The sequence below is a fragment of the Myotis yumanensis genome, unplaced genomic scaffold, assembly GCF_028538775.1.
Source record: "Myotis yumanensis isolate MYYU_CA2020_CCGP unplaced genomic scaffold, mMyoYum1.0.hap1 SCAF_2, whole genome shotgun sequence".
Lineage (NCBI taxonomy): Eukaryota > Metazoa > Chordata > Mammalia > Chiroptera > Vespertilionidae > Myotis > Myotis yumanensis.
The window spans coordinates 27,696,927-27,927,251 of record NW_027223753.1 but is presented as its reverse complement, the minus strand read 5'-3'; the positions used below and the strand labels follow the sequence as shown (position 1 = coordinate 27,927,251).

At 43.7% G+C, this 230,325-nt stretch overlaps 4 protein-coding genes and 3 pseudogenes across 5 annotated transcripts; 3 read left to right on the top strand and 4 right to left on the bottom strand.

The window, feature by feature from the left end:
- Nucleotides 1-247: 247 nt before the first annotated feature.
- Nucleotides 248-94,172, bottom strand: EIF2B3 (eukaryotic translation initiation factor 2B subunit gamma). Its single transcript, XM_070404887.1, has 12 exons — nt 93,840-94,172; nt 89,991-90,147; nt 83,730-83,875; nt 63,575-63,734; nt 51,792-51,903; nt 35,003-35,092; nt 27,411-27,538; nt 26,130-26,320; nt 24,027-24,104; nt 23,387-23,535; nt 6,606-6,709; nt 248-407 (listed from the first exon to the last, which is right to left on the bottom strand). Exons 2-12 carry the CDS (start codon nt 90,136-90,138, stop codon nt 355-357), a joined length of 1,359 nt encoding a protein of 452 aa, XP_070260988.1. The 5' UTR covers nt 90,139-90,147; nt 93,840-94,172; the 3' UTR covers nt 248-354.
- Nucleotides 39,471-39,633, bottom strand: LOC139004800 (U2 spliceosomal RNA; annotated as a pseudogene).
- A 9,395-nt stretch (nt 94,173-103,567) lies between the features above and the next one.
- On the bottom strand, nt 103,568-112,159 carry HECTD3 (HECT domain E3 ubiquitin protein ligase 3). Its single transcript, XM_070404886.1, has 21 exons — nt 111,742-112,159; nt 111,423-111,583; nt 111,069-111,161; nt 110,857-110,992; nt 110,289-110,404; nt 110,090-110,203; nt 109,872-109,954; nt 109,251-109,416; nt 108,949-109,030; nt 108,108-108,290; nt 107,906-107,958; nt 107,665-107,729; nt 107,423-107,526; nt 107,039-107,158; nt 106,834-106,923; nt 105,687-105,893; nt 105,288-105,417; nt 105,116-105,190; nt 104,936-105,017; nt 104,733-104,804; nt 103,568-104,576 (listed from the first exon to the last, which is right to left on the bottom strand). The coding sequence occupies exons 1-21, from the start codon at nt 112,108-112,110 to the stop codon at nt 104,492-104,494; spliced, it is 2,586 nt and encodes an 861-aa protein (XP_070260987.1). The 5' UTR covers nt 112,111-112,159; the 3' UTR covers nt 103,568-104,491.
- Nucleotides 112,160-115,846: 3,687 nt separating this feature from the next.
- Nucleotides 115,847-119,406, top strand: UROD (uroporphyrinogen decarboxylase). 2 transcript variants are annotated; one of them, XM_070404884.1, is made up of 10 exons: nt 115,847-115,952; nt 116,549-116,661; nt 117,001-117,080; nt 117,157-117,219; nt 117,407-117,604; nt 117,728-117,889; nt 118,287-118,424; nt 118,585-118,685; nt 118,767-118,833; nt 119,165-119,406. In XM_070404884.1, exons 1-10 carry the CDS (start codon nt 115,933-115,935, stop codon nt 119,324-119,326), a joined length of 1,104 nt encoding a protein of 367 aa, XP_070260985.1. In that variant the 5' UTR covers nt 115,847-115,932; the 3' UTR covers nt 119,327-119,406. The 2 variants fall into 2 exon arrangements, with proteins under 2 accessions (XP_070260985.1, XP_070260986.1); XM_070404885.1 differs by lacking the exon at nt 117,157-117,219.
- An 810-nt stretch (nt 119,407-120,216) lies between these two features.
- On the bottom strand, nt 120,217-229,282 carry ZSWIM5 (zinc finger SWIM-type containing 5). Its single transcript, XM_070404883.1, has 14 exons — nt 228,697-229,282; nt 167,629-167,985; nt 165,237-165,385; nt 162,376-162,526; nt 151,450-151,629; nt 145,028-145,204; nt 142,586-142,732; nt 141,925-142,062; nt 140,079-140,339; nt 139,739-139,874; nt 138,489-138,646; nt 124,311-124,474; nt 123,754-123,835; nt 120,217-123,072 (listed from the first exon to the last, which is right to left on the bottom strand). Exons 1-14 carry the CDS (start codon nt 229,280-229,282, stop codon nt 122,210-122,212), a joined length of 3,549 nt encoding a protein of 1,182 aa, XP_070260984.1. The 3' UTR covers nt 120,217-122,209.
- LOC139004374 (protein PIMREG pseudogene) lies at nt 132,359-136,302 on the top strand (annotated as a pseudogene).
- Nucleotides 164,563-164,707, top strand: LOC139004736 (small nucleolar RNA SNORA48; annotated as a pseudogene).
- Nucleotides 229,283-230,325: the final 1,043 nt, after the last annotated feature.

The following is a 230,325-nucleotide window of genomic DNA, read 5'->3' as shown; positions in this document are numbered from 1 at the left end:
TATGCTTTTATGGACGAGACTAGATCAGCCAGTGAGAAAGCAGTCCTCCTAGGAGCTTCCCATTGGGGAGCTGCTGCCCCTGCCTGTAGCTTCCGTACACAGGTACATGGGAGCTAGGCCATTGTGTCCTACTTCATTCTACACACTGGTTCTAGACGGTCTTTACCACATGATGCATGAGCACACACTGGAGCCCCCCACCCCGGCCCAATGTGAGCGTGGCACTACTCTATAAGACTCCAGCATGCCTGTGGGAGCCCTTCTTTATTGGGAAATAAATACAGTCAAACAGGTGGGCCAGCCAACATCTGTAGTTCTGGGGGCCAAGAGGAAGGCGTCTGACTTGCTCAGAACTCAGATCTCCATGAGCTGGTCATTCCCCACGATCACCTCATTTACTCGTTTGGCTACAAAAGAAAAGGAAAAGTTTGTTTGAGAACTGTCAGCAAAAGATGTCATCTTAAACCCAATTACTTTTAATTCTGTGTTCATAAACATTTATTCCTCTCCCAAGTGGCTCTGCTCTTGAGAAGCTCTTGGAAATACAACTTGCCAAAGGAGGACAGCATCTTCCCACACAGCAGGAGGGTCTGCTCTATGCACCTGGCTTTCAGGGAGACTGCACAGGAGGGGAAGGAGCAGGGTCTTAAAGGATGAATAGAGTTTTCTCAGGCAGTGTATCAAAGGGAAGGCACTCCAGGCCACTAGAACAACATGAGTGAAAACATAAACATGTAGGAAAGGAAAACATGAAATACTGTGGCGTGGCCTGGGGATAGGAAATAGGGGAAGAGTGAGGAGAAATGAGACTAAATGGTTAAATGGAGATATCCAAAGGAATATGCCTCATCTGTAATATGGAAATAATAGCATCAACTGTATAGGGTTGTTGCGAGGACTCAATGAGTTAAAGAATCATTGAGTGCTCCATAAATAGTGGCCGTTGTTATTTTCATCGAGTCCAAGCCCATAAGCCCCTCCATGACCTGACTCTTGCTACCTCTTTAGCTCCATCTTCCACCTATGAGCATCTAGACAGCAAGAGGCAAGTCTTATTCATCTTTATAGATACCCTCCTAGAGCCTAGAATACAGTAGGCAGTAACTCTTTGTTGAATGTGTGGGTTTTTGGGGGGTTAAGTGAGAGTATAGATGTAGGGGAAAAACCCCCACATGTATAGAAGAGAAGGCCTCCAATCTCCTTCACAAAGAGAATTTAATTGACACGCCTGGTGCAGTAGAGCAACGGTGCTTGGGGATCCTGAATCCTCAGGCCTATTTCTTTAACTTACTCCAGTGGGAAGAGAAACCTAGGTCTACGTCTTTCACAAAGTTTGCTGTTACGGCACCGCATTGGACAGGGCAATCTCCTGTGAGAAGAAAAGGACAGGAAAGAGAGGAAGGAAAGGTAACAGCGCAGGAAAGGGAAGAGCTTGAGTCATACAGACTTGAATTCTAATTTGACTTTGAGCAAACTGTTCCAGTCTTTGGGCTTTAGTTTCCTCACAAAGTTGTGGAGATTCAGTAGGATAATTGATGTAAAGAGCCCAGCATAGTGCTTTGATAAGTATTAAACAGACATTACAGAATGGGGCTGGGGCTGGTCTGTGTACTTGTGCCCTGGGAGGTGCTCCTTTTTGGACTTCAGTGAGAGGAATGGGGAGGAGACCCAGACAGTGCTCAGGCTGCCAGATTCCCTAGGGCTGGGCTGGTCTTGGAGTGTGACTGTCGATCAGGCTCCACCGTTGAGATAAGACTGACCAGAAAAGAACAAAGGAAATGCTGCTCTAGTTAGCTTCCTAGGGCACCTCCAAAGGCTCTACTTTACCCTTTATCCCTCTATAGCCACCAGTCAGCCTCATCTGCTTATATCCAGACTCTGACATTGCTCTTCCTTCATCCAGTCTCTTCTTCATCTCCAGGGACACTGGGCTGTTCTGAAGACAGTCCCAGTTCCAACTAACATTCTTCTTGGCCCTCAGTGCTCCAGACCAGAGGGGCTAATTATCTGCTTGGCTGGGGCAGACAAAGCTTTTTGTGCTCTGTCAGGCTCTAAACACCTGAACCTTCACAGGTTCGCCCTCCCTACTCTCCACTCTGCCCTCTGGTCTGCTCTTAGCCTGGGGGTAGGAGAAGAGAGAGACTAGATCTGGTATTTTTGGGGTTGATGTATTTTCATGGAGATTCAGTAAAGGTGGGGGGAACCTGTAGGGGAGCAACGAGCAGTTCTAGTTCTGCTTGGCCAGGGTCGGAAGCAGGCTCAGTACACACAATAGAAAAGTTCTGCGCTAGAATCAGGTTGGGAAGATCTCAAAGGTAAGAGTACAAGGGAGGATGGTAAGTTGGGGAAAAATCAATGGGATAGAAGGGAATGACAAGTCACCTATGAAGAGCTGCACTTCTGGGAAGCTAGGAAGGATTCCTATTAGCCAGGACCTGATCTATGCACCCATGAGGTCTACTTTCATGGCCAAAAGACTGATCACTGTGGTCACAGGGAAGAGACCCAAGTTTTCTCACTGACAGTGATAAGAGACTCAGAGTCTCATCAGTCTCCCAGGTTTTGACTTTGTTGGCTATGGCTTTCTACTGGCTTAAGCAGAAAGAAGGTCAAACTTGGTTACCAGGATTTTTGTCAGAAATAATCTCATTAACTGAGCATGATGGGGTTGGGTGAGAAAAGCTGGAATTGTTAGAGAATAGTTTGTTCTGGTAGTGTTAGAATAGGGTAGAGCCTGCCAGTGTGGCTCAGTGGTTGAATATCAACCAAGTACCAAGAGGTCTCTGCTCGATTCCTAGTTGGGGTACAGGCCTGGGTTGCGGGCTTGATCCCCAGTGGGGGGCATGCAGAAGCACAGGCAATCGATGAATTTTCTCTCTCTTCAATGTTTCTATCTCTCTCTTCCTTCCTCTCTCTCTAAATATCAATAAAAAAGCATATGAAAAATTAGAATAAGGTAGAGAGGCTTACACTGGGTTATGAGAGTCACATTTTTGGTAAAAGGCTGTTATAGATGTAGTGACTCTGATATACAAGTGATTGGAATTTGGAGAGGGGGCATTACTTAAGAGGATGAATGTTTTTTCCTGAAATCCCTCCATGTGAGGAAGACCAACTGGGGATTTTGCCATCTACTAAGCTCTTTGCTGGTGAAGACCTGAGTTATTGATGTTTGTCTGGGTCATCCATATTAACAGGTCTTGAGTGCGGCACTGATGGCTAGGAATTTGCTTTATCCATACAGTTCAGCCTCAAAGAAAAGTGATAGTGGGAACAGGTGATTGGCCAGAAGTCCTTGTAGCAGGATGGCCCTGTTAGATGCACAGGTCCCCCAGCATTGAGGACGGAGCAGAAAGTGTTGGGGTTCTCTACTTTAGAGTCTAGATAACTTCCCTGGTCACCTCTCCTTCAGGAGGACCAGTAAGGAGTCTCCTTGCTAAAAAACGGGCACAGAGTGTTAGTCAGTGTCAGAAAGCCCCCGAGACAATGAAGCAGCCCTGTGCTCCCCGATAGGAGATGCCTGCCTCAGGCCCTCAGTACCTGGCATTCATGCATTCTGCACATGGAATAAAAAGGGTCCCTAGCTGGTTTGGCTCAATGGATAGAGCGTCGGCCTGCGGACTGAAGGGTCCCGGGTTCGATTCCAGCCAAGGGCACATGCCTGGGTTGCGGGCTTGATCCCCAGTAGGGGACATGCAAGCGGCAGCCAATGATTCTCTCTTATCATTGATGTTTCTCTCTCTCTCCCTCCCTCCTTTCCTCTCTAAAATCAATAAAATATATTTTTTAAAAAAGGGTCCTTGAAACGTAAAAGGAAGGAGTACCATCACTTTGTTGGAAATGGGGAGGAGAAGCAGCAGAAACTGTGAAATTCCAGGTTCCAGCACACAAGAAAGGAGGGACCGCTAGGGTGCTGGCAAATGGAGTTCACTCATTCAAATAAGCCTATAGAGTAAACTCTTTTTAAAAACAACAAAAGGAAGCAGCTCCTGGCTCCAGGAGGGACTGAAAGAAGAAAGCGCTGGGGGATGTTTCTACTTTTTATTGAGCAGGAGATAGTTTACAAAGACAAAGAGGCAGGAAGGAGGTGGAAGAAACACTATGTGGGGGTCACAAACCCAAACAGAAGAGAACAAACCACAGAGAAATACAATGAGGAGCGGGGAGGGGACAGGATAACAAAGTAGCTCCACAGACCAGATGAACAGCGGACCCTTCCAAGGCCTTCCATGGAGTCAGAGAAAAGGCTGGGGTTCTGAATCCTATTTTAAAGAAACAACCAACAGGCCCCAGCTGTCCAAGAAACAAGTTTCTCTGAAACCTCAGGGTAGGCTCACATGTTGAGCAGGAGGAAAGAGCGAGGACCCGAGGTTCCTGAAGATTACAAAAAGCTTGTATATGAAGGCCAAATACATTTTTCCTATTGGTCTGGGAAAGGTGGACTAAAAGGAGAAACGGGGTATCATTGATCCAATTCTGCTGGGCAGGCCAGGAGTGGCTTCTTCCTTTTTTTTTTTAGAGAGAGAGAGAGAATGGAAAGGAGGGAGGAGAAGGACAGGAAGAGAGAGAGGGAGAGGGAGAGAAACATCAATGTGAATGAGACACATTGACTGGTTGCCTCCTGCATGGCGCCAGGGATCAAATCTGAAACCCAGGTATATGCTCTTGACTGGGAATAGAACCCATGACCCTTGTGGGTTGATGTTCTAAATACTGAGCACACCAGCCAGGGCTTCTTTGGCCTATTTTTTTTTAAATCCTCACCCGAGGATATTTTTCCATTGATTTTTTAGAGAGTGTAAGAGAGAGGGAAAGACGGAGAGAAATATCGATGTAAGAGATACACATCGATTGGTTGCCTCCTGCACAAGCCCAACCAGGGCCTGGGCTGGGGAGGAGCCTGCAACCAAGGTACATGCCCTTGACTGGAATCGAACCCCAGATCCTTTGGTCTGCAGGCCAACACTCTATCCACTGAGCAAAACTGGCTAGGGCTCCTTTGGCCTTTTTAAAGGGTACTGGCAATAATTCAGGCTGAAGACCCTGTTTTGTTATCTACTAGTTATGCACCTTGGGTAAATTTCACTTTTCAAAGTCTCAGTTTCCACTTCACCAAATGGGTCAATAACGAATCTTATTCAGAGGACTTCTGTAAGAATCCAGTAAGACAGTGAATGTGAGAACATTTTAAAGTTTTAAACAACAGTTATAGGCCCACAGCATTCCAGGGGGGCAGTGCCATCCATGTTTTCAGAGTTGGCGTTTCAGCTGCTGTCCAGCCCTCTTACCTGGGCTCATATCTGTGGTGCTGCTGCTGACCAACACTCCTGTTCAAAGGTTTTCTGGGGAGACACTGGGTGGAGTCTGTCTGCCAGTAATTGAACTACAAATACCGGCCTTCCTTGCAGCTAGAACATAGGCATATGACACTGGCTTGGCCTATCAGGTGCAGCCACCCCAAATCTTGGGCTGGAAACTAGTGATACAAAGAAGTAGGAACTAGGCAGCATCCACTTTGGAGTTGCTGGGTGGTTGGAGAGCTATTCCAGTGTTCAGTGAGATGGCAGCGGTGTCTACATCAGAATGGTTTGGGGTATAAATCTTTGCTATAATCCATTTTCTAAGCTTAATTTGGCAGCCATTGTAGAGCTGTGAACTAGTTTCTCTTCAATGAATTAAATTAAAAAAAAAATCCTCACCCGAGGAGATTTTTCCATTGATTTTTAGAGTGGAAGGGAGAAGGAGAGACACAGAGAGAAACATCAATGTGAGAGAGACACATGGATTGGTTACCCCACTCCTCCTCCACCCGCCCCCGCTGCAACCCTGTCGCATGCGCCCGACCAGAGCCGGGAATGGAGCCTGCAACTGAGGTACATGCCCTTAACCGGAATCGAACCGGGGACCCTTCAGTCTGCAGGCTGACGCTCTACCCACTGCGCCAAACCAGCTAGGGCTATGTTTTTAAAATATGTTTTTATTGATCTTTAGAGAGAGAGAAGTGATAGATAGAAACATCAATGAGAGGGAAATATCATCTATAGGCTGCCTCCTGCATACTCCTCCGCCTACTGGGGATCAAGCCTGAAACCCGGGTATGTGCCTTGACTGGGAATCAAACCAATGACATCTTGATTTATGGGTCAATCCTCAACCACTGAGCCACACTGGCTGGGCTGGTATGTTTTACATTTTTTTAAAAGATAATTATTTATTGTTGAAAGTATTACATATGTCTCCTTCCCCCCGCATTGCCCCCCTCTAGTCTGTCCCCACCTCCTGCCCCAGGACCTCACCCATTGTCTGTCTCCATGGGCCATGCATATATGCATTATCCTTGGTTGATTACCTCCCATGCTTTAATTTTTTGATACATGTATGAGTTTATCTATAAGATAAATTCCTGAAAATGGAACTGTTAAGCCAAATTTAAAAAATTTGACAATGATGTTAATCCCCCTGCATGAGCAGCTTTACCAGTTTATGTCCTCACCTCTGGTGTATGCATGTGCTTGTTCCCCAATCCTCACCAGCACTGAGCACCATCTGTGCTGGTGTGATAGGTAAAAAGTGGCATCTATGACTGTAATTTGGGTTTTGCTTACCTTTGGCTTCAATCCTCTGGCCACTTCCAATTAGGCAGTCCTTGATGTCTGCTCCCTTCTCGATCACAGCATTGTTGCAGATGACACTGCCCTGGATGTGGCTTCTGTAACACAGTAGCTAAGTCAGGAAGTGCTTATGGCTCTCATCACCACCCTCACCACTATGGGCTGGGGGTTCTGGCTCCTCCACAGGCTAGGAATAGCTGGTCACTCCAGTTAGTGACTACATGCTGGCATGGGAGGACCTGGCTTTAGGGAAGTCCAGAGTTTGGATATGCTCACAATGACCTGCTCCTTAAAAGCCCGAAAAGAGCACACTCTGACTTCAGTTCTTTAGGCACCCCAGAAATAAACTCCACCCAATATTTCCTCCTTTATTTGGGGTGGAAGCTGGTGCTGGTCCCTGGGCTGACTCATCCCTCCACCTCTCGTCTGGGAATATATACACCAAGATTCATCTGATATATTTGCAGCTCAGGTCCTGCAATTCTCCTAGGAGATCAGCTGTGGAAAACAGTGGGTGCCCCACAGCTCTCACCACAGACTCTGGTTAAACCATACTCATTTAGGAAAAAAAGGGTGCTTTTCAAACCAGCTCCATGCCACATTAAAGACTACTCCAGATCCTAAAGCCACACTCTCAAGAGTAGCAACACTTGCTCTTAACATTTAAATGTGTTTAAAGAGCATCTTCCTGGCTCCTGAAATCTTCACTAGCATTAATTCATACCTACTCTATGCCAGGTACTATGCTAAATACTTATGTATATTACAGGAGTGACAAATCTAGCCATTTATCAGAAAAATCACCTGGGCAGTGTTAAAAATAGCAATCAAAACCACTCTCCAGGTCTGGGCCCCCATCAATCTTTTTGGTAGGTCTAGAATGAAGGGCCTTATGTATTTAATTAGGGGGAAAAATGCTTCCTAGATGATTGTGGGAGTATCATTTTTACCTCAGATGTAGTAAAAATAATAACCACATTTTGTAGATAAGGCAACAGAGATGTTAAACCATTTACCCAAAACCACATAACTACCAAGTAGCAGATCAAATCTAGGTTTGCCTGACTCCAGAATCCACACATTTAACCATAATGTCATACAAATAAATCAAGGGGAGAAAAGACTGGAGGAAGCCTGGACCTGCCAGGTTGCTTTTCTGAGCCGAGATGGCTCCAGAAGGATCTCTGTGTTAACAGGGGAATATTCAGTGCCCTAAAGAGTCAGGGCAGCTGGAGGGGAGGAGGGGAGAAGAAGGGTGTGAGCATCCACTGAAGCAAAACAAACAAAAACAAAACACCAATTAAGGAAATATCCTACGAAACCTATGAGGCAGGGGGGATAGAGAAGGGACAGTCCAAGTACTGAAACTGTCGATGCACAGGCCATTAAAAAAGATCCTCCCAAATGCCAACACTTTAGTAAAATGTGAAAAATGAAAGGTAAATATAGCACTTTATGGCATTTCAGAATCTTCTTTATCTCTATTCTTCTTCAAGTCAGTGGGAAAGCAGTGAAAGGCCAAAGCCACAGCACCTCTGTGGTATGGGCTAGAGACGGGCAGGGACAGTATTAGTTTGTGGTTTTTTTTTTTGGCTCAAAGTCAGGATACACTCACTGGACAGGCATTAAGGGACTTTCTAGAACTTTCCAACTTTCCCTCTGCTTCAGGCGAAGCAGTTCAGTCAGAAGTTAGAGTGGTTCTTGCTCCTTGGGGAAAATTCTCCCCCAAAGAATAGTAATCAAGTATAGAAAGCCTCAGATACACAGGTGCCTGGGACAGAGCAGGCTTGCAACTGGCTACTAGTTTGTCACTGAAAGTCTCCTTTCTTTTTCCAAGGTGGGAGAGGGGGATGCTCCTGCTCAGTGGTTTTAGGAGCCTGTGTCAGCGTGCTCTGGAGCTAGGCAAGAGGTAAACATGGTCAGCAGACAAAAAACAGGCAACAGAAACTCAAGCAGCCATAATTAGACACTATTAACTGGCTACTTTGGAATCTGGGATATAGGTGGGAGCCATTTCTGAAAGGAGGAGGCTGGAACGTTTGGGTTGGATTCCCATAGCAATGCATAGTCTGAGTTCTCCTTGGGTTTAGCAGGTCTGAACGAGGTCTTCAGAGCCTCCCATATTGCTTTCCTCATCTGGTTTGTGTGTAACACCCTCTGGACACATAGAGTGTCTGCAGATGTGACGGAAAAAGTGGGTTGACAGATGGGAAGCTGGGCGCTTTTCTGAAGCTCTTGGTCAGTGGATCTGTGGAAGGCTTCGAGATGAACACCTGACAAAATGCTCAGTGAGTGTGAAGCTCTTTTCTACCACTTGCTTCTTCAATTGTTCCTCATCATCATGCTGCAGTTACAAGCCACCTCCATTAGCAAGGCTGAGGTTCTCTGGAAAAATTTCAAGTCAATATACCCTTCCCTCTGTCCAGAAAAAACTCCAAGATAAAGGATTTTACTGGAAGTGTGTGCATTTGCTCATGGTAGAGAGGAAGGACAGATACTACTGTATGAAACAAGCCCCCTCATTGTTGCCAATCCACAGTAATGACTGCCTTTTCTGCTCAGTGCTTAAGGTGGGGGGAAGGTAGCTTCCTATGGAGCTCAAGAACTGGCCCCAGTGCCAGAACTACAGTTTTTTAAAAAAAATATATTTTATTGATTTTTTACAGAGAGGAAGGGAGAGGGATAGAGAGTTAGAAACATCGATGAGAGAGAAACATCCATCAGCTGCCTTCTGCACACTCCCTATTGGGGATGTGCCTGCAACCAAGGTACGTGCCCTTGACCGGAATCGAACCTGGGATCCTTGAGTCCACAGGCCAACGCTCTATCCACTGAGCCAAACAGGTCAGGGCCAGAACTACAGTTTTTGCATCTAGTTTTAACTCTCAACTGGGTACTAAGGACTTTGCTGTGCTAATGCCTGGTTGTGTTATCTAAGAAGCTGCTCAGAGATAGCCAAGATTAATGCTATTTTTGTTTGTTTGTGTGTGTGTCTATATGTGTTTTTTTGTTAATCCTTACCTGAAGTCCACTGATTTTTAGAGTGGAAATGAGAAGGGAAGGGGAAGGGGGCAGAGAGAGAGAGAGAGAGAGAGAGAAAGAGAGAGAGAGAGAGAAACATCGATGTGAGAGAGGCACATCGACTGGTTGCCTCCCCCACATTCCCCAATTGGGGCCAGGGATTGAACCGGCAACCCAGGTATGTGCCCTTGATGAGGAATTGAACCCAAGACCCTTCGGTGCACAGGCTGTACTCTAACCGCTGAGAAACACTGGCCAGGGCGATTAATGGGGTTTTGGTCCTCATTTCTCCTTGGTGGGGTTAAATTTTAAGCACAGTTGTAGGTCTCGGTAAATTATCCTGCTAACCCTAACGCTTCAATGAAGAGGAGGCCGTGAGAAAACACAGAGGCCTATGGTAAGATTATTGCTTGGCCAGGCACACCACGCCACACACAAAGCACTTTATATTCATTATGTAACTTAATCCTTCTAGCAAACCTGCAGGGTAGTGGTATTTACTCTAATTTTTACAGAGAAAATTGAGGCTCACAGGGGCTAAGCAATGTGCCCAAGCTTACACAGTGGTGACTCTGTCACGGGCTTCTGCCTCAGGTGTTGACTTGGCAGTATTTGGCAAAGAGCCATGAAACTTCTCAGTAACTCTGAGGACAGGCAGGTTCTTCTCTGGGGATTAGTTGGCAGGCTTTCTAAATTTACTCATAACCTTTTCTAGACATGTGACTAAAGATCTGACTCACTACTTCAGTCTAAAGATTATGGCTGAGTCATCCTTATCATCCCAGATACCAGAGCCTCCTAACCTTAGCTCAGTGATTTTTGTTTAAATCCTCACCAGATGTTGAGGGATGGAGGGAGGGAGGGAAGAAGGGAGGGAGGAAAAGTAGGAGGGAGGACGGGAGAAAGAAACATAGAGAAATATTGATCGGTTGCCTTCCATATGCACTCCGACTGGGGATCAAACCTGAAACCTAGGTATGTGCCCTGACCAGGATCAAACCCTTGACCTTTAGGTTTATAAGATGATGCTCCAACTGAGTCACCTGGCCAGGGTGGGTAGGATCTAGATTTTATTGTGTCTGACAGATATTCTTTTTTTTGTTTTTTAAAAAATATATTTTATTGATTTTTTACAGAGAGGAAGGGAGAGAGATAGAGAGTTAGAAACATCGATGAGAGAGAAACATCGATCAGCTGCCTCCTGCACATCTCCTATTGGGGATGTGCCCACAACCAAGGTACATGCCCTTGACCGGAATCGAACCTGGGACCTTTCAGTCCGCAGGCCGACGTTCTATCCACTGAGCCAAACCAGTTTCGGCAGATATTCTTTTTTTTTTAAAAAAAAATATATATTTTATTTATTTTTTTTACAGAGAGGAAGGGAGAAAGATAGAGAGTTAGAAACATCGATGAGAGAGAAACATCAATCAGCTGCCTCCTGCACACTCCCTTACTGGGGATGTGCCTGCAACCAAGGTACATGCCCTTGACTGGAATCGAACCTGGAACCCTTGAGTCCGCAGGCCAACGCTCTATCCACTGAGCCAAACCGGTTAGGGCCTGACAGGTATTCTTTAGTCTGTGTATGGGTATGTGGCAGTTACCTAGTGTTTTCATTTTGTTGAGTTTCAAGGAGTGAAGTACTAACTCAGCTCTTTTTCTAGAAGTAGACAGGGCTCTCTTGACAGATACTCAGCCAATTACAGTACAGGGATTTAAACCAGGGATCTCTATTTTTCATTCAGTAAATACTTACACAGTATCTAGTATAGAAAATGTACAGCACTAGAAGTTAAGGAATACAAATACATATAAGAAGTATTTCTGTATTCAAGGAATTTATAGTCTTGTTGATGAAAAAAGAAAGAGGCAGTTAAGTGCCATGTGAACATAAGTTAAATGTTATGGGTGCCCAGGGAACACAGGACAATTCACAAAGGTTGCATGTAGGAATTAGAAAATGTATTGGACCTTGAAAGATGGGTAGGATTTATACAGATAAAGATCTCTAGAGAGAGGCAATTCAGGCAGAATGAATGTCAGGAATGAAGGATAGTAGAAAAGTAAGGGACCCAATGGGCAGGGCAGTCAATTGAGTGTAGGTGAAGAGAACATTCAGGGTAACAATGAGCAGCAGTATCATCTTGTTTAGCTCTGAGGGCTGCACTTGCTGCTTGCAGAAAGCATGGACAATCTAGGTGAAAACCTGGCTTCCTGGCCTGTCTACATGTGAAGGTACTATCCTAGACTACAGCTTGGGTCACTCACCTTGGAGAAAGAGGAAATGCAGATGGACTACAGGGCCAAAGATGCAGAACACAGACGGACACTGAAGTCTCGACAATGAACTTTTCACTAGACTTTGGATTGCTAAGCATCAGCTGTCATATAAATTGGAAGTGGTAGAAAATGAGAAAGACAGGCAGGAGCCGTCTCTGCATAGTCTCGCCTACACCTTCCCCAAGGTGGTCCTATTAGCATCCCTCAAGCCCTGAGGACCTTGGGCAGGTGTCCAAGCCACTGTCCAGAAAGCCTCATCAGTTCACTACTGAGGTAGAGACAAGCAAACAAAGAATATGAGAAAATCTTCCAGACAAATTCATGCTCCTACTCTACCAATCAGTCCAGATGTAATAGCAGCAGAGTAATCAAATCTCACATGACTGCAATTTAATTACCTTTCCCACATTTACCATAAATAATTAAGACTAAATGACCTGAAAATAATGGGGAAAAGTTCATATGGGATTCAGGATGTCTGATCTTATCATTAAACCCATGTGGGCTATAGCTTTACTTCAACTTGTTTTTTTTTAGAGAGAGTAGAGGGGAGGCAGGAGGAGTGGGGGAGAGGGAGGGAGGGAGGGAGGGAGAGAGAGAGAGAGAGAGGGAGAGAGAGAAATATTGATGTGAGAGAGACACATCGATTGGTTGCCTCCTACATGCACCCCAATCGGGGTTGGGGATTGAGCTGGCACCTGAGGTATGCGCCCTTGACCAGGAATTGAACCCGTGACCCTTTGGTCTGATGCTCTAACCACTGAGAAAAACTGGCCAGGACTAGCTCAACTTTTTTAGTTGGAAAAATAGCAGCAGTCGCCATCTAAACCTTTATTGTTTCCCCAGCTAGAAACCTTATTAGGCCTTCCAGAATTATACCTCGTCCAAAACAGTAATTGACTCTGGGATATTATGCAGGCCTTTTCTATGAACTTCTCTCATACAAGCAAGCTGGAGTTTCTTAGGAAGCCTTGGTTTTCTCACCAAGTCTCTTCATGTCAATTCAGGACACTAACACTGGACTTTAAGGAGGTGATAGAGAGCTGATGCTTTGTCTGCCCACCCACAGGAAGGGAGGAAGAGGTTGTTGGTTAGAGTAAATGGTAAAGTTATGGCACTGTTTCTCTGGAATGTCTAAGGCGAGATGATACACAGAGTGGAAGTGACAAAGCCTCCTGAGCTACTCTGGAACCAGGTGATCAAATGGATAAAGGCTAGTGAAGTTCTGGTTTTCAAGAGAATGGTGAGGTCTGTCAGTCTCACACAGGAATCTAGAATGGGGCATGGAGTAGCAGAGGTGCAAGGAGAAAAAGTTTGGAATGCCACAATTTATTTATCTGTAAAAATGCAGGACTTGAGCTGGAAGACCTCTAATCTCATCTCTGCCCCATCTCACTCTAACATTCCAGGACTCGGTGTTGGAGCTAGATCATGAGAAATCTTGAAGTTCAAACTTTATTCTATAAAGGTAATGGAGAGTTTTCAAAGTTTTTTTTTTTTTTTTAAATATATTTTATTGATTTTTTTACAGAGAAGAAGGAAGAGGGACAGAGAGTTAGAAACATCGATGAGAGAGATCGATCAGCTGCCTCCTGCACACTCCCTACTGGGGATGTGCCTGCAACCAAGGTACATGCCCTTGACCGGAATCGAACCTGGGACCCTTGAGTCCGCAGGCTGACGCTCTATCCACTGAGCCAAACCGGTTCGGCCAAAGTTTTTTTTTTAATAGGACAGAGATAAGAGTAAAGATATCCTTTAGAAAGACAATGCTGGCAACATGCTACCTCCGTGAAATGAGATAAAGTAATGGTGATGATAATAAAGTAACAGCTAACATTCTATGTGCCATGCACTGGTTTTTTATTATGGCACTTCCTCCCTAAATCCTGCCTACTGTCTTCCTGCTCTAAGTGCTTTGTCTGTCAACTCTTTTAGTTTAGTACTCCTCATAAACCTGTGAGGTAGCTCAGTTTTTACCCCATTTTATAGTGAGAAAATCAGGCACAAGGAGGTAAAGCCAATTTCCTAAGTGACTAGTAAGTTACAGACCCAGGATTCAGTCTGGCAGTCTCATTCTAAAGTTTATGCTTTAGATGGTGGGTTACATAGTAGGAGGATTTGGAAGAGAAAGAAAAATGGAAACAGGAAAATAAGTTAGAAAAGACCACAGTAATTCAGAAAGAGGTCTCTAGGTCTGACCTCTTCTCTTAACCTTTAATCAGACTGGGTACTTAGATACCTTCACACACCTGAATGAAGTACTTCCAATCTCATGTGCCCTACACAGGCTTTATAGCCCCACAAATTTACTGCTCCCTCTCCCTTCCTCATCTCAGTGAGCACTACACCATCTACCTGTTTACCCAACGAGAAACCTGGGCTTCACCTACCAACTGTCCCCTCCTTTGCCCTTTATATCCTTGCCTTGCTCATTCTTTGTCAGTCTCCTTAGATCCCATTTCTTATGTCTAAAATTGCTGATGTTCCCCAAGATTTTGTCTTGGTTTTTCTTTTAATGCCACACACTATCCCTGAGTGATCTTATGTTACCACTTCTATGCCAACCATTCCCAAATCTGTACTTTGCACAGGCTTCTTTCCTGAGCTCCAGTCCTGCACATCAAGGTTGCCTGCCATGAATGCAACTTGTCCCAAGTGGAACTCATCATTTCCCTGCCTACCAATTAGTAATGTCTTGCTCCTCCTTTATTTTTTCTTTTCTTTTTTTTTCTTTTTTTTATGAGGAAGTGGTAAGGGGCGAGGAGGGGTGTGGTGGAAGAGGGGGTGTGGTGGAGAGGAAAGGGGGTGGTGAGGGGCGAGGAGGGGTGTGGGAGGTGGTGGTAAGGGGTGAAGATGCGCGGAGTGGAATCTCTTGCTCCTCCTTTATTGATTTCTATCTTAGTGACTAGCACACGAGAAACTTTATTGCTCAAGCAAAACCTGGGCATCTTGATTTCTCGCCCTTTTACCTCACATATTTAGGCAGTCACCATGTTTTATAGTGTTTATCACCTTATTATTTCTCCTTTACATCTCCACTGCTATTGCCTTAGTTTAGGACCTCTTTTTAAATTTTTATCTTAAATTAGTTTACATTCAATATTATTTTCTATCCGTCTCAGGTGTACAGCATAGTGGTTAGACAATCATATTACAAAGTGTTCCCACCAATATATCCAGTATTCACCTGGCACCATAGTTATTATAATATTATTGACTATATTCCTTATCCTGTACTTTACATCCCATGACTATTTTGTAGCTACCAATTTGTACTTCCTTTTTTATTTACTTATTGATTTTTTTATTTCTAAATATATTTGTATGATTTCAGAGAGGAAGGGAGAGGGAGAGATAGAAACATCAATGATGAGAGAGAATCATTGGTTGGCTGTCTTCTGCATGCCCCCTACTGGGGATTGAGCCTGCAACCCAGGCATGACAGGCTCAATCCCCATAGGGCAGTGGTCGGCAAACTCATTAGTCAACAGAGCCAAATATCAACAGTACAACGATTGAAATTTCTTTTGAGAGCCAAATTTTTAAAACTTAAACAATATAGGTAGGTACATTGTTATTAACTTAATTAGGGTACTCCTAAGGCTTAGGGGTACACACTCAAGGGGCCAAAGAGCCGCATGTGGCTCGCAAGCTGCAGTTTGCCGACCACGGCCATAGGGGAATCGAACCATGACCTCCTGGTTCACAGGTTGATGCTCAACCACTGAATCACACTGTCCAGGCTATTTATTTATTGGTTTTTTAGAGAGAGGGAGGAAGAGAGAGAGAGAGATTGATTTTGTTGTTCTACTTATACACTAGAGGCCTGGTGCACGAAATTCGTGCGGGGGGGGGGGGGGGGGGCGGGGAGGGTCTTCTCAGCCCAGCCTGCACCCTCTCCAATCCAGGACCCCATTGGGGGATGTCCGACTGCTTGGGGATCGGGCCTAAACATCCCTCTCACAATCCTGGACCACTGGCTCCTAACTGCTCACCTGCCTGTGGGCCTGATTGTCCCTAACTGCCCCCTCTGAAAGCCTAATCACCCCTAACTGCCTCTGCCTGCCAGCCTGATTGCCCCCAAATGTCCCCCCCCGCCCCGCTGGTCTGGTTGCCCCCAACTGCTCCCCCTGTTGGCCTGCTCGCCCCACGCAGCCTGCTGTTCGGTTGTTTGGTCACCCCTCACTGTGACCCCTGCTGGCCTGGTTGCCCCATGCAGCCTGTTCGATTGTCCATTCGGTTGCAATGGTCGCTTAGGCTTTTATACAGATAGATTCATTCGTTTCTTCTTGTATGTGCCCTGACTGGTGTATCGGGACAACACTCTAACCAGTGCCAATGTGTACTTCTCAAGGCCAGACAGTAAAAATGCTACAAAGGATATAAGACAAGTTGATGTAATGTAGAGTACTGGGACAGATTATTGCTGATAGGGTAGTAAGCAAAGCCTCTTCTTAAATGGTGAAATCTGAGCTAAGATCAAAATGAGGAGATGTTTCTGAAATAAGAAAATATGTTATCATATTTTTAATTGCCTAGGGTTCTTTTTCTGTTCTTTGAAATGACAGGTTACTTGAAAGTATTTTTCTCTCCCTGCAGAGCCTCTGTTTCTTCTCAGTTGCTGTTTTCTATTTGTTTGATGTGGTGTCTATCTTTCATGATAGAAGCTTTCTTTAGATCTCTGGTAATCTTTGATTATGTCTTTATATTTAAGGGAGAATTCTAAAAAGCTGATTGGAAGCTCTAGAAACATGAATGAAATTTGTCACTACAGGGTGATTTCACTGGGCTGTTAGTAATCTCTGATGTAAATAAATTTAGGTTTTTCTTATTGGGCTGGTTGGATTCACCAGAGAAGATTCTTTTTTTTTTTTTTTTTTTTTTTAATAATTTTTATTTCTTAAAGTATTACAAAGAGTATTACATATGTCTCCTTTTCCCCCCCATGACATTCCCCCAGCCCCTACCCCCCGCCCCCCCCCGCCCCGTGTCTTGTGTCCATTGGTTAATCTTATATGCATGCATATAAGTCCTTCAGTTGGTCTCTTAATCCCCCCCCCAACCCTCCCCAGGCTCCCCATTGTAGTTTAACATTCTGTTCAATGTTGCTCTGCTTCTGTATCTACACCTGTTCATCAGTCCATACTGGTCCCCTTTATTTGTCCCAACCTCACTGGAGTAGTCTCAACCTCACCAGGGCCGTCTGAGCCTCACCAGGGCCGTTTCAACCTCACCGGGGTCGTCCCTACCTCACGGGGGCTGTTTCAACCTCACCGGGGTCGTCCCTACCACACCAGGGCCGTTTCAACCTGACTGGGGTTGTCGCTACCACACCGGGGCTGTTTCAACCTGACCGGGGTTGTCCCTACTACACCGGGGCCGTTTCGACCTGACTGGGGTCGTCCCTACCTCACGGGGGCCATTTCAACCTGACCGGGGTTGTCCCTACCACGCCGGGGCCGTTTCGACCTGACTGGGGTTGTCCCTACCTCACGGGGGCTGTTTCAACCTCACCGGGGTCGTCCCTACCACACCGGGGCCGTTTTGACCTGACTGGGGTCGTCCCTACCTCACGGGGGCCGTTTGAACCTGACCGGGGTTGTCCCTACCACGCCGGGGCCGTTTCGACCTGACTGGGGTCGTCCCTACCTCACGGGGGCTGTTTCAACCTCACCGGGGTCGTCCCTACCACACCGGGGCCGTTTCGACCTGACTGGGGTCGTCCCTACCTCACGGGGGCCGTTTCAACCTGACCGGGGTTGTCCCTACCACACCGGGGCCGTTTCAACCTGACCGGGGTTGTCCCTACCACGCCGGGGCCGTTTCGACCTGACTGGGGTCGTCCCTACCTCACGGGGGCTGTTTCAACCTCACCGGGGTCGTCCCTACCTCACGGGGGCCGTTTCAACCTGACCGGGGTTGTCCCTACCACGCCGGGGCCGTTTCGACCTGACTGGGGTCGTCCCTACCTCACGGGGGCCGTTTCAACCTCACCGGAGTTGTCCCTACCACACCGGGGCTGTTTCAACCTGACCGGGGTTGTCCCTACCACACCGGGGCCGTTTCAACCTGACCGGGGTTGTCCCTACCACGCCGGGGCCGTTTCGACCTGACTGGGGTCGTCCCTACCTCACGGGGGCTGTTTCAACCTCACCGGGGTCGTCCCTACCACACCGGGGCCGTTTCGACCTGACTGGGGTCGTCCCTACCTCACGGGGGCTGTTTCAACCTCACCGGGGTCGTCCCTACCACACCGGGGCCGTTTCGACCTGACTGGGGTCGTCCCTACCTCACGGGGGATGTTTCAACCTCACCGGGGTCGTCCCTACCACACCGGGGCCATTTCGACCTGACTGGGGTCGTCCCTACCTCACGGGGGCCGTTTCAACCTGACCGGGGTTGTCCCTACCACACCGGGGCCGTTTCAACCTGACCGGGGTTGTCCCTACCACGCCGGGGCCGTTTCGACCTGACTGGGGTCGTCCCTACCTCACGGGGGCCGTTTCAACCTCACCGGGGTTGTCCCTACCACACCGGGGCTGTTTCAACCTGACCGGGGTTGTCCCTACCACGCCGGGGCCGTTTCGACCTGACTGGGGTCGTCCCTACCTCACGGGGGCCGTTTCAACCTCACCGGGGTTGTCCCTACCACGCCGGGGCCGTTTCGACCTGACTGGGGTCGTCCCTACCTCACGGGGGCCGTTTCAACCTCACCGGGGTTGTCCCTACCACGCCGGGGCCGTTTCGACCTGACTGGGGTCGTCCCTACCTCACGGGGGCCGTTTCAACCTCACCGGGGTTGTCCCTACCACACCGGGGCCGTTGCAACCTGACCGGGGTTGTCCCTACCACGCCGGGGCCGTTTCGACCTGACTGGGGTCGTCCCTACCTCACGGGGGCTGTTTCAACCTCACCGGGGTCGTCCCTACCACACCGGGGCCGTTTCGACCTGACTGGGGTCGTCCCTACCTCACGGGGGCTGTTTCAACCTCACCGGGGTCGTCCCTACCTCACGGGGGCCGTTTCAACCTGACCAGGGTTGTCCCTACCACGCCGGGGCCGTTTCGACCTGACTGGGGTCGTCCCTACCTCACGGGGGCCGTTTCAACCTCACCGGAGTTGTCCCTACCACACCGGGGCTGTTTCAACCTGACCGGGGTTGTCCCTACCACACCGGGGCCGTTTCAACCTGACCGGGGTTGTCCCTACCACGCCGGGGCCGTTTCGACCTGACCGGGGTCGTCCCTACCTCACGGGGGCTGTTTCAACCTCACCGGGGTCGTCCCTACCACACCGGGGCCGTTTCGACCTGACTGGGGTCGTCCCTACCTCACGGGGGCTGTTTCAACCTCACCGGGGTCGTCCCTACCACACCGGGGCCGTTTCGACCTGACTGGGGTCGTCCCTACCTCACGGGGGCCGTTTCAACCTCACCGGGGTTGTCCCTACCACACCGGGGCTGTTTCGACCTGACCGGGGTTGTCCCTACCACACCGGGGCCGTTTCAACCTGACCGGGGTTGTCCCTACCACGCCGGGGCCGTTTCGACCTGACTGGGGTCGTCCCTACCTCACGGGGGCCGTTTCAACCTCACCGGGGTTGTCCCTACCACGCCGGGGCCGTTTCGACCTGACTGGGGTCGTCCCTACCTCACGGGGGCCGTTTCAACCTCACCGGGGTTGTCCCTACCACACCGGGGCCGTTTCAACCTGACCGGGGTTGTCCCTACCACACCGGGGCCGTTTCAACCTGACCGGGGTTGTCCCTACCACGCCGGGGCCGTTTCGACCTGACTGGGGTCGTCCCTACCTCACGGGGGCTGTTTCAACCTCACCGGGGTCGTCCCTACCACACCGGGGCCGTTTCGACCTGACTGGGGTCGTCCCTACCTCACGGGGGCCGTTTCAACCTCACCGGGGTTGTCCCTACCACACCGGGGCTGTTTCGACCTGACTGGGGTCGTCCCTACCTCATGGGGGCTGTTTCAACCTCGCCGGGGTCGTCCCTACCACACCGGGGCCGTTTCGACCTGACCGGGGTCGTCCCTACCACACCGGGACCGTTTCAGCCTCACCGGGGCCATCCCAGCCTTACCGGGGAAACAGGAAGTTTGGCCCTCTGTCCCCTGCCGGCGGCTCCCCACTAGACAAAATCTCCAGGCATTCCTGGTGGTTGCACATCCAGCGCTCCTGCCCTCCACCAAGTGCGCAGACTGCCTGTCTGCTGTCCCGCAGCGCCCCACCAGAGACTGGGACCAGTGGGCATGTTTGTGCGCTTGCTGGTACAGCAGTTCCACAGTGCCGGCCGAGTCAGGCCCAGCCCTGGCCGGCCCCGGACCCGACTCTGCCCCCCGATTGCGTCCCTCCCAGATGCAAGGAGCTGAAATCTGCAGCCTGCTGGGATGGGCTCTGTACTTGGTGCTTCAGCACATCCTACTCAGTCTCTATGCGCTTCTTTCTATGCGAGGAGTTGAAATCTGCAGTTTGTTGGGTTGGGCTCTGTACTTGGTGTCACATCCTACTCAGTCTCAATGTTCTTTCTCTCCTTCCAGTTGTAGAGCTTCCACTGGGCCAAGTTTCCCATGGTTCTGTATGATAGGTGTTTGTCTGATATTTGGTAGTTTCGATGTTGTTGTGCGAGGTAGCACGCACAGGTCTCTTCCTTATGCCGCCATCCTGGTTCTCCTGGGTCTGCTTCTTGAGTGTGTCTCTCATGGCTGCGAGCAGTTGAAGTCTGCAATTTGTTGGGATAGGCTGCAAAAGCGCAGGTGGGTCTTTTTGTGCACCTAGCACAGCTTGGATGGGGATGTAAATTGATTAAGGCTGAGACTCAGGGAGTCGCCATGGCGGAGCAAATAGCACTGGCTGAGTCTCCGCGGCCCCTTGACTCTCTGCCAGGGCTTTGTGTCCCCCAGTGCCGGCGAGCAGCTGTGCAACAGAGTCTCCCTCGCTTTCTGATGGCTGCAAGGCCGTGTTGCCTCTCCCCGTAGGGTCTGGTGCTTCATGATCCCGCCTGAACCAGCTCAGTGGATTTGAAAGTTTGCAGAAGAAAAGGCGCTTCTACTTGTGGGTCTGGCACAGCCCAGATGGGAATGTAAATTGCGTAGGGCGGGATCACAGGGAGTCGCCGGGGCGGAGACTCAGTGGCCCCTTGCCTATCCAGGACACCAGGACTTTGCGTCCCCCAGTGCCGGCGAGCAGCCGAGCGCCAGAGCCTCCCTCGCTTCCTGACCGCTGGAAGGCCGTGCCGTCTCTCGCCTTGGGGCCTGGGGCCTCAGAGACCCGCCCGAACCAGCTCAGTGGATTTGAGAGTTTGTAAAAGCACAGTCATTCCCTCTTGTGCCTCTGGCACAGCCCTGAGGGTAGGGCGGGGTCACAGGGAGTCACCAGCATGGATGAAATAGCGATGGCGGCGTCTCCGCGCCCCTCGCCTCCCCGGGACACCAGGATTTCTTGTCCCTCGGTGCCGGCGAGCAGCCGCGTATCAGAGCTTCCCTCGCTCTCCGACCACTGCAAGGCCGTGGCCGCCTCTCCCTGTGGGATCTGGGGCCTCAGAGACCCGCCCCGAGCAAGCCCAGAGGATTCGAGGGTTCGTAAAAAACCGAGAATCCATTTGCAGCCCGCGTGGCGTGTGACTGCGTACCTCTGGTTTTGGTGCCTCCGTAGCTCCCACTCAGTCTCACTGCGCTTCTTTCTTTTCCTCCAGTTGTAGATCTCCCACTGGGCCAACTTCCCCATGGTTCTGAGTGGCGGTTGTTTACTTCATAGTTGATAGTTTCAATGATGCTGTGAGAGAGCAGCACACACAGGTCTGCTCCCTACGCCGCCATCTTGGTTCTCCCTCCAGAGAAGATTCTTCTCAACTTTTGGCTGAAGGCTGAGGGCTGGTTGCAAGGGTTCTGGAAGTCAAGCCAGGTTGTGGGCTTGGGGAAGGACAGATCTTAGTGGCAACATCCCTGTGGTCTCCAGCGTCCCTGGTTTTTTATTATGGCACTTCCTCCCTAAATCCTGCCTATTGTCTTCCATCAGTCATTCTTTCTAAACAGCAAAGGCTTAACCTTTAGCTCTATCTCTATGAAGCTTCTCTTCCCAAAATGCTTCTCCCAACCCTCACTGGCAGCTGTGAGAAGTAGTTCAGCTTTCACCAGGCTTGCAGTCTTCCCCTATACTTCTTGCCTATCAGTTATTGGACAGAGAAATCAACAGATGTGTGAGCCAGAATCAAACTCAGGCTGGTCTAGCCCAGAGGTCTTCAAAATTTGTTTTATAGATTTGCTTCACATCCTATAACAGGGGTGGGCAACTCCTGGCACGCGTGCCAAACATGGCACGCCAGTAACTTTTGCTGGCACGCGAAACCCTCCCTTATAATCTTCCATTTACAATTTTTTTTCTTAATATCGACTTTTTTATTTTTCAGATAAATTCAGTGTAGGTGCATCTTAGACAAATAAATAATTTTACATAACATGTATACATTAAAAAATAAATGTATTTTTCATCATCATATACTGTGTTTTTGTCGCTCGAATGAATTTTATTATTTCTTCAAGGTTCTTCACATACGTACACCTTAAGAAATATCAAGTAGGCGGAACATGTTCTTAAAAAATTAGGGTTGGCACACAGAAGAATTTTGAGTCAGAGATTTTGCTGGTTTTGGCACACACTCACAAAAAGGTTGCCCACCCCTGTCCTATAAGGACAAGCACCCCTTCCTCACAGTATTCCAAACCACTGTACTTTTATCACTTTTCAATACTGAGTTTCTGCATAAGATCTGCCTTAAGAAAAAGTCTGAAAACCTTTTTTTTGGGAGAACCTTTCTAAAAAGTTTGAAAATCACTGATTTGGTATCCTTCCTCTGTTATCACCTATGCTTACTTTTTATATAAGAAAAAACCTGAGGTCAATACAGAGGAAGAATGCTATTAAACATTATTCATGTTTTCTTACTCCAAGTACAGGTTGTTCATAAGCCAAGATTTTAGGACACTATAGGATCTCAAAATGGGGGAACATTCTCCATACTTAGTAACAGAGAAGCTCTCCATCAAAAACGGTGTGTGGCTTATACATCCACTCTTCCTAGGCCTCTGCCTTCTTCAGGGCTTCTCGGGATACTAAGATACGGGAAGGTGACCCTTAGATACTGGTACAGTGTCACCCCAGCATTGCCAGTGGCTCACTACTGAGGCCACCCATCAAGCAGGATATCAAAGCAGGAGAGAGTAGTTTCTTCCAGGACCAAATGTCATAAGTATGATAAGACTGTTGGAATGCTTTCAGAGACTATTTCATCATGGAACCAAAATTAAAACCTCAAAGGGCCTAGGAACTATTCTTCCCTTCATCCTTTTGCCTTTCTTCCCTTCCCCAAGCTGAGCCCTTTCCCAGGCTGTACTGGCTCCCAAAGCCTCTGAGCGGTACCAGGAGCCTTGTCTCAAGTGGGCACAAGGGGAAACATACCCTTCCTCCACGGTGACTGAGTTCATGAGAAGGCAACTGGTGACAGTCACTCTATCTCTTATGACACAAGATGAACCAATGACCGAGTGCTTAATGGATGACTTCTCTCCAATCTGTGTATCTGGCCCAATGAGGCAGTCAATTCCAACCTGCAAAAGGCAAATATAAAATTCTATCCATTCATCTTAGCCAAATGCAAATTAGCCCCCCAGATCCCTTGAGCTGGGGCCTAACAGGATATTTTCCCAGGGATACTTCAGCAAGAGAAACCATCATCAGTATTTCTTAGGGTCACAAGTCACGTAATACCTCTGAGACCAACTCAAACTTACACTCTCATGCACTTGGGTGTATAGATATGTTCTCTTGGAGACAGTGCTCAATTCGGGGTAAGAAGAGGGAGGGAGAGGGAAAGCCCCAGGACTATAATGGACTTTCCTTAATAGGGTTTGTGTAGTTGGGGTCAGCACCTCTCCAGGCAGATTCTAGCCCAAGGTGAAATTTTGTAACCAAAACCCTGTTGGGATTTCCCTGGGGCTAATGAGGTTCTGGGCTTGAGAGCCCTATCTAGCTTCACAAGAGCAAGCCTCAATGCACCCAGAGATCATCCCATACCTGCCCTGCACAAGCTAGCACTTACCAAGTGTTTGTTGACAATCTGGGCTGATGCATGAACCAGTGATTCTTCTGGACAAAGAAGAGGTAGCAATTTGGGCACCTTGAGGAAAGAGATTTAGCCATTAAAGTAAATACAAAAAAAAAACAAACACCTGAAAGCACCTTAGGTAGAACCCAATGCCCAGTCAGAGATGTGGGAGTTTTCAGCCACAGCTTCCTATCTGGATGAGGCAGAGCAGGAGGCTCTTGCATTTTCCCTGGGACAAGCGTTATTTACGCAGCAGCTTCTAGATGGTCTTATCCTCAGTTTCTGAGCTGAGAGTATCGTCCCTGAAAGTAATGCCATGTCCCTCAGCTAGGAGGTGTTGAGATCAATCTTTGACATATCCAGGCAGCACTTGGGGGAGGAGGCCTAAGGAGGGCAGGGAGTATCCTGAGTCCTGACCATAGTCATCTTAGGTTCTTGCTCACTTCCTGACCACTGTGGCCATGCATGAGGTGAGGATAGGAGCAGTGTTACACAAATTTCATAATCAGGACAGACCCTGAGAAAGCACCCATGTTCTTCACCAGTCAAAATAAAATGCTGATGGGAAAGTTTCCACCATTCTCTCTCCAGTATGAGAAAACGAAAAAGGTTAGGAGAATGGAGATCTCTATTACAACCAAAGCCATTCAGGCCTGTTGGCTGCACAGCCTTTGCTGTCACTTCAGAGGATACTTCTCTAGCCTCATGCTGTCCATGGACCTGCTTTTGACCGGTCTGACAGACTAATCATAGTCTAAAGAAAGAGAACTAAAAATCTTGGAAGCTTTCTAATAGCTTTGACCCTAAATTGGGGCTAACTTTATCCAGGACTGCCCTGAGTAAACATGGAATTAGTTGTGATTTCTCATAAACTCTCTGGCCTGGATTCTTTTAAATCTATAACCAATTTTGGTGGAAGCCAGCTTGAGGTCTGGAGCTGGTGTGGGTTCTGAAGATTCCTGAGCCAGGTTTTCTTTGGACTCAATCCCAATCCCAATTTCCAGCAACTTTAATAACTCTACCTGCCTCTCCATCCCTCCCCAGCTTATACCTGCACTGATAGTTTTCACAAGGTTCTATCAGGAACCATGTCAACAGCTAATCTTTTCATCATCTCGTTCCTGTTATTGAATGTCATCCTAATGTTGTTCCCTCAATCATCTATCTTTTCCTATTCTCATTTATTTTTTATTTTTATTATTTCAGAAAGGAAGAGAGAGGAAGAGAAACATCAATCGGCTGCCTCCTGCAGGCCCCGACTGATGACTGAACACGCAACTGGGCATGTGCCCTTGACCAGAACCGAACCTGTGACCCTTCAGTCCCTCGGCTGGTGCTCTATCCACTGAGCCAAACCAGCCAGGGCTCCTATTCTCATTTCAGTCCTTTACTGCTCTGTGTTTCTTTTCATGGTCTCATCTTGCCCCTCTCCAAAAACCTTCCTCCTGTGACTGCTACACAATAAGAGCTCCCCAATACCCTTAGCCTCTTCTCTGTCTCTCTCTGCATCCCTTAACTAAACTAAAACCTGCCTTGTCTTTCATGGCACTGCTTCCCCTTCAAAAGAAGTTACTCATTCTCTATGTCTCATAAACCTCAGGGTTAAAAAAAGGGGTTAACAAGACTCCTCACCTTCTAATGCTGTTTCCAGGCATTTCTCTCATAGACGTTCCATCCTTGAGGTGTTGCCATCTGGCTACTCTATACTCTGTTCCTTCACTTTCTTAGAAAAGCCTCCTCTGTGTGCCTGTGTTTATGTCACCACAGGACTTATTATGCAGTATTTATCTGCTTGTTCATGAAGTACTGTACATATACCCCAGCTGAGCAGAATAGGGGAAAGCTGCTGAACCCAGAGCCATAGATTAGCTTTCCTGGAGATCTTAGCCTCTTTTTAGAGTCACAGAGGCTCTGCCTCTATGGACCAGGCCCTCTGCTGCCACTTTTGCCCGCCTGATAGTCCAGGTCTTTCTCAACCTGGAGTGAAAGGGATTCTGAACAAGTCATGGTCTATCTAATGAATAAATAAGACAAAAGACTCAGTTTGTTTCTAGGTAAGGAGCTCCCATGACTTCTCTTCTAGACCCATCCTCTCACCTGTCTGTTTGCTTCTATGTAGAGTCCCAGGGTGCTCAATCGAAGGCAGAGCCCCTCTTTCATGATGTGGACATAGCAGCGCACCCGTGATCTGGACAAGTCTTCCCACTTGTCTCCTCGACAGGCATTCCAGCAGCCATCGTAAGGAGCAAACGTCAGTGCATTGGTTTCTTTTATAAAACTGTAAATATCTTCAGAGCAAACACCCAAACCGAGCAAATGAATGAGAGAGATGACAGAGGGGATATAGACTCAGTAAGTTTTGAAACAGGGCAAAGTTCACACCTCTCCCCGTGGAACCCACTCATGCAGCATGGACCCTGGGAAAATCCCACTCGAACTTGAAAGACTAAGTAAAATTAAAAGAGGCAATGTGCTTTCTTGTATGTTTGAAATATTGTAAGAAACAAAAATGCTTTAAAAGAGGTCCTAAAGCAAATTTGACCAATAACCAAGCACTACTAAGGGGGAAAAAAAAATAGGTGACTCTTGTAAATCATGAAGTAACACAAGCAAGTGTCCAGGTTTTAGAGACCAGCCATATTGTGGGGTTAGCCTCTATTACATATCTGGAAGTTGTACCAGGACAGAAATAGCACAAGACTTAGAGCCAAAGTAGCTGGGCTCCAGTTTTTCAACTCTTGCAATAATCATTTGGGATCTTTTATGATACAAAAACTGGGGTTTAGAAGACTGAGCACACCAAAAGCAATCTAAATCCATCTGCGTATCACAACTGAGACAAATTGGGGAGTATGTAGTCTAAGGTCAAATAAAATGTACTGGTTTAAAAAACAAAAGAAGACTGAGTAACCTCCCTCAGGTCACAGAGCTAATAATTCATTTGATAAATAAATATTTTTAGGCAGGGATATGAGAGCAAACAAGACAGACCTCGCCCTTGCACCCTGGAAAGGAGACCTCTGGTTGGACTGTAATTGTACACCTTTCTTCCCTTGACAGAGAGGCTGAGTTTAGTCAGGAGTGGGGCAGCCCAGAGCCTAGAAAACAGGGGAACTGAGAAGTGGTGGGAAGAGTTTAAAGTTAAAACGGTCTAGTGAGGATCTAAAGAATGGTCTAGAGAATGAACCTGAGACATGATTAGCTTGTCCCTGAAGAGCACAGTGACAGGATCTGCTTAAGCAAGCTTACCCAGAGCTCAGAGAGTGGCGACAGCTAGCCTGTCTTGCCGGGTGGCTAGACAAAAATCAGTAAGCTGCCCAGCCACTCTTTCCAAAGGTGCTACTACCCCAACCTTATTGCACCAACCCAAGTACTGACCTAAGGGCTTCAGCTCCTTTTTCTTTAGATCCTCCTCTTTTTCCTCTTGTCCATGTTGTGAGGAAGCTGAGGAAAACTGTTTTCTTACTAGGTATGGAATCAGTTCACTCCGGATGGACGTGATTGACCTAGGAAGAAAGAGTGGTCAATATGAGGAATCTGACTGTCTAAATCACAGAGATTAAAAACTGTGCATCCAAGGAAAAGCTAAATTCCTTCCTGTCAGGCCACCTTGGGACTGACAGAGATAAAAAGTGGCATGAGGAGCAGTGGACCTAAGTTCTCTATCAGCTTTAGGTAGTATACTGAATCTGGGACTCCCTTCCCGTGATCTATGCAGAAAACAGTCTTTCACAAAGCCCCATCCACATGGCATGTGTGCACATGCATGTGTGTATGAGTGTGTATATTTTAACATGGTGCCTTGACTATTAACTGACAATTATGCAGGAGAAGGTAGAATGCTATCTTTTGAAAAAAGTTGCTTAAAAAACTTTCTCCATAAAGGCCTTGCTTATCTTCTGTTAGATTAATCCTAAGTATCGTATATTATTGTTGGTTTTATAAATGGTATCTTTTATTAATATTTTATTTAAAAAATCTTTATTGTAAAAAAAAATCTTTGTTTTTTTTTCTAAAAAAATATATTTTATTGATTTTTTACAGAGAGGAAGGGAGAAGATAAAGAATTAGAAACATCGATGAGAGAGAAACATCGATCAGCTGCCTCCTGCACATCTCCTACTGGGGATATGCCCGCAACCAAGGTACATGCCCTTGACCGGAATCGAACCTGGGACCTTTCAGTCCGCAGGCCGACGCTCTATCCACTGAGCCAAACCGGTTTCGGCTTTTTTTCGTTTAAAAAAAAAATTTTTTTTCTTTATTGATTTTAGAGAGGAAGGGAGAAGGAGAGAGAGATAGAAACATTAATGATGAGAGAGAAGCATTGATTGGCTGCCTCCTGCACACCCCACACTGGGGATCAAGCCTGCAACCCAGGCATGTGCCCTTGGCCGGAATTGAACCTGGGACCCTTCAGTCTGCAGGCCGATGATCTATCCACGGAGCCAAGCCGGCTAGGGCTCTTTATTGTTGAATGTATTATAGATGTCCTGTTTTTTCCCCCACTGACCCTTTCTAGCCTCCCCATTTCCCCCAGGCCTTCACCACCCTATTGTCTGTGTCCATGGGTTATGCATATCTGTATACAAGTTCTTTGGTTGATCTCTTCCATCCACCCATTCACCCACCCCGCCTTCCCTCTGAGATTCGACAGTCCGTTCCATGCTTTTGTGTCTCTGGATCTATTTTGTTCATCAGTTTCTTTTAAACAATTATTTTCTTCTTGTTACTGGTTTACAGAAATTCAACTTCTTCTCTATTTTGATCTTATAGCCAATTGCCTTGCTAAAAAATCTTATTAATTCTAATAATTTATCTGTAGGTTCTGACAATCATACCAACTATGAAAACAACAATTTTTTTCTTCCTTTCTAATCACTGTGTATTTTATTTTCCCTATTTTACCATATTGGCTGAGTAAAAGCACTGATAGCAGTCATCCTTATTCGTTTTTTATTTTAAAAAGAATTCTTCTAATATTTTATCACTTAGACCGATGATTGTTACAGTTATATTTTTCATCATCAAAGCTATCATTTATTGGTTGTCTTCTATGTGTAGATATTGGTCTTCATGCTATATAGCTAATAGTTGGCACATGTTATAGGCTTTTTAAAAATATACCTTTTATCAGATTAAGGAAGTTCTCTTTTATTCCTAAATTTGTTAAGAGTTTTAATCAATGAATGGGTATTGAATTTTATTTAAAAATTCTTTTTGCATCTATGGAGCTCATCATATATTTTATCTTTTAATCTGTTTGAGGATGACCCCTCCCCACCCCCAATAATAACAGCTGTGCTATTCAAAGACTGTATACAAGATTTCTGCTCTATCCTTCCTGTCAGTAGAGAGACTATGGGAGATTCTTTTATTCTTTATGCAAATTATTGAATTCTACAAATTTAGGCCATTCTTAAGTTTCTTGTCTCTCTCACTTTTTATTAGCTTCTATGAAACTGCTCTCTTGGTTTGATTCAGATTTTATAAATTTAAAATCTATTTAAATACTAGTAAGTACTTCCCATGCAAATTTCATTATTCTGAGTCAGGATAGTAAGAAGCTAGGAAAATTCCTGGCAAGTGGAATGAGAAAACTGAAACAAGAGAATTAAACAAGGCCAAACAATTTGAATAACTTATAGCCAGATAGTGAATCACAAGACCTTATCTTCCCTAACCAAGGATACTTGAGAGCAAATGGTTTATACCTCTTCTCCTTACCCAGAGAATACATAACTCAAATCACCCTGGTCAGGGAGATAGAGGACAGAGACCTGATTAATGCCATTTGTGCCAGCCAAACTCAAGGACAGATGAAATCAGGGGAACAAATAATAAAAATCCCATTAAAGTCAGACAGACCCAAGATAAAAGTAAAACAGCAAAGCAGACCAAAGAATAATGCCAAACTCCCCTAAACTCTATTTTGATGCATCAGATATTAAAAAGGTACCTGAAAAACTATTGAATATTCTACTGAAACCCCATCCCCTAAAATTCTTGCCCCAGAAGATTAAAACCCTCAAGACAAAGACCCAGTGTGAGCTCTCTCTGGAGTATGCCCATGACTCTTCTTGGGCATGAACTTTTTACTTCCTCCTAAACTTTAAGGGTCCCCACAAGACTTGCAACCAGGGAAGCAGTGGGTGGTGACAGCTCATCCTGGGGTAACCCATGATACTGTCTCCAAGGCCCCCCTTTTCTCTGACTTCCCTGTGAGCTAACAGCAGCCCCACCTTGGCTCACTTCTTTCCTATAACGTTTCTAGGGAGCCACAGCAGAACACTGCCTAGACCAGGGGTGGGCAACCCCTGGCACACGTGCCAAACATAGCACACCAGTAACTTTTGCTGGCACACGAAACCCTCTCTTATAATCTTCCATTTACAATTTTTTTCTTAATATCGACTTTTTTTTATTTTTCAGATAAATTCAGTGTAGGTCCATCTTAGATAAATAAATAATTTTACATAACATGTATACATTAAAAAAATAAAAGTATTTTTCATCATCATATACTGTGTTTTTGTCGCTTGAATGAATTTTATTATTTCTTCAAGGTTCTTCACATACGTACACCTTAAGAGATATCAAGTAGGCGTAACATGTTCTCAAAAAATTAGGGTTGGCACGCAGAAGAATTTTGAGTCAGAGATTTTGCTGGTTTTGGCACGCGCTCACAAAAAGGTTGCCCACCCCTGGCCTAGACTCTCTCCTGTTGCTTCTTCTACCCCAAGTCCTTCCTTTGTCTCACTGTCCCCAGCTTTAATAAACACACTCTCAAAGTCACCTGAACTTGTATTGTGAAATCTTTCCTGTACAAAGTCAAGAACCCATGCACTACAGGCCAGCCTGAGGCAGACCCACTCTGGGCTGGTCCCGTCCAGTAACACTTCCATCTACTTAAGAGTGGGCTCCCGGAGAAAGATAAATATCACATGATCTCACTCATATGTGGGATATAATGAACAACATAAACTGATGAACAAAAATAGATCCAGAGACTAAGAAACACTGAACAGACAGTCCAACCGTCGAGAGAAGGTAGGGGAGGGATGTAAGAGATCAACCAAAGGACTTGTATGCATGTATATTAGCATAACCGATGGACACACACTGGGGCGGTGGGGGCTTGTCCTGGGGGAAGGAGTGGCGGGTGGGGGGGCAATCGGGGAAAAAGGCAACATATGTAATATCTTAAACAATAAAAAGAGTGGGCTCCCTCATATTAAATGTACTTATTTATCAATGGCTATCAAAGAATTTCTACAACAAAGTTAACTTCAGTTTACTTTTATGTAATCACATTCTGTAATTACTTACAGAAATTAAGATCAAAGATCAATGTATAAAAGAACTTCCAGGAGCAAAAAAATTCCAGCACTATTTTTACATTGCATTACATTACAAGTAGTAGGTTACTTTGGCTAAGAGCTTTGGAACTCTCCTTCATTTGGCCTTTTTGGGTCTCAGGAAGCATGGTGCTTCCAGATGGGTTATTGAGACAGGAATCTGTAACAGGGATGAAGGGACCTGATCCTTAGTACAGTGAGTACATGTTTGATTTTTACCGAGCAAAGGAAATGAAACCACAGAGGGATGAAAGACTTGCACATAATTTTTAATTTTCTCTCTCACACTGTGACCTTGTTAGAACTTTAAATTATGAATTAATTTAATTAGCATTTAACAAGCATCTATTAATATGCCAGTAACTGTGCCAGGCCTTTGAAATATATCGTTTCTGACTTAAAATAAGGCGTAATCCAGTGGAGAAGGATAGAAGGAGATGAGGCTGATTAGGTAATAAGGGAGGCAGACCATGGAAGCTTTTTGTGGTAGTTTTTAAGCAGGAAAATGACATGATCAGTTTTATTTCTTAGTAAGATAATTCTGGCAGCAGTGGAAATAGGCCTGGAATAAGGAGACTAAAGGCAGGTAGACTAGTAAGTAACAAGACTCTAAAAACAGCTCTATAAATCTGATTGCTGCTCTACTAGTATACTCCCTCCACCCCCAATTCCCATTCAAAGAAGCTCTTCAGGCTGACACAGGACCACACAGATGGAGTATAGGTAGGAAGGAAGACAGAGGCAGAGGCTGAGGAGGGTAAGTAAAGTTATGAACCCTGAAGCTACACAGTTCATGGTTTTTGTCATTTTGTAAAGGATCAAGTCAAACATCTTTGAAAAATTCTGTGTAAGCTGGAAGCTCCTGTATTGAATTTCAATGTGATTTTTCTTCTGCTCCTTTGATGGAGATTAAAAATTTCCATATGAATACAAAGAATGAAACAACATTTGCTTTTGGCTCTTTTCCTCCCCTTTAATGCATCAAACCAGTGTGGGTAGCAAATGTTCCTTGGTCCCCTCTGGTGGAAAACAAGTCAGTTCCCTTTGAAGAAATAACAAAGCATGGACAGCTGGGGGACTTCAGAGCCATGACATTTACATTACGGACCAAACAAAACTGTCACTGCAAGATGCAAGCAAACAAGCCTTGGCACACAGCCCGTTAGGCAGAGCCCTTCAAGGAGATCAGCCAGTGATATGAGGAGAGGACGTGAAGCAGTCCTGCCAGTTCCCACCTGCCTCTGCTGGTACTGAACATCAGGTCAATTCCCTTAACGCAGTTGGCTTAGCAGCATAATGGAGGCCAAAAGTATTCTTCCTGTTTCCTACTCAAAGTAGAGACAGCTCAAAGCTGTGCTAAGAAGTGGGACAGGCCACTGTGAACAATCATCGTGAACATCCTGACCTTGGGGCCGAAGACTGGCAGCTGGGTCCACTCACTGCCCTGAGCTCAGGCAACCTCACTCTCTCCCTTTCCTCTTGTACAACCTTCCCAGAAACACCCACCTCATGAAATTATAAGCCCCTAAGACATAAGAAATCACACAGAACAACAGACTTGACTACTAGCTGTAAATAAACAACTCGACCAAGTTAAAAAGAAAAAATAATTACTACCAATAGGACAAAGGATTAATAGCCTAAATAGATACAAAAGTTCAAGAAACATAAAAATATTTTTAAAGAAATAAAAATTAAAACAAGTTGCAATTTCTAACCCCCAATCAAATTAGCAGATTTAAAATAATTCTCATTACTACTAAGGGTGCTGTGAGATGAGAGTTACTCTCAAAGGGAGTCAGAGTATAAACTGGTAAAATCTTTTCTGAAAAGTAATTGGAATACATTAGCAAAGAGTAGACAGAATAGTTGTTTTTTTTTAACTTAGTCAACTGCAGAAATCCTCATCTCTTTTTTCATTGCTGATGTACCAAATTACTTCTGCTGTTTGAACTGTTAGTACATTTCCTTTCCTTCCATTCACCAAACATACAGGGGTGAGCAAAAGTAGGTTTACAGTTGCTCATCTGGAAAATAATACATAAATAATAAAAGAATAATAAAAAAAGAACAAATAATCAAGAGTAAACTGTGTTTTGTGTATGCATAACTGTTAACCTACTTTTGTCCACCCCTGTATACCGAATGCCTTACAAATCCAGTAGGTATCTAATTTCAAAGAATTTTGGTGGAAGAATTAACATGCCAACAACTAAAAAAGGCACAGGGCAGAATATGCTAACTTTCATAGGTGAAAAATAACAAAGGATTGCTAAAGCAGTCTTTTCTTGAAGTTGCATCTCCTAGATTTACTTTTTCCTTTCCATCCATAAATAAGTCATCACTCCATAGCTAGATAATTATAAATGACCCCTACTTCCCTTGGAGGATTCCCTTTCCCACCCAGAATCATCTATGTTCTCCTGCCAGGTTATATCATTGCTCATTCCATATGGGACTATTCTGTTTAAAGACCTATAACTCCCTGCTTAGCTTTCAAGGTCTTCTACATGCTGCTCTCACCAACCTACTCAATCCTATCTCCCACAACTTTCAGACAAGACCTCCACTATATCAGCCAGGAATAAAGAATCTCCCTCGAGTACCATTCTAATTTGTCCTGCTATGTCTTTATAATGGTATAGGTCTTTGTTTAAAACAGAAAAATATTGTTTATGTTTTAGAGATACATACTGAAATATTTAGAGATAATTCAACTGAAATTACAGATGAAGTTATATCATAATGACTTGCTTTAAAATAATCTGGTGTGATGTTGTATAGATGGGTATAAAACAAGATTGGCCATGAATTGATAATTATTGAAGCGGTGTGATGGATCTATGGGAGTTCATCACATTACTTTCTCTGCTTTTGTATGAGATGGGTGGAGCTGGATTTTCAAGGGAGAGGAGCTGCTCCTCTTCTTACCCATATGCTTATTAAATCTTTTCCCACCTGTTCCCCTGAGGACTCTAGTTGTATTTCCTATCAAAAGTCCTTGAGACCAATAGCAAAAGGAGGTTTTCCCTCTGGAAACCCAAGTCCTGTGATCTAGCAGACACAGTCTCTGGGAATTGTTAAAGCCCACAGTTCTGTTCTCAAAGCAAAATCAGAAAAGTACAAAAATTTGTTCACTCAGTGAGGTAGACTTCTTTTCCAACATTGGAGAGAAACTTGCTCTTCTTTTTTCCCTCCTCTCAGAGAATTCTCTGGCCCTTTGCCAAGAGGGCCCATCTATGGGATAATTGCCTAGGGAAAGGACATCTACTTAGAGACAAATAGCACTAGAGTTGGGGAGCTCACCCTTACAGAAGGAAGCAAGAACAGCTTGGAGCTGTGCAGAAAGAGGCATCATAGGTTACTAATAGTTTTATAAAAATATTTTTCTGGTTTATTATAACATAGATCCCAAAAATACAAGTGGGGGACTCTGTGGTACAGACAAAATAACAGGATGCTGATAACATGATTTCATTTCTAGAACAAAGGTGAAAATAAATTGTAATTTATAAAAACTGGTTACCTAACATTATCAAGGTTTAAAACTGTTACCTAAGTCAGACAGTAGCTTTAGCACTGTGGACCTGACTCTACCCCCCTCTTTCTTACTCATTTTCCATTAGGAAGTCCACAACGTATTTTTTCATGCAGTAGAGATGGGCGTCCACAAGGCCTGTGTGGAAACGTATTCTAGGGTGCCTGCAAAAAGAAAAGAGAGAAGGGGCTCACAATCAGGTAACATGGGTTCTATCATATTATTAGGTAGTAGGCATTAGAAAAAATTATTTTTCATTTTCTTTTAAAAAATATTTTAAATATATTTTTATTGATTTCTGAGAGGAAGGAAGAGGGAAAGAGATAGAAACATCAATGATGAGAGACAATCATTGATTGGCTGCCTTCTGCATGGCCCCCCATGTGGGATTGAGCCCACAACCTGGGCATGTGCCCTGACCAGGAATTCAATCATGACCTGGTTCATAAGTCGATGCTTAACCATTGAGGCACACCAGCTGGGCGGCAACAGAAAAATTTTAAGAGCTATGTTGCCTATACCCCATCCTGGGGAGATCAAGATGGTGGATACTAGCTCTGATCCAACCACAGAACAGGTCTTTTCTTTAAAGAAACCCTATTTCACATTTTATGAGGCTTTTAGGCTTCTAAAGACATTAAACCAAAATCAATAAGCCATCAAATCACTGGCAAGCCACCTTCTATTCTATTGCTCCTACACACAAATCTTGTCACTGACCTTTTCCTGCTTCTACTTCAACTGCCCCACTTCCTGCAGGCCATACTTTACTCCAGGATTTGGCTTGTGTTACTCCATTTTCACAGACGCTGAAGTAAAATTCTACGAATACTCTCTAACTCCCACTCTTATTTATTCATCAGGACTTACCCCAGTTGTACTTCCTCCAGGAAACCTTCACCCAAGTTTGTGCTCTCACACTTATGCCCACCTATATCAGACAACTTATCATACACTAAGATAATTGCCTATTTATTTGTCTCTCCCAGTGGTCAGCAAACTGTGGCTCACGAGCCACATGCGGCTCTTTGGCCCCTTGAGTTTGGCTCTTTCACAAAATATAGACTTCTGCGCATGGGCCACGAAGTTTCAATCGCACTGTATGTGTGCACCCGCAAGTGGTATTTTGTGGAAGAGCCACACTCAAGGGGCCAAAGAGCCGCATGTGGCTCGCAAGCTGCAGTTTGCTGACCACTGCACTAGACTGAAAATTCCCTGAGAACAGAGATTTATCTTTGTAGATTGAGCTCTTAGCATTGTATTTCACACAGAGTAAACGTTAATAAATAGTTATTGAATAAACAAACAAGTGAATAAATTAGGTCAACTTAAGGCATCTGCCTGATTGCCGTCTATTTTAGTTTGCGATTTTGGTTTCAGTCTCAAGAAATGTCATGCTTGCCCTGACCAGTGTGTCACCCATGGACTGAGAGGTTGTGGTTCGATTCCCAGTCACGGCATATGCCTGGATTTTGGGTTTGAGCTCCGGTGGAAGCTCATATGGCACGTTCAATAGGTACCTGAGGCAACCCATCGATGTTTCACTTTCTCTCTCTCTCCCTTCTTTTATCTCTAAAATCAATGAAAGCATGTCCTTAGGCGAGGGTAATAAAAAGAAAGAAATGTCATGTTTGTAATTTCCAAGGTCATTTTACTTAATAAAAACAGACAGTTAAGAGGAAGGAGAAAAGAGTGGAAAATAAAGATTCCAATCATAGCTGCCTGGTTGTCATTTTTCTTCTACTCTGTTACTTTGCTTTGACTGGCTTATAGCTTTAAGGAAAATTATTCTCATGGGATTGAGACACCCTAGAAGTAATTTATCAAATAAATTAAGGTGCACTACCCTGGGCTTCCATTATTTTGGGGAGAAAGGCAAACAAAATCTTTGAAAAGAGCAACAGAGGAGTCAGACTTATTATTCCACACCTATAACACATACATTCCACACACAAGCCAATTAATATATACAATGATGATGAAGAAGAAAGGAGAAGCTACTTCTCAATCCTAACTTTCTGAGATTCTTGATTTCTAAGAAATTCCTCAGGATGAATGTGGTTACCAGGGTTTTCCCTGAAGTCCACACCGATAATTCTCTTCCTTGATCTAACCAATTTGGAAAGTTGCACTCTCCTGTTCAGTCTCTTGGTTTACAAATTCCCTGAATCATTCAACACACTCTACCTATACTTACTGAATCCTCACAACTACCTCATGAAGTAGATATGTCACTCTCATTTTTATAGCAGAGGTCAACTGCTATAAAACAGCCAGGAAAGGAATAAATTAAAATTCTGAATAACCATCTTGTAAACTGTTATCAATTCCTAGCATATATGGCACAAGCATTCATATAGCATTTTATAGCTTATAAATATTTCTTCCAACTTTTTACTCTCGCCCCATAAAGTAGGTTAAAAAAATTCTCCCATTTTTAAGAAAAAAATGTCCCCAAAATTTAGAATACTCAAGGCTAGAGAATTAGGTACAAATATGAAAGACAATGAAGAAATAGAGATGGGCAATTCAGATATATTTTTTTCCTTTCATATCAAATTTGTAGTGAATGTAAATCTTGGAACTGGGAAACTAATTGCATTTAAGTTGCCAAAGAGGTGGGTTTCTTATTTCACTCTATTATTTTTGAATTACATGAGAAATAAGGATTGATATTTTAAAACAAAATAAACAAAACCTAAAAGCCTCAAAGAGTGTCAGTAATACCTGGGTAACTGGCAGACAGTTCTGAGCCAGAGAGGCTTTGGGTTTGTATAACATAAAGTAAGAAATTAGTAAATAGCCCTGGCTGGTTTGGCTCAGTGGATAGAGCAGCCGTGGGCAAACTACGGCCCGTGGGCCGGATCTGGCCCGTTTGAAATGAATAAAACTAAAAAAAAAAAAAGACCGTACCCTTTTATGTAATGATGTTTACTTTGAATTTATATTAGTTCACACAAACACTCCATCCATGCTTTTGTTCCGGCCCTCCGGTCCAGTTTAAGAATCCATTGTGGCCCTCGAGTCAAAAAGTTTGCCCACCCCTGGGATAGAGTGTCAGCCTGTTGACTGAAGGGTCCCAGGTTTGATTCCATTCAGGGGCACATGTCCAAGTTGCAGGCTCAATCCCCGGTGGGGAGCATGCAGGAGGCAGCAGATCATTGATTCTCTCTCATCATTAATGTTTCTCCCTCTCCTTCTTCCTTCCTCTCTGAAATCAATAAAAGTATATTTAAAAAAAAAAAGAAATTACCCTAACTGGTTTGGCTCAGTGGATAGAGCATCGGCCTGTGGACTGAAGGGTCCCAGGTTCGATTCTGGTCAAGGGCATGTACCTTGGTTGCGGGCACATCCCCAGTAGGGGGTGTGCAGGAGGCAGTTGGTTGATGTTTCTCTCTCATCGATGTTTCTATCTCTCTATCCCTCTCCCTTCCTCTCTGTAAAAAATCAATAAAATATAAATTTAAACAAGAAATTAGTAAATAGAAATGAGTAAGATAATTAGAAATTCTTGAAATTTTATGTTTGTAAAGTAATTTAAAACATAATTTCCCAAGCACAGGAAAAGTCCATTACAATAAAAAATAAAATATGTGAAAAATTTGTGGGAATCCTTTCAATGATAAAATAACAATAAAAGTTCAAGATGTGGTATAAAAATTTAATCTTTAAAGTCTATAAGATCATTTGTGAAACTCCCATGGGTTTTTTTCTTCTCTTTAATTAACATAAAAAAAATATATTTTTTTTGTTAATCCTTACTCGAGGGTATTTTTTCCATTGATTTTTAGAGAGACTGGAAGGGAGAGGGAGAGAGAATTCTTTATCAACCTGCCTTCAAGTTTCCTCATACATTCTTGGGAAGCAGGAAAGCAGATATTAAGAAATGCTCCTAGCTCCTTGGCAGGGTCACTGGTACCAGCTGCTACAGGAGCTGGGAGGATGGAGGGCAAGTTGCCCACGGTGCTCCCCCATGGAGGAGACAGCACACAAGGCTGCAACCCTGATGCTCGCACCTTCCACTGGACAGCGATGAAAGCTGTAGCTGTGCCAGAGAGCACAGGAGAAAGTGGCCTGTTCGAGGGTGTGAGCAGAGGTGACAGGAGGAGAATAGCAGAGGGTTTAGAGACAACATCATCTTGCCTCCAGCACAACCATTTCTGTCCTGTGATCAATGTAAGTCGCAGGAACTTCTTAGGTAACAAACAAAATGAGCCAGGGGCATGGAGTATATGACCTTATATTGGTCTGGGATTGGCTATGAGCTCCAGCATTATCATTGAAGGAGGTTTCATTTTGGAACAAACATAAAGGTCTTCTGTGACTTGCCAGGAAAGGCTCCATGAAAGCAGGTCAGTAACGCATAAGAACCAGAAGCAACAATTCCAATGAGGACAAAAACCTCCCAAGATAACTTAGCCATCTTGAAGGGTTCAATGCAACAATACAAACAACCTTCCTCAGACAGTCACCTTCTACTTTATTTGGCAATCTGAAACCTATTCCAATAAAAAAACATCTCTCCTCCCCACCCCCGAAGAGTCAGAGCTAATTTCCTACTACCTAATCATTATAATTTAAAAGAAATTAAAGACCAAGGTATGCTTGAAATAATCAAGGTTGCTCAGAAGTAGAGGAAAGAAGATGACCCATGAAGCATGGCTACTTACTACACTTGATCTTAGCCAAAAGGCCGAGAAGCGATGCATGGCTACTTACTAGCTATCTACAATTCTAATGAGGCAGATTTTGGGGCAAGTACCTGTTGCCTAAGTACCTGGTAGCTGTTTTATAAAAAAGCACTTGCCATACCACCCCAAATGCCTGCTCTTGATGGCAGGGGAAGGGGCAGGAAAGACAGGCTGTTGATCGTTAGGAGTGCACATGGAGCTACCAAACCGAAGGTCTGCCTATGCAGCAGCGTGGCTCTGGCCCCGTCGGTGCTCAGGCCCTCTCCTAGAAAGGCAGTGTTGAAGTGAGAGCCCTGGACTCAAAGCAGCAGACAGTAAAAGTGCTTCTCTTCATTGTACTGACAGAAAAACAAAAGGAAATTATTTTAGTTCACATTAATTGAATACCTACTATATGCCAGGCACTTGGGATATAACAGTAAACAAAGTGGACATGACCCCGCATGAAGCTTACAGTTTACCGGAACATAAATTATTGCAAGTATGCAATAACTGTAAAAGGCAGCACAGAATGCTACAGAAGCATATAATGGGGGACTTCACTCAGGCTGAGAGATATGGGAAGTTTCCCTTTCAGCTTAGACCTGAAGGAAGGGAGAGAGATAGCCAAGTGAAAGGGGCATAGCAACTAAGATGGGCACTCGGGGCAGAGAAAAATAGCTGGTGACAAGACCTTGAGGCAGATTGGTGAGTGTGAGGAACTAAAGATGCCCAGTGCTGACGAAACACAGATAACAAGATGGGGAGATACACAGATGAGGCTGGAGAGGTTTTAGGCCATGTTAAAGATTTTGATCTTTATTCTAAAGGAAGTAGGTTTTGCTTTCCAGCGGTGACAACTTCCCCACGGCAACTTTCTTCTTGCTAAGGATCTCCTTCATCCCTTCCCAGAGAGAAGAGGAAACACAAGAAGTACCTGGTGCAGAGCCCCAATTCCTACTTCAAGGGTGTGAAATGCCCAGGAGTCTATAAAATCACCACCACCTTCAACCATGAACAAACGGTACTTTTGTGTTGGCTGTCCCACTGTCCTCTGCCAGCCTACAGGAGGAAAAGCAAGGCTTCCTGAGGATGTTCCTTCAGAAGGAAGCAGCACTAAAAGCACCCAGAATCAAGGTGAGTGGCAAACCATCCCAATAAGTACATTTTGGATTAAAAAAAAAAAAAGGAAGCAGGTCTCAGGTTATGTGTATAGGGAAAGGTAGAAGTGTATAACACAAAATCATCTCCTATGTCTCTAGTATATTCAATATCTTGAGACTAATGACCACCTATATTCTGTGATGATATCATTGGCTTAATAGTGAGCTAAATCAAAGTTGAAAGGCAGCTTGGTGTAGTAAAAAGAGCAATGGCTAAGAGCGCTCTAGTTCTGACCTCACCACTAAATACGACAAAATCTTTCTTCATGCCAGTTTCTTATTATAAAACAGAGTGTGGTGCTTCAGTTAGTCCTAGAGTTTTGTGGAGGTGCTTCAGGACCTGCTAAGGGAAGCCTGAATAAGGATAACCCTGTATTCTAAGTTTATATCTTAGGCTTCTATAGAAGATTTCAGTTACAGAGAAAGTTCCACTCCCTTAAGAGAAAGTTGGAAAATGATTGCAAATTTTAATCTTAGATAATAGATAATTTATTCATTAATTTATTCTATTTAACAAACATTGAGATCTATCATATTACCTACTTGTTGCAGAGTTATTAGGATGGTTAGAAATTACTTGAAGTGTGTACTTGGTATTTGTATATCGGGCACTCATTAAATAACCATTATAATTACCATCATGAGCCAGGTACTGTGCTTTGGTACCAGGGACACAGAGCTGAAATAAACAGAGCTCCTTAGGAGTTCACAATCTAGTAGGGAAGACTACATGTTAGAAAACTTTTTATAGTATACTGTGGTACATACTAATGGAGGGAGCTCAGTACAGAAGAGGATGTAGTGAGATGTCTAAAGAAGCAGGCATAGGATAAGGTTTCTCAGGGATGGATGAAGCTTGGGTGGGTTCTGAAAGAGGAGGATACATTTGCTAGGCAGTCAAAGCAGGAAAAGAATATTTCAGATCAAGGAACTAGTATATGCAAAGGCAAAGTAGTAATGAAAAAAATCCCAGGATAAATGGTAAAAATTAAAGCTGGAGAGCTAGGCAGAGGCCAGAGCACAAAAAGCCTTCTCTGACTCTTAGATGTCAAGTTAAGGAGTTTGGATTTTGTCTCTTAGGTGATAAAAAACCATGGAAAGTTACTGTTTTAAGTAAACAGTCATGTGCTGCATAACAATGTTTCAGTCAACAACAGACCAGATATACAACAGTGGTTCCATAAGATTATAACCAAGCTGAAAAATTCCAATGGCCTATTGACGTCATAGCCATCGTAAGGTCACAGCACAGCTCATTACTCACAAGTCTGTGGTGATGCTGGAGTAAACAAACATACAGTGCTGTCAGCCATATAAAAGTATAGCACATACAATTATGTACAGTACATAATACAGATAATGATAGTAACTGACCATGTTACTGGTTTATGTGTTTACTATACCGTACTTTTTATCATTACTTTAGCGTATACTCTTGCTGTAAAACAGTGTGCCGTGTTACAAGAGCAGCTGGCTCACACATCTCATACTTATCGTGTTTCTGGATTGCATCATTTTCGCTTTCTTTTTTCTTCTTTTTAATCCTCACTTGAGGATATTTTCCACTGATTTTTAGAGAGAGTGGAAGGGAGAGGGAAAGACAGAGAGAAATATTGATGTGAGAGAAAGACATCCATTGGTTGCCTCCCGCAGGAGCCCCGACCAGGGCCCAGGTGGGGAGGAGCCTGCAACCGAGTTATATGCCCTTGACTGGAAACGAACCCAGGACCCTTCTGTCTGTAGGCTGACGCTCTATCCACTGAACAAAACTGTCTAGGGTTGTATCATTTTCTCTTGTGGTTGATTTACAAAACTTGTGTGTTGTTTTGTATAGTAACATTCTGTATAGGCTCATAGCCTAGGAGCAATACGCTATACCATATAACCTAGATGAGTAGTAGGCTGTACCATGTAGGTTTATGTAAGTGCATTCTATGATGGTCGCACAACAACAAAATCGCCTAACGACGCATTTCTTAGAACGGATCCCTGTCATTAAGCAGCACATAACTATACATATACACGCTATGCTGGTTTTGTATGTTTTGATTTAGTTGAGCTGGAATTATTTATGCAAAATTCTCTTTTCTGAAAGGTTCTGAGTCAGTGATGGACCCAAGAGATATTCTGTGTGACATTTAGGGGGCAGAAGTAAAGCTGTAGTCACATTTTCAATGCTATGAAGGTCGATGGATGGTGCCAAGTACTGTGTCTACTTGCACATGATGTCACTGATATACTTGCTCACCCAGTAGGCATGGAACAGTATCCAGTCCTGCAGCTCCTCTAGATCCTGACAGATATCCTCCCTCAGCTTCTCTTGAGTCCTGAGCCAAGCACTGTGTAGCTCTGTAGTGAAGGATACCAGCTTTTTCCGCAGATTACCCACAGCAATGAGACTGAAGGCAATAAAAGACAGATGTGGTCCTTGTTTTGTTCTTGCTCTTGTCCACATCTAGATTTCCTTTCTGATTGTTGATCTGGCTGACTGATAGCAATCACTGTCCTTGTGTAACTTATAGTCCAGAGCAATAAAGGGTTCCAGATGTTATCTAGACATTTCTATAGACTATAGGAGGGCACAAAGGAAGAAGGGTCAATTCTCAATTCTGCTTAGTGTGAAAATGGTCAGAAGAAGTTTCACAGAGAAGTGCTATATGAGCTGAGTCTTAAAAGAAGAGCAGGTATTGAGCCAGGGAGAAAAGGGTAACTGGCTGAAGAAGTGCTCGGAATGGTGAGAGCAAAAGGACAGAGGTGTAAAAAGGAATGCAGAGGTCAGGGAACTATAAGCCACTCTCCATAACTTATGGTGGAGTGCCGAGTATGGGGTTGCATTTGAGAAATGGTGAAATATAAGGCTGGAGAGGTAAGCCTGGTTAGATGATTGAGGGCATTAGGAATTTGTAGTTTTTCCTGTAAGCAATCTGTTTGTAGGTAGAGGGGGAAGAAATAGTAGAAAGAAAAGTTGGAAAATTCTGGAGAGTGTTGGAAAAACTGATGGAGCAGTTCCAGGGGAGGCAGAGGAAAATGGGGTACAGACATAGTTAGGGGACTGGTCTTAAATAGGAGGACAGAAACTTCTTCCTCTAAGGTTAGAAAAAAGGAATTGAAGGTGGGTCTGAGTGAAGATAAAATCATGGGTAGGGCCGAAACCGGTTGGGCTCAGTGGATAGAGCGTCGGTCTGCGGACCGAAGGGTCCCAGGTTCGATTCCGGTCAAGGGCATGTACCTTGGTTGCAGGCATATCCCCAGTGGGAGATGTGCAGGAGGCAGCTGATCGATGTTTCTCTCTCATCGATGTTTCTAACTCTCTATCTCTCTCCATTCCTCTCTGTAAAAAATCAATAAAAAATATATTAAAAAAAAAAATCATGGGTAGGATAGTATGCTGGGAAAATCAGCATCTGGTAGCCAGGATTTTCTTGCAGAAGGAGTAGGCAGGGTCATTTCCTGAGACAGGAAAGTGGAATGGGTTGAGAACAGTTGCTGAGAGAAATGAGAAGGTGGTCCAGGACAGATGTAAGAATGTGGAGTGGTCTAAGGGCTCAGCTAAGATTGGAAATATGAATTTACAACATTGTAAGTTGGTGCCAATTTGCAACATTGCATAATATTTCTGCTGAAGTCTTTAATAGAACAGATGTAGAAGTAGACAAAGTAGATGTTAAAGTAATCCAAAGTTGAAGATTATGAGGGCAGACACAAGAAAAGGACAATGAGTGAGGATATGGAGGGAAATGCCTGAAGTAATATAGCATATATTTTAGATTGGATGAAGAAAAAAGTGAGGGATAGAAAGAGAGAGGGGGTAGGGAGGCAAGCAGGAAGGGCTGGTAAGGGAATGAAAGATATAATGGGACTGAAATGAAGGAAACAGGATTCTAGGTAAACATGGCAGATTAAATATAGGCATAAAGCCCTATTCCTTTTGAAAGCTCATTAAAGTGACAATAAAGGTGTTACTATTTTTAAAAAGGCATAGCCCCCAAGAACAAAGATTAGGAAAAGAGAGGATAGAAACAATATTTGAAATCTGGCAAGCAGAAGGATGGTGGTAACAGATTTAGCATATCCAAGAAAGCTGAAATCTAAACCAGCTCTAAGGAAAGCTGAGTAGCAACTGGATTTGTACTGCAGAAGCCCTGAAATGATCAGGAATTGGCTTGAGGAAAAGGCTTAAGGATGCTGACATGGGTTCTTTTACAAATAACCTATCTATGTGACTTTATAGACGTGAGAGTTAAAAGTATAGAAAAATAAGAATAAAAGTCTCACTGTGTGTGCTGGACAAAGTTCTTGATCCTGACTTCTACAAGTCCCTCTGCACTCCTCCCCCCGCAAACTGCAAAATTAGAGAAGTACTTAAGGAATTTATGGCTGGTTTGCAGCAATGGGGATACTAATGTTAAGTAAATAGCATTTCAAGACTTTCCATTGGGAAAATAATCAAGAATATAAACCCATTTCTCATCATCTCATCATCCCAGCAATACAAATTTGGCCATGATTTTCGAGATTTGATTCAAGTCCTTGTCTTCCCAGATATAAATGTCTAAACTTTCCAAGACGAATGTGTGAACATTTTATTCCATTTTAAATATATCCTTTAGAAGCTTGTTTTAGTTTTTCATTAATCTTCCAGTAAAAAAAAAACCCTTGACTAGTATTCAAAAGAAAACAACACAACACTAGAGAAAAGCTACATGATTTTCTTATTAAATATTTGGCACAAATACCTTTAACTTATGAAATATTAAAAACACATGTCTTTCCGAAATAAAACAGGAAATTTAGAACTGGGGAGACCGTCTTTAAAGAACTAAGTCAATTTTAGTTGGAAAAACTGAGGCTTAGAGAAGCAAAGTGATTTGCTCGAGATCATATAGCTGGTTTGTCTCAAGACTAAATTTCAAATTCTCTAGACTCGAATTTCCAATCCCATGCTCCTTCTACCAGCAACATTCTTTTCCACTACATATAATGCCTCTCCAAGTCAGTAATACTTCAAGTCAACATTTGGAAAAGGTTTTCTGCTTTTAAAAAAATACACTGAGGTAGTAAGAATCTGGACCCACTGGAGTCAAGTACTACCTGATGACTAGACAGCTTGCTGGGGAGACTGCTTCTGTACCTGACTATAGGCTTAGCAGGATTCCTACTCCAACAAGCATCATACACTATCTCACTTTCTAGGACCAAATATGCCTGAAGCCCAACAAAACAGAACATTTTCTTGCAATCAAGCAAACACTTCATCCTCTCTGACAGGGAGAAAACAAATGTCCTTTTCTCCTACAATCACTACAAAAGTAAGAAAACTTTAAAACAAGAGGTTTCTGGTGACCCCAGATATATATACACAAAGGCCTTTTTCAAGATTTAGTGTTTGACTAATAGGAACTAGTCCTCACTTTTGGAAATTAAGTTTAAAAAAAGGATAGGAAGTATTGGATTCTCATATTCAAACATGTTTTAAAAAAAAATCTGAATCTAATTAGCTTTTACCCACCATCCCACTGAGGCCAGGAGGAGCACAATGCCCCAGAGGGTCATATGAATATGGGGAAGAAGATTTTATTGCTCATTTATCCAGCCAGCTGCCCTATTGCAACTATACTCCAAAAATCCTGAATCACTGGGGTGTAGATTACAAGTTAGAAGAATGGAGGGAAAAACCTGCCAACAACAAAAAATGCAATCTAGTCTTAGGAAACCAGCAGAAGATCTGGGCTTTTTAAAAAAATACATATTTTTTATTGACTTCAGAGAGGAATGGAGGAGAGAGAGATAGAAACATCAATGATGAGAGAGAATCATTGATTAGCTGCCTCCTACATGCCCCATACTGGGGATCGAGCTCGCAACCTAGGCATGTGTCCTGTCCGGGAATTGAACCATGATCTCTTGGTTCATAGTTCGATGCTCAACCACTGAGCCACACCAGCTGGACTCTCTTTTGTTCTTTTAAAGATAGCATACAGCTTTTGGGTTCATGAATGAAATATTCTCTCATCTCTCAATTAGAGCAAGGTTTTTGGTGTGTTTTGCTCACATTGTATTCTTAGCTCCTAAAGTAGTGGAATTCAGATGGCTCAAGTATTAATAAACACATCTTTCTGTATAATGTTACCTTTTTTGACATTTTCTTCTCTTCATAATGTTTCCCTTTAAGGTGATTTTTTCTTCTCTGCTAATTTATTGTTTTTTCCTGTTTACATCTGGTAATTCTTGTGTGTGTGTGTGTGTGTGTGTGTGTGTGCGCGCGCGCGCACGCACGCAATACCTGATTGGGAGCACTGAACATGTGGTGGGCTTTTTCAACTTTGAAATTTAATGTAGGATTACCTAAGAGGTGGGTTATCTGTTGGGAATTCCCCAATGTTTGTATCTTAAGGTCTTTCCTCTTAGACTGTCTGATACCAGAGAAGAATTCTCTTCTGTCCTTGCTTGACAGGTGCAGGCCTGGTTGCTAGTATTTAGGAACCAAGTGGGAGAAGAACACTGAGAACCTTACAACATAGATTCCCCATTTTTGTGTGTGATATCTCCAACCTCATCTATGTATGGTGTTCTAATCATATTTATTAGCTCTTGTATATTTTTTTAAAAAAAGAATATTTATTGATTTTTATAAACCAGTGACCTCTTGGTTCATGGGTCAATGTTCAACCACTGAGCCACACTGGGGTGATTCTCTGTATTAATCATTTTCTTTTTCATCTAAATCACTGAATATCTCAAACCTTTCCTTTATGTCAATAACTTGATTTTCATTGGTGTCTACTATTCTGTTATTTGTTATTTTAAAATTTATTAGTTAACTCTGAAATTAAGTTACTTGGTCCTCTATTTTCTTAGTTCTCTATACTCTTTTACCTCAATTTGTTGTTTTATCATCTCATCACTGAAATTTTATTTATAAAATCTACATTTTAATGAGTTGTTTTATAGTTGTAGAGTTGTAAAGAAATTCTTTCTATTCATTGAGTTATTATTTTTCAGGGTAGGCTCTTTGTCTTTTGCCGGGCATTTTTCTTGCTTTCATTTTGTTTGGTGTATATTTGCACAGCTGGCATGCTAATTCTTTTGGGTCTTGTTCATTCTTGTTTTATTAATTTTGATACAAGATAGATGAATTCTTGCACTGGCTGGTACGCTCAATGGTTAGAGTGTCAGCCCATATACTGAAGGAATGTGGGTTCGATTCCCAGTCAAGGGCATGTACCTGAATTGCAGGTTCGATCCCCAGCCCTCGTAGGGGCATGTGCAGGAGGCAGCCAATCGATGTATCTCTCTTGCATTGATGCTTATCTCTCTCTTCTCCCCACCACCTCCCTGCCTTCCACTCTTTAGAGGGAAAAAAATCCTCTGGTGAGGATTAATGAAAAAAATTTTTTTTAATGTTGTATAGACATACAATGGAAAATTATGCAGCCTTAAAAAGGAAGGAGCCTGGCCAGCATGGCTCAGTGGTTGAGCATTGACCCATGAACCAGGAGGTAATGGTTCGACTCCTGGTCAGGGCACATGCCTGGGTTGTGGGCGTCATCCCCAGTGGCAAGTGTGCAGGAGGCAGCCAATTGATGATTCTCTCTCATCACTGACGTTTCTGTCTCTCTCTCTCTCCTTTCCTCTCGGAAATTAATATCAATATATATTTTTTATTTTTATTTTTTTTAAAATATATTTTATTGATTTTTTACAGAGAGGAAGGGAATGGGATAGAGAGTTAGAAACATCGATGAGAGAGAAACATAGATCAGCTGCCTCCTGCACATGTCCTACTGGGGATGTGCCCGCAACCAAGGTACATGCCCTTGACCGGAATCGAACCTGGGACCTTTCAGTCCGCAGGCTGACGCTCTATCCACTGAGCCAAACCAGTGCTGGCCAATATATATTTTTTAGACTCTTGAGAAACCAAGATGGCGGCATAGGTAAACACCGGAGATTGCTGCCTCGCATAACGACTTCAAAAATACAACTAAGACAGAACTGACATCATCCAGAACCACAGGAAGGCTGGCTAAGTGGAAATTCTACAACTAGAAGGAAAGAGAAAAGCATACCGAGACGCAGAGGAGGTGCGGTGCAGAAGTAAAATACAAAGGTGCGGAGGTGCATGCGGAGAGGGCTGGCGGCTGAGGACACAATTGTCTTTTTCAATCGGGAGGGAGTCTCAGGCTCTGAGCTCCAGTTCCGGGCGAGTCTCCCAGACTCATATGGGAGAAACGGGACTGTCTGGCATCGGTAGGAACTCGAGGGCAGCTTTCTCTCGGAGGCACATGCAGCAATTGCTGGGGCCTCTGAGGACAGGACTGAGAGCAGCCATACTGCTCGCTCTGCCCGCCCAGTTGATCCTCCTGGGGCTCCGCCCCGCCCAAGCTGGGCACGGAGGCTTTTGCATATGAAAGGCCTGGCCCTTTGTAATCTGAAAATTACTTAACAAACTGCAGCTGCCCAAGGCCCCAGGGCAACTTACATTGCTTTACAGCTGGCTTCTGCAGGGTGGCCTCAGGCAGGGGCTAGATTAGCAACTCCTTAGATCCAAGAGCCAGTGTACCTAGTGGTCAGAGTGGGACCATCCAATTATAACTCCGCAGATCCATAAGGAACACACTCAGGGGGCAGACTCAGTGAGCACCAAAGCCCCACTGAAGCAAGTCTTGCCCCATAAGGGTGTCTTCAGCACAGAAGTTCTCCCACCGTAGACACAGCTGATTCTCACAGCCAATTGGCCTGGAGGTCAAATCCTCTCAGCTTTACATACAACAATCAAGGCTTAACTACAACAAGACTGTGCACAAAGCCCACAAGGGGGTGCACCAAGAGTGTCTACCGCAGGTAATTGGGCAGGCTGAGCCACCGGGTCCTATAGGACACTTAGCACAGAAAGCCACTCTATTGACACAGCGAAGCATAAAAAAATGCCGAGACAAAGAAATAGGACATAAATGACAGAAATGGAGGAAAGCAAACTACAGGATATAGAATTCAAAACCACACTTTTAAGGTTTTTCAAGAACTTTCTAGAAACCATCGATAAATTTAGTGAGACCCTCAAGAAATCTAGTGAGACCCTCGAGGATATGAAAAAGGACCAACTAGAAATTAAGCATACACTGACTGAAATAAAAAATATTATACAGACTCCCAACAGCAGACCAGAGGATCGCAAGAATCAAGTCAAAGATTTGAAATGCAAAGAAGCAAAAAACACCCAACCGGAAAAGCAAAATGAAAAAAGAATCCAAAAATACGAAGATAGTGTAAGGAGCCTCTGGGACAGCTTCAAGCGTACCAACATCCAAATTATAGGGGTGCCAGAAGATGAGAGAGAGCAAAATATTGAAAACCTATTTGAAGAAATAATGACAGAAAACTTCCCCTACCTGGTGAAAGAAATAGACTTCCAAGTCCAGGAAGCACAGAGAACCCCAAACAAAAGGAATCCAAAGAGGACCACACCAAGACACATCATCATTAAAATGCCAAGAGCAAAAGACAAAGAGGGAATCTTAAAAGCAGCAAGAGAAAAACAGTCAGTTACCTACAAGGGAGTACCCATACGACTGTCAGCTGATTTCTCAACAGAAACTATGCAGGCCAGAAGGGAGTGGCAAGAAATATTCAAAGTGATGAATAACAAGAACCTACAACCAAGATTACCTTATCCAGCAAAGCTATCATTCAGAATTGAAGGTCAGATAAAGAGCTTCACAGAAGGAAAAGCTAAGGGAGTTCATCACCACCAAACCAGTATTATATGGAATGCTGAAAGGTATCCTTTAAGAAGAGGAAGAAGAAAAAGGTAAAGATACAAATTATGAACAACAAATACGCATCTATCAACAAGTGAATCTAAAAATCAAGTGAATAGCCGAAACTGGTTTGGCTCAGTGGATAGAGCGTCGGCCTGCGGACTGAAAGGTCCCAGGTTCAATTCTGGTCAAGGGCATGTACCTGGGTTGCAGGCACATCCCCAGTGGGAGATGTGCAGGAGGCAGCTGGTCGATGTTTCTCTCTCATCGATGTTTCTAACTCTCTATCTCTCTCCCTTCCTCTCTGTAAAAAATCAATAAAATATATTAAAAAAATAATAATAATAAAAAAATAAAAATCAAGTGAATAAATAATCTGATGAACAGAGTGAACTGGTGATTATAATAGAATATGGGACATAGAAAGGGAATGGACTGACTATTCTTGGGGGGGGAAAGGGGTGTGGAGGATGCGGGAAGAGACTGGACAAAAATCGTTCACCTATGGATGAGGACAGTGGGGGGCGGTGGTGAGGGCGGAGGGTGGGGTGGGAACTTGGAGGAAGGGAGTTATGGGGGGAAAAAAGAGGAACAAAAGTAATAATCTGAACAATAAAGATTTAATTTAAAAAAAATATTTTTTTTTAAAAAGGAAGGAAATTCTGATACATGCTACAACATGGATGAACCTTGAGAACATTACACAAAATGAAGTAAGCCAGTCACAAAAAGACAAATACTTTATGATTCACTAATATGAAGTATCGCAAGGAGTCAAATTCATAGAAACAGAAAGTTGAATGGTAGTTTACCAGGGGCTGGGGAGAAGAGATGGAGAGTTATTGTTTAATAGATATGGAACTTCATATTTGCAAGATAAAAAAAGTTCTGGAGATTTGTTTCACAACAATGTGAATATACTAAGATTAGTGAAATGTACACTCAAAAAATGGTTAAGATAGTAACTTGTATAGAAAAGGAAGCTCTATAACATTGTCAGAAAAACAGTCCTGTTCCCTGTTCTCCCCACAGCTGCTTTGCCCCACTCCTATTCAGGATCTGACTCTACCTTGGCAAGAAAAGACACAGAAAAGCTAAGCTTGTGTGGTGAAATAAAGTCTTCATACTGTCTCATGAGAAAACATTCACATTCTTCTGTTAATTTCACACAGTATAATCTAGTTTTCATAACTCTTTCCCATCCACTGGGTGGTTTTATTTTGTTTTAAGACATGAAGAATTGCCAATAAGAAACACCCTAGGGCTTACTTCTGCAGGATGGATCCCTTAATGACCAGCTCCTCATCCAAGTCCGCTTCATTAGCCATGAAGAGCAGCCTCTTTCCTGTGCTGTCCACTCCAATGAAGTCACGCTGCTCCACTGAATCATACAAGAGAAGGAATATCAAACAAAGACATTTGCTTTGCTTGTATGACTAAGTCAGGGAAGAGGGTACCTGCTCACATTTCTCTTGGAACCAAATACAGAACTGAGTGTTATATAGCACATACTCATTACAATGTTTAAAACAGAGGCAGTCAAAATTTTTTATTGCTCTAAAGGATATTATTAGGTTAACTGTGAATTCTGAATAAGTTCTATAGGTTAAAGTATTGTGTCAATGTAATTTCCTATTTTTAGAGATCTGTCCTTTATGGAGGTAGGTGGAGGGGAAAGGACACACTTTCGTGTATTTAAAGGCAATTTATTCTCACATAGCTCAGAAAAAATAATTATATATACATTATATATGCATATGATATATACTGAATATATGTTATGAAAGAGAATGATAAAGCAAATATTAACATTTGGGTGCAAGATATATAAGTTCTTGCCCTAGCCAGTTTGGCTCAGTGGATAGAGCATCAGCCTGCGGACTGAAAGGTCCCCTGTTCGATTCCCTGGTTCAAGGGCACATGCCTGGGTTGTGGGCTCGATCCCCAGTGTGGGGCGTGCAGGAGGCAGTCGGTCAATGATTCTCTCTCATCATTGATGTTTCTATTTCTCTCTCACCCTCTCCCTTCCTCTCTGAAATCAATAAAAATATATTTTAAAAAAGATACATAAGTTCTTTATACTATTCTTGTAACCATTTTGTAAATATGAAATTATTAAAAAAATAAAAAGTGAAGGTGGTGGTGGATATGTTAATTAGTTTGATTGTGGTAATCACTTCACAGTATCTACATATACCAAAATATCACCTTGTAAACCTTAAATATATATAATTTTTATTTGTAAAAAATAGATTAAAAAGTTTTTTAAAAAGAGGGGCAGTCACGATACTGCTTAACCACCTAAGTGGATTAACCAAAAGCCCACTGCCTGGCACAAAAAGAAAATACAAGAAATTCTTTCTTTGAAATAATCAGCTAGGTCTGCTCACTGTGAAAATGGGAATAACATTATTTAAGGACATCCACATTCAATCAACATTAACTATATGTCTACTATGCACTAGATTTTATGCTGTGTATGGGAGCATTCAAATAAAATAAGGTACATATTTATTAAATGTACAGAGTTATCTGGTAGATGGTGATTTTACAGGCTGCCCTATTATTGCTGTTTTCTGTGTTACATTTCTTCACCCCAACCACATTATAAGCTCTTCAAGTGCAGGCTTAGGATTCCTTTAAATATAAACCCAGTACAGTATTGGACACTTAACAAAATCTGCTAAGATCTGGATAGTATCTATCTAAAGCTTGCAAAAGCATTTCCAAATAGAGGCAGCATAACATATAGTTAAGGGAGCCTTTGAAGCCACACCACTTGAGTATAAATACCACTTACTATTTGTATGTCTTTGAGCAAGATACTAAACCTCTCTGTTTCTCAGTTTCAGTTGTAAAATGAGGGTAATAAGGACTAAATAAGTTAATACATGCTTTCATTTGATCCTCACAAAAATCACATAAAGCAACGATTTAACACCAAGGAGAAAGTGAAAGTTGAACTCGAGGAAATATTTTTATCTCTAAAGATGAATTTATCTGCCTCCTATTCACAGGCAATGACTACCATATGATTAAACATGCTTCCCTGTCAGCTTAAGCTGTCTCTATACCAAGAACCAAATGCATTACTCAAGTGTATAATGTGTTTAGCTCAGTGGCTAAAGCATTCATTTCTTCAGATGGTGTCTGGTCATCTTATCATATGTAGTGTCTGAATCTGAATAGGGAGAAGCTACCATTAAAAGTTATGTTATTTTTTTCAATATCTAAGATTAGTGAACTCCAAAGAAGGAAGGGTAAATAATGCCAATTTGAAGGCAAGTTTTTAAAAATATATATATTTTACTGATTTTTCACAGAGAGGAAGGGAGAGGGATAGAGAGTTAGAAACATCGATGAGAGAAACATCGATCAGCTGCCTCCTGCACACCTCCTACTGGGGATGTGCCCACAACCAAGGTACATGCCCTTGACCGGAATCGAACCTGGGACCCTTCAGTCCACAGGCCGGCGCTCTATCCACTGAGCCAAACCGGTTAGGGCTGAAGGCAAGTTTTACAGAGACTTTCAACCAAAGCTAAAAACTGCAGAGAATTTCAAATGCTATTGACATATATCAGCAGCTTTGACATATATCAATTCACTCATTCATCCATTACATGGAAACTTGAGAACATAACAAAGTCTGCAAAGGTCTGATCATGAACCAATATTTTAAAAAGAAACACAGAGATATTATTTTTGGATATAATTTGGAGTGCTTAGCCTATCCAAGTCCTTAGGCCCACAAAAACCCAAATGTCCCGGGAGCAGTAATTTCTAAGTCCACTTTTCAGTTTTGGTGCACTTCAGTCACATTCCCCTCACTCTCAGGCCCCACCTCTTGTATTTGCTTCTTTGTAGCTACCATAGTAACTGGGACCTCAGAATATGATATAAGTTAGGGAAACTTGGAAAAGTTTCTGTTCTGTGTTAACAAAGTGAATTCCACTTTGACAGCAGAGCAGGTAACATTAGAATGTTCATCCTAAGGAGAAAGACCACACAAATAGCGTTAAGAAAGCAGTTAAAACTATGAAGTTCCATTTTAAAAAATCTGTCATATTCAACTATTCATATTTTAGTCATTTTTTTGCTTCTTTGAACCCTTCTGTTTCCTCCATAGTCATTTACTTATCCATTTGTTTATTCAGCTAATAAATATATTTGTGTACCTCTTCTGTGACAGGCATTATGTTTGCTATGTAGAGAGAGGCCCAAGTAACTTTAAAAAATATACATAAATGAGGACAGCCTCTAGCTAACAGCTAGCTAGAAATTGAGATTCTCAGTTCAACAGTCCTCAGGGAACTGAAATTCTGCCAACAAACAAATATGCTTAGAAGAAATCCTTTCCTAGTTGAGCCTTCAGATGAGTCCTCAGTCCTGGATGACACTCTGATTTCAGCTTATGAAACACTTTTGGATAAACTATATCTCTTTAAATTATGGGCATATAAAATCTTGATAAAAGTGAAAACTAAATTTAAGAAAAAGAAAGCCCAAGCTATGGAGTAGGAAGGCATGGGTTCAAGTTCTGATTCTACCACCTATCTCTGATGTAATCTTGAGCAGCTATTCACAAAATGCTATTAGGCTATAAATAGATATAAAAACTTGGTCAATAACATACTATCTAGCTCCAGTCACTGGATTTCAGCTTGAGATCAAATCTTGATTATCTCTGTTTCCCATATAGGGCTTATAGTTTAGCGTAGATTATACATATATAGTATGTCCTAAATGCAATGACTTAAATCAAAATGTAAAGCATTTGTAGGACAGGGATCTGATTTCATACCCATTACCCTGTCTACACAAAAGTAAACTGCTCACCTCTTTCTTTTCAAACATCATGTTTTAAAATATATTTTCCTATAACTGAGACATTGCTCCCTGTATTTTGCACATGCTCCTATTATTGTACTTATCACATTGTGATGATGAATTCTAGGCACATTTGAACATAATTCTATATACTTACTTCCTCCATCACAAGAACTTCAGTTTTGAATAATGCAGGGATTTCAAGTCACTTCTGTTGGATATGATTAGAAAAAAAGGGCAGAGGAGTGGGAATTGAGAAGAGGAAATAGATCAAGCAGAAGCCGAAGCAGAGTAGAAGTTTTCCTTTGAGGTACAGCTTTAAGAAAAATGAAGGAAGCTGAAGCAAAAGAAACATAGGCTCAAAACTGCCTACCAATAATTGTTAGTGTAGAGGCAACTAAGTTGATTGAGAGGTGACAGCTTTCACTTGTGTGATTCTGAAGCACACTAATATATGCTGGTTCTAGTCTGGATCAAGACTATATAACTCTGAGAATTAGAGAGGAATATGAGAAATACTACTACAGTAAACTGGGTTAAACAAATTTTTTCCATTTCAAATATCCCAAGAGACACAGTGGAACTTCAGAGATAACAGTCAATAATTTGTGTCATAAAATCATAACAGCATAAAACATTTGCACAGAGGAATATACTAAAAAGACAAACCCCTTAATAAACATGTTACCTGTAATACAACACAACAAATATACCATGTTCTTATTGAAACTGAGGAAAAAAGGAAATTTTTTTAGCTTCTAACAAGCAAGGGATGGTAAATGGGAATTAATGATATTTATGCATTATTACAAGTTTAAAATATGTATGTTTTTATATCACTGATATTCTCTTTATGTAATGTTTACTGTTTGATTTTTGTGACTGCAAAAATTACATGTATGAGGCTTTCATTAGTTCTCTCAAGATCACAGTTTCTATCCAATTTTCCCCTTCAGAATTCAGGTTTCTCAAAATGCCCTATGATTGGGGAGGGTATAACACACACTTGTCTGTCTATCCTTTAGATAGGGATATTATGAGGGTTTTTTGCCCATTTATATGGGCCTTGTACCTAGTTCTGTGCTTGGTGTAACACATACCCAATAACTGTGTTACACTAATCTGTTGACCCATTTGCTCAATAAGTGATACTGAGCAAATGGTAGAACAATGGCTAAATACTGACAAGTGGCAGATTTTATACTTCCGTAATGATATCCAATGCTGCAAAAATCAGTAAATAGGATTTTCCAGAGTTTATATACCCCATTTCCCTGCACAGCTTAGCTGGGTTTCTCCGTCTCTCTTACACCACTCAATCATCTAATTCCTTTTCTGAGAAGATGATACCTAAAAAAAGCTTCAGAAAGCAGAGCCCATTTGAAACACCAGAAAAAGTTACATGTGGTTCTTCCAAGGAGGCTTGTCTAGATGTTTAGGCTGCCACAATTAATTTCCCTATAGACTTAGAAGCTATAATGCAAACAAAAGCATTTTGATATTTTGTGGTCTATAAAGGGTTACCATTTTACCTAAAATATCTAAAAATTCCCTTTAAAAATAACGTAGAATGCTCGCAAAGTTATTAAATGTGATTTTGTTAGGCTACAGGACCAAATTACTTCCCATAGGAGTATTTCTAAAATACATGTGGAAGTGATAATGATGATAAGAATAGCAATTACAATTTATTAAGCAACTACTATGTTTCAAGGAGTAAATAGAATGCTTTACAAACATCTTATTTCTCACAAAAAAATCCTGAAAGGATTCAGTTACACTTTACAGCTAAATAAAATGAAGCTCAGGATGGTTAGAAAATCTGCCCAATATCATACAGTTTTGGGGCATTAAAACCTACACAGTCTGAACAGAGCCTCTGCTCTTAACAGCCATGCTACAGCAGTAGGTGTTTATTTTAAAACTGAAAACATTTCTAAACATAAATTAATAGACAATGTAGTATCAGTCTAAAAAATCATGATAGCCCTAGCTGGTTTGGTTCAGTGGACAGAGCGTCGGCCTGTGTACTGAAGGGTCCCAGGTTCAATTCCAGTCAAGGGCCTGTACCTCGGTTGCAGGCTTGATCTCTGGCCCTGATAGGGGCTCATGTGGGAGGCAACCAATCAGTGTGTTTTTCTCATATGGAGTTTCTCTGTCTCTCCCTCTCCCTTCTACTCTCTCTAAAAACCAATGGCAAAATATCCTCTGGTGAGGATTAACAACAACAAAAAACCCCATTATAAATTATCGCTCTTATAATATTCATGTGAATTATAAGTATTATAATTTATGCGAACCTGCAACCTGGGTATGAGCTCTGAAGGGAATTGAACCCACCACCTTTTTGGTGTATGGGACAACGCTCCAACCAACTGAGCCACTGGGCCAGTGCTGTTTTGTTCATTTTATCCCCAGGCTCTGGCCCAGATATGGCCTATGGATTCATGCAAATTATACTCATGAATCCAACTACAGCTCAGACTCATAGTTTTAGGATTTAAACTGCTAGGGCTTGAATCTTTCTCTTACCTAGGAGGCAATAAGAGCTGCCTTTATAGGCAGATCCCTAAACCATTCAATACTGTAATATCTACTGACTGTTCACCATGGGCCATATCTGGGTCAGAGTCTGGGGATAAAATGAACAAAACAGCCCTGGCCCAGTGGCTCAGTTGGTTGGAGCATTATCCCATACACCAAAAAGGTTGTGGGTTCGATTCCCTTCAGGGCACATACCCAGGTTATGGATTTGATCTCTGGTCAGGGGGGGCACGTATGGGAGGCAACTGATAGATGTTTTTCTCTTACATCAATGTTTCTTTCTCTCTTTCTCCCTTCCTCTCTCTAAAAATCAATAAAAACATATCCCTAGGTGAGAATTAAGGGGGAAAAAAAGAAATAAAAATGAACAAAACAGGTATAATCCCTGCTCTCATGGAGTTTACAGTCCAGTAGAGGAGAGAGTAAATAAGAGGGCAGAGCTACCATATGTAGGTAAACAAGGGGATATAATTTCACATTAGAGAGTCAAGGAAGGCCCTGCTCAGAAAATAATTTGAAGGCTAAGTTGGATTTAGAGTGCGTGTGTAGTGGGAAAAGAGAACAACATGTGTAGCAGCCTGCAGCAGGAAAAAAATAGTCCAAAAAAAATCCAAACATGAACTGTCTTCCTCAATATCTACATCTCCTACAAATCTTCCAAGAAAGAGGCAAGGGGGAAAAAGATGGCTCTGGAAACATTTAACCATAGCCATTCTCCTATAAGTCAGTAAATGATGATTTGGGAAACTTGGACCTAGGGGATCTAGACTATTAAACAAAATATGGGAAAGAGGGGACTAGCTGTTCTGTCACACAACAGCTGCCAAGAAGCAGACCAAATATATAGTCTGAGAAATTTAGAATTCTTTTTAAAAATGCTTATCACTAAAATGCATAGCATCCCATGGGAGGAATTAAAAACTCAGGTATTTAGGTGAACCTTTCGTCTCAACTATAACAAAATATAAAAAATGAGAAGTTCAAAATTTCATGTTAAGAATGACAAAATCTTTCTAAAACATAAATCTAATTATGAGATTCTCTTGTTTAAAATTCCTCAATAGCTCATCACTGTTAGGGATAAGTTTAAACTCTTTAGTATGATCACTGTTTCCGCTTCACTCCCATTTCCTGCTTCCCTGTCTCTATGTTCACACTCCAGTTAAAGAACAAGTTACCAATATACATCATACTTTTCAAAGAGGATAGAAGAGCCAGCTTAAAGGAACTTCCACTGGCCAGATTGTGACAATTTAAGCATCAAAACACTTTCAAATGGATGGGCAGATAGATAGTTACAGTTCATTTGAAATAAAATTGTAAAAAGCTATGTATTTATTTATTTATTTAGAATTATTCTAAAACTTTATTATGAAATATTGCATCCAGTGAACTACAGAAAGATTACAAGATGGTCAGTGATAAATATGTTTGTATTTAAGGCACTTCCGTTTCACTGATGTTGGCATAGTGTACTTTTGACAACACTTATTTCAGTTGCAGTAGTTCTTTTTAAAATAACTTCTATGCAAAATAATGTGTGTGTGTGTGTGTGCGCGCGCGCGCGCGCGCACACACACACACACACACACACACGAGGCCTGGTGCATGAAATTGTGCATGGGTGGGGTCCCTCGGGCTGGCTGGCAATTGGGGCCGATTGGGGCTGTCTCACCCAGTCCCGATCGGGGCCAATTGGGGCCAGCAAGCCAGTGGGGGGTGGGGGGAGGGAGGAAGGGAGGGACCACGGGAGGTTGGCTGTGGGAGCACACTGATCACCAGGGGGCAGCTCCTGCATTGAGTGTCTGCCCCCTGGTGGTCAGTAAGCATCACAGAAACCGGTTGACAGGTTGCTTAGGCTTTAATATATACAGACTAGAGGCCCAGTGCACAAAAATTTGTGCACTTGCGGGGGGGGGGGGGGGCGTCCCTCAGCCCGGCCTGCGCCCATTCACAGTCCAGGTCCCCTTGGGGGATGTTCACCTGTCGACTTAGGCCACTCTCCGGGGGATCAGGCCTAAGCTTGCAGTCAGACATCCTTCTGGCAGCCAGGGAGCCCTCGGGGGATGTCCAACTAAAGGCTTAGGCCCCCAAGGGATTGGGTCTAAACCGTTAGTTGGACATTCTTAGTGCTGCCACGGAGGTGGGAGAGACTCCTGCCACCACCACTGCGCTGGCCAGCCATGAGCCAGCTTCTGGCAGAGTGGCACTGCCCATATGGAAGTGTACTGACCACCAGGGGGCAGCTCCTGCATTGAGCGTCTGCCCCCTGGTGGCCAGTGCGCATCATAGCAACCGGTCATTCTGCCGTTCAGTCAATGTGCATATTAGCCTTTTATTATTATTATATAGGATGTCCCTATTTCCCCCTTTTTGCCCCCTCTACCCAGCTCTTGCCCCCCACTTCTCTCTGGCCATCACCATACTGTTGTCTGTGTCCATGGGTTGTGCATATATTTTCTTTGGCTAATCCCTTCTTTAAATTCACTTCTTTAAATTTTTATTTTCAGATAAGTGCTTATAACTGCACTATTATATATTTTCTACTATATCATTTAGAATTAAGATATTTTTTAATTGAACCTTTGTAAATTTTAGCATAATTTAATAAATTATGCTAGAAGCAATTAGGAGATTTTTCATGTAATGCATACACATTTTAATTAATATTTTATTAATTTTTAATTTTTTAATATTTTAATTTGAAATAATCTCATACATGTAAAAAAAACTATAAAATAATACAGCATATTACATGTACCCTTCACCCAATTTCTTAGGTGTTAATAATTTAAAAATAACCATTATACAACTAACAAAATTTGGAATATATTTTTCTTATAATCTCTTTAATGTTACTTAATCCATTTACTTTGTTTTTGTTCATCTTCACCCAAGGATATTTTTCCATTGAATTTTAGAGAGAGTGAAGGGAAAGGGAGAGACACATTGATTGGTTGCCTCCTGCACATGCTTTGATAGGGATTGGGGATCAAGCCAGCAACTGAGGTACATGCCCTTGACTGGAATCGAACCTGGGATCCTTCAGTCCACAGGCTAATGCTCTATCCACTGAGCAAAACAGGCTGCAGCTTAATTCATTTATTTTTAATCTATATGTGTCTTTATATTTAAAGTGGGTTTTGTTTTTGATTCACCCTCATAATCTGTCTTTTAATTGGTGCATTTATGCCACTGACTTTCAGAGTGCTTACTGATAGAGTTACTACCATATCAGGCGGCTGCTGGGGCTTCTGGGGTGGGGGTGCCTTGCCGCCCCAGGACCCGCCGATCTCGGGTCCCGGGGCGGCAAGGCACGGCCGGCTGCTGGGGCTTCTGGGGCAGGCGTGCCTTCCCGGGCAGCTGACCTGCCCTGGATGGCAGCACGCTGGTGGTTGGTGCTGTCCCGCCCTGCCCGCAGTATGCAAATTAGCCACCATCTTTGTTGGTGGTTAATTTGCATATCATGCTGATTAGCCTATGGGAGGCATAGTGAAGGTACGGTCAATTACCATGTTTGTCTATTATTAGGTAGGATATATACATATATATTTTTTTTCAAGATGTCAACTGAGTATAATAATACTTAAGAGATAAAAGCTAACATGAAATCTAAAATGTTCTAATACCAAGAAGAGTAATATAACAGGGCATTTGATTTTTTGAATTATTATAAATAGAGGAGTCTATAAAATATACATCAGCCCTAGCTGGTTTGGCTCACTGGATAGAGCGTCGGCCTGGGGACTGAAGGGTCCCAGGTTCAATTCCGGTCAAGGGCATGTACCTTGGTTGCAGGCACATACCCAGTAGGGGGTGTGCAGGAGGCAGCTGATCGATGCTTCTCTCTCATCGATGTTTCTACCTCTCTATCCCTCTCCCTTCCTCTCTGTAAAAAATCAATAAAATTATCTTTTTAAAAAATACATCAGTTTACAAAGTCTGGATATACAGTGTTTCTATCTGAATAAGTAGAAAAGACTAAATAGAGGGAATTATGAGTAAGCAAACCAGACGTTGCGAAAGTAGAAAATATATCAAGAACAAAAGGAATGATTGATGTGAGGATTATACATAATAATAAGGTAGAAAGAGGATCCAACCATTAATCTGCACCAGTGATCACCTGAACTCAAAAAGCAGCTAGAAAAAAGTTTCAATGCTATAATGCAAAATTATAACTTAACCAAATGCCCTGAAGAAAAGAGCTAAAAATACAGACTAGATTACTCAAATCCTAGAAATGAAAGCTCTAGGTGACTCTATTAATAGCAGGATGCTAATAAGCCATACATAGCTTCTAGTAATTGTAAGAGACTACATCAATATATAATGCCAGGATAATGGGTTACATAATGCTGGATAAGCAAAACTAAAGAACTCATCATTCCTAGGAAAAACTCCAGGGTAAAAACACATCATTCCAGGAAAAACTAAAACCTATATAAAAAGTGTGATCTTACAAAGCTTTTGGTCATAAGTTCAGTTATTAAAAGTAGCCCCATCACAGAATCAGTGGTTCAGGTTTGAAATATTCTGGGAAAAGCAATCAGGAACTATGTCTTAACCAAAATCAATAATTAGTTAATAACCCAAATTCTAAAACCTTGAATTGACTGGAGTACTTTTCCTTTTCTTTTTGGTCTATTAAGATTACTATAATTTTCTAAAGATTAAAAAAAAAATAACCTACTACTAGAATCATAGGAAAATATAAAAATACGTATCTTGTAATCTTAAGAAGACAAAGCATGATTAATGACTATCTTGTTTATTTAGGGTGATTGGACCATTCAAAAGAATCAACCATACTACATTTGTAATAGTAATTCTAACTGCTTAAAGGTATCTAATTAAATTTGCAATCAAACTTTAAATATTTTTTTCTTTTTCTCTCTCTTTTTTTAAAGCTTTTATTTATTTTTTAAATATATTTTATTTATTTTTTACAGAGAGGAAGGGAGAGGGATAGAGAGTTAGAAACATCGATGAGAGAGAAACATCGATCAGCTGCCTCCTGCACACCTCCTGCTGGGGATGTGCCCGCAACCAAGGTACATGCCCTTGACCGGAATCAAACCTTGGACCTCTCGGTCCACAGGTCGACGCTCTATCCACTGCGCCAAACTGGCTAGGGCACTTTAAATATTTTTTTACAATTAGTTTTTAAATTATTTTTTTTGTTTCTAAGATATATGCATTCCATTATTTGAGCCTTAAACACAATGCAAACAGTTCTGAATGCTCTGTTCTGCATACAAAAGCCTCTAGGACCTTATAGAATCTGATTAATAGTTATAATCTCTTCAAGTCAGCGATTATTGTATTGGACTTGATGTCATCAACCGCTAGCACAGTGCCTGTACTGCAGTTAGTTTTCAATAAATGTTTTGTTTGTTTTAAATATATTTTTTTATTGATTTTTTACAGAGAGGAAAGGAGAGGGATAGAGAGTTAGAAACATCGATGAGAGAGAAACATCGACCAGCTGCCTCCTGCACACCCCCTACTGGGAATGTGCCCGCAACCAAGGTACATGCCCTTGAGTCCGCAGGCTGGCACTCTATCCACTGAGCCAAACTGGTTAGGGCTTCAATAAATGTTTTTAAAAGGAAGTATAAATGACAATAATGATTATAAAAACCCAACAAACAAATAAATCAAACTGGTCTCCTTACCTGCCTTTTTTTTCCCCTTTTGACCTGGAACTGGTTCTACACCATCTTGGCCTTTCCTCATTAACATGGCAAGTGATGCATCATGAGCTCTGAACAGGTCCACAACCTCATGTAAGGCAACATCTGTTATTAGGTCACAGCTCAGGACCAGTACGTCTGTCTGTCAAACGGAAAAGGGGGAAGTCAGTATCACAAAGGACAATGGATCACCCAAATCAGTAAAAATTACAGTGGCTTAGAAACATTATAAAGATTGTATGTGTGGATGACAGTGGGCAGGACAAGGAGCAGGGGGTGGCTAAGAAAGAAAGAGATAATAGCACTCTTCAAATACTTGACAGTCTTCAGGAAGAACCAAATTTTACCTGAATAGCCCAAGACAAAACTAAGAACAAACAGGTAAAATATGAACAGAAGTATTTTTGGTTTTCATATTAACTTGTGTCTGTTAATCAGAGCTAGTCAAAAAAGAATAATTTTGCCCTAACCGGTTTGGCTCAGTGGATAGAGCGCCAGCCTGCGGACTCAAGGGTCCCAGGTTCGATTCTAGTCAAGGGCATGTACCTTGGTTGCGGGCACATCCCCAGTGGGGAGTGTGCAGGAGGCAGCTGATCGATGTTTCTCTCTCATCGATGTTTCTAACTCTCTATCTCTCTCCCGTCCTCTCTCTAAAAAATCAATAAAATATATATTTTTAAAAAAAGAATAATTTTGTTAGGAAATGAATCATTAGAAATGCTTGGGCAGAACCTGGATTATTGCTTGTAGTGATTCATTTATCTAACACTTACTGAGCATTTACTCTATGCTCAACCAAGTCCTATTCTGGAACTTGGAGGAAACTTGGACTGTGTATGTGCCATCAGTTGGCTCAGACTCCTATGAATGAGTGCTGTCCACAATGTCCTGTCCTCAATATCCCTGCTCAGCTCCTTTCGACGCATGCCTATGGCTTCCTTATGGAGTCAATCCATCTCATATTTGGTCTTTCTCTTTTCCTGATACCTTCTATTTTTCCTAGCCTTTTCCTAAAAACCCTGCCTTCATGATAAGCCTGAAGTAGGACAGCTTCAGTTTTGTCAGTTTTGCTTTCAGCAATGTTACAGGTTAATTTGCTCTAGGACCCACTTGTTTGTTTTTCTGGTGTCCAGGGTATCCATAGCGCTCTTCTCTAATTCCATATTTCAAATGAATAGCTTTTTTTCCCTATCAGCCTTCTTCACTGTCCAACTTTTGCATCTATACATAGTAATTAGGAATACAAGGGTGTAGATAACCTTATCCTTGGTTTCTAATGACAAATCATCACTTTTGGTGATCTTTCTGGGACTAGAAAGTATTAAATGTGACAGGCTAAGAAAAGCTATTGATATATTTTAAACAAATTTCTACCTATACATTCTGTCATATTTTACCATAAATACAGAAAACAAGTCCAAAAATAATGAATTTGCCAAAACCGGTTTGGCTCAGTGGATAGAGCGTTGGCCTGCGGACTGAAGGGTCCCAGGTTCGATTTTGGTCAAGGGCATGTACCTGGGTTGCGGGCACATCCCCAGTAGGAGATGTGCAGGAGGCAGCTGATTGATGTTTCTAGCTCCCTATCTCTCTCTCCCTTCCTCTCTGTAAAAAAATCAATAAAATATATTTAAAAAAAAATAATGAATTGGAAAACAAAATTCCTTAAGTTGCAATTTAAATCAACTACATCAATGTTTCTCAATAACACACCTACAGTTTCCCAGAGGTACCTCAGAGAAAGGTTGTTTGCTACTGCCCTTTCTGAGTCAACCAAGGCAGCTCCTCTTTTATTAATTTTATTGTCTAGGCTTCTGTATAAGCTTTGGTTTAGAAAACAGGTTCTGCTACTTTTAAAAGTCTGAAAAACATTGTACTAAATTATCCCAGATTTAAAAATAAAGTGAATATCTGTATTCATGGAAATTTTTCTAAGTGGTTCCAACTCTTTTAAGATTTTAATTTAAAATCAAGTTTTTGTGTTGGGTGGGAAAATGGATGATTTAAACTCATATTCCACTACAGCAAAGGGTTGTGTTTGCTCGGAAAGTAAGGCTCAATGTTTAGGATGCCTTGTCTTACTGCCTGAAATTTCTTATTCTGAATACACATGCTCCTCAACTTAGGATGGATGGGGTTATGTCCTAATAACCCCATCGTAAGTTGAGAATATCATTAAGTTGAATATACATTTAATGCACCTAACCTACTGAACATTATAGGTTAGCCTAGCCTACCTTAAACTTGCTCAGAACACTATATCCAAAAAACACTGGTAACAGTACACTATAGAGTATTAGTTATTTGCCTTTGTGAATGCGTGCCTGACTGGGAGCTGTGGCTCACTGCCCCGGCCCAGCATCATGAGAGAGTATCATACTGCATATCGCTAGCCGAGGAAAAGATCAAAATTCAAAATTCTAAGTACAGTTTTTACTGAATGCTTATTGCTTTAGCACCAATGTAAAGTTGAAAAATCATAAGAGAAATCATCATAAGTCAGGGACCATCTGTATAGAATCTGTACCAGAACCATCATTTCTTTTCCTACATATAACTTATTATTTACAGCTTAAACAATTCCTTTTGAAGGCCTTATCTTAAGATTAAGAAGTTCAAATTTGGATTTTTTTTTCTACCCTTCTGCTTGTCTCTTAATTCTTAATTCTGAATTTAAAAAAAAAGTCCCTAAAAACATTATTTTTTTAAGGGAAAAAAATTGCTATGCTCACCATCCAGGAACTACTAAATATTAATAAATCAGCTCACATATATGCAAGCTAAGGAAGAAATAGCCTAAAGAATCATACTTATTTATTTTAAAATATATTTTTATTGATTTCAGAGAGGAAGGGAGAGGGAGAGATAGAAACATCAATGATGAGAGAGAATTACTGATTGGCTGCCTCCTGCGTGCCCTCCACTGGGGATTGAGCCCACAACTCGGGCATGTGCCCTTGACCGAAATTGAACCTGGGACCCTTCAGTCCATAGTCTGATGCTCTATCCACTGAGCCAAACCAGCTAGGGCGAATCCTACTTCTTATAACAATGCTTAGAAAGACAGAGAGCTGGGCCATTACTAAAGACATGTCATTACAGAAGTTGCTCCATCCTATATAATAAAAGGCTAATATGCAAATAGTCCGAACAATGGAACAACAGGAACAACCGAACTATGACGTGCGCTGACCGCCAGGGGATGTGAGTGGAACATGGCGGGTGTTGGCTGCGGCAGGATGGTGGAGCAGATGAGCAGGGGCGCAAGACCAAAGCAGGATGCCGGTCGCTGTCATCAGGGCGAGGCTCTGGTGGTTACTGAAAATTCTTTGCTCCTGCGTGCCGCAGTCCTGCCTGGTGCTCGCACCTGCTGCTGGCCCTGCTCACACCCACTGCCAGCGCTGAAACTGCTGCTCACACCCACTGCCAGCACTGGAACTGCTGCTCGCACACACTGCCAGCACCGGCCTTGGTTGCACCTGCTGCCAGTGCCCAGCGATGGTCCCGATTGCTTGGCGCCATCAGCGGGTGTGAGCGGCCCTGATCGCACCTGAGGGCTTCTCCACCTCCCCCAGCTCCTGAGGGATGATCAGGGCAGCAGCTGCCAATCACTCTGCGCCTTCAGCGGGTGCGAGTGTGGGTGCGAGGCGTGGCTGGCGCCATCAGTGTGTGGGAGCGACGGTGGTGGTAGTGGGGTTGCCGAAAATAGGAGACCAGGGCCCGCAGTGGGAAGGGCCGGGTGGTGGCATGGAGGATGGTTTGAGACCTGCCCCTGTGCCTATTGCAGCCTCTTGGCCCACAATTCCTTTCGAGGTACATGAATTCGTGCACTGGGCCCCTAGTTTCATTATAATGAAAATGACAGTTTGCTAAGGGAAGAAAAGCTTTCTATTTTTCTAAGCTTCTCTAATAAGATGATTGAGATTTGCAAACTGACTGTTCTTCAATAAATTCAATTTTAAAGTATACTCCAAAGTGAAGAAAATGACACCAATGCAGATGCCTCTTAATGGTGTCAATGTTGTCTTGGAAAATGACTGCTGTTATAATTCAATATCTCAAAAAATTAATCTGTCAGTATAGTGAATGCCAAACAAGTCCTGCATAATTGTGAATAGTCCACAAACTCATATTTCTCTTTGCTTTTAGATGACTTTTTGCTAAACTGAATGCAAAATCCCCAAGGAATATAAGGAACAGGCCCCTCCTTCCAATGTTTGGTTGCCATCTGTTCTCAGTGCGAAAAGACAGGCATTGGTCTGAAAGGTCAGGGTCTGGGATACAGATGGAGTGCTACCCCTCAGGCCCTCTCCTGCCTTACAAGAATGCACCGTAAGACTCGCTGAGACCAAACACATTCCCATTCTCTTCCAAAGGAAAGTCTTTGCTATCTGATCAATGTACTTTGTTTCCAAAGCTGTAAATCCTAGAAGAAGAAATAAAAGTCTAAAAGGAAAACTAAATAATCTTCACATCTTTGTAATACTATCCATTTTCCTTTACATTTTTATAAGTCAGCGATTTTCAACCAGTGTGCCACAAGAGACACATCAATGTGCTGCAAGAATTTTTAAAGCATGCAATACCTTACTATTTAGTCATGGGCACTGACCTCTTCTCCCTTAGATTGGCAAATTTAAAAAATGACAATAGCCATCTGCTGTGAATGAATCAAAATTATACCTATTTTCTTTTGTCAGATTGGCAAAAAAAAATAATATACTTTTTTGATGTGCCACAGAATTTCAGTAATTAGTTTATGTGGGGATGAGATGAAAAATGTTGAAAATCAGTTATAAGCTATAAGAGAAAGAAATTACTATTGTTTTGATTTTTATTCTACAAATGTAAAACCCAGTGTAGAAATACAAATGTTCTTCTACTAACTGGAGTCCAGAGAGAAAAAGCTGAAAAACTGTTAAGAACCAGAAGTGTTTCTGATCATGTGTGACCACAAGCAACGAATAAACAGACTGGACTGTAAAGCAACTGTACAGTATATCTGAAATGCAATTAACTTGAAAGTGCCCCAGACACACTAGCTCTCAGCTGCCTTGTGTTTGGGGAGACCACTTCTTTTCTAACACCAGCAGTATGCCTCTTCTTCTGCAGAGCCCAGCTGGAATCCCCACAGACCTCCCTACTCACTATTTTAATAGTCCTCAGTATGCTTTATCCCAAGCTTGCTCCTCTAGAGAAGCCAAGGCAGTGTCAAGGGCGGGAAGTACAGCTCTAAAGGACAGCAAATGTGTGTATTTGTGACAAAGTGGAAACATACAAGGTCTTCAAGGGAAGGCGGAAGATAGCACTTTAGTGTTTGGGGAAAATCAAGACACCCAGGAATTCAAATCTAAACTGCTGCCAGTTAGTCTTGGCTAAAGCAAACAAATTAAGCAGAGAAAACCCAATTACCAAGTCAGGGCAAAGCCCAGAAATCTCTCATTACAGGAATATTTTCAATCAAGCCAAAAACCACTGAGTAAAACTAGAAGAAAAAAACAAAAGTTAAATCAGAAAACCGGATGTATGCGTGTGTGGCGGTAATGGTCGAGTGGGAGGTGGGGAGAGCTACTGGGAATAGCCTCTTTTCTTTTCCTGGCAGCTGTTCCATGACAGATTGTTATAAATAACACAATCTGGCAAATAATTTCCCACAGCAAGGAGAAAGGAAAACATACTTACTCCCCTGGAAAAAACTGTCAGGGCAAGGTAACTAACATGCTTTTACCCACCCAGCACTTCTACAAACCATGGCTATGATCCAAATCACCACCCTGTAACTCCACCCCTGCCCATATGGAACCAATGAGTTCAGTTACTTGGTTATGACTATGAATGGTCACAATTTACATTCTCCTATGTGGTCCAATCCCAATCCGATACCCAAGAGTAGTTTGTTTGGTGCTTTAATAAACACCAATGGCTAACTGCAAAAGATCCCCAGTCTGCAGTCCCAAAGTGTACAGTAAAGAGCCAACTGCCATTTTGTTTATACTGAGCTTGGGGCATTAGGTGCAGGATGGAATGACCAATTCAATCTATAACAAATGTGATAACCTTTAGGCTGAGAGCTAAATAGCCTTCCTGTGATCCTTAGCTTAATCACAGTATCACCACCATCTAGATCTGGAGTCAGAAATTTGGCCACAGTCTAGGACTGATGTTTTCCCTCTCTTATCCAGTCCCCTACCCAACATCTCACTGGTCTCCAAGTCCTCTTCTTTTATCTCCACTACCTTAGTTCAGGCCTTGAAATATTTTTCCAGTCTCTTAACTGGTCTCTCTCTCACTCTAGTTTTCCCTTATTCCAAAATCCATCCTCTTATTCCATACTCCTATTCCACTACATATTTCATTTCCCTGCTGAAAGCCAGTCTAAAATAGTGTTCTCCAGGATTGCAGGGAGGTAGAAGAGGTAGAGAGGTAGAAGAGGGGGGATGGGGGGGGGGGGGGGGGAGGAAACAAAACAAAACAAAAAAGTGTTCTTCAAACATAAACAAATGTTGAACATATCCACTTCTTCCTACTTACTTTTAAAATACATGAATCACTATAAATAATATAATATGCTCTTTATATAACACACAAGAATAGACATTTTATTTATTTATTTAAATACAGAGGCCAGGTGCACAAAATTCATGCACAGGGGAGGGGGGGAGTCCCTCAGCCTGGCCTTTACCCTCTCCAATCTGGGACCCCTGGGGGGACATCCCTCTCACAATCCGGCACCGTTGGCTCCTAACCGCTCACCTGCCTGCCTGCCTGATCGCCCCTAACTGCCTCTGCCTGCCGGCCTGATGCCCCTAACTGCTCCCCTGCTGGCCTGATCGCCCCTAACCACCTCTGCCTACTGGCCCGATCACCCCCTAACTGCTCCCCTGCCAGCCTGATCGCCCCCTTACTGCCCTCCCCTGCCGGCCCAATGGCCCTCAACTGCCCTCCCCTGCAGGCCCGATGGCCCCCAACTGCCCTCCCCTGCCAGCCTGATCGCCCCCAACTGCCCAGTCGCCCCTAACAGCCTCTGCCTTGGCCCCCGCCACCGTGGCTTTGTCCAGAAGGATGTCCGGAAGATGTCCAGTCTAATTAGCATATTACCCTTTATTAGTATAGATATTTTTTATTGTTGATAGTATTATAGATATCTCCTATTTTCTCCCCCTTCCCCCCTCCTAGCCCCTATCCAGACCTATTTTATTTTTTAATATATTTCTATTGATTTCAGAGAGAAAGGGAGAGGGAGATAGAAATATCAATGAGGAGAAAGAATCATTGATTGGCTGCCTCTTGCATGCCCTCCACTGGGGATCAAACCTGCAACCCGGGCATGTGACCTGACTGGAATCAAACAGTGACCTTCTGGATCATAAGTCGATGCTCCACCAGGTCGACATACACCGGTTGGGCAAGAACAGACATTTTAAAAAGAAGAGACAACATTAAAAGAACTAGAGATTCTAATATTTTCCTCTGTCGTCTATATTACACACACACTCCTTGGCTTTGAGAACACTCCATTTTGAAGATCACTGCTCCACAGGACTGAGTTTACATTCCTTAGGATGACATTAAAGGTTTTCAAAATATGACTCCACCTACCTAATTCAGCCTTCTCTCCCACAATTTCCCCTCCATATAGCTAATGTTAACTTGCTGGAGTAAACTGCCAAGAATGCATGCCCTATTCTCTCTTTCTACTCATTCACATTCATCTAGAGATGAAGTCTTTTCTTATTCATTACAGGCCTTAAACCACTAAATTGGATTACATGGTTTCTTTCCCATCCAGACTTTGTGCTTCATAAGGAGCTCTTTCATGTTTGTATCCCCAGAGTTCAACCTAGTGCTGGCAAAGAAGAATCAGTAAATGTCAGCACTCTTCCTATTACCTCCTCCTTGTTGGAACTGACTCAAAGATTAAAACATCCCATTTCAGATATTGAAGAATAGCATACTTTCTGACAGCGTTGAGTGCCCCCTTTGTAGAGAGTGTGACTATTCAGAGTTAGGAGAGGGGCCATAAAGGTAAGTTTGCAGCTCCCTAAAGCAATGAGATAGGGAATAAACCTGCTGATTCCAAAGAAGAAAAAGGCAGAGAGGTCTGAAAGAAAAGAAATCAGATGCAACAGTCCCGGAGGGCATGGCTAGATTTATAATTTTAAATGGACGCTCATCATTTATAGTTCTAAAGTTTTCCTTTTTAAGTCAAGAATAGAGGAATTCTACTCATGTTTCCCGGGTGAAGCTAAGAAGTATTTGAGAATGTGCTAATTTCTAACTCTGTTAAATGAGTTCTTTATAAAAATGCTAGTCACTTCTCTTGCAGGATGTAGATATCTGCAATAAATTTTAATCTTCAAATGTACTGATATTAATAGAGAAATAACAAAGGCTTTTTGTTCTCAAATCAAACCTTCACTTTGAAATAGTTTACTATTCTGAATATAAATTAAATAACTTCATTCTTTTTCTTTGGTCAGACACTAATACGCCACAGGACAAAAATATTATTGTCTATTTCAAGACCATGGAACAATTACATATTTTCTGCCTGTAACTTGAATTTTTTAAAAAGTATTTTTTCTTTTAATCCTCATCTGAGGATTTTTTTCCATTGATTTTTAGGGAAAGTGGAAGGGAGGGATGAAGGGAGGGGGAAGATAGAGACGAGAGAGAGAGAGAGAGAGAGAGAGAGAGAGAGAGAGAGAAAGAAACCTTGATGTGCGAGAGACACATCGATCACTTGCTCTTCCCCCACTCCCCGCCTCCACATGCGACCCAACCTGCAACCCAGGAACATACCCTTGACTGGGGACTCAAACCCTCGACCCTTTGGTGCACAGGCTGACACTCTAACCGCTGAGCAACAACAGCCAGGGCTTGAATTTTAATTATATCCTTAATTATGCCATGGAAATATTATCCAGTTTACTTGGAAACCAGAAAGCTTGGGAGGAGATCAGCAGAGGGTAATTAGGAGCTATGACAAAGAAAAGTTTATAACAACATGAGAAAAAGACAACTAGCAAGTTATAAAGAAAACTAAACTAAAATCAGGGTTTTATTAGCCCCCAAAAGCAACTTCTAAGATTGGGAATGTTTTCTTTTCCTATTAATTCCACATGTGACTTTAAATAAGTCACTCCCTCCTTGAATCTCGGTTTCCTCATCTATAAGATAAGAGGGATGCACTATCTCTGAAGTCATTTATGGCATAAAACTGGCGAGGGAACAGTTAAAATAAAGAAGGCTGGTTAAAAGATCCCTCTTTTCCACCTATGCAACACAACTATTGCACGGGTCCCACCCTGTGTAGTAGTCTGAAGAGAAAAAAACTAGAGGATATCTGAATTAGGAAAGAATAATCACAGTTGGGAATAGGGAGAGGGAGGCACCTTACTGAAAAGGGAGAACTTATACAAGAATCTGAGATACCCTGATCCCTACTCATTTCCTAGAATGCCAGCAGCCGGTCTTTACCTTTAAGAAAGGAGAATTTAGCCCTAGCTGGTTTGGCTCAGTGGATAGAATGTCAGCCTGCGGATTGAAGGGTCTTAGGTTCGACCCCAGTCAAGGGCATATGCCCAGGTTGCAGGCTTGATCCCTAGTGGGGGGCGTGCAGGACACAGCCAATCAATGATTCTCCTCATTGATGTTTCTATCTCTCTCTACCTTCCTCTTTAAAATCAATAAAAATATATTTTAAAAAAAGAAAGGAGAATTTAATATTTTCTCTGGGGAATCTGAATAATCTGAGAGAGAAAAAACCTAAAGATGCAGATATAAGAGATTCCTCCCTCCCCACCAAAAGAGCCTAACCACATCACCATATCACCCTACAGTGAAGCTCACAGCCAACATGCCCCATCCATATATAAAACTTGAGCAAAAAGATAGAGAAAAGAAAATAAGAGAGGAAAGATAAGAAAATTAGAGGACCAGTCTAAAAAATCCATTATCAGAATAAGTTTTCATCAAAAATAAACACAGATAAGAAGAATCATCAACAAAATGATTTTTTAAATTTCTCTAAACTGAAGAACACAAATATCCAAATTGAAAGGGTTTACTGAGTGGAGGGCTCACATGGATAAAACAGATTCATATGAAAGCACCTCATCATGAAATTTCAGAAAACTTGAAATTTTTCTGAAAGAGAAAGATGCTACAAATTTCCAAGAAAAAAAGTTGGTTACAATCAAAAGATTAGTAATCACAAATGTTTAGTACTTCTCAACAACACTTGAAGTTAAAGACAATGGAGCAATGCCTTCGAAATTCTTAGGTACCTACCAGCTTTCCAACTGAGAATTCTGTGTCTAGTCAAATTATGCATCAAGTATAAATTTAGAGTAGATTTTTTCAGCCATGCAATGTCTCAAACACTTCTGTCAGGAAGCTCTAGTATGTTTCCCATAAAAACAAGGGCAGAAGCTAAGAAAAAGAAAAATGTGGCTTCTAGGAAATAGGACATGAAACTGAAGAAAAGAGGCAAAATGAATCCTCATGATGGTGAAGGGAGTTGACATAATGACAGCTGTGGACCAGGCATGGAAGGCAATCACTATAGGTTGAATTATGTCAGAGGCTCTGGGAAAACTTCCTTAGGAAGATGTAATGAGTCTAAATATCTCAAGAGGAGATTAGACAGCTAGTGAAAAGGTTGGGAATGATTTAATATAGTTCTTTTCCCACAGTCTTATGCAGGGAGATGATGATATAGCAGATAATTTTAATCCTCTGTACAAGTACAAAAAAAATGGTACCTAATCTAACCTTAGAAAGTCAGGGAATGCTTTTTGGAGCAGATGATACCCAAGTTAAGAGCTGAAAAAAAAATTGGGTAGCTACATGATACTTCAAATGAATTCTCTGGTCACAATGACAGAATGCTTACTGATTTCCCACAAACTGTATGGTCCATTCCACTAGTCAGGCTGTAACCTTATTATTCAGAGCAGGATAGGGGCCCAACCAAGAGTTTCCAAAAATCTAAGTCATGTGGGCTGCTTGTCACTCAAGGATAGAGTTTGTGATGGCAGCCTGGATTTTCTACTTAGCTATCACATCCCTGTCCTACCCTGTATCCTTTCATTCCATAAAAGTGTCCCTATAGACAAAGGAAAGTGAATCAAAAGAATCAGGCTCACCCAGAGCTTACAAGTTTTCTGGCTACCAAACGCAGAAATACTATCCCAAAGACCAGAGTTCCAACAAGTTGCAGTCTTGAGAGGTTAAGATGAAAACACTTCAAGCTTGTGCATACATACACTTGGTTAGTACAGTCAATAGAAAAGCTCCATTGAGATTTCTGGGGGAAAAAGTTTCAAAAATTCTCTCATTCAACTTGTTAACTTGTTTCTGCTATAACTGCTGGGCTTTTCACTATGCCACCTGCAGACTCAAAGAAAGCATCATAGGGGATATACGGAGGCCCTTCTCGGCAACCACAGCCCACCAAAGCAGCCATAAGAAAAAAGTTGCCACTTAAAAAAGTCTTTAAGCAAGTTGGGACCAAGTTCTCAGATCTTCACTTGACCAAATTGCACTCCTTTTCAAGCAGATAGAAATCTGCCAAAAACAAGTCTCTGGGCAAAATGAAAGGTTACAGGAAAGAATGAGAGATTTGTAATTTGATAAGGACATCAAACACGCAACTGAAAAGAACTTGCACTTAGCTTTTTGAACATCTAAAAATAGCATGTATGCTCAATCTTTCTAACACCCTGTCTCTGGGATGGGGATTTCATTGGCATAGTTTGTTCTCTGTTGTAGCATGTTAGGTGTTTCATAAGACAGATAACAATAGTTCTCCTACATCAAAGGATTTAAATAACCAAACCTCTAACTAATGTGTTGATATCATTATCCCTATTTTCTTGGCTGTGAAACTGAGGCAAAGGATAAATGAGGCTTGCCTGAGGCTGAAAAAAGATTTCTGTCTAGATTAAATAAAAAATTATTAGCTTCACAATCTCTAAATTAAGAGAAGCCATGAGACCTGCAATATAAGATAAGTGCGTTAAATATAGACCACAGAAATAGATTATAGATTTAGTCTGCTGAGGCCTCTTAATATACCTCACTAACCTATTCTCAAAACATTTATCTAAAGAATAACCTCATTGTTTCTAAAGCACAAATGGCTGATTACCTCAGCCAGTCAGAGGAGCATGTAATGTGGGTGTGTCAGGTTCAATGTGCAAGGAGTCAGCCAGCATTGCTTTGTGCCGATCACAGACTGCATCCCTTTCTTCTTGCCCAAGAAGAGTTCTTCTTACTCAAGAAGAGCCAAGCTTCTTGCTCATATAGCTCTAGCAGGATAGAAAGTCTTCCTATAACAATGGATCTCCCTCCACTTAGAGAAAGATATCAACAACCAACAGCTGTCCACTTGCAAGACAAGGATACTGCATAGTTCACTGAGTCTTGTTAGATTTGCTAATTTTAAAATGTTTTATACACTCCCCCAAAAATATTTAATTAAGAGTTCCATAGGTACTAAGAATTGCATATGTTAAAAGAGTTCTATATACAGGGTGGGGCAAAAGTAGGTTTATAGTTGTTCATATGGAAAATAATATACGGGCAGTCCTCAGGTTATGTTGGAGATCCACTCCTACGGCACGACGCCGTAAGTCAGAACCCACCTACATAAGCACCTACGTCACTCACATGGAGCACATACACAGCAGTAATAAAGTGAAACAGTAAAAAAAATGTAAAAGAAAGATAACAATTCCTGACCTTTACTTGTGGTAAATAAATAATAAAAAACATAACGCACATATGTACATATGTCGAAATGACGGAACTTTTTTTATATAAATAAATGGGAGGTGGTGACATAACCACGAAACGACGTACATCAAGTCCGACGTAACCCGAGGACTGCCTGTAATCCTATATAATAAAGAGCTAATATGAAAATGGTTGTCACACCCTCACGCCCTCGTATTGGGGCCGGGGGACCTGAGGCTGCACCCCCAACCCAGAGGGGCTTGATGGGGGTAGGGCCAGCCAGGTCTGGGTCTCGCATGATTTCGAGGCGCACGCTGGTGGGTGGGGACTTGACTCTGGGTCCCACGGCGCGCCCCAGACTCTGACAGGAGGGAGATTTTCATGTACATTTTACTAATTTCCTTTCATTGCTGACACTTCTATTATAGAGAAAGGGCAAATAGCAATATTAAAATATTTCCTCTAATTAATTCCCTTTTAATGTGCATGAATTTCGTGCACCAGGCCACTAGTAAATAAATAATAATAATATAAGAATAAACAGTTTCACATACAACTGTAAACCTACTTTTGCCCCACCCTGTATACATACAACTATCTAATGTACACAAAAAATTTGCATAAACATGAATCCCACACACTCACAAAGAGAAGAAAAAAGTAATTTTAAAATATTAGACCAGACCAACTACACCTGTTCTTAAAGTCAAGGTTCTAAAATTAGAATAGATTATAAGGATTACTGATGCTTGTCTTTTAGAGGCAACATGATAGAGTGAAAAACCCATGGGCATTTGAGATGTACAAATGCATCTCACAACCCAGGACTGGATTCTAGCTCTGACTCAACACCTAACCAGGTATGGAATTTGAGGCAGGTTATTTAAACTCTATGAGTGTCAGGTTTCTCAAATGCAAAATAGAATAATACCATCTACCTTTTAAGGTTGCTGTCGGGATAAAAAAAATCTACAAAGCCAGACACACATAGTAAATATGAAAAATCTCCCTTGTGATCCTCGGAGCAAACATTCCAGGTAACTCCAAGGAAAATAAAATTTACATCCTCATAATCAGCTAACAACTTAACTTCCTACTTTAGGGTAGTATCTAAGAATAGAAACTAATGTTCTGAAGTACATTCGTTAATTTCTCAAATGTACTAATTTATGAAGCTTTTGCAAATTTAAGTATCCTCAGAAGTGCTCAACTGGCTATAGATAGAGATCTTGTGTGAATAATCAGCTATTACTGCAAAGCAGGTCTCCAATGCTTTTCAATTTCATTTTCATCTGCCTTTCTGTTCTCCCCCAAATTGTTCAACCTCTCAATAAAAGATCAAAATACACATTAAATGTATATAATTCAGGCTGTCACTCAAAAAGACTACCAATAAAGTTATTTAATTGATATGTTTTATTTTTCAAAATATCTCAAAGAAATATAGACCTATTTAAAGGTTTATGCTTACACTGACTGAAGCGTTCAGATGACACAATTTGGAGCTAAAAATATCCCTTCGTATCTCAGCTTTGTAGTAATTCTTCAACTGTTAAAGTACAGGACCTACCGTCATTTTTATGCTTTTTTCTGGAGCTATTCTATTCCCTTAACACTAGGAATAACTATTCCTACATATCGCTCCACCATCACAAATTCCAATTCTTTCTTATAAGACTCAAAAAGTGACATTTATGAAGCAGTCCAAACGGTGTTTCCTGATACTCCTCTAGAGGGCACACAGGGCTCTTCTAACTTTACCATGCATGCCCCTAACCTCAGATAAAAATTCAACGTCCCCTGAAACATGTGCCATCTGGCTGTGCCTGCCGACATTATTCTACTAATCCATTGATTACTCAATGCATTTACTGAGACTTTGGCATCTAATGCATAGTCTTTCTTTCCACCTGAACTTTAGGCAAGTTACTCAAGCTCTCTGAGCCCTATCCTTCTCATCTGTAAAATGTGGATAAAGGCCGAAACCGGTTTGGCTCAGTGGATTGAGCGTTGGCCTGCGGACTGAAGGGTCCCAGGTTCGATTCCGGTCAAGGGCATGTACCTGGGTTGCGGGCACATCCCCAGTGGGAGATGTGCAGGAGGCGGCTGATCGATATTTCTCTCTCATCGATGTTTCTGACTCTCTATCTCTCTCCCTTCCTCTCTGTAAAAAATCAATAAAATATATTTTAAAAAAAAAATGTGGATAAAGATAGTATCTACCTGAGTGTAGTTGGAGGATTAAATGAAATAATGTACATTAAGTATCCATGTAGGCCTATGGTTTTAGAAAACTGGTGAACTAAGAACCCAAAAATTCTGTTATGAACACCTAAAAACTCTGGATAAGACATTACTGCAAATATAGTCAACTTATAAGAAAGAAAAGGAAAATACCAAGCACCAGAACTGAAGAAGGAAATGAACACTTAGTTGAAATCTTGGCTACCCTAACTGAGGTGTTTTTTTTTTTTGCTTGGTTTTGTTTTTATTGATTTCAGAGAGGAAGAGAGAGGGAGAGAGAGATAGAAACTTCAATGATGAGAGAGAATCATTGATCATCTGCCTCCTGCATGTCCCACTGCAGATTGAGCCTGCAACCTGGGCATGTACCCTGACTTGGAATTTAACTGTGACCGCCTGGTTCATATGTTGATGCTCAACCATTGAGTCATGCCGGCTGGGCTTAACTGAGGTTTTTAAAGGCTTCATTGGGCCAAAATAAGTGTCTTGAAGCTGATATGAAGCAGGAAATTTGAACTGAGACCTTACATAAAGGGGACCTCAGTGAAAGGGTAAACTTCAGAGAAAAAATAATCTACCTACAGCACAGAGAGTCATCTAGAAGGTTTGTCTGTCTCTGGGCTTGGGACACAAAATTCGGAAGAACATTACTTCTAACCTAGAATTCTATACAAAGGTAAGTTGTCATTCAAGAAAAGGATGGAATAAAACATTCTCAAACATGCAAGTTCTCAAAATATTTACCTTCTGTGCTCTTTCTTTGAGAAGCCAATAAAGTTTGGGTTCCTTTGAAATGAGGAAGTAAACCAAGAAAGAGAAAAACATGGGATCTGGGAACTTGGCATCCAACACAGGAGGGAGAAGAGAATTCCCAGAACGATGGTAAAGAGAAGCCCCAAGATGACAGCTCTGCAACAGCCTAAAGAGCAACCAGTAGAGAGATTTGAAGAGAGAATGGATGGCTCACAAGAGGGCTGTCTCAAAGGAAAAAATAAGCCCTTTGTTAAACTACTTTATTGAAGTATGATTGACATATAAAAAATTGTGCATAGGAAACTTTGGGCTTTTTAAAGAAATGTCTGATTTCAGATCTGGATACAATACAATAGAGATTACACATATGAAATATTATTGCCAAAAAAGTTGAAACTGAATCTAATCTGGGAAAAAGAAAAAAGTTAAATGACATCAGTAGAAAGCAATTGGACATACCAAAGATGTGGGATGTTCTACAGGACAAATAATTGGTTTCTTTGAAAAGTAAGTGGCATAAGGAAAAAAAGTGGTTGGAGGGGAGACTGTTCTAGAGTAAAAGAGACTAAAAATATATAATCGTGCCCTAGCCGGTTTGGCTCAGTGGATAGAGCGTCAGCCTGCGGACTCAAGGGTCCCAGGTTCGATTCCGGTCAAGGGCATGTATCTTGGTTGCGAGCACATCCCCAGTGGGGAGTGTGCAGGAGGCAGCTGATCGATGTTTCTCTCATCGATGTTTCTAGCTCTCTATTCCATTCCCTTCCTCTCTGTAAAAAATCAATAAAATATATTTTTAAAAAAAGATATAATCGCCCTGGCCAGTTTTGCTCAGTGAATAGAGCATCTGCCTGTGGACTGAATGGTCCCAGGTTCGATTCCGGTCGGGGGCACATGCCCAGGTTGCAGGCTAGATCCCCAGTGGGGGGTGTGCAGGAGGCAGCCGGTCGATGATTCTCTCTCATCACTAATGTTTCTATCTCTCTCTCCCTTCCTTCCTCTCTGAAATGAAATAATTGAAAAAAAAAAAAAAAAGATATAATTAGCCTGGTCAGTGTGCCTCAATGGTAGAGCATCGACCTATGGGACCAGGAGGTCAGGGTTCCATTCCCGATCGGGGCACATGCCCGGATTGTGGGCTCGATCCCCAGTGTGGGGCATGCAGGAGGCAGTCGATCAATGATTCTCTCTCATTGATGTTTCTGAAAAATATTATGTTAAACAAAATAAAACCAGAATAAAATTGTATGATTCCATTTATATCTAGTTCATAAATAAGCAAAATTAAGATATGCTGATAGAAATCAGAATAGCAGCTGACTCTATAGGTGGGGGACTGACTAACAGAGGAAATTTCAGAGGTGATGAAAATGTTCTAGATTTGAGTAATGGTAAATTAGATGTATATATTTTTCAAAACTCATTGAACCCATTAATATCTGTATTTTACTGTGTGTAAATTATCCCCCCCAAAAGGGAAGGGAGGGCCATGTACATTGCTGCATACATTTTTTTGTTCTTCAATGCATAGGTAGGTTGAACATATTAATACATCTGTTTGCAGTCACCAGAAATAGCAGAAGAAGGTCTGCCCCCCAATTCAAACAAGATGGCAACGTTATCACACAGACTGGACTTTTTCAAAAGGACATCAATTTTAGAATAATTTATGATGGCTTTTTCTCAGTTTGTGGGCCACCAGCCACTGGGAGACTGTGTACTCATATCCATATGCCCTTGTTAGTTTCTTTAAAAAAATATATATTTTTATTGATTTCAGAGAGGAAGGGAGAGGGGAGAGAGATATAGAAACATCAATGATAAGAGAGAATCATTGAATGGCTGCCTCTTGCACACCCGCTACTGGGGATCGAGCCCACAACCTGGGCATGTGCCCTTGACCAGAAATGAACCCGAGACTCTTTAGTCCACAGGCTGATGCTCTATCCACTGAGCCAAACCAACTAGGGCCCTTGTTAGTTTCTTAACCAAAGGAGACTAAAAGTTTAAATGTTATCATGTGAGGGGATCTGTAATTTTTTATTTTATTTATTTATTTTTTTAAATATATTTTTATTGATTTCAGAGAGGAAGGGAGAGGTAGAGAGAGATAGAAACATCAATGATGAGAGGGAATCATTGATTGGCTGCCTCTTGCATGCCTCCTACTGAGGATCGAGCCCACAACCTGGGCATGTGCCCTCGACCAGATTTGAACCTGGGACCCTTCAGTGCGAAGGCTGACACTCTATCCACTGAGCCAAACCAGCCAGGGCGGGATCTGCAATTTTTTAAAGTTCCTTTGTACTTCTTTCCAGTTAATCTATCTAATAATTTTTCTTATTCATTAATTTCATATAAATAGAATGTTTTAAAGTAAATTTGAAGTATCTACACTAATAAAAGAGAAAAATGGTAATTAGCGTACGACCGCTACCCTTTTCATTGGCTAACCAGAGAGTATATGCAAATTAACTGTCAGCCAAGATGGCGGCCGGCAGCCAGGCACTGAAGCGAGCATGAGGCTTGCTTGCTGCGGGCTCCAACGTTCCCCACCTCATTTGCCGGCCTCTCAGCTGCAAGTCTAAGCAACTATGTACTATGTTGCAAATAAGAAGCTAAACAAAAGCCCAGAAACCAGCCGGACTGGACTGAAACCCAGCCGGACCGAAACATTGTATCAATGTTTTCAGCAGCTAGGCCTCAGAGCTAAAGCTGGCCCAGAATAAAAAAAAAAAAAGAAAACAAGGAGTGGTTGGGAGCTTCAGTCACTCGCCACCCAGAAAACAGCCCTCAGCCCCTCACCCAGACTGGACAGGCACTCCAGTGGGGACCCCCACCCTGATCCAAGACACCCTTCAGGGCAAACCAGCCAGCCCCTACCCATGCACCAGGCCTCTATTCTATATAGTAAAAGGGTAATATGCCTCCTGGCGCTGGGATCAGTGGAGCAGCGAGGCTCCCTGCACCAGGATCAGCATGACAGGGGGCAGCGCCCAAACCCCCTGATCGCCCTGCGGCTCTGTGTGTGACAGGGGGCGGGGCCACAACCTCCCTATCCGCCCTGCTCTGTTCGTGACAGGGGAAGGCACCCCAACCCCCTGATCAGCCCTGCTCTGTGCCTGATAGGGGGGAGCTCCCCAATCCCCTGATTGCCCTGTGGCTCTGTGTTTGACAGGGGGGAGTTCCCCAACCCCCTGATCGGCCCTGCTCGGTGTGTGACAGGGTGCGGCGCCCCAACCCCCAACCCCCCACGGGCCCTGCTCTGTGTGTGACAGGGTGCGGCACCCCAACCCCCCCCACCCCATGGGCCCTGCTCTGTGCCTGATAGGGGGGAGCTCCCCAATCCCCTGATTGCCCTGCGGCTCTGTGTTTGAGAGGGTGCAGCACACCAACCCCCTGATTGGCCCTGCTCTGTGTGTGACAGGGTGCGGCGCCCCAACCCCCATCACCCCACGGGCCCTGCTCTGTGTGTGACAGGGTAGAGCCATTACCTCTCCATAGGCCCTGCCCCGAGTGTGACAGTGGTGGCGCCCCAACCCCCTGATCGGCCCTGCTCTGTGGGTGATAGAGGGTGGCGCCCCAACTCCCCTTCATGGGCCTTGCTCTGTGTGTGACAGGGTAGAGCCATAACCTCTCCATTGGCCTTGACCTGAGTGTGACAGGGTGCAGCGCCCCAACCCCCTGATCCGCCCTGCTCTGTGTGTGACAGGGGGCGGTGCCCCAACTCCCCTATTGGCCCTACTCTGTGAGTGACAGGGGGGAGCTCCTCAACCCCCTGATCGGCCCTGCTCTGTGCGTGACAGGGGGTGGCGCCGCAACCTCCCCATCGACCCTGCCTTGAGTGTGACAGGGGGCGGTGCCCCAACCCCCCAATCGGCCCTACCCTTAGCGTGACTGAGGGTGGCATCGCAACCTCCTGATCCACCCTGCTCTGTGCATGACGGGGCGGTGCCCCAACTCCCCAATCGGCCCTGCTCTGAGCCTGACCAGGGGCTGCACTTAGGGATTGGGCCTGCCCTCTGCCACCCGGGAGCAGGCCTAAGCCAGCAGGTCGTTATCTCCCGAGGGGTCCCAAAGTGTGAGAGGGCACAGGCCGGGCTGGGGGGCCCCCCTCCCCTGCCCCCCGAGTGCACAAATTTTTGTGCACCGGGCCTCTAGTATATATATATTTTTCATAAAGATGTACTATTACCTTAAAATATTGGAAACCAGTGACTGACTAAATGTCTAAATCTTTACTTAGTAATTAAACTAAAAAGAGTTGAAGAGTACATCCACAACAAAGTATGCGATGCAATAATATATGTTTTAAAAAGCATTGTAAACTATAAAGCACTGGAAAAACATAAGATAACATTTACCTTTTATAAACAATAAAAATCAAGAAATAGTTTTTCACCTTAAGTTTTGGATATATGTGGCGCAGAGAATCTGCAGTTCCCTTGTCAGCCTCATCAGGAATACACACGATATCTAGCTTCATTTTCATCTTGAATTCTGCAGATAAAGCCTTTTGGACATCCCTGGTTGTAATGACAATGACTTCTACAGCACAAAAGAAAAAAAAGAAGGAAAAATACAAAAACTCTCATTCATTTAGATAATGATTTGTCTATTTTAATTAGATTTGGTCTGTTTCTAACAGTTAATATTGTTGAGCCTTTTCAATGTATTTTACTGTGTTCTCTCAATTCTTAGTAACAATCTCATTTTACAAATGAGGAAACTGGGACTTTATATTGTTTGACTTTGTTCAGGGTCACATGATTAGTAAGCAATGGATTCCAGATAAAACTCAGGTCTGTCTAATTAGAGCCCTCACTTTAATATATTACATGATGCTTCTTGATGTAAAGAACCCAGAAGAGCATTCATCAAAGCATATACAAATGGGATCCCATTTTAAATCTTCATTCACTACAGAAAAAGAGCTATCACCATTTCTTATGAGGTAGCCACAATGAACCCTCATTAGAGGCAATTTTCACATAACAGATGTCTTTACTTTATCCATGTAGCTATCAACCAATGCTAGAAAACTTGGAGTTTTGTCATGGATCTTTGGTAGGGTAATGTAAATCCACTGTAACATAACATATGTTGCTGACGTCTGAAGATTGAATTTTAGCATCTCTATAGTGGAAAAATTTCCACTTGTTCCATTATAGTATTCCAGGTCACAATTATCTCTCCCTTTCACTATAAGCATTCTTTTCTATTTTCTTCCCTTCTCTTCTTTCTTTCTTTTTCAAATCATTTAACCTTCCTTCTTCCTTTTTTTTCTTCTTTCTTCCTCTCCCTACTCTGCTTTGAGTCACTAACTTACTCATTCATCCAATAAATACAAATACATTTAATATGTAAAGAACAAATAGGCACTGAGAATTCAGAAATGAACTCAACATGGTTCTTATTTTTAAGAAACCTAACATGAAGAAATTATACATGGAAATGGTTAAGGAAGGTATCATGGAAGGGATGGCCTTTGAGGACATGATGAATTTTAAGTACAACAAACATTTCTTTCAATTAAAAATATTTTTATTGAAATGATTGGGGTGACACTGGTTAATAAAATTATACAGGTTTCAGGTGTACAATTATGCAATATTACAAAAATTTCTTTAGTACATATTTATGTAAAATGCTGACATTACAAAAATGAATTAGATATAGTACTTGCTCTCAGAGAGATCAGTCCCCCAGGCCATTAACTACAGCATGAAACAGGCATTGAGAGGTACTAAGATAGAAAACCAAAGTGTGATGGAAGCATAGAAGACAAGGTGATTGATGCTGTTCAGGGTTTCAAAGAGAAGGAGAGGACATTTTAGGTAGAGTGGATAGAGTGAAAGAAGTAACAACTGCAAAAGTCGGTCTAATAATTGGACCAAGACTTTTCTGTATGGAGAGAGACAAAAGCTAGGGTCTATGTTAACTTCTCTAAAATCATGACTTGGTTATTAAACTCCAGAATACTATGTTTAGTAAGCACTCTCCCATTCCTTAGTGAGAAGGAATTTTTTATGTAGGGGGTATTAAATATACCACAAAAGGCCACCCCTAAGCATAACTAACTATACCTAGAGTAAAAGTAAAAAGAAAAAAAAGTTACAGATGATGTATCCTAAAAAAGTAATTAACAGAAATTATGAGATTTTAAAGTATGTTAAGGTGTGTCCTTCACCTGTGCAACTGAGCTCTAAAAACAAAATCTCTTCTAAAACATATCTCTTAACATCAATGTCACATAGACTACTTCATAGAAATGTTATGGGTTTGTTTCAGGAAGGCAGTTCTCATAGTGGAATGATCAATGGATCACAAGACTGGGCCCTAGGATCTAGCACCACCTCCATCCAGTCCTTGGATTTGCTATATCTAACTACATATAGGGCACTTCACACTCTTTGTGGTCAAAGCTAAACTCATTATCTTCATTCAAACCTGTTCCTTGTCTCTTATTCCCTTTCCTAGTTAATGCTATCACCTAGTCCAGTGGTCGGCAAACTCATTAGTCAACAGAGCCAAATATCAACAGTACAATGATTGAAATTTCTTTTGAGAGCCAAATTTTTTAAACTTAAACTATATAGGTAGGTACATTGTTATTAACTTAATTAGGGTACTCCTAAGGCTTAGGAAGAGCCACACTCAAGGGGCCAAAGAGCCGCATGTGGCTCACGAGCCGCAGTTTGCCGACCACTGATCCTAGTCACACAAGCAAAAAGTAGAGGGAACGCTTCTCTTTTTTTCCTACTTCCCCTCCTCTTAATCATCAACTTTCTCAAATGTTCCCTCTTCTCAATCCTTAGTGCTACTTCTTTAGTTCAGGCCCTCTCCACTGCTGGTGTGGACTTTTGTATCAATCTAACTCATCCCCCTGTTTATAGTCTTGACTCCTTCAAATTCATTCCTCATATAGCTTCCAAAGCAATTTTTAAAAACTGTAAATCTAAGTTATCAAATTTATTACTATAAAGTTGTTCATAATATTCCTTTATATTTTTAATGTCCTTAGGATCTGTAGATATGTCTCCTCTCTCATTACTGTTACAGTAGGTCCTTGGCTTACGTCGGAGATCCATTCCTAAACGCGATTTTTGCTGTAAGTCGGAACCCACCTACATAAGCACCTACGTCACTCACATGGAGCACATACACAGAAGTAATGAAGTGAAACAGTAAAAAAAAATTTAAAGAAAGATAACAATTCCTGACCTTTACTTGTGGTAAATAAATAATAAAAAACATAAAGCACATATGTACATACGTCGAAATGACGGAACATTTTTTTTAATAAATAAATGGGAGATGGTGATGTAACCACGAAACAACGTACATCGAGTCCAACATAACCCGAGGACTGTCTATATTATTAATTTCTCTTTTTTTCCAGATCAATCTAACTAAAGACTTAACAATTTTATTGATTTTTCTCTAATGCTTTTGTTTTCTATTTCATTTATTTCTGCTCTTATCTATTTAAAACTTGATCATCTAATATTCTTTTTTCAAAAAATATATTTTTATTGATTTCAGAGAGGAAGAGAGAGGGAGAGACAGAAACATCAATGATGAGAAAGAATCATCGATCCACGTCCTGCATGCCCCACACTGGGGCTCTAGCTGGCACGTGGCCCAAACGGGAATCAAACCGAGATCTCCTGATTCATAGGTTGACACAACCACTGAGCCAAGCCGGCCGGGCTAAAGATTTTAAACTGATTTTTAGAGAGAGAGGAGAGAGAAACATCGACGTGAGAGTGAAACATCAATCAGCTGTCTCCTGCATGACCCCTAGTGGGGATCAAGCCCACAACTGAGGCATGGAGCCAGCAACCTGGGAATCAAACCAGCAACCTTTCAGTGCACAGGAAGTTGCCCTACCAACTGAGCCACAACAGCCAGGGCTAGTTTTATCTTTTTAAAAATCTCCTTTCTACTTATTTAGGTTTCATTTGCTCTTCTTCTTCTATTTTCTGAAAGAACTTTGATGATAATTTGAGACATTTCTTCTTTTCTACTATAGTGCTTAATACTATAAATTTTCCTATAAACAAAACTTTAGCTATATCAAATTTTAATACAGTGTATTTCATTTTCAGTAAATTCAAAATATTTTCTAATTTCCCTTGTGATTTCTTCTTAAATACACAGATTATGTAGAAGAATGTGATTTAATCTCCAAATTCTTAGGATTCTCTTGATATCTTTCTGTTACTGATGTCTAATTTAACTCTACCATGGTCAGAGAATATAGTTTGTATGATTCTAATCCTTATACATTTATTGAGACCTGTTTTGTTTCCAAAAATATAGTCTATCTTGGTAAAAGTAATTGAAAAGAATGTATATTCTGCTTTATTGGGTGAAATGTTCTACAAATGTCAATTAGGTCAAATTACAGAAAATCCTAAAGTATCTACAAAAAAGCTATCAGAATTAATAAATGTATTAAGTAAAGTTGCAGGATAAAAGGTTAGTATAAAAAACTGTGGTTTTTTGCCTTAGCTAGTTTGGCTCAGTTGATAGAGCGTCGGCCTGGAGACTGAAGGGTCCCAGGTTCGATTCTAATCAAGGGCACATGCCTGGGTTGAGGGCTTAATCCCCAGTGGGGGGTGTGCGGGAGGCAGCCAATTGGTGATTCTTTCTCATCATTGATGTTTCTATCTTTCTCTCTCCCTTCCTCTCTGAAATCAATAAAAAAAATATTTAAAAAAAACAACCTGTATTTTTATGTATTAGCAGCAAACAACTGGATATTAGGATATTGTATAACAATTACCAATTACAATAGCATCAAAAATATAAACTACTTAGAGATAAATTTAATGAAATATGTTTAAGTCCTACACACGGAAAACTATAAAATTACTGAGAGAAATTACAGAAGATATAAATAGAGAGATATACCATGCTCATGGATCAGAAGACTCAGTATTATTATGATGTGAATTTTCTTCCTATTGGTCTATAGCAGTGATGGCGAACCTTTGAGCTCGGCGTGTCAGCATTTTGAAAAACCCTAACTTAACTCTGGTGGCGTGTCACATATAGAAATTTTTTGATATTTGCAACCATAGCAAAACAAAGACTTGTATGTTTGATATTTATTTTATATATTTAAATGCCATTTAACAAAGAAAAATCAACCAAAAATATGAGTTCACGTGTCACCTCTGACACGCATGTCATAGGTTCGCCATCACTGGTCTATAGATTCAATTCAATCATAATCAAAATCCCACCAACCCTTTTTGTAGATATTGATAAGCTAATTCTCAAGTTTATCTAAAGATGCAAAGGACATGCTTGACATAGAATAACTAAAGTACCAATCTAACCACATTATACTTTTGTTTAAACCTTTCACTGTTTTCCCACTGCTTTCAGGGAAAAAAAATCTAAATTCCTCAGCATGGAAGACAAACGCACTTTATAGCATGAGCCCTGATTACTTCTCTCATTACATCTAATCCTCCTCCTTATACTTTACATTATAGCCACATAGAATGAATAGCAGTTGCCAGAACATACTGTGCTGATCATGAGTCTATATCTCATCATTTCTGCATGGAATACTCTCTCCTCGCTTGTCAATCTGATAATCTATGTTTCAAGAATTAACTCAAGGATCAGCTACTCTGTGAAGTGTTCCCTGAATCCCTCAAGTATAAACAGCAACTTCCTCTGCATACCCCATCACTTATAATGTACCTCTATTGTAACATTTACCATACTACACAGTGATAATCTATTTATATGTGTATCTCTCTGTTAGACTTTAAGGTCTAATGGAGATCAGGACCTGAGTTATCTTACCTTGTTTTTTTAATCCTCACCCGAGGATATTTTTCCATTGATTTTTAGAGAGTGGAAGAAAGAGAGACAAAGACAGAGAGAAATATTGATGTGGGAGAAACACATCGATTAGTTGCCTCTTGCACACACCCCAGTCAGGGCCTGGACCAGGGAGGACCCAGAAATCGAGGTACATGACCTTGACCATAATTGAACCCAGTTCCCTTTGGTCCACAGGCTGACACTCTATCCCAGCGGTTCTCAACCTGTGGGTTGCGACCCCTTTGGGGGTCGAACGACCCTTTCACAGGGGTCACCTAAGACCATCGGAAAACACATATATAATTACATATTGTTTTTGTGATTAATCACTATGCTTTAATTATGCTCAATTCGTAACAATGAAAATACATCCTGCATATCAGATATTTATATTATGATTCATAACAGTAGCAAAATTACAGTTATGAAGTAGCAACGAAAATAATTTTATGGTTGGGGGTCACCACAACATGAGGAACTGTATTAAAGGGTCACGGCATTAGGAAGGTTGAGAACCACTAGAGGCTGAGTTATCTTTTCAATTCTGTACCCCAGTGCTAATATATAACTTGGCACATACAGATTCACAGTAAGTATTGAATATGAGGTGTGTGAATCCCCACTATTTCTCAATCTTTTTTCACACAGCAATAGAGTATTCCTATGTCCCTAATTTAAAGAGGTCAGTCTCCAGTCAACAGAGTCCTAGTCTTCTCTCACTCATCCTCTCCTCTCTCACCCTCATAAAAACGACAAATCTTTGGGATCAAACACCCTAAAAGCTTTATAAGTGCATGTCATTACCATAGCTCACCTTCAAATCCAACACGCTCAAGCAGGTTCAATGGGTACCAAATTAAAGGTTTGTTCCCAACTGGAAGAAGAGGTTTAGGAATGCTGGAAGTCAGGTCTGTCATCCGAGATCCCCCTCCAACTGCCATTACTACTGCTTGAAATTCCATTTTTACCAACTGCAATCACAGAGAAAAACAATTAACAGGGAAAAAAGTAACAAAAATTGAAGCATACACACTAATAATGCTATTTCTATCTAGGCTATTGATACCCACTATGTCAAATGCATCACTCCCAACTCCAATAACCAGATAAGAAAGGTTCCTTAGCTGTAGTAAACATAATCTTTATCATATTCTATTACCAATACAGGGTGAGGCAAAAGTAGGTTTACAATTCTTCGTATGGCAAACCCTATATCATAAAAGCCTAATATGCTCAGTGTCTGGTCGACCGGTCACCATTCAACCAATCAAAGCATAATATGCTAATGATATGCTAAGGCCGCTCAACCGCTCAATTTGACATGCATTGACCACCAGGGGGCAGATGCTCTGACCGGTAGGTTAGCTTGCTGGTGGGGTCCCTTGGCCTGGCCTGCACCCTCTTGCAATCCGGAACTCCTTGGGGGATGTCGGAGAGCTGGTTTCGGCCCAATCCCACAAGCCAGGCTGAGGGGCCCACAGGTGCACAAGTTCATGCACTGGGCTTCTAGTAATATAATAATCTATATAATAAAAGCCTAAGCAACTGTTATGGTGCAACAACCAGAACGACCAGTCGCTATGATGAGTACTGACCACCAGGGGGCAGATGCTCATTGCAGGAGCTGCCACCTGGTGGTCAGTGCGCTCCCACAGGGGGAGCGCTGCTCAGCCAGAAGCTGGGCTCATGGCTAGCGAGTGCAGTCGCAGTGGTGGGAGCCTCTCCCACCTCTGTGGCAGCACTAAGGAGGAGTGAGCCGAGTGGTTAAGGAGCAGTGAGCAGGTGGGCGGTAAGGAGCGAGGGGTCCTGGACTGTGAGAGGGCACAGGCTGGGCTGAGGGCACACCGTCACCCCCCCACCCCCCTGCATGAATTTCATGCACCAGGCCTCTAGTTAAATAAACAATAATACAAGAATAAACTGTGTGTTTCACTTATAGTTCTGACAACTGCAAACCTACTTTTGCCCCACCCTGTATATACTCCAGCTGGGCAGATAGGCTGGAGAAGGAATATAAATTTAAAAAATCTGGCCCCTGCCCTTGAATTGCTCACAATTAAGTAGAGAAGACAAATTCAGTAAATTATAACATGCTATCATTAGTGCTATTGCAGAGATATACTAAGTGGCCAGATTATTATGATCACCCCATCAGTACTTCATTGACATTTCCAAAAATACTGAATATTGAAAACTTCCTAAGCAAATACTCTCAAGGTTTTATTATTATTATTATTATTTGCATAACTAATTCACTTCATTGTACTGATGGGGTGGTCATAATAATCTGGCCACTCAGTGTATATCCAAGATGAAGTAGGCAAATAGTGAAGGTAATACCTGAGTTTTCTTAGAAAAGACAGGGAAGGTTTTATAGAAAGTAATACTTGCACTGACTCTTGAAGAAGTAATAGTTTACCAAGTGGGCTTCTGATTCAGTTCCTATTCCTTGAAACTTTCTATAACTTCTGGCTAAAATCAACTGCACACTACAAGCATAGTAGGTCTCTGAAAAGTATGAAATGACTTAAGATTCCTCCATTAATTCAGCCAACTGCTCCCATCTTCTCATTACCCCCAACTATATTAAACACAAATGTAGGCTTGTATCTGGATCTAGATTTGAAAAGCTCAATTGCAGAAACAATCCAAATGAATTCCTTTTTAGGAATCCAAATTTAAGGAACCTATTTGACCTTCAAAAGAATCTCTTTACAGCAGCTACCACAGAAAAGAGGCACTGTAAAAGGTCATAAATCCGAATTGATTAAAAATAAAAGCACTCTTTGCCCTGGTCAGGTAGCTCAGTTGGTTGGAGCGTCGTGCTGTACACCAAAAGATTGTGAGTTCGATTCCAGGCAGGGCACATACCTAGGTTGTGGGTTCGTTCTCAGGTCGGAGCACATCTGGGAGGTACCGATCAATGTTTCTCACATAGATGTTTCTCTCTCTCTCTCCTTTCCTCTCTCTAAACATATCCTCGGATGAAGATTAAAAAAATAAAAATAAAAGTATTCTTTGACGTTTTGACTTACAACAAATAATGCAATCTTTTTAATACAAGTGTGAAATGCAATGTTCAGAAAAAGATATTTATTTAACATAAAATTGGCAAATAATGTTACACCTTTACCATCATTGATCAGTCCTGGGCCCCTCGCATTAATATCTAAACTGCAGTACTTACACTCAAAATGAAGGCTCTTGAACAATGTTCACACTTAAAGATATGGTAGTTTCGATGGCAGCAAGCATGGACTCAGATTAGAATTTAACTTCAATTTGGCACTCTATAACGCCCCTCACATCTGACGTTATTAAGAATAGAGCACTGGCCTGGCTGGTTTGGCTCAGTGGATGGAGCATTGGCCTGCAGGCTATAGGGTCCTGGGTTCGATTCTGGTCAGGGGCACATGCCCGGGTTGCAAGCTCGATCCCCAGTGGGGAGCGTGTGGGAGGCAGCCAATCAATGGTTCTCATCACTGATGTTTCTCTCTCTCTCTCTCTCTCTCTCTCCCTCCCTTTCTCTCTAAAATCAATAAAAATATATTTTTAAAAAATAGAGCATTGGTCCTTCCGGAGCCAAAAGGCCCGCCGAGTCTGAGTTCTGGTTCTGCCATTTACAGGTGGTGTGACCAGCGGCCTGACATTTACAACTCTTCGTGTCCTCAGTTCCCAGAAAGGAGCCTGGTGGTAAGTTCCCCGGAGCCAGAGGGGCTGGGTGCGAATTCCAGCTCTACCAGGAATGAGCTGTGTGCGCAGGGCGAGCGACATCACTTTCCTAGGCCTCGGTTCTCTTCATGTTCTAAGTGAGGATAATGATCCTTTCTGCGTCACAGAGTTGTGGAGGATAAATGAGTTACGCTACGGAAGGCACACAAAATAACGCCAGCCCCAGAGCCAGCGCTATAAAAGCTAGACATTATTAGCGGCTGCCCATGACTCACGCTGCTGTATCGCTCCGGCCTCTGTTACCATTCCCGTTTCCTAGGTGCCCAGTAGTCACCGATTACACTTGAACACTCAATGGTAAGAACCATCTGGCCTAAGCAGTCATTCCCTACCCTGCCCACCCTCCTGGTAGAGCGACTCCTTCCCTCGAGGTGCTGCTCTCCACCACGTCCAGACGCCTCTGCCTTCACAGGCGTTAACGCCCATGGACTTCAATGTCTGCTCCCCGCGGGGTCCTCGAAGGCGGGGGCTGTGTCATCGCTGTATTGTTCCCGGGACCTCACGCACCCCCATCCCCACCCCCAGGCGCCAGGCACTCGGCGTCTGGGATGAGCGTCTGTGGCCCTCACCACCCAGCGCAGGAGGCGACCCGGTGCCGAGGGACAGACCGCAGAACCCGCGCGCCGGCCGGGACCCGGGGCTCCTCGCTCTCGGCGAGGCTCTGGGCGACAACACGGACATAACTATCCGCGACGCCAGGCGGCTGTCGATGCCTCAGAGTCACCGCCGGGACCCGGTGGGATGGGAATCAAGGCAACGAGTCCCCCTGCGGCCTCTCGAGTGGGCGAGGGCGGTCAGGGCAGCGCAGACACGCTTCCATCACAGCCGCACGGCCTCGTCCCTTTGTAACCGGGTAAGAGAAAACACGGGTCATAATCGATCCCTCACACGGAGTTTACTGTATTCCGTCTTATATGTCACTGCCTCGCACCTGAACAACTACAAACAGGAGAATCGTGAACGAAGGGCTCACGTGGAAGGAGTTCGGGCACTGCGCTAAGGGCGTCGGGTCCGGGTGCGGGGTTCACGCGCTGTGACTTCGGCAGATCCTCCGCTTCCTGAAACTCAGTTTCTCCACCTGATGCAGGAGGTGGTTGGCTCGGGTTCTCCCCAAGTTCTCTTCTAGTTTGGACACTTGGCTTCCCGGCCGGCCGGGTCGCGCAGGGACTCGAGCTGGCGACTCTAGGGCTCTGCACGCCCGTGGACCCCCTGAGGCCCTCCCAGGCGAGGCTCGAGGAGCCGCCTCCCTCGGATGCAGCGGGGCTGGGTGGCCGGCACAGGGCTCCACGCCCCTGCCCGGCAGCTCGAAGGCGGCGGGTCAGCGCCAGAGCCGCACTTACCTCAGCTCCCGGCGCGCCGCCGCTCCCCGCACTCCGCACGCCGCCTCCGATTGACAGCCGAAGGCGCAGGCGCGCGATGACCGAGCTGATCGATGGGACGGGACGGAACGGGCCGAGCGCCGAGCGGTAGATTGAGGACCAGAGGCGCGCGCACCTCCGGGGGAAAGTAGGCGGGGCCGCCCTTGCTCTCCATTCACAAATCACCAACAGCATTGAGGGTCCCTCCCAGTGCTGCGCTCCTGGAACCCAGATGGGAAAAGATCACGGTCTTCCTGCAGGGAGTTCTCCTTCTAGAACCTGGTTCCGACTACCACTCCGTGAAAAGAGAGCTCATTTGGGAACCGTGGTTTTGGATTAGCCTGTGGAGAAATCACCAAATGCCTGTGCAGGACAGGGCTCTCTACATCCATGAGGTCCAACGTGGCGACTCACGTCGACTTTCTGAACCAGGCTATTATTGCACGGAGAACATCCACATTCAGCCATCAAAAGAGTGGGGGGTAGGGGGAAATCCGTCAATGGAGACCTCACTGAGTCAGTGACACTGGACCGCTTGAAGAGAGCGAGTCAAGTGGAGATCTTGGGTAAGAGCCTTCCAAGAAGACTGGCCAGCAAGCACAAAGGCCCTGGAGAGACTGCATGTTCGAAGAACACCCAAAGGAGCCAACAGGACTGAAGGGAGGTAAGCTGGGGGAGATGAATGATGGCCCAGGAGGTCGGAGAGGCAACAGGGGAAAAGGCGGAGAATTCGGATCCTGTGGGCCTTATAGGCCATTGTGAGGACCTTGAATTAAATAGAAGGGACATAATATGACAGGTTTGGGAAGGATCACTCTGGAAGCAGTTAGGAGGCAGTCTAATTTCTGTAATTTAAAAAAAAAAAGGAGTTTGACTTCATTTAACAGTATTTTTGAGTGCCTAACATGTGCAAAGCAGTCTTAGATGCTAGCTGGTAGGGATACAGCAGTCAGTGAGAAAGACAGGACTTGTAATTGTCCCCAGAGAATAGAAGCTCAGCTGCAATCCTACTAAAAAGAAAGATCGGAGGTCCTATCCATAAAACCAGCCTTATTCCAGCACTGCCTCTCCTTCACTTTATGCTGCTGGTGATCAGTTATTGCATACTTATTTATTTTAACTCAACTATAACTCTGAGTGTATTGGTAAAAGCGAGCCATGGTGTGATTGATTTGACTACAAAAGGCCTGAAATTTAACTACTTTTTCCTTCTACAGCAAGATTCTCTCTCTTTTTAGTATAAGCTCAAGCAAACAGAAGCCTTCAGAATTATAGCATAATTTTAAAGTAAGATCTAGTTATAAAACAAGGACAACATTCAACTCCATATCCAGCATTCATTTAAAATGCTCTTGTTTGAACTAGCAAAAGTTTTCAGGGAACTAGTTGAGGGAAAATAGCTGAGGGATCGCTGCATTTAAACTCATTTTAAATTATTCTCTCAGGGCAGTGGTTTTTAAACTTTTTGGTCTCTGGACCCTTTACACTCTTAAAAATTATTGAGACCTCCAAAGAACTTTTGTTTATATGAATTATATTTATTGACATTTACCATATTAACAATTTAAACTGAGAAATTAGAAAAACATTATTCATTTAAAAAATAAAAATAATAAAACTACTACATGGGAACATAAATAACATTTTTATGAAAACATATAACTATGTTTTCAAAATAAAACATTTTATTGAGAAGAATGTCATGGTTTTGCCATTACAGATCTCTTCAATGTTTGGCTAAGTAGAAAACAGTTGGATTTTCCCATCAATTGTGATACATTGTTTTGGGTGAATTATATGATGAAAAACAGACCTCACACAGGTAATTGGAACAGAGATATTTTTTTAAAATATATTTTATTGATTTCTTACAGAGAGGATGGGAGAGGGATAGAAAGTTAGAAACATTGATGAGAAGGAAACATCGATCAGCTGCCTCCTGCAGAACCCCCTACTGGGGATGTGCCCGCAACCAAGGTACATGCCCGCAACCAAGGTACATGCCCTTGACCAGAATCGAACCTGGGACCCTTTAGTCTGCAGGCCAATGCTCTATCCACTGAGCCAAACCGATTAGGGCTGGAAGAGAGATATTTTAATAGCTTTATCAAATAGTTGTAGGTATTCATCTTTGATACTACACCAAAACCCAGTAAGTGATAGCTTATAAAGATTAGTTGCAATGTAGAATCATTATATCAATGAACATTTTGTACTCTGTTATAATCTTGCACTTTGAGTGGACATTTTACCCATGCGTAATTTTGCAACTTGATGCACTGATCATTTGTAAAATATTGGTTCACTGAGTTATGCAGATCCTCCCAATGTTGACGATATTTTTTAAAATTTATCTTTATTGTTGAAAATATTACAGATGTCCCCCCCTCCCCCCATTAACCCCCTCTACGACTCCACTAGGGCTTCACTGCACTAGTGTCTGACCATGGGTTATGCATATAAGTTCTTTGGTTAATCTCTCTACCTCCTCCCCCTTCCCCTTCCTTCTGAGATTTGTCAGTGTGTTCCATGCTTCCATGTCTTTGGATCTATTTTGTTCATCAGTTTATTTTATTAATTAGATTCCACATATGAGTGAAATCCTGTGATACTTATCTTCCTCTGATTGGCTCATTTCACTTAGCGTAATACTCTCCAGGTCCCTCCATGCTGTCTCAAAGGATAAGATATCCTTCTTTTTCACAGCTGCGTAGTATTCCACTGTGTAAATGTACCACAGCTTTTTTATCCACTCATCTACTGATGGGCATTTGGGCTGTTTCCAGATCTTAGCTATTATAAATAACATAGGGGTGCATATATTCTTTCTGGTTAGTGTTTTGAGATTCTTGGGTTATATTCCTGTAAGTGGGATCACTGGGTCAAATGGCAGTTCCTCTTTTTTTTTTTTTTTTGAGAAAACGCCATACTGTTTTCATAGTGGCTGCACCAGTCTGCATTCCAGCAGTGTTCTAGGGTTCTTTTTTCTCCACAACTTTGCCAGCACTTGTTGTTCTGGCAGGTATGAAGTGATACCTTATCGTCGTTTTAATGTGCATCTCTCTGATGATTAGTGATGAACATTTTTTCATAAGTCTCTTGGCTATTTGTATGTCCTCTTTGGAGAAGTATCTATTCAAGTCCATTTTTAAAAAAATAAGTTTTTATTGATTTCAGAGAGGGAGAGGGAAAGATAGAAACATCAATGACAGAGAAACATTGATCGGCTGCCTCCAGCACAGCCCCTACTGGAAATCAAGCCTGCAAACCTGGGCATGTGCCCTGACTGGGATTCGAACCAACAACCTCCTAATGCATGGGACGATGCTCAACCAACTGAACCACATCAGTCAGACTGCCCATTTTTTAATTGGATTGTTTGTCTTCCTTCTGTTGAGTTGTATGAGTATTTTATATATTTTGGAAGTTAACTCCTTATCACATGTATCATTAGCAAATATGTCCTCCCATACAGTGGTTCCCTTTTTCATTTTGATGCTGGTTTCTTCTGCTGTGCAGAAGCTTTTTAGTTGGATGTAGTCCCATTTGTTTATTTTCCCTTTATTTCTCTTGCCCTTAATTTATACAATGTTTTTATTTTTACTTATTTTTAAAATAATTCTTTATTGTTGAAAGTATTATATATGTCCTTTCCCCCCCACTTGACCCCCACAGCCCTTTGCCCCCCATACAATATTTTTAAAATAACATTTGTTACTGTCACCACTAATTTCATCAGAAAAGTCCTTAAATATTGGAAAGCTGGCAAGCTGATAATGACAGATACAACTTTTCCAAACTTCTGATTTTCTTTTGAAAGCTCAACTATTATCATTGGCAACAAATACTGTTAGTGGTTTTCCTTGATGTGGCTGGCTTACTCCATTTTGATAATTTGTTGACCATAGATTGTCAATTGTTCTTTCAAGTAAATATAGTGTTCTATGAAAAAAGAAGTAATTCACAAATCAAACATTCAGGCAAGTGCTTTTTCTGGAGACAAATCATCATACTTCTTTAGTATGTACATTTCCTATTTTGTCACAGAATATTAAAAAGAAATGTACCCAATGAGCAAATTTAATAAAATTATTTTATTGCGTTATCAAAGACATTCTTAAGTGAAACTTACTTTGCTTTATTATTTTTATTGCAAGTGTGTGTAAGTAACTATGAACACGGTGTGGTATCACTGCTTTGATCCATGTAAAGCACCAGCAGTTTTACATTATTGCTTTTGCACCATCAGTGTCAATATCAATATAATAAAAGAGGCAAATAGTGTTTTAGTATTATTAAAAAATAGTTTTGACCTGACAGATACCCTGCAAGTGTCTTGGGAACTGACTCCTGGAGGTTCGCAGAGTGTACTTTCAGAGCTGCTGCCTATGAGTTCCTTCTTTCCGGCTCCCACTGCTTCTAGTGCTTACCTTATGGCACTCACCATAAAGGACTGTCATCCCCTTTTCCATGTCTTCTCTATCACACTGGAAACCCTTTGAGGCTATATTTTACTTGCTCCTCTTTCCAGAACAGGACATTTCCTATCACAGGACCTACATGCTAAGTAAATAATAGTGAATGAATTAAACATTTTTTTTTTTATGTTTTTCTGACTTTCCATTTGGTGTTGGGAAAACTGGGCTGAGGGCTGGGGTCACTGAGATCTCTTCTCCTGAACATTCCTTCTTATGACGTCAGTTTATATTATTATCTCTCACATGGGAAGTACTTGATAAATGCTTATTGAACACAGGCTGTTCCCTGTGCGTTGCCCGCTCACATTTCTTCTGCCAGAGGCATTTGTGTGTGTGTGTTTGTATGTTGTGGGGGGATAGTTTAAGAAGGTCAATCTCTAAAGGTCTCTTTGAACAATGGGAGACAAAAAGAAACCTTTCAAAAGTTGGGCCTTGGATCAGAAATACTCTTCCCACAGTCTATCTGCAAGAGATCTCTCTTTGGGAATTTGCTGGCCATGTCACAATATTCATCTACTCCATTTGGCTGTGGACTTGTCAATGGGGCAGGAAATTATTATTTTTAGAGGGGAAAGAGAAACTCTACTTTGGCAACCAACTGCAGGCATAAAAATATTTATGTTTTGTTTTTGTACACAGGCCCAGCAGTTGCCTAATAGAATCATGATAAGTTAGCAAATGATGCTACAATGTTTATATAGAGAGCCTGGCAAGAAACTTCATTAATTAGGATTTTAATATTTCCTTTCAAGTACACAGAATTTCCTTTTAAAAAAAAAATTTTTTTTTATTGATTTCAGAGAGGAAGGGAGAGACAGAGAGAGAGAAACATCAATGACTATGGAGTATCATTGATTGGCTGACTCCTGCATGCTCCCTACTAGGGATCGAGCCCACAACCTGGGCATGTGCCCTTGACCAGAATCAAACCCAGGACCCTTCAGTCTGCAGGCTGATGCTCTATCCACTGAGTCCAACCAGCTAGGGCTACAACTTTCTATCAAATAAATTTAGAAGCAAATAACAAAAGGAACGGTTGACATCAGTAAAAATGGTGGTCCTCCAAAAATTCTCTCCTCCCTTAAAGCAATGAGATTACTGTCAAAAATGTCAATCAGCTTTTTTGGATGTACATCACGAGCAGTGAATCATGTCACTTCTTTCAGTTTGTTGGTGATTAGTCACTACACAAAAAGGATGAAAATGTCCCAGAGGAAGTGACACCAACGAAAAACTTCACATTAAAGGGATTCTCAGAGATATTTCATGAGGTTTAAAGTCCAAAGAATAAAATGTTGGGAGCTGATCCAAACTTAAAAAGGAGCATGACAATTCATCAAGGCATAGTGAAGATGCTTGCTTCATATTATAAGACAAGAAAAAAGAGGCAAGCACTGTTCAAACTATCCTTGGAAAATTTTTTACAAAGAAAAACATTTTAATTCTCAATTTTCCTAAGTGCTTCAGATTACAATATACTAAATATTAGTTTTACTATTTTTTTCCATTTCCCTACACATTTATAATTGATAGTAAGAGTGTTTTTAATGTTTGACAAGAAATTTTAAAGGTCACAGAACAATGGTAATTTCTCCCATTGGTTATCAAGATTTCTTTGCTTGGCTTCAACTTGCAGGGTCATTTTAACAGTTTTAGCATTACTATACTGTGCAAAATGAGGATTTCTTATATATAAAAGTTTACCATAAAATGATAAGTATGTGAAAAGGTAGCATTTCAAATCAATGGTCAAAGAATAGGTACTTAAAAAAAAAAGGAAGCTGAGGACACTGGTTAACAGCTAGGATGTGGTAAAGCCAGGATATGAATGCAGGCAAGCTGACTCTAGAGAATGTGCTCTTAACTAGTTTACTATATTGTCTCCCCTAGTATATATCCAATAAATGGTTCCTTCCATAAAGATTCTGAATTCATAAAAATTTAAAATTTTGTATATTAGGAAAGAATGCTTATGAAATTAAATGTCAAAGTACAGACTGGGAAAACAATGACAACATCTGACACACGAAGGGGTTAATATAGAAGTTAAGGCACCTTAGTTACCACATCAGCAGGCTGTGGAGCTGGCAGACCATCATCCAATTTCTAGCTTCATCAATTACTACTTATGTGACCCAGGCAAGTTACTTATTTCATTTCTCATCTAGAAGTGGACATACTAATAGTACTTACTTCATAGAACTGTACAGAAGATAACATAGATAACAGATGTATAGCACTTAGCACGGTGCCTTATTTTAGTACAATGGACTTTTTAAAAATATATATATTTTATTGATTTTTTTACAGAGAGGAAAGGAGAAGGATAGAGAGTCAGAAACATCGATGAGTGAGAAACATCGATCAGCTGCCTCCTGCACACCCCCCACTGGGGATGTGCCCGCAGCCAAGGTACATGCCCTTGACCGGAATCGAACCTGGGACCCTTCAGTCCACAGGCTGACGCTCTATCCACTGAGCCAAACCTGTTACGGCTGGACTTTTTATTTTAGTACTATGCAAAGATTGTTATAAATCAGTAAGAAAATGTGTGCCCTCCTTGGAACACACACCTACTCGAATTTCCTTTTCAAGTGAATTTTCTTTCTCCTAAACTCTAAGGGTCCCCATGAGACTTGCAACTATGGGAGCAATGGGCAGTGCAGCTCAGCCTGGGCTCCCCCCTGAACCTGTCTCCAAGGCCTCCTTTGGCTCACTTTTTTCTCCTAACATTTCTAAACAGCCAACGCACCCCCACTTAGGTTCTCTCCTGTTGCTTCTTCTATCCTAGGCCTTTCCTTGTTTCACTGTCCCCAGCTTTAATAAGCGTACTTTCAAAATCAAAATCAATCAATCAATCAATGAACCAGAGAAGTATAATCAAACCAACAGAAAAAACAGACAAAAGACATAAAGGGCAGTTCATAAAGAAGGGAAACGATTGCTCAATATAGTAAATAATCAAAACAATGAAAATTAAAATAATACCATTCATTTCTCAGCTCATTAAATTATCAAACAATATTTTTAAGTGTTAATACTCAAGGTTGATAAGAGTTTAGGAAATAGCCACTAAAGGGAGTGAAAACTGATATATCCTGGCAATTTGGCAGTTTGATAAAGGGATTTTAATTATTTTAAGGAAATAATCAAATAGGTATGCAAGGATATATGCATAAGAATGTTTATTGTAACATTTATAGTTTCCAATACCAAAAATTTACAAACAACCTTTATGTCCATCTGTAGAGGGCTTTAAATTAAGACAGTATGAAAATTCCTTACAATGTAATATAATACAGTCAATAAAAATATTGATTAAAATGGTCTCAGTGACCATCATTTCCTGCTTGGATTACTCTCTGCCTCGTGTCTCCCTCTCAGTTCATTCTCTAAACAGCTACCAAACCCAAATCTAATCCTGTCTCTCCCCTGCTTGATGTCCTCTTGGCTGCTCATTGCAAAATCCTAAAACAGCTCTCTAATGCTGGAGTCTCTTCTCTCTTCCTTCACCCAGAACTGAACATGCTCCTCAGCTGGCCTCTGTGCCCAGTTGTTCCCCCTCAGGATTTAACGTTCATCCTGTACAATCCTCTAACAACAGTACCCTCCACTTCTCCCTTGGTGCTCTTACACGTTATTAAATGTTTTTGCCATTATTTGTCTACTATGTGTCTCTTCCATTAGAGTTTAAATCCCAAGAGGGCAAAAATGATCTGTTTAGCCACCATTTTATCCATTACACCTGCTATGGTGCCTAACATACATGCCTGATGCATTCATTGAGTGATTAAATGAAAAGCAAGCTGTAAAATATATACAGTGGGGCCTTGACTTACGAGTGTACCGACTAACGAGTTTTTTGAGATACCAGCTGTCTCTCGGCTGATTTTTTGCATTGAGTTGATAAATTAATTTGAGTTAACGAGCTCCTTAACAAGCTCGGTCTCGGAACGAATTAAATTCGTAAGTTAAAGCCCCACTGTAATGCATTGTGAGTCCAATTTGTTAAAAGAGGGACCAAAGACTCATATGGCCAGTAACAGACACAGAAATGGACTGCCTCCTGCAGGTTGGCGCGGGCCATGTCTTTCTCAGAAAACGGGAAGGTGTGCCTGGGATGGGTGGGAACTCGCTGGGAAGAACAGAACTGAGGGGGTGGGGGGGCAAGCCTCTAGGGCTCCAGCCCCTTTAGCTCCAGGCAATGGAAGAGGCTGCCAGAGGACGGGAGCAGGGGTGTCTCCTGTGGGCCACCCAAAGCACAGGGATTGGGCAGCTGCAAGACTCACCTGGGGTAAAAGACTCAGAGCTATGGGAGATAGGCCTCAGGGTGCACACAGCGCGGGGGGAGGGGCATTAGGGCTTGGGGAAGGGTGGGAGCAACACGACACCCCTCACCTAGCACCACCCCACATGCCACTTCACTTGGGACCCTCTGAGGGTGGCTGCCCACCGTGAGAGTGAGGGGACTGTATCGCATTTCTCTCAGGGGGCACTTTGTGGAGGCAGCATGGGGGTGGGCAGCAATGCTGTTGCCTCCTCTTCTGTCAAAATTCTGACCTGGGTGGTTTATCGGCCACCTCAGGGCTTGCCCTCTGTCAAATTCTTCTGCCCACTTGGTTCCTGAGGGAGGGCTCCTAGCCTCCACACCACCACACCCATCCCAGATGATGCTAGGCCAACTTTTTTCTTCCTTCCTTCTGAGTAGTGGGGTCTTTATTTCCCTCTCAGCTCCAGACTTAATGTTTGTCACTGAGAAGCCCACCACTCCTGGAAAAGTCTCAAACATTCCTCAAGAGCCCAATAAACACATTCCAAAGGAATGAATTCACCCATTTATTCAACTTTTCCCATGTGCAAGACATTTTTTGATGGAGTGTCTTGGAGGCCTTTTTGTGAGGGAGAGGTGGGGCAGAGATGTCTATAAGGCCTACAAGGAGGTTTAAAGTCCAGGCTTTATTTTAGAGTTGGGTAAAGAGGAGCTATTGAAGATTTCAGAGAGGCTATAACTGGCATTAACTTGTGCAAAATCTTGGGAGTGAAACAGCGGACGGGGAGTCAGGCTGGCCGGGATGCAGAATGACTAATACGGGGCGTAGTAGCAGTAAGATTTAATGTTGAGTGGATGTAGGTTCTGAACCAGGGGAGGTAGTGGCACTTCCGTCAGTTGAGACGGGTTGGAGGAAGAGGAGAGAGCTCACACCTTGGGTGTTGAGGGAGAGGAGGAAAAGATAAGTATATGAGGAAGGGTGTTCAGTTGCTTTATTCTTGGGGCAGGTGACTAAGAAGGAAGACCATCCCTCCTTATCCATCCCTGATACCTTGTTTGGGGAGGAGATCCACCACCCTCTATATTTTTTGTTTTCAGTCCAGGCTGAAGCCAGAGAAAAACAAGGATAAAAAAAGAGAGGAGCCAAACATTGAAGCAAAGTCCATAGGGAGTAGGGAACTAGAAGGCCTCCTTCAAGTAACTCAGGCCTGGCAGCTTGTGCTGGGCTTGTGGACGGTTCCCTCTCACAAAGGCAACGTAACTCCGGAAGCAAGCCGAGCACGCATAGGGCTTGTGCGCCTGCGGGGCTGGGCCACCAGTGTCAACTCACCGCCCGCACTGCAGCTGCACACAGAGGCCGTGCGTGCTGGCTTTTCTGAGTGCATCCACTCACATCCTGCCCCAGCCGGTCCAGGTGAGGTGTCTTGCCCCAGGCAAGGCCGAGTGAGACACTGCTGGCCCACAGGAGGTAGCCGACTCATTCCTCCCAAGGGCTCATGTCGGTGTCGATGGCCACACAGTTGTAAGCCGCATAGCGGAGCTTCTCCTCGCACACCTTGGCGCTGCCGGGGCAGGGAGTTTGTCAGTGCCAGGTGCAGAGGCCCCCATCACTACCAGGGGTGATGGGGCTCTGATTCGTTCACTTAGCACTTCAGCCACCCTAGGATGCCATCTTTCTCCCGCTCCCCACTCTCTGGGCTCGAACCTAGGAAACCCACCTGGCATATTGCGGTAGGAAGAGGGTGCTGGAGCAGGTGGAAGACTCAGGCAGCGCGTCTGTGGTCTCACAGCTGGAGGCATGGAGGGGCCAGAGATCAGGGAGAATTGTAAGGGCACAGGGCAGGGTCTGACATGTATGGGGGAGGGCGGTGCTGGGCAGAAGGCTGGCCACAGCCCCTTCAGACCTCCCTTCCACACTCACCCCAGCTTGTCTGGGTAGATGTAGATACGTGCAGGCAGACGGCTACGGCCTGTGACAAAGCGGAGGAAGCGGCTCCGGTCCTCTGGATGGAGAAGGAAATCAGTGCCCACACTTCCAGCCTGACTCTGTATCCCACAAGTGAGGTCAAACCCAGGTATTACTCTGCCCTCTACCACTGACCATTGGTGAAGTTGTTCAGTGCCTCCCAGAAATATTGCACCCGTGTGTCAGATGGCTCGAAGTCCTCGAATCGGGCTGGTGGTAACAAGGCCAGAATTCATTTTTGTGTCCCAACAGACATAACCCTAAGCCCTACCCGGTGCTGCCCTGCCCTGCCCTGCCCCACACTCACTGAGCTTGCGCAGAGCGTCCACAGTGACCTCTGGGTCCCCACACACCTTCTTCTCTAACTCTTGCCAGGTCAGCAAGTCCAGCACGGCCTGTGGCACCACCTTCAGCAAACCTGTCTGCATGGCTGCCACCTGGGAGGAGGGAAAAGGACTGGTTGGGGAAGAGGCACAACTCCCAGCTCAGTGTGTGGTGGAGCCACTTGGCCTCCACTCATGGAGATAATGGGGGACATGGTCTTTGCTCAGCACTGGGAGTATCTTTGTATGCCACAGACCAGCAGGAATGTGGGGCAGAGGGATGATGGGGGCCAGAGCTCTTGGGATTGGGAACTAGTGGCCTATCAGGCTGGGCTCTGGGCTCCTGTCCAAAGCTCTCTGTTCTCCTGGCCTCTGGGCAGTACCTGTTCCTTGCTTTCTTCTAGCCGTGCCTTCTGTACCAGTTGGATGAAACGGGAACGGTCCTCATATCCCACCACGATGCCTGTGCCACCGGGGATCAGCTCCACCACCTGCTGGTCACTCAGCACAGTGGTGAATGTTAGCTCCTTCCCAAATTTGAACTCAAAGGTCTCCTTGTCCATTCCTTCCATCACCTCCAGGAGCTTCACCTGGGGGTTGGAGAGAGGCAGGAAGTCAGCTTTTCATTATGGAAACAGTCATTTTTCCTCAAGATGCTCACAGGGAAGCAGGCCACGAGAGAAGTGAGGGGATCAGCCAAGGGCTGCGAAAGTAACAAGACAACATGTAATCAGGCTTGGAGATCGGGAAAGGCACCCTGGAGAAAATGGCATCTATACTGAGACCCAAAGGATGGCTAGGAATTGGCTGGGCCACAAGGAAGTCAGGGGAAAGAATATTGGAAAAAGGTGGAAGAACAAAAGGCTTAAGGAATCTGTTTGGCTGGAACCTGAATGTGAACGAAGTGGCCACCTATTCACGGGCCATGTAAGGTCTTTCTGGATTTTGTATTTTATCCCAGGGCTGAGCCATTGAAGAGTTTAAGGGAGTGTGAAATAAATTACTCTGGCTGCTAGAGATCAGCTGGGTAAGAGTAGACAGGGACACTAGCCTTTATAGTCAGTGGTTGAGTTAGAATGGAAGGTGGCCTGAACTGGAGGGTAGTAGTAAGATGGGAAAAGTAGACAGATTCCAGAAGGAGATGTGACAGAACGTGGGAGGTGAGGGAAGAGGAGTGAAGAATGAGCCTGAGGGCCTCAGCAGGGAAGGGGTGGGTGGCAGTGCCATTCTGGGAGAGGGAGCTCTAGAGGGCGGTAAACTGGGGAGATGAAGTGTGTGCCGAACTTGAAATGCCATCATAGAGCAGACATCCAGCAGGCAGATGCATATATGGCCCAGGCTTTGGAGAGAAACTGGGGTTAGAGGTAAGGATTTAGGAGTCACCAGACTATGGATAATAGTTGAGAAAATGAGAGTAGATAGGATTGGAGAGGGAGCATGTGTGTGATAAGAGAAGGTTCAGGACAGCCCTGGGGAACAGCAACCTTCAGGGGCTGGGCAGAGGAAACACTAGCTCCAAGCCTGACTCACCAGCACGGAATCCACAGCTGGGAAGTCCTTGCTCCAGCTCACCTCCTCACCAGACAGCTGCTTCCACACAAAGCCAGGCAGAGCCAGGACCTGTGGGACAAATATTCATTAATGTCTTCTCATCCTGAGCTGCCCAGGTGTGGCTGGTCCTTCTTCCTTCCAGGGTCCAGGGCTGATCTGATGGGGTGCAGGTTAGGCTACTCACCAGGAACTCCTTACCCCGGAGGGCAGCCCCCATCAGCTGTCCAATCCACTCGTACTTGGCAAAGTCTCGGCAGGAGGGGTTGGGCACATACATGTCCCGGGCCTCACCTGTGCCATTGCCCTGCCCCCGAGACAGGGTGTCAGCATGGCATGGGCTGGACCTACTTTCTTGTCTGAGATTTCCCAAAGACTTCCCTGAACACCTTTCCCTGGGGGCCCTGAATGATCCCTCTGAATGTATAATGGCTCCCCCTTCCCTATCTGCCCAGAGGCTGTCCTGGGAAACTTGGACCCTCTTCTGCTCCCTCTCTAGCTCACCCTGGTACTTGGGAGGTTTGCAGAGACAAAACAGCAGAAACAACTTGGGAGGTAAGGGTGGGAGTACCTGGTTGGCCGTGCGCACAAAGAAGGGCAGAGGCACAGGGGTGTCTGCCGAGCTAGGACACAGCTCTTCTGACATGTCTGCCAGGCTATCCCGGAAACCACCCCCTGAAATGACAGATAGATGCCCTCAGCTGGGGCGCTCAAGAGCTCCAGCCCCAATAATGGAATAATAAAAGCAGGCCCTCAGAAGCCCCTACCACTCTAACTAGGGCAGGGTGTTATTATCCTCCCTCAGGGCCTCACCTTGGTCAATAATGCCTTCGGCAATGAATTTACACTCCCACCACTGGTCATAGCGCATGGGCCACCTGTAAATGGGGGTGGACCTCTGTCATCATGCTGGGCTAGGGCTCAGGACAATTCATCAACCCAGACACCAGCCAGGAGTAGGGCTACAGAGGGGCAGTGGTGAGGGGTGCCAGAGGCAGTGTGTGGGTGTGTACGGGCACATCTACTGAGTAAATCATTCAGCCTCATGCCATACCTGTAGTCCAGGGGCTTTTCATACTTGTCAGAGGGCTTGAGGCCTTCATAAACCTGGGGCAGGGGAAAGAGGAGGGAGTTGCAGGAGCCTGTGTCAAGACCTAGCCCCATTCTTGCCCAAAGACCTTGCTCAGGTCCCTCTTGACCCAGCCTCCTAAACCCCTTACTGGCCCTCCCTCAGTACAACCCCAGGTAGTCCAGACCTGGGTGAAGACAGCATTCTTGCAGGCAGGATCCCTTAAGGGGCAGGCACGGTGTTCCATAGCAAGGCGCCGGTTGATGTACAGGCGTGGCATGAAACTGGGCTTGCTGCTCTCTGAGTCACGCAGGCACTGGGCCACCAGGCTTGGCCGCTGATGTGACAGCAGCAAGAACTGCTTCACTTGCTGGTGAGAAAAGGTAACCAGAGCAGGACTGGTAGGCAGTCAGCCTCTGTCCAGGCCCTGGAACCTTCCTCTATGCCTGGACCCAATCCCACCATTCCAGCCCAAGCCTCGTCCATCCCTGTCCATGTTTCCAGTCCCTCCCTTAGACCAGCCACCAGGGGGAGCTTTCTAAAACAGAAAAACTCCAACTTTGTCATAACTCACTTAAAACCTTTCAATGGCTTCAATGACCTGGGACAAAGTCCCTGCTTCACAGCCTGGTCCTCAGTGCCCTCTGCTACCAGAGCCTGCTTCCTGCCCACTCCCTCCCAGCCTCATCCCCATGCTATAATCACAGCATCTAGATGCTGCTAGTATGCCTCTCAGTTCATCTAAAGTTGCTAGGAACTCCCAGGATACACCTTTTATGCAACCTGTTCTATCCATGCTGTCACCTTTCCTCCCCCAGCGCTTGTGTATTTCACAGACTATCTGGGGAATAGCACCAGAATGACTAAATTTGACTATTTGCCTCTGGCTTTCTTCCTATGTACCCAGAGCCCAGCAAAGGTCCAGGCCTAGGTTAGGTTTTAAGAACTCTCTGCTGAAGAGTGAACGATTGCATGAGCAGAAAGGGGGAGCCCACTGCCAAGACCAGCACTGGATGGGCTAGGCTCACCTTAATCTCACTGAAGGTGCCCAGCGTGTGGTCCCAGGCAGGTACCAGGTGGTGCAGGACGCTGTCTAGGATCTTTATGAATCTGGGGTGGGTGGGGACAGGTTACTGCAGCTGAAGAGTTTGGCATAGATGTCAGACCCCCCTTAATCCCCAACACACAGGTACAGTTACAGCCAGGGCCCAGGGCTGCTCTGACACTTGAAGTTGAACAGGTTACAGTATAAGACCTGGGGAACTCCTCCACATAGACAGGATAGGGGGAAGGGAAGGGGAGGGCCTGGCGGGCCCAGGACCACAGCCACCTCTGCAGGAGAACAGCTCTGCGGTATAGGACTTCTGGGTCAGTGCCTTCCAGGCGTGGATATCGCACCAGGCTGGCGGGCTGGAAAAGGTCTGCATTCAACCCGAGCTCCCGCTGTCTAGATGACTTGATCTTGACCCCTCGAAGACGCACATCAATCCCGTCATCTGGGGGAAGGAGACAGTGAGGTCACTTGCTGTGCCTGTTGCCTCCTTGGCCTCAGTCTTGAGAATGTCTCCTTAATGCTCAGCCTTTTGTCACCTTTTGCCCCTAATTACTTGGGACCTTTGAGGTCCCCTTCTATTTATCTATTTCTGATTATTATATTCTTTGCTGGTTCTTCCGTCCACCACTATATCTGTTGGAAAGCCTTTGGGTCCCATCTCAGTGCCTCTTCCAGGTGAGCCTTAAAATCTCTATGGCTGTAAGGCAGGTCTATACCTTGGTACCTTACACCTGGCTCAGGCCCCAAAGTTTCAAATCCTGGAGTTAGTTCATCTCCTTCATCTCAGCTATCACCTTCATCTCAACTCTAAGCCCACCGCCTTCTCCACATTCACTTCCAGCTAGCCCCATCTACACAATGGGGCTCCTTTTCCCTTCTTATAAATTTAAGCCCCACCTCGGCACTCCACAATGCGGATCTCAATGATTGGAAGGTGGACAGTCATATCCTCCAGGACACAGACGTCCCCGATCAGAGTCCTGAGGAGACAGATGTTAGATACTTTGGGTGCTCCTTGCCTTCAAGGATCTCTGGGATCTCACCCAACCTTCCAAGCTGGGCCATCCCCACTGCTAGGATCATGCCCCACCTCCCACCCAGGCCAGCTTGCTCACTCGTCAATGCTCACGTCACTCAGCTTCTTCAGGTTGTCCCCTTCGCCCCCATAGACCACCACCCGCTTAGGCATGAAGTTGTCATCTGTGGTATCAACTGTGAGTAGCAGCTTCCTAGGGGGTCAGAGTACACATGTGGGTCTCTGTACACCCACAGACACATGGCGCGCCCACCCTGTCCTACTCAGAGCCCACTCACTTGACAATGGTGCCCTTTTTCATGGTAAGCCGCACCCAGTGCTGGCACTGGGATCCATCGCTCTCCCAGTAGGTGTCTGCATTGCTGTCTGTCAGGCAGGACACATTGAACTCCTCCTGGGGAGGGACAGGGAGGTGGAATCAGTGTTTCCCCCATTCCCTGCACTGGGTTAAATGTGAAGCCGGTATGAGTGGAACTGTCTAAGGCAGTGGTTCTCAACCTTCCTAATGCTGCAACCCTTTAATACAGTTCCTCATGCTGTGGTGACCCCCAATTTCATTGTTACAAATTGAACATAATTAAAGCATAGTGATTAATTACAAAAACAATATGTAATTATATATGTGTTTTCCGATGATCTTAGGCGACCTCTGTGAAAGGGTCGTTCGATCCCCAAAGGGGTCGCGACCCACAGGTTGAGAACCACTGGTCTAGGGGTTCCTATAGGATTTCCCAGATGGGGGGCTGCACTGAGTCTGGCCTATGGGGATTCAGGTTTAACCCGAGTCTAGAGGTGAGGGTTCTGGATCAAGGAAGATGTGACGGTGGGAGGAGGCCCAGCACCCACCGTGTAGGAGGAAACGTCTATGCTCTCCACATACTGCTTCACGCTCCCCAGGTTCTCATCCTCCTTGCCCAGGTGGTCGTACAAGAAGTGGATCAGGTCCTCGTCGCACTCGTAGGTCCACGTCGGGGGCACATAGCTAAGCAATCCCAAATCCTTCATGAGGGCGGGCCCAGACCTGGGCTCCTCCTCCCCATCCCGCCCAGCTCACTCACAGCAGCCTCTGAACAGCTTCCGTGTACGCCTCCGCGGGCTGGGGCCTCGCTCCCAGGCGATGGGAGTAGGTCAGGTCCACCACCTGTTCCCATCTGGGGGGTGGGATGGGGAGACATCAGTGCGCAGCAGGACGATGCCCTAAGGCCTGGAACCTTCATCCGGAGCTCCAACTCCTCTGAACAACACCACCCCACCCCATCCCCTCCTCAGGCCCCGCCCCTTCCTGCTCAAAACCCGACCTTCGCTCCGATCCCACCTAAAGGGCGGCGCCAGTCCACTTTCCAACTCTCCGGCCCGGCCCACGGGCGGCCAGCCCCGCCCCCCCCCGCCCCCCCCCCCCCCCAGTGCAGCACCTGAGCAGCGGGCGGTAGTCCACGCCGAAGAGCTGCTGGCGCCGCTGCAGGTGGTCGGGAGTGTCGATGGGCACCAGGCGGGCCCCGCCCTCGGCCGGGCGGCACACCAGCAGCCAGCCTTCGTCCAGCCCGCAGTCGCCCAGGTGCTCGGCCAGCTGCTCCTGCGGGAGGCGTCAGATGGGGTCAGGCGTCGGGGAGCTGCCCAGCCCAAGGCAAAGGGCACCGGACGCAATGCCAGCTCCGTGCGGGGAGGGAGGGGGACAGCCGGGGCCTCCCAGCCCCGGGGACCGGTACGGGGCTCAGGGCGGGCGGGGCGCACCTTGGTCAGCTTCACCCAGAGCCCGTGGCCGTTGCACAGCTCCTCGCCGGTGGTGCGCACGCAGGAGCCGCGCCGCAGCTCGATGCTGTTGCGGGCAGCGCGCAGGGGCCCGGAGCCGGGACCTGGGGCCGGGCCCGCCGCTCCCACGCGCAGCCCCAGGCCCTCCGCCTCCCACACGGGCAGCAGCACGCGCGACGGGCCCGCGGGGTCCTTGTAGAGCTTGTAGAGCACCTCGCGCGGCACGAAAGCCAGCGCCGCGGGCAGCGGCCGTCCGGCGCGGAGGCTCTGCGCCGCCTCCGCCAGGAAGCGGATTCGACCCAGCAGCTGCCGCGGGGTCTCCAGCGCCGCGCCGGGGCCCGGGCCCGCCATGGCGAGGCGGCGGAGGGCAGCCCGGGAGCGACCGGCTCGGGAACCGGGGCTCCGGAGGCTGACTGAGCTTCCCTCTCCGCGCGCCCCGCCCGCGGCCGGCCTCCGTCGTAAGTTCTGGACTACGCGCACCTCCCGTATTGCCCTCTGGACGCGGATCCTCAACCTTATTACCTCTGCGCCTCCCACTGAGCAACCCCACCCAGTTCAATAGCTTCTACCTGACCAATCCCCCCTTCGCTCCCCCACTTCTACTACCATCTTCTCCCCACTGCTACCCTTATTCAAGCCACCACTCTATCCGTCCTGGATCATTGCAACCACCGTTTTTCTGGTCCCCTGGCTTTCGTTTTGCCTCCTCACTGACAAGTCATACCACCACCAGAAGAGTCTTAAATTTTCTAGACATCCTCTCGGCGCCCCGTCCTAGGGACAGTGTGACTTAAATGACTGGAGGTATAACCTGCCATTGGCAAGAGTCTTGAGTCACTCAGGCTTGATCCTGGTTGTTGCGTTCAAACATCCAAGTGAGAACGCAACGCCGATTGGCTGCCTCCAGGATACTAATGGTCATTATCCCGTTTCTCGAAATAATTCTGACCCAAATGAGAGGAAAGGCCTAGACAGGAAGGGAGAAGGCAAAAGAAGATGGGCAGGAGCTGTTGATGAAGTACAATCATGGAAGGAAAGGAAACTGCCTCCTCCCCCCATTAAAAAAAAGTCTTCTTGCCCTGGTTGGTTTGGCTCAGTGGATAGAGCAGTTGACCTGCAGGCTAAAGGGTCCCAGGTTCCATTCCAGGTCAGGGCACGGCTCGACTCCCCCCGAGTAGGAGGCGTGCAAGAGGCAGCCAATCAATGATTCTCATCATTAATGTTTCTATCTCTCTTCCTCTGTGAAATCAATAAAAAATACATATTAAAAAAAGTTTTCTTGAAATATAATTCACGTACCATTCAATTCACCCATTTAAACTATAATTCAATGGTTTTTTAAATATATTACATTAATTTTTAAAAATTGTGGCTGGGCCAGCGTGGCTCAGTGGTTGAACGTTGACCTATGAACCAGGAAGAGAGGTCAGGGTTGGACTCCCGGTCAGGGCATAGGCCAAGGTTGTGGGCTGGATCCCAGTGTGCGGCTGCCTCCCGATCAATTATTTTTTCTCATCATTGATGTCTCTATCATCCTCTCCCTTTCCCTTCCTCTCTGAAATCAATATATATGTGATAAATTAAAAAAAAAACTTTGCCATCACCCCAAACAGAAACTTTGTACCCTTTAGCAATTAATTCTTCATTGCCTCCTTTCCGCTGCCCTTGGTAAACTTTAATCTACTTGCCTCTATGAATTTGCCTATTCTAGATATTCCATGAGAGTGGAACCATACAATATGTGTTCTTTTGTGTCTGCCTTCACTAAAGCATGTTACAACGTTGTAGCATGTATCAGAACTTAAATTTTCTTTCTTTCTTTCTTTCTTTCTCTTGGAGAGTGGAAGAGAGAGGGAAACACAGAGAGAAACATCAACATGAGAGAAACAATATTGATTGGTTGCCTCCTGCAGGAGTCCCAACAAGGGCCCAGGCCAGGGAGGAGCCTGCAACCCTGGGACCCTTTGGTCTGTAGGCCAAGCAGAACTTAAATTCTTTTTATGGCTGAAAAATATTGTATGTATATACAACATTTTGTTTATCTGGTCAACTATTGATGGACCATTAGGTGGAAACTTTTTTTTTTTAATAGGCTTTTAAAAAAATTTATTTTTAGAGAGAAAGGAAGGGAGAGGGAGAAAGAAACATCCATGTGAGAAACAACATTGATTGGCTGTCTCCTGCATGCCCTCCCACTTCCCCCAGGAATCAAATTGGTAACTTTTTGGTGCATGGGACCCAACCAGCTGAGCCACACTGGCCAGGGCGGAAACTTTGTTTTGATATATTTTCCAAATAATTGAGGTTATCAAGAAATAAATAATAAATAATTGCTGGGGTCCAACTCCAGCAGGTCCAGGGGTCCCCAAAGGTGTGGACGGAGTCGGCAAAGAAGGAATGACACGGAGACAGCCTTCAGTTGATCAGCAGCCTAGTTAGGACCTCTAGCCAGGATCTCCAGCCAAAGTTCTGGTCGGGATCTCCAGCCAAGTTCTGGTTAGGATCTGATCTGGATCTGATGATTATTATCTTGTTACATCTGTATTTATACCAGTCGATTTTAATCCTGTCAATTTCTATTGCAAAGGTTAGGGCGTTTCTTATCTCCATTCCAGGGAGTAAAGATTATGTAGCTTAACTACCCGCCTGGCACTTAATTAAGGGGTTGTATCCCCTCCCTAACCTCAGGGAAAAATCCCCACCTGGGGAAACAACCTTTCTCGGAGACGTGACCTTGGTTAAAACACATGGCGCTAAGGAGAGCAAACATATTAAGAACAATATGCTATATATGCCAGGTCCCTTGAAACATATGCTGTGCAGATGTTTCTTTCCTGCAGCGACTGAGTCAAGCAGCAAGGATGGACCAGCTTCTGGCAAATAATCCCGTGTAATTTTGTCAGTTTTCAATCTCCCTAGAAATTTGGGACCATGGTGCTTCTCTTTCCTTCTCTTCAGCTATTTGCATGCTATCTCACTACTACAGAATAAAGTGAACAAATGAACCTCACAAGGGCCTGCATGACCCGAACTCTGTAGACATCTCCAACCTCTTGAATTCCACAGATTGATCTCTTGGTTTTCATAATAACAGCCATTTGCTCTTTTGCCTCTTCACTTTACACATGCTGTTCCCTTTGCTTGGAACACCCCCACTGCTTTCCCCAATTAAGCGAGGAGCCCTTGCTAGTTGCTTCTAGTTTTTTCTTCTTAAAACATTCATTATTGTGTCCTGGCAGATGTGGCTCCTCAGTTGGTTGAGTGTGGTCCCATGCACCGAAAGTTTGCTGGTAACCATGTCAGGGCATGTACTCAGCTTGTGGGTTCAATTCCAGTTGGGATGTGTATGGGAGGCAACTAATCCATGTTCACTTACATTGATGTTTCACATCGATGTCTTTCTCTCCCTTCCTCTCTCGCTAAAAATCAAGAAAAGCATATTGAGAAAACACATTGTGAGTGCTGATTCCTCTTTCCCCCATCAGTCTGTAGCTCCTTGAAGAAAGGGGATCTTGTTCACCACTGTAACTTTCGCACCAATTATAGACTTTTTTAAAAAATATATTTTATTGATTTTTTACAGAGAGGAAGGGAGAGAGATAGATAGTTAGAAACATCGATGGGAGAGAAACATTGACCAGCTGCCTCCTGCACATCTCGCACGGGGGATGTGCCTGCAACCCAGGTACATGCCCTTGACCAGAATCGAACCTGGGACCTTTCAGTCCGCAGGCCGACGCTCTATCCACTGAGCCAAACCGGTTTTGGCCAGTTATAGACTCTTAGTAACATAAATAATGATTTACGTTTCCTGTACAGCTTGGTTCCATAATCCATGGTAAGATTGTTAGGATCATGGACAGTGGGAGTGAAAGTGAGATTTAGGTTGAGTCTTGGGGATTCCTAGGCCTTCAGAGGAGGGAAATGCCCCAAGCCAAGGGAAGGTGTAGTTTAGACTCTGGGGGTGGGGTGGGGGTGGGGTGGGGCGAGGTATTTGTTGCTGCGTCGCTACACCAGACTTTACGGTGAAGTGAGGTCAGGGGCCCTCCCCACAGCTGGAGTCTGATCATGTGACTACCAACATGGCCACCGCCTTGGCTCAGTCCAGGAAGGGGCGGGGCCGGCTCAGACTTGGTTCAAGTGGGACTGGCTCGCAGTTACTGACATCTTATCATGGAGGCGAACGGGTTCGGGTGAGTTCTCCGCACCGCGATCGGCGTGGCCAGCGAGGCTTCTAACTTGTAGCGGAGGAATCTGTCCGTGTGCCTCGTTCCCCTGGAGAGTCCCAGCCCGAACCCCAGGGCCCGGGAACCCGAAGGTCCTCCAACCTTGGATTCCCGAGACCGTCCCAGGGCCCGCCTCGCGGGACTGCGCCCCCAGACCTTCGTAGGGGATGCTCCCAGGACCTTCTAATCTTCAACTAGGATCCCCATTTCCGGACCGTCAGCGCCCAGATGCGGAACCCGCCCACGTACACTCCCTGTTCCCGTGGTTTCTGGTCCAGAGACCCTCAGCCTCTCCTTTCTGTCCCCTCTCCCCCGCCCGTCTTCCCAGTGGCTTTGAGCTCGGGGAGCTGGGATGTGGGTGGGGTAGAGGCCCCAGCGCGGGCCTGCCGTCCTGTGCTCCACCTGATAGGCAGAGAGGAGGCAGATGGCCGGAGCCACGGCTCGGGAGCCGGTCTGGGGCAAGCAGATAACGGCGCTGGAATGAATCCGCCTGAAGGACCGGCGCCTTCCCCACCCTTCAGCCGAGCTTACTGACACCTGCTCCCCTTCCCGCCCCACTCCAGGCCCCAGGGCTTTCCGGAGCTGAAGAATGACACGTTCCTGCGAGCGGCCTGGGGGGAAGACACAGACTACACTCCGGTCTGGTGCATGCGGCAGGCAGGCCGCTACTTACCAGGTCAGGGGCAGGGCTTGAGTTTGGGTAAAACTCTGGAGAGCAAAAAGCTTTTGAGCCCTAACTGGTTTGGCTCAGTGGATAGAGCGTCGGCTTTCGGACTGGAAGGTCCTAGGTTTGATTCCAATCAAGGGCATGTACCTTGATTGCTGGCACATCCCCAGTAGGAGATGTGCAGGAGGCAGCTGATCGATGTTTCTCTCTCATCAATGTTTCTCTCTATCCCTCTCCCTTCCTCTCTGTAAAAAGTCAATAAAATACATTAAAAAAAAGCTTTTGAGGTGCAGGGGAGGGCTCTTGAGGTTCCTCCAGGCTGAGCCCTGCCCTCCCTCTCCTGTCTAGAGTTCAGGGAAACTCGGGCTGCGCAGGACTTTTTCAGCACCTGTCGATCCCCAGAGGCCTGCTGCGAACTGACGCTGCAGGTGAGGGGCCCACAGAAGAGGGAGGGACTTCTGCCCTCAGCTCACCACTTAGCAACCTGTCTCCTGTTCCCTATAGCCACTGCGTCGCTTCCCTCTGGATGCTGCCATCATCTTCTCCGACATCCTTGTCGTACCTCAGGTACATGCTCAAACCTGACTCTGGAATATGGACCCTTATCCTCACTGGACAGTGGGGAAGAGTTGGGCTGGAAGAGATGGAGTTTGGCTGAGCCTTATTCTCCCTTCCTCTTTCCTGGCATGAGCTGAACAGAGCCTTTCCTCCTGGAGTTACAGGTTGGAAACACAGGTGTTTTCTCCCCTTCCAGGCACTGGGCATGGAGGTGACCATGGTGCCTGGCAAAGGTCCCAGTTTCCCAGAACCATTAAGAGAAGAGCGGGACTTAGAGCGCCTCCGGGACCCAGCAGCAGTGGTCTCTGAGCTGGCCTACGTGTTCCAGGCCATCACCCTCACTCGACAACGGCTGGCTGGGCGTGTGCCCCTGATTGGCTTTGCTGGTGCCCCGGTAATGTGGAACAGGGCAGGCATTTGGGCCTGGGGCAGTCACTCCGGAAGGTCTGGGATAGGCAAGGGAAGGAAGCGGCAGGCAGACTTCTACACCTTTGCATTCTCCTTGTATCCTTTGCAGTGGACTCTGATGACATACATGATTGAAGGCGGCAGCTCAAGCACCATGGCTCAGGCCAAACGCTGGCTTTACCAGAGACCGAAGGCCAGTCACCAGCTGCTTCGCATCCTCACTGATGCTTTGGTACCATATCTGGTGGGACAAGTGGTTGCTGGTGCCCAGGTGAGTCCTGAGGGAGAGACAAATAGGCTGAGGTTTAGTCCATAAGGACCAGAAGCAACATAGTCCCCTGCACCTGAGGGAGGGTAGGTGTCTTAATGCCAGGCATGAAAGCAGCTTAGCTTGCAGTGATGTGGCTGGAGCAGCTAAGTCCATCCAACACTGGCGGGGGCAGGAGGGGTGGGGGTTGGGGGAGGGCTTAATGTTTTATGTGTTCAAAGACCACAGCTAGCACTGGGATCTGGAGGAAAAGACAAAACTTTTTGACTGGAACTGGGTTTTTAGGCAGTATCAGGGGTTGAAGTCACTTGGGGAAAATTGAGTTCCATTCTGTGTGTGGGGCCTGAAATATTTCCTTTTTGTGTGTTAAGTATTTCTCTTCACCACCACCTAACTCTAGGCATTGCAGCTCTTTGAGTCCCACGCAGGGCATCTTGGCCCACAGCTCTTCAATAAGTTTGCACTGCCCTACATCCGTGATGTGGCCAAGCGAGTGAAGGCCATGCTGCAGGAGGCAGGCCTGGCACCAGTGCCCATGGTAAGAAAGGGAATTGAGTGAAGGTGGGACTGGGACTTTCAGAATAAGTCCTGTATGGAATGAAGTGGCCACTGGAGGGCAGCCGAGGTACAGCTGAGGTAGGTTAGTGGGCAAAGCAAGGCCCCTGTAGGCTCAGAAATCTGTCCTTTTGTTCCCTCAGATTGTCTTTGCTAAGGATGGACATTTTGCTCTGGAGGAACTGGCTCAGGCTGGCTATGAGGTGGTTGGGCTTGACTGGACAGTGGCCCCACAGAAAGCCCGGTAAGTAACGGAGGGTGAGGTAGAGGGGGTGCAGCTGCCGTATGTGTAGTCACCAGAACATAGCACCAACTCTGCTTCCAGGGAACGTGTGGGGAAGAACGTGACCTTGCAGGGCAATCTGGACCCCTGTGCCCTGTATGCACCTGAGGTAACAACCAGAGTCCTTGTGTATGTCTGTGAGTTTGTCTCCGTGCATTCCCATGGCTGTAGAGATGGTTGTATTATTGTATTTTTATGTCTGTCTCTCCCCTCTACCCCATACACACCATGTGAACTCCAGGAAGGCAGGAATTTCTTTTCACTGTTGTGTTTATTTGTGTTTTTTTAGTGCTTGGCCCATCCAATAAATTTTTTTGAATTAATGACTGAACGAGTAACACTGAGTAGAATTGCCTACATATATGTGTGACTCTATTATGTATAGGGAGGACAGAGGCTTGCTGGCCCTCCCTGTAGCTAATGCCCTGTTGGTCCCCCAGGAGGAGATCGGGCGGCTGGTGCAGCAGATGCTGGATGACTTTGGGCCACAGCGCTACATTGCCAACCTGGGCCATGGACTTTACCCTGACATGGACCCAGAGCATGTGGGGGCCTTTGTGGATGCCGTGCACAAATACTCGCGTGCACTTCGACAGAACTGAGCATACAGTTTTCCTCCTCAAGTACTACCAACACAGAAGATTGTTTCCAGGAGAATAAAAGTCCCAGAGTTGGAGTCTAACATGTGGTTTTGTTTGTGAAAGATCTGTGCCCTTACCTTCAGTTCCTTCTCAGTGTCTGCTCCTTCCCCGGGGCCTCCGTCTGCATCCTCTCCCAAAGTCATGGGAACTCAGATATCAGGGTGTGCACTGTAGGACTTAATGTTAGGGCTCTCCCCACCATCTTGACTTCAGATCTCCAAGCCCCAGAACTACATGGGTTTGGGTAGAGTTTCCTAACAGCAGGAGCTATGACACTTGCAGAGAAATAGGGTTCCCACAGCTTATGAGGTCAAATTGTGGGGAAGGGGCGTATAGATCAGAGAGGGGCACAGGAATGGCTGGAATACTTCAGAGAGGCCTATCAAGGAAGGTGGAGTCTAGGTAAGCAGGGAAGAGGTGAGAAGCCTTCAGCTCTGATACCAAAAGATGGGAGGACATAAAGACTTAGAGCTAGGTTGCTCAGGGTTAGAGTTAGACTTGCGTCACTGAGGTGAGGGCCTCTGAAGACAAAAGTCCCTGTGTTGCTCAGGGTTGCTCTGCATTCTTTCCTGAGCATACCCTCCAGTTTTCTCAGGATCTTGGTGTTTCTGCCCATTATGATGCTACCTATTTCCTGGGACAAGGCTCTATGCTGTTTGTGAGCTCTGGAGTGGGGTTTGGTGTGGCAGGCAATTTGTTTGTCCTCCACATCTTACACCACTAGAAATCCACTGTGCTAGAGGCCCAGCCAGCTCCCTGTCCCAGCCAGGGCAATGCAGAAGAGAGAGAAGAGCCCCATTTATTGAGAAAACACAATTTCTGATTTTACAAAAATCTTTTCTGTGATCCATGATTTATTTATAGAAAAGCACTGAGTTCACATACTTGCTAAAAAATGGCAATCGTGATACAGAAATGGGAGTGGCTTTTTTTTTTTTTTTAAACCAACCTGTTGGGCTGAGAGGTTGTAGGGCCCATGGCTGAACAGTAAGACTTCATTAGCCACAAATAGCAAATACAACTTACTGGTTAGTGTGGAGGGGGGAAAGAAGGCGAAACAAACAGTTTGTCAAAGAAAGGAAAATAGAGCAGACAGGTCCTTAGTTCACACTCTAGCTATATCACCCTTCCTATCACACCCCATCCCCTACTCAGGAACTAAAACATAAAATAGTAAACACCAAGACACTGGCATCCAAATGACTCTTCGGAATGCCCTTGCTACCTCCTAATTTCAGGCTGAGCATAGGGGCAGGAAGGTAGCAGGAATGTCATACATTGTGGAGGTCAGCAAGGGCTAACACAGGGGTTGCCCACTAGGGCTAGAAACTAGTCAGAAAGGGAAAGGCCAAATGCATCCCAGCCCCAGCCTCCAAATCAGTAACCAATGGGACTGTGACCAAAGCAGGCAGAGGAAGCTTGAGGTAGAGAGGCAGAGGGAGAAAGCAAGTGCAGGGTGAGGAGAGAACTGGAGCTGAAGAAGCCACTTTTAAGATAGACTAGTGATTAGAAGCTTGTTTGGTGAGAGAATAAAGGAGGCACAGACGTGGGGAAAATGTTTAGCTGGTGAGAGAGACTAAGAGGAATTGGGAAGACATCTGGCAAAAAGAGAAGAGCCACATCCATGCAGATGCTCAAATATAAATTCACATACATACCTACATGTTGAAATATACACAATTACACATGTAAAGATGCATCAATGGAGCGCAAGCACACACACAAACATGTTTATGCACATGAACTCATGTGTGCCCAGATACACACTAAACATGTATCAACATGAACACACACACAGATAAGTATTCCTACATGTTCACAAATGTGTATACCCTCACAGAGAAACCCATAGTCCAGCACACAGACATGTATTCACACAGATACACATATGTGCAATACAGGTATGCACAGATATATATCTGCATACAGACACATGTACTTAGCCATACGGATACACACACACACACACACACATACATACATAATGAGAGATGAAACTAGACACTAACAATGGTGACCAGAGCAGATGAATAGTATGAGCTCAGTGGCCTCCCAGACCTCCACCTGCTCCCTGATCATGTTTCTCAGGAGCTTGCAGGCTCCTGGAGGCTGTGTGAGGCAGGAGCATGAGCTCCAGTGTCCTCATGGCTTCGTGCAGCAAAGTCTAAGTTCAGTCCTGGCCCAGCCCCTTACTCACCATGTGGCTACAGCTACCCCTTCTGTAGGCTGCAGTTTCTGCATAGACTAGACTTGGGATTTATTCTAACTGGCATTTTTCTCCCTGCCACTTGCACTCTTCCACTGCCAACAGTATATACTCTGCAACGGAAACCTGAGAAATGGTGTGAGTCTCCTCAGAAAACAAGTCTACCTTCCCACCCACAGCTATTTCAAGTACCCATGAAATTAGAACCAGAATTATAAATAGTTACAACTTTACAATGTAATTGGCAACACATATACTATAATATTTACAGTACCATACATGCTTCTGTTTCTCTGGTTAAGCAATCCCTGAGATGGAACAGTGTTCTGTGTTTGCCAAGGGAGAGAGGGCCAATGCCCAGGACACACGCAGGATATAGGGGCGTGAGGTGGCATGTTGTAGAGTTTCTGATCGATCTGCAGGGCCCAGCTCCTCCAGGAACAGTGGGCTATACTGAGAACCTTGCCAAGGCAGGTTCAGGCCAGGGTTGGACTCTCCCCATGCTTAGCCCTGTGGTCCTTTGGTTCAGCCACAGGTGCTTAGGGTCCTCTCAGGGTGGACAAATGTTTCAGTGCCCTTGGCCTGACCTTATGGTACCTGGGAGCCCAGGCTGCCCCGGCAGTGGGCTGTCTGCTTTCTCAGCCAAAGCGCTCTCGCACCAGCAGCATCAGCTTCTTCTTGCCTTTGTAGATTTGTTTGAGGTTGTCGATGAATTGGGCAAACTGCAGGTGGCCATCCTGCGGCAGCAGGAAGGTCTCCCGAGCCTTGCTCAGAAACTCAATAAACTCTCCATAGTGACGAGGGCTGATGTGTGTCAGGCGTGAGTGCGTAGTGTTGATATAGGCATTGATGGTGGCATCCAGCAGCTGGCGCAGTGGAGCTTTGTCAGTGGACATGAGCTTTCCAGAGCTGCGGCGACCTGGGATGCCAGCCAGGCCAGGTGCAGTCACCGTGCAGCGCCGTAGGATGTCTGAGAGCACTGTGGCACAGTGCACGCTCTTCACCACCAGGGGAATGAGGGCCGCCAGCTCATTCTTGCCCAGAGAGTGGCTGAGGGCACATGCCCAGAGCACATCATTGATAGCTGGATGGGTGTCCTGGTTGTAGGCTAAGTTGAGATGGCTCATGGCCAGTGAGGCCAGCTTGAAGGCACGTAGCGGGTAGCCACGGAGCTCCATGTAGCGGGCGATGGTGAACAGCTGTGAATGGGTCATGCCACCAGCGGCAGCATCAATGGCGATCTGGTAGGCTGCCTCGAAGGCGATGTGGTCTTTCTCACAGAGTGTAAGGGCTGATAGGGCACAGCTCTGTGGATCCTTCATAGCACACTGCAGGGCCAGTGTTCGAGCACAGCTAGCCAGCTCCTCCCGCTGTGGATAGTCAAGACTGAGGCGCAGGATAGTGGTGTGGGATACGGCGGTGGCAGCCACAATGCTAGTAGCCTCGGTGGGGGTGAAGAGTGTGTACCAGCTCTGCAAGATGCTCACCAGGGCCCGCACACCTGTCGGGGAGAGCCTGAGCTCAGCTGTGGCCATCCGGGTCCCGATCCACGTCTGCCCAGATTACCATTTGGGGTCAGAACTTGCCTGCAGAGATGAGTTTTCCCTTCTCCTCAGCAGCCTGGAGACGATCTGAGGCAAACCAGGGCAAGGGGAGCATCCCGGATGGCCAGACCCTGTTCCATTCCTTCCTTCCCCTGGTCAGAGGACTGAAGGTCTCAGCAGGTGCTCTTAGCCCATCACAAGGACGGAGCGGCAGAGCCCCAGATCTGCCTGGGGGTTCTAGCTGAAGTGGGGCCTCTCAGGGTAGAGTCTTATGCTGGGGCTTTGGGCTCTAGATGGGGTCCTGAGCCTCCAAGTTGTTTTGGGATTTCTCAGAAGTATGGATAGGGACTGGGTCCAAACCACCGGGTCAACTATCTCGCAAGGGTGCACTTGAGTACTGGCGGTTGGCAATTCATTCTCTCAGATGTCTCTGATCAGAGGGACAAAGTGCTGCTGACATCAGGATATAGTCCAAGCAGAGAGGCAGAGCCTGGGCCAGCTGGGGCTACCAGTGGCCCCATCCTTTCTTAGGTCATCAGTAACAGGAATAGGAGGGCTCTAATGATTTGTTGTCCTGTCCCAAGAGTAGGGCCCAGGAACTCCTTTACCCTGGGGGTAGAGGGAGGTGGAAGACTCACCCACTTCTGTAGCACAGGTCACCAACCACCGCACCATCTCCCGGCGCCTCCAGTTAAGGGTTGATAAGGTCATTCTCATCACCTGGGCAAAAAGAGACATTTCCAGTGAGTTAAGCATATGAACTTTCTCTCCCTATTTGCCATTTCTTTATGCAACAAGTATTTATTAGTGCTTTAAACAGTCATCGTTCCCTTGATAAGTACAGACAGGTTTAATTTCAGCCCCACCTCCTACGAAACAGATAAAGGCTTCACTGATGACCTCTAACAAATAAGGTGCTTATTTACCACACCTTGCTTGACTTGGAGGAATGGGAGTGCGTTGGGAAGAAGACCCGGACCCCGTGGATCCTAAAGCTATGTTGCTTCTGGACTTAACTTCAAAAATGGAGCCCGATTTATAGAGTTCTTACCTTGTGCCTAGGCTAGAAGTTGTGTTCAGGGGACACAGAAAGAACCAGATTTGGCCTATGCCCAGTCCCCCTAAGATCTTATCCTCTGTTAATGGTCCCTCGGTCGATGAACAGACTAACGCCGGGAAGGCCCACTCTCCATACCTGTAACCCCAGCTCCAGGGCCACGTTGAGCAGGGTGCTGTCAGTACTGCTGTCGGTGGGGGTAGCAATCTTGAATGCATCTTGGGCCAGTTTGAAGATGAGGGAGGAGGAATGGATGTGCTTCTGTATTGCTTCCAGGATTGTTCGGAGCCTCAAAGTGTCTCCTATAGGTACCGAGAGAAGGGGCAGGGATAGGGTTTTCTTTAAAGTTTCTCTGAATGGCCCACTGATCACCACAGGTACTGGTTGAACTGGCTGCTATCAATTCACTGAATGCGACACCCCTTCTGGACAATCAAGCTCTGTCTCCACTGAACCCAACCCTGGAGCTGCTTTCCCCTCGAGGCACCCACATGTATTCACTTCTCTTTACCCTTTCATCTGCCTCTACCCTTCGCCCTCCTTTTCCTCAGGCTCTTTAGGTCTCAAATAATTTTCATAAACACCTGAATTTTGAGCTGCTTATACAGAAGACAGAAAGCACTATTTTTGCCAAAAATGTATGCCAGTCCCATTGTTTGCCTCCCTGGAGCAAAACGAAGCTGGGCTACCACTTCCTATTCAGTACGAGGGCACAGAGTTAAGGAATACTCCACAGGAAGGGCATGGACACCATCAGAAGTGAAACTCACTGCATGAAGGCAGTCTGGTGTATGGAAGATTGGTATATCTTGTAAAGGGGTAGTGTTAAATAAAGACGGAACAAAAAGTAGGTGTTACGTTTTACAAAGAGGTATAGTGGTAAAAATATATAGGCTTTGGAATAAAATACATCGGAAATTGAACCTAGTTCAGCCATTTACCAGCTCAGTTACTTCATCTATAAAATGGAAACAATAACCTTTTAGGGTTGTTGTGGGAATTAGAAACAATTTGTGAATAGGTAATAGTCTATTCAACTTTTATATAAAAAAAGATAAGTAGCAGTGTGTGTATAGTGTATGTGTGTACATACATATGAATAGAAAATGAATAGAATATTTATACGAATGTCTGAGTGGTAGTTATCTTTGGGTGTCAGGATTATGGGAGAGATTACCTTTTTGCTTCTGTCAGCTCTAAAAACAATTTTTAAAATTAATAAAATTGAGCATAGTACAGAGTTACCATATACCCCATTTCCCCACTTGCAGTTTCCCCTATTATTAACATTTTACATTAGTGTGGTACATTGGATGAACCAATATTCTTACGTTATTAATTAAAGTCCGTAGTTTACATTAGGGTCCACTGTGGTTGTACAGGTCTATGGTTTTTGACAAATGCACAGTTTCATAGATCCTCCATTACTGTATCATACAGAATAGATTCATTGCTCTAAAAATCTCCTATGCTACACCTACCTATTCATTTTTCCTTATTCTTCCTGTGACTACTGATCTTTTTACTGTCTCTATAGTTTTTCCAAGTACAATGCCATGTACTTGGAATTATAGTATGTAACATTTTCAGACTAGCTTCCTTCACCAAGCAATATACATTTAAGATCCCTCCACATCTTTTTGTGGCTTGATAACTCATTTCCTTTTATTGGTAAACTAGAGGCCCGGTGCACGAATTCGTGCATGGAAGGGTCCTTAGGCCTGGCCAGCTGCTGGCTGGGGCCTTCCTTCATTCCACGCCGCCCCCTGGTGGTCAGTTCACGTCATAGAGAGTGACTGAACTCCCGGTCTCCCGGTCAAACTCCCGAGGGGACACTTTGCATATTAGCCTTTTATATATATAGATAATATTCCATTGTATGGATGTATCAGTTAGTTTATCCATTCACTTTTTGAAGGACACCTTGGTTGCTTCTAGTCTTTGGCAATTACAAATAAAACTGCTGTAAACATTACTGTGCAAGTTTTTGTGTGGACATAGATTTTCAAGTCATTTTGGTAAATACCTTGGAGCACAATTGCTGGATCATATGGTAAGACTATGTTTAGCTTTGTAAACAACTGACAAACCAACTTCCAAACTGGCTCCAACTTTGCATTCCCAATGAGACTTCCTGTTGTTCCACATCCTCACTGATGTTTGGTGTTGTCTGGGTTTTGATTAGTCTTTCTAATAGGTATGTAGTGGTATATCACTTTTGTTTCATTTCTTTTCCCTAATGACATATGCTGAGCATCTTTTCATATGCTTGTTTGCCACTTATCTTCTTTGGTGAGGCATCTGTTTAAGTCTTTGGCCAATTTTAAAATGCAGTTGTTTGTTTTCTTATTGTTAAGTTTTAAGTGTTAATTGTATATTTGTGATATATGTCCTTTATCAGATAGTGTTTTACAGTATTTTCTCCCAGTCTGTGGCTTATCTTTTCAGTTTCTTAACAGTGTTTTTCACTGAGCAGAAGTTTTTCATTTTAATGAAGCCTACTTACCAATATTTTTCTTTCATGGATTGTGTTTTTGGTATTATTGTATCTAAAACGTTATTGTCAAACTCAAGGTCACCTAGAATTTCTGTTATCTTCTGTAAGTTTTATAGTTTTGCATTTTATTTTATGTCTATGATCCATTCTGAGTTTATTTTTATGGAAGGTGTAAGGTCAATATCTGTATTCATTTTTTGCATATATGTGTCCAGTTTTTCCAGTACCAATTGTTGAAAAGACTATTCTTTACTCCTTTGTCAAAAGTCAGTTGACTATATTTGTGTGGGTCTATTTCTAAGCTCTCTATTCTGTCCCACTTACCTATTTGTCTGTTATTTTGCCAATATCACACTGTCTTGATTACTACAGCTTTACAGTTAAGTCTTAAAGTTGGGTAGTGTTAGTCTCCAACTTTGTTCTTCCTTAATACTGTGTTGGTTATTCTAGGTCTTATGCTTTTCTATATAAACTTAAGAAATAGTTTATCAATATACACAAAATAACTTGCTGGGATTTTGGTTTAGATAGTATTGAATCTATAGATTAAGTTGGGAAGAACTGACATAAAAATAATATTGAGACTTCCTCTCCATGGATATGAAATTACCTATTTAGATCTTTGATTTCTTTCATCAAAGTTTTATAGTTTTCCTCATATAGATATTGTATATATTTTGTTAGATTTACTCTTTTTTTTTTTTTTAAAGATATTTTATTGATTTTTTACAGAGAAGAAGGGAGAGGGATAGAGAGCCAGAAACATCGATGAGAGAGATCGATCAGCTGCCTCCTGCACGCCCCCCAGTGGGGATGTGCCCACAACCAAGGTACATGCCCTTGACCGGAATCGAACCCGGGACCCCTGAGTCCGCAGGCCGACGCTCCATCCACTGAGCCAAACCGGTTCGGCTAGATTTACTCTTAAGTACGTTTTGGGGGGTGCTTTGTAATGTGTGGGTTTTAAAAATGGTATTGTGTGGGTTTTAAAAATGTTATTGACTTTAGAAAGAGAAAGGAAGAGGGAAAAGGAGAGGGAGAGGGAGAGGGAGAGAGGGAGAGAGGGAGGGAGGGGAGAGAGAGGGAGAGAGAGAGAGAGAGAGAGAGAGAGAGAGAGAGAGAGAGAGAAACATTGATGGTTGCCTCTCAACCAGGGATTGACCTGGGTATGTGCCCTGACTGGGAATCGAACCAGAGACCTTTCAATGCATGGGATGACACTCAACCAACTAAGCCCACTGGCCAGGGCTTGTGTGTGTTTTTGTTTTGTTTGTTTTTAAAGCATTTTTTAAATGAAAAATATATATATTTTAATTGATTTCAGGAACAAAGGGAAAGGAAGAGATAGAAACATCAATGATGAGAGAGAACCATTGATCGGCTGTCTCCTGTACACCCCTTACTAGGGACCAAGCCCACAACCCGGGCCTGTGCCCTGACCAGGAATCAAACCATGACCTCCTGGTTCACAAGTCGATGTTCAACCACTGAGCCACAGTTGTTCATTGCTGACATACAGGAAAGCAATAGACTTTTGTATCTTAACCTTGTATCCTTGGTATAATCACTTCTTAGTTCCAGTTTACTGTTGAATCTTTGAGGTTTTCTACATAGACAATCATGTCATTTGCAAGCAAAGACAGTTTTATTTCTTCCTTTCTAATCTGTGTAACTTTTATTTCCTTTCTTGTCTTATTGCATTACATCTAGTATGATGTTGAATGGGTTTGGTAAGAAGGGACATTCTTGTCTCATACATGATTTTCAGGGGAAAGCACCTAGTTTTTCCCCATTAAGTATGATGGTAGCTACAGGTTCATTGTGGATGTTCTTTTTTTTTTTTTTTTTTTTTTTTAATCCTAACCCGAGGATATTTTTTCCATTGATTTTTTAGAGAGAGTAGAAGGGAGGGAAGCGGGGGGGGGGGGGGGTGGGGGGGGGGTGGGGGGGGGAGGGAGAGAGAGAGAGAGAGAGAGAAATATTGACATGAGACTCATCGACTGGTCAGCTCATGCCCAGACCAGGGCCAGGGATAGAACCTGCAACCAAGGTATGTGCCCTTAACTGAGAATCAAACCTGCAACCCTTTGGTCTGTGGGCTGACACTCTAACCACTGAGATAAACCAGCAAGGGCATGTAGATGTTCTTTATAAAGCTGAGTCAGTCTGATCTAGTCCTAGTTTGCTGAGAGTTTTTTTTTTTTTTTTTTTTAACATGAATAGGTATTGGATTTGGTCAAATTATTTTCTTGCATCTACCGATATAAATTATATGCTCATTCCTCTTTAGCCTGTGGATGTGATGGACTACATTTATTTTCAAGTGCCTGAACCAGCATTCCATACCTGAAATAAATCCCATTTGGTCATGGTGTATAATTATTTTTATATTTTGTTGGATCCAATTAGCTAATAAATATTTTTAAATTAAAAATGTTTTTATTGATTTTTAAAGAGAGAGGAAAAGGAGGAGAGAGAAACATAGATGTGAGAGTGGAACACCAATTCGCTGCCTCCTGCATGCCTCCTACTGGGGATCGAGCCCGCAACCTGGGCATGTGCCCTGACCAGGAATTGAACCAGCAACTTTTTGGTGCACTGGACGACACCCAACAGAGTTACACCAGCCTGGGCCAATTATCTAATATTTTGTTGAAGATTTTTGCATTTATCTTCATGAGTGATATTGGTCTGTAGTTTTTCTTTCTTGTATTATGTTTACCTGATTTTGGTATTACAGTAATGCTGGCCTCACTGGATGACTTGAGGTGTTCTCTCTGCTTCTATTTTCTGGAAGGGATTGTAGAGAATTGGTATTATTTTTTTACCTTAAATATTTGATAAGTCACTAGTGAACTCATCTGGGCCAAGTGCTTTCTGTTCGAAAGATAATTGAATCTATTGCTTTAACATAGATAGGCCGAATCAGATTATTTATTTCTACATGTGTGAGTTTTAGTAGGTTGTGTTTTTCAAGGAATTTGTCCATTTTACTATCTAAGATATCAAATCTATGAGCATACAGTTGTTCATAATTTTCCTTTATTATCCTTTCAATGACCATGGGCTCAGTAATGATGGCCTCTCTTTCATTTACAGTACTAGTCATTTATTTCTTCTCTCTTTCTTTTCTTGGCAAGCTGGATAGAGGTTTATAAAATTTAATGATCTTTTCAAAGAAGCAGCCTTTGCTTTCATTGGTTTTATTTTTTTTCTTATTTTAAATTTCATTGATTTCTGTTTATTTTTTCCCCCTGCTAGTTTTAGGTTTATATTGCTCTTCTTTTTCTTGTTTTCCAAGGTGAAAACTTAGATTATTTATTTTATTTCCATAATAGACTTAACATTGTGTAAGTTTAAGGTGTACAGTGTGATTTAATATGTATGGATTGCAAATGACTACCACAATAAGGTTAGTTAACACATCTATTACTTCACACAGTTACCTTTATTTTTGTGTGTGTGGTTGAGAACATTTAAGATTTAATCCATTAGGACATTTCAAGTGTACAATACAGTATTGTTAACTATAGTCACCATGTTGTACATTGGATCCCCAGAACTTAATCATCTTATAACTGAAAATTTGTACCCTTTGACCAACATCTCCTCAGTTCCCCTACACTTCAGCTCCTGCCAGCTACCAATCTACTTTGTTTCTATGAGTTTCCACATATTAAATGAGGTCATACATATTTATCTTTTTCTGACTTATTTCATTTAGCACAATGTCCTTAAGGTTCATCCATGTTGTTGCAAGTGACTGGATTTCCTTTTTTCTTTTTTTAATGGCTGAATATTCTTTTGTGTGTGTGTGTGTGTGTGTGTATCACACTTTTTTCTTTCTTTCTTTTTAAAATATATTTTTATTGATTTTCAGAGAGGAAAGGAGAGGGAGAGAGATAGACACATCAATGATGAGAGAGAATCATTGATCAGCAGGCAGCCATATTGGGGACTGAGCCCACACCACACTGCACCATGAGCACGTGCCTTGACTGGGAATTGAACCGTGACCCCCTGGTTCATAGGTCTATGCTCAACCACTGAGCCATGCCAACCGGGCTGTTTCTTTCTTTTTAAAAAATCTCCCCCCCTTTCTGCCTTCTCTGGCTTAAATTAAGCATTTTATAGGATTCAATTTTCTCTTCTCTCCTATCAATTATACGTATTTTAAAAATGAAATAATATTAAAAAGAACTATATTCTTCTAAAATTAATTATCCTCTTTTAAAAATAAAGAATTAAATAATTAAGTGGTGTTCACCTTAGAATTGCTATTATTTTTTTAACAAGACATTATTTATTAGTTTAATTAAGAATTAAAAAACACTACCCTGGCCGATGTGGTTCAGTAGTTAGAGTTGGCCCCCATGCACCGAAGGGTCGTGGGTTTGATGGCTGAATGTCAGTTCTTAGATATTCTGGTCTGGTCCCTCCCACTCCCACTCTTTTTTTCTCTTTGTATTTTAATTTGAGAAGTTTCTATTGGCATTTATAATTTAAAATTTTAGAAATTTTCACATGATTCAATATTGAAGATACCAAAAGTAAATAATGAAAAACTGTTTCTTCCCCTCACTCCTGTTCCTCATTCATCAACTTCTAACCCCATATACAACCAATATTATCAGTTTTTTAACCTTCTAGAATAATCTATGCATAATAAGGAAATACATTATCTATTCCCTTTCTTTAAAAACATCCCACAAATAATAGCATAGTATACACAGATTCTCATTTTATTTTCCCCCTACATATCAATATATCTTAATGTTTACTTATTTTTTTAATACATATTTTGATTGATTTCAGAGAGGAAGGGTGAGGGGGAGAGGGAGAAACATTAATGATAAAAGAGAATCATGAATCGGCTGCTTCCTGCATGCCTTGCACTAAGGCTTGAGCCCACAACCCGGGCATGTGCCCTTGACTGGAATCAAACCTGGGACCCGATGGTCCGCAGGCCAACGCTCTATCCACTGAGCCAAACCGGCCAGGGTTTAATGTTTATTTCATCAGTACATCAAGAGCTCCTGGTTCTTTTAAATGGCCATATAGTATTCCATTTATGGGTATACAAGTCCATACTCCTTATTCAAAGCTGTAGAATTTTGAATATATTTTGGAATTCAGAATTTTAAAAATTACAGAAAGATAATTTGTACATATATCTATTTGCAGCATCCCATAATTAAAAACATTACTATTTGTACAGTGAATGTATGAATAATCACACTAGGTGGGATAAAGGACAAAATTAGTTTTGCAGTTTATCAATACAATTAGAGGCTCAATGCATGAAATTCGTGCGAGGGGCTCGGCCCTCGCAACCCTGGTGGCTGCCTCAGCTCTCGCAACCGCGGTAGCCCCGGCTTCGTCCGGAAGGTTGTCCAGATGATTGTTTTGCTATTCGGCCGTCTGGTCTAATTAGCATATTATGCTTTTATTATTATAGATAGTAAGTAAACTGATAAATAAAATAGTATGATATATACCATAACTACTTGGTATCTTTATTTCTGAGGAAAACATTCAATAAAACCTCATATCAAGTTAAATATTTGTATATGTGCATGCAATAAATGTGTTATATCTAGTTTCTTGAGGATTTTGGACAAAAGTCTTTATCAACATTGCTATTAATGTCATCAAAGATTAGAACTGCATATTTAATGATGGTCCAGGAATGGGATTCTTAATGATGAAGCAACACCACAAACAGATGGCCATTAAAAGGTGTAGTTCTGCCCTGGCCAATATGACTCAGTTGTATGAGTGTCGTCCCATGCACGAGAAGGTTGCCACAGTTGGTTTCCTGGTCAGGGCACATGCCTATGTTGCAGGCTTGATCCCCAGTAAGGGGTATGCAAAGGCAGCTGACTGATGTTGTTTTCACATCGATATTTCTCTCTTACCCTCTCTCTTCCTCTCTTTCTAAAAATCCATTTAAAATATTTTTTAAAAAGGTGTAGTTCTAGGGTAATGTGTCTCATTAGTATGGACTTCTATATGAGCAGTCTCTTCAATTAAGTAGCCATAATCTACTTTTCACTGATAAATGAATGTTATTCAAGGTCAATTAACTGTTCTAACATTTCTTCTATATTGTCTGTGGAGATTTTTTTTGCATTTGTGTTACATCTTATCACTATTAGCCTCTTGCTTATTTGGCTTAATACCATTTTAGCAATTTTTCTACCCTGCAAAGAATGTACAACAGATATATAACCTACTAGAGGCCCGGTGCACAAAAATTTGTGCACTCGGGGTGGCGGGGGGGGGGGTTCCCCCAGCCCGGCCTGTGCCCTCTCGCAGTCTGGGACCCCTCGGGAGATAACAACCTGCTGGCTTAGGCCTGCTCCCGGGTGGCAGAGGGCAGGCCCAATCCCTAGGTGCAGCCCCTGGTCAGGCTCAGAGCAGGGCCGATTGGGGAGTTGTGGCGCCACCCCATCATGCACAGAGCAGGGCGGATCTGGAGGTTGCAATGCCACCCTCAGTCACGCTCAGGGTAGGGCCGATTGGGGGGTTGGGGCACCGCCCCCTGTCACACTCAAGGCAGGGTCGATGGGGAGGTTGCGGCGCCACTCACTGTCACGCACAGAGCAGGGCCCATCAGGGATGTTGGGGCTCCGTACCCTGTCACACACAGAGCAGGGCGGATCAGGGGGTTGGTGCGCTGCACCCTGTCAAACACAGAGCCGTAGGGCAATCAGGGGATTGGGGAGCTCCCCCCTATCAGGCACAGAGCAGGGCAGATAGGGAGGTTGTGGCCCCGCCCCCTGTCACACACAGAGCCGCAGGGCGATCAGGGGGTTTGGGCGCTGCCCCCTGTCACGTTGATCCCGGTGCCGAGAGGCATATTACCCTTTTACTATATAGAACAGAGGCCTGGTGCACGGGTGGGAGCCGGCTGGTTTGCCCTGAAGGGTGTCCTGGATCAGGGTAGGGGTCCCCACTGGGGTGCCTGGCCAGTCTGGGTGAGGGGCTGAGGGCTGTTTTCCGGAAGCGAGTGACTGAAGCTTCCAACCGCTCCTTGTTTTCTTTTTTTTTATTTTTTTATTCTGGGCCAGCTTTAGCTCTGAGGCCTCGCCTGAAAACATCGATACAATGTTGCTAAAGTTCGGCTGACTGAAAGCCAGTTTCTGGGCTTTTGTTTAGCTTCTTATTTGCAACATAGTATATAGTTGCTTAGAGTTGCAACTGAGAGGCCGGAAAGTGAGGTGGGGAACGTTGGAGTCTGCAGCAAGCAAGCCTCATGTTCGCTTCCAGCTGCCTGGCTGCCGGCCGCCATTTTGGCTGACAGTTAATTTGCATATACTCACTGATTAGCCAATGAAAAGGGTAGCGGTCGTACGCCAATTACCATGTTTCTCTTTTATTAGTGTAGATAATATTCAGTTTGTTTGTGTGTTTTTTAAAAATATAAATTAGCTCTAACTCAGCGCTTCTACAACCATGGTGAGCATAAAAGTCATCTGAAGAATTTGTTAAAACATAGATTCATGGGATATACCCACAGAGTCTGATCCGATAGGTCTGGAGTTGGGTCTGGGAATTTGCATTTCCAACAAGCTTCCAGGTGAAGTTGATGCTGCTTGTCCACTGATTATATTACTTTGAATAGCAAGCCTGACTTATTTAGACTTTTATACAATAAACTTCCAATGTAAGTAATGAGACTATATATAGCTGTTGCAAGTATAGACTAAAATAAAAAATAAACATTTAGCCTGAGCCGGATTGAGTCAGTGGATAGAGTTTTGGCCCTCTGACTGGAGGGTCCCAGCTTCAATTCCAGTCAAGGGCACATACCTGAATTACAGGCCCAATCCTGGCCCCATGTCAGGACGTGTGCAGGAGACAACCGATTGATTGCCTCACTCACATTGATGTTTCTCTCTCTCTGTCTCTCCCTCCTTCTTCCACTCTCTAAAAAATCAATGGAAAAATATTCTCACGTGAGTATTAACAACAAATAAATAAATAAACATTTATATTTTTTCTTCATTGGGAGTAAAATTTCTTGGTCACAAGTTCAGAAGGAAAGTGTGTAGAATAGTGGTCCAAGAAAAATCCTATATAATAAAAGCCTAGTATGCTAAGTGTCTGGTTGTCCGTTCAACCAATCAAAGCGTAATATGCTAATGATACGCTAAGGCCGCTCAACGGCTCGCTATGACATGCACTGACCACCAGGGGGCAGATAGTCGACTGGTCGACCAGTTGCTATGATGTATACTGACCACCAGGAGACAGATGCTCCGACCAGTAGGTTAGCTTGCTGCTGGGGTCTAGTGGATAGGGACTGAGCGAAACGGGCTAGACATGCCCTGGAGCCCTCCCGTGGTCCCAGCCCGGGTGGCCAACCTCTTGCGTCTCTCCCTGGCCCTGATCGTGCACCAGTGGGGGTCCCTTGGCCTGGCCTGTGCCCTCTCACAATCCAGGACCCCTCAGGGGATGTTGGAAAGCTGGTTTCAGCTCAAACTCACAGGCCAGACAGAGGGACCCCACTGGTGCACGAATTCATGCACCAGGCCTCTAGTTTAATTATAGTTTTCTTTCATTCCAGCTTGTGTGCAATGAGCTCATATCATTGGTAAAGATTATTGAGCCAGCTAGAAAATATCTCTGATTATACATGTGTTTTTTGTTTATATATTAAAAATAAGTTGTAAACAACTTTGAAACATCTTCAATGTTGACTTTTTTCTCACTTTCAACCTGTGCTTAGAGTCCTTAAAATCTTGTTTGTGCATCAATCATTGCTAATTTTTAAAATAAAAGAATACAGGCCAGAACAGAGCTGTTTAAGCAGCACTCTATATATGTTTGGGACTAAGGTTTTCATTAAAAATTATCTTTAAGATCTGGCAGACGTGGGAGCTTTGGGGTCCTGGTGAACAGAACATACTTTTTGGCCAGGAAGACGGCCTCTAGGTGGCTCGGTGTGAGCACCTCTATGCACAGGAGATCTCTCCAGGACCAGGAGAAGCTGGAGGAGAACCATGTGCTGCACCTGCAGCTGGCCATCTGGAGGCCTCCAGCGGAGCCCTGAACTCCCTCTGCAGACAGTTCCAAAGGAGGCTGCCCTGAGAGCAGGCAGCTTCAACCTGGGGGTGGGCCCCTCCTGGAAACACCTGGAAAACCCAGCCAGAGCAGCAGGGCCTCCAGGCGACAGCTCACTCAGCTAAGAACGCCCTGGGTGCCATGTTCCAGAGAATCCAGGAGTCCTGCCAAAGTGGCACCAAGTGGCTGGTGGAAACCCAAAGCCCGGAGCAGGAAGAGAGACACAGGGTAGTAGCACCCCCCAGCTCACAGCCTGAGCCAGAGGAGCACCCGGCTTTCTGGAACGGGCCCTTCCCACTCAACTCCGGGCCCCTGGGAACGGGAGCTGCACTGCAGCTCCACCCACTGTGGAGGTCCAGGAGGGAGGCCGCCTTCTGGACCCACTCCTCCTTTACAGAGCCCTTCTGCTCCCCCAGTGAATTCGACAATGAACAAGAGCCTGTGGGGTCAGGAATCCAGCGCCTCCAGAAGCTGTCCCAGGAGCTGAAGGAGGCTATGACAGCTGAAGAGAGCGGTGATATGACTGTTTCTCCTTTGAGACTGAGGACAGTGCCCTTTAGGTAACGCCCTCCTCCTGAGCATCTTTCCTTCCAAGCATCTTCCCCAGCATCTTCCTCCTCCTCCTCCTGCTCCTCCTACATGAGCACGTGTGCGTATTTGGAGGCACATTAAAGAACTGAGTCTCCTGGAGGAACCCACAGAGCTGACGCCCAGCAGAGTGGGAAGAGTGAGGTCTTCCTACCAGCTCGGACCGGAACTGCTGACCTCACTGACTCACCACCTTCCAGCAACTCGTCCTGGGGGAAAGCTTGGTGTACTCACTCCCCCTGTGTGCAGCACAGTGAGGGGCAAGATGAGAGCTTTGTCTTGCAGGAAGTGAGCCATACCTAACCCCCACGCCCCCACATGTGGGATCCCTGCCTCCCCTCTAGTTCCAGAGGAAGCCCCCAGGAGTTGGCAGTGCCCACGGGCCACTGCTAACAAGGACCTGACTAACAGAGGCCCAGGCAGAGGCTGGTCAGAGGCCGCTGCTCTCCTGAGCCCAGCAGAGACAACCTGCCACAGCCCAGGGGGTGACTCCTTACAGACCCGGCTCCTGGGTGCACAGCTCCTGTGCCTGCTCCAAAAGAAGGAATGGGAGAGATATCCAGGCTCTGAGACCTGGGGCCCACGGGTGCCTACTGATGTTCTCAGCACCAGGCACTGTGGGTGGCAGGGAAGAGTAGCTGGCAGGGAGGAGTAGCAGCACTGCTCAGCAATTTCTGCCCTTTGTAAATTATTTAAAAATTCTGCTTTGTCATTTTATTAGAAAGAAATCAGGGTCTAACTTCCCTCCATAACATTGTTTTTCCATAATAAAGACTCTTTCTGACAGACTGACAAATCTCAGAGGGAAGGCTGGAGGATGGGAGGGATTAACCACAGAATTTATATGCATATATGTATAGCCCTTAGACACAGACAATAGTGTGGTGAGGGTCTGAGGGGAGGCAGAGGTAGGATGGAGGAAAAAGGGGACATCTGTAATACTTTCAACAATAATCTTTAAGGCCTGGGTGGGTGGCTCAGTTGGTTGGAGTGTCATCCTATATATCAAAAGGTTGTGGGTTCGATTCCTAGTCACCTCTATCTGTATCTTTTACCTTTTCTAAAATGAGCATGGATTTTGGGGGGGACAATAAGAAGATACAACATAAAGTTATTTTTAATAAAAAATGCTTTGAAAACTCCATGTATTACCTCATATCAGAAAAATACTTAGAGTCCATGGTAGCTAGTATTTTATTATAGCTTCCCAAAGGCTTATTTTCATTTAATATATTGATTTCAGAGAGGAAGGGAGAGAGAGAGAGCAACAGCAATGATGAGAGAGAATCATTGAATGGCTGTGTCCTGCACGCCCCACCCTGGGAATCGAGCCCACAACCCAGGCATGTGCCCTGCCTGGGAATTGAACTGTGACCTCCTGGTTCATTGGTCAATGTCAACCATTGAAATACAGGCAGGGCCCAGGGGCTTATATTCATTTTTCTTTGTGGTGAAACCTCCATAGTTAACAGGGTGTATGTGAGCTTGAAAGCCCGAGAGTCACTTTGGCTGCCTATCTTTTAACAGGACCTTGGAAAAATCACAAACTCTCATATCTGTAAAGAGATTTGCAGCTCCATCTCCAATGGTCCTAGGAGACTGATAGGTCATTGACAATGATCCCTGTTTTATAGGTTTTGAACCTGAGGTTTGGAAAGGTGAAGTACCTTTATCATATGGATGGACAGATTTAGAAGTTACCTTAAAGATGATCTCATCCTATGTTCCCAGGATTCTATAAATAGTAAGTAGGGAAAAACTTTGGACTCGACCCAGGTGCTCACTCTCATGACAGCAATCAAAATGAGAATCCCTCAGTCTAAGACAGTGGTTCTCAACTTCTGGCCCTTTAAATACAGTTCCTCATGTTGTGACCCAACCATAAAATTATTTTCGTTGCTACTTCCTAACTGTAATGTTGCTACTGTTATGAATCGTAATGTAAATATCTAATATGAGGGATGGTCTTAGGTGACCCCTGTGAAAGGGTCGTTCAACCGCCAAAGGGGTCGCGACCCACAGGTTGAGAACCGCTGGTCTAAGAGGTCAAAGTAAGATGAATGGTTTCTCTTCTTCAGGAGACTGCAGCCCAAGCCCTTGACAGGGCCATGACTGGGCTGGCATAGTGGGGGTGCTGAAGCCTGTGATCTATCTACGCTTACCTTTGGCAGCAGTCAGCATGGTGGAGGCCAGTTCACACTGCTGTGATTCCAAGTGCCCAAGTGTAAACCAACGAGGATAACGGCTGGGCACCATAGACACCATATGCTGAGGGTGGGAAGTGTCCCCGGTAGAAGTTGAGTTTTCTAGAACAGGTAACCTAGAAGAACCAGAAAGAGTCATTAGCCACCATCCAGACCCTTGCCATTTTGAGCCATTTTATAAATGCTTATCTTTGTAGTGAAGTAAATGAGCAGGAAAGGGTTAACTGAGAACTTTGAAGATTTAAAAATCTAGGGTACTGTACTCCATATGAGGTGAATGCCTAGACACTTGTAGAACTCAAGCTGAATAGTCACTGTGAATGGATCTGAAAGGCAGTTCAAAAGCCATAAGATTTTTTAATCCTCACTCGAGGATATTTTTCCATTGATTTTTAGAGAGAGTGAAAAGGGAAAGACAGAGAAATATCAATGTGAGAGAAACACATTGATTGGTTGCCTCCTGCATGTACCTCAGTTGCAGGGCCTGGGCCGGGGAGGAACCTGCAAACGAGGTATATGCCCTTGACCAGAACTGAACCTGGGATGTTTTGGTCCATAGGCCGACGCTCTATCCACTGAGCCAAACCAGCTAGGGCCATAAGATTATTTTTAAAAGTATAAGAAATATATGCCAAGGAATCCTCAGCAGTTCTTTTCCAGTTGAGGTGAGAAGCTCTCTCAACCTTATGGTCTAAAATTCTTTTGTATGGTCTGCTGCATCCTTGAGGTCCACCTGCCTGAACCAAGGATCCTATTCTAGTTTGGGAACAAGATGCTCATAGCTCATTGTTCTCAAGTTTAGTTTTAGAAAACCATTTCTACCTCCCTCGGTGCATCTGGTGACCTCTTCCTGGGAACCATGACTCAGCTGAGCTATGGAAAGGCTCAAACCCCTTCTCAGCCTGCTTAAATGGCCCCAGAACTGGAAGACTCAGGCCATGGGTGCTCCAGATCTATTAAAAACTCAGGGGCTTCCTCAGATGACCCACCAAGAGTAGAGCCAGGGACCAAGTGGGTCACTAGCAAAACATCTCAGATAGGAATTCTTGATCATATGAAAATATCTAAGCCATTTTAGGGCAGGCTTGGTGGTAGGTCCAATAGAATAGATACAAAAGGAAAGTGATAAAAGTGAGATAAACAAAGAAAAAGAGCACCGAAGACTTCTACTTTGGTGGAGACAATTGGGCTAGGAAACATTTACCCACCTCATGGCACGTAAGGCTAATTTATAGGACAGGTCTGGATCATGAGGCAGGAGAGCTGAGAACAAATACTTGGCAAAGGTATGCATGGGAACACTCTCTCGGTGAATGACTTCTCCCAGACCACTGAAGGGGCCTCCTGCAGGAAGAAGATAAGCCAGCCAATTACTTACCTGTATGCTTCTATTTGCCAGCCTAGACTTGAACCCTAGGATCCCACACGTTTGCTAGCCATGGGAACCTCCAGTATACTTTAATGCCAAAAATGTTTCTGTACCTGTGCTCTATAATAGAGGAGTTCCCACAGTCAAAGGTAAAAGACAATAGCCTCTTTTCTCCTTACCTTCTAGCAGTAAGAGGCACTGTTTCTGTAGGGTTTGCACCAGTTCATCGTCCAGCTGAAGCTCCTGGAGTCGACTCAGGAGCTGTTCCTCATTGCGGCACACCTTGTCCTGTGCGTAGAGGCCTTCAGGCATCACCCTCTGTTGACCCAGCCCCATCAGAGCAACTTCCAAGGCCAATGACAGGTAAGACTCACTGCTGTTTGGGCAGCCTGCTGCCATGGGTACATGCTGGTACACAGGGGGTCTGCTTTCATTCATATCTGAGGGCAACAGGTCACCAGATTCCTTAGGTCAGGCCCCGTGGATTCATCTGCTCCTCTCTCCCTCCCACTTTGGAATACAGCTTGGTCAGCAGCTGTCACAGGGAAGCTGAGTCAGAACCCCATGGCAGTAGGAAAAATATACCGAAAAAAGTTATACAAAGATTCCTAGCTTCTTCCTAATATATGACTGGCTGGGCCAGTTGGGGAAATATAAAAATCTTATATTGCCCTAGGTGGTTTGGCTCAGTGGATGGAGCGTTGGCCTGTGGACCAAAGGATCCCAGGTTAAATTCCAGTCAAGGGCACATGCCCAGGGTTGCGGGCTCGATCCCCAGTGGGGGGCGTGTAGGAGGCAGCTGATCGATGATTCTCTCTCATCATTGATGTTTCTATCTCTCTCTTTCTCTCTCTTCCTCTCTGAAATCAATAAAAATATATTTCAAAAAAATCTTATACTAATCTTTTGCTAGTCATTATAATACCGTAACTACCTGTTTTTCTATCTCTTTCACTAGAGTGTGCGTATCTTAAAGGAAAGCGACTTTATCTCATTGCCCTAGGTATTTCCAGGGTCTGGTGTATAGGAGGAGCTATACACCACTGCTGTGGTGAATAAACCCCAAGTGCAACCTCAGGCTTTGCAGATGCAAGTGTCACTGTGCAGATGAAACAGACCAAAGATGATGATTCCCTTTTAAGGGTTGAGAAGGAAGATAAGGGCAGCCCTAGCTTAGATTGGGGCCACCCCTTGTATCTCTAACCAGAGAAATCCAAATCCACCCGGCTAAACTATTACTTTTACAACACTTATAACTTCTATGTTATTATTACTTTATATATTCCACCTTTGGATTCAAAGTTTCAGAAACTTTGAAAAGTTTAAAAGTTAGAGTTTGGTTTCTTTCCTTTTCCCTTTCATTTACCTGGTAAGTATTTATGAATGACTGTTAAGTGGGAGGTCTTACACTAAGTGCTGGGATCATAAAGATAAGTCAGTCATAGTTTCTGCTTTCAAGGAGCTGACAGCCTAGTAAGAGATACTCACTTGTAAACAAATTGTAATGCAGTGTGTTAAATACTATAATAGATGCATGTATACAATATAGTGATGGCATAAACGAGAGAAGAATCAATTTTGTCTGTAGTCCTTGCTACTTTGAGACTACTGAATAACGTCCCTTCTATGTTTTATTTGTAAAACTGGTGTAAAACTAACATCATTAGGAAGAAAGTTCAAAGGAAACAGGAGAATATTATACAATTGCAAGGGACAAACACATTCTTGATGGAAGTTCTTTCCCACTTCTAGACTGCTCCGAGGACTTGGCCTTTGACTCCTGAAATCTCTCTACCTCTTATTTCCCTTGGATCACACTCTTTAGATATTCATGGGAAGTGAGAGGAGCAAAGGAAGGTGGCAAGGTAAAATGTGAGAGAAGAACAGGGCTAGTCCACAGGGTACAAAAGGAAGGTGGAAAAGAGAGGAAGCCTAAGGAAACCTCTCAGGGAAGGTGGATAAGAGAGAAAAAAGGCTGCAGGAAGGGTAGAACACATCTGGCAGGATGAAGAGGGCCACCCATACCTGACACTTCCAGATAGCTATCATCATTCAGGCGGCAGGCCTCAGTTAAAGTAAGAAATAGGCAGCCAATGGGATCCAGGGGGTGGCCCACCCAGCCTTCCAGGTTTGTGATGGCTGTGGTTCCTCTCTGCAACAGTTCTGGAAAGAAGCAGGGCAGAGTTTTAGAGAATGATAGAGATACACTGCTCTCTGTCCCTGCCTGGGCCTCCTCATCAGTTTCTTTCAGGGCTTGGCCCTGAGACTCAGAGAAAGCTTCCCTCATTGTCTTGCTTTGGGTTGATAGGACAGGTCACAAGCTTATCAGCCAGCTGCAAAGACCTATGGTCTGCATTTAGGCTCCCTGTTGGCTGTTCACATATGTAGATACAGCTTTACAGTTTTAAAAGGGTCTTATATCAGATCTTAGTGGGCCTTCCAACTGCCTTCTGAGGGAGGCATGCTGGCATTATTATTCCCATTTTACAAAGATTGAGAATAAAGTGAGACATTCCACATAGCATATAGCATGACTTGGAGTCCCCTAGCCTCTGCCAAACCATGAAACTTCGTAAACATTAAGACCTACAACTTGTAGCCACTGAGGATCCTCTTCAGCCTTAGCCTAAGGAGTTAGGATGGCTCCTAATAGCCTTAGAGTTAGAATGGCTCCTAATCACTGTACCTTTCTTCTGATGCTTGTAGATTTCCAGCTGCCGTTGCTGCTGCAACCTCAAAGTATTGATGATGGCCACCGTGAGTCTGAGGGCCTCTTTTGGATAACCATGGGAGTGCAGGGCATCTACCCGAGCACAGGCCGTAGGCACATGTTCTACCAGATGAGAAAAAAATATTTTGGTTGTGTTAAATTTTCAAATTAGGAAAATTCATGCTTGAGAAAAGGAGTTCATGTTCTGTTCAGTTCCTCAAATTCAACCTGATATCTACCATGTACCAGGACCTATGTGTTATCTTTTAAGGATATAAAGTTGAATAAGTCACAGGCATTACCTTTAAAGAGCTACCCTGAAGTCTCAGGCTACGGTATAGAAAGGGATACACAACTAGGATAATAAAATATTGTACCTCTTTGTGAATATGTATTATCGGAATCCAGTGGAGGTAGCAACTAACTGACTAAAGGGAGAGGCCTCATTCATTTATTAATCCTACATTTCCTGAGAACCTATTATTTGCCAAATGAAAGTACAAAGATGAATAAGAAATAGCCACTTCCCTCAAAGAGCTAAAAAATGTTACAATAAATAGATCATTACTAGACAGTTAAAAAGAAAAGACATGATAGGAATATATACAGATAGAAAATAATATTTGAGCTGCATTTTATAGGACAAGATTTAAAATAGGTAGACAAACAGGGAAAGGCATTCCTGGCAAAGGGAACTTTATAAGCAAAGGCATATAAATAAAAGCATAAAAAGTATTCTATATAGCATCTTCACAGTATGACAAATAGTTCTGTGTAGAGTTAGGCTATGTGGCTAGAGATAGCCTGGAAAGGTAGACTCTGGAAAGGTAAAGAGCTTTGATGCCATTCTAAGGAGTTTGGATTTACCTTAGGGATAATGGAGGACTACCAAAGGCTTGTAAATGGACAAGTGATCATAATGAGATTTATGGCTTATTTTGTGATTTCTTTTAAAGAAAACATTAAAATTTATAAAAATAATTGCAGAAAATTAGAAAACATAGATAAGCAAAATATAAAATAAACATTAGAGATAAGCATTACTTCCACTTTCATACATATATCCAGATTTTTCTATTCAATTTTAATTACAATGGGGTGATATAATTATTGTTTTGTAACTGGGTTTTTACACTTCACACAATGTAAATATTTTTCCATGTCATTAAATGTACTTCTATAACACTAAAAGTGATTATGTATCACTCCACTGAATATGTACTATTCACTGAGTCAATCAATTCCCTACTGTTGGATATTAGATTGTTTCCAATTTTCTCATCTGTACATTATTTATAACCATGCTCCAACAGACCCCTAATTTTAGGCATATTTTTGGTAATTATAGCTCAGGATAAATTCCTAGATGCAGAATTCCTGGATCAAAGGGTATGAATGTGTTTTAAAGGCTTTTGATAAGTATTGCTGAAATACCTTTCAGAAAGGGTGTAACATTTATACTCCTACCAGTAATATGAAAGTACCTATCTCTATGCAACCTTTTTCAACCAAAACCCAATAATCTTTATTTTTAAAATCCTTGACCAGTTGACAATCCAAAAATGGTAATTCAATGTTGTTTTGATTTGCATCTTTATTAATGAGGTAATTTTTTTTTCACAAGCTTGTTAGATTTATGTAGAAGTGTTGAATCAGAGAAGAGGGAAGATAATCAGAGGGAACTTCAGCTAGTGACCCACAGTGAGTTTGGCCAAGGCTTTAGAGTGAAAGACAGGGACATATCCAGATTCAGCAAGATCTCGAGAAAGACAAAGATAATGGGCTGAGGGATAGAGGTAGGGAAATGGGAACAGATAATAAAAATGTAAATCATTAGTGTAAGACTCAGAAAATAAATCTATTTTAAAATAACTTCTCTTTTGTAATGGGCATCCTGTAATAAAGTCAAGAATAGAATGATAGAAGGCCAGAAGATGATTTAAATTGACAAAGGAACAGCTTTATTCTGTTACGATGAAGGAAAGGTAGGAAGGAAGAAGCTTGGTGACAAATGCAGACTGTGCCCTAACTACTAGCACAGGGTAATTTAAGTTTCAAATGTAGTGCCTTTTTAGCAAAACATAATTTCAGAATAGATTATAATCTTGCCCAGTAACTGTTGACTAAGGGAGCAATGAACTGATGTCTAATGGTTTTGGCAGTACTCTTTCCCCACCCAAAATTTAGGATACAGAATATAAATTCCTCTATTTGAGGTTATTGTACCTCAGCTGAGTACATACGCCAAATGCTTAGGCTTCACACAAATACTGAGGCCTGAATCAAGGCCCCAAAAGATATGCATGAAAATCGTCCCAATTATAGTTGTGTTGCTGGTACCGGTGCAGATGGCTCCTTCAGGCCAAGTGGTGAGACTGGGCTCCAAAAGTCTTAAGAGTAGAAGAGAGATACACTTACCAAGCCACAGTGGCTGGCCTTGGGAATTAAAGAGTAGTCTCTCACTTTCCTGCTGACAGGCAGGAGCTATATATATATCGCTGCTAATTATTCGCTGTAGGTGGCTGTCTTGCCAATGCAATTCACGGCCCTCGATGGCTCTAGTAAACACTGTTCGTCTTGGTCTGGATAAGGAGTCTGGGGAAAGAAAGAAATGCATGCAGCAGTTTAATGATGGATTATCTGAAGCTCTAACTCTTGTGTTCTTCAGGGTGGGAGGGTGGGCATGTGGTTAGTGAGAGCAGCCACTTTGCCATCTGTCTGGGTGTTTGTTGTGTTACCTGTTTATTGGATAGTTTTTAGTGTGTCTGTGCCCTCTATGGAAATATATTTTCTACAGAGATCTATGGCTGCCTTTCTTCTTCTAACAGAAAACTAATTTCTCCTAGGACCCAGAGCCACATGAAAGAGAGAAGGAACAATGGTGTTCAGCTTCTCAATTATGAGAATACAAACTGCTTCTACAGAAGTCAGAGGAAGAGAGAAGTAGGGAGGTAATCTTTCTGATCAATCTATATCCTGTCTCATTTACAGCATGACCCTTATCAGACTGAGGACTTCCATGAAATTCATATTAAAAGCTGAAAGAAAGAGCTAAAGTCCTGTGTATTCTGGTATCTTTATCACACTGATAACTGCAGGCTTACAGCCTTGTTCTCCAAGAAGAAAAACTGATACTGACAACAGTTTTGTTTTCTCATTAGAGTCTTACCATGCCATCTCCCTTCCAGAAAAAAGCTGCAAGGAAACCAAAACAGCAGGCAAATTAGGCTCACTTCTTAAGAGTGGTGTGTATGAAGAACAAATGGATGATATACTGTTATAAACTGCAGATAGAGGAGGAGTCATGGGAATGACATTTTAAAAAATATAAAAAGGTGTAAAAGATTATTTAACTGACTCTATGCCAAATTAAGGGCGGTTGAAACTATTTTGGGATAAAGAACTGAATACTGTACAAATGTTTCCAGAAATGCCCAAATGAGGTGTGCATCTACTGAGACTGTGCAAAAATATTGGGAAGAAAAGTCAGAAGATTCAGACTGAGCATGAAATAAATGAACATATTCATCCACTAAGCTAAAGTCCCTGGAGTCTGGTCATCTCTCCAGAATTTGATATATTCCACAGAGTATGGGCTCAGAGAATTAAATGAGAATAACACTGGCAGTATTTACTGAAGCTGCTTCTCCTTCATGTTGTTCCTCAGTAGAAGTACAGAGACCCCTCTATTGGCTGCAGTCTAAGCCCCTCTCTTGCTGAAGTGAGAATCCACTGTGAGTTTACTTATCCCACAGTGGGGATTAGGCTCCCAATATGTTCTGTAATTCATTAAGTTAGTAAATAATGAGTCCTTACTACATGGAAGATACTGTTCCAGGTGCTAAAAATATACAAAGTCCCTGCCTTCAGCAACCTTTACATTCAAATGGGGAGAGATAGTTAAATAAATATATATCAGATGGTTATAAATGCTATAGAAAAGATGAGAGCGGAGTTAGGGAGAAAGGCAAGCTGGTGTTAGGTGAGGGTAACTGTTTTATATAGAATAAGGTAACATTTGAACAGAGACCTGAAGGAACTGAAAGCAAGACATAATTAAGGGAAGAGCATTCCAGGCAAAAGGAAAAGCAAGTGCTGAGATCCTGAGGTGGGAAAATATCTGGAGTGTTCAAGGGTGACAAAGAAGCCAGTGTACTTGGAATGGAATGAGCAAGCAGGGAAATCATAGGAGATGTGGTCCGAGAGATACCAGGGAGCTAGATAATGAGGACCTTGCAGGCCATGAGTGAAAATGACTCTGGCTTTCTGAGTATGAGAAGCCACTGGAGGACTTTGAGCTGTTGAAGGTATATGATGTGACTTCATTTTAATTTTTGGGGAAATATATTTTTTATTGATTTCAGAGAGAGAGAGAGAGAGAGAGAGAAACATAAAAGATGAGAGAGACACATCTATTGGTTGCCTCCTGCATGTGCCCCAACCAGGGCCAGGGATTGAGCCTGCAACTAAGGTATGTTCCCTTGACTGGAATTGAGCCTTCGACCCTTCAGGCCACAGGACAACGCTCTATCCACTAAGCCAAACCGGCTAGGGCTTGACTTGCATTTTAAAAGGCTAACTGGAAGCAATATTGAGAACAGACTACAAGGTAGAGGGCAGAAGCAGGAGGAGCAGTTAGGAGGCCACTGCAATAATTTGTGAAAGATGATGATAACTTGGCCAGAGTAATAAGCCAAGTATTGATAAGAGTGATGAGAACTGGCTATCAGAATTGTCAATGATGGGAGTGATGAGAGTATACGGATTTTGTATATATTCTGAAAGTAAAGGCAATAGCATTTGCTTATGGATTACATCTGGGGTAAGAGAAAAAGGGAAAAATCAAGAATAACTCCAAGGTTTTTAAGACAGACTTGACATATATAGAGACAGGGAAGACTGCAGGAAGAGAAGGTTTGGGTGGGGCTTGAGGGGTAAGAAATCCTACTGAGATGTCCATTAATATCTAAGTGGAGATACTGAAAGGTCATTGAACATACAAGCCTGGAGCTGAGAGAAAATCTCTAAGCAGGAGGCATAAATTTGGAAGTTTTTAGTATATAGATGATTATTAAAACAATGTAATGAAATAAGTATAGAAAGATAAATGGTTTAATGACTGATCCCTGGGCACTCTAGCATTTTAGGTTGAAAAGTGGGGAGGAGACAGTAAAAAAGACTTAGGAGGAAGGGCCATTGAAGTAAGACGAGAACCAAGAGAGAATAGCAGTGTTTTGCTCTTTTAAAAAAAAATTAAATTTATTGGGGTGACATTTTTTTTTTAATTTTTATGTTTTAAATTAAATTTGTTGTGTTTTGGAAATAAGATGAAAAAGGTGTTTCAAGGAGAGAGAGGTGATAATCCAAATAGAGTGAGTTTAAGGGAGAATAAGAGCAGAAGAGATAGAGATGGTAAATATATATATATATATTTGAATTATTTTTCTTATATCTACCACTTATTTCTACTACCTCAGAAAAAGAGGGAGGTACCAGAGAGGCATGTGGGGCCACAAGTATTTTTTGTTTTGTTTTGAGATGAGAGATAAAAACAATGTGCTTGTATACTCTCAGGAATAATCCACAAAAATTTGTGATGCAGGAGAGCAAGGAAAGAATTCCAGAATGATGTCCTGGATAAAAAAGAAGAAACAGGATCTCTAGAATAAGTGGAAGGTTGGACTTACATAAAAGAACAAACAAAAACAGTGGAAGAACCACGGTAGATGGACATAGACTGAGGCAGATGTAGTAATGTAATTTTGGAAATTCTCTTCTGATTGCTTCTATATTCTCAGTGAATAGGAAGCAAGGCTTCAGCTAACATGAGGAAAGAGAGGAATATAAAAAGTTTTAGTGAAAAGATGGTGAAAAATAGTAATTTAGAAGAGTGAACTAGGGCATAAATTAGGGAAATGCAGTAGATGTTTAGTCTACACACTACGGATCCACTTGAGATGAGTGGTCATAAACTTAAAAATTAAGACCAGTTACCATGGGTGTATTTCTCTCTATCATGTTCAGCTTTGCAGTTGTGAGCACTGAGTAATTAGAGAGTTAGACTAAACTATTAACATTAGGGATCTGTTATGTGAGTGTAACAAAGGGAAATGGGGAAGGAGGGTTTGAGTATGTATGCAAGGGAATGATTATAATGATGCACCAAGGAATCTAACCTGGATAAGGAGGAAAATGAAGCTATCAAGAGAATGAAAAAAACAGTAGGATAAAAATTCCTAGTGGGTCAAAGAACTACTGGAATTGGGATACTAAAGAAAATAAGGTAGTAAAAGCTGCTGGTGGTAATTAGAGCTCTAAATTGAGATTATGAAGAAAGTTTTTGGTAATGACAAGGTTTAGGAGAGGATCTTGGGATTCCATGGCTAAGTTATTTTGGAAGATGAGACTATTAAAAGAGAGGAGATCAAGGAGCTGAGAAGCTAGAATATTGGAAGGATCATCTATGTAGCTACTAAAATCATTAAGAATTATGATAGAAGTAGTGACAGAGAGTAGTGTTGTAAGCCAATAGCCAAAAATCTTTAGGGAATGAGGGGGAACTTGACCCAGAGGTCTACAAATAACCAAAATCAGAAGGGTAGCAGACAGAGTATTTGATGGCATAAACTTTATTTATTTATTTATTTTTTATCTTTCTTTTTTTTTAATTTATTTTTTATTTTTTATTTTTCGCTTAAAGTATTACAAAGGGTATTACATAAGTGTCCTTTTTTCCCCCCCGCCCTTGACAAGCCCCTGCCCTCCCTTACCCCCCAGTGTCTTATGTCCATTAGTTATGGTTATATGGGTGCATACAAGTCCTTCGGTTGATCTCTTAATCCCCCCTCTCCTCCCCCCCAACCCTCCCTGGCCTTCCCACTGCAGTTTGACAATCAGTTTGAGGCAGCTCTGCCTCTGTATCTATTATTGTTCAAAAGTTTGTAATGGTCTTTATTATCCATGAATAAGTGAGATCATGTGGTATTTTTCCTTCATTGACTGGCTTGTTTCACTTAGCATACTGCTCTCCAGTTCCATCCATGCTGTTGCAAATGGTAGGAGTTTGATGGCATAAACTTTAAAGATGGGGGTTATTTTAGGAAGGAGTGAAGGATGTTGGGGAAATGGCAATGAAGGATAAGCAGGATGCCTATTGTTCCATCAGGTCCAATGGCAAAGAAATGTGAGAGATAAATCAGCCTCAACATGAAAAGACTGCAGAGGAAGCAACATACTCAGGTGAGAACCAGTAACAATAAATAACACCAATATACTATGACAAGGAAGAAAATGCCAGGCTGGAGACATTTGTTTATATACATTTCACTCTCTCTATGCCAATCCAAAGCTAATACTAAAAAGATGGCTTCCTGTGTTGTGGAGGTTAGATGAGTACCAGTAAAGGGTAGCATAAAGAAGTGGCAAAATTGAGAGCCTTTTCACCTCTCATTACTTTAGCTGCCTTAAATACACTGACAATCAATTATGGTACAGTTGATGAACACCAAGCAAGAACAATAATTTAAGTAATTTTCTCTTTGAGATTAAAAAATGTCAGTAGATTTATCATCTAAAATAAAGCGGACCGCCCTACCTGGTTTGGCTCAGTGGATGGAGTGTTGGCCTGCAGACTGAAGGGTCCCAGGTTCAATTCCAGCCAAGGGCACATGCCTGGGTTGTGGGTTCGATCCCCAGTAGAGGGTGTGCAGGAGGTAGCCAATCAATGATTCTCTCTCATCATTGATGTTTCTATCTCTCTCTCCCTCTCCCTTCCTCTCTAAAATCAATAAAAATATATTTTAAAAAATTAAAAAATTAAAATAAAATAAAGGGGACCACATATAAAATGAATGTCTTATCAAAATCTCCCACTAATAAAGGTTCTCAATGGGCAAAAGAGCAATCAGTTCCCACCATTAAATAGCCTGAGTCAGATAAACTAAAACTGATGCAAATGCTGATGCCCAGTGATATCAGTAGGCTATTGGGCTCAAAATGTACAGGGTACAGTATCACTGTACTGCAAGCATCTCAAACTCAGTGCCGGCAGGCCACATGCCTTGTTTAAATAAATGAGGCATGTGGCCCGCCCTGAGTTTGACATGCTCGCTGTACTGGATTTGTCTTAAAATGAGCAAGCATCCTAACAGTAACTTGGGAGCATGACCCTTTTAGCTATCTGCTGTATAAACATTTGAGGAAAACAGAGGAAAGTAAGAAAGGCAATTGTCATGACATTTAAAAAAATTTTTTTTTATTGATTTCAGAGAGGAAGGGAGAGGAAGAGAGAGAGAGAAACATCAATCATGAGCGAGAATCATTGACTGGCTGCCTCCTGCATGCCCCCTACTGGGGATCAAGTCTGCAACTGAGCATGTGCCCTTGACTAGACTCGAACCTGGGACCCTTCAGTCCACAGGCCAATGCTCTATCCACTGAGCCAAACCAACTAGGGCTGTCATGACATTTTTTTTAAAGCTGTTTTCTGCAGGCATTCCATCCTTCCATTGAGGTAGATCTTTTGAATTAAAATCAGTCCCAACTGAGGCGAGAGCCATTAGTCATGAAGAATTTGAAGGGTAAAGAAGATTCATGCAGAGGGCTCTAGGAATTTATGCTGGGCGCTAAAAGGACACTTTAGATGTGGAAGAAGACAGCATCCCCAATGTCAAAAGCTGACCTTTACTAAAGTTTTGCATTTCAAAACAAAAGGACTGGTTTTTCTTATTTAGGATGACAATTCTGACAGCCAATAGTTTTTCCAGCTACCTTTGTTCTACGGTTTTCCCCTCAACCTTTTGGAGTTACAGGCACAAAGACCTAAAAAGATATCTGCTCACCTGGGTTGTGACTGGCATTCTGGGGAAGTGCGATGGTGATATTGGGCAGCTCATGCCCATAGTTCCCATCTTCCAGGGGACAGACATCCAAGTCGCTCCACTTCTGCAGTTGCTGTAGCCAAGAGGATTTTTCCTCCAGTTTGCAATGTGGATTTAAAATGATGCACACCCACAAGGCCCCTGGAGAAGAAAACAACCCACATGCTTCATATCTGTTCTTCGATGTATGTGTAAGCCTTACTCTTGTTCAGCTTATTCTTTTCTTCCATTTTGAAGTTTCCAAAACATCAGTGTTTCTCAATATAAAAAAATGAGATCTGCTAACGCTTTCAGAACTGGCTTATTTTTCCTTCCCAAAGCTTCCTTAAAGCAGAGTGACTATCTTGATATCTGGATATGTACCTATGATAATGAACAAGACAGATTTGGGCTCGAATTCTTAGCTTGAATCTATAGTCCAACAAACAGTTACTGAGAGCTTTCCAGGTTCAAGGCTCTGTACTGGAGAATAAGATACTGTTCCTACCTTTGAGTAGCTGTCTAGTGGTGGAGATACATAAATAAACAGACTGCCATCTGAATATAGTAAGTGTCAAGATAAAGATATGTTCAGGGTACAAGAGCAGCACAAAAGAAGGGCATTTAGTGCAAGGACAGGGATCAAAAGGTAGGTGCTAAGAAAAGGTTTCAATTTTTGGTTAGCTGACCTTGGATTAAAATTCAAATCCCTCAACTGTAAAACTGAGATCATAAAACACCTACATTTACAGATATTGTGAGAATTAAATGATATAACATTGGTAAAGGGCCTAGCATATTACTTGGCATATAGTAAAATTTCAGTATTTCATTTTTCCAGGGAAAATGGTTTATTTGGATTTGGATTATGATACTGGTGATAAACTGTGATGCCTTAAAACTATCACATTCTTGCATCTTCTCTGTCATTGTAGCCAAGCATCACATATTACAAATAACCAATGGTTACTGTTTCTTTGATCATATCACTCTTCTTTTTAAGCAAACCCACTTCTTCTCAAGGTTTGTGTGTAGCTAAGCCAGATATATTCTCAATCTCAAGTTAGCAATAAACCTGACTATAGAGTGGCTTCAGTGAAACATCCTTTGGGATGGAGCCACTACATCTATGGATGCAGGTACATTCAGACACTATTTCAAAGCCCCTCAAAGTCAAGTAAGAATGTTTTAAAAGGCCATTTTAGCTTCAATTTCAAATACCAGTATTAACTGAAGAAAATGAGTATTCATTTCTATTAGCTCAATCAAATTTTTATAATCTACCATGAAAAAGATTTCCAACCTAGAATTTTACACCCAGAGTATCACTCAAAAGCAAAAGTGAGAGTCCAGTCAAGATGGCAGCATAGGTAAATATGGCATCATATCCTCCCACAACCACATCAAAATTAAAACTAAATTACAGAAAAACCATCATCAAAAACCACTGAAATCGAGCTGAACATAAGTCCTACAACTAAGGATATAAAGAAGCAGCCACATTGAGACAGGTAGGAAGGGTAGAGACACAGAATGGGCTGGTCCCACACCCACCTGTGGTTAAAAATTGGGAGGGATTATCTCAGCTGCAGAGGTCCCCCAGGAGGAACAAGGGGTCTCAGCCCCATACCAGGACCTCCAGCTCAGGGTTCCAGTGCCAGGAAGAGAAGCATCCAAAACTTCTGGCTGTGAAGACCAGCAAGGATTGTGGTTGAGTGAGAGTGAGAGTGAGGGCGGCTGAAGTCCCAGATGTTCCTCTTAAAGGCCCCATGTACAGACTTACTCAGATTCACTTCCTCTGAGCGCCAGTGCTGAGGCAGCAGCTTGAAAGTCTCCAGGCACATACGTGGAGGAACTGAATTGTCTGGCTCAGAGCGAGGGCTGAAGGGCCAGCTTTCTCCCAGAGAGAAGTGCTAGCAGAGGCCATTGTTCCTTTGCTGAGCCCTCACCTCATAAACTGGCAGGTGCCATATTGGAGTCTCCACTAACACTCTTTGCCCTACCCTGGTGATTCCTTGAGACCCTGCCACAACCAACATGCAGGCCCACCCAGGCCATTCCCAGGGGCTTTCCCTGCAAACAGACTGTTTTAGCTCATGCAGAGGACTTTCCTAAAAGTCTCTCAAAGGTTCACAAACCCCAGACAAGCAATACCTGGCTTAGTGTGCCCCATGCCTCTTGCTGAGTGGCCCCAGGCCTAGCACAAGTAATAGCTGGCTTTGGTATGCAGCTTAGCCTATCCTGGGCACCTCTAATCCCAGTTCAAGTAGCAGCCATCTGCAGATCACTTTGTAGTTTGTGCTGGTTGGCTCTGGGCAGGATGGCAGCTGATCTTGGCCAGCAGCTGATCTTGGCCGGCACCTTCCGGAAGGCTCCAGAGCCAGCACACCTAGAGGCTAGCTTTAGACCTCACTGTAGCACCACACAACCACCACCACCAGAGACACACTTAAGGGGCAGACTCACTGGGCACCAGAGCTCAGAAGTAAGTTCTGCTCTGTGGGGTTGGCCCCTGCACAGCACCTCCTCCATTGTGGTGGCAGCTAGTCCCCACAGCCTATTAGCCTGGGGGTAAATCCCTCCTATTGACATGCTAACAGCAATCAAGGCTCAACTACAACAGGAGGGAGCACACAGCTCCACACACGGAGCACCCAGATCCAGTGATCGGGGAGGCTGTGCCACTGGGTCCTACAGGACACCTACTACATAAGGCCACTCTACCAAACCGGGAGATACAGCAGCTTTACCTAATACATAGAAACAAATACAGGGAGGCAGTCAAAATCAGGAGACAAAGAAACATGTTCCAAATGAACACCTCCCCCTCGAGAATAGTCAGTCCATCCCTTTCTATGCCCCTGATTCTATTATATTCAGCAGTTTATTCTGTCCATCAGATTATTTTTTTTAAAATATACTTTATTGATTTTTTACAAGAGGAAGGGAGAGAGATAGAGAGTTAGAAACATTGATGAGAGAAAAACATCGATCTCTAGAAAAAGAACTAAACAAAATGGAGATGAGATACAGAGTTTAAAACACTGGCTATAAGGATGCTCAATGAATTTAGAGAAATATTAGAGGAACTTCTTAAGAACTTCAACAAAGAGATAAGGAACATAAAATGGAGACAGAAAACATAAAAAAAGAACCAGTCAACCTTAGCCAGTTTGGCTCAGTGGATACAGTGTCTGCCTGGGACTGAAGGGTCCCGGGTTCGATTCCGGTCAAGGACATATATCTCAGTTGCAGGCTCGGAGATAACCAGATCATTGTGTCTCTCTCACACTGATGTTTCTCTTTCTCCCCCTCCCTTCCACTCTCTCTCTAAAAAAAAAAGAAAGAAAGAAAACCAATGGAAAAATATCCTCAGGTGAGGATTAACAAAAAGAAGAATACCATAACTGAAATGAAGAATACATTATAGGAGATCAACAGTAGAACAGATGAAGCAGAGGACCAAATCAGAGATTTGGAAAACACCTAATCAGAATAGCAAAAAGAAAAAAGAATTTTAAAAAATGAAAGTTTAAGGGAGCCTTTGGACAACCTCAAATGTATCAACATCCAACATTTGTAATATGGAGGTGCTGGAAAGCAAGGACAGAGAGCAAAGAATTGAAAACCTATGTGAAAAAATGACAGAAAACTTCCCTAACCTGGTGAAGGAAATAGACATACAAGTCCAGGAAGTGCAGAGAGTCCCAAACAGGATGAACCCAAAGAGGCCCAAACCAAGACACATCATAATGAAAATGTCAGAGACTCACCCTAGCTGGTTTGGCTCAGTGGATAGAGAGTCTGTCTGTGGACTGAAAACTAGTTCTTCCCTTATGGTGTGTCTATATTACACCGTTTGCTGGTTCTACTAAAATTAATGCAGGGAGAAATAGGTTCCCTCCCACCAACAAACAAAAAAGATAAGAATGCCTCATCATTTAGGATAAAAGGAGAAGAACGCCAAGAACAAAATTTTGAGAAAACATCAACCTTTAAGTTGTGAGGAGAAAAGGAGGAATAAGCACAAAAGAAAAAGAAAGAAAAGAGAGATGGAAGAACCAGGAAAAATTGGCGACAAATGAATCAATTAACAATGTCTAATGTGGCAGAATGTCAATATTAGTAACAAGCATTTATTTTATTTTTTGTTTTTTTATATATTTTTTTATTGATTAAGTTATTACATATGTGTCCTTATTCCCACATTATCCCCCATCCCCGCGATTCATGCCCTCACCCCCCCAGTTGTCTGTGTCCATTGGTTAGGCCTATATGCTTGCATATAAGTCCTTTGGTTGATCTCTCCCCCTTACCCCCACCCTCTCCTACCTTCCCTCTGAGGTGTGACAGTCTGATGCATTTATTTTACATTTTAAAAAGTGCTTTCTATTTATAGTGAAATAAAAGATTTTCACATTTAATCTTCATAAGTAGAATGAGAACCAAAAAGAGGCCATTAAATTTGGCAACTAAAGGGATTCTAGTGGCCTTATCAATTCCAAAATAAATAGGACCATAGGAACGAAAAATAGGTTGGGTGAGTTGAGAGAGACTTAAGAGTATGATTTGAGTCATCAAGAAGCTCCTATTCCTAAGCATTTAGATATTAAAAAGGAGATCCCTTGAGGGAGGAAGAGGCAGAGAGAGATAGAAACATCAATGATGAGAGAGAATCATTGACCGGCTGCCTCCTGCACGCCCCACAATGGGGATGGAGCCTGCAACCTGGGCATGTGCCCTGACTGGGAATCGAACCATGACCTCCTTCCTGGTTCATAGGTCGATGCTAACCACTGAGCACGCTGGCTAGGCTTTTATTGATTAATTTTAGAGAGGAAGGGAGAGAGGGAGAGAGAGAGAAACATTAATTTGCTGTTTCACTTATTTATAAATTAATTGGTTAATTTTCGTTTGTTTGTTAATTCTTATATGTTCCCTGACTGGGGACTGAACCTGCAAGCCTGGTGTATTGAGATGATGCTCTAACCAACTAAGCTACCCGGCTAGGGTAGCCGGAACAAAATTCTTTAGAAAAGGAGATGGCATAGGACTCAGAATAAATAGATAAGGACTGGCCTTTTATAGGCGCAGAGATACTTTACAGATTTTAACAGAAAAGAAAGTAAAGTGTATGTGTACAGACATGGGGAGATGAAAAAAGCTCATGTCTGATAGCTTCTATTTTCTCTGGTTCAGGAACTGAAATTACTGAAATTACTGAGCCCACTCTCTAAGTTCCTACAAACCCTGCCTAAACCTTTCCCAGGTGAGCAGGTCTTGTGACCAGGAAGGAACCCTCAGCGTAGTTAGGGGAAACACGACATGCACTGTGCTCTAGTATCTAACCCAGGGGTGGGCAAACTTTTTGACTCAGGGCCACAATGGGTTCTTAAACTGGACCGGAGGGCCGGAACAAAAGCATGGATGGAGTGTTTGTGTGAACTAATATAAATTCAAAGTAAACATCATTACATAAAAGGGTACGGTCTTTTTTTTTTTTTTTTAGTTTTATTCATTTCAAACGGGCCAGATCCAGCCCACGGGCCGTAGTTTGCCCACGGCTGATCTAACCCCATAAGGCTTCTCTTAGTGCAGTGGTTCTTAAAATGTAGTCTCTGGAATAGCGGTGTCAGCATCCCCTGAGAATCTTTAGAAATGTGAATTATCAGGCCTCACTCCAACCTACTGAATCCAAAACTCTGGGGATAGGCCCCATTATTTGTTTAAACAAGCACTCCAGGTGATTCAGAGAAATTTGAGAATCACTGTCTTTGCAGAATGCCGAGAGTTTCTTAGAAGATTGGTATAGCAATTTCTTAGATAAATAAAAATGTCAGAAGCAAGAGCTTTTCATAATGAACCTAAGTATATGCAAGAGCTTTAAAAGCACTGAGAGCCAATTCTGCTTACTTCCTCTCACCTACCTTTGCCCCAAAGGCCAAACCCAAGTCCACAGCACAATCCCATGATTTTCATAAAAATTACTCCAAGAGATTTAGGCCTTAGACGAAATTGACTCTGAAGAAGGCTAATTTCAAATCTTAGAAAACATGCACTTTGGGGGAAGTACACAAGAGAGAATTGAGGGAGATGTTATAGAAGGATGTTTGATTTGGAGTCAGACAGACGAGGTTCCAGTATTAGAGCCACCACTTAGTGTGTGACTTTGAATGACATACTTAACTTGCCTGAGCTAAGTCTTCTCCTCTAAAAATATGGAGATGTCAATACCTTAATCTTGGAAGGGAATCTATGCCTATAATTTCTTTTTAGGAAAGAGTCCAGAAGCAGTTCCCAAGTTGCCATGCATTATGTCATGTGACCCTGGTCACAACTGATTGAACCACTAGCTACAGACGAATAGTGCAGGATTCTTGCACTTCAGAAAATGTGATTATGTTAAAGCAAGAGAGTTCTCTACAATTCTTCATTTGATTCTGTATCCAGAAGTAACCTGAGCTGTTTCTTTGCAATAAACACACAATTACCTCATAGTGTTGTTATAAGAATTAAATGAAACAAAGTGAGTACAATCTTTTCTTTTTAATTAAATCTTTATTGTTCAGATTATTACAGTTGTTCCTCTTTTTCCCCCCATAGCTCCCCTCCACCCGATTCCCCCCCACCCTCCGCCCTTACCCCCCCCACCCCCAACTGTCCTCATCCATAGGTGTTCGATTTTTTTTAAATATTTTATTGATTTTTTACAGAGAGGAAGGGAGAGGGATAGAGAGTTAGAAACATCGATGAGAGAGAAACATCGATCAGCTGCCTCCTGCACACCCCATACTGGGGATGCACCCGCAACCAAGGTACATGCCCTTGACCGGAATCAAACCTGGGACCCTTGAGTCCACAGGCCGATGCTCTATCCACTGAGCCAAACCGGTCAGGGCCATAGGTGTACGTTTTTTGTCCAGTCTCTTCCTGCACCCCCCACCCACCTCCCCCCCGAGAATAGTCAGTCCATCCCTTTCGATGCCCCTGATTCTATTATATTCAGCAGTTTATTCTGTCCATCAGATTATTTTTTTTTAAATATACTTTATTGATTTTTTACAGAGAGGAAGGGAGAGAGGTAGAGAGTTAGAAACATTGATGAGAGAGAAACATCGATCAGCTGCCTCCTGCACATCTCCCACTGGGGATGTGCCCGCAACCCAGGTACATGCCCTTGACCGGAATCGAACCTGGGACGCCTCAGTCCGCAGGCCGACGCTCTATCCACTGAGCCAAACTGGTTTCGGCCATCAGATTATTTATTCACTTGATTTTTAGATTCACTTGTTGATAGATGTGTATTTGTTGTTCATAATTTGTATCTTTACCTTTTTCTTCTTCTTCCTCTTCTTAAAGGATACCTTTCAGCATTTCATATAAGACTGGTTTGGTGGTGATGAACTCCTTTAGCTTTTTCTTATCTGTGAAGCTCTTTATCTGCCCTTCAATTCTGAATGATAGCTTTGTTGGGTAAAGTAATCTTGGTTGTAGGTTCTTGGTATTCATCACTTTGAATATTTCTTGCCACTCCCTTCTGGCCTGCATAATTACTGTTGAGAAATCAGCTGACAGTCATATGGTTACTCCCTTGTAGGTAACTGACTGTTTTTCTCTTGCTGCTTTTAAGATTCTCTCTTTGTCTTTTGCTCTTGGCATTTTAATTATGATGTGTCTTGGTGTGGTCTTCTTTGGATTCCTTTTGTTTGGGGTTCTCTGTGCTTCCTGGACTTGGAAGTCTATTTCTTTCACCAGTAGGGGAAGTTTTCTGTCATTATTTCTTCAAATAGGTTTTCATATATATCTTGCTCTCTCTCTTCTTCTGGCACCCCCATAATTTGGATGTTGGTACGCTTGAAGTTGTCCCAGAGGCTCCTTACACTATCTTCATATTTTTGGATTCTTTTTTCTTTTTGTTTTTCCGGTTGGGTGTTTTTTGCTTCTTCATATTTCAAATCTTTGACTTGATTCTTGCGATCCTCTAGTCTGCTGTTGGGAGTCTGTATAATATTCTTTATTTCAGTCAGTGTATGCTTAATTTCTAGTTGGTCCTTTTTCATAACCTCGAGGGTCTCACTAGATTTCTTGAGGGTCTCACTAAATTTATCGATGGTGTCTAGAAAGTTCTTGAAAAACCTTAAAAGTGTGGTTTTGAACTCTATATCCAGTAGTTTGTTTTCCTCCATTTCTGTCATTTGTGACCTGTTTCTTTGTCTCCGCATTTTTTATGCTTCCCTGTGTTGATAGAGTGGCTTTCTGTGCTAGGTGTCCTATAGGGCCCAGTGGCTCAGCCTCCCCAATTACCTGAGGTGGACACTCTTGGTGCACCCCCTTGTGGGCTTTGTGCACAGTCTTGTTGTAGTTAAGCCTTGATTGTTGTAGGTATCACTGGGAGGAATTGACCTCCAGGCCAATTGGCTGTGAGAATCAGCTATGTCTGCAGTGGGAGAACTTCTGTGCTGGAGACACCCTTCTGGGGCAAGACTTGCTTCAGTGGGGCTTTGGTGCTCACTGAGTCTGCCCCCTGAGTGTGTCCCTTATGGATCTGAGGAATTGTAATCTGGATGGTCCCACTCTGACCACTGGGTACACTGGCTTTTGGATCTCTAAGGAGGTGCTAATTAAGCCTCTGCCTGAGGCTACCCAGCAGGAGCTATGGAGAGATCTGCAGAGTCCTCTTCTTTGTTTGGGGTTTGGAGGTGCCCAGATGAGGCCCAGCTGTGAAGCAATGCAAGCTGCTGTGGGGCCTTGGGCCTTCTTTTGGAAGTTCTGGTTCTCTCTGACCCAGCTGCAGTTTGTTAGGTAATTTTCAGATCGCAAATGGCCAGGCCTTTCATATGCAAAAGCCTCTGTGCACAGCTTGGGTGGGGCGGAGTCTCAGGGAATCAATAGGGCGGAGCAAACAGCTATGGCTGATCCTCAGTCCTGTCCTAAGAGGCCCCGCTTCTCAGTGTCTCGGTAATCGCTGCGAGCACCTCTGAGAGAAAGCCGCCCTCGAGTTCCAACCGACGCCAGACAGTCCAGTTTCTCCCCGTATGAGTCTGGGTCCCCAGAGACTCACCCGGAACTGGAGTTCAGAGCAGTCGGGAGCTAGAGACTCCCTCCCGATTGAAAAGGACAACCGCCTCCTCAGTTGCCAGCCCTTTCAGCGTGTGGCACTCCGTACCTCTGCACTTTACTTCCACACCTCCTCTGAGTCTCAGTGTGTTTTTCTCTTTCCTTCTAGTTGTAGAATTTCCACTTAGCCAGCCTTCCTGTGGTTCTGGATGATGTCCGTTTTGTCTTTTAGTTGTATTTTTTAAGTGGTTGTGTGAGGCAGCAATTTCCGGTGTTTACCTATGCTACCATCTTGGTTTCTCTCGTGAGTACAATCTTTAACATGGAGATTGGCACATAACAATAATGTAGCTATTCATTATTAATAAAAGCTCCAAAGCCATTAGTGTTCAGGTGATATAAAAAAGCCTCAACACCCAAACTAAAACCCTACCCTTACCAGCACCAAAGTAACCAAGTATAGTTCCAGAGTCATTAAACCTAATTTCCCAAGGCTTTGGCCTTAACACTATAAAACATATGCTTCAGGGGCTTCCATCCAGAAGTTACTACAATCCTAAACTGCAGTATTTCTTGTGCTATCTATAATAATAAAAGCATAATATGCTAATTAGACTGGACAGCCGTATGTCCTTATGGATGACCTTCTGGATGAAGCCGGGGCTACGAAGGCCGAGGCAAGCCGCCGCAGCTGTGAGGGCCCAGCTCCTTGCACGAATTTTGTACATCGGGCCTCTAGTTTTGTATAAGTAGAAAGTCTGTTGTTGCTTTCTGGGGTGGGGGAAGTACCGAGGAGCTGTATTAGTACTTTTAGAATATGCCATATAGACCTTTTTCAGTATAACCCATGATTAGATGGTGAATCCAAGGTGTGGAAGATTCTGAAAACAAGGAGAGGAGTTGAGTCTTAGCACTGCAAAGCTGGCACTGGAGCAAGGTAATGATAAAAAGAAATGATGACCAAAGGATATGGTCTTAATAAGAAGAATGGGCAACAGAGGCTATTCAGGAGGCCACAGTTCTAATTTAATCTGAAAGTCCCAAGGCCCTCAACGAGAACAGTGGTGATGGGAAATAAAAAGTGGAAATGGACACTAAATTGCATTATGAAGACTAGACAATCAATGAAGTTGGTGACTGGATATAGGAAATGAAAGAAAAATAAGTGCTCAACAAGTTTGGCAGAGTAAGGAATGGTGGAGGCAATGCTAGAGCCAGGGGAACCTTTTTTTGTAGGAGGCCTGAGTTCATTTTAGATTTCCCAAGCTTAACGTGATGAGGGGATTCTTTCCAGTGGAAAAGGTCCAAGGGTAGCTGCTAATATGGGACTGAAACTCATAAATGAAAAAAGATGAGGCTGAGATCACATAGAGGTAAACACTGAAGACACGATATAAAAAACAAATTTTAAAAGTTTTCAAGGAAGTATAGAGAAAGAAGAATAGAAATCCAAGGCCCAACTCTTGGAAACTGCCATATGTCTGTTTTAGAATGAAAAAGAACAGACCCAAAAAGGGGAAGAAAAATAAGACTGATAACTATTTGGACAGCCAGGCTAGTACCACGCAACAGAAGCCAAGGGAAGAGGTTTTCTCTCAGCAAAGGTTTCTATGTGGTATCATCTGGAGCAGAATGCTGATGTCAATAACAAAGCACAATGAAGTAGAAGCTACACAGGTGAGTTGAGAATTACTCTGGTGGCCTCTGTAGAGCCTAAATCTTTCACCAGCTGGGCTAAAGTTCACTCAGCAAGATCTATGTAATGATTGATGGTAAGTGTTCATGAACACTGTTGCCAGGGAGCAAGCTGGTAGGACAGATACAACACTTCTCTGGGATACAGGGACTTACCTAGCTCATCCCAGAGCTGCCTGCACTTATCTGTCATGCTTGTTCCTTGCTGCCTCCAGAGTGTGAGTCGTGGGTCAGCCATAAACTGCTCAGTTATTAGTGTCAGCATCCTGGCTCCATTGGAATCTCTCATCCGCAGCATTTCTCGAACCTGACACATAAGGAAGGGCAAGGGGTTGGTGACTACACATCATAAAAAAGTAAGATAAGAAGAAAGGAGAGGAGCGGGAGGAGAAGGTGAAGTGTCATCTCCAAAGAGCCTTTAGAAGTCCTCTTGTTCTGTAAGCAAGTTTTCTGCATGTATCAAGAAAGCCTGCTGTACACAACTGAGATACCGCTTCATATCTACTAGTTTGGCTAGAATAAAAAAGTCAGATAACAACAAGTATTGATGAGGATGTAGAGAAATTGGAACCCTCATACACCGTTGGTGGGAATGTAAAATGATGCAGCCACTTTGGAATCAGTCTATTTAGTTCCTCAAACAAGTAAACAGAGTTATCATATAACCTGTCAATTCCATATCCTAGAGAGAAATGAAAATGTATGTTCACAAAGAAACTTGTACAAGAATATTTCTAGCAGCATTATTTATAACTAGTGGCCTGGTGCATGAAATTCATGCACATTAAAAGGGAATTAATTAGAGTAAATATTTTAATATTGCTATTTGCCCTTTGTCTATAATAGAAGTGTCAGAGAAATAAAATTAGTAAAATGTATATGAAAATATTCCTCCTGTCAGAGTCTGGGGCACGCCATGGAACCCAGAGTCAAGTTCCCGCCCACCTGCGTGCACCTTGAAGTTGCACGAGACCCAGACCTGGCCAGCCCCACCCCTGTCAATCCCTGCCAGGCGGGGGGCGCAGCCTCAGGTCCCCCATCAAGCTCCGCCAGGTGGGGGGGGCGCAGCCTCAGGTCCCCTGTCAAGTCCTGCTGAGCGGGGGGTGCAGCCTCAGGTCCCCTGGCCCGGCGCTGAGGCAGGGGGCGCGGCCTATGGTCCCCCAGCCCAGTGCTGGGACGTAGGGCGTGGCATGAGGTCCCCCGTCAAGCTCTGCCGGGCGGGGGGTGCAGCCTCAGGTCCCCCACTCTGGCCTGGCGCCATGCAGCCTCAGGTCCCTGCTGATTGCTCGTTATGGCTCATTACGGCTCCTTACGGGAACCCCGCCTCCGCTGTGGGCGCAGACATCTTATGACGGCGTGACGAAGTGAGGGTCAATTTGCATATCACCTCTTTGTTATATAGGATAGCCAAATGGTGGAAACAATCCAATGGCCATCAATATGCAAATGGATAAACAAATGTAGGGTATCCATATGATGGAATATTATTTGGCCATAAAAAGGAACAAAATACTGATAGACGCTATTAATGCAGATGACCGTTGAAAATATTATGCTAAGTGAAGGAAGCCAGTCACAAAAGACTACATACTGCATGATTCCATTCCTACTAAGGTCCAGAATAGGGACATCTATACACAAAGGGTAGATTAGTGGTTATTTAGGGCTGGGGGAGGAGACATGCAGGATAGGGAATGATAACTAAAGGGTATGGGGTTTCTTATTGAGATGATAAAAACGTTCTAAAGTTGATTGTGGTGATGGGTGCACATATTTGAATATTCTAAAAATCACTGAATTTTACACTTTAAAATGGGTGAATTTTTAAAATATATTTTTAGTGATTTGAGAGAGGAAGGGGGAGGAATGGAGAGACAGAAACATTGATCAGGTGCTTCCTACATGTCCCCTACTGGGGATCGAGTTCACAACCCAGGCTTATGCCCTGACCGGGAATTGAACCTTGATTTCCTGGTTCATGGGGTTGATGCTCAACTACTGAGCCACACTGGCTGGACTAAATTGGTGAATATTATGGCATGTGAATTATATGTCACTAAACATGTTTTTATTTATTTTTTATTTATTTTTATTTTTTAAATATATTTTATTGATTTTTTACAGAGAGGAAGGGAGAGGGATAAAGCGTTAGAAACATCGATGATGAGAGAGAAACATCGATCAGCTGCCTCCTGCACACTCCCTGCTGGAGATGTGCCTGCAACCAAGGTACATGCCCTTGACCAGAATCGAACCTGGGACCCTTGAGTCCGCAGGCCGACGCTCTATCCACTGAGCCAAACCGGTTTGGGCACTAAATGTGTTTTTAAAAACAGGGCAAGAACCCCCTGGCAATGGGCAAGGAGACACCTGATTGGTGGTGTTGCTCTTATATCAATCAGGGGCAAAGCAGATGTACAGTCCTTAGTTCATCCTAGCTTGATGCCTGTGTTGGTGGCCAGAGCTGTTTCATGCCTGAGGCACATAAATAAAAAAAAATAAAAACAGGGCAAGAAAGCCTGCTGTGAGAGCCCCCACCACCAAAAATCTCTTCAAGGCCTCATCAGACAGTCTTGGATTCAAATCTTCATTATTAAAACCCCCAGCAATGCTAACTCATTTAGAGAGTAGAGCAGAAGGAAGAGGACTACCAGGGTGAGGTAGTAGGGTTCCCTGGATGCAACCTGCTTAGGTCTGCTCTGATGAACCTCTCCTAATAGTTTTCAAGCATTTGATAGAGCTAAAACAAGTGAGCTAGCTCCAAGCATGAAGCCAAAAGTGTGGTAAGAGAAGGTGGCGGTGGGTGGGTGGGCAGAGATTAACCAAAGAACTTGTATGCTTATATGCATAATCCATGGACACAGACAGTAGTGTGGTGAAGGCCTGGGGTGGGGGGTGGGGGGTGGGGGCAGGCTAGAAAGGGTGGATATGGAAAAAAGGGGACATCTCTAAAACTTTCAACAATAAAGTTTTCTTAAAGTAAAAAAAACAAACAAAAAACCCTTTTCATATCTTACCTTGGCAAACATGGAATTGAGCTGCTTCCCAGAGCCATAGTAACAACCCTGGGAGAGAAAGAGCTTCACTTGTTCTTTCACCTGTTCTTCATCCAAATGCCAACAGTTCTCATCATCGATGCTGGCTCCAGCTGTGGGGTCAGGAGCACCTGTGAGAAATGGGAACCATGAAATGAATTCCCTGAGTTCATATGCTTCACATTTAGCAGGAGTGGAAATTTGTGAGTGTATTAAAAAACATCTGCAGATGACATAATAGCATATATAGAAAACCCTATACTTTTATAAATTTATACTCAAAATATCTTTCATATCTTGGTTCACCTCAACAACACCAATTAAAACACAGTTTTAGCTATTTACACATCCCTTTCCCCTAGTAGCCTGTTAGCTCATTGCTCACAGTTGAATTGCAAGTTGAATCCAGGGTTAAATCACCTATGGCACAGTGCTGGTAATGTGATAGACACCCAGTGAATGTTTGTGGAATGAAAATGGAATCTTATCTCACTTTCTCAAAGACAGAGTCTTGTAATAGATTTTAAGAAACCTGCCTCCAAGTGACAATAGACTGTAAGTCAATACTGTATAGGAATGGTCACACAAAGGTTACAAATTTATGTCATGTTTAATCATTTTTCTTTTTCTCTATATTAAAGCCCTGCTTAAATGAAATCCAGTTCTGCACAGCAAAGCTTTTCTGGTGCATCTTATTCCCGAGGGATCAGGAGGGTTCACACATTCATTTAGTCCACAAATACTAATTAACACATACGATCTTCCACTTTAAGGTAGTCCCTCCTTATCCATTAGGTATACATTCCAAGACCGCCAGTGGATGTCTGAAACCACAGATAGTACTGAACCCAATATATACAATGTTTTTTTCTTATACATACATACCTATGATAAAGTTTAATTTATAAATTAGGCACAGTGGAAGATTAGCAATAATAACTAATAATAAAATAGAATAATTATAACAATATACTGTAATAAAAGTTACGTTATTGTATTGTACTCACCTTTTCACAGAAAGGAAGCACTTTACAACTTTTCTTTGGTATATCCGAATTGCCAACATCACTACTCTTGTGCTTTGGGGCCATTACTAAATAAAATAAGGGTTACTTGAACACAAGTACTGTGATACCAGGGAAGTTGTGATAACCAAGATGGCTAATAAGTGGCTAACAGGTGGGTAGTGTATACAGTATGGATATGCTGGACAAAGGCATGATTCATGTCCTGAGTGGGACAGAGCAGTACAGAGTGAGATTTTATCACACTACTCAGAATTGTGTGCAAATTAAAACTTATATGAATTGTTTGTTTCTGGAATTTTCACTTCAATATTTCAGACTGCGTTTGACTACAAGTAACTAAAACCATAGAAAATGAAGCTGCTAAGGAAGGACTAGGATATCCATTATTTGCTACTTTTCTTCAAATGTATTATTCTAACCAGAGTCCTGATCATATCACTTCCCTGCTCAAAAGTCTTCATGATGATTCAGAATCTTACTAAATTAAGTCCAGATGCCTTAGAACAGTGGATCTCAACCTCCTGGCCCTTTAAATACAGTTCCTCATGTTGTGACCCAACCATAAAATTATTTTCGTTGCTACTTCATAACTGTAATGTTGCTACTGTTATGAATCGTAATGTAAATATCTAATATGCAGGATGGTCTTAGGCGACCCCTGTGAAAGGGTCGTTCGACCGCCAAAGGGATCGCAACCCACAGGTTGAGAACCACTGCCTTAGAGTTTGGCATTCAAGGCCCTCCATGCACAGGCTCTATCTTTCATTTCTAGCACTGTCTTCCCTATACTTATGCTATGTTCCAGCTAGAAACTTAGTATTCCCAGAAGTCAACAACATTTCCTTATGACTTTAGTTATGCTTTTCTCTTTAGTTATGCTTTTCTCTTTACTTCCCTCCCTCTTTCCCCAGCCTATTTTTTGGCTAAAAACAACACTTCTCATTGTCAGTATTTCCTCAGATCTAGAGTCAGGGCCACAATGAGAAATGGAAACCATAAAATAAGTACACAGAGAGGCTAATGCTGCCCAAGTTCATGTACTGCTTAGTTCACTTGGCAAGAGGGACTCTTTTTTTTACCCCCTTTCTGAATTAGCCATATACCTCATTGCCACCTGTCAAAGTATATATGTACAAATAAAGGCAGTAACACTCTTCTGAGCACTTTATTATTACTTCTCTTTAAGACCTGTTGCATTTTGTTTTACATTGAAATTTTAATTTTTCATATATTCCCAACTAAATTGATTAAGGTTAACTGATTATAATTGCAAAAATATCCCAACCTCTAAACATAAAATAAAGCAACTAAGTAGATTTTTAGCAACAAAAATATTGTACAATTACCATTCACTTGGTTGATTTCTGAGTTGGAGGATAGAATCTCATCTGCCAGTTTCTGTGCAGTAGGAAGAACTTCAGTGTGGTGGGCTGTGATTAAATATTGAATAAACTTTTGTAGCTGGTCCCTATTCATCTGGAAAAGGGTTTCTGAGATAGGAAGACGCAATTTGACTTGGTCTGGTTTACGGATCCTGTAGAGTGAGAGTGCTACCACATGAGCACAGTAGAATATGTCCTTGTTGCCACAGCCACATGTCACTGAAGTGATTTTGCATCGATCAAAACTGATTGCAACTTTGTAAGTCATTGCTGGTTCAGAAGTAGTGGCTGGCTCAGTCACTGTGCCACTGAGATGGAAGCCTAAGGAAACAAAAGAAAGTGTGTTTAGAAATTCTGTAGTAAAAAACTTGAAGATTTTCATCTTGCATTTTAATTAATCAATTCAGATACTATTTGCTGAGTATCTCCTATATATATGGTAGGCCCTGCCAAAGATAGGTCAATGCAACATGGGTATTGCTCTTCAGGAACACACAATCTAGAAGAAGTCTTTATCCTAGAGTCTTCCTGAACTAATAAGACAACTTTTGTTTGTACATATGTACATTTTTCTGAGGTGATAGTTCATAGCTTTCATCACAAGTCTCAAAAAGGTTAATAAGGAAACCAAAATAAGTTAAAAAATATCTGTAGTAAATTTTGAGCTCTATCTATCTATTCATCTCAAGGCTCATACCAGCACCTACTGGGCAGTAGTTTGGGGGACAAAGAGTTTGCAAGTGAGAGGTGCTTTCTCCCTCAACCTGATTTTCAGCTTTAATCTCTCTACTGCAGCCATGTAGCTGGCTAATGAGGAATGGTAACTAACAGGATGTCTGATCATAGAGAGCCTTGTGCTATATGGGCCTGAACAGCAAGGACTCATGTGTTTGGCCTTCCCTGTCCCGTGTGTGTGTGTGTGTGTGTGTGTGTGTGTGTGTGTGTGTATGCAGTTTGTATTCTCTGGGAGTGCCTCCTGCCATTATAGGTGGCTTATCTGGGGTGCACTGTCCCAAGAGAGCAGATGCAGAGGTCTGTGTTAGGACTGCCTCTGAGCTGTCTTCCCTCTCCAGGCCAAGATGCCTTACTCGGTGCAGCTTTTCAGTCAGCCCACATCACTGTGCTTGAGAAATCATGGGTCACTGACTGGATATTGTGCAGAACTATTATTATACCTGGTCTCTCTTCCCACTCTGGGATTACTGTGCAATAAATACATATACACTGAGTGGCCAGATTATTATGACCGGCCATATTATTATGACCACCCCATCAGTACTTCGTTGGGCCACCTTTTGCCTTCAATACTGCAGCGATTCTTCTTGGCATTGACTCCACGAGATGTTGAAAGGCTATGCGAGGAATCTGACACCATGCCTGATGAATAGCACTGTCCAGTTCTATGAGATTTGATGGTTGTGGAACCAGCTGCCTGATGGCTCTTTTAACTTCATCCCACAAATGCTCAATTGGATTGAGATCTGGTGATTGTGGGGGCCACCTAAGCAAGGTAAAGTCTCCCTCATGTTCTTAAAACCACTCCTGCACAACAGGAGCACCGTGGCATGGCGCATTGTCTTGTTGGAAGAAGCCATCTCCATTGGGATACGCCATCAACATGATAGGATGAACTTGATCAGCAGTGATACTTAGGTATGTTGTGCTATTTAGACATTTATAATGATCTGGCCCTCTAGCAACTTCAGCGAGAAATTATAGCTAATTTGCCTACAAATGTCAGGTGGTCATAATAATCTGGCCACTCAGTGTATATCAACAATTGAATCTAAAAAAATAAATGAACAAGGAGAACAGAGACAGACTCATAGATACAGAGAACATTTTGATGGTTGTCAGATGGGAGAGGGGTTGGGAGAATGGTGAAAAAGGTGAGGAGATTAAGAAGTACAAATTGGATGTTACAGAATAGTCATGGGGATGTAAATTCAGCATATGAAATATGGTCAATAATCCTATATAATAAAACCCTAATATGCAAAGCAACCGAACGGGGAATGACAGGCAGAACGAATGGTCGCTATGATGCGCACTGACCACCAGGGGGCAGACGCTCAATGCAGGAGCTGCCCCTAATGGTCAGTGTGCTCCCACAGGGGGAGCGCAGCTCAACCAGAAGCTGGGCTCACAGCTGGTGAGCGCAGCAGCAGTGGTGGGAGCCTCTCCCGCCTCCGCTGCAGGTGGAGGGTAAGGAGCGAGGGGTCCCAGACTGCGAGAGTCCTGGACTGCAAGAGGGATGTCAGACTGCTGGCCTAAGCTGGCAGGTGGACATCCCCCAAGGGGTCCTGGACTGTGAAAGGGTGCAGGCCAGGCTGAGATACCCCCTATTCCCCCCTCAGTGTACAAATTTTGTGCACTGGGCCTCTGGTATTCTAATAACTATGTATGGTGTCAGATCGGTTCGAGACTTATCGGGATTGATCACTTAGGAAGTTATATAATGTCTGATCACTGGAGTGTACACTTGAAACTAATATAATACTATATGTCAACTGTAATTAAAAAATAAAAATGATTAAAAAAATAAAATAAAACCCCACAGCCTGTAAAAAGTTAGAATTGGGATATGAACACAGGTAGTTTGGCTCCAGAGACTTCATTCTTAATTATTACGATATATTGAATATGACTATGCAGTTTAAATTATGTATACAAAACTTTATAAAAGTAATTAGCAAGTACAATTCTACAAAAAATGCACTAATGACAAGTCTGTAAACTCTGGTGTTTGCCTGATTTCCTGGGCAATTGTTCAAGGCAACTGAAACTGACTGCTCTGTGATGCTCTCACAGTTGGAATGACGGGCTCATGAACTCATCTGTACAAGACAATGTCTCAGCATAATGAGTGAATCATCTGCTGAGAGTTCTAAAGGAAAGCACTTCTCAGTACAGCCCTCTGACACTATTCAGTCTTTTGTGTTTCTGAGTGCAAGAAAGGCTCTAGTAAAGCTTGGGCAATTAAAACCACTTTGCTCATTGCTCTTTTGATTCACCAGACCCATGAGCAGGTGCTAATGCATGAAAATGAATATAATTTCAGCCAATGGCAGGGAAAGGAGAGCTGTGGTTTATAGAAAGAATTATTTTCCTTATAGTTGGTTTAAGAGTATATTGTGTGTGTGTGTACACATTATATATAAACTAGGTAACTCCTTTGAATGAGTATATTTTCCTCTTGAATACATTTGGTTTTGATGATATTGTATTATGTACATTAAACTTTCTCACTTAATTTCTGAGTCCTGGAAGGCCACAACAGTATACCAGCAGTCACTCTTTCTCTTTTCTGTCACCTAGCAAAACGGTAGCCATACAAAGGAATAAACAGTGATAGCGACATCCTCAAAATAACTAATTTTCTTTCCAGAAAGCCTTATTCAAAAGCTGGATAACTACTCTCTAAACAAGAACCCTGGAATGGCTCTGTGGACTCATACTATGATAGAAAGAACGGAGGAATCAGGGTGCTTGCATTCTAATTCCAATATATCTCAATTCCTCTTTGTCTCAGTTTCTTAATTGTCAAAAAGACACAATAATACTTATATACCTATCAGACTCATGTGAAAGTAATTTGTAAAGAACACATTTCCCAGAGATATCATTCAATAGCAATCCCAACTGGCCAGGGCCAGCACCTATATCGGTTCACAGGAAGCAGATGGCGCCCACAACACTGGGTGTGAGTGAGTGAGATTTCAGTGAGGAATAGTATTGTTATTCGGGAATACAAATGATGCTGCCCCATTACCCTGGGAGCTACTTGGTTTGTTTGTATTAGAGAGGTCACCCTAAGCTTCTCAGAGCAGCTGAGTAAGCTGGAGGGCCCTTCTAGTGGCCATCTGCTCCCCTCCCAGACTCCTCTAGCAAATCAAGAGGTTTTCCTTGTATTAACCTCTGGCCCTTCTCAAGCACCAGCTTCTGCAAGCAATGGTCTCCACTCTCCATCTGTGCCAGTAACCAGTTAAAGGACAATGAGGCTTCCCAAGCCCAGGCATTCACTTACAGAGATGCCCTTGCATCACCTAGTTTTCCAGTACTCTTTTACTTGGATCTCTATAAAGGGAGTAAGTATGTAGTTTAAAAGACATAGCTTTTTTTCTTTTGTTATTTTAGAAACATTTTATGTAGAAAAATAAAATGGGAAGAATTTGTTTGGAAAATTCATTTAAAAATCTAACATGCATAAAACAATCACTTAAAAATAGCAATTTCATTTCCACCCCTCTCCCCAACTACTCTGTGGAGCATGAGGACTTAGAGAACAAGTTCTCTTGTATATTGGTGGGTAACCAATCTATTCTAGAACTGCAGATCGGATACCTGCTCATTAGTTCACTGACTTGAACACAGATTGGGGGAAAATACCACCCTCTTTAGGCAGTTCTCTGCAGAAACAATGTGCACATATACAAGGTACACATGTTGCCCAAATGGATGCTATAGGCTAGTAATTACCACATGGACTATTGATTTGAACAGAGAAAGGGCAACATATAATTGTAAAATGATTTCAGAAATTACCCTATTCCATTCAGTAGCCTACATTACTGGGGGAAAATAAAAATTGAACAATAAACTGCTTTTCAAAAGGAAGAGGATACATGTAGATATTTTTATCAACCATAATATTAACTGATCAAATATTTATGTTTGAGAGTCTTCAAAATAGTATTCAGATTTATTTTAAAGCATTAAAAAATTACCCCGAGAATGCAGACTGGTGCAACCACTGTGGAAAACAGTATGGAGTTTCCTCAAAAAATTAAATATGGATCTGCCATTTGAACCAGTGATCCCACTTCTAGGAATATATCCTAAGAAACCTGAAGCACCAATCAGAAAGAATGTATGCACCTCTATGTTCATAGCAGCACAATTTACAATAGCCAAGATCTGGAAACAGCCCAAGTGCCTATCAGGAGATGAGTGGATAAAAAAGCTGTGGTATATTTATACCATGGAATACTATGCAGCAGTAAAAAAGAAAAATATCTTACCCTTTGAGACAGCATGGAGGGACCTGGAGAGTATCATGCTAAGTGAAATAAGTCAGTCAGAGAAAGACAAGTATCACATGATCACACTCATATGTGGAATCTAAATAACAAAACAAACTGATGAATAGAGTGGATCCAGAGACATGGAAGCATGGAACAGAGTGCAGAATCTCAGAGGGATGATGGGGGAGGGTGGGTGGGTGGGAGGTAAACAACCAAAGACCTTGAATGCATATGAATAAATGCATAATCCATGGACACAGACAATAGGGTGCTGAAGGCCAAGGGCAGAGGGGTGTGAGGGGGAGCTGGAGGGGATCAATGGGGGAAAAAAGGGGAAATAGGTAATACTTTCAATAATAAAGAATTATTAATAAACTAGAGGCCCTGTGCACAAAAATTTGTGCACTCGGGGAGGGGCCCTCAGCCCAGCCTGTGCCCTCTCACAGTCTGGGACCCCTCAGGGGATGTCCACCTGCTGGCTTAGGCCTGCTCCCCGGGGGATTGTGCCTAAGCTGTCAGTCAGACATCCCTCTGGCAGCCCAGGAGCCCTCGGGGGATGTCCACTTGCCAGAGGGGAGCAGGCCTAAGCTGCAGTCGGACATCCTTAGCGCTGCTGAGGAGGCGGGAGAGGCTCCTGCTACCACCACTGTGCTGGCAGCCATCAGCCTGGCTTGTGGCTGAGCAGAGCTCCCCCTGTGGGAGCGCACTGACCACCAGGGGGCAGCTCCTGCATTGAGCATCTGCCCCCTGGTGGTCAATGTGTGTCATAGTGACCAGTCATTCCCAGTCGTTCTGCTGTTAGGGTCCATTTGCATATTACCCTTTTATTATATAGGATAAATAAATAAATTTTAGAATCAGCCTAAAAAAAATCAATGAAAAAAAATATCCAGGGTGGGGGCAAGGAATATTCTCGGGAGACTCATCTCTCTCTCTCTCTCCTCCCTCCCTCCCTTCTCCTCCTACTGTTTCAAAAAATCAATGGAAAAAATATCCTCGGGTAATTAACAACAACAACAAAAATCATATGATCCTATCAACAGATGCAGAAAAACCATTTGTCAAAATCCAACATCCGTTATGACCAAAACTCTTAGCAAAGTGGGAGTAGAGGGAACACACTTCAACATAATAAAAGCAAATATGTATGACAAACCCACAGCTAACATCATCCTCAATGAGGAAAAGCTGAAACTATTTTCCTTAAGACAGGGAAGTTTGCTTTGCAAGTCTAAGCCACAACAATCAGACAAGAAAAAGAAATAAAAGGCAAACAGCCCAGCTGGGTGTAGCTCAGCGGTTGAGCGTCGACCCAGGAACCAAGAGGTCGCCAGTTCGATTCCTGGTCAGGGCATATGCCCAGGTTGCGGGCTCGATCCCCAGTGGGGGGCATGCAGGAGGCAGCCAATCAATGATTCTCTCTCATCATTGATGTTTCTAACTTTCTTTCCCTCTCCCTTCCTCTCTGACATCAATAAAAATATATTTTTTTAAAAGGCAAACAAATTGGAAAGAAAAGAGTAAAACTATCATTAATTGCAGGTGACATGATACTATATATAAAAACCCTAAAGATTCTACCAAGAAACTATTAGAACTGATACATGAACTCAGTAAAATAGCAGGATACAAAATTAATACAATATTCAGAAATTAGTTGCTTTTTTAAAAAATCGTCACTGAGGATATTTTTTCCGTTGATCTTTGGAGAGAGAGTGGAAGAGAGGGAAAAGGGGGAGAGAGAGAAATATCAATATGAGAGAGACACACCAACTGGTTGCCTCCCACACGCAAGGGTCCACAACCGAGGTACATGCCCTTGACAGAATCGAACCAGGACCCTTCAGTACTTGAGCTGATGCTCTATCCACTGAGCCAAACGGGTTAGGGCTCAATTGCATTTTTATACATTAATAATGAACTATCAGGAAGAAAAATTAAGAAAAAAAATACAATTTACAATTGCATCAAAAAATAAAATACCTAGGAATAAATTTAACCAAGGAAGGAAAAGACCTATACTCAGAAATTATAAGACACTGAAGAAAGATACTGAAGAAGACACAAATAAATGGAAGCATATAACTTGCTCATGGATAGGAAGAATTAACATTGTTAAATTGTCCATATTACCCAAATCTATCTATGGATTTAATGCAACTCCTATCAAAATACTGAGCTTTTGTTTTTTTAAACTTTTTTTGTTAATCTTCACCCAAGGATATTTACTTATTTATTTATTTTATTCTTTTTTTGCGGGGGGGAGTATGGGAAGGGTGCTGAGAGGGTGGGGGAAGGTGTGGAAAGAGTATGGGGCCGGTTCAGGGAAGGGTCTACTTATTTATTTTAAATATATTTTATTGATTTCAGAGAGAAAGGGAGAGAGAAATAGAAACATCAATGATGGGAATCATTGATCAGCTACCTCCTGCACTTCCCCTGCTGGGGATTGAGCTTGAAACCCAGGCATGTGCCCTTGACCAGAATTGAACCTGGAACTCTTCAGTCTACAGGCCGACTCTCTATCCATTGAGCCAAACTGGCTAGTGCTTTCCATTGATTTTTAGAGAGAATGGAAGGAAAGGGGAGAGACAGAAACATTCATGCAAGAGAGACACATCGATTGGTTGCTTCCTGCACGTGCCCTGACCTGGAGCCAAGGATCAAGCCTGCAACTGAGGTACGTGCCCTTGACCGGAATCAAACCCCAGACCCTTCAGTCCATGAGCCGACGCTCTATCCACCGAGCCAAACTAGTTAAGGCCCAAGAGTATTTTTACAGGACTAGATCAAATTATAAAATGAATATCAAACCACAAATATACCCTGAATAGTCACAGCAATCTTGAAAAAGAAACACAAAGTTGGAAGTATTACGCCACCTGATATCAAACTATATAAGAATATAGTAATCAAAACGACATTGTAGTGGCATAAAAACAAACACATAGATTTGTGAAACAATATAGAGAGCCCAGAAATAAACCCATGCCTATGTGACAAAGGAGGGAAGAATATACACTAGGGTTAAGACAGTCTATACAATAAATAGTGATGGGAAAACTAAGTAGATAAATGAAAAACATAAAACGAGACCACCTTCTTATACCATATATATGAATAAACTCAAAATGGACAAAAGACTTAAATTTCAAGACTCAAAACCATAAAACTCCTAAAAGAAAACATAGGCAGTAAACTGATAATGTTCTTAGTGATAGTATTTTTTATTATGATTATCTCCTAGGTCAAGGGAAACAAAAGAAAAGACAAATGTGAAGACAGCAAACTAAACAGTTTATGCACAGCAAAGGAAACCATCAACAGATAACCTACCAACTGGGAGAAGACATTTGCCAATGATACATCCAATAAGGAGTTAATATCCAAAATTTATAAAGAACTCATACAACTTAACACCAAAAAAACAAATAATCCAATTAAAATTGTCAGAGGATCTAAATATACATTTTTCCAAAGATGACACACAGATGGTCAATAGACATGAAAAGCTACTCAACATCACTAATCATTGGGGAAATGCAAATTAAAACCACAATGAGATGTTACCTCACACTTGTCAGATTGGCTATCATCAATACATCAAAAAACAACAAGAGTTAGCAAGGATGTGGAGAAAAGGGAATGTTTGAGTATTGTTGGTGGGATTGCAAATTGGTGCAGCCACAATGGAAAACAGTATGGAGCTTCTTGAAAAAATGAAAAGTAGAAGTATCTTATGACCCAGCAATTCCACTTCTGGGTATTTATTCGAAGAAATACAAAACACTAATTTGAAAAGATACATGCAACCCCATGTTCATTGCAGCATTATTTACAACTAGTGGCCTGGTGCATGAAATTCGTGCACTTGGTGGGGGGGGAGGGGGTCCCTCAGTCCAGCCTGTGCCCTCTCGCAGGCTGGGAGCCCTCAGGGGATGTCCAACTGCTACGGAGGTGGGAGAGACTCCCGCCACCACCTCTTTGCTCGCCAGCCTTGAGCCTGGCTTCTGGCTGAGCAGCGCTCCCCCTGTGGGAGCGCACTGATCCCCAGGGGGCAGTTCCTGCCTTGAGTGTCTGCCCCCTGGTGGTCAGTGTGTGTCACAGTGACTGGTCGTTTCACCGTTTGGTCGATTTGCATATTAGCCTTTTATTATATAGGATAGCTAAGATATGGAAGCAAACTAAGTGCCCATCAATAGCCAATTGAATAAAGAAGATGTGGTACATACATACAATGGAATATTATTTGGCCATAAAAAAGAATGAAATCTTACCATTTGCAAGATGCTAAGTGAATAAGTCAGACAGAGAAAGACATATGATATGAGTTTACTCATATGTGGAATCTAAAGAACATAATAAATGAACAAATAAAACAGAAAAAGACTCATAGATACAGAGAAAAATTGATGGTTGCCATATGGGAGAGGGGTTTCGGAGCTGGATAAAAAAGATGAGATTAAGAAGTGCAAGCCCGCCCTAGCAGGCTTGGCTCAGTGGATAGAGAGAGCATCAGCCTGCGGACTGAAGGGTTCCAGGTTCGATTCCGACCAAGGGCACATGCCTGGGTTGCGGGCCCCATTCCCTGTAGGGGGTGTACAGGAGGTCAATGATTCTCTATCATCATTGATATTTCTATCTCTCTCTCCTTCTCCCGTCCTCTCTGAAATGAATAAAGAAATATATTTTTTTAAAAAAGAAGTGCAAGCCCTACCTACTGAAATGAGTTCATTACTGTTTTATTCTAAATTAACCTCTAGTCTTTCTCCACCAGAGTAGCCAGAGGAATGAGTTGCTTTAACTACTTAACAAAGTTGTTGTAAAGACATGAATTCCTTTAAAAGTTAGTCACTGCCGAAACCGGTTTGGCTCAGTGGATAGAGCGTCGGCCTGCGGACTGAAAGGTCCCGGGTTCGATTCCGGTCAAGGGCATGTACCTGGGTTGCGGGCACATCTCCAGTGGGAGATGTGCAGGAGGCGGCTGGTCGATGTTTCTCTCTCATCGATGTTTCTGACTCTCTATCTCTCTCCCTTCCTCTCTGTAAAAAATCAATAAAATATATTTAAAAAATAAAAAATAAATAAATAAATAAATAAATAAAAGTTAGTCACTGTGGAAAGTTATGATTCTGTAAAATAGTTTTTCAAAGTTAGATATATATATATATATATATATATATATGTGTGTGTGTGTGTGTGCTCAATGCCCCAATTTTAAGAAAATACAGTTTATTCCCAAAGATGTTTATGAAAACATTAATTATAATAGTCAAATACCAAACAATGGAGCAATATAGAAATTATTAAAGCCATTAAATGATATTTACAAAGATAGTACAATGATACTGCTCAGATAATCATTACATTATCATTTTAAGTATAAAATAATGCAAAGTTGTTTATATAATATGATTATGATCACAATGATATTAAAAACAGCACAGAAGAAAATTGAACAAAATATTAATAGAAATTACTTTTGGAGAATGGGGGGGCGGCGGGGGGGAAGCAGTACAAGCCCTAGCCAGTTTTTCTCAGTGGATAGAGCGTCGGCCTGCGGACCACAGGGTTCTGGATTCAATTCCGGTCAAGGGTACATACCTTGGTTGCAATCTCCTCCCTGGGCCCGGGGCCTGTCAGGGCTCATGCAGGAGGCAACCAATTGATATGTTTCTCTCACATAGATGTTTCTCTCTGTTTTTCCCTCTCTCTTCTACTCTCCCTAAAAATCAATGGAAAAAATATCCTTGGGTGAGGATTAAAAAAAACAAAGAACAAGCTCTCTTTAAAAAACAAAACAAATACCTATTGGCAGTTACAAATAGTCATGGGGATGTAAAGTACAGGGTAGGGAATATAGTCAATAATCTTATATAATAAAAGGGTAATATGCAAATTGACCCAAACGGCGGAATGGAGAAGAAACGACCAGTCACTGTGACGCGCACTGACCACCAGGGGGCAGATGCTCAATGCAGGAGCTTCCCCCTGGTGGTCAGGGCGCTTCCACAGGGGGAGCATGCTCAGCCAGAAGCCAGGCAAACACAGTGGTGGCAGCACTAAGGATGTCTCACTAACGCTAAGCCGTTAGTCGGACATTCCCCGAGGGCTCCCGGGCTGCCAAAGGGATGTCTGACTGCCAGCTTAGGCCCAATCTCCTGGGGAGCGGGCCTAAGCTGGCAGGTGGACATCCCCCAAGGGGTCCTGGACTGCAAGAGGGCACAGGTCGGGCTGAGGGACCCCTTCCCCCACCGAGTGCACAAATTTTCGTGCACCAGGCCACTAGTATATTGTTAATAACTATGTATGGTGCCAGGTATGGGTACTAGACTTATGGGGATGGGAGGGTCACTTTGTAAATTATATAAGTGTCTACTATGCTATACACCTGAAATGAATATAAAATATTAAATATCAACTGTAATTGACAAAAAATAAAAAATAGTATAGTAGATACATAAAACTGTAATATAGCCCTAACCGGTTTGGCTCAGTGGATAGAGCGTCGGCCTGCGGACTGAAGGGTCCCAGGTTCGATTCTGGTCAAGGGCATGTACCTTGGTTGCGGGCACATCCCCAGGAGGGGGTGTGCAAGAGGCAGCTGATCGATGTTTCTCTCTCATTGATGTTTCTAACTCTCTATCCCTCTCCCTTCTTCTCTGTAAAAAATCAATAAAATATATTTTTTTAAAAACTGTAATATAGTCACTTATTATCATTATCAAGTATTATGTACTATATATAATTGTATGTGCTATACTTTTTAGATCTGTTTACACCATCATCACCACAAACACATGAATGAGTTGCACTATATGTTTCAATGGTTACATCACTAGGCAATAGAATTTTTTTAGTTCCATTATAATATTATGGGACCAACACTATATATGTGGTGGGTCACTCATGAAACATCATTACGTGGTGCATGACTGTATTATTATTATTTATGGATGAATAAACTGAAATTCAGAGATGTTTGGTGACTTGCCACAAGGTCATACAACTTGTAGATAACCAGTTCTATAAAAGTTATATACAAGGTATGGAAAGAACAGAGAGATTGGAGTGACTCAGAAAATTTCCTAGAAGAACTGAATCTAGCCCTAGCTGGTTTGGCTCAGTGGATAGAGCATCAGCCTGTGGACTGAAGGGTCCTGGGTTCGATTCTGGTCAAGAGCACATGCCCGGGTTGCGGGCTCTCTCCCCAGTGGGGAGCATGCAGGAGGCAGCCGATCCATGATTCTCGCTCATTATTGATGTTTCTATCTCTCTCTCCCTTTCCCTTCCTCTCTGAAATCAATAAACATATATTAAAAAAAGAAGAGGAAAAACTGAATCTAGATGGCTAGTAAGGAGTTTCTCTGAAATTCTAAACAGATGTATCAACATATGCAAATTTCAATGATGTGAGGTAAGAAGAGGTAGGGAGAAGTCTTTTAGGTTCCTTGGTGCTCAGGTTTCTCCTTCACAAAATAAGTAATTTGGACTGTGTTTTCTCTAAAGTCTCCTCTGGCTCATACAGTCTATGATTCCATGCTGCAAGTGCAGGAAGTTAAACAAATTACTGGGCCCTGTAGATAGAGTCCTTGTCCTTATGCAATATTAGAAATAACCCATGGGAGATGTGTCACTGTGTCCAAGAAACAAGGCTACAGCTATTGCCAATTATAAATGAACTACAGTGTACAAGACTTTGGAATTAGTTGGAGAAACCAAAGCACCATTTTCATATTGTTTCTTTGGGAAAATAAGTTTCTAACTAAATATACCATATAAAGCAATTGTTTAAAAATTGTGCATGCTCTGTTCAAATGTATTATAAAATGTCTGTTCAGAATAAAAGAAAGAGATGGGTCCCTTTAAAAAATAGAATCAAGCTGTGGGTCTTAGAAAAAAGTTAATGAATAATCTTTTGTGTCTAATGCCAATTAGGTTTTATAACAGTTCCAGCCTTCAAAGGACAGGAAGCACAGAAAAGAAGAATTCAAGAGAATTTCCATCCAGGCTGGAAAAAAGCAGCAGAGGGTAAACCTAAGAAAACAGTGCATATGTAAGCAGAATCACTTCCTCTTATTTTTTTTTTTGGTTTAAATTGGAAAAAAGCAGAATGCTGAAAGATGCTAGGAGGTAAGTGAAACCTGAACTAGGGTAGCAGAATAAAAAAATAGCCAGTGGGCCCTGATTGGTTTGGCTCAGTGGATAGAGCGTCGGCCTGCGGACTGAAGGGACCCAGGTTCGATTCTGGTCAAGGGCATGTACCTTGGTTGCGGGCACATACCCAGTGGGGAGTGTGCAAGAGGCCGCTGATTGATGTTTCTCTCTCATCGATGTTTCTAACTCTCTATCCCTCTTCCTTCCTCTCTGTAAAAAGTCAATAAAATATATATATTTTTAAAAAATAGCCAGTGGGATCCAGTAGTACAAGAGCAACTAAGAGCAGTACTTTCTCTTAGCTTTTCCTTCCTATAAGTAAAGAGAAAAGTTAGAATTCTTGTTAAACCAGAGTAAAGCCAAGGTTAAATCACAACTGTGGAAGTCTGCGAAGTAAATAAGTATGCTCGGTATTTTATTAAATTATGCTGTGAATTGTGTTTTTTATCCTGAAGCCCCAGGTTGTATATTGACTATTCCAAAATAGTTACTTGTATTTATAGTGTAGGACACTTTCCTAAATTTAAAATACTTATATTCAACTGCCTACTTGATGTTACCACTTAGATGCCTCACAGGCACATCATACTTAATGTACTAGTGATCTCAGCCTATACCTTCGTCTACCACTGCTCCTGGCACAGCTTCCCTCCAATCTTCTCCATCTCAAGAAATGGCATCGCCATTTACCAAAGTACGCAACCCAGAAATCTTAACTTTTCCTTCTCTCTGACCTTTCACATACAGTCTATTATTACATCATGTTGGTTCTACTTCCAAAATATTATTCTATTCCTTCCATTGTCTCCCTTGGCACCAGCAAGCCCTGACCATTTGTTTCTTAGTTTACTGCAAGAGACTGCTAACTGATTTTTACTTCTACTCTTGATATAGTCTATGCTGATTCAGTTCCTACTCAGCAGCCAGACTGATCTTAAAATGTAAATTAAATTAGATCATGTAGGCAACCTATAAAATGGGAGGAAATATTTGCAACTCATATGATAAGGGCTTAATATTAAGAATATATAAGAAACTTCTAGCCCTAGCCAGTTTGGCTCAGTGTATAGAGCACTGGCCTGCAAACTAAAGGGTCCCAGATTCGAATCCGACCAAGGGCACATGCCCAAGTTGTGGGCTTGATCCCCAGTAGGAGGCAGCTGATCAATGATTCTCTCTCATCATTGATGTTTCTCTCTCTCTCTCCCTCTCCCTTCCTCTCTGAAATCAATAAAAATACATTTTTAAAAAAAATTCTACAACTCAACAGCAATAAATGACCCAATTAAAATATAAGCAAAGTACTTGAATAGATAATTCTTCAAAAAAGATTTACAATAAGCATATGAAAAGATGCTCAACCCATCACTAATCATAAAACATAAATTAAACCCACAATGAGATATCACCTCACACCTATTGAAATAGCCATCACCGGAATAGAAAATAAGTTTTAGTGACGATACAGAAAAATAGAAATCTTTGGGCACTGTTGTTGGGAACATAAAATGTGCACAACCATTATGAAGAGGAGGGAATACTTCCTAACTCATTCTATGAAGCCAGCAATATCAATACCAAAGCCAGGCAAAAACACTACAAGAAAAGAAAAATACAGATTTATATCTCTTATGAATATTGATGAAAAAATCCTTGCCCAGCTGGTGTTGCTCAGTGGTTGAGCGTCGACCTATGAACCAGGAGGTCACAGTTTGATTCCTGGTCAGGGCACATGCATAGGTTGCAGGCTCAATCCCCAGTGTGGGGTGTGCATGAGGCAGCCAATCAATGATTCTCTCTTATCATTGATGTTTCTATCTCTCTCTCCTTCTCCCTTCCTCTCTGAAATCAATAAAAATATATTTTTTAAAAATCCTCAACATAATACAGCAAACAAAATTCAGCAGCATATTAAAAAGATTATACACAATGACCAAGTGGGATTTATTCCTGAAATGTAAGGATGGTTCAACATATAAAAGTCAATCCATATAATAGACTAAATTAACAGAATAAAGGGGGGGAAACATGGGATCATTTCATTGATGCAGAAAAGAAATTAATGCAGAAAAGGCATTTGACAAAATTCAACACTCTTTCATGATAAAAACTCAACAAACGAGGAATAGAAGGAAACCACCCTTCTGATATTATAAGTCAGAATATTATAGATCAATATTTCTGATGAACATAAGATGTAAAAATCCTCAAAAAACATTAGCTAACAGAATCCAACAATACATGAAAAGGATCAGCCACCATAATCAAGTGGAATTTATTCCAGAGATTCAAGGATGGCTTAACATCTGCAAATCAATCAGTGTGATACACCACACTAACCAAATGAAAAATAAAAATCATATGATCATTTCAGTAGATATAAAATAAGCATGTGACAAAATTCAACATCCATTCATGATAAAAATTTTCAACAAAGTGGGTATACAAGGAGTTTACCCCAACACAGTAAAGGCCATATATGTTGACAAGCCCACAGCTAACATTATACCCCACAGAAAAACTGAAAGCTTTTCCTCTAAGATCAGGAACAAGGCAAGTATGCCCACTCTTTCAACTCTTATTCAACATAGTATTGGAAGCCTGAGTCATAGCAATTAGGCAAGAAAAAGAAATATAAGGCATCCAAATAGGAAAAGAAGATGTAAAACTATCCGTATTTGCAGATGACAGGACATTATATATAGAAAATCCTGAAGACTCTACCAAACAACTAATAAACCAATTCAGTAAAGTTGCAGGATACAAAATCAAAATACATAAATCAGTTTCATTTCTACCTATCTATATAAAAGGCTAATATGCTAAGTGTCCTCAGCTTCCGACTGGCCCAGTCGCCATGACGGGCACTGACCACCAGGGGGAAGATGCTCAATGCCGGAGTTGCTGTGACGCACACTTGCCATTTACAGAGAAATGGCACTGTGGACCTGGCCAACAAAGCAACACTCAGCTTCCCCCAAGTGGGACACAGGCCCTGCCACCACCGTGGAGCAACAGCCCACCAAATCACAGCCGACGCTGCCAAGACTCCATGGCCAGCCTGGAAACAGTCGCTGTGGGTGCTGGGTAATGACATCATGTAGCAAAGTCTGGCTTGCTCTCCCTAGCAATGACTCTAGGCCCCTTGCAGTTTCTTCAGCCCAGGTACACGACGTGTTTTAAAGCCAGGTGCAAACACTTTACACTGTAACCAAATGTCTGTGAAGCGTTTTCCCATGCCTCATCTCATTTGATCCTTACAGAAGTCCTGGAGTAGGTAGATGGGAGACTTGGTGTAATCCTATTTTCTTTTCATTAGCCGGAAAACGGAGATTTAGAAAGCTCAGAAATTTGACCCGACTGAAAAGAAGTAAGAAATGGTGGACCTTGAAAATGACTTCAGGTTTTCTCACTGAGCAGAATATAGTCAAACACTGCTGCAGTTAAATATTTTACTCTTTGTTCTCCCTGCGTGATCTACAATAATAATCTGCTTCGTGTTGATATTTACTGCTGTGTTGCTGACAATTACCTGAAAGAGAAGTTGGGATGCTTCACTGGACTGGAAGAAGTTTAGCTAAATCAGAAAGCAGGTCTAATTAAGCAAGTTGGTCCTATCTACACTAATAAAAGAGAAACATGGTAATTAGCGTACGACCGCTACCCTTCCCATTGGCTAATCAGCGTATCCTTATGCAAATTAACTGTCAGCCAAGATGGCGGCCGGCAGCCATGCACTGAAGCCAGCAGGGAGCCTTGCTTGCTCCAGTGACTGCAGACTCCAACGTTCCCCGCCTGCCTTGCCGGCCTCTCAGCTGCAACTCTAAGCAACTATTACTATGTTGCAAATAAGAAGCTAAACAAAACCCCAGAAACCGGCTTTCAGTCAGCCCCGGACCGCAACATTGTATCGATGTTTTCAGCAGGGAGGCCTCAGAGCTAAAGCTGGCACAGAATAAAATAAAAAAAAAGAAAACAAGGAGCGGTTGGGAGCTTTTAGTCACCTGCCAGCCGGAAAACAGCCCTCAGCCCCTCAGCCAGCCTGGCCAGGCACCCCAGTGGGGACCCCCACCCTGATCCAGGACACCCTTCAGGGCAAACCAGCCGGCCCCTACCCGTGCACCAGGCCTCTATTCTATATAGTAAAAGGGTAATATGCCTCCCGGCACCGGGATCAGCGGAGCAGCGAGGCTCCCGGCACCGGGATCAGCGTGACAGGGGCAGCGCCCAAACCCCCTGATCGCCCTGCGGCTCTGTGAGTGACAGGGGGCGGGGCCACAACCTCCCTATCTGCCCTGCTCTGTTCCTGACAGGGGAAGGCGCCCCAACCCTCTGATCAGCCCTGCTCTGTGCCTGATAGAGGGGAGCTCCCCAATCCCCTGATTGCCCTGCGGCTCTGTGTGTGACAGGGTGCAGCGCACCAACCCCCTGATCGGCCCTGCTCTGTGAGTGACAGGGGGGAGCTCCTCAACCCCCTGATGGGCCCTACACAGTGCGTGACAGGGTACGGAGCCCCAACCCCCCTGATGGGCCCTGCTCTGTGAGTGACAGGGGGCAGCGCCCCAACCCCCTGATTGGCCCTGTTCTGTGAGTGACAGGGGGCAGCGCCCCAACCCCCTGATTGGCCCTGCTCTGTGCGTGACAGGGGGTGGCGCCGCAACCTCCCCATCGACCCTGCCTTGAGTGTGACAGGGGGTGGTGCCCCAAACCCCAATCGGCCCTACCCTGAGCGTGACTGAGGGTGGCATCGCAACCTCCAGATCCGCCCTGCTCTGTGCATGATGGGGCGGCGCCCCAACTCCCCAATTGGCCCTGCTCTGAGCCTGACCAGGGGCTGCACTTAGAGATTGGGCCTGCCCTCTGCCACCCAGGAGCAGGCCTAAGCCAGCAGGTCGTTATCTCCCGAGGGGTCCCAGACTGCGAGAAGGCACAGGCCGGGCTGGGGGACGCCCCCCCCCCCCCCCCCAGTGCACAAATTTTTGTGCACCAGGCCTCTAGTCCTATCTAATAAAAAGGGAATATGCTAATTGACCCTCACGCTTTTGAAAAGATGGCAGCGCCCACAGCCAATCAGGAGGGAATATACTAATTGACTGCCCCTCCCTGAAAGATGGTGGCTCCCACAGCCAATAAGGAGGGAATATGCTAATTGACTGCCCCACCCTCAAAGATGGTGGCACCCACAGGCACAAGATGGCAGCACCCAGTCCCCTCAGCCCTACTGGGGTGGCAGGTGCATGGCAAGACCGGGCCCGCGCCAATGCGAGCCTGGCCACTCTGCATGCCTGCCTCTGGAGTCCCCCAGTCCCCTTAGCCCCCCAGCCGCCCAGGCTGGCCCGAGGTGCAAGCAAGCCTTGGATGGCAGATGCCCAGCCACCTGGGGCCGCCCAAGGCTCAGGTAACCAGGGCCGGGCTCAGGTTTCGCTGCCGGCAATGGTAGTGGCAGCAGCAGAGGTGTGATGGGGTGTCGCCTTCTCCTGATCACCAGGTCGTCTTCCACCCCTGAGGGCTCCTGGACTGTGAGAGGGGGCAGGCCAGGCTGAAGGACGCCCCCACTTCAGTGCATGAATTTTCATGCATCGGGCCTCTAATATATATCACAAAAACAATATGTAATTATATATATGTTTTCCAATGGTCTTAGGCAACCCCTATGAAAGGGTCGTTCGACCCCCAAAAGGGGTCGCAACCCACAGCTTGAGAACCGTTGCAACCCGACCCGGCACCAATTTATCCTGACATGGGAGACTTTTTCTTCTAGCGGCGGTCACCCTAGTGGCTTTTACTTGACTGACCCATGCCTGCTGTGGTTTTGGCCCTGGAGAATACATCCAGAAAGGAGCAGTGAAAGAGAGAGAGAGAGATGCCCGCTTTTTAGACGGCAGCCAAATTTAAGTGGCTGGTGGGCGTCCGTCAGCCTCCAAGATCATACAAGGTACAGGATATATATATATACACACACATACATACATACACACATATGGCTAAGTTGACTTGTGTGATACATATAAAGCTCTTGCTGGTGCCAATCACATGCATGTGTTTCCATCTGTCATTGTTGATGGTGAATTTGGTTGACACTTCTATTATAGAGAAAGGGCAAATAGTGATATTAAAATATTTCTTCTAATTAATTTCCTTTCAATGTGCAAGGATTCGTGCACTGGGCCACTAGTATACTATTAAAAAACTATCAGAAAAAGAAATTAATAAAACAATGCCATTTAGAATTTCATAAAAGGGAATAAAATATCGAGAAATAAATTTAACCAAAGAGGAGAAAGCCCTGTATAATGAAACTATAAGATATTGATAAAGAAATTGGAGATGACACATATAACGGGAAAGATAGTCCATGCATGTAGATTAGAATTAATACTGTTAATATGTCCATACTTCCCACAGATTCAGTGCAATCCTTATTAAAATTCCAATGGTTTTTCACAGAACAATCTCAAAATTTGTATGGAACCACAAAAAATCAATTTTGAGAAAGAAGAACAAAGCTGGATCATTAGAGTTTATGATTACAACCTACAGGGGTGTGCAAAAATATGTTAAATTACTAGACATCATTACCTAAAAGATAAATCACAAGTGAGGATACAAAATAATAACAGTAATAATAAAAAGGCAAATAATACAAATAAATAATACAATAAATAAATAAATAATAATAATACAAGAATACACTGATTTTTGCCCTAGCCGGTTTGGCTTGGTGGGTAGAGCATCAACCCACAGATTGAAGGGTCCTGGGTTCGATTCCAGTCAAAGGCACGTACCTCTGTTGCAGGCTTGATTCCCAGCCTCAGACAGGCACGTGCAAGAGGCAACCAAGAGATGTGTCTCTCTCACATCGATGTTTCTCTCTCTGTCTCTCCTCCCTCCCCCCGCTCCACTCTCTCTAGAAATCAATGGGAAAATATCCTTGGGTGAGGATTAACAATAACAAAAAGAATACACTGTTTTGCATACTTACAACTATAAACCTACTTTTGCCCCCCTTAGGATATGACGAAGCTATAATTATCAAAACATTAGATAGTATTAGAATGAAAACAACCACATAGATCAATGGAACAGAATAGAGAACCCAGAAATAAATACATGCATATATGGTCTATTAATTTCAGACAAAGGAACCAAGAATATACAATGGGAAAAGAACAGTCTCTTTGATAAATGATGCTGGGAAAACTGGACAGCCACACCAAAAGAATAAAACAAAACCACTATCTTACACCATACATAAAAACTATCTCAAAATGGACTGAAGACTTGAATGTAAGACCTGAAACCATAAAACTCCTAGGAGAAAATATAGGAGGTCAACTCTTTGATATCAGTCTTAGCAGTATCTTTTTTGGGTGTGTCTCCTCAGCAAGGGCAACAAAAGCAAAAATAAACAAATGGGACTTCATCAAACTAAAAAGGTTATGCGCAGCAAAGAAAACCATCAACAAAACAAAAAGACAACCTACCAAGTGGGAAAAGATATTTGCAAATGATATATCCAATAAGGGGTAAATATCTAAAATATATAAGGAATTCATACAACTCGACATAAAAAAAATAACCTGATTAAAAAAAAAAATAGGAAGAGAACCTAAGTAGACATTTCTCTAAGGAAGACAAACAGATGGCCAACAGAAATATAATAAGATGTTCAACATCACTAACCATCAGGGAAATGCAAATCAAAACCCCAATGAAATACGACCTTACACCTGTCAGGATAGCTATTATCAAAAAGTCAATAAATAATAAGTGTTGGTAAAGATGTAGAGAAAAGAGAACCCTCATGCACTGTTGATGGGACTGTACATTGGTGCAACCACTATGGAAAACAGAATAGAAATTCCTCAAAAAATAAAAAACAGAACTACCATATGACCCAGAAATTTCACATCTGAGTATTTATCCAAAGAAATCTAAAGCACTAATTTGAAAAGATATGTGCCACCCCTATGTTCATTGCAGCATTATGTACAATAACCAAGATGTGAAATCAGCCTACCTGTCCACTGATAGACAAATGGATAAAGAAGATATGTGTAATAGAATATTACTCAGACATAAAAAAGAATAAAATTGTATTCTTGAAATTATCCTATATAATAAAAGCCTAATATGCAAATTGACCAAACAGTGGAATGACCGGCGGAACGACTGGTCATTATGATGCGTACTGACCACCAGGGGGCAGACGCTCATCGCAGGAGCTTCCCCAGCCCACACCCCAGGCCAGCCAAGGTGGGTGCCAGCAGGGGGCCTCCCTGATGGTCCTGCTGGTCACCCCACAGAGGGAGGTGACCAGTGGTGGTGAGGGGCAGGGCTAGGCTGGCCAAGGCGGGTGCCAGTGGGGCCTCCCCCTGATTGCCTTGCCAGTCACCCCACAGATTAGCCCTGATTGCCAGCTAGGCTTAGGGACCCTACCTGTGCACGAATTTCATGCACTGGGCCTCTAGTACCATATAATTTCACTTATGTGGAATCTTTAAAAAAATAAATAAACTAAAAAACAGACTCATAGAGAATGAACTGATGGTTGCCAGAAGGGAGGTGAATAAGGGATGGGTGAAAAAGGTGAAGGGAAGTAAAAGGTACAAACTTTCAGTTATAAAATAAATAAGCCAAGGGAATGTAGTGAATAGCACAGGGAATACAGTCAATAATAATTTTATACAGTGACAGATGATTACTGGACTTATTGTGGTGATCACATGGTAAGGTATATAAATGTCAAATCGCTATGTGGTACATCTGAAACTAATACAATATTGAATGCCAACTATCTACACTAATAAAAGAGAAACATGGTAATTGGCGTACGACCGCTACCCTTCCCATTGGCTAATCAGCATATCCTTATGCAAATTAACTGTCAGCCAAGATGGCGGCCGGCAGCCAGGCAGCTGGAAGCGAACATGAGGCTTGCTTGCTCCCGTGACTGCAGACTCCAACGTTCCCCGCCTGTGCCGGCCTCTGAGCTGGCAGTTTGAAACTTTGTAACAAATATAGCCGGCTGGGATCTCAGAGCTGAAGTTATACATTGTTTCGATTATAGAACGGCAAACAAACCAACGGCAAACAAACCAGCAGCAGAAGCCTCAGAGCTAGAGCCAGAGCTAAAGCTGGCCCAGAAGAAAAAAAAAAAAAAGAAAAAAAGGAGTGGTTGGGAGCTTCAGTCAAAACCGCCAGCCTGAAAGCAGCCCTCAGCCCCTCACCCAGACTGGCCAGGCACCCCAGTGGGGACCCCCACCCTGATCCAGGACACCCTTCAGGGCAAACCAGCCAGCCCCCAGGCCTCTATCCTATATAGTAAAAGGGTAATATGCCTCCCAGCACCGGGATCAGTGGAGCCGAGAGGTCTCCTGGCACCAGATCAGCATGACAGGGTGCAGCGCCCAAACCCCCTGATCGCCCTGCGGCTCTGTGTGTGACAGGGTGTGGCATCCCAACCCCCTGATCGGCCCTGCTCTGTGTGTGACAGGGGGTGGCGCCCCAACCCCCCCCCCCTCCACGGGCCCTGCTCTGTCTGTGACGGGGTAGAGCCATAACCTCCCCATCGGCCCTGCCCTGAGTGTGACAGTGGTGGCGCCCCAACCCCCTGATCCGCCCTGCTCTGTGTGTGACAGGGGGCGGTGCCCTAACTCCCCTATTGGCCCTACTCTGTGCGTGACGGGGGAGCTCCCCAACCACCTGATGGGCCCTGCTCTGTGAGTGACAGGGGGCAGCGCCCCAACCCCCTGATTGGCCCTGCTCTGTGCATCACAGGGGGTGGTGCCGCAACTTCCCCATTGACCCTGCCTTGAGTGTGATAGGGGGCGGTGCCCCAACCCCCCAATCAGCCCTACCCTGAGCGTGACTGAGGGTGGCATCACAACCTCCCAATCCGCCCTGCTCTGTGTATGACAGGGGGCGGTGCCCCAACTCCCCAATCAGCCCTGCTCTGAGCCCGACCAGGGGCTGCACCTAGGGATTGGGCCTGCCCTCTGCCACCCAGGAGCAGGCCTAAGCCAGCAGGTCGTTATCTCCCGAGGGGTCCCAGACTGCGAGAGGGCACAGGCCGGGCTGAGGGACTCCCCCTTCCCCCCCCCCGAGTGCACAAATTTTTGTGCACCGGGCCTCTAGTACTTTAATAAAACAAATAATTAAAGTAAAATTAGGAAAGTCAATAAAAAAAAAACCCTAAGTTTTAAAAGTAGGAAATCCTAATTCAAACATAGCTAAACTTCTATATAGATACCAGTTTAGATGAAATGCCATATTATTTCAAGAAATAATCTATATATATAAAAGCCTAAGCGACTGTTTGACCATTCAACCGGCTGGTCGCTATGATGTGCAATGACCACCAGGGGGCAGATGCTCAATGCAGGAGTGGAAACCACAGGCATGGAAACATGGAACAGACTGATGAATCTCAGAGGGAAGGGGGGAGATGGGAGGGTGGGAAGAGATTAACCAAAGATCTTATATGCATACTAGAGGCCCCCCTGTGCATGGATTCATGCACTGGTGGGACCTCTTGGCCTGGCCTGCAGGGATTGGGCCAAAACCAGCTATCTGACATCCCCCAAGGGGTCCCAGATTGCGAGAGGGCGCAGGCCAGGCCGAGGGACCCCACTGGTGCACAAATCTGTGCACCAGGCCTCTAGTCTTTCTATACAAAACCCCCTCCAGCCTGACTGGCGTGGCTCAGTAGTTGACCCTTGACTCCAGGTCAGGGTACATGCCTGGATTGCAGGCTTGATTTCCAATGGGGGCATGCAGGAGGCAGCCAATCAATGATTCTCTCTCACCACTGACATTTCTCTCTCTCCCTCTCCCTTCCTCTCTGAAATCAATAAAAATATTTTAAAATAAATAAATAAAATACCCCCTCCAATTACCACAAAAAAGGAAAAGAAAAAATATATCTACATATGTTTCACCTTGCCAGTTTCACTAGTAAATGTACAATTACCATTACCAGAAAGGTTTCTGCTTTGCAGAATTCTACTGTGCATTCAAAAACAGTTCTAAGAAAGGCCTCTAATCTGTCCCATTGTTAGTCAAGTGGTCTATACATGCTGTAAAAAAAAATCAAATAAAAAAAATCAGGTGTATATAATATGAAAAGAAAAATATGGAGCCAGAAGAAATCACCTCAACAATTCTTACTTTTCTCCTTTCCAAAACTCCCTTCTTACTACCCCATTTTCTCATTTCTTTCTCCCAAAAGAATAAAAAAGCCAGGGTATTTGCTAACCCCCATAAAAACCCTTAGGCCTCTCTCAAGCATGCAAATGTAATTTTCTACCCAGACAACACACTCCCTTTTTAATGAACTCCAAAAACAATCTGTGAATGCCCACTGAAGAGAAAAGAGGAACATTACAATGAAAGAAAATACAAACAGAGAGATGTGGGGGAGGGTCAAGATGGATATGGCAAGTTCACAGTTTATATAGACATAAAAGATAATTAAGGTGAAGGAACTGCAATCAAATAAAATGGTCTGCAGGCTGTCATTTCATACAAATTAGGGATACCTAAGTCAGAGAAATATATGAATATTCACTTGAATAAAAAATCACTCACTATAAGAGTGGTCTTTCAAGTAAAAGGATCCTTGTCAAGACCTAATGTGGCTGTCATTCTTTGTTCCGTTTTGTAATTAAAAATCAAAAACAAAAAAAAATTGTGTATAGACAAAAAAAGAGGAAAAATAATTTTGCATATGCACCCACCTCTTAAACAATCAGGAGCAAGTGCAAGTTTCTTCATGATATAACCAAATACTATGTCAAAATTAGGTATTCAAAGAATGTAAATAAATGACAAGAGACACTTTAGTCAGTCACATGATTCAGGATCCCTCCAGATGCACATTATGATTCAGATTTGAACACTAAACAGAGTAGGCCACAGGGTAGGGTGAGAAGACTCGAAGAAAAACACAATGCAGGAAGGTCATCAAAATGAAAAATGTCTTCTTGCCTCACAATTTAAAGAGAAGTTTTATTGAAAAAAAAATAGCTTTAAACCAATTTAGGTTGAAATAATTACAACATTTTACAATCTAACCTCTTAACGATGAATAGAATTCTTCTCCCTGCTTAAAGATCAAATTGGTTGGGCTCTACACTTGTCTGGCACCATGCTGTGGGCTATTTCCTTTAAAATATAACTAATCAAAGATGTATTCAGGCTTTTGTGAGATCCAAAGCTTTGCTAACTGCTAGAGCATCATTAAGTTTCTCTAAAAAGGAACAGACAAAGCTGCATACAGTGATAGCCTCCCTTAGATATAGCTAGTGTTCAGTGGCCCTTCGTTTCCCAAAGGTAGATATTGAACCCTTTTATAATACACCAAATAGACACTTTTAAAATAATATTTATAATACTTGTCCTATAAATTTATACTAATTTTTTTTCTCCCTTCAATTTGTATCAACACACCACAAGATCACAGATGCTAAGGGAGTGACAAAGGAAAACTGTTAGGATCGCCGAAGGAGGAATGCATGAGGCCAAAAGGGGTAAAGAATTATGAATTTATTAGGTCATCTGGAAACCCAAATGGGATGAGCCCCCAAAAGGAGCCAGCCCCCAAAGATGGGGAGTCAGAGGTTTTTAAAGGATTCTAGGCAGGCTTTTTCTGGGCAGAGAATTCTCTGTGCAGGTCTGGATTCTGGGAAACTCCAGAGGGGAGAGATAATGGTCTTAGCAAGTGGAACATGGTCTAAGCAAGTGGACTGTCCATTGTAAAGTGGCCTAAAGGTCAGTTCCCAGGGGAGGGGATATTAATTCAATTATTGGTTAGACCTAACAAAAAGAAACTCTTCAAAATATGTAATCACTATAAACACAATAACCTATAAGTACTAACTAAAAACTAATACTATTAATAATAAATGTCATTAATTGAATATAGAATTTAGGATAAATATTTGTGGACTGACTATGCTCTATAAGACATAAACACTATGCCATTGTTAAATTTATGGTTTAAGGTGAAAGTAATTTACATATCAGCACATATGTTATATAAGAATTCTATATAATAAAAGCCTAATATGCAAATTGTTCAATCGTGAGTTCAACCACTCGCTATGACGTGTGCTGATCACCAGGAGGCGGTGCAGAACATGGTGGGCGTCAGTGATGTGGCACTGGCAATGGGTGGCAGTGGAGGCACTGCCAGCCCTGATGTGCCCAGACAAGAGTGGGACCACAGAGGGATGGTGGAGCAGGTGAGCAGGCGGCACTAAGCCAAGGTGGGTGTTAGTGGGGGCCTGGTAGCCCTGCCAATCGCCTCGCAGACAGTGACCAGTAGTGGTGGCAGGCTGCTGCCTGGCTCCCAGGCGCTGAGGGAGCCAGGTGGGGGGCCCAGCCCCAATCATCGCCTTACAGACGGTGACCAGCAGCCAGTAGGCCCTGATTGCCCGATTGGGGCTGGGCCCTGGGCTGGGACAGGGAACTGGGGGTGGGTGGCAGCAACCAACCTCCCACGGTGCATTGATGGGGGACTGCGACTTCTCACCAGCTACCTGGGGGCGGGGGTGATGGGGATGGAGGTGTGGTGAGAATGTGGGGTGTCCACTGAGCTCGCTCTCACTCTCCCTGCTACCCTTCCCTGGGATGCCAGGAATCGCACGCCAGGGAAGCCCCATGCTCAGGTGCCGGACACCCACGAGGAGCCCGCCCCGCACCCAGGTGGCCTCTTCCGGGCAAGCTGGGCCCCAGCCACCGGGACCACAGAGACCAGTCAGGCTCCCCATGGGTTGGCACAGGAGCCAGTCTGTGAGGCCGGCGGGGAGAGAGTGCACCCAGCTTCCGTGTAGCACCGCTGGGCAGCCCAGAGGCCCATGCTGCGTCCCAGCCCATGGCGTCCAGCCATGCTCACCGCATCTTTGCTTGGGGACTTGTGACTCAGGCAGAGAGGGGCGTGCGGGGGGGCCGGGGGCCCAGGTGCTGCCCAGGGCCCAGAGGTCAGCTGGGACCTGCCCTTCCACACCAGACACTCGTCTTCAATCGCCAGCCAGGCCTAGGGACTGCACCCATGCATGAATTCGTGCACCGGGCCTCTAGTTATTCATAATAGTCAAAAGGTGGAAACAACCCAATGTCCATCAACTGATGAATAAACAAACTGTAGTATATTCATACACTTGAACACATATTATTTAGCCACAGAAAGGTATAATGCTAGAACCTGAATGAACCTTGAAAACATTAAGAGCAAGAAGCAGCTCACAAAAGGCCACATATCATATGGAATATCCAGAATAAGCAAATCTATAGACAGAAAGCAGATTAGAGGTTTCTAGCAGTTTTAGACAAATTAATCAGTACAAGATATTCTTCTGAGATAATGAAAAAGTTTTGAAACAAGAGAAAGGTGGTAGTTGTACAACACTGTGAATGCATCAAATGCCACTAACTTGTACACTTTAAAATGGTTAATTGTGTTGTGTGAATTTCATCTCCATAAAAAAAAGCAACAAATTCATAATTTAAAAAATTAGGACTTAAAATGGTATATAAATGCTATATGTTTTGAAAGGAAAGAGAAAGTATAAAGTAAAATAATACCATTTATGGTAAAGGTAATGGTAAGACTCAAAGGATACCATTTTTTTATGTTTTTATTGATTTTAGAGAGAGGAAGGGAGAGGGAGAGAAACATCAATGTGAAAGAGAAACATTGATCAGTTGCCTCCCCTAAGCACCCGACCAGGGATTGAACTAACAACCTGGGTATGTGCCCTGACTGGGAACTGAACCTGCAACCTTTTGGTGCATGGGACCATGCTCAACCATCTGAGCTACACTGGCCAGGACAAAGAATACCATTTAAAAATAACAAATCGTAGCCCTGGCATGTGACTTAGTGGTTGGAGCGTCAGCCCATGTACCAAATTGTCACGGGTTTGATTCCCCCATTCCCAGTCAAGGGAATGTGCCTGGGTTGCAGTTTTGATCCCCACTGGGGTTCATGTGGGAAGAAACCAATCAATGTGTCTCTCACATCTCTCTCTCTTCCTCCCTCCCTCTCTCCTTCCCTCCCTTTCCCTCTCTCCCCTGCCCCCTTCCCTCCCTTCCACCCTCTCTAAAAGTCAATGAAAAAAATATCCTCCGATGAGGATTTAAAAAAAAAATTTTTTTTAACTGACTAGGTTAAGTTTAAAATGATGAGTGTGGGCATGATAAAAGATATAAACATAAAGATAAGCACTAGAACAAAAAGCAGACCTTTCCACATGCCAAAAGAGACCTTAGAAGAATAACAAAGGCACAGAAAAAACTCCCAGAAAATATAATATGGGTAATTAAAACATAAACTAATAATACAACAGTGTTGAAAATCAAACATGTCAGTCACATCAATAAATGGAAATGGGCTTAATTCACTTATTGAAAGAGATTTTCAATTGATTCATAAGAAAGTCTAAATCTATTAGAGGCCCGGTGTCTGAAATTCGTTCAGGTAGGGTCCCTAGGCCTGGCCAGCGATCAGGGCCTATTGGGGCCTTCCGACTGCTGACCAGTGCCTTCCTTCGTTCTGTGCCGCCCCCTGGTGGTCAGCACACATCATAGCAAGCGATCGAACTCCTGGTCTCCTAGTCAAACTCCTAAAGGGACACTTTGCATATTAGGCTTTTATATATATAGATGCTGTATACAAGAGATACACCTAAAACACAGAGATTTTGAAATACTAAAAATAAAGGAATAAGTGAATATATAATCAGCAAATTAATATTTGACAAATTAATATTTAATAATAGCAAGTGGTCGAACTCCCAGCAAGAACATATAGTGAGGTAAAGACAATCTATTCAATAAATGGTGTTGGGAAAATTGGATAGACACATGCAAAAAAATAGAACTAGACCACCTTCTTACACCATATACAAGAATAAACTAAAAATGGATTAAAGAATTAAATGTAAGACTTGAAACCATAAAACACCTAGAAGACAACAGAAGCAATAAACCCTCTGACATTTCTGTTAGTAATATTTTTTTCTGATATATCTCCTCAGGCAAGGGAAACAAAAGAAAATAAATAAATAAATAGGCTTATGTCAAACTAAAAAGTTTTTGCACAGCAAAGGAAACCATCAACAAAATGAAAAGACAACCCACTGAATGGAAGAATACATTTGCCAATGATACAGCTGAGAAGGGGTTAATATCCAAAATTTATTTAAAAACTCATACAACTCAACACCAAAAAACAAACAATTCAATTAAAAATGGGCAAAGGACATGAATAGACACTTCTCCAAAGAGGACATATGAAAAGCTGCTCAACATCACTAATCATCAGAGAAATGCAAATTAAAACCACAATGAGGTGTCACCTCACACCTGTTAGAATGGCTATCATCAATAAATCAACAAGCGTTGGCAAGGATGTGGAGAAAAAGGAACCCTCGTACACTGTTGGTGGGAATGTAGATTGTGCAGCCACTATGGAAAACAGTATGGAGGTTCCTTAAAAAACTAAAAGTGGAACTAACTGCCTTATGACCCAGCAATTCCACTTATGGAAATTTATCTGAAGAAACCCAAAACAATACTTTGAAAGAATATAAGCACCACTATGTTCATTGCAGCATTATTGACAATAGCCAAGTGGTACATATATACAATGGAGATTACTAGGCCATTAAAAAGAACAGAAATCTTACCATTTGCTACAGCATCGATGAACGGAGAGAGTATTACACTGTGAAGTAAATCAGTCAGAGAAAGACAAATGCCATATGATTTCACTTATTTGTGGAATCTAAAAAACAATATAAATGAACAAACAAGGCAGAAACAAACTCACAGATCTAGAGAACAGATTGATGGTTACCAGAGGGGAGCGGTGAAGGAGGACTGGGTGAAAAAGGTGAAGGGATTGAGAATTACAGATTGGTAGTTACAAAATAGTCATGGGATGTAAAGTACAGCATAGGAAATATAGTCAATAATATTGTAATATTATTAACTATACTATGTATGGTGCCAGGTGGAGATACGGGAAATATCAGGGGGAATACTTAGTAAAGTATATGATTGTCTAACCACCATGCTGTACACCTGAAACTAATACAAAATAATACTGAATGTAAACTGTAATTGAAAAAAATTAAAAAACACAATAACAACATGGCCCTGGCCTGTGTGGCTCAATTGGTTGGAGCGTCGTCCTGAAAGGTTGCAGGTTCGATTCCCAGTCAGGGCACGTACAGAAAGCAACCAGTCAATCTCGTAATCTCTCTTTCTCTCTCTCCCTTCTCCTACTTCCCTCTCTCCCTCTCTGCCTCCCTCCTTTCCTCCCTCACTTCCCCTCTCTCTAAAATCAATAATCCTTGGGTAGGATTAAAAGGTAACAAAAACATGTTTTGATAACAAAGCAACAAAATTAAAGAAACAAGAAGACCCTTTGACTCAAGAAATAAAATTCTTCTGTTAAATAATTTTTGAATAAAAGAGGAAATACAAAGAGAAATTATAGGATTTCTGAAAAATAATATCAAAAACACTACATATCAGAATCTATGGTATCTACTTAAGCAGTGATCAAAAGAAAAACATCATAGCATTAAATACCTATATCAATAAAAATAAATTAATGAAAATTAATTAATTCAATTCCAATCTCAAAAAGCTAGAAAAAGAACAGAGAGAAAATATAGCAAGTAATAAAGATAAAAGCAGAAATTAATGAGGTAAAAAAGAAAAATTATTTTATAAAGTTAATAAATTAAAACCAGGTTCTTTGAAAGGAAGTTAACAAAGTAGACAATGTAAGAGCAAACTCCATTTACAACAGCAACAAAAAAGACAAAATACTCAGAATAAATTTAAGAAATGTTCAAGTCTGAATGAAGAAACTCATAAAACTCTGGAAAGAATAAAAGTGCTTATTTAAAGATGTAACTTGTTCTTAGGATGTTTCAACATCATCAAGATTTTAGTGCTGCCTAAATTAACATAATTTAATGTAACCCAAATAAAAATACCAACAAGCTTTTTTTCTGGAGCTAGACAAGTTGATATTACAATTCATATGGGAAAACAGACACAAAGAATAGCTAAGAAAGCACTGAAAAGGGAAGGCTATGAGGAAGAATTACTACCAGATAGAAAACATGTAAAGCCTTTAAAAGTAAAATAGTCTGGCTGGTATGGCTCAATGGTTGAGCAACAACCTATGAACCAGGAGGTCATAATTCATGCTGGCTCGATCCCCAGTAAGGGACATGCAGGATGCATCCCAATGATGCTTCTCTCTCATCATTGATGTTTCCCTCCTTCTCTCTCCCTCCTCTCTCTGAAATCAATAAAAACATCGCATATAATAAAAGCGTAGTATGCAAATTGTCCCCTCAACCAGGAGTTCCTCTGGGAGTTTGACCAGGGGGTGGGGCTGGACGGGGGAAGGGAGGGAGGCCCTGGCTGGCACGATGGCGGCAGGAGGCCCAGGGCAGCAGCGGCAGGCAGCCAGGGGAAGGGAGGGAGGCCCCAGCGGCAGCCACTAGGGACCCTACCAGTGCACACCTCTAGTCTATACTAATAAAAGGGTAATATGCTAATTAGACTGGGAGACCTTCCAGGAGACCTTTCGGATGTCCTTCTGGACAAAGCCATGGTGGCGGGGCCAAGGCAGAGGCGGTTAGGGGCGATCAGACCGGCAGGGGAGGGCAGTTGGAGGCGATTAGGCCGGTGGGGGGCAGTTGGGGGTGAGCAGGCCAGCAGCGGGGGTAGTTGGGGGCGATCAGGCCGGCGGGGGGGGGGGGGCAGTTGTGGGCAAGCAGGATGGCGGGGGGGGGCAGTTGGGGTGAGCAGGCTGGCAGGGGGGTAGCAGTTGGGGGTGAGCAGGATGGAGGGGGGCCAGTCGGGCCATTGGCCTGTCACTAGAGGGTCACAGGTTTGATTCCCTGCCAAAGGCAGGTACCTGGGCTGCAGGTTCGAGAACCTTGTCCCCCTTTTGGAACAAGTATGGGAGGCAACCAATTGATGTGTCTCTCTCACATCGATGTTTCTCTCTCCTCTCTCTCTCTCTCTCTGCTCCTCCCTTCCACTATCTAAAAAAAATCAGTGGAAAAAAATATCCTCACTTCTCTGGTGAGGATCTATAATAATAAAAGCATAATATGCTAATTAAACCGCACAACCTTCCAGACAAAGCCGGGTCTATGAGGGAAGCCCAGGTCCCGGGTGCCTGCCAGCGGCTGGAGGGAAGCTTGGGTCCTGGGAAAGCCAGTGCCGACAGCCAGGGGAAGGAAGGCTTACTCTTGCACAAATTTCGTGCATCAGGCCTCTAGTTAAAATAATAACAATTAAAGTAAAACTATGTCATACATGAGTACACAGAAAGACCAATGGAACTGGAGGTGGGTGACTCAATTAGGAAGTATATGATAAAGGTGGTATTTCAAATCACAAAAGCAAAGATGGACTTTTTATTTTTATTTTATTTTATTATTTTAAATATATATTATTGATTTTTACAGAGAGGAAGGGAGAGGGATAGAGTTAGAAACATTGATGAGAGAGAAACATCAGTCAGCTGCCTCCTGCACACCCCCTACTGGGGATGTGCCCGCAACCAAGGTACATGCCCTTGACCGGAATCGAACCTGGGATCCTTCAGTCCGCAAGCCGACGCTCTATCCACTGAGCCAAACCGGTTAGGGGGAAGATGGACTTTTTTTTTTAATTAAATCTTCATTGTTCAGATTATTACAGTTGTTCCTCTTTTTTCCCCCCATAGCTCCCCTCCACCCGGTTCCTACCCCACCTTCTGCCCTTACTCCCCTCCCCCCACTGTCCTCGCCATAGGTGTACAATTTTTGTCCAGTCTCTTCCTGCAACCCCCATCCCCCTTCCCACCTGCCCCCGAGAATAGTCAGTCCACTCCCTTTCTATGCCCCTGATTCTATTCTATTCACCACTTTATTCTGTTCATCAGATTATTTATTCACTTGATTTCTAGATTCACTTGTTGATAGATGTGTATTTGTTGTTCATAATTTGTATCTTTACCTTTTTCTTCTTCTTCCTCTTCTTAAAGGATACTTTTCAGCATTTCATATAATACTGGTTTAGTGATGATGAACTCCTTTAGCTTTTTCTTATCTGTGAAGCTCTTTATCTGACCTTCAATTCTGAATGATATCTTTGCTGGATAAAGTAATCTAGGTTGTAGGTTCTTGCTATTCATCACTCTAAATATTTCTTGCCACTCCCTTCTGGCCTGCATAGTTTCTGTTGAGAAATCAGCTGACAGTCGTATGGGTACTCCCTTGTAGGTAACTGACTGTTTTTCTCTTGCTGCTTTTAAGATTCTCTCTTTGTCTTTTGCTCTTGGCATTTTAATGATGATGTGTCTTGGTGTGGTCCTCTTTGGATTCCTTTTGTTTGGGGTTCTCTGTGCTTCCTGGACTTGTAAGTCTATTTCTTTCACCAGGTAGGGGAAGTTTTCTGTCATTATTTCTTCAAATAGGTTTTCAATATCTTGCTCTCTCTCTTCTTCTGGCACCCCCATAATTCAGATGTTGGTACGCTTGAAGTTGTCCCAGAGGCCCCTTACACTATCTTCATATTTTTGGATTCTTTTTTCTTTTTGTTTTTCCGGTTGGGTGTTTTTTGCTTCTTCGTATTTCAAATCTTTGACTTGATTCTTGCGATCCTCTGGTCTGCTGTTGGGAGTCTGTATAATATTCTTTATTTCAGTCAGTGTATGCTTAATTTCTAGTTGGTCCTTGTTCATATCCTCGAGGGTCTTACTAGATTTCTTGAGTGTCTCACTGAGTTTATCGGCAGTTTCTTGAAAAACCTTATAAGGTTGGTTTTGAACTCTATATCCAGTAGTTTGCTTTCCTCCATTTCTGTCATTTGTGACCTGTTTCTTTGTCTCCACATTTTTTATGCTTCCCTGTGTTGACAGAGTGGCTTTCTGTGCTAGGTGTCCTATAGGGCCCAATTACCTGAGGTGGACACACTTGGTGCACCCCTTTGTGGGCTTTGTGCACAATCTTGTTGTAGTTAAGCCTTGATTGTTGTAGGTATCACTGGGAGGAATTGACCTCCAGGCCAATTGGCTGTGAGAATCAGCTGTGTCTACAGTGGGAGAACTTCTGTGCTAGAGACACCCTTCTGGGGCAAGACTTGATTCAGTGGGGCTTTGGTGCTCACTGAGTCTGCCCCCTGAGTGTGTCCCTTATGGATCTGAGGAGTTGTAATCTGGATGGTCCCACTCTGACCACTGGGTACACTGGCTCTTGGAATTCTAAGGTGGTGCTAATTTAGCCTCTGCCTGAGGCTACCCAGCAGGAGCTATGGAGAGATCTGCAGAGTCCTCTTCTTTGTTTGGGGTTTGGAGGTGCCCAGATGAGGCCCAGCTGTGAAGCAATGCAAGCTGCTGTGGGGCCTTGGGCCTTCTTTTGGAAGTTCTGGGTCTCTCTGACCCAGCTGCAGTTTGTTAGGTAATTTTGAGATTGCAAAGGGCCAGGCCTTTCATATGCAAAAGCCTCTGTGCACAGCTTGGGTGGGGCAGGGTCTCAGGGAATTAACAGTGCAGAGCAAACAGCTATGGCTGATCCTCAGTCCTGTCCTAAGAGGTCCCGCGTCTCAGTGTCCCGGTAATTGCTGCAAGCACCTCTGAGAGAAAGCCGCCCTCGAGTTCCAACCGATGCCAGACAGTCCAGTTTCTCCCGGTATGAGTCTGGGTCCCCAGAGACTCGCCCAGAACTGGAGTTCAGAGCAGTCAGGAGCTTGAGACTCCCTCCCGATTGAAAAAGACAACCGCCTCCTCAGTTGCCAGACCTTTCACTCCGCACCTCTGCACTTTACTTCCGCATCTCCTCTGAGTCTCAGTGTGCTTTTCTCATTCCTTCTAGTTGTAGAATTTCCACTCAGCCAGCCTTCCTGTGGTTCTGAATGATGTCCATTTTGTCTTTTAGTTGTATTTTTGAAGTTGTTGTGCGAGGCAGCAATTTCCGGTGTTTACCTATGCTGCCATCTTGGTTTCTTCAAAGATGGACTTTTTAATAAATGTTGTTGGGACAGCTGGATAAAAGATAAAATTAGATCTACTCTTCATACCACATTACAATGAACTTCAATTGAATCATAGATCTAAATGTAAAAACATGAAACTATACAAGTACTAGAAGAAAACACAGGTAGGTTTCTCTATAACCTGGATGTAGGGAGAATCTTTTAACTATAATTCAAAATCCAGATGAATAAAAGATTGTTAAATTTGACTACATTAAAGTGGGGGGGAAAATTGTGCATGGCCCAAACCACCATAAAGTCAAAAGACAAACATGATAGTTTGCTAAAGAATTTCTAAAAATCAACAGAAAATATAAAAGTCTCCTAAAATTTGAAGCAAAAAACCTTCACAAGTCCTCTGAACTATTGAGGAAAAAATGGTGAAAAGACACGAACAGAAAATTTACAAAGAAAGATAATAAAAAGCATTTAATTTTTAAATGGTCCATGAACATATGAAAAAATATTCAACTTCATTCATAAAAAATGCAAATTATGCTCTAACCAGTTTGGCTCAGTGGATAGAGCGTCAGCCTGCGGACTGAAGGGTCCCAGGTTTGATTCCGGTCAAGGGCATGTACCTTGGTTGCGGATGCATCCCCAGTAGGGGGTGTGCAGGAGGCAGCTGATCGATGTTTCTCTCTCATTGATGTTTCTAACTCTCTATCCCTCTCCCTTCCTCTCTGTAAAAAATCAATAAAATATATTTTTTAAAAATGCAAATTAAAAATATTCTGACTACCATTTCTCACCAATTAGATTGGCAAAAACTAAAAAGTCTGACAATTCATTATTTTGGTGAGTCCATATGGAAATAGGCACTCATAAATTGCTTCTGGGCTGGTACACCTTTTGGAGAATTTGGCAATATCTAACAAAGCTACATATGCAGTTTTATACTTTGACCCAGCAATCCCACTCATGTGAATCTATTCTGCAATAATACCTACATAATCATGCACAAGGTTATTTATTGCAGCAAAATATTGGAAACTATGTAAATACCCAAACACAGGAGATTGGTTGAATAAACCATAGTACTATAATACATATATATATGAAGGTACTATGTAGCTGTTTTTTAAAAATCTGTATTAACTGATATGGAGTGATTTCCAGGATACACAGGGTGGAGTAAAAGTAGGTTTACAGCTGTATGTGAAACACAGTTAATTCTTGTATTATTATTTATTATCTAGAGGCCCGGTATACAACATTCATGCACTGGGGGGGGGGGGGGGGGGGTCCCCTTTAGCCGGCCTTTACCCTTTAGCAGTCTGGGAGCCCTCAGGTGATGTCCTAAGACACAGTTGGACATCCTTAGCGCCGCTGCTGCACTTGCCAGCTGTGAGCCCGGCTCAGGGCTTCTGGCTGAGCAGCACTCTCCTGTGGGAGTGCACTGACCACCAGGGGGCAACTCCTGCATTGAGCGTCTTCCCCATTGGTGGTCAGTGCACATCATAGCAACTGGTCATTCCGTCGTTTGGTTGATTTGCATATTACCCTTTTATTATATAGGACTAGAGGCTCGATGCATGAAATTTGTACAAGAGTGGGCCTTCCTTCCCCGGGCTGCTGGCATCGGCTTCCCTCTGGCACCTGGGACCCAGGCTTTCCTCCGACCGCCAGCAGGCACCCAGGACTCGGGCTTCCCTAGCAGACCTGGCTTCAACCGGAAGGTTGTCTGGAAGGATGTCCGGTCTAATTAGCATATTATGCTTTTATTATTATAGATTACTAGAGGCCCAGTGCATGAAATTCATGCCCCGGGGGGGGGGGGTGTCCCTCAGCCCGGCCTGCACTCTCTCCAATCTGGGACCCCTTGGGGGATGTCCGACTGCCGGTTTCATGCATCGGGCCTCTAGTCCTATATAATAAAATAAACCGGCAGTCTGACATCCCTCTCACAATCTGAAACCACTGGCTTCTAACCACTCGCCTGCCTGCCTGATCGCAGCTAACCGCCTCTGCCAGCCTGATCACCGCCTAACCAGCCTGATGGCCCCCAACTGCCCTCCCCTGCCGGCCTGATCGCCCCTAACTGCCTCTGCCTTGGCCCCCACCACCGTGGCTTTGTCCAGAAGGAAGTCGGACGTCCAGAAGATGGCCGGTCACCTGGTCTAATTAGCATATGACCCTTTTATTAGTATAGATTGTATTATTTTCCAAATAATACCCATTTCAAAAACAGTATATAAAGTATGCTATTTTTGTGTAAGAGTTTGGAAATAAAAACACATAAATGTATCTGCTTATTTTTGTAAAAAGAAACAGAGGAAGAATAAATCAGAAACCAGTGAAATTGGTTACCTACAATGGTAGAGGCAGATGGGGTGGAAGGGATGGAGGAGTAATACCTCTCTGAGTGTATCATGTTGTATCATTTTCTTTTTTGTTGTTGTTGTATCATTTTCATTACACAACATGTTAATGATGTTCTATAAAAACAAAATTAAATCTACAAAGATGGTGGATAGGAATTGAAAAACTGAAGGCAAAAAAAGGAACAAATGACCTCAACAATATATATCTATAACAATAAAAGCGTAATATGCTAATTAGACTGGACAGCCAGACATCCTCCTGGCTGCAAGGGCCAGGGCAAGCCGCTGCAGCTGCAAGGGCCAAGCCCCTTGTACGAATTTCATGCATCGTGCCTCTAGTATATATCTATAGTAATAAAAGTGTAATATGCTAATTAGACCGGATGGCTGAATGACCTTCCGGGTGACCTTCTAGACGAATCCAGGGCTGCAAGGGCCAAGGCAGCCGCCGTGACTGCGAGGGCCAAGCCCCTTGCATGTATTTCGTGCATCGGGCCTCTAGTATATATATACTGTGTGTGGGTTCTTGACTTTGTACAGGAAAGATTTAACAACAAGAATACAGGTGATTATGAGGGTACATTTACTAAAGCTGGGGACAATAAAACAAGGAAGGACTTAGCATAGAAGAGGCACCAGGAGAGCCTAGGCTGGGCTGCCTTAGCTCACTGGGAAGTCAGAGAAAAGGGGTCCTTGGAGAAGGTTCAGAGGGTTAGCCCAGGAAGAACTGCTGCTGCCCATTGCTCCCCAGGCTGCAAGTCTCCTGGGGACCCTTAGTTTAGAAAATAGGTGCCTGTGGGGGGAAGGAGAGGGGTTAAGGGAAGATGCGGGCGTGCTCCCCAGAGGGAGAGTGCACTGACCCCAACAATATTTCAGAGGGATAACAACCACATCTCAGAAAGTTCCCTCATGCCACTTCCCAGTCAATCCCTATCCCCCCTCCTGCTTCAGCAACAACCATTGCTGGAATGTACTTTCATTTATCTTAAATAAGTACTTGAGTGGAATTTCCAGATTATAGGATAGGTGTGTGTGTACACCTTTTCTCAAAGTGGTTATACCATTTTATATTTCCAACAACAATGTATAAGACCTCTGATTGCTCCACTTCCTTGCCGACAGTTGGCTTTTGAATTTTAGCCATTCTGGTGGAAAGTCCTCATATCTCATTGTGGTTTAATTTACATTTCCCTGATTGAGTGTTTTTAATGTGTTTATTAGCCATTAAATATAATCTTTTGTGATGTATTTGTTTGCATCTTTTGCCCATATTATCTTGGGTTACTTGTCTTATTATTGAATTGCAAGAGTTCTTCACATATCTTAGATACCAATCTTCTGTTAAACATATGTTTAGCAAATCTTACTGCCCAAGGGGCAAGTATTTATTGTCCTTACTTATAGTTTACTTATCTTTTTAAAACCAAATACACTTGGATTTAAATCCTGGCTCCACCTATAACTAGCTATGGGAATTTGAGTGAGGTATTTAACTTTGGGGCATTTCTTCCCTTCAGTAAAATAGGAATAACACTTACATTTATAGGGTTGTTGTGATGATTTAGACAATGGATTTTGACATATTTGGCATGTAAAAGGTTTTCAATAAGTGTTAGTTCCACTCTTCTCTATCCATTTTATGATAATATGGCAGTAGCTGCCTTAAACAGCTGAACTGCAATTTTTATACTGCAAAACTCTATAAAAATTTCAATGGTAAAACCACTGCAATAGTGGAGACCATAAAGAATAAGGGCTCCTGGGAAGAGAATAATATCTTTATTTTATTCTAGTTCTGTAACATATTCAAAATAAGCTGAATCCAAAAGTAGTCAATCAAATGAAATTCACATGGAGGTGAAATTGAAAAGAAAAAGGTGAAAATTTCAAATTGTGTTAACAGTCATCTGCTATCCCACAAGAAAAATTTAAATGACATGCTTTTGCAAATAACAACTGTACTGAATTCTATATATATCAAAGTTAGTTCTATTTTGTCCCTTATAGAAATTCACATTAAAAAATAGGTTCAGCCCTACCCGGTTTGGCTCAGTGGATAGAGGGTCGTCGGCCTGTGGACTGAAGGGTCCTGGGTTCTGTTCCGGTCAGGGGCACATGTCTGGGTTGCGGGCTCGGTCCCCAGTGGGGAATGTGTGGGAGGCGGCCGGTCGATGATTCTCTCTCATCATTGATGTTTCTATCTCTCTCTCTCCCTCTCCCTTCCTTTCTGAAATCAATAAAAAAATAAATAAAATAGGTTCAGCCCTAGCAGTTTGGCTCAGTGGACAGGGGTGGGCAAACTTTCTGACTCGAGGGACACAATGGGTTCTTAAACTGGACCGGAGGGCCGGAACAAAAGCATGGATGAAGTGTTTGTGTGAACTAATATAAATTCAAAGTAAACATCATTATATAAAAGGGTACGGTCTTCTTTTTTTTTAGTTTTATTCATTTCAAATGGGCTGGATCCGGCCTACGGCTGGGATAGAGTGTCGGCTTGCAGACTAAAGGGTCCCAGGTTCAATTCCGGCCAAGGGCACATGCCTGGGTTGCAGGCTCGATCCCCCCACCACGAGGGGGCGTGCAGGAGGCAGCCAATCAATGATTCTCATTGTTGATGTTTCTATCTCTCTATCCCTCTCCCTTCCTCTCTGAAATCAATAAAAAAAGAAATACATTAAAAAAGAAAAATAAGTTGAATCCAAAAGCATTTTTAGGGAATACCTTTGACATATTAATAATACTTTTAAGTACAAGTTATACTAATACTTTCTATAAATAAGTTGATGTAAGTTATAGTAATTACTACAAGTGTATTACTTGTAAAGAACTTGCTTTATTGTTTTCTGTTCCTTTATTTATTTGTTGCAATAAAATTTTCACTTTCCAGACCCAAATTCTGTCCCCTTAATTTACTAGTAAAGTTACTTAACCATTCTAAATCTTATTTCTTTTACTTGTAAAATGGGGATAATATTATCCATGTTATATAATTTAAAATAAAATAAAATAAACTTATAAAGCCCTTAGCACAGAATACTCTTAGCATATAGCAGGTAATCAGTAAATATTAGTTACTTATTACTGTTGTTAAAATGTCACTCAAGTTTTTTTTAAGTTTCTGTGACAAGTCTGAACTTCACATTTTCCAATTTGGAAAGATAATTGAGATATGATTACAATCTACACTAATAAAAGAGAAACATGTTAATTAGCGTACGACCGCTACCCTTTTCATTGGCTAATCAGTGAGTATATGCAAATTAACTGTCAGCCAAGATGGCGGCCGGCAGCCAGGCAGCTGGAAGCAAACATGAGGCTTGCTTGCTGCGAACTCCAACGTTCCCGTTCCCCGCCTCACTTGCCAGCCTCTGAGCTACAACTCTAAGCAACTGTGTACTATGTTGCAAATAAGAAGATAAACTCCAGAAACCAGCGGACTGAAACCCAGCCGGACCGAAACATTGTATCCATGTTTTCAGCAGCGAGGCCTCAGAGCTAAAGCTGGCCCAGAATAAAAAAAAAAGAAGAAAACAAGGAGCGGTTGGAAGCTTTAGTCACTTGCCACCTGGAAAACAGCCCTCAGCCCCTCACCCAGACTGGCCAGGCACCCCAGTGGGGACCCCCACCCTGATCCAGGACACCCTTCAGGGCAAACCAGCCAGCCCCTTCCCATGCACCAGGCCGCTATCCTATATAGTAAAAGGGTAATATGCCTCCCGGCACCGGGATCAGCCGAGCAGCGAGGCTCCCGGCACTGGGATCAGCGTGACAGGGGGCAGCGCCCAAAACCCCTGATCGCCCTGCGGCTCTGTGTGTGACAGGGGGCGGGGCCACAACCTCCCTATCCGCCCTGCTCTGTTCGTGACAGGGTGTGGCACCCCAACCCACCCCCCCCCACGGGCCCTGCTCTGTGCCTGATAGGGGGGAGCTTCCCAATGCCCTGATCGGCCCTGCTCTGTGTGTGACAGGGTGCGGCACCCCAACCGCCCCCCCCACCCCCCCCCCCCGCCGCACCCATGGGCCCTGCTCTGTGTGTGACAGGGTAGAGCCATAACCTCTCCATCAGCCCTGCACCGAGTGTGACAGCGGTGGCGCCCCATCCCCCTGATCAGCCCTGCTCTGTGGGTGATAGAAGGTGGCGCCCCAACCCCCCTCCAGGGGCCTTGCTCTGTGTTTGACAGGGTAGATCCATAACCTCCCCATTGTCCCTGCCATGAGTGTGACAGGGTGCAGCGCCCCAACCCCCTGATCCGCCCAGCTCTGTGTGTGACAGGGGGCGGTGCCCCAACTCCCCTATCAGCCCTACTCTGTGAGTGACAGGGAGGAGCTCCCCAACCCCCTGATGGGCCCTGCTCTGTGAGTGACAGGGGCAGTGCCCCAACCCCCTGATTGGCCCTGCTCTGTGCATCACAGGGGGTGGCGCCGCAACCTCCCCATTGACCCTGCCTTGAGTGTGACAGGGGGCGGTGCCCCACCCCCCAATCAGCCCTGCTCTGAGCCTGACCAGAGGCTGCTCCTAGGGATGGGCCTGCCCTCTGCCATCCAGGAGCAGGCCTAAGCCAGCAGGTCGTTATCTCCTGAGGGGTCCCAGACTGCGAGAGGGCACAGGCCGGGCTGAGGGACCTCTCCTTCCCCACTGAGTGCACAAATTTTTGTGCACCGGGCCTCTAGTTCACTTATAAAGATGATTGGAAAATACTGACAAATTATATCATTTTGCAATCCTCAGATCTCAGCTTAAATGTTACTTTCTTTTTTTTTTTTTAATCCTCACCCAAGGGCATTTTCATGGATTTTTAGAGAGAGGGGAAGAAAGAGAGATTAAGAGAGAGAAACATCGATGTGGCCGGTGTGGCTCCATTGGTTTAGCACTGTCCCATGCACCAAAAGGTTGCAGGTTGATTCCCGGTCAGGGCATACACCCAGGTTGCAGGTTTGATCCCTGGTCTATGTTTCTCTCTCTTCCTCTCTCTCTAAAAATCAATTTTAAAAGATTTTAAAGCAATAAAAGAAAAAGCAGATAAACTAGACTTCAAATTAAAAACTTTTATTCTTCAAAGGATACTATCAATAAAGTGGGATAATATGTTTGCAAATCATATCTATATTATAAAAAGCCAGTGACCATAACGCCGTAACGACCAAACAACTGGTCACCAGGAGGTGCATTGATGGGTCTCGCAGCGCAGCAGGTCTGGGTCTCGTGTGATTTCGCACACTGGGCCTCTAGTATGAGATAAGGGACTAGTATCTCAAATAAAGAACTCTTACAGGAGAACCAAGATGGTGGCATAGGTTAACGCCGGAGTTTGCTGCCTCGAACAACCACTTCAAAAATACAACTAAGGCCTAACTGGTTTGGCTCAGTGGATAGAGCATTGGCCTGCAGACTGAAAGGTCCCAGGTTCGATTCCGGTCAAGGGCATGTACCTTGGTTGCGGGCACATCCCCAGTTTGGGGTGTGCATGAGGCAGCTGATCGATGTTTCTCTCTCATCGATGTTTCTAACTCTCTATCCCTCTCCCTTCCTCTCTGTAAAAAATCAATAAAATATATTTTTTAAAAAAATACAACTAAAAGACGGAACGGACATCATCCAGAACCACAGGAAGGATGGCTGAGTGGAAGTTATACAACTAGGAAGAAAGAGGAAAACATACCCAGACGGTGAGGAGGCGCAGTACTGAAGTGAAATACTAAGGTGCGGAGGTGCGTGTGGAGCAGGCCGGCGGCGGAGGGCGCGGTTGTTGTTTTCAATCGGGAGGGAGTTTCAGACTCTGAGCTCCAGATCCGGGCGAGTCTCTAGGGACCAAGACTCAAACGAGAGAAGCGGGAAGGCAGCTTTCTCTCCGAGGTTTGCAGTGGTTGCAGAGCCGCTGGGGACGGAACTGAGAGCAGCCATAACTGCTCGCTCCGCCCCACCCTGTAGATCCCCTGGGACCCGCCCCGCCCAAGCCCTGCACAGAGGCATTTGCCGGATAGCCTCAGGCAAAGGCTAGATTAGCACCGCCCTAGAGATCCAACACAGAAGCGCTCCCACTGCAGACACAGCTGACCCTCATAGCCAGATAGCCTGGAGGGCAATTTACCCCCAGTATTGCCGACAACAACCAAGGCTTAACTACAACAAGACTGCCCACAAAGACCACAAGGGGGTGCACCAAGAAAGCATAAAAAAATGTGGAGACAAAGAAACATGACAGAAATGGAGGATATAGAGCTAAAAAACACACTTTTAAGGTCTCTCAATAATCTTCTAGAAACTGCCGATAAACTTGATGAGAGACTCAAGAAATCTAATGAGACCCTCGATGCTGTGATAAAGAACCAACTAGAAATTAAGCATACACTGACTGAAATAAAGAATATTATTCAGACACCCAACAGCAGACCAGAGGAGCGCAAGAATCAAGTCAAAAATTTGAAATGCGAAGAAGCAAAAAACACCCAACCGGAAAAGCAAAATGAAAAAAGAATCCAAAAATACGAAGATAGTGTAAGGAGCCTCTGGGACAGCTTCAAGCATACAAATATCAGAATTATAGGGGTGCCAGAAGATGAGAGACAGCAAGATATTGAAAACCTATTTGAAGAAATAATGACAGAAAACTTCCCCACCTGGTGAAAGAAATGGACTTACAGGTCCAAGAAGTGCAGAGAACCCCAAACAAAAGGAATCCAAAGAGGACCACACCAAGACACATCATCATTAAAATGCCAAGAGCAAAAGACAAAGAGAGAATCTTAAAAGCAGCAAGAGAAAAAAAGTCAATTACCTACAAGGGAATACCCATACGACTGTCAGCTGATTTCTCAACAGAAACTTTGCAGGCCAGAAGGGAATGGCAAGAAATATTCAAAGTGATGAATAGCAAGAACCTACAACCAAGATTACTTTATCCAGCAAAGCTATCATTCAGAATTGAAGGTCAGATATAGAGCTTCACAGATAAGGAAAAGCTAAAGGAGTTCACCACCATCAAACCAGTATTATACGAAATGCTGAAAGGTATCCTTTAAGAAGAGGAAGGAGAAGAAAAAGGTAAAGATACAAATTATGAACAACAAACATGCATCTATCAACAAGTGAATCTAAGAATCAAGTGAATAAATAATCTGATGTACAGAATGAACTGGTGATTATAATAGAATCAGGGACATAGAAAGGGAATGGACTGACTATTCTTGGGGGGAAAAGGGGTGTGGGAGATTCGGGAAGAGACTGGACAATAATCGTGCACCTATGGATGAGGACAGTGGGTGGGGAGTGAGGGCGGAGGGTGGGGCGGGAACTGAGAGGAGGGGAGTTATGGGGGGAAAAAAGAGGAACAAATGTAATAATCTGAACAATAAAGATTTAATTTAAAAAAATAAATAAATAAAGGTAAACTGCATAATTCCAAAAAAAAAAAAAAAGAACTCTTACAACTGAACAATAAAAAAACAACCCAAAGTAAAAATGGGCCAAGGATACTGAGCTGGTGAGGCTCAGCTCAGTTGGTTGAGCGACATCCCATGCACCAGGAGGTTGCTGGTCTATTCCCAGTCAGGGCATATGCCTGGGTTACAGGCTTGATCCCCAGTAGGCGGGATGCAGGAGGCAGCTGATGGATGATGTTTCTCTCTCATTGATGTTTCTCTCTCTGAAATCAATTTTAAAATATTTTTAAAAAATAAAAATGGGCAAAGTATCTGAATAGTCATTTCTCCAAAGAAGATTTGCAAATGAACACTTAGCATATGAAGAGGATCAACATCATTAGTCATCAGGGAACTAGAAATCAAAACCAACTCCAATGAAATACCACTTTGCCCTCACTGATGGTAATAATGAAAAAGATTGATAGCAACAAGTGTTGACAAAGATGAAGAGAAATTGGAACCCTCATATATCACTGGTTGGTTTTTAAAATGGTGCAGCTACTTTGGAAAATAGTTTAGCAGTTTGCCAGGCTGGCGTGTCTCAGTGGTTGAGCTTGACCTATGAACCAGGAAGTCACGGTTCAATTCCCAGTCAGGGTACATGCCCAGTTGCAGCTCGATCACCACACTGGGGCATGTAGGAGGCAGCCATTCAATGATTCTCTCTAATCACTGATGTTTCTATCTCTCTCTCCCTCTCCCTTCCTCTCTAAAATCAATAAAAATATATTTTTTAAAAAAAGTTTGGCAGTTCCTCAAAAAGTTAAACATAGAGTTATCACATGACTCAACAATTCAATTCCCAAAATAAATAAAAACGTATGTACACACAAAAGCTTGTATGTAAATATTCATGGTAGCATTAATCATAACCAAAAAAAACAATTCAAAAGCCCAACAACTAATGAATGAACAAAATGTAATATAGCCATATAATGGAATATTATTGAGCCATAAAAACGAATTCAGAAATGATACATGCTACAATATGGATGAACCTTGAAAACATTATGCTAAATGAAAAAAGCCAGCTTCAATCAACTACATATTATATGACTCCATTTATATAAAATGTCTAGAATAGGCACAGAGGCAGAAATTAGTGCTTGCTTAAGGGCTAAAGGCAATGGGAGGATTGGGGAGTGATATTAAAGGGCACAGCATGTCTTTTGAGATGATGAAAATGTTCTAAAATTGACTATGGTGATAGCTGCCCATACCTGTAAATATACTAAAAACCATTTAATTGTATACTTTAAATGGGCTAGTGGTCTGGTATATTAATTATATCTTAATAAAGTGTTAAGAAGAAAAAAAAAAGAAAGAAAGCCTCCTGGGAGAGCCCTCAGTTCCAAAATACTAAGTTTCTTCAGGCTTCATCAGCCAACCTTGGGCTCAAAGCAGAGGGAAGATAACTTCCTTACTAAAACCTCCCAGCAATGTTAAGTTGTCGTGATGGTTTGCTAAATGATGTATTTATCACATGATTGTATAACTGCAGTAAGTTAAAATCAAATCCTTCATTTTTCTATTCTAATCTCTAAGTGAATAGGTAATGGAGAACAGGTACTAGGAAACTCACTACTAAATAAAGTTCTAAATAAAACTACACTAAAGTACTAGAAATAAAAACATAAGATTTTGATTGAATGACTTCTGTCGTTGCTAATTATCCTGATGATATATTAATAATAATTGCAAGAGGCAACACAAGAGGTGGAAATCTACAAACCTCTGCAATTAGCACTCTGATAATGTATCAAATAAACATTAATAAAGCAGATTCAACAATGTTCTATTTGATCTTTAAAGTCTACATAATAGATGTTATTTTAATGTTGCATAATGTGCTACCTTAGCAATATATGGTGTTTATGAAATAAAAGTAGATTCACCCACAAAAAGAAAAGTAACATCAGGAAGTAGGTGACATTTAGCACCCAGGTTATCACTGGGGCATGACTTGGTACTCCTCTGCTCAATGTTGACAGTAAATGAACAAGTACAGTGGCCAAAGCCTAAAAAGGGCACAGTAACGAGGCTCATAACCCCATCTCGCAAGCCACCTAGACAAGCAGAGATTCTGGCCAAGAATCTAGAATGAAGATTAGAAGAGTATCAGTTGTAATTTGCCCACTGATCTTACTCTTATGTAAATTCCCCAGAAAAAGACAAAACAAAATGCTGCGGCAGTTGTTCCCGCATGGAATGAATTTACTGTATGAAATGAATCCAAGCCCGGTGAGCGTGGCTCAGTTGAGGTTCAATTCTGGTCAAGGAACATGCCCGGATTTCGGGTTCAATCCCCAGCAGGGGGCGTGCAGGAGGCAGCCAATCAATAATGATTCTCATCATTTATGTTTGTATCTCTCTCTCCCTTCCTCTCCAAAATCAATAAAAATATATTTTTTTAAAAACTTCCATAAAAAAAAAAATAAATGAATCCAAGTGGCACAATGAGTGCAGTGACCAGATACTCCCTTAAGGATCAAGGCATTCATTCCTCTAACTGCCAGGAGAGCTAGCTTACTGCTGTCTTCCTCTATAAACTGCCCTCAATGAAAGTATCATGGATTGAGTTTTCTGAAAGCAGACTCTGAGATGGACTTTGGGATGCAAGATACTTATTTAGAAATCAACACCTGTGAAGGGAAGGCAGCAGAAGCAGAACTGAGAAGAGAAAAAAAGTCAAACTGCAATACAGACCTGACAACCAGGTATAGCTCTCTGAAGCAAGTATCGCCTACTATTCCATGTTAGACTGAAATAGTTGAACCTTTATACCCCCACCTTGCTCAGTCATTTGCAAGCTGCCCCTATAAAATTGTGACAGGTGAAGCAGCTCTCTGTAGCTGAGGCAAATGCTGAACCAGCTGACAGCTGGAAGCTGTCTGCTGAAAGCACCTTCTGCAGCTGGGAAGGGGAAATGTGAGTTCATCTCCATCTCTAACACAGACAGAAACTGCCTCACCCAAGGTTATGCCACCTTCCCCTCAGGTCAGCCCACATATAATTCCACACAACTCTGAAGTGTCATCCTAGCTCCAGAGTTCCAAAATGGGGTGACTAAAGTTTCTGCTGCATCAGTTCAGTCTCTCTGCCCTCCCAATCTTGCTTCCCTCACTCCAAGTGTTGCTCCTCAATAAACCTTCTGCAAGCAAATCTCCATCTTAGAGTCTATTTCCTAGGGAACATAACCTAAAAAACCTGGTTCCATAGGAAAATGCAATAAAAAAAAAAAAGTAGCTATGACCTACTCTGTTCAGTAACCTCTTAGGATATTCTTTTATTTCGGCTAGGACAAATCATTAAAACTCAGCTGTCTATGGCACAATAATGTCAAGCCATCCTTCCATTGAAACAAACAAAAAAAAGCAATTTATACAGCAGCATTTAGATAAATAGCAGACAGGATGATATATATATAGATAAATATATCAGAGATGCCAAACCTGAAATATTTAACTAGCAGAAGTAGCAAATAGTAGATCTGTTAACCTTTAAGAAAGTAAAGTAACTATTCTCTCCATAACCTGAAAATGGGTAGAATAAGAAAGGTTAATGATCAAATTCACCAATATTATATATAACAAGGTTCAAAGGCAACAGAGAAATTGTAGATTTTTAATCAAATAAAGGAGATTATTTTGCATAAATTAGTGGTTCCTGAACTTATTTGAGTCAGGGATCCCCTTGAGTATCAAATGACAGTATGGACTGTCTTCTCTCAAAAATGTCCAAATGTTTTTTCAAATTCTGAATATAATTTCAGGAGTTCGTGGATCCTTGAAAGCCATTTACTGATGCCAGGTTAAGAACCCTTGACCTAAATGAGGTTTATAAAGGTTAGATGACATCTCTCTAACCCATGTTAACTTAAAAGGCAAAGATGCTGACCAAGTCCTGACCAAGTAGCTCAGTTGGTTACAGCATCATCCCAATATACAAAGGTTGTGGGTTCAATCCCTGGTCAGGGCACATACAAGAATCAACCAATGGCCCAGCCAGTGTGGCTCAGTGGTTGAGCATCGACCCATGCACCACTAGGTCACTGGTTCGATTCCCAGCAGGGCACATGCCTGGGTTTGAGAGCTCGATCCTCAGTAGGGAGTGTTCAAGAGGCAGCCGATCAATGTTGATGTTTCTATCTCTCTCTCTCCCTCTCCCTTACTCTTTCTCTAAAATCAATAAAAACATATTAAAAAAAATATCAACCAATGAACGCATAAATGGGTAGAACAACAAATTGTCGCTTTCTCTTTCTCTCCCCCTCCCTGCCTCTCTAAAATCAATAAATTAAAAATTTAAAAAGATGCTGACCAAAAAATGCAGATGAATAAATCATATTGTCTTTAACTTATTTTAATTACATTATTATACAGAAACTAGAGGCCCATTGCACGAAGATTCGCGCAATAGGCCTTCCTTCCCCTGGCTGCTGGCACCGGTTTTCCTCTGCCACCCGGGACCCAGGCCTTTGGTCCGGCCGCAGTGAGGCTTGGCTTCTCCGCTCCGGCTGCAGCAGCGAGGCTTGGCTTCTCCGCTCTGGCCGCAGCAACAAGGCTTGGCTTCTCCGATCCGGCTGCAGCAGCGAGGCTTGGCTTCTCCGCTCTGGCCGCAGCGAGGCTTGGCTTCTCCACTCCGGCTGCAGCAGAGAAGTCAAGCCTCTTCAGTCTTCAGTCATCTTCAATCATCTTCAGTCTTCGCTCCATGCCTGCATATGCAAATTAACCGCCATCTTTGTTGGGTTAATTTGCATGCTCATCCTGATTGGCTGGTGGGCGTAGTGGAGTGACACCAATTTGCATGTTTCTCTTCTATTAGTGTAGATACATAAATATGGTTCTCACCATAAAACAATTCAAACAATACAGATTAAACTAAATTTCCTCTTGGTCATCACATATTTCCCCTTTCTCTTCAGAGATGTAAATTCTTTCAGAGTTTTCCAATGCTTTTTCAAAAACGATGTACCTATTAAAATGTAGAGAATTATTTTGAATAAACTATATTAAGAACTAACATTTTAAAAAATATATTTTTATTGATTTCAGAGAGAAATGGAGAGGGAGAGAGATTGAAACATCAATGATGAGAGAATCATTGATAGGCTGCCTCCTGCAACCTGACATGTGCTCTTGACCAGAATTGAACCCAGACCCTTTAGTCCACAGGCTGATGCTATATTCACTGAGCCAAACCAGGTAGGGCAAAAACTAGCATTTTTAAAAAGACAGATAGATATTAGAGATTTTTTTTCCATTATCAACAAATTGTAGGATTGCTGAGCATAATGAGTTTTTCATGTAACTCTTTCCTGAATCCAGTCTTTCCATTTAATTCAATTTGACCCTCAAGTTCCATTTCTGGTTTGGAACAAACTAATACAAATAATCAATAAATCAATCCAACCAACATTTACCAAGCACATTCTATGTAAATCACTTGTACTTAAGTGCTATGGAGCAGTGGTTCCCAAACATTTAAACCTGGAGACATTGTCAAAAATACTGGTTTGACTCAGTGGATAGAGCATCAGCCTGCGGACTGAAGGGTCCCGGTTCGATTCCGGTAAAGGGCATGTACCTTCTATTTTACTTTCTCTATGAATTGGCCTATTCTAGTTAGTGCATATAAATAGAATATATATATATCCCTAATATGCAAATAGACCGAATGGCAGAACAACCGAACAACCAGTCACTATGACAGGTGCTGACCACCAGGGGGAGTGTGTGGAACATGGCGGGCATCAGCAGCAGGAGGCAGAGCACAGAACATGGCGGGCATTGGCCGCGGCAGGATGGTAGAGCAGGTGAAAGGGGGTGCCAGACCAAGGCGAGGCGCTGGTCACTGTCATCGGGGTGAGCCTCTGGTGGTTACTGAAAATTCTTTGCTCCCATGTGCCACGGTCCTGCCCGGTGCTCACACCTGTTGCCGGCACTGGCCCCACTCGCACCCGCTGCCGGCGCCCAGCACCGGCCCCGATCGCCCCTTTGGGCTTCTCCACCTCCCCCTGCTCCTGAGGGGTAATCAGGGCAGCAGCCGCTGCTCCCACCCACTGACGGCACTAGCCCTGCTCATACCCACTGCTGGCGTCGGCCCCAATCGCTCCACACTGTCAGCGGGTGCGAGTGGGGCCGGTGCCATTAGTACATGGGAGCCATGGCGGCAGGAGCAGGGCTGCTGGCAGACAGGAGACCAGGGCCACAGCGGGAGGGATTGGGCAGGGGCGGAGAGGATAGGCCGAGACCCGCCTCTGTGCCCACTGCAGCCTCACAGCCCACAGTTCCTTTCAAGGTGCACAAATTCGTGCACTGGGCCCCTAGTAATATAATATTTGCCTTTTTGTGTCTGGCTTACTTCACTTAACATAAAGTCTTCAAAGTTCATCCATGTTGTAGCATGTATCAGGATTTCCTTCCTTTTTTCAGGTTGAATAATACTCCATTGTATATATATACACCAAATTTCGTTTATCTGTAATGGATACCTAGTTTGTTTTCACCTTCTGGCTGTTCTGACTAAAGCTGCTATCAACATGGAAGTACAAATATCTGTTAGAGTTCCTACTTTCAACTGTTTTAGTTATATAATGAGAAATGAAATTGCTGGATCATATGTCAATTTTATGTTTAATTTTTTGAGGAACTGCCATACCATTTTCCACAGCAGCAGCACCATTTTATATACCTACTAGTGATGCACGAGGATTACAATTTCTCCATATCCTCACTAAGAGTTGTTATTTTGTATTTTTTATAATAGTCATCTTAATTAATGGGTATGAAGTGGTATCCCATTGTGGTTTTGAGTTGCATTTCCCTAATTATGAATGACGTTAGGCATCTTTGCATTTGCTTATTATCCATTTGCTTATCTTCTTTGTAGAAGTATTTATTTAAATCCTTTACCCATTTTGGGGGGGCCATTTTTAATCACATAGTTTTTTGTTGTTGAGTTCTAAGAGTTCTTTATATATTCTGGACATCAATCCCTTATCAGACATGTTGTTTTGAGTAGCTAATAAGATATTCATTTAGAAATATCTAGCAGGCAAATATACATGCTGATCTTGCATTCCAGAGGGAGAAACAATGATGCAGACTTAATAGTCTTATTATTCGCACAGTAACATTTATAAGTATTTTCACATATATTAATTTATTTAGAATCTCACAAAAATCCTGACACTTTTACAGATGAGAAATTAAAGCAGATCTCCTGACACCAAATTCCAATATAAGATTATTTGGAAGTGTATCAGGGATTCAAAGGGAAAATGATGGCCAAGCTGATAGAGTCCTAAACCCCACTCCAACACCTAAAACAGCTGAAATTTTTCTGCTGAAAAACTAGAATACCATTTAGGATTTCATTTGAAAATGAACAGAATTGCTTTAAACAAAATTTAAACCACTACATTATATGATGCTACTTTATGTTCATAAATTGAACATAAAGTTATTGAAATAACTATATGAAGCTATAGAAATAAATGAGTTTGCTAACTTAGAAAGCTTGGGCAAGAAGGTACATCTTACTTTTATGGGTAAGAGAAGATAGAAGAAAGGTAGAAAGAAAACCAAAACTGTGAAGTAAATCAAATATCTAGGAAGTATTTCAAGAGGAAAGTGCAGTAGACTACAGAAAATTCTATACAGAGGTTATGAAGGATGAGGACTAGAAAAAGGATACTGTGTTTGGCAATTATTAGGTCACTGGTGACCTTTACAAGATCAATTTTAACATAGCCAATGAGAGTACAAGTCAGATTGAAACTCTATTACCTTCATAATACAGAGGTTGGGAGAAGGTTGAAGATGGTAACTAATACATAATACACTCAACCATTTTGGTATAATAATAGAAAATATTTACATAGTACCTAATAAGTGCTAAGCACTATCCTAAATACATTACATTTATCCTCAAAACTACCATTGGTACCATCATTCTGTCCACTTATAGTTGAGGAAACAGACATAGTAAGGATCTGAGACTACCTGCTTCACAGTCCCTGCATGTATGTGACTGATTATATTATACTACTAGAGGGCTGGTGCACAAAATTCATGCACTGGGGGTGGGGGGTGGAGGATCCCTCAGCCCAACCTGCACCCTCTCGCAGTCCGGGACCACTCGGGGGATGTCTGACTGCCAGCTTAAACCCGATCCCCCCGGACTGCCTGCTTAAGCTGGCAGTCAGACATCTCTCTCACAGTCCAGGGCTCTCACAGTTCGGGACCCCTTGCTCCTTACTGCCCACCTGCAGCGGAGGCGGGAGAGGCTCCGACCACTGCTGCTATGCTCGCCAGCTGTGAGCCCGGCTTCTGGATGCACGGCGCTCCCCCTGTGGGAGCGCACTGACCACCAGGGGGCAGCTCCTGCATTGAGCGTTTGCCCCTGGTGGTCAATGCGCATCATAGCAATCGGTCGTTCTGCTGTTTGGTTGATTTGCATATTAAGGTTTTATCATATAGGATATTATATTAGTGATAATATATACAGTAGATATATGCAAATATATATGATAATACAGATTATAATCTATCCTATATAATAAAAGCCTAATATGCAAATTGTCCGACCAGGAGTTCAACCACTCGCTATGATGTGCACTGACCACCTGGGGGCGGTGCGGAACATGGTGGGTGTCAGTGACGTGGCACTGGTAGCGGGCGGTAGTGTAAGCACTGCCGGCCCTGATGGGCCCCAACAAGAGCAGGACCACAGCGGGATGGTGGAGCAGGTGAGTGGGCAGCACCAGACCAAGGTGGGTGCGAGCGGGGGCCCGATCGCCCCACCAATCATCCTGCAGATGGCGACCAGCGGCGGCAGCGAGGGGTGGGGCCACTGCCCGGCTCCCAGGTGCTGAGGTAGCCGGGTGGGGGGCCCGGCCCCGACCAATCGCCCCGCAGATGGAGACTAGTGGCAGTGGTGGGGGCCCGGCCCCGATCAATTGCCCTGCAGGCAGGATGGTGGAGCAGGTGAGGGGGCAGCGCCAGGCCACAGCAAGGTGCCAGGTGGGGCTGCAGGGCTGTGAGGCTGGGGCGCAAGCTGGGGCCCGAACCCAAAGCCCCACCCATGCACAAATTCGTGCACTGGGCCTCTAGTCTACACTAATAAAAGAGAAACATGGTAATTAGCATACGACCGCTACCTTTCCCATTGGCTAATCAGCATATTCTTACGCAAATTAACTGTCAGCCAAGATGGCGGCCGGCAGCCAGGCAGCTGGAAGCGAACATGAGGCTTGCTTGCTTCAGTGAAGGAGGACTCCAACGTTCCCCGCCTGACTTGCCGGCCTCTGAGCTGGCAGTTTGAAACATTGTAACAAATATAGAAGCTAAACAAAACCCCAGAAACCAGCTTTCAGCCACCGGGATCTCAAAGCTGGAGTTATACATTGTTTCGATTATAGAACGCAAACAAACCAGATACCTGCTTTCAGCAGCGGAAGCCTCAGAGCTAGAGCCAGAGCTAAAGCTGGCCCAGAATAAAATTTAAAAAAGAGAAAAAAAAGGAGCGGTTGGGAGCTTCAGTCAACAACTGCCAGCCTGAAAGCAGCCCTCAGCCCCTCACCCAGACTGGCCAGGCACCCCAGTGAGGACCCCCACCCTGAAGGGTGTGTGACCAGCTGCAAACAGCCATCATCCCCTCATCCAGGCTGGCCAGGCACCCCAGTGGGGACCCCACCCTGATCCAGGACACCCTTCAGGGCAAACCAGCCGGCCCCCAGGCCTCTATCCTATATAGTAAAAGGGTAATATGCCTCCCAGCACCGGGATCAGAGGAGCCGCGAGGCCTCCTGGCACTGGATCAGCGTGACAGGGGGCAGCGCCCAAACCCCCTGATCGCCCTGCGGCTCTGTGTGTGACAGGGGGCGGGGCCACAACCTCCCTATCCGCCCTGCTCTGTTCGTGACAGGGGAAGGCGCCCCAACTCCCTGATCAGCCCTGCTCTGTGCCTGATAGGGGGGAGCTCCCCAATCCCCTGATCGCCCTATGGCTCTGTGTGTGACAGTGTGCGGTGTCCCAACCCCCTGATCGGCCCTGCTCTGTATGTGACAGGGTGCGGCGCCCCAACCCCCCCCCCCCCCGCACAGGCCCTGCTCTGTGTGTGACAGGGCAGAGCCATAACCTCCCCATCGGCCCTGCCCTGAGTGTGACAGTGGCTGCACCCCAACCCCCTGATCGGCCCTGCTCTGTGAGTGATAGAGGGCGGCGCCCCAACCCCCCCACCACCACGGGCCCTGCTCTGTGTGTGACGGGGTAGAGCCATAACCTCCCCATCGGCCCTGCCCTGAGTGTGACAGTGGTGGCGCCCCAACTCCCTGATCAGCCCTGCTCTGTGGGTGATAGAGGGCGGCGCCCCAACCTCCTGATCTGCCCTGCTCTGTGTGTGACAGGGGGCGGTGCCCTAACTCCCCTATCGGCCCTACTCTGTGCGTGACAGGGGGGAGCTCCCCAACCCCCTGATTGGCCCTGCTCTGTGCGTGACAGGGTACGGAGCCCCAACCCCCCTGATGGTCCCTGCTCTGTGCGTGACAGGGGGCAGCGCCCCAACCCCCTGATTGGCCCTGCTCTGTGCATCACAGGGGGTGGCGCCGCAACCTCCCCATCGACCCTGCCTTGAGTGTTACAGGGGGCGGTGCCCCAACCCCCCAATCGGCCCTACTCTGAGCGTGACTGAGGATGGCATCGCAACCTCCCAATCCGCCCTGCTCTGTGCATGACAGGGGGTGGCGCCCCAACTCCCCAATCGGCCCTGCTCTGAGCCCGACCAGGGGCTGCACCTAGGGATTGGGCCTGCCCTCTGCCACCCAGGAGCAGGCCTAAGCCAGCAGGTCGTTATCTCCTGAGGGGTCCCAGACTGCGAGAGGGCACAGGCCGGGCTGAGGGACACCCCCCCCCGCCAAGTGCACAAATTTTTGTGCACCGGGCCTTTAGTATACATGTAAAAGCCTAAGCAACCATTCGACCGTTCTCTATGACACGCACTGACCACCAGGGGGCAGATGCTTAACATACAGGCATGAAACATGGAACAGACTGATGAATCTCAGAGGGAAGGGGAGGGGCGAAAGGCAGGAAGAGATTAACCAAAGATCTTATATGCATACTAGAGGCCTGGTGCATGGATTTGTGTACTGGTGCGGTCCCTCGGCCTGGCCTGCAGGGATTAGGCAGAAACTGGCAGTATGACATCCCCTAAGGAGTCCCCATTGTGAGATGGTACAGGGCCTCCAGTAATATAATACTGAGTGAGAGTAAAGATTAACAACATTACTTTTTTACCATAGGGAACCATAACATGGAGAAGGATTTTATATTGGTACATCAATGTATGTTGATGAAGCTTGCCAGTCATGTCAGTTTGTCAGGTGTTGATAGATCTAAGCAACATAAAAACAGGCTGGCTTTTCCTAAATGTATTAATTCTTCAGGCTTCCCAATAAAATCATGAATGAATAGGAAAAATGTATGTATTTCTTTGAAAAGACACAAACCTCCTTTAAGTTTTAGCAAACAAAGGGAAATTAATTTAAAATATGATGGACAGGAAAAGGGTCCACATTTTAAAATTATTAGTAAATTATAGTTTTCCCATTCTTATACTATCTTCAGACTTCTGAATTAATATTTTCCCAATGTTTATACTATTGCTATTTCCATGGGCTTCTTAAACAGTTTAAAAATGCAGATGCTTAGAGCATCTGAACTTTATTACCTTCATAATACAAAGAGATCATCAGACTCTAAGTCAGCGGTTCTCAACTTGTGGATCGCGACCACTTTGGCGGTCGAACGACCCTTTCACAGGGGTCGCCTAAGACCATCCTTCATATCAGATATTTACATTACGATTCATAACAGTAGCACCATTACAGTTATGAAGTAGCAACGAAAATAATTTTATGGTTGGGTCACAACATGAGGAACTGTATTTAAAGGGCCAGAAGGTTGAGAACCACTGCTTTAAGTCTATTCGCACAGCTTCAAAATTACAGATGTCTATGAAAAGACTAATTTACAATTGTCCCCTTTTAAAAGGAACAATAAAAACAAAACAAAGGAATAATACCTCTGATTCAACACTGTTATGTAAAAGAAATGTATCCTTTGAGCTTAACAACCTATAGTTCTCTCATTTGTTTACATCAAGCTGGGAAAGTTTTCATTCTGATTCAAAAATCTGATGTTTTCTACAGAGTACTTGATTTTCAGTCAGTCCATGATTCCCATTACCACATTCCATGTGAAAAATAATCACAAGTGCCTTAGCCAGTTTGGCTCAGTTGATACAGCATGGCCTGCTGGCTGAAGGGTCCTGGGTTCAATTCCGGTCAAGGGCACACGCCTGGGTTGCAGGCTCGATCCCCAGCAGGAGGCGTGCAGGAGGCAGCGGATCAATGATTCTCATCATTGATGTTTCAATCTCTCTCCCTCTCCCTTCTTCTCTGGAAAAAAAAAAAATTTTTTTTAAGTAATCACAAGTTACTGAATTTAATATACCTCCTTGTTGAAAAAGTTTTTATTGTCTAATTCATTTTCCTTCAAAATTTTTGTTTTGTGTTTGCCATTTTTTTTATTTTTAAGATTTACTTGTTTTTATTGTAAGGTCTTTCTGTTTTCTTTATTTAAATCCCTTTAGGAATCTTTTCTTTTAAAAAATGTTGTTATAGAAATACCCTTTCTTCCCTTCCTTCCTAAAGCATCAGTCTTCACTAACTTCCCAATTCTGAGGTTATAACTATGGCTTGGAAATAGTAAGGAAATATGTAGAATTTTTAATTAGCACCACTCATTAGTAATTAAATTGAGTCTGAAGTGAAGTTATAAACTGAAGAACATGATAACTATTCTGCTTTCTAAATTACTTTCTCACTCATCTTTTGGCAATCCTATCCTGTATAATAAAAGCCTAATATGCAAATTGTCCCCTAGACTGGGAGTTCAACTGCTCACTATGACATGCACTGACCACCAGGGGGCGGCACAAAACATGGCGGGAGTCGGTGATGCAGCACTGGCAGCAGGTGGCAGTGCGAGTGGGGCCCCCCCCCATAGCCCTGCAGACGGTGACCAGCAGTGGCAGTGGGGGGCAGGGCTGCTACCTGGCTCCCAGGCACTGTGGGAGCCGGAGGGGGGTGGGGGAGGGGTCAGCCCCGACCCATCGCCCCGCAGACAGTAACCAGCAGGCTGACAGACCCTGATCGCTGGATCAGGGCTGGCCCCAGGCTGGGACAGGGAACTGGGGGTGGGTGGCGGCGACCAACCTCCCGCAGCTCAAGGGCGAGGGGCTGCGACCTCTCACCTCCCGCAGCTCACGGGAGAGGGGCTGCGACCTCTCACCGGCTATCTGGGGGCGGGGGTGACTGGGATGGAGGTACAGTGAGAATGTGGGGTGTCTGCCAAGCTCACTCTCACTTCCCCTGCTACCCTCCCCCAAGACGCCAGGGCTTGCATGCCACGGAGGCCCCCCCCCTCCCGCGCTCAGGTGCCGGGCACCCATGAGGAGCCCACCCAGCACCTGCACAGCCTCTTCTGAGTGAGCCGGGCGGCAGCCGGGACTGCAGGGGCCGGTCGGGCTCCTTATGGGTTTGTGCAGGAGCCGGTCTGCGAGGTTGGGCGGGAGAGAGGGTGCTATCCACTTGGCTTCCGTGTAGCACCACTGGGTGGCCCAGAGGCCCACGCTATGTCCCGGCCCACGGCATCCGACTGCGCTCACCACCTCTCCGCATGGGAACTCGGGCACCATGACTCAGGCAGAGGGGGTGTGCAGGGGTCCAGGGGCCCAGATGCTGCCCAGGGCCCAGAGGTCAGCTGGGACCTGCTCTTCCACACCAGATGCTCACGCGTTGATCACTGGCCAGGCCTAGGGACTGCACCCATGCACGAATTTCGTGCACCGAGCCTCTAGTACTTTTATAAAATCTATCTTCTAGGTTCAGTCACATACATTTTAAATTTAAAGGATGAGGGATGAGTCCCTAATTTTACATATTAAAAGATGGTTCATGCCTGATACAGAACTCATAAGGATACAGAACGGCATATCCTTTTCTTCCACATTCATTAGCATAAATTAAGGTCAGAAGAATAAAGATTACATAGCTCAGGATTTTCAAATAGCATTACATACCTAAAAGTGATTAATTCATTCTTCTACCTGCCTTCGTCTATGAAATCCAAAATCTTATGTGTCTTTTCTCTGGTCCCCAAAACTCTCATACAAAACCTCATTACCCCTAATAAGCATGCTATCATATAAAAGAAAAATATCTGATTTAAACATGACCTGGATTATCCACAAAATCTGATTTCATTTAGAACTTAACATTATAGTCACTTTCAAAATATACCTCTTTAAAACTTTTCCTCTACCTCATTTGTCCCCTCAAGTTTGAAAATTCTTTCGAATCCATCTCTTACTATAAAATGACCACTTAAATTGACACATTTCAATTTAAAATATTGTAAACAAGTATCTTAAAAGTTATCTAAGAAAAAAGTTTACAGACTAATAGAGAAATGTCTATATTCATTTTCATGTTTTCAGTATTTCAGTGTTAAAGCTATACATCTTAATTATCTGATTACTCAATTCATTCTTTCAAAAATACACACAAAATAAAAAAGAAAGAAAAAATACACACAAATATACAAAGGACTAGTCTTTTTCAAATAAAACTTCCTCAATGCACTGTCAATGTATTCAGACACAGGATAAATTTAGATAAATTTACATTTCACATTTGCAAAACAAATTGTGGAATACTGTTGTTTTAAAAAGAAACACAGGATTCAGTAATTCTCAATAACCAGAAATAGATTACTTTATATGAAACACCACAATGTACTACTCTTAAAAAAAAAGAAAAAGAAAAATCAAATATGTTAATTTTACCTGTGCAGAAGAGATCTAGATGTTGGGAGTTTATGTGTGTTCCTGTGCTTAATTCTAAAAACAACCTCTCTCCAACTCCTTTCAAAAATCAATATTTTTTCAATAAATATGAGCATATATCGTACAATAAAATGCATTAAGATAATGCGCACTTCCAGAATGCTTTAATAATCCAAATAGAAAAAAAAATCAGTGCTTTAATTTTCCACATAGCAAGTCAATGTTAAACAATGTCATTTTCCCCTTTCCTTCCTAACCATTCTAGAAATCAGAACTACTGTATTTTTATATTTAATAAGATTAACAAACTGACTAGAAGCGCCGAAGGAGTAAAAAAGGCAACAAAAAAAACATTTTTCATTTTCCCACAAACAAAAAGCAAATAGGAAGACTTGTTAAATGAGACGCATCTGAAAAACCCAACGTGACCAGCTTTTGATTCACCCCAATGTGACAAGGGAGACGGACCCCGCCCCCACTCCGGATTGTGCAGCGCTGTCCTCCTTGGGCGGGGGGTGCAGAGAAGCGAAGCTGTCACATTTCCATCTTCGCTTATTGTTAGGTCCGCAGCCTCGACTCCCAAGTATTTGGTCCAGGAGGAAAAAATATTAAAGCAAGAACATTGAAATTGCCTGAAATGCGCTGTATTTTGTTGATTTCCCCCCTCCCAATGTTAAAGTTAATTATACCCAGCTTCAATCTGCTAAGACTCCAGACCTGCCTCTGACAGCCTGTCCCTCAGACAGTCCCTGTTAAGATCACTTGCTCCAGATTCACCAACAATTCCCTCCTCGCTAAACTTAAATTAGAAAAAAACGCATTCCAGAAATTATTACATCCCAAACGGCATTCCTCCCCATCCTTTCTGCCTCTGGTATGGGTGTAGAATGGAAGAGTAAAGGAGACCTATTCGCTCTTCAAAGGAAACGAAACCGGGATGGCGGGCGGGTGCGGGGCGAGAGCAGCGGCGGACCTGCCCGAAATGCCGAGAAAAGTTTGGATGCGGGTCGTCCGTTCCCGGGGAGGGAGCAGAAGTTGGGCGAAAGCCGCGGGCCCGGGCCGGGGATGGAGCGAGGAGCAGGCACCTGCGGAGGAAGAGGCCGGGACCAGACACCATCCCGGCGTGCACCTACCGACTTGCAGCACGTTCTCCACGGAGCCGCTGTCCAGCAGCCGGATGCCCCGGCGGAACGGCAGCCCCTCGCCGGCGGCTCCGGCCGCAGCGCCGAGTCCGGGGGACGTGCCGGCCGCGGCGGCCCCGGGGGCGGAGCCGGCCGGAGCGGCGGCCCCGGGGGGTGGCGGCGGCCCCTCCTCAGCCGGCGAAGCCCCCGCGACGCCGCCAGCCGCGCCGGCGCCGGGGCCGCCGCGGTGCTGGAAGCTGGAGTACATGCAGATCTCCCGCTCGTTCCGCGGGAAGGACCAGTAGACGATGCGGCGCTGCACGGGCTCCGGGATCCGCTCGAAGCGCTCCTCCACCCGCTCGTACGCCCACTTTTCCGCCACCGTCTTGGCGGCGCAGTCCAGCAAGGACTCGGGCTGCAGGTGGGGGCGGGCCCCGGGGGGCAGGCCGCCGCCGCCGCCGCCCCCCGCCCCGCCACCGGCCGTCCCGGGCGACCCGCGAGGGTGGTGAGCCCGCGGGCTGGGCCAGGAGCACAGGCGCTTGGCCGGAGAGACGGGCGGCGGCGAGAGCAGCTCCTCTCGCTCCCCTCCTTCCGCCATTGCTGGGGACCGACTGACTGACTGGGGCGGCCGCGGCGGCACCGACTGCGGCGGAGACCCCGGCCACGGCCACGGCCACGCGCCCCGCGCAAGCGCCCAGCTGCGACGCCGGGCCGGGGGGAGGGCGGAGCGAGCGAACCCGCGGGCCGGCCGGCCCGAGTGGGCTGCCGGGGCCGGGCCGGGCCGGGGCGCGCCGCCGCGAGGGCCGACGGGGGCGGCCTGAAGCCTCGGGCAGCGGCGCGCGCTGTCCGGCCGCCGCGGGCGCGAGGAGGGGCGGGAGCGAGCGCGGGCGACGGCGCGCGCCAGGCGCAGACGACCCGGAGCGCGCGCCGAGCGCTCGCGTGGGGCGGACGGCCGCCGAGGGGCGGGGGGCGCCGGGCACCCTCGCCCGTTCGCACCCCAACCCAGCCGCCGCCCGGCCGGGGAGGGGTGCGCCGTGTGGCCAAGGCAGATGGTCGGGCCGCGAGGCGCCCGAGGAGCCGCCCCCGTGAAGTTCAAGGCTGGCGGGCGCGGGAAGAAAGAAAACTCCGAAGCAGGCGGCGGTGGTAGAGGCAGGAGACTGTCCGCCGAGCGGAGGACCGGGCAGAGAGGCCGGGAACAGACAGGGAAACCTCGCCAAGTTCAGCGATGACCCCTCTCCTCGCCCCAGCGGTGCAGCACTCGGCCGGCGGGCCCTCCGGAGCCGGACCGGGCGCCGAGAGCTCCCCGCCGCGGCGGCTACACCGCCCGGGGCTCCGGCGGGTTAGCAGCTCGCATCCCAGGAAACAAAAACACTGTGTGTGGCTTTTGATAGAATTCTCAGATCCCCTGTCCCTGATCTAAATTGGGTCTTCCGTTTTTTTCTTACTTGGCTCCGCCTTCTACACCTTCATATTATTTATCACAAGTTGTACACGCATTTTTACATATTTGTATAATGTCAGGCTGCCCACCTGACTAACAACTCCATCGGAGCGAGGACCTCTTTTTCTATTTTAGTCTATTCCTTCACTATAATGTATCCTCTGCCCTGCAGGGGTTTTTCTTGGAATTACATTTATAGA

Coding starts and splice junctions, on each gene's coding strand:
- UROD (XM_070404884.1), top strand. CDS start 115,933: ATGGAGGCGAACGGGTTCGG. Junction 115,953..116,548: donor ATGGAGGCGAACGGGTTCGG/GTGAGTTCTCCG, acceptor GCCCCACTCCAG/GCCCCAGGGCTTTCCGGAGC. Junction 117,220..117,406: donor ACATCCTTGTCGTACCTCAG/GTACATGCTCAA, acceptor CTCCCCTTCCAG/GCACTGGGCATGGAGGTGAC.
- EIF2B3 (XM_070404887.1), bottom strand. CDS start 90,138: ATGGAATTTCAAGCAGTAGTAATGGCAGTTGGAGGGGGATCTCGGATG. Junction 26,321..27,410: donor AAAGGAGCTGAAGCCCTTAG/GTCAGTACTTGG, acceptor TTTGCTCTGAAG/ATATTTACAGTTTTATAAAA. Junction 6,710..23,386: donor TCAGTCACCGTGGAGGAAGG/GTATGTTTCCCC, acceptor ACTGTGTTACAG/AAGCCACATCCAGGGCAGTG.
- ZSWIM5 (XM_070404883.1), bottom strand. CDS start 229,282: ATGGCGGAAGGAGGGGAGCGAGAGGAGCTGCTCTCGCCGCCGCCCGTC. Junction 162,527..165,236: donor TCAATTCCATGTTTGCCAAG/GTAAGATATGAA, acceptor CTTATGTGTCAG/GTTCGAGAAATGCTGCGGAT. Junction 151,630..162,375: donor GCAGCTCTGGGATGAGCTAG/GTAAGTCCCTGT, acceptor TTTCTTCTCCAG/GGGCCTTGTGGGTGTGCATC.
- HECTD3 (XM_070404886.1), bottom strand. CDS start 112,110: ATGGCGGGCCCGGGCCCCGGCGCGGCGCTGGAGACCCCGCGGCAGCTG. Junction 111,162..111,422: donor GACTACCGCCCGCTGCTCAG/GTGCTGCACTGG, acceptor CCCACCCCCCAG/ATGGGAACAGGTGGTGGACC. Junction 107,730..107,905: donor GAAAAGCCCCTGGACTACAG/GTATGGCATGAG, acceptor CCCCATTTACAG/GTGGCCCATGCGCTATGACC.